The 262103-nt window shown below is 44.4% G+C and overlaps 2 protein-coding genes across 2 annotated transcripts; both read left to right on the top strand.

Moving 5' to 3' along the window:
- The first annotated feature begins 31603 nt into the window (after positions 1-31603).
- On the top strand, positions 31604-212071 carry cps1 (carbamoyl-phosphate synthase 1, mitochondrial). The gene is made up of 38 exons (XM_073046354.1): positions 31604-32031; positions 64771-64880; positions 78643-78787; positions 83908-83997; positions 84905-84961; positions 85063-85155; positions 86330-86419; positions 89148-89276; positions 89442-89548; positions 90817-90958; positions 96041-96118; positions 97250-97348; positions 98680-98775; positions 102663-102852; positions 106823-106980; positions 112739-112867; positions 125131-125275; positions 127972-128182; positions 132318-132516; positions 133085-133261; positions 141765-141883; positions 146488-146629; positions 149404-149469; positions 149562-149625; positions 152686-152867; positions 168905-169099; positions 169873-169940; positions 176395-176470; positions 179049-179126; positions 185150-185257; positions 193248-193337; positions 196164-196334; positions 199911-199985; positions 202046-202144; positions 204880-204939; positions 207430-207542; positions 208440-208569; positions 211051-212071. The coding sequence occupies exons 1-38, from the start codon at positions 31906-31908 to the stop codon at positions 211150-211152; spliced, it is 4509 nt and encodes a 1502-aa protein (XP_072902455.1). The 5' UTR covers positions 31604-31905; the 3' UTR covers positions 211153-212071.
- A 9784-nt stretch (positions 212072-221855) lies between these two features.
- Positions 221856-252054, top strand: LOC140728134 (ecto-ADP-ribosyltransferase 5-like). Its single transcript, XM_073046353.1, has 3 exons — positions 221856-222315; positions 229066-229183; positions 245075-252054. Exons 2-3 carry the CDS (start codon positions 229138-229140, stop codon positions 246007-246009), a joined length of 981 nt encoding a protein of 326 aa, XP_072902454.1. The 5' UTR covers positions 221856-222315; positions 229066-229137; the 3' UTR covers positions 246010-252054.
- The last annotated feature ends 10049 nt before the right edge of the window (positions 252055-262103 follow it).

Here is a 262103-nt window from a genome sequence, read left to right as displayed (position 1 = left end):
TGCTATCTGAGAGGATGTTATCGAACAGATGCCAATGCTTGGGCTGAGAGTGTAAATGTATTGTGTAATGTATTGTGCTACTGCTGCAAAAAGCTACTTTTCATGGCATATATACCTGCGTATGTATGCTTATGACAATAAACTTGAATTTTAGTGATCTGTAACATCTTCTGTGGAAAAAAAGTTGTGCTCCAACCTTTATTGTCTTCAGACTATAAGGTTAACACAAGACACTGGAAAATGTGGAGCACTTCCCAAATTTTGGGAACCTTCACTCAATGGAGGCAGACACTCATGGTGCAATTCATTACTAACTTCAGTACGCCAGCACAGCCTTCATTCAATTGAGGAAAATGATGTTTCAAGATCAGGACCAGAAACATGACACAAAACCTGGGCATCAGTGCAGATGTTGCATTTTAACAAGGAAACCTTGAACTTATTCCTCTATGTGGTGATCGCTGGCCTCTTCTTGAATTGGGGACTACCTACAGTTGACATCTCAAGTCACAGGAAAAGTACCATAAGACCATAAGATAGAGCAGCAGAATTAGGCCATTTGGCCCATCAAGTCTGCAACACCATTCCATAATGGCTGTTATATTATCCTTCTCAATCCCATTCTCCTACCTTCTCCCCGTAACCTATGGTGTCCTTACTAATAAAGTTTCTATTAACTTCTGCTTCAAATATATACCCAATGACTTGGTCTCCACAGCCGTATCTAGCAATGAATTCCAGGTGTTCATCACCCTCTGGGTAAATAAATTGCTTCTCATCTCTGTTCTAAAGAGATGTCCTTGTATTCTGGGTCTGTGGCCTCTAGTTCTAGATTCCCCCACTGTAGGAAACATCCCACCTGTGTCCACTCTATCTAGACCTTTCAGTATTCAATAGATTTCAGTGGTATGAATAGTTCAGAAACAGCTGATCTCCAGGGATTTTCACATAGGACAGTCTCTAGAATTTACAGAGAATGGTGTGTGAAAAAAAAATCCAACAAGCATCAGTTTTGTGGACAAAAAAGCCTTGTTAATGAGAGAGGTCAGAGGAGAATGGACAGACTTGTTCAAACGGACAGGAAGGTGACAGTAACTCAAATCAATGTGTTACAACAGTGGTGTACAGATGAGCATCTCTGAATGCAATATGTCAAACTTTGAAGTAGATGAGCTACAACAGCAGAAGACCACGATCATATACTCAATGGCCACTTTATTAGATACAAGAAATAAAGTGGCCACTGACTATATGTTCAACATCACAGTCCTGAACCAGGTTATCTATTCTGAGCTCCAACTTGGGAAGAGGTTATCAGATAAACAAAGAAAACAGTTCAAGGCTTCCTTGAGGAAATGTAACATTTCTGCTGATTCCCAGGAATGTCTCCCTATGGTCCTTGAAAGAGGAAGAGGAGCATTCAGGATGGTATTGAGATCCTCGAGTTAATACACTGGAAGCACATGTATCAATGGTGGATGGAGAACACCTCCTAATCTGCTTTCTGACCATCTGTGGAAGAGTATCTGGTTCCTATATCGACTTTATTAACCATCTCAGAACTCACAAGACTGGAATGGAGGCAAGTCAACTTCAGCACTGAAAAGAAGAAGCTGCTCTTGGTGAGGGGGGAGGGGAAGCAGTGTGGTTAAGTCATTTTAGACTAGGAACAGATGAGAAGAGCACAAAGACTGGTTTGGAATATTTCTACATAGAGCAGTATGATACAGGGACAGGTCCTTCTGCCCACAATCTGTGTGCGGAACACAATATCAAATTCATCTAAATTTCTTCTGCCCGCACATGACCTATATCCCTCTGCACTGTGTATTTTAGGTGTTAATCTAACAATCTCTGAAACACCGGCTATCATATCTGCTTCTAACATCATCCTTGGCAGCCCATTCCAGACACCCACCACTTTCTATATAAAAGAACTTGCACCACATATTTCCATTAAGCTTCCATGCCCTCTAGCACTTGACATTTCTACCTGAGGAAAAATTTCCGATATTCCCCCATTGCCTTTGTAGCGTTTGCAATATTTCAGTAATATTGTAAATATATCATTTGAGTAAGCATCCTTTGTTTGTTGACATAATTCATTATGGGTGATCTGTGAGAAGTATGTGAATGGTATAAGTCATTATGCCACCATGCCATATGTGAGTGCCTCACTAAAAAAAGGAAAGAAAAATTAAGAAAATAAATAGCCCAGCTCCTGTATTTTTCTTTCAATTAGTTTCTGGAATTACAAAACATAACAGTAGTAATGAGGAAATTTTAAAACAAAGCCAAGCCGACTACCTACCCCTTGAAGCACTTTCTTCAGAAGTGGAGAGAGATGTTTGAGTTTTTAAGAAGTGCAGCATGTTTTTCTTCAGAGGGGGAGAGAGACGTTCGAGTTTAAAAATAGACAGAAAATGGACAAAATTAACAAGCAATGTGTATAGCCAGGGGTTCATAATCAGTGAGTACCAGGTGATAATAATAATAATAATAATAATAATAATAATAATAATAATAATAATAATAATAAATAAGCAGAAATGGCTGGCTATATCAGAAAGATAGGCACATTTGATTGTACAACGGATAACTAGATTATGTATACTGAATGAATTGAGCAGTGTTTTGAAGCAAATGAAACATGATAAAAAAAACAAGTGCTAGTGTTGCTGAACGCAGTAGGTGGAAAAGGATATAGTGTGCTTAGAGGTTTAACAACTCCATCAAACCAGCCAGAATGAGCTTTGCTGATATTGTGAATGTAATGCAGGAACATTTATAATCAAAACCATTATTGATTGCAGAACACTTTAGATTTCATAAGTGCAATCAAAAGGAAGGGGAGTCCATTTAAGTTTTTGTGGCTGAATTGAAGAAATTGTCTGAGCATTGTCAGTTCAGTGATGGGCCTAATGATGCACTAAGAGATCATTTAGTTTGTGGAACATACTTTCCAAAACGGCTCCTAACTGAAGCACAACTCAGATTTAAAAGAGCAGTTGAAATTGTTGCACCAATGAAAACAGCAGTCAGAAATGCAATTGAGTTGCAGTCAGGAATGAAAATGAGTGTGAACAAAATTGCAATGTCCAAACAAAAACCCATCTGGCTGGACAAGTGTGTTACCATTATGGCAGGGGCTCATGTACTCCTGACCAATGGAGTTTAAAGGTGAAACTTGCTGACAATGCAACAAAGTAGGATACATATAAAGAGCATGTCGGACAGACAAAAGTAAATGGACTGCACAGAGAAGAGAAAAAGATAAAAAGTCAAGTTTCAGTTTCAATAAGAACACTATTATGCCTGCTGCGATGAAACATCCGATATTATGAGAATAATGTAGGACTGAGTAGCCTTGAGAGTTACAATGTAAAAATTAACAAGTGACAAGCAATATGGCTTACACCAGAAGTGAATGGCAAATCAATTAAAATGGAATTGGATACTGGCTTAGCTGTTTCAGCCATTTCAAAGGTACCAAACTGAATCCTGCAAATATCCAAATAAGATCCTATACTGGAGGAAAGATAACTCCTGTGGGATTGACATTCTTAATAGTGAAATACAACAACCAACAAGCCACATTGGGCTTGTATGTGGTAAAAAAGGAGAGCCAGCATTGAGAGGCCTGATTGGCCAAGACAACTACAACTTGACTGGAGATCCATCCACCATTTGCATGCCACATCACCTACAATAGAGTCAGCTGAAAGAGAACTAAGAAAGGTGCTGGATGATGCCATAGCAGTGTTCAAGGATGGCTTTGGAAAACAAACATATCAAGGGTAAAATAGTGTTAAATGAAAACACCACACCCAAGTTTTACAAAGTCTCTCTGGATCTATATAACATCTGTGATAAAGTAGCCAGTGAGCTCTATTGCATGGAGGTGAAAGAATTCGTTCTAAGGTTGCGTGGAGCCTGTGGGCAACCTAATAGCCAAGAAGGATGGGTCTGTTAGGATTTGTGATGATTTTAAGGTCACCATCAACCCACGTCTGAAAGTAGATCAATACCCTCTACCCAGAATAGAGGATATCTTTACAAACCTTTCTTTTTTTTAAAAAAACTTTTTTTATTGTGTTTTCAAATAGTTACAGAATAAAAGTGTATGAAAAAGAAAATATGTGTTACCCATCCCCCCTCCCCTTAACCCCTCCCCCCTAACATCCCTATAGAAAAGAAAAAGAAGAAAGAAAGAAAAAAAAAAGGAATGCCTGGATATTGGAAGATCCCCACATGCTCCATGGAGTTCGTAATAACTTTAGTATATATATTTATTTCTTTCCCCAAGTAACCAATTATTTCATCTTCGGAGCACCTATATATTTAATCCTATCTTTTGTAAATAAGGGCGCCAAATTTTCAAAAATGTTTCATATTTATCTCTTAAATTATAAGTAATTTTTTCAAGTGGAATACAGCCATAAATTTCTTTCTTCCAACGATCTATACTTAAATATGTATCCGATTTCCAAGTAACTGCAATAGCCTTTTTGGCTACTGCCAATGCAATTTTTATAAATTCTTTCTGATATTTATTCAATTTGGATATCGGTTTTATCCCTTCAATATCACCTAGTAAAAGTAATATTGGATTATGTGGAAGTTGTATTCCAATAATTTGTTCCAATAAAACTCTTAAATTTGTCCAAAAAGGTTGAATTTTAGAACAAGACCAAGTAGAATGTAAAAAGTACCAATTTCTTGGTTACATCAGAAACACTGATCAGATAAATTTGGGTTTAATTTGTTTATTTTTTGTGGTGTAATATATAATTGATGTAAAAAATTGTATTGCACTAATCTTAATCGGACGTTTATTGTATTTGTCATACTCTCAAGACATAGTCTTGACCAATTTTTTTCTTCAATTTTAATATTCAAGTCACTTTCCCATTTTTGTCTTGACTTATGGACTCCTTGTTTAATTGCCTGTTTTTGAATCAAATTATACATACAAGAGATAAATTTTTTAATCTTTCCTTTTTGTATTAAAGTTTCTATTTCATTGGATTTCGGTAATAACATTGTTTGACCTAATTTTTCTCTTAAATAAGCCCTTAGTTGAAAGTAACAAAAAAGAATGTTGTTTGATACTTTATATTTATTCTTTAATTGATCGAATGACATTAATATACCTCCTTCAAAACAATCTCCTATATATCTAATCCCTTTTTGAAACCAGTTATATAAAAGTTGATTATCCATTGTAAAAGGAATAAGTCTATTTTGAATTAAAGATCTCTTTGCTAATAAGGATTTCTTTGTCTCATCGTCAACATTTCTTATTCCATAAGTCAATCAAATGTTTTAATATAGGAGATTCTTTCTTTTCCCGTATCCATTTAGATTCCCATTTATATATAAAATCTTCTGGTGTGTTTTCTCCTATTTTATCTAGTTCTATTCTAATCCATGCCGGTTTATCTTTCTCAAAAAAAGATGCAATAAATCTAAGTTGATTTGCTTTATAATAATTCTTAAAATTTGGAAGTTGTAACCCTCCTAGCTCAAATTTCCATGTCAATTTTTCCAACGATATTCTTGACATCTTACCTTTCCAAAGAAACTTCCTCACATATTTATTTAGCTCTTGAAAAAACTTCTGGGGTAATTGTATTGGTAGTGATTGAAATAAGTATTGTAATCTAGGGAATATATTCATTTTTATGGTATTTACTCTACCTACTAATGTTATTGGTAATACCATCTATTTATCAAGATCTTCTTGAATTTTTTTCAATAGTGGTAAATAATTTAATTTGTATAAGTTCTTTATGTCATTATCAACTCTTATACCTAAATATTTTATACCATTTGCCGGCCATCTAAATTGGGTTATTAATCGACATTGATTATAATCTCCTTTAGTAAGAGGTAAAATTTCACTTTTATCCCAATTTATTTTATAACCTGATATTTTCCCATATTCTTCTAATCTATAGGATAATTTATGCAACGAGTGCAATGGGTTTGTTAGATAAAGCAGAACATCATCAGCAAATAAGTTAATCTTGTATTCTTCCTGATTAACCCTGAAACCCTTAATATCTGGGTCCATTCTAATCAATTCAGCTAATGGCTCTATCGCCAACACAAATAAAGCAGGTGATAATGGACAACCTTGCCTAGTTGACCTTGTTAACTGAAATGGTGTTGAAATTTGACCATTTGTCACTACTTTAGCTTTGGGATTAGTATTTAAGGTTTTAATCCATTTTGTAAAAGATACTCCTAATCCATATTTTTCCAATACCTTAAATAAAAAATCCCATTCCAATCTATCAAATGCTTTTTCTGCATCTAAAGCAACTGCCACGCTCATTTCCTCCCTCTTCTGCGCTAAATGAATTATACTAAATAACTGAGTTACATTATATGCCGATTGTCTATTTTTAATAAATCCTGTTTGATCCATATGTACTAATTTTGGTAAGCATTTAGATAATCTATTAGATAGGATTTTTGCTATTATTTTATAATCAGTGTTTAATAAAGAAATAGGTCTATATGATGTTGGCTTTAAAAGATCTCTATCTTTTTTTGGCAATACTATTAAAATAGCTGTCGAAAAAGATTCTGGAAGTTTATGCGTTCTTTCCGCTTGGTGTATTAACTCCATAAAAGGAGGAATTAATAAATCTTTAAACTTTTTATAGAATTCAGGCGGAAAACCATCTTCTCCTGGAGATTTATTACTTTGAAATGATCCTAGGGCTTCTTCGACCTCTTTCAATGTAAAAGGCATATCTAATCTCTTCTGTTCTTCCGTATTTAATTTTGGAAGAGTTATTTGTGATAAAAAACCTTTCTATCTTGACATACTTTACAAACCTTTCTGAATTTATTTGAAGCCTACCTACGAATGGAGATGGAGGAAGAGTCCAAAGTCATAAACACTCTTAAAGGCTTCATCGCTATAATAGGCTTATTTTTTGCAGTAGCACCTGCACCTGCACCTGCACTCTGGCAGAAAGCTATGGACTAGGAGATGCAAGGCTGCCGAGGTACACAGTAGTACCTAGACCATATAATTGTTACCAGTGAGGATGATGTGGAGCATTTCCAAAGTCTCAAGAAGTGTTAAAAATATTAGACAATTATGGGCTCAGAGCACAATGCAACAAGTGTGAATTTTTTAAACCAAGTAGCACTTACTGTGGTCACACAATTGACTCAAGACGAAAACAGTGGTGGATGCCTCAAGGCCAAAGGACCTGTCACAGTTGCTGTCCTTTTTAGCATTTGTCAATTACTATAACAGGTTTCCTGCCAAACCTGGCTTCTATGCTCCACCTCTTGAACTCATTACTACACATCGGGAATGGACAAAGCAATGTGAAGTGGCTTTCCAAAAGGTAAAGGAAATTATGACGTCAGACACTGTACTCACGCATCATGATCCATTTCATCCAGTGAATTTTGCATGTGATGCCTTGCATAAAGGTATACATGCAGTTATGTTGCAGGTTATGAGTGATGGAAGTTAAGAGCCTTTGCATCATGTTCCCTTACCACTGCAGAGAAAAATTGTGCACAGATTGACTGAGGGGCCTTGAGTCTGTTTTGGGGTGTACAACATTTTACCCAGTACTTGTATGGGAGAGAATTTACCATCATTACTGATAATCAACCAATAGTGTCCACTTTGAATCCACAGAAGGGTGTTCCACTAACAGCAGTGGCATGAATGCAGAGATGGGCTCTGTTTCTTAGAGGGCACAATTACAAGACTGAATTCAAGAGGACAACTAATCATGGACAAACAAGAGGAAGTCTGCAGATGCTGGAAGTCCAAGCAACTCACACAAAATGCTAGAGGAACTCAGCAGGCCAGGCAGCATCCATGGAAAATAGTACAGTCAATGTTTTGGGCTGAAACCCTTCGGCAGGACTGGGAAAAAAAAGCTGAGGAGTAGATTTGAAAGGTGGGAGGAGGGGAGTGAGAAACGCCAGGCGATCGGTGAAACTTGGAGGGGGACGGATGAAGCAAAGAACTAGGAAGTTCATTGGTGAAAGAGACAGAAGGACATGGAAGTGTCAGTACCTCCAGTTGAACTCTGTCTTTTTGTGTGTTTCCCCTTAGCTTGTCAGTCTGTGATTTTGTATTGCCATGTGCTCCTGTCCCCGCTCCTGCTCTACTCCGTCTCTCACCTGTTTCTCATTATTACCTGTATTGCTGCCGTCTGTGTCTGATTGTGCTCCACCTATCATCTGACTCTCTGTTTATTGCTCAGCATTTTTCAGTCCTGTGTTTTCACCTGTTTGGTGCCAGACTGTGCCAGTGAAATTTCCTGAGCCTTTCCAGCATTGGGATCTGTACTCTGTCTGAATATTGACTCTGCCTGTCTCCCAGTTCTGGTTTTTGGATTTCTCTGGATGTTTTGATCTCTGCCTGAACTTTGACGCTGACCTTGTGAGCACCTCGGGATTTGTTACTCAATTAATATCACTGTGTGCACAGTACAGAGTCTGCGATTGGATCCCTGCTCCAGTGTCCTGACAGGAAGAAAGAAGATGGGGGTGGGGGGGGAAGAGCACCAGAGGGAGGTGATGGCAGCCAAGGACATAACATGAAAGTGGGACAAAGGGATGAGTAAAGGTGAAGTTGGGGGGAGGGGGTGGTGGAGGTATTAGTGGAAGCTTGAGAAATCAATTTTTCATGCCATCAAGTTGGAGGCTAATGGAATATAAGGTATTATTTCTCCAACTTAAGTTTGTCCTTATCCCAACAGAAGGAAGCCATGGATGGGCGTATGGGAAATGGAATTCAAATGGGTGGCCACTGAGAGAACTAATCATGGAAATGCTGATGGATTGCCCGGTTTACTCTTGGAAAAGGAAATACCTGAAAAAATTTACAAAAGAGGACATTCCTCTTGACATATTCTCCCTAATGCAAATTGAAAGTCTCCCTGTTACGACAGAGGTGTTCCAAAGGGAAACCAGAAAAAAAAACCCTCCCTGTTTCAGGTCTGCATGGACACCCAAAATGGCTGGAATGTGCGTCAGAAGTGTTCCCAATAGCGTCCACTATTACTACTGTTGATGTTTTGAGAAAACTTTTCTGAAGGACTGGTGTTCTGGAACACTTAGTGACAATGGACCACTGATTGTTACAGAACAGTTTAAGTCATTCTTGAAAAGGAATAGAGTAAGACATATTACGTCTGCACCATTCTACCCTGCTACAAATGGCTAGGTGCAAAGGTTTGTCCAGGGTCTAAAGAACATGCTGTGAGCAATGTCAGCAGAACACACTACAGTGATACTGAATCAGAAGCTCATTAACTTCCTCCTTAAGTCATCACAATGCAGCACACTCCACAACCAACAACTCACCAGATGTGCTGTTCCTGGATCATCCCTTACACCCTATGGGTGATGTCAGGAGTATGTGAATGGCATATACCATTCATACAATTTTTATTAATGCATCATAGAACCCATCCTATCCAATTGCATCAGGTCTTAGTAATGGAACTGCTCTGCTCAAAGCTGCAGAGAGATGTGGACAAAGCACACTTCTCACTGCCTTGGAAAAGCAGCCAACAAAATCAAAGACCCCTGCTACCCCAGCCATTTTCTGTTCTCCCGCAGCCTGTTGAGTAGAAGATACAAAAGCTTTAAAACACATACCACAAGGACAGTTTCTCTCCAGCTGATTAAAGATTCTTGAATGGACCTCTTGTGTGGGCAAAGATGAGCTCTTGATCTCTCAATCTATTTAATTGTGGCCCTTGCACCTTTTTGTCTACCTGCATAACACTTTCTCTGTGATTGTAACTGGTAAACCATGTATGTTATTGCTTTTCACTTTATACTACCTTAACATACTTATGTTTTGGAATCATCTGACTAGAGTTCCCAAACTTTCCAGCACCACTGTATAACAGTAGAGAACAGGACAGGCTCTTCAGCTAATGATGTTGTGTCAGATTTTTAACCTACTTCATGATCAATCTAACCTTTTCCTTCTACATAGCCTTTCAAAGTGAGTTCAGGGAGTTAGATGCTAAGTTAAAGGGCAGGACCTCCAGGGTTGTGATCTCAGGATTGCTACCCATGCCATGTGCTAGTGAGGCCAGAAATAAGAAGATTATACAGTTTAACCCATGGCTAAGGAGTTGGTGTGGGAGGGAAGGCTTAAGATTTTTGGATCATTGGGCTCTCTTCCAGAGTAGGTGGGACCTGTACAGAAGAGATGGTTGTCACCCGAACTGAAGAGGGGACTAATATCTTAGCGGGAAGGTTTATTAATGTTGCACGGTGGGGGAGGGGTGCAGAAGAAGGCGGGTGGTGATGGGGGTTTAAACTACAATAGCACGGAGGAGGGAACCAGAGTACCAGAACAGATAGTGGAGAGGTTGTGGAGACAGATTTCATTCAGACCTCAGACAAAGTCAGGAATCAAAAGCTTGAGCATTGTGCGAATAATATTCTGAGCTGCGTATATTTCAGTGCAAGTATTGTCAGAAATGCAGAAGCGCTCAGGGCATGGATCAACAACTGGAATTATGATATTGTAGCGAATACCTTTGTGCTGCCTTAGTGCACTGATGTGATGAAATGATCTACATGGATGGCATGCAAAATAACGTGTTTCATATGACCACCTTAAACTAACTTACCAAGGCACCTCTGACTATTTCAGAGGCAACAGGTACTGGACTGGACTCCAAGGTCAGCCTAACCTGACTGACAGTGCCCAGTCCTCATCTCCAGAGCCATTCTTGGAAACTCCTGCTACACATTACTCTGGGGTAGTTGTGTCAGAATGGGACACAGTATTCCAGTGGAACATGGCCAACAGCTTGTACAACAGTTTAGCTTAACCTCCAGGACAAACTAACCTACTTATAAGGTCCTTATAAGGTCCAGGATCCTGTTCAGTCTTGTTAACCCTTTGATTACATGTCCTGGCATTTTCAACCTTTTATACATCAACAGCCGTTCTTTCCTTCTACCTGACACTTATTTTCAGCATGTCATGTCAATAATTCTTGGAAGGAAAGCATATCACATTATTCCATATATTGAATTTCCTCTCATTTTACTAACAGGTCTTTCTTGTCTTTGAAGTCTATTAATAGCTTCTTTACTATTACTGCTTTCCATGGACAGGATTATATGCATGACTTGAAACAGGGCCCAGTGCCCTGAGCCAATGATGTATGTGGTGAATTAACAGTGAATCTTGGGTGATGACAGTGCATATCCTCCTCCAGCCTGGAAACAAACAGAACTGTCCCTGTACTTTTTACCCAACTTGTACCCAGCTTTATTTTATTTATTTATTTATTTGGAGCAGTGGTTCCCAACCTTATTTATGCCAGGAACCCCCGATTTTGGAATATAGCACATTAACAGGTCCTTCTGGCCCAACAAGCCTGCACCACCCAATTACTCCACTAAATCTTATGGAGTCCAAGCCTACTGTAAAAGTCCATATTTGGATATCCACAAATCCAGCAGTAATTGAGCCAAAATCATGCATCTGTTACCTCATCAAAGCATCTCAAATCACATTGGTCGCATTTGGCACTCCAGCTACCACCCTAAAGTTTCAGAATCAAAATCAGAATCAGATTTAACACTGGCATATGTCGTGAAATTTGTTGTTTTGCAGCAGCAGTACCTTGCAATACGTAACAAAAACTATAAGTTATAAAAAGAACCATATATAAAAAATTAAATTAAATATATAGTGCAAAAAGAGAGGAAAAAACTAACAGTACATTTGTAGAATTTCTCAAGAGTCTTTCTTGACATATCAATGCACCTCAAACCCCGAATGAAATATATCCACTATTGTACCTTTGTAATTGCAACAATTACAGAGAAATGGGCACCACAGTAGTGTAGCAGTTAGCATAATGTTATTACAGCTCAGAGTATCAGAATTTGGAGTTCAATCCCGGTATCCTCTGTAAGGAGTCTGTACAACCTCCTCGTGGAATGCATGGGTTTTCTCTGTGTCCTCTGGTTTCCTCCCACAGTCCAAAGGCATACTGGGTAGGTTAATTGGTCATTGTAAATTGTCCTGTGATTAGGGTAGGGTTAAATTGGGGGTTGTCAGGGGTTGCTGGGCATTGTAGCTTGAAGGGCTAGAGTGGCCTATTCTGCACTGTATCTCTAAATATGTTGAGCCCAGGATAGCTCTTCAGAGATGCTGACACACAGGAACTTGAAATTGCTTACACTTTCCACTTATGATCACTTGAAGTGGACGGGTGTGTGTTCTATCAATTTCCCCTTCCTGAAGTACACAATCGATTCCTTGGTCTTACTAACACTGAGTGCAAGCTTGTAGCTGTGACACCACTCAACCAGCTGATTTATCTTGCTCCTGTACGCCTCCTCATCACCATCTGAAACTCTGCCAACAAGAGTTGTGTGGTCGGCAAATTTATAGATGGCTTTTAAGCTGTGCCTAGCCACACAATCATGAGTGTGTAGAGAGTAGAGCAGTTGAGGTGCATCAGTGTTAATTGTCAGTGAGAAGGTGCAGTTATTTTCAATCCACACAGCTGTGGTCTCCCAATGAGGAAGTCAGGGACCCATTTGCAGAGGGAGGTACATAGGCAGAAGTTTTGGAGCTTGTTGATGAGAACTGGGGGTAGGATGGTGTTGAACACTGAGCTGTAGTCAAAAACCAGCATCCTGACGTAAGTGTTACTATTGTTGAGGCTAAGTCGAGAGCCATTTGCACCTGTGGTGAACAATTGTGGTGATAGGCAAATTGCTGCGGGTCCAGATCACTGCTTAGACAAGATTTGATTCTAGCCATGCTCAATGCTCTTCATCACAGAAGATGAAAGTGCCACTGGGCAATAGTCAGTGGGGCAGCTCACCCTGCTTTTCTTGACACTGGTATGATTGTCGCCCTTTTGAAGCAGGTGGGAACCTCCGATTGCAGTAGAGAGAGATTGAAGGTGTCCTTGAACACTCTGCTGGTTGGTTGACCTAGGTTTTCAGAACGCTACCAGGTACTCCCTCTTGAAATATGCTCTGACATCAGCTTCCGCGACAGAGATTACAGGGTCACCAGATGCTGCAGGAACTCGTGCAGAGGTAGTTTTATTCTCCTTTTCCAAGCATGCATAAAAGGTGTCGAGCTCAACTGGGAGTGAAGCATCATAGTCATTTATGTTTGGTTACACTTTATAAAAAGTAATGGCCTGCAAACCCCGCCAGAGCTGACATGCATCCAATTCTATCTCTAACTTCAATCCAAATTGTTTTCTCCCTCTTAAAATAGCAAGGACTTCTTGTATAGATCTGGATCACTGGTCTTGAATACCACCAATCTAGTCCTCAGCAAGCTACAAATCTCTTGGTTCATCTTATGGCTTATGGTTTGGGCATGTTTTTGAGGGCACACACTCATCCACACTGGTCTTGATGAAGTCAGTGACAACGATGGCATATTCATTCAGACTCAAAGATGAATCTCTGAATATTGTCCAGTCCACTGACTCAAAGCACTCCTGTAAGCACTCCTCTGCCTTCTTCTAGTGGTCCTCACCACTAGTGCTGCTGTCTTTATTCTCTGCCTATGTGATGGGAGTAGAATAACCTGACTGTAATTGGACTTTCCAAAGTATGGGCATGAGATTGCATGGAAAGTGTTCTTGATGGTGGAAAGATAGTGGCCAAGTGTGTTGGTTCCTCTGACTCCACATGTAATTTGTTGATGGAGTTGTCCGTGACTTGTTCAAGCTGGTCTGGTTGAACTATCCCACAGTGATAGGGAGGGTATCAGGGTGCACAGTTTTGTAGCTGCTGATTATATTGCTCAGCTGCTTAAGTGCTTGCCTGTCATTGGTTTGAGGTGGAATGTACACCGCTGCCAGCATAGTTTTGGACAACTCCCTTTGCTGATAAAATGGACAGCGTTTGACCCCTAAATGCTCCAGGACAGGTGAGCAGGACTGAGACAGAACTGTCGTACCTATCCACCATGATGAGAAATCATAAAGCATACTCCTGCTCCTCTGCCTTTAAAAGACTGAGCTGTCCTGTCTTTGCGGAGAATAGTGAAGCCAATGAGCTGCAGCACTGTTCACTGGCTTCAGAATGATAAGGGATAGCCATGTTTTAATAAAGCAAGGTACACAGCAGTCTCTGATGTCCCTCTGGGACTACAATCTTGCACCAAGGTCTTCAATTTTATTTTCCAGTGACTGTACATTCACCAGCAGGATGGTCAGAAGTGGAAATCCGAGTCTTCTGCATTTCAATCGTACCTGTAGGCCAGCACAACATCCCCACTTCCATTTTCCTAAAGAGAAATTGCGCTCAAGGCCCTTCCACCACCGGTGCACGCTCATAGATAATACAGCACAGAAACAGCCATGGTGTCCACCAATTAATTCCTTATCAGTCTCAGCGAGAACATACAAACACCTTACAGGTAATGGTGGGAATTGAACCCAGTTCACTGGTACTGTAATGGTGTTATGCTAACCACTACACTAATGTGCAGCCTTCAATATAAAGGTTGCCCCTCAGATCCCTTTTAAATCTCTCCTCTCTCAGCTTAAACCTATGCCCTCTATTTCTTAATTCCCATTCTCTCTGCACTCGCCCTGTCTATGCCCCCCTATAATTCTGCACACGCCGTTGCAGTATGAACCCTGTACAAATGTACTTAGGCTATTCTGATGGCACATCCCAAGCCCACAACCTCTACTACTGACAGCACTTGGTAGATTTTTTTTTGTTAGCTCTCATTTATGCCACCGTTTTCTTTTTGTCCCCAGAAACTTCTACACCCTCAGCTCTCTGGTCCACCTCCCCCTGCTGCAAAGGAGGGTTGAACATTAACTGTTTTGGATTTCTAGGGTGAGACTTCCTTCACCCATAGGTATTGATAGATTTTTAGATGTCAAAGGAGTGAAGCCTTGAGGAGTTATGCACAAGAAGATGGTGCTGAGGTAGGAGGTCAGCCATAATCTGATAAAATAGTAGTTGACAGTACCCATACCAGATCTGAGAGATCTGGGTATTAATTATGTAATTGGAAGATATACATTCAGCTACCTTACATATAACCATTATAGAAGAATGTGAGATCAAATTAGAAGTTCTGCTACTGTGAAATACGTAGAAAAAAATTGAAACAAAAACATAATTGGGTATTAATATGAGTAATTTCCAATGGTCTGAAAAATCTGATGGTCTGGGACCAGTGCAGATCTGAGGATGAATAGCAGAGTACGGGAGTTTTATCGTAGGGGTGCAATTTCTTGGGTATAGTGTATTGTGCTCATCATATGAATCAGTAAAATATTCATTGTTTGCATGTGGTTACAATATACACTCAGTGGCCACTTTATTAGGTACAGGAGTGGAACCCAGTGTGCTCCTCTGCTGTTGTAGCCCATCCACTTTAAGGTTTGACGAGCTGTGCATTCACAGATACTCTTCTGCATACCACTGTTGTAATGCGTGGTGATTTGAAGTACTGTTGCCTTCCTTTCAGCTTGAATCAGTCTGGCCATTCTCCTCTGACCCCTCTCATTATAACAAGCTGTTTTTGCCCATAGAACTGTCACTCACTGAATGCTTTCTGTTTATCGCATCATTCTCAATAAACACTAGAAAGTGTTGTGCATGAAAATCCCAGGAGATCAGCAGTCTCTGAGATACTCAAACCTCCCTATCTGGCACCAACAATCATTCCATGGTCGAAGTCACTTAGATCACATTTCTTCCCCATTCTGATATTTTGTTTAAAGAACAACTGAAGCTCCCGACCATGGCTGCATGCTTTTATGCATTAAGTTGGTGCTATATATTTGGCTGATTACAAATTTACATTAACAAGCAGGTTTACAGGTGTTCCTAATAAAGTGGCCACTGAGAGTATATTGTGTGAAATTCAGTGCCCTCTTTAGCCAGAGAGTAATGACATTGGAGAAAGAAGCCAGTCAGCCTGCTGCATCCATCCTCCAGCGATGGTGGGAGTGAAGGCAGTCAATGACTTCAAAAGAGGAGCCCCTGCATGGACACAGCAGTGGGGCTGTGAAAGCAGGGGGCAAAGGGAGCAGATGGGGGCAAGGGTGTGACGATGGGCAGATGTGATGAGGAGCTGAAAGGGAGGAGTGAATGAAGCTGGGCCGAGATTAGGAGACAGGGACTTGAGAGAGGGCGAGGGGTGAGATAGAGGTATGAGGTGTAGGGGCTCAGGAAGAATGAGGATAAAATAAAGGATGAAGTAACACAAATGGAGGGTGTTAGCGGAGGGAACCCAGGGAGGATGGAGAGGGATTAGGACAAGGGGAAATTACTGGAAGAGGGAGAGGACAGGAATATCAAGGAAAAGTCTGGTATCAGACTGTGATGGTGTATGTGTGAATGTGTGTTTTTGAGCAATTGTGTGAGTGTGCATTCGGGCATTTGTGGTATGGATTTGTACGTTGTTGTGTGTGTCTGTTAAATGTCTATGCATGACCTGCATTTGTATGTGTGTTGCGTGGGTCTGCTGTGTAAGTTGCATGTGTGCACGTGTGATGTATGTATAGTATATGCATGTTGTGTGTGTGGGTGTACCTGTGTTTCGGTGTGTGGATGTGGGTGTCCCTGTCTCTGAGTGTGTACGTGTGTGTCTGCCTATCTGTATAGTGCCTATTCTCCCATTGTTTTTGCCTCCTCATCAGTGCCATGAGCCTTTCTTCCATGTAGTCCGTGTGCAGTGGTTGGAGTGTGACAGATACCCAGGCAAATCCAGGTTAATAACAGAATCCACACATGGGCAACAGAACATGCACTTCTCAGAACTGGAGGGAGTGGTGAGAGGAAGCAGAGGAGGGTGTTATGTACAGAGTTGGGGCCTATGGGCCCGTTATTTCCATAGGCCGCAGTCAGCTGGGACCTGAATCAGGGCCTTCAGCTTGAGTTTAGTATATGGACCACTCTACATCAAACTGAGGCTCCCGAGCTTGTACAACATACAACTTCATCAATTTGTTAAAGGAAGGGTGATTAAGCAAATTCTTTTACTCCTACTGCAGAATCGAGGAGGTACAAAGGCAGAGAGACAAAATCCACAGGGCAGTCACTCAATTGATAAGGCAAATCATGAGGGCCTAACTATTAACCACAGGAATAAACACAACACCCCTGGCACAACAGGGTTTAAAGACCCACAGATATTGGATTTTACCACAGCTATTTGCTTTGGGTCTATTAGCAATTTGTATTTAATTTAAAAAAGAAGATCCTAATTTCTTTCCTCTCAGTCATCAGGGGAGGCAGAAAAGCAGTGAACCCATACTGTTCCAGAAGAAGTAGCTGCCTGATTCGTGGGGTGGCAAGGAGGGAGGGCTTGCATGAGTCACCCCAGTTCTGTTCCTTTCTTGTTACTTCTAACGTTTTAGCCAGTGGTCTTGCTGCAGTGGTGGTTGCCGGAGGGTCGGGGTGGTATTGTAGCAGATTGGAGAGTGGTGTTTAAGGAGCTCGGACTTGGTCATTGCTTCACATCAATAGGCATCAGGGTAGGAGGCTGTTACACTATGTGAGTGTTTCTGCTTCTGGTGTAATGCAAGATCACTTCTCTCAAGGAGTGTCAACCGTCTTCAAACCCATCGATAGGAGAAAATGCATCCCTCTCAGGGGGAGGAGAGTTATTTCTGCAGTCTCCAGTAGGGCTAAGTGTTGGTGGAGAAGCCGAGGGAATTGGCCAGCTCCCTTGATGTGGTGGGCATCTGATGAACTTTTCATTCCCACTTCAGTGCTTTCCTCTGGATGTCTCTGAAGGAGAGGCCCTCAAATTGGTAGCCTGCACATTTCGCAGGTGTACACCTCCTGTACGTTCTACAGGTGTACAACCCAGTACATTCCACAGGTATACAACCCAGTGTATTTCACAGGTGTACAATCCAGTACGTTCCACAGGTGTACAACCCAGTATGTTGTACACCCCTTGTACAGACTACAGGTGTACAACGCAGTACATTTCACAGGTGTACAAGCACTGCATATTTTACAGGTGTACAACCCCTGCATATTTCACAGGTTTAAACCTCCTATAAACCACCCAGGTGTATATCTTTGGGGTCTCAGAAGCTCCATGGATTTGGTGCACATGCTCAGACCAATTGGTGTAGCTGCGTAAGCCTGGCTGACTGGAGGATGGAGCAGGTAGCTGTGGTGAGATGTGGGCAGGACTCACACCAGTCTCTTGCTAGGAGTATATACGAAAGAGATGAACAAGCACATCCCACTTTAACAACTCCGGGTTAAAGCTGTGCTGAGACAATTGAGTGTCAATGGGGCTGTGACCCATCAATGTCCACAGAGTAAGATTCACAGTTTACCTTTGCCATATCAATGGAAAACATGACTGATCCAATCCCATTGCATTCCTAAAATACTGGCTGAGTACCCCCTTATCAGAAAATTCAAATTCCAAAAACCTCCAAAATCCACAATTTTTTTGGGCATTGACAAATGGACCAACGATGTCACAGATGGAAAATTCCATAAGGTGCTGGGAAGGTTCCCAGGTGATGCACAGGTCTGTACCATAGACAGTTCGAGAAGTGACCTCACATTTGTAATGAACAGAAGTCAATGAAAAATAGAAAAATGCTGCATAAAGTGAAAAATGAAGATCTTAAAAGAGTGGATTTGTCAGTGTCGGAGTGAACATATGCTACTTAACAGTGTGCTGGTCATGAAAGTGTACATGACGGAGTTAATTGTGAATATTCAGCAGCCTGGTTGCAGAAACTTAAGAAAAGGCATGGTATTAAATTTTTAAAGCATCTGCTGAACACAAAGCAGCAGAGAAATTCATTGATAAATTTGGCAAGATTGTCACTGATAAAAATCTAACACTAGAACAAATCTACAATGCTGTTTGTTTCTATACTTTACATAATACCTAAAGTGTAAAATACAGACATAGTGTACTGCAACTTTTTATCAAAACACAGCACTGTAGGTGGAGGCTGAAAGCCTGCCGTTGTTTGTTGTTGTTCAGCAACTGTACAGTTTGTCGTTGTTCAGGTATTCTCCTGATGCTGCTGTGCTGCTGTGGTGAACTACATATACCTGTCTGGACACGCCCCCCTGCTGACTGCTCCTGTGGCTCCTCCCACGGACCCCAGTATAAAGGCGATTGGAGGCACAGCCCCGGCCTCAGTCTCCAGGATGTAGTGTGGTGGTCATTTGCTGCTTGTTCTTTCTTCCAGCCAATAAAAGCCTATATCTCGCCTCATGTCTCCGAGAGTTATTGATGGTACATCAGCTGCTTTGGTGCACACATTATATTAATGATTTGTAATCATTTTTATTTGTAAGACAAAGACTGCTTACTGGTAGCACATAAATTCAGGGTTGGAAACTATGACAACCCCAAGCTATCGCATTATTTATTCCAAAAATCCAAAACAATTCTGGCCCCAAGCATTTCAAGTAAGGGGTACTCAACCTGCATCCATTCTCACCAGGAATTGGGTATAGTTGGGGCTCTACTCTCAGCCCAACACCCTGATGGGTCTTCTGCATCAGAAGACTGTAGCCTCCGGGTATTCTGGACTGAGACTGCAAAGGAGGCAGAGGGTTAAGTGCTCTGGAAACGTGATACTAGATTTGTGTAGATCAAGCTGTTGAGGACTGGCTCCATGGCAAGCGAGGAAAGGATGGTGAATCTGTGGAATTCATTGCCACTGTGGAGGCCGTCATTGGGTATATTTAATTCGGAGGTTGATAGGTTCTTGATTAGTAAGGGCATCAAGAGTTATGGAGGGAAGGCTGGAGGATGGGGTTGAGAGGGATAATAAATCAGCCATGATGGAATGGCAAAAGACTCAGTGGGCCGAATGGTCTAATTCTGCTCCTATCTCTTATGGTCTAAAATGCAGGATACACAAAGGGACCTGGAGCTTGATGTGCTCTAAAACATGAGGCTATGGAAGGAGATCCACCTGAGGCTGCTGCTGATGCCCTCTTCATTACAGATCTGGAGGGTTCACCCTGTGCTCTCCACTCCGCCCAGCAAGGATGGAATTATTGTTGTGGAAGGACATGTTGGTGATCAGCCCAGAATACACCAGTATATTGGGTGCTCTGCTAACATTGACAGAACTGACCAATACTGTCTACCGGCTGTGGGGTGGCATTTATGCCTAGGGTTGGATAGGTCAAACATGGGGATCTCTGGTGCTCTCTCCAAAGTGCTGATGGGGGGGGGGGGGTATAATTGCGCAGTTTCTGATTTAAGCCTAGCAGCCATGGAAATATCTTTCTCCCAGTGCAAGGCAGATTCCCTCCACAGTACCCCTGAACTCTGGAATCTTGCCTGGGCTCCATGTTGACCAGATGTTCCAGTTGTTCATGGGCTGCTCTATTGAGCCACCTCTCCTAGAGGGCTGGCCTGTTGGTCACCATTCTCTCCCTTGAATTGGGAGGTACAGTGAGAACTTTCCAGGACTTTGTGTGTGGTCAGGCTCAGAGTGCATTTTGTGTGCCTGGTGAATGTTAACAGGTCTCCGATGGTACCCGTTAGCTTTGGGAGATGTGCGGCAGAGACTTAATGGGAATATAGGGGGCAACTTTTTTACCCAGAGGGTGGTGCGTATATGAAATGAGCTGTCAGAGGAAGTGGTTGAGGTAGGAACATTAACAACATTTAAAAGACACTTGGACAGGTACATGGATAGGAAAGTACAAGGGAAGCAGGGGCAATTGGGACCAGTTTGTTCAGCATGGACTAGTTGGACAGAAGGTCCTGTTTCTGTGCTGTATGACTCTATAGGCGCATCAGGGATGTTGGCTGTATTCTACCTGTGGGGAATCTTTCCTTTATCTCTGATGGAGATGTACAAGTTGGGCTCTGTGTGCTCCAGGCATGGAGGATGTCATTTTGGACTATGTCGATGATATGCCCATCATATTTGACCTGTGGTGGCTGTGCGGATGCTAGTGGATCTTTTGGGCCACGTTCTCTACACTAATCATCTGGGAGAGATGTACTGGACACTTGGTAGGCCAGAGGTGGGTGCACTGCTTGTTAGAGGCAATGAGCCGGTTTGTATCCAGTCTCTGGGAGTCCGTCAAATCTGTGGGAGTTGACCTAAGCCTTGCTGAGGAAGCCTAACCAGCATTCAGGCCTGAAGAGGGAGGCCTGATAAAGGGTCTCGGCCAAAACATTGACTGCTTATTTCATTTCATAGATGCTGCCTGACTTGCAAAGGTTCTCCAGCATTTTGTGTTGGTTACTAGGGGAAATTGCTTATCTTCTATTGGCCCCTCTTCAGGTTTTGAGGAGGTGATGCTTTCAGTCAGAGTGCTGCCCTGCTGATGGAGAAGGGAGGCCTGGCTGACCAGCAGCCAGTCAGAGAGTTGGGGTGGGTGATGGGGAGCGAGCTGCATGCCCCTTGGGCTTATGACCACTGCTTCCAACTATTCTGTCTTATTGGGTCTTGAGGGGGCTGAGAGTGTAAGGTGATCTTACTGAGCCAACTCCTGTTTAACCAGAATTGCTTGTTGGACCCAATCCCTGAATCCTTCCATTGGGAACTGGTTCCTCCCAATACGAGGGGTGATTGATAAGTTCATGGTCTAAGGCAGAGGGAGTCAATTTTAGAAAACCTTTATAGCACATTTATTTTTCAACGTAGTCCCCTCCTACATTTATACACTCAGTCCAGTGGCCGTGGAGCATATGGATCTTGGACCTTCAGAAAATGTCCACAGATGGGTGATTGATAAGTTTGTGGCCTAAAGTAGAAGGAGATGAGTTATACAGCTCTCGTTACATGCACATGCAGGTCAACTCTTTGAGTGATTATGCAGAAAGTCTGAAGTTAATAACTCATCTCCTTCTACCTTAAGCCATAAACTTATCAATCACCCATCTGTGGACACTTTCTGCAGGTCCAAGATCCGTATGCCCCACGACCGCTGGACTGAGTGTGTAAATGTAGGAGAGGGACTATGTTGAAAAATAAATGTGCTGGGTTTTCTAAAATTGACTCCTTCTACCTTAGGCCACAAACCTATCAATCACCCCTCGTATAAACCATCTCTTATAAACATAAGGAATTCTGTGGATGCCAGATATCCAGAGTAACGTACACAAATGCTCGAAGAACTCGGCAGGCTAGGCAGCATCTATGAGAGGAATAACGAGTCGACGTTTCAGGCCAAGACCCTTCACCAGTTGGTCTGTTATACATCTCCATAGAAGCTGCCTGGCCTGCAGAGTTCCTTTAACACTTTGTGTGAACCATCCTTCAGTACCTGGTGATGGCAATTCCCATTCGGGCTACACCTATATAAAGCCCACTTCCTCATCCTTGCTTGCCATATGGATGTGATGTGACAGGAAATTCCATCATCCGGTGGCAAGGCAATGCAGGTCTCTTTCTGTAGGAGCCCTTCCCCTTTACACTGGAGATCTGAGTGGAGAGCAGTCTCATGCAGTAGGGTTTTAAGCTGGTTCAGGAGATTCAAGATTCAAGTTTATTGACCACGTTAACAGTGAAATGTACAGTGAAATGTGGCATTTGCAATTAACATGTCCTAGAGTGTGCTGGGAGCGTACATTCTGGCACCAAAACAGCACACCCCCAATGCTTGGCAGAACAACACAGAACACAGGCAACAAGACAACAACTAAACAAGCCCTGTTCCTCCCTCCCACCTGCATATATAAACAGTCCTTTAACTACAGGCCAGGCCATCGTCAGGATCTCCAGCCTGTGGCCTTCAGTGGAATCAGACTTGGGTCTCAACTTCCCAGCAGACTTGCAGGGAGTCACAGACTCAGTTCCTGCCAAAGGGGCTTGATTTTTATTTAATGCCGAGTCCCAGAGGCAACAATCTGAGAAGATCTGTGCTGTCACAGCTGCACAGGCTCTGGGCCATCTCTGCTTGTGCACAGGAAGATCACATCCCCAAGCTGATCTCCAGGTTAGGCAAAGTAACAGGTTCCAAGTGACAGCTGTAAATGCTGTATTGTGTGATGTTGTCACTTCACTGTTCTGCTCTCACTGTTCAGTCATTATTGTATTGTTAAGATGGAGGCTTCCTCTCTACCTCTGATCCCCTAGTGTTAGGAAATGTAGAGGGGGCTTGACCCAGTTAGTGGAGATGATTTAGCAGTGAGCGGTAACTTTAATAACCAGGTCTGTACCTGTAAAATAAGAAGCCACTAGGGGTCACAACCCGGAGAGAACAGATACTTAACAAGGTAACAGAAGGCTAGGAGCAACTGGTTTGCCGAGTGAACAAGGATTGTGGATAAGAGTTCGGTTTATGTAGGCTGCAGGATTTGAGTCGGAAACAAGCGGCAGGTGACTCCTATTAGTTGGGTGGAGACTGGCAGATGCCTGCCTGCACAGGCCTGATAGGGTCCCACCCCTTCTACAGCTTGCACCTGAACACCCATGGTGGGACTCCTTAATGAGCGATGGATCTGCAGATGAAACTGGATCTCTCCTCCAGGTTGTACCCTTCCCAGTCGACCAGGTACTGCACACCCTATCTGCGACAACGTGAATCCATCAACCAGCAAACTGTGTATGCTGGACCGCTTTCTACCATCTTAGGTTTTAGAGTTGAAGGCTCAGGTGGGTTTTGTGGTCCTTGGACAACGTGCTTGAGGCAGGACACGTGGAAGACCGATGTGATCCTGAGGCATGATGGCAGCTGGAGACGGTAAGTGACTGGATTGATGCGATGGGTAATTCTGAAAGAACCAATGAACCGGGGCGAGAGCTTGCGTGAGTCTCTGCACAGGGACAGATCTCAGGTGGACAGCCAGTTATGGTCCTCAGGCCAGAGCCTTCTGTTGGCCTGGCAGCAGAAGGCATGTTTGGTAGCTAGGATGGCCCTTCGTGTCCTCTTCCAAGCATTCCAGCAGCAGCGAACAAGGGTCCTAGTGGATGGACCTCCACTGTTGACTTCTCCATGGGGAACAACAGAGGTTGGTAGTCATGCATCACTTCAAAGGGTGACATGTCACGGCAGAGGAAATGTGTAAATTGTGGGACACTTCAGCCCAGAGCAGATACTTCCACGTGGAAGAGTTAGAGGTAGCAGAAACTTCTCCATTTGCTGATTGGCTCTTTATGACTGATCATTGGTCTGCAGATGATAGCCAGTGGACAAACTCACTGAGGTGCTGAGGAAGGAGCAGAAGTGGGAGACGAATTGAGGGCCCCGCTCCGACAGCATGTTCTGAGGGAAGCTGTGGAGGTGAACCAGGTCTGCAGTCTCATTGGCTGATGTAATTTTGGGAGGGCAATGAAGTGGGCTGCCTTGGAGAACCGGTCCACAACTGTCATAATCAACATGGCCCCATTGGAAGGTGGCAAACCCATGATGAGATCCATGGCAATGTGGGACACAGCTGCTGAATTAGTAGGGATTGCAGGACCCCGGAGGGCTGCTAGATGGGGCACAGTGAGGACAGGCAGCAACAGATTGATATACATCTGTGATCATGGTGGGCCACCAAACCTGGCGATGCAGAACTGTGAGCCTGGATGTCTGGAGAGGGCCCACTGCAGTGCCTCAGAGCATACAGCTGCCAGTATGTACATATGGTTGTTAGGTGTGCCAACTGAGGTTCTTTGGTGCTGATTCTAGGCCGGAGCCTCTGGCTGAAGTGTCACGGGAGAACACGGAACAACGGGAGCGGCAGGTTAGCTGCCGGGGGTTGTGTGTCCGAAGTGCTACGCCTTTCTGGGGCTGACTCTCTGGGCGCAGAGCTCGTAAAAAGCGACGCAACACTCTTTTAACATTGTAAATCAACGAGTAGTTTGTTATGTTTCCCCTCTCGCTGTGAAATGGGGACACCCCTTTCTCCCTTATTAGAGAGTGAGAGAGACTGTGGTATGTCGAATTACTGCGTGAATGAGTAGCCTTTAGGGTACTGCAAGTCTGTCTATCTATTGATGCTTTGCTGCACGCTTGAGTGCTCGGTGGAGGGCGCTGATGCTTTTTGCTGGTGGGGGAGGGGGTGTCATTGTTTTGCTGCTGCTTATGTGTGGGAGGGGGAGCTGGGGAGGGCTTTGGGGTTCTAACGTTTAACTGTCATTCATTCTTTGGGGCATTCCTCTGTTTTTGTGGATGTTTGCAAAGAAAAAGAATTTCAGGATGTATATTGTATACAATTCTCTGACATTGAATGTGCATATTGAAACTTATTTTGACATATTGGAGCAGACTCGTGCTGCAGGACCTGGTGGATCTGGTTTGCAAGGTCCCAGACGATCGGGGCGAGAGTCTGGGATGATAAGTGTTGGCTAAGGGGTGATCTCTGTTTCATCTGAGTTGAACTGTTGTGACAGGGCATCTGCCTTTGTGTTCTTGAAGCCTTGTCGGTCGGAGATGGTTAAGTTGAATTCCTTGAAGAAGAGTTGATAGGTCTGTTGAATGGATGTGAGGTTCTGGTGGTCAGTGCAGGTCAGAAAGGGCTCGGGGTTCCCCATATGTCTCCATTCTTCCAAAGCCTAATGATGGCCTAGTGGCAGGTGACTCCTGTTAGCTGGGTGGAGACTGGGAGGTGTCTGCCTGTGCAGGCCTGACAGCTGGCTCATGAACCTCCAGTTTCTTCAGATTTCATGGACTCCATGGTCACCTGTGCATTCTATGAGAGGTCACACCCTCTGTTTGAATACCTGAAGAGGCTGCTATCCAAGTTTTGCTAGTAATGCTACTAATCTTCAGATACAAAAGCGGATTCTGTCATGGTCCCAATCATTTATTCCCTATCTCGCTCCTAATTTTCTTTGATTATGCCATGGTCCCGATCATTAATTTCCCAATTGCTTCCCATTCTCCTTGATGATGGCACATCTGGTTTCCATCAAGAAATCAGTATAAGAACTTCAATGTCACAACCACTTCTTGCCAGTTCATTGGTCTTATTCCTGTGTGATAACTATGTTTCCTGATCACTTAGCACTGTTTGTTCTAAGTTTGGTTCCAGTTTCTAGGTTTACCTATGAGACTCCGTCCCTCTGAGTCAAGGCTCCATGTCAAGTCTCCATATCAGGGCTCTGTGTCTAGATCCCTCTGGTTTGCTGTTCGGTGTTTACACCCGTGTAAGCATCCAAACTCAATCTCCGTGCCTGTGTCCTGCACTTGGGTTCACGTCAGTTATTCATTGCAACAGAACAAACTGGCCACTATGGACCCAGCGGGCACGAAGACCCTGCAACAAGCCCTCACCAGCCAGGGCTCCCTACTGGGTCTGCACGATCAACTCCTCCGGGATGTTGTGGAGAACCTCCGTTCCCTGTCTGCTAACATAACGAAGATCGGTGATCAGGTGGACCACGTATCCACTAATCTTACCGCATCCTCTCCTGGAACTCTGTCTAATCAGTCCAGACAGACTATAGTGGCAACCCCCTACCCGTCAGCAACACCCCCGCCAAGAGAGCCGCACGTATCTGAACCAGATCACTACGCTGGGGATTTGGGGAAGTGCCGGGCCTTCCTTCTGCAATGGTCCTTGGTGTTCGATCAGCAGTCATCCACGTACTCCACGGACAAGTCAAAGGTAGCTTATATGATGGGGTTGTTGCCGGGAAGTGCCTTAGCGTGGGCTACAGCTGTTTGGGATAATCAGCCGGATATCTGCTCTTCATTCCCCACCTTTATTACGGAGATGAGAAAGATCTTTGACCACCCCATCCGTGGTAAAAATGCCCGCTAAGCATCTACTCACTCTCCATCAGGGCTCCTGCAGTGTCGCTGAGTACTCCATGGAGTTCCGGATGTTAGCAGCTGACTCAGGGTGGAATGACGAAGCACTCCAAGATGTATTTCGTGATGGTCTCAGCGACAGGGTGAAAGACAAGTTGTTGGCAAGAGATGACACCAACGGCCTGGATTCCTTGATCTCCCTAGCCATCAGGTTGGACAATCGTCTCCAAGAACACCATAGGGAGAGATCTGGTCGTCCACCACCTTTGGCCACTCCACAGCACTCGTTTCCACCTCCTGCCAGAACAAACCTCTCCAGCTTCTGCTCCAAGAGTGGCTCCCAGCCCGGCCATTTCCACCGCCCCAGGACAGGAACTCGTGCAGCTGGGACAGAACCGCCTCTCTCCCGCTGAGCAACTCCGGAGATTGAGAGCGGGTGAGTGTCTATATTGCAGCCAGTCTGGCCACTTCCAAGCTACCTGTCCCCTTTGGCCAAAGAAGGAAGGCTCACCTGTAGAAAAGGGAACCCTGGTGAGCCAGACAACATTCCCTTCCATTCCCAGAACCCGGATGCAGATCCCGGCTACTCTATGTTACAACAAACAATCCCTGCCTCTGTCAGCTCTAGTGGACTCCGGTGCCAAGGGCAATCTTCTGGATGAAGACATAGCTTCCCGGGCCAGAATTCATCCGGACCATTGAGTACCCCTCTGGAAGCCCGGGCACTAGACGGTAGACTGCTAGCTCGGGTCCCACGCTGCACACCACTCCTGTCTTTAATTCTCTCTGGGAACCATCAAGAGCAGGTACAATTTAACTTAATTTCCTCCCCTCAAGCTCTTATAGTTCTTGGGTATCCCTGGTTGGTCCGCCTTAATCCTCACATCGACTGGTCCACTGGGAAGATAGCCAGCTGGAGCCCGTTCTGTCACTTCACTTGTCTTCAATCGGCCCTTTCCCCTGTGAAAGTCACCTTAACCTCGTCTGCCACTGAGACCCCCGACCTATCCAAGGTTCCAGCAGAGTACTATGATCTGGGAGAAGTATTCAACAAACAACGGGCTCTTTCCCTGTCTCCACACCGCCCTTAGAATTGCACAATTGACCTTCTCCCTGGGGTCCCTCTACCCACCAGTCAGCTGTATAACTTGTCCCAGCTGGAAAGGGAGGCAATGGAGGCTTACATAAATGAATCTTTCGTGGTGGGCATTATTCGGACCTCATCCTCCCCTGTTGGCGCAGGTTTCTTCTTTGTGGGGAAGAAGGACGGCTCACTGCTTCCCTGCATTGACTACCGGGGCCTAAATAGCATAACCATAAAGAACAAATATCCACTACCCCTTTTCAACTCTGCTTTCGAACCACTTCACAGGGCCACCATCTTCTCCAACTTGGACCTACAAAGTGCCTACAACCTGGTCAGGATAAGAGAGGGAGATGAGTGAAAAACAGCATTCAACACCCCTCTTGGTCACTACGAATACCTGGTCATGCCATTCGGCCTCACCAGTGCCCCCGCCATTTTCCAAGCCCTGATAAACAACGTCCTTAGACATTTTATTAACCGCTTCATGTTTTATTATTTGGATGACATTTTAATCTTCTCCAGGAATCTTCAGGAACACACTCACCATGTCCATCAGGTTCTGCAGAGGCTTTGGGAGAACAAATTATTTGTAAAAACCGAGAAGTGTGAATTTCACGTTCCTTCAGTCAGTTTCTTAGGATACATCATTGAGAGCGGGCAAGTGAGTGCGGATCCTGAAAAGATCCGGATGGTGCTGGAGTGGCTAGAAATGCGACTCCGTCCCTCTGAGTCAAGGTTCCGTGTCAAGTCTCTGAGTCAAGGCTCTGTGTCAAGATCCCTCCGGTTTGCTGTTTGGCGTTTACCACCATGTAAGCATCTAAACTCAATCTTCGTGCCTATGTCCTGCACTTGGGTTCGCTTCAGTCACTCATTGCAACAGATTCAAGTGATTGGGGGAATCTTCTTATCAGTCTGCTCCCAGGTCTGGTCAGGATGGCCATTGGTAGGTGCAGGTAGCAGGCCGTGGAGGGTTCTGTCCAAGCCAACTGCACGTCCCACTTCTGAGGATACAGCTGTATCAGATTGTCCCAGGAAAGGAAGTGCACAGTGCCTGCTGGCTCACTGAAGGCTTTCTAGGACAATGCATGCCACAGGGACTGGAGTGCATTTGGGACAAGGGTGATGTTTCAATTCCAGAAAAGTTGCAGGGTCTTGTCTGAAACATCAACTGTCTATTTCCCTCCACTGATGCTGCCTGTCCCACCGAGTTCCCCCGGCAGAATGTGTTTTACTCTAGATTCCAGCTTCTGCAGACTCTTGTGTCGCCAATGTGTCTACTTGAATGGATGTGTTGTTTTAAGTAAGTTTTCTTACAACAAAAAAACATGTTTGATACATGGTAAAGTTCCATATGACCATAAGACACAGAAGCAGAATTAGGCCAATGAATGGGTCACATCTAGTCTGCTCCACCATTCCATCATGGCTGATTTATTATCCCTCTCAACCCCATTCTCTTGCCACATGTTCCCTCTACACTGCACAACCAACCATCCCAGAAATAGTACTTTGAAAATGGGAATCTACAAATATTTCCCACATCTTTAAATACATCGGTACATTAGATAGATAGATAGATAGATAGATACTTTATTCATCCCCATGGGGAAATTCAACCTTTTTTCCAATGTCCCATACACTTGTAGTAGCAAAACTAATTACATACAATACTTAACTCAGTAAAAAATATGATATGCATCTAAATCACTATCTCAAAAAGCATTAATAATAGCTTTAAAAAAAGTTCTTGTCCTGGCGGTTGAATTGTAAAGCCTAATGGCATTGGGGAGTATTGACCTCTTCATCCTGTCTGAGGAGCATTGCATCAATAGTAACCTGTCGCTGAAACTGCTTCTCTGTCTCTGGATGGTGCTATGTAGAGGATGTTCAGGGTTTTCCATAATTGACCGTAGCCTACTCAGCGCCCTTCGCTCAGCTACCGATGTTAAACTCTCCATTCCTTTGCCCACGACAAAGCCCGCCTTCCTTACCAGCTTATTAAGACGTGAGGCGTCCCTCTTCTTAATGCTTCCTCCCCAACACGCCACCACAAAGAAGAGGGCGCTCTCCACAACTGACCTATAGAACATCTTCAGCATCTCACTACAGACATTGAATGACGCCAACCTTCTAAGGAAGTACAGTCGACTCTGTGCCTTCCTGCACAATTTAATGTGGTCTCATGTACTGAGATACAGTGAAAAGCTTTGTTTTGCATGCCATCCATACAGATCATTTAATCACATCAGTAAATTGAGGTACTACAAAGGAAAAACAATAATAAAACACAGAAAGGAATATTACAGTTACAGAGCAAGTGCACGCAGGCAGACAATAGTGTGAAAGGTCATAATGAGGTCAGGAGTCTACCTTTTCATTCTCGAGAATTGTTCAGTAGCCTCATAATAGCAGGATAGAAGCTCCCATTGAGTCTGGTGTTACATGCTTTCAGGCATCTGTATATCCAGCCTGATGGAGAAAAGGCAACTTCCATGGTGACTGTGATCTACATGCTCTACACTGTCTGGTTAACAAAGGCAGTTGGAGTGGGGAGGAACAAACAAAGGGATATGTAAACCGAAAAGAGAGTAGCAAAGATTTGTGAAGATGTGCGAGCGAGTTCTCAGGAGGGGTTGGCCAGGCTAAGACTCTATCCTTTGGAATACAGGAGAAAGAGAGGGTGACTTATGGAAGTGTTTAAAAGAATGAGGTGCATTGATAGGGTGGTTGGTAATAGTCTCTTTCAGAGGCTAGAGGAGTCCAAAAATTGGGGGCATAAATTTATGGTGGGAAGTAAAAGAGATAAGAACAGTTTCAAGAACAGTTACTACTCCTCAACCATCAGGTTCTTGAACAAAAGGGATGACTACACTCATTTAAAGACTTGTTATTTTATGCTCATTATTTATTGCTATTTACTTATTATCTGCATTTGCACAATTCGTTTGCAGTTCCTGTTTACTGTTACTGTTCTACGGATTTGCTAAGTATGCCCGCAGAAAAAGAATCTCAGGTTTGTATGTGGTGACATGAATTTACTCTGATATAAATTTTACTTTGAACTTTAAATGGATCTGAGAGGCATCTTTTTCACGCAGAGGGTGTTGAGTATATGAGAAGAACTGCCAGAGGAACTGGTAGAGGCAGGTACAATAATATCATTTAAGAAGCACTTGGAGGGGCGTGATTCAGAGGAATATGGGCTGATCATAAGAAATTGGGACTAGCTGGATGGGTATTGTATGGACTGGTTAGGCCAACGGGTCTGTAAGTGATAATTATAACCTTTGGAATATTGCTGTTCTTTTCTTCCTAATATAAAGTTTAAAACCACAAAAACGGTCATTCTTGTACATTGAAGTGAACTGTCAAAAGATTCAGGGTCTGGACCCGAAACGCCAACCGCTCACTTCTCTCTTCAGGCGCTGCACGACACGATAAGTTCCTCTCGTGTTTTGTTTCAAAAGATCCCACCTACCAACACGACACCGCTACCCCCCCGCTCCGACTTCAAGCCTTTTTAACATTAAGGTGCATGCATTTGCGCAAATTCGTAATTTTGTTAAAAGTAAATTTTAAGTTGGAAAAACTCAAGAAATAATCCGGAATAATATCAATTATTTTCTGAAAACTTTGGAAAGACTTTGCAATAATCTGGTCAGTCATGTTTCATTGTGGAAATACGGTATAGATTTATTTATGTATCTTAACAGGTCAACAACGGGTTCATATTTCCAATGGAAATCTCCACAGGTAGGGTAAATCTGCTAATAAAGGCGCTGTTTGATTAGGAGAAATACGGTTCTGGCATCCCAGTGCGTCCCAAACAACTGAACGAATTGATGTGCAGTACGCAGCCGATACGATTTCATCAGTTTATATGAGAAACCCCAGATCGAAGTGGAGTGAAACAACCCAACGAGATACGAGGTCGCTGCTGATCAACCTTTAACGTCAGTCAGCCCGCCGGGTCACCCAACACAATAGTACAAAAGCGCCGGATCCTGATCCCAGTTAGTGGGAGCCAGTTTGGAAGTGGATGAGCTTTACAACGGGGGACAGAAATAACTTCTGAAGACAATAAAGTAACTTTTGAAAGAAAGTAAATCGTTTGAATTCCAAAACCGATCATGACGAAGATACTCAGAGCGTGCAACTTGTTCAAATCCATTAAACATGGCATTACAACCTGCAAGCTTGCACAGCGACCAGTGTGGAGTTTGGAGAAAGCAGGAGTCAGATTATACACCGTCAAGGTAAATAGACTAAATCTGCGCATTAAAAATACATCGAGAAAATACAACTGTTAGTGCGATGTTTACTTCGTCCCCGACCAATCTGGAGTGAATGATAGAACTAAAGTAACTTTTCTCGCTGTATTTTGAACTAATCCCCTCTGATATGCAAGACAAATCAAAACGATGCAATTAATTAGAATTAGTTTGGGAAACGCAGTTCCGCGAATAGGGGAGTGAGACGGCGACAAAGTGATATGAACCGCGTGTTTGGCTTTGTGTTTATATGCTTCCGTCCTGGAAGGGTGGAAGGGGCTGGGGCAGGGTTGCAATCCCTGCCGCTGAGCCTTGCCCTGATCTCTCGGACCACCCAGCGCCTTGGGCGACGAGCTGGTCCGGAGCAGCGCAGTCGCAGTCGCTGTCGGCTGGCGTGAGGAGCGAGGAGCCTGGGCCGAAGCGATGGCGGGCTTTGCTTTACTGGGGCTGGCGCTCCCTGTTACCCGGCGGCGGGTACCCGGGCATAGTATTTGTAGAATGTATATCCTTAGTTGGAGAATTTGTTTTTTGGGCTGACATTTGAATGCCGTCCTGTGCACTCGTCCCTGAAGCACATTGGAGTAACGCTCACTCTAGTATCGTTAGTTTCCCTCTTCAAGGATGTGCATGGAAACAAATATAATTGAGGTGTGGCCACTTTCTGTTATAAATCTGAAAGCTGTTGAGAGAATCCTCCACTGTTTCTATATTTACAATTAATATGTTAACCACTTTTTTTGAAGTGGTCTTTGCTGTGGGAAAAGCATAGAACCCGACCTCGCGAATTGGGGACCTTCAATAAAGTGAGGGAAGAGTTAGACCCAAAACATTAATTGGATAGAGAGGAATACTGTCGTAATTTATCAAAGTGATGCCCTACGTTGACGGAGATGGGGATTCGATCCTGACCTCTGGTGCAACGAGTGTGGACGTTGTCATTGAAAAAGGATCTTATACAGGGGTATAGACACCACCGAACTAGATATGCCCAGGCATCATCCCTGATGAAGATGGCAGTTTGTCATCGGAATGTCGGTTATAATCGATGTTTGTATCCGGCTGGAAGCCCGAGAACAGCTTATTCGTCATATTGTCATTATTTGCCACTTTATTTCCTGTCAGTCACCTTATGTACAGCATGGCTCTCTTTATGGACACAGAATCTACGTATATAAGCTATCCAATGTATTTATGTTTACTGTGTTCTTTATACTTTGTGTGTTTTTATTTGGTGCTGTGTTGGATCTGGAGTAACAATTATTCTCCTTTACACTTATGTACAGGAAATGACATTAAGCAACCTTGAACCTTGTGTTGATTTCCTCTGGGTGCTTGGGTTTCTTTGCACATCCCAAAAATATGTGAGCTGATAGGTTACATGGTACTGTGAATTGCCCCTAGAGTGCAGGTGAGTGCGGGAATCCTGGGGAGTTGATGAAAACCTAGGACGAATAAAACAGAATTAATGTAAATAGGTGCTTGATTATAGCACAGACTCTGCTTCCAAGCCCTCTCTGTGAATCCATGAAAACATGTGCAGGAATAGACTGCTCAGACCCTTGTGGCTGAACTAAAAACTGACACGATCTTGCTTCTCTATCCCCCTCCCCCACCCACCCATACCTCAAATGTCCAGGTATCTTTCACTTAGTTTCGAATGCAGTCTATTATGCAGCCTCTGCAGCGTGATGATAATTTTACTGAAATTGGTGAGACATCATCTGTTGGTGGAAAGGTGTTAACAAATTTGAAAGAGTGCAGAAAGGATCTACCAAGATGTTTCCTGCATTGGGGGTCTGAGTCCCGAAGAGAGATTTCATAGACCAGTACTCCTGGAGAGCAGGAGATTGCGGGGTGTTGGTGGCCATAAATTCATCTTTAAATAGTTATGATGAATCATACAAGGTGTATGAGCGTAAGCTCAGAATGTGAAGACAAGTAAGGAATTTCTGTCTTACATTTCTTGGCATGTGGCATGCACTACCCAACCCCAATTTCTGTTGAAAAGGTACAATACCTAGAATATCTGTGGTTAAGAAGCTACTCCCACACTGCTAATGGTAAGGGCACCAGGAACTGGGCAACACACACCAAATGCTGTCAAAACTTTGTGTTAAGGTTTTCTTGCATCTCCTCACATTCAATATCACCTGAAATATTTGCACTTTTATTATGAACTTCAAAATGCTCTGTTATTTTAAACACTTGCATCAGATTTGTTTTAAAGAACTTTGCCTTTTCATCTGTCTAGCTACTGTGGTTGTGTTTGGACTCTAGGCCTGGCCATCATGTTCTGGCCAGGATGTGGTGCTCAGAAGTTTTGTGCAAGATGTTGGTGAGGCAGCATCCAGAATATCGAGTACAGTTTTGGTTTAGAGGAATGTGAGCCCAATGGGAACAGGCTTAGTGGGATGCTTGGTTGGCATGGACCTGTTAAGCTGAAGAAGTTGATTCCATGCTGTATGATTCTATGACTAAGGCTGACATGAGACCCTCCATTAGTTGTGATTGTCAGTGGCTGTTACAACTCAGCTGTCTACGTGATTTGCAAGCAGTACACAAGCCAGGGCAGGTGTGATATGGAGAGCAAGCTGTTGCCTATGTAGCAGGCTCCCCTTCTCCATGTAGCTGATGAAATCAAATGAATGGCAGAAACCACTACTGTTTGTCACCAGCGACATCACAAGAGTTGCCAGTCAGCGATGAACTCGCCATAGGACTGCCTTAGGGACTCTAGCTCTGGGTTGACTCCCAAAGCCTTTCCCATGAGTGGGTATAGCCGCAAGGCTGTGGAGTTGTGAGCTCAGAGTTTTCCTTTTGGATGAGCTGCTAACAACAGCTGTTGAATTCCATGTGCCCAAAGTGATAGGTTTCAAAGCACCAATAACCAACCTCGGGCACTTCTTCTGTCAGTAGAAGTGACTCCGCTGAGCTTAGTAGCTAAGTCACATGCAAAGACCAGGAGCTGGACTCGGCTGTCAGAGGCTATTTGAGACCCTTGTCATTAGGAGCATTTAGTAGGTAGTGGGAGCTTATTCCCACTACCACCCCTCCCTCCCCCCTTAGCTCAACAATATTAAATGACCCAGGTTGACATAGCACTTCGGTAAATACAGCATAACATTCTTGCTTGGGTATTTCAGCTAATGTTGCGAAAGCTTGGGATTACATGTTGCTTTAACTTGTCTTGCCACTTCCTAAAGTGTCTCCATAGACCCGGTGGCCACATCATTAGGTTCCTCCTGTACCTGATAAGATGGCCTCTGAGTGTATGCTCGAGGTCTTCTGCTGCTGTAGCCCATCCACTTCAAAGTTTGACATTTTGTGCATTCAGCAATGTTCTTCTGCACCCCTCTCTTGTAATGCTTGAGATACTGTCACCTTATTCTTCTGTCTTCTCTCATTAACAATGCATTTTTGCCCATAGAACTGCAGTTTACTGGATGTTTTTTTTCCGCATCATTCCTTGTAAACCCTAGAGACTGCTGTGCATAAAAATCCCAGAAGATCAGCTGGTTCTGAGATACTCAAACCATCCTGTCTGGCACCAACAATCATTCCACTGTCAAAGTCACTTAGATCTCATTTCTTCCCCATTCTGATGTTTAGTCTGAACAACAACTGAACCTCATGACCATGTCTGCATGGGTTTATGCATTGAGGTGGTGCCATATGATTTGCTGATCAGATATTTGCATTAAAGAGCAGGTGTATTTAAGAAAATGGCCGCTGAGTGTAGATGTTCCTTACATGTTGTTTCCTTTAAATCATTTTCAGGATCAGCATGTTGCTCTTAAGAAGGTGGGGCTGAGTCATTCCCTTGAATGGCTAATTCTGGAGATACACATTATTATGGACTTGTTTACAGTTCCCAATCAGAATCTAACAACGTCTCTCATACTGTGGTGCACAAAACACCACTTGTACTTGATTACAGGATCCTTAATGAACTTTTGTCTAGCCTGCGAATGCATTTCTTTTTAATTAGTCTTACTGATATAGAAAATGGTTTAAAAAAAATGTGGATCAGTCTGTCACTGTATAACAGTGGGGTACAGTACTCGTGGGGATGGGTCTGTCACTATATAACACGGGTACAGTACTGGTGGGGACGGGTCTGTCACTGTATAACACTGGGGTACAGTACTGGTGGGGACGGGTCTGTCACTGTATAACACTGGATTACAGTACTGGTGGGGACGGGTCTGTCACTGTGTAACACTGGGGTACAGTACTGGTGGGGACGGGTCTGTCACTGTATAACAGTGGGGTACAGTACTCGTGGGGATGGGTCTGTCACTATATAACACGGGTACAGTACTGGTGGGGATGGATCTGTCACTGTGTAACACTGGGGTACAGTACTGGTGGGGTTGGGTCTGTCACTGTGTAACACTGGGGTACAGTACTGGTGGGGACGGGTCTGTCACTATATAACACGGGTACAGTACTGGTGGGGATGGGTCTGTCACTGTAACACTGGGGCACAGTACTGGTGGGGACGGGTCTGTCACTGTGTAACATTGGGGTACAGTACTGGTGGGGATGGGTCTGTCACTGTGTAACACTGGGGTACAGTACTGGTGGGGACGGGTCTGTCACTGTAACACTGGGGTACAGTACTGGTGGGGACGGGTCTGTCACTGTATAACACGGGTACAGTACTTGTGGGGATGGGTCTGTCACTGTGTAACATTGGGGTACAGTACCGGTGGGGATGGGTCTGTCACTGTGTAACACTGGGGTACAGTACTGGTGGGGACGGGTCTGCCACTGTAACACTGGGGTACAGTACTGGTGGGGACGGGTCTGTCACTGTATAACACGGGTACAGTACTGGTGGGGAAGGGTCTGTCACTGTGTAACACTGGGGTACAGTACTGGTGGGGATGGGTCTGTCACTGTGTAACACTGGGGTACAGTACTGGTGGGGATGGGTCTGTCACTGTGTAACACTGGGGTACAGTACTGGTGGGGATGGGTCTGTCACTGTGTAACACTGGGGTACAGTACTGGTGGGGACGGGTCTGTCACTGTGTAACACTGGGGTACAGTACTGGTGGGGATGGGTCTGTCACTGTATAACACTGGGGTACAGTACTGGTGGGGACGGGTCTGTCACTGTAACACTGGGGTACAGTACTGGTGGGGATGGGTCTGTCACTGTGTAACACTGGGGTACAGTACTGGTGGGGACGGGTCTGTCACTGTGTAACACTGGGGTACAGTACTGGTGGGGATGGGTCTGTCACTGTGTAACACTGGGGTACAGTACTGGTGGGGATGGGTCTGACACTGTATAACTCTGGGGTACAGTACTGGTGGGGATGGGTCTGTCACTGTGTAACACTGGGGTACAGTACTGGTGGGGATGGCTCTGTCACTGTATAACACGGGTACAGTACTGGTGGGGATGGGTCTGTCACTATATAACACGGGTACAGTACTGGTGGGGACGGGTCTGTCACTGTGTAACACTGGGGTACAGTACTGGTGGGGACGGGTCTGTCACTGTGTAACACTGGGGTACAGTACTGGTGGGGATGGGTCTGACACTGTATAACACTGGGGTACAGTACTGGTGGGGATGGCTCTGTCACTGTATAACACGGGTACAGTACTGGTGGGGATGGGTCTGTCACTATATAACACGGGTACAGTACTGGTGGGGACGGGTCTGTCACTGTGTAACACTGGGGTACAGTACTGGTGGGGACGGGTCTGTCACTATATAACACGGGTACAGTACTGGTGGGGACGGGTCTGTCACTGTGTAAAACTGGGGTACAGTACTGGTGGGGACGGGTCTGTCACTATATAACACGGGTACAGTACTGGTGGGGACGGGTCTGTCACTGTGTAACACTGGGGTACAGTACTGGTGGGGACGGGTCTGTCACTGTAACACTGGGGTACAGTACTGGTGGGGATGGGTCTGTCACTGTGTAACACTGGGGTACAGTACTGGTGGGGACGGGTCTGTCACTGTGTAACACTGGGGTACAGTACTGGTGGGGACGGGTCTGTCACTGTAACACTGGGGCACAGTACTGGTGGGGACGGGTCTGTCACTGTGTAACATTGGGGTACGGTACTGTTGGGGATGGGTCTGTCACTGTGTTACACTGGGGCACAGTACTGGTGGGGATGGGTCTGTCACTATATAACACGGGTACAGTACTGGTGGGGATGGGTCTGTCACTGTAACACTGGGGTACAGTACTGGTGGGGATGGGTCTGTCACTGTGTAACACTGGGGTACAGTACTGGTGGGGTTGGGTCTGTCACTGTGTAACACTGGGGTACAGTACTGGTGGGGACGGGTCTGTCACTATATAACACGGGCACAGTACTGGTGGGGATGGGTCTGTCACAGTATAACACTGGGGTACAGTACTGGTGGGGACGGGTCTGTCACTGTGTAACATTGGGGTACAGTACTGGTGGGGATGGGTCTGTCACTGTGTAACACTGGGGCACAGTACTGGTGGGGACGGGTCTGTCACTGTAACACTGGGGCACAGTACTGGTGGGGATGGGTCTGTCACTGTGTAACACCGGGGTACAGTACTGGTGGGGACGGGTCTGTCACTGTGTAACACTGGGGTACAGTACTGGTGGGGACGGGTCTGTCACTGTAACACTGGTGTACAGTACTGGTGGGGACGGGTCTGTCACTGTATAACACGGGTACAGTACTGGTGGGGATGGGTCTGTCACTGTGTAACATTGGGGTACAGTACCGGTGGGGATGGGTCTGTCACTGTGTAACACTGGGGTACAGTATTGGTGGGGACGGGTCTGCCACTGTAACACTGGGGTACAGTACTGGTGGGGACGGGTCTGTCACTGTATAACACGGGTACAGTACTGGTGGGGAAGGGTCTGTCACTGTGTAACACTGGGGTACAGTACTGGTGGGGACGGGTCTGTCACTGTAACACTGGGGTACAGTACTGGTGGGGATGGGTCTGTCACTGTATAACACGGGTACAGTACTGGTGGGGATGGGTCTGTCACTGTGTAACATTGGGGTACAGTACCAGTGGCGATGGGTCTGTCACTGTGTAACACTGGGGTACAGTACCGGTGGGGTTGGGTCTGTCACTGTGTAACACTGGGGTACAGTACTGGTGGGGACGGGTCTGTCACTGTGTAACATTGGGGTACAGTACTGGTGGGGACGGGTCAGTCACTGTGTAACACTGGACACAGTACAGGTGGGGATGGGTCTGTCACTGTAACACTGGGGTACAGTACTGGTGGGGTCGGGTCTGTCACTGTATAGCACTGGGGCACAGTACTGGTGGGGACGGGTCTGTCACTGTATAACACTGGGGTACAGTACTGGTGGGGATGGGTCTGTCACTGTGTAACACTGGGGTACAGTACTGGTGGGGATGGGTCTGTCACTGTGTAACACTGGGGTACAGTACTGGTGGGGACGGGTCTGTCACTATATAACACGGGTACAGTACTGGTGGGTATGGGTCTGTCACTATATAACACGGGTACAGTACTGGTGGGGATGCGTCAATATATAAAATAGACACAGTACTGGTGGTAATGGGGCTTGTTGCTGTATGACATTGGGGTACAGTAGTAGTGGAGAGGGACCTGTCACTATATAACATGGGTACAGTACTGGTGAGGATGGGTCTGTCATTGTATAACACTGGGGTACAGTACTGCTGGGGATGGGTCTGTCACTGTATAACACTGGGGTACAGTACTGGTGGGGACGGGTCTGTCACTGTATAACAACCTGCAAGTTAACCTTTAGGGTGTTCTGCACAAGGACTCCCAAGACCTTTGCATCTATTTTTTTTTGGATTTTCTCTCCGTTTAGAAAATAGTCTGCACATTTACTTTTTCTACCAAAGTGCATGACCATGCTTTTTCCAACATTGTATTTAATTTGCCACTTTCTTGTCCATTCTCCTACTCTGTCTAAGACCTTCCACTGCCTTCCTGTTTCTTCAATTCTATCTGCCTCTCCACCAATCTTTGCATCATCTGCAAACTTGGCAACAAAGCCAGCTATTCCATCATGTAAATCATTGATATACATCATAAAAAGCGGTCCCAACACCGACCCCTGCGGGACACCACTAGTCACTGGCTGCGAACCAGTAAAAGATCCTTTCATTCCCACTCACTGCCTCCTACCAATCAGCCACTGCTCTAACCATGCTAGTAATTTTCCTATAATATCATGGGCTCTTAATTTGGTAAACAGCCTCATGTGTGACACCCTGTAGAAGGCCTTCTGAAAATCCAAATATACAATATCCATTGCATCCCCCTTATCTATCCTCCTTGTAATTTCTTTAAAGAAATCCATCAGGTTTGTTATGCAAGATTTTCCCTTAAGGAAACCATGCTGACTTTATCCTATCTTGTCCTGTGTCACCATGTACTCCATAACCTCATCCTTAACAATTGACTCCATCTTCCTAACCACTGAGGTCAGACTAACTGGTCTATAATTTCATTTCAGCTGGCTTCCTCCTTTCTTAAAGAGTGGAGTGACATTTACAATTTTGTAGTCCTCTGGAACCATGGCAGAGTCCATTGTTTCTTGAAAGATCATTACTAATGCCTCCACAATCTTTACTGCTACCTCTTTCAGAACCCTCGGGTGCAGTTCATCTGATCTGGGTGACTTATGCATCTTTAGGCCTTTTAACCTTTTGTGCACCTTCTCCCATGTAATAGTAACTGCACTCACTTCTCTTCCCTGTCACCCTTCAAAACTTGGCCCACTGCTTGTGTCTTCCACAGTGAAGAATGATACCAAATACTCATTTAGTTCACCTGCCATCTTTTTGTCTGCTGTTATTATTTCTCCAGCCTCAGTTTCCAGTGGTCCTATATCCACTCTCATCTCCTTTATTTTCATCTACTTGAAAAACCTTTTTCTATCCACTCTGATATTGTTTGCTAGCTTGCTTTCATATTTCATCTTTTCCCTCATAATGATTCTTTTAGTTGCTTTCTGTAGGTTTTTAAAAGCTTCCCAATCCTCTGTTTTCCTACTAATTTTTGCTTTGTTGTGTGCTCTCTCTTTTGCTTTTGCATTAGCTTTGACTTCCTTCGTCAGCCATGATTGTACTATTTTGCCATTTGAGTATTTGTTTGTTTTTAGAATACATCCATCCTGCACCTTCCTCATATTTTTCCCAAAAACTCAAGCCACTGCTGCTCTGCTGTCCTCCCTGCCAGTATATCCTTCCAATTTACTTTGGCCAACTCCTCCTTCATACCACTGTAATTTCCATTACTCCACTGAAATACTGCTATGTCACACTTTCTCCCTATCAAATTCCAAGTGGAATTCAATCAAATTGTGATCACTGACTCCTGAAGGTTCCTTTACTTTAAGCTCTCTATTCACCTCTGGTTCATTACATAACACCCCATCTGGTATAGCTGATCCCCTAGTAGACTCAACAACAAACTGCTCTAAAAAGCCATCTTGTAGGCATTCAACAAATTCACTCTCTTAAGATCTATTACCAACCCAACTTTCCCAGTCTATCTGCATGTTAAAATCTCCCATGACTATTGTAACATTGCCCTTCTGACATGCCTTTTCTATTTCCTGTTGTAGTCTGTAGTCCACATCCCAGCAATTCTTTGGAGGCCTGTGTATAAATGCCATCAGGGTCCTTCAACTCTTGTAGTTTCTTAACTCAATCCACAAGGATTCAACATCTTCCAATTCTATGTCACATCTTTTTAATGGTTTGATGCCATTCTTTACCAGCAGTGCCACACCATCCCCTATCCCTCTGATACAATGTGTAACCTTGGACATTCAGGTCCCAACTACAACCATCCTTCAGCTGCAATATCATGCCTGACAATTTGTAAAAGTGCAACAAGATCATTCACCTATTTCTTATACTCCGTGCATTGAGACATGACACAGTAAGAAAAATGGGAAACTGAACAGAAACTTACCCAAACAACTTAACCAGAGCAGACGCCTCTTCTGAGCTGAATCCCCCTTTGCACCAAAGCCAGACTCTTCCACTCTCACCACTGGCCCACTCCCAACAATGGCTGCTCCACTTGTCCCTTCTGTACTTTAATTTACTCCCTCTGTGTTGCACTCATGGCTGATTGGGTGGCTGGAATGACACCAAATATCCACAAAGCTCTCCTTTTAAATGAGCGCCGCTGACCTGCGAGGAATCTGCTCACTGTGAGCTGCTCCTTCCGCTGATTGGGCCACCAGAATATTCATGGAATTGAACTATAGTATAATCTCATAAAACTACTGCTGTGAGGTGTTGTGGCCTGTGGGGCAAAAATGCACTTTATCCATGTTTTTAGCTGCAATGGTGGTGTGCAGGAGAGCATCGCTGAATGCACAACATATTGAACCTTGAAGTGGATGGGCTACAGCAGCAGAACACCAAACCAGGTATGGCCACTTTATTAGTTACACTTCAATACCTAATAAATTGGCCACTGAGTGTATTTTTTCTAGAGAAGGTGCTTTGATGGGAAGCCGGTATTCAGTGCCCCACTGCAATTACCCTTTGGTGGTTTTCTGTTTCCTTGAGGATTAGAGTCCGTGATGATGGTTATGTTGTTTGTCAGGGAGTTCTTTTCCATAAGCCCAGGGAAAATGATGAATAAACAGAAGCTAAGTGATCTTGGGTCAAGATAGTGTGTGCTCTTGAGGGAAGATTGCCTGCTGCCCTCATCTATCTAAAGGTGAGGGGGGTTCAAATGAATGTTACACATTGCACCACATTACACTTTGGTGATGTTGAACGTTGTGACACTTTACACATAGGTGATAGTGCTGGTTTAATGTACTGAAACAATCAAATGTCTGGCTCTCTCTACTGCTTCAAAGCTGGTAGCACTTGTATAGCCTTTCTGTCTGCATGCTTGTAGAAATTCAAAAAAAACTTTAATGGGGTGTCGGCTGTCATCTCCAGAGCAGAAACACCAAGAGTTAGGTGTTTTGTGCCACATGAAGCTTTACTCATTCAGCTTTTGGTACCGGGAAGTGTTGGAGATAGCTAGAATGACTGTTGCCATAAAGGGACAGAAAATCAGTTCAGGAAGTGAAAGACCAGTTAGCCATACTTGCAGTGGACAAGTGATGGAATTTTCACTCAAATAGAAATGTAGGAATTGAAAATGGTACCGTCAGTAAGGATTTTGAAAGGGTATGTCACTCTTGATCAATCATTGAATTATTTGGAGAACTAACAAAGGGTAAAGGACATGTTGTAGATGTAATGTATTTGGATTTTTGAAAGGTCACTTGATAAGGCACTGCACTGACTTGTGACCAAGGTCAGAATATGTTTAGTCAGGACAAATACCTGGATCGATAGTACTTTGGCTACCAAGGACAAAAGAATGCAGGAGAAACTCAAATATACAAAGGGGAGGATGAGGTGCTCTGCAAGGATTGGTACAAATTCAGCTTTCAGAGTCTGGACTCTTGCATCTAATTTCACAATGCGAGGAGGTCAACAAGTTGGGCAATGTGATTAGTGAGGAATGTGTGTTACTAGTATGGCACTGATCCTATCTTAGCTCAGAAGCTAGCTGGACTTGGTCAGTGTTTGGATAGAAGTTTGCCCAGGAATTCCAGGCTTACAGAATTAAGAGGGGCTAGCTCTGAGCAGTGAACTGGTTCAATTTTTACAGATCTCCAAGCAGGAAACGGCACAAAAATCGTTTGATGCAATTGTGCCTCCACAGTGTTTTATTGAATGGCATCAAACACACAAGACTGATAAGAAGGAATATTTATTGAAAATGGGGGGTGAAGAGAAACTAGATGAGACATTCACGGTGAATCTATGCACACATGTCAGAATCCTGAATTTAATAATATTATGGGGGCTTGATTAGGGGGCCCATAAGTGAGATTCTCATACCTTGGAGACAACTTGTAGTGTGCTAATTCACAGGATGACATTAATAAACTTGCAGCTTTGCTGTGTTCTGCTAGTGAAACGTGACCATTTTGGTCGGCTACATACTCTTTCTTTAAAGATAGTAGATGTACTTAAATGTCAGAGCAGCAGAGGATTCAAAAGTTATTGATATATGCATGCTACCAGAGCTGTAGGGCTTGGGGGCTAGGCTCTTCTCACTAGGAAAAGTGGAGATGGGAGTGGCGTTGAGGGTGGCTGTCCTGATCATTAAGAATGTTTTCATAGAGCAGCCACAAAGGAAGTACTTTTACTTATCTGAGAAATGATGTGCTGGCATTAGAGACAGTCCAGATGAGGTTCATGAGGATGATCCCAGGAGACTCTGGCATTGTACTGGATGACTGGAAGATTGCAAATGGTACTTTGCCATTTAAGAAGGGTGGGAGGCAGCAGAAAGGAAACTATAGACCTGTCAGCCTGACATCAGTGGTTGGGAAGTTGTTAGAATCAATTGATAGGGATGAAATTATGGAATACCTGGAGGCACATGACAAGATAGGCCAAACCCAGCTTGGTTCCCTGAAAGGAAAATCCTGCCTGAATAACATACTGCAATTTTTTGAGGAAATTACAAGCAGGGTAGACAAAGGAGATGCAGTAGATGTGGTGTACTTGGATTTTCAGAAGGCCTTTGACCAGATGCTGGCAGAAAACAGAGAGTGGGAATAAAGGGATCCTATTCTGGCTAGCTGCCGATTACCAGTGGGGTTCCACAGAGGTTGGTGTTGGGACCACTGCTTTTTATGATGTATGTCAATGATTTGGACTATGGGATTAATGGATTTATAGCTAAATTAGCCAATGATACAAAGATAGGTGGAGGAGCGGGTAATGTTGAGGAAACAGAGAGCCTACAGAGAGCAAACACGAAGAAATCTGCAGATGCTGGAAATTCAAACAACAACACACACAAAATGCTGGTGGAACACAGCAGGCCAGGCAGCATCTATAGGGAGAAGCGCTGTCGACGTTTCAGGCCGAGACCCTTCGTCAGGACTAACCGAAAGGAAAGATAGTAAGAGATTTGAAAGTAGTGGGGGGAGGGGGAAATGTGAAATGATAGAAGACTGGAGGGGGTGGGATGAAGCCGAGAGCTGGAAAGGTGATTGGCGAAAGTGATACAGAGCTGGAGAAGGGAAAGGATCATGGGACGGGAGGCCTCAGGAGAAAGAACGGAGGGGGCGGGAAGCACCAGAGGGAGATGGAGAACAGGCAAACAACTAAATATGTCAGCGATGGGGTAAGAAGGGGAGGAGGGGCATTAACAGAAGTTAGAGAAGTCAATGTTCATGCCATCAGGTTGGAGGCTACCCAGCCGGTATATAAGGTGTTGTTCCTCCAACCTGAGTTTGGATTCATTTTGACAATAGAGGAGGCCATGGATAGACATATCAGAATGGGAATGGGACTTGGAATTAAAATGTGTGGCCACTGGGAGATCCTACTTTTTCTGGCGGACCGAGCGTAGGTGTTCAGTGAAACGGTCTCCCAGTCTGCGTCGGGTCTCACCAATATATAAAAGGCCACACTGGGAGCACCGGATGCAGTATACCACACCAGCCGACTCACAGGTGAAGTGTCGCCTCACCTGGAAGGACTGTCTGGGGCCCTAAATGGTGGTGAGGGAGGAAGTGTAAGGGCAGGTGTAGCACTTGTCCCCCCCATCCCTTCCCACCGATCTCCCTCCTGGCACTTATCCTTGTAAACAGAACGAGTGGACAAGGGAGTCGCGTAGGGAGCGATCCCTGCGAAAAGCAGAAAGAGGGGGGAGGGAAAAATGTGTTTGGTAGTGTGATCCCGATGGAGGTGGCGGAAGTTACGGAGAATTATACGTTGGACCTGGAGGCTGGTGGGGTGGTAGGTAAGGACAAGGGCAACCCTATCCCGAGTGGGGTGGTGGGTGGATGGGGTGAGGGCAGATGTGTGGGAAATGGGAGAGATGTGTTTGAGAGCAGAGTTGATGGTGGACTAAGGGAAGCCCCTTTGTTTAAAAAAGGAAGACATCTCCTTCGTCCTGGAATGAAAAGCCTCATCCTGAGAGCAGATGAGGCGGAGATGGAGGAATTGTGAGAAGGGGATAGCCTTTTTGCAAGAGACAGGGTGGGAAGAGGAATAGTCCAGGTAGCTGTGAGAGTCTGTAGGCTTATAGTAGATATCAGTAGATAGGCTATCTCCAGAGACAGAGACAGAAAGATCAAGAAAGGGGAGGGAGGTGTCGGAAATGGACCAGGTAAATTTGAGGGCAGGGTGAAAGTTGGAGGCAAAGTTATCAGATCCCATCGTCAGCTCCTGGGCCCTCAGAGGCTCCATCTTCCTCTCACCCCAACCCCCCCTTCTGCTTTCCGCAGGGATTGCTCCCTACGCGACTACCTTGTCCACTCGTCCCCCCCATTCCTTCCCACCGATCTCCCTCCTGGCACTTATCCTTGTAAGCGGAACAAGTGCTACACCTGCCCTTACACTTCCTCCCTCACCACCATTCAGGGCCTTAGACAGTCCTTCCAGGTGAGGTGACACTTCACCTGTGAGTCGGCTGGTGTGGTATACTGCGTCCGGTGCTCCCGGTGTGGCCTTTTATATATTGGTGAGACCCGATGCAGACTGGGAGACCGTTTCGCTGAACACCTACGCTCGGTCCGCCAGAAAAAGCAGGATCGCCCAGTGGCCACACATTTTAATTCCACGTCCCATTCCCATTCTGATATGTCTATCCATGGCCTCCTCTATTGTCAAAATGAATCCAAACTCAGGTTGGAGGAACAACACCTTATATACCGGCTGGGTAGCCTCCAACCTGATGGCATGAACATTGACTTCTCTAACTTCTGTTAATGCCCCTCCTCCCCTTCTTACCCCATCGCTGACATATTTAGTTGTTTGCCTGTTCTCCATCTCCCTCTGATGCTTCTCCCCCCCACTTTCTTTCTCCTGAGGCCTCTTGTCCCATGATCCTTTCCCTTCTCCAGCTCTGTATCACTTTTGCCAATCACCTTTCCAGCTCTTAGCTTCATCCCACCCCCTCCGGTCTTCTCCTATCATTTCGCATTTCCCCCTCCCCCCACTACTTTCAAATCTCTTACTATCTTTCCTTTTGGTTAGTCCTGACGAAGGGTCTCGGCCCAAAACCTCGACAGCGCTTCTCCCTATAGATGCTGCCTGGCCTGCTGTGTTCCACCAGCATTTTGTGTGTGTTGTTGTTAGCCTACAGAGAGACTTGGATAGTTTAGGGGAATGGGCAAAGAAATGACAAATGAAATACAATGTTGGAAAGTGTATGGCCATGCACTTTGGAGGAAGAAATAAACGGGCTATTATTTAGATGGGGAGAGAATTCAAAATGCAGAGATGCAAAGGGACTTGGGAGTCCTTGTGCAGAATACCCTAAAGTAGTGGTCTCCAACCCGTCGATCGCGATCGATTGGTTGATCTTTGAGACTTTCCCAGTAGATCCCGAAAAAAAGAAAAATAAATACACAAATACCGTTAAGAGATTGTTTCCGGGTTGTGGGGTTTTAAATTCCGTTCTTTCTGCCCAGTGCGGATGCGCTTAGCTCCCCTGCACTACACAGTGTACTTCAGTGGTCACCAACCAGGTAACAATATGAGTCAGTTGCACCTTTCCTCATCCCCTGTCACAGCCACTGTTGAACTTGAACTCACGCGAGGTCATCAGTCGCCTAAACGCAGTGATACCCTCATGCCAGTGTTCGCCTCGCGCGGCCGGCGGGAAGTGCCATTGCTACTGGCCTGGAGCGTGGCTGGCGGGAAGTGCCGATGCTACTGGCCTGGAGCGCGGACAGATGGGCGCCGCCTCTAAACCTGTTTAGGACACCGAATGTTCATGGGGAACCCGGTGCTAAAATATTCACGGACGACCTAATTTGGGTTCAAGGTTTTGTAAGTAGCAGAGCAGCTACCTCGCTGCGATACTGAAAGTCATCCCTCCAGCCAAACTTCTGTCGGCCGATAGATCCTACAAGGGGGGGCGGGCGTGGGCCTGTCGCACTCCTTGTTTGGTCAGTCGCTTTCTTCGGACTGCGACTGCCGTGGCCCCGGCATGGGGACCTCTGGCCCTGACCTTGACCTCTCACCCCAACCACGACCAGCCGCACCTGGCCAGGGCATCTGCCGGCAGGCGGGCAGAGGTTGGAGTTCAGGCCAGGAGGCTGTCTAATGAGGCAATAAAGCCCTCAAAACTGCTTCAGTACCCTGAGTCCAAGCACCCTGCACTTAAAGACAAACCCATTGAGTTTTTTCAGCGGAAAAAATGTGACCAAAGCAGGACAGCAGCTAAGTGCCGAGAGCCGTGAAAACTAAATTGCGGAATAGACTGGACATAAGGAACCTGCTTTGAGTATTGCTGTATTCCCGTCGTGTTTAACACCCCCCTCCCCCACCTTGTCGGCCGGTCCGCAAGAATATTATCAATATCAAACTGGTCCGCGGTGCAAAAAAAGGGTGGGTACCCCGGTGTACATACATAATTTCTACTTCTGGGTTGCGGGGTTTTACTTCCGGTCTTTTCTGCCCCGGTGCGCATGCATGTAACTAATTGATTTGGGGTCGATCTTTCCTTTCACTAAGCCCAAGATCTTGGGCTTAAAAATGTTGGTGACCAGTACCCTAAAGATTAACGTCTAGGTTGAGTCTGTGGTGCAGAAGGTGAATACAATGTTGGCATTCATTTCTAGAGGTACAGAATATAAGAGAAGATGTGATGTTGAGGCTCTATAAGGAACTCTTGAGACCACACTTGGAGTATTGTGTGCGGTTTGGGCTCCTTATTTTAGAAAGGGTATACAGTGTATTGACATTGGAGAGGGTTCAGAGAAGATTCACGAGAATAACTCCAGGAATGAGAGGGTTACCATATGAGGAACGTCTGGCAGCTCTTGGGCTGTATTCCCTGGAGTTCAGGAGAATGAGGGGGATCTCATAGAAACATTCTGAATGTTAAAAGGTCTGAACAGATTAGATCTGGCAAGATTATTTCCCCTGGTAGGGAAGTCTAGGACAAAAGGGCATGACTTGAGGATTGAAGGATGTCCATGTAGAACAGAGATGTGGAGAAATTACTTTAGTCAGAGGGTGATAAATCAGTGGAATTTGTTGCCTCGAACAGCTGTGGAGGCCAAATCATTGGGAGATGATAGGTTCCTGATTAGTAAGGGTGCCAAAGGTTATGGGGAGAAGGCAGGAAAATGGGATTGGGAGGGATAATAAATCAGCCATGGTGAAATGGTGCAACGTTCTCGACAGGCCAACTGGCCAAATTCTGCTCCTATGTCTTATGGTCTTATGAACATAAGGTGAGGGAGGGTTCATAAATAAGATATCATGGCTAATTGACCTAATAGCATGTTCTGATGGTAACTTTTTCCAGAACATGGATACACCTGGAACTGATTAGCAAAAGGAATGGTTGAAGAGGATAGTTTGGATCTACTTCAGGGGATGGTAGATAATCTACATGGGGAAAAATGGATAAAAAGGCATTTTATTCTGGTGAGTTAGAGTAGAATGGAGGAATTTGAATGCATTGTAAACTAGCATGAACTTGGCTGTGTGGCTTGTTTCTGTGTCTTGGGGGCAATGGAAGTCTGATAGAGTGAAATGGACAATTTGTGGAGACTAGGTGAGGATATCTGTGAATGGGGTATTGATTGAATTGATGAAAGAAGAAAATGGAAACAAAATTTTGGGGACACACTACAGGTCAAGAACTGAAAAAATTGGGTGAGTAGAATTTTTTCTGATGAAGGAAGCTGAAATGAATGTGTAGAACCTGATGTGGATGTGTCACACAGCATAGAAACAGACCTTTGACTCTTCATTCTCCTAAGCTCCAATGAAAGGAGTCCCAACTTGCTCAACCCCTTTACATAACTCAGTTCCTCGAGTCCTGGCAACATCCTCATCAGTCTCCTCTGCATACTTTCCAGCTTACTGGTATATTTCATATTGAAGGGTGTCCAGGACTCAGGGTCAGATACATGCACTATTAATGCAGAGAAGGGAGCTTTCATTCTACCACAGCAGCTGTGAAATTAAAATGAGAGAGTATATGGAACTTGCTTTCTGAGGGAGTTGTTGAGAATGTTGGCAGAATAAAACAAAGGGGTTAATGTAGGATTGGTGGAAGTGGGTGGCTGATGGTTACCATAGAGTCAATCTGTGGACCAGGGTCTTCAGATGAACTGGTCCTTGCTGACCAACTTTCCCATCTAAACTAATCCAATTAGCTCATATTTGGCCCATATCCTTCCAAACCTTCCTATCCTAACCTCATTCCATATATTGACCACCCCTGAGTGAAAAAGTTATCCCTTATGTTCCTATTAAATCTCTCGCCTCTTTCGTCTCATCATAAACCCATACCCTCTAGTTCTTGATTCCCCAACCCTGGGAAAAAAGCTGTGTGCACTAACCTTTATTTATTACTCCTCATGATTTTGTACACCTCTAAATGTTACCTACATCCAATGAATACAGTCCCAATCTATTCTACCTCTTTTCATAACTCAGTCTCTCAAATCCTGTCAAAAATAGATTTCTCCTCTGCACCCTTTGCAACTTATTGTAGCAGGGTGACCAAAACTGAATATAGAATTGGGCTGAAAGGACTTCCTTTCTGCTCTTTTTCTCAATGTCTCTAAAAACAAGAATTGTAATGTAAACACAAGAAATTCTGCAGATGCTGGAAATCCACAGTAACACACACACAATGCAGGGGGAGCTCAGCAGGTCAGGCAGCATCAATGGAGACGTTTTGTGCTGAGACCCTTCATCAGGACCCTAAAACTGTGACTCGATCAATGCTGCTTGACAACTTTTTATGGCTTGGTAATGTACCTCATAACTGCACAAATATCACGGACTAGAAGGGCCGAGATGGCCTGTTTCCGTGCTGTAATTGTTGTATGGTTATTACTCTGGTGGCAAAAAAAATCATCTTGACCTCTATTGCCCCACAGAATGACATTTACTATCCTTCCCTGTTATAGTCCAAATGTGATTTCAGACCCAGCATTGAAGTCATTTGGATTTTAACTACATTCTCTGTTTGGGGATCAATTATGAATAGAAAATAAATGCTGGCAATAGCTACATTATGTGAATAAATTAATACAAACTTAAAACCATACTATAGGAGCAGAATTAGGCCATTCAACCTATCAAGTCTGCTTCACCATTCCATCATGGCTGATGTATTATCTAATTCAACCCCATTCTCCTACCTTCTCCCCATAACCTTTGATGACTTTACTAATGAAGAATCTATCAATCTCAAATATACCCAATGACTTGGCTTCCACAGCCATCTGTGTCATCAAATTCCACAGAGTTATGGCCCTCTGGCTAATGAAATTCCTCCTCATCTCTGTTCTAAAGGGAGGACCTTGTATCCTGAGGTTGTTCTCTCTTGTCCTAGACTCTCCCACTATTGGAAACATCCTTTCTGCACCCCCACTACCCACTGAGAAACTGGTGGTAATAGTTTACAAGGCCCAATTATGACCTGAGTTGTGACACATTTTCCAGTTTGGGTGTTTGTAGCATTGCTTCAATCTTCTCTTGTGACTTATGTAAGCCATGCTTGTATATGACATATCCACAATGAGATCTCATTCTTGAAAAACCCACATTTCTCTCTTTGTGCACAGACCATACTCACTCAGCCTGGTAAGCACTTTACCAAGATCCTGGAGGTGCTTATCATCATTTTAGCCAGTTACAATGATGTCATCAAGGTAACGCTGTGTTCCTGGGATACCTTGGAGCACTTGGTCCATTGCTCTTTGCCAAATTGCTGGAGCTGATGCGATGCCAAAGATGAGACAAGTATACTGGAACAGTCCCTTGTGAGTGTTGATTGTGAGGAGTTTCCTGCCTGACCTCCCAATCTCAATTTGCATATAGGCCTGTAACAAGTCAATCTTTGAAAAATCCCGCTTGCCAAAGATGCAAAAATATCTTCTATTTGTGGCAGCAGATACTGCACATTACTCAGCACCTGGTTGATGCTCACCTTGAAATCCCCAAATATGTGATTAGCTCTGGCCTTCCCTTTCTTGATCACCAGGACAATGGGCATAGCCCAATCCCTCCACTCAACCTTGGAGAGAAATCCAGATGCCTCCAAGTTCTCAAGTTCAGCATCCACTTTAGGACATGGTGCGTAAGGCACTGGAAGTGCTTTATGGAACCTTGGTGTTGCTGTTTCATCCAGTTCAATCCTGGCCTTCATGCCTTTGAGTTGACCAAACCCCTTCTCAAACACCTTCTCATTATCATCAAGTAGCTGTGCCAGTCTCTAGTTAGTGCTCCCATTTGGGCTGCAGTTGCCTGTTGATGTAACATTAAAAGCTTTGACTGAGTGCCAGTTTGGCTAGATTTTTCTTAACCATTCACTCCTGAGAAGTGCTAGCCCACCACTTTTTGAAACATAAAGCTCAAACTGTTGTGTTTGGCCCCCATATGTCACATTTACTTTCAGTTTGCCTTTGGGAGTCACTTTTTTATTTGCAAAAGTTTTAGCATCAGTGAGATCTTCTCTAAGGGTATCTTAGAAAACAGTTTGTGTAGTCGGCCTCTGGAGTTATGGACAAAGCTGACTCTGTATCCAGCTCCATTTTCTGTTTTACACCAGACTCATCTATTGTGATCCAGATGATTTTGTTATCTCCTTCAGTCATACTATGCAATTTTAGGCATGACAGTTCACCTTTGTCTGTCTCTGTGTTGTCTGATTCTGTTTTATATTCGATAACTTTATGCATTTGCTTATTTTTGTGTTTGAGACTTTTCACTTGGTTATGCTTTTTGTCTGTCTTGTGCACTCTCTCTATATGACCTTGACTGTGACACTTTCTCAGACTTTTTCTTTGAACCAACAGTCATTTGCATCAGAGGATATTTTGCCACATAAATAACATTTTTGGCTTTTTGCACCATTCAGGGACTTTTGTGCATTTCACATTCTAACCTCCTTTTCTGTGGTTCTTCTGCATCTTTTGCTGCAGTCTCTAATGATATTGCAATAGTCAATGCTCATTCTAAGGTTAAGTCTCTTTCAGATAATAGCGCTTTTGAGTGCTTTGAGTTTACATGCCATACGCAAACCTGTCCCTTAATGCATCAGAAAGTCCATCACTAAAGTCACGGTACTGAGAAAGTTTGCGTATTTCTGCAATGTATTCAGAAATGTCTTCATCTTTCGATGGTTCCTTTTGTAAAATCTAAATCTCTCAGCTATTACCAGCAGTTTAGGACTAAGTGATTTTGTAAAGTTGTAACAATTTCATTAAACATCTTGCTTGCTGACTTTGCAGGGGTTACTATGGTGTGTAAGAGACTGTACGTCCCTCGGCCCATTTAAGAAGTGCAGGCACTTTCTCTTGCTCCTCCATGTTGTTCATATAACAGTGCAGTTCAACCCTCTTGTTATACGGCTCCCAGCCTTCATTAGACCTATCAAATTCGTCAACTTTTCTGACTGAAGCCATGTTATTTTCACTTTCAATTCGGTGCGCCTTTCTCTGTTACTATGCTGCACACATGCCTTTGTTAGCGTCCATGACAGCCTTCTCTGTCCTGCTTAACTCTCACTGTTTTGTCCTGTAATCATGCCTTAACTGTCAATGCGGTTCATGATATTTACTGATATCCAGGTTCGTACTTGTTGCCAGCTTGTTGTGCACAACTACAAATCAATTAGATAAAAGCATGCACACAGGAGTTAGCTTTAACTGGTGTATTCGCATTACAGTGAGAGAGAGAGAGATGAGAATAATGTGCATGCATAGGCAACAGATCAATATCAGTATATATATGGAGCTTGGAGTGTTCTATGTGGATGTGCTCAGTGGTGGGGAGGGCTTTACTCTTGATGGACTGGGCCATATCCACTAATTTTTATTGGGTTTTCCGTTCAAGGGCATTGGTGTTTCCATACCAGCCCGTGATGCAACCCTCCACCACACATCTATAGAAGTTTGCCTAAGTTTTAGATGTAATGTTGAATCTTTACAAACTTCTGAGGACCCTCATACCCTCAGATGCAATCACAGTTTCATGGCAATGGGAATAAAATCTCTTAACTCCACATTCTCGTGTGGCAACGGGCATGATTGTTGCTGTTTTTTATTATTCTGGGGCAGGTGAAAAAGCAACTCTGAGAACCTGAAAGACTGCCATTTAGTGTTTACAGTCAGTTGAAACATGGAATGACAAATGTGTAAGATTGTGTCCTGGCTTTGCTATTTCAGCGGTCAAGGAGGTAGCTCATGTGCGCAAAATAATCTTGTGGATTTCGTTGAACTTGAAGGAGAAATGACTGAACACGCTGCAGTTGAGATAACATGAATAAACATAGAATAACTAAAGTAAGGTTGTGACAATGTCACCCGATAACAAAAACTTAAGTGACCTACTCAAACTTACAAAGGAAAATGTGTGGAGGAAAGAAATGACAGGATTTTGGTTCCTTCTCTCAAAAAAACACATATCCTGGTAGAGGGAAGCATTTGAGTTAGAATTTTCAAGTATTTTAATTCATTTAGTGTTGGCATGAATTGATTTGAGTATATGATTAAAAATGTTAGCTTGTCCATTGACTATTAATGTCTTTGATGGGGCTCGCGTCCTTCAGGCTTCAAATTCTTAAAGTCCTTTTTCTTGTCAGAGTGCCAGACTGTAAGAATATTTGAAGATCAATGTACTCTACTCTACTTGGACTTACCCTCGCAGCCAAGATACCTTATCTTACTGCAGTAACTAGAAAGTAGTTAGACAATATCACGAACAATCACAAAGAAGCTGGCCACAATGGTTTAATGGTTCCATTTAATATTAGAGATTGTATACAGTATACAACCTGAAATTCTTATTCTCCGCAGACATCCATGAAAAACAGAAGAGTGAACCCTGAAGAATGAATGGCAGTAAAACAGGAGAACCTCAAAGCCCCATCTTCCCCCCGTGCTACACACAAGCAGCAGCAAAGAAATACCCCTCCGCCCCCCAATTTATTTCAGAAGAAAGCATCAATGCCCATCAAGCAAGCAATAGCAAAGCCCCCAATGAGAGACCATGATCTGCAGTGCAACAAAAACTCATTGTTCACCCAACAATTTGACATGCCGCGGGCCCCCTCCCCCTCCCTCCCTCCCTAAAAAGGGACAGTGAGGTATCACCCATCCCAGGGTGAGAGGGGAGACCAACCAAACAAAACAACTTGCTGATTATGATGTTAAAGTCTGCCGTGTTGCCTTTATTCTGAATTCTCCAATTTAAGAACCGGCCCTACAAGTGAGAGAAAGATTGAGTGCGATTACCTGAGTACAGAGGCCTTTGAAGCTGACCCACTGCTTACTATGTTCCGTTTCTCCCGTGATGCCTTGGTCGATGACACCGGCATGGAATCAGCCCATCCATAGGGCCACAGGACCTCACCACAAAAGCACACGTGTCTTCCAGGCCGCATCCTTGGGATATTGAACAATAGCTAACTGGTGAACACCAGACTGGAACCATCACTGGAAGAAAACTGGAGTTTAGGTAGATAGATAGATAGATACTTTATTGATTCCAAAGGAAATCACAGTGTCGCAGTAACATTACAAGTGTACTGATATAAATATTAGAAAGAGTAAAAAAAATAAGTTGCCACAAATAGTTTAACAGGAGGGGGTCATCACTTCCCTGTCTATAGGTTGATTCATTATAGAGCCCAACGTTTGAGGGTAAGAATGACCTTACATAGTGGCCTTTGGAGCAGGGCGTGAGAAACATTGTCCAGAGCGGCCAGGATTTTCTGTAGGGTCCTTTGTTCTATCGTAGCCTCCAGTGTGTCCAGTTTGAGAGCCGTTGTAGATCACGGACTCCGACAGAAACCCATCCACCTTGGAAAGGAAAAAAGAAACATTAAACGGAAGAAATTAAGCTGTTTTTGCAGATGAGCTCGAAGAAGCTGCCTTCTGGTGACCCCTTAGCTTGTAGATTTGGTACAGTTCCTCTTTTATTAACAAAACCACCAAAGCCTTGTAACAAAGTTGAAGCTGTCTTATTTCATCGTGCCTAGATGATTCTTTGATATAGCAATTTTTTAATAGTGATTATATGGGGGAAGCATATAGATGTCATTCTAAAGAATGTTCCTTTTTAAAACCCAAAGTTGAGTTATTGCAGAGGAATACCTGAATGAGACAATTAATACATTTTAATTTGGAAGAAGTAACCCTGTAACTGAATTTGTGATGGTGAGCAGACAGACATGGCTGAGTGAGGGCAGTGTGGGAAATGGATTGAAGCATTCAGAGGAGGGTAGAGCATGATACTGAAATAGCTTGTGTTGCATATTGTATAGAAGGTTATGAAAAATTCCAGGGCAATTTTGATTAGCTAGGTATGTGGGCTGAGGACTGGTATCCAGATATATACTCAGTGGCTGCTATGAGGTACCTCCTGTAACTAATGAAGTGGCCAATTGTTCATGACTTCTGCTGCTGTAACCCGTTAACTTCAAGCTTTGACATTGTGTGCATTCAGAGATGCTCTTCTGCACACCACTGTCATAATGCATAGTTATTTGTGTTCCTGTGACCTCTCTGCTAACTTGAACCAGTCTGGATATACTATGCTGACCTCTCACTAACAAGGCATTTTTGCCCACAGAACTTCCACTCACTGGAGTTTTATTGTTTTTCACACAACTATTTGTAAACTTTAGAGACCACTGTGTGTGAATGTCATAGGAGTTCACCACCTTCTGAGATACTCAAATCACTCTGTCTGGTACCAATTATGATTCCATGAGGTCACATTTCTTTCTTAGTCTGCTGTTTGGTCTAAACAGCAACCGAAATTCTTGACCATGTCTGCATGCTTTTATACATTGAGTTGCTGCCACATGATTGGCTGATTTAGATATTTGCATTAACAAGCAGCTGTAACTAATAAATTGACCACTGAGTGCATGTAAGGTTTTGCATTTTGACAGATCAAACCAAGGTAGGACTTGTACAGTGAATAGTTGGGCCCTGGGGAATTAAGGAACAGAAGGACCCAGAAATGCAAGAGCATAGTTTGCTGGAAGCAGCATCTCTGGTGGTGAAGCAGGCATTTGGCACAGTGGCCTTCATCAGCCAGGGCATTGATTATAGGAGTTGGGAAGTTATTTTTCAGTTACATGTTGTTGAGGCTTCACTTGGACAATTGTGTACATTTCAGTCACCCTGTTGTAGGAAATATGCTAAAGATTTTAAACTAGATAATGTGCATGTTCTCGAAAATCTCGGAAAATTTACCAGGCTGTTTTACTTGTCCTGGGGCCCAAGTTACAAAGAAAAGTTATGTTTGACTTTATTCCTTGGAAGGCAGGAGATTGACGGGTGTCCTGATAGAGGTATATCAGATAATGGGGGGGGGGGGGGGGGTATATACAGGAAGAAAGGCCATAATTTTTTGCAATTATTACTCAGTTTGCATCAAATGTTGCTGAAAACAAGAGGGTGTTTTGCAGCTTCATCATGTGTATTTGGAATGAGTTGCTGGAAACAGCAGTTGACGCAGGCACATAAGCAACAATTGAAAGCCATATGGATAGGAGAGGTTTAGAGGGCTATATGACAAAGGCAGGCAGGTGGGACTAGCTCACTGAAGTTGGCATAGGCATGTTGAGCCGAAGTGCATTATAGACTATTTTCTAAATGGAGAGAACATTCAAAAATCTGAGGTGCGAAGGGACTTGGGAATCCTCGTGCAGGATTCCCTGAAGGTTTCTCTGCATGTTGAATCGGTGGTGAGGAAGGCAAATGCAATGCTAGCATTCATTTTGAGAGGACTAGAATATAAAAGCAAGGAAGTAATGTTGAGGCCTTACAAGGCATTGGTCAGACCCCACTTGGAGTGTTGTGAACAGTTTTGGGCTCCTTATCTAAGAAAAGATATGCTGACATTTGAGAGGTTTCAGAGGAGATTCACAAAATTGATTCTGGGGTTGAAAGGCTTATCATATGAGGAGCATTTGATGGCTCTGGCCCTGTACTCACTGGAATTCAGAAGAAGGGTAGGATCTCATTGAAATCCATAGAAAGTTGAAAGGCCTTGATAGCGTGTATGTGGAGAGGATGTTTCCTATGGTGGCAGAGTCTAAGACCAGAAGACACAGCCTCAGAATGGTAGGATGTCCATTTAGAATGGAGATGAGGAGGAACTTATTTACCCAGAGAGTGGTGAATTGCTACAGGTGGCTGCGGAGGCCAAGTTGATAGATTCATGATTGGTCACAGCATGAAGGGATACAGGGAGAAGACTTGAAATTGGGGTTGAGAAGGAAATGGATCAGCCATGATGAAATGGTAGAGCAGACTTGATGGGCCAAATGGCCCAATTCTGCTCCAATATCTTGTGACTCTGACACGGTCAAACATTTGTGGGAATTTAAAATTCAGAAGTTCAAAGTACGGCCATATTGGTCACCATATACAAGCCTGAAGTTTATTTTTTTTACAGACATTCATGGTAAATGCAATGAAGCATAATAGAATTAATGGAATACTGTACACAAGATTGACAAACAATCAATGTGGAGAAGACACAAACTGTCCAAATACAAAAAGAGTATAATAATAATAAATAAGCAGTAAATATCAAGAAAATGAGACGACAAATCCTTGAAAGAGAGTCCATAGGCTACGGGAACAGCTCAGTGTTGGCGCAAGTGAAGTTGGGTGAAGCTATCCACTCTGCTTCAAGAGCCTGATGGTTGAGGGGTAATAACTGTTCCTGAACCTGGTGGTGTGTGTTCTGAGGCCCCTGTACCACCTCCTTGATGGTGGCAGTGAGAAGGGAGCATGACCTGGATGGTGGGGGTCCTTGATGATGGATGCTGCTTTCCTGCAATAGCACTCTGTGTAGATGTGCTCTATGGTGGGGAAGGCTTTACCCATGATGGACTGGGACAAATCCACTACTTTTTGTAGGATTTTCTTTTCAAGGATATTGGTGTTTTCATAACCAGGTGGTGATGCAACCAGTCAATGTACTCTCCATTGCACACCTATAAAAGTTTGTCAAAGTTTTAGATGACATGCTGAAACTACACAAACTTCTAAGAAAGTAGAGGCACTGCAGTGCTTTCTTTGTAGTGGCACTTATGTGCTGGGCCCATAAAACAGTAAAACTGAGAATTTTAAGTTGCTGACCCTCGCCACCTCTGATCCCCCGATGAGGACTAGTTCATGGACTTCTATCTCCGTGTCTGTCTGTCTCACCCATGAAGAGTCTGCAAGAAACATTGACTTTTTATTCCTCTCCATAGATGCTGCCTGATCTGCTGAGTTCCCACAGCATTTTTAGTCGGTTGCTCTAGATTTCCAGCATTTGCAGAATCTCTTGTGTTTTTCTGCCTCTCTCATCCCAAACAGTCCTTCCAGCTGAGTTAATACTTTGATTGTGAATCTGCAGGGTTTGTCTATTGTGTCTGGTGCTTCCAATGCCGTTCCCTGTGAATTGCTGGGACCCGAAGTAAATTGGGGGACCACTTCGTTGAGCACCTCTGCTCCATCCACCACAAACGGACTTCCTGGTGACCAAACATTTTAATTCCCATTCCCATTCCCATTCCCATTCCGACATGTCGGTCCTTGTGCCAAGATGAGGCTGCCCTCAGGGTGGAGGAGCAACTCCTTATATTTGTCTTGTATTCTGACAGAACAAAGTTGAAAATTTAAAGTAAATTTATTATGAAATTACATACAGTATATGTCATCATTTGCTGACTCATGAGACTCATTTGCTTGCAAGCATTCACAATACAATAAGAAATAGAATCAATAAAAAACTGCACACAGACTGACAAACAACTGATGTGCAAAAGAAGACAAATTGAAAATACAAAAAAGGAAAATAATAAATAAATAAACAAATAACTAAATAAACAACACTGAGAACATGAACTGTAGTGTCCTTGAAAGTGAGTCCATAGGTTGTGGAATCAGCTCAGAGTTGGTGTGAGTGAAGTTACCAATGCTGATTCAGGACTGTATGGTTGAAGGGTAATAATTGTTCCTGAATTTAGTGATGTGGGACTTAACGCACCTGTACTTTCTTTCTGAGAAGAAAGAATGGCCTGGATGGTGAGGGTCCTCGATGATGGATGCTGTTTTCTTGTGGCAGTGTTCCTTGTAAATGTCAATAGTGGAGAGGGCTTTTCCTGTGATGGTCTGGGCTGTATCCATTACTTTTTGGAGCAGGAAGGGGTATCCTGACCTTACTCTGTTATTTAGTAAAATCAAGGCTGATCTGATTGTAACCTTCAACTCAGTAATACAATAATACAGTAATCAAGATTTTTGACTCACCTTCAAGGTCTCTACGACTCATGTTCTCAGTATTATTTATTTTCTGTTTGCTGAGTTTTTCTTCATATGCACATTAGTTGCTTTGGTATAAATTCTATTGTATTTCTCTGCTTTATGATGAATGCCTGCAAGAAAATTAATCACAGGGTTGTATATGGTGACACGAATGTCACCATTGACTTATAACTAAATTGGTTGTTTTTATGTGCAGTTTGTCTTCCTTTGCACATTGGTTGTCTGTTAGCCTTTGTCTGTTTATGTATACTTTTTCATTATGCAGTTGGCCCTCCTTATCCGCGGGGGATTGGTTCCGGGACCCACCTGCAGATACCGAAAAACGTGGATGTTCAAGTTCCTTATTTAACCTGTCTCAGTGTGGGTGGACTTTAGGACCCGGGGGAGCTCCGGACCTTATTTAACCTGTCTCAGAGTGGTGGACTTTAGGACCCGGGGGAGCTCCGGACCTTATTTAACCTATCTCAGTGTGGGTGGACTTTAGGACCCGGGGGAGCTCCGGACCTTATTTAACCTGTCTCAGAGTGGTGGACTTTAGGACCCGGGGGAGCTCCGGACCTTATTTAGCCTGTCTCAGTGCGGGTGGACTTTAGGACCTGGGGGAGCTCCGGACCTTATTTAACCTGTCTCAGTGTGGGTGGACTTTAGGACCCGGGGGAGCTCCGGACCTTATTTAGCCTGGCTCAGTGTGGGTGGACTTTAGGACCCGGGGGAGCTCCGGACCTTATTTAGCCTGTCTCAGTGCAGGTGGACTTTAAGATCCGGGGTTGCTGCTGAATCAGCAGTGTTTCTGTTCCATTGACGGAAAACGATCACGATTGAAAATGAAGTGGAAATAATAAAGCGATTGGAAAGAAGTGAAACGTCATCGGTCATTGGGGAAGCGTTAGGCTGCAGTCAGTCAATGATCAGAACAATTTTAAAGGATAAAGTGAGAATAATTGAGCATGTGAAAGGCCCTGCTCTGGTGAAAGCTACAATTATTACTGAGCAACGCAGTGGTTTAATTATTGAAATACATATGTTTCTTAAGTGTTTTTAATATGCATAGAAAGGTAAAATATATACTATATACTAAGACAAATGTTTGACTAACTGACGCTAAATAATACTGGATGTACCTTTTCCGACTTACATACAAATCCAACTTAAAGACTCCCTGTACTTTAAATCATCTCTAGATTACTTATAGTACCTAATACAATATAAATGTTATGTAAATAGTTGTTATACTGTATTGTTTAGGGAATAATGAAAAGAAAAATAATCTGTACATGCAAACAACGAGTGCTGGAGAGAGAACTTTTGGGTTTTCCCGATCTGCAGTTGGTTGAATCCGCGCATTCGGAACCCGCGGATAAGGAGGACCAACTGTATTCTATTGCATTTCCTTTTTCCTGTAATTGCCTGGAAGAAAATGAATGTCAGGATATAGTAACATAATGCATATGTACTTTGATAATTTACTTTAAACTTTGAACTATCAGGCAGGAGGTACAGAAGCCTGAAGTCCCACACCACCAGGCTCAAGAACCCCTGCTTTACTTCAACCATTCAATTCTTGAACCAGCCAGTAAAATCCTAATCATTACAGTTTAGCTACACTATGAACACTTTGTACTAAAATAAGACTTTTTAAGCTTTTCTAATGGTAACATTGTGTATAATTTATGTTTAATTTATGTTCTTTCTATTGACTGCAGTTTGTATGATTCTATGTGCCTATGATACTACTGCAGGTTTCCTTGGACCTGTGCAAACATGTACTTGTGTTTATCTAGGCTTTGACTTTGCCTTTGTCTGTTTTCCCCAGGGTGTGCAAACTGCAAATACAATCAGAATCAGATTTAATAACACTGTTGTATGTCACGCTAATTAAGTTTGGTTACTATTGGTGTGGTTCTAAAGCAGTTTTTGAAAATGCATTTGGATAATGCAACTGGGATTAAAGGGTCTCATGAGTACTTTGATCAAAATGCATTGTAAAATCTCATGGTGAGTTCTGATACACTGTGAAATTGACATTTGGCTGTTAATTGTTGTAGTCAGTCTGCATCTTATCGCTGGGAGATAGGAGCAGGTAGAGCCCACTTGATCTCGTCTGACCTGCTGCTCAGTGGCTGGTCTGCCTCGTGCCTTGTCTCCTTTTACAACATTTATGAAACCTAGAACAGAATCATGCAGGACTAGCCCTTTTGGCTAACAATGTTATGCTGAACCAACCAAACTACCCAGTACATCCCTAATCAAACATATCCCTCCTGCCTACACAATATTTGTATACCTCCGTAATGTCCATATCCCTCCATTCTCTGCATATTCCTGTACTCTAAACTGCCTCTATCTTATTTACCTCCACTACCATCCTAGGGACCCACCACTCTGATTTTTTTAAAAGAACGTGTCACACATCTCCTTTGAATTTACCCCCTCTCACCTTAAATGCATAGATGTTTTGACTGGGAAAACGGCAACAAGATGAGAGACCATACTGGAACTAGTATTAGTCAATGAACCAATGAAATTAGTCAGATCTCTCAGTGGGTGAGCAGTGACCACCGCTCCTTGACCTTTGCCACAGCCTTGGAGAAGGATAGGAGAAGATGGTATGTGGAATTACCTCCTTGAGGGAGGCTGAATTATGATGCTGTTACATTGGAACTTGGGAGTATAAATTGTGAGCAGATTACTCAAAGAAGTTCACAGCAGAAATGTAGAAGTTGTTTTGGGAGCAATTGCTGGGAATTCTGGATAGGTTCATCTATTTGAGGCAGGAAAATGATGGTGGAGTGAAGGAACCATGGTTGTCAAGAGATTTGGAACATCTAGTCAAAAGGAAGAAAGAAGCTTACTTAGGGTTTAAGAAGCAAGGATCAGACACGGCTCTAGAGAGTTACAAGGTTGTCAGGAAGGAGCTTGAATATGGACTTAGGAGAGCTAGAAAGGGATATGGGAAGGCCTTGATGAGTAGGATTAAGGAAAACCCCAAGGCATTCTACACATACATGAAGAACAGGAGGATGTCTAGAGTGAGGGTAGGACCAAAAAGTTACAAAAGAGGAAACATGTATCTGGAGTCAGAGGAGGTAGTGAAGGTCCTTATTGAATTCCTTGCTTCAATATTCACCAGTGAGAGGGATCTTGACATTTGTGAGGATAGCATAAAACAGCCTGATATGCTTGAACAGTAATAACTTAACAGTTATTAAGAAAGGGGATGTGCTGGAACTTTTGAAAAACGTTAGCGTAGATGATTCCCTGGGGCCAGTCAGGATCTACCCCGTCTATTTTTACTCCAGGTTCTAGCATCTGTAGTTTCTTGCGTGTCTGCTTATTCTGACTCCCTGACTTCCATGTGATAACCGGTCTTTCATCCATGTTACACACGTCTGCAAACACCACGGGCACTTACAGTATTTGGTGCACCTTTTTGTGTGGCGACTTATCAAAAGCTTACTGGACGTTACTTTCCTGTCGTTACTGGGATGGTCAAACATTGCATTATCCTGATTATCCCCTTCCCCTGCTGTCGAAGTCTAACAACTTTTGGGCATGGTCACTGTGCAATTCTTCATTTCGGAAATCTTGGCTCCATGTTTGTTGCTTTTTGATCTTTGGCATGGGAGTTCTGAAGTTGTGTTGCAATTCAGTGATTTGGCACAGACCCAGGAAACAAAGTTGTACTTGGAGGTTCATGTAGGTTGGCAATTTACCAGTGGCATCTCTCTGCAGTAAGTTATATTTATGATAGTATTCTTTCCTGCCTTAGAAGTTTGCACAGATTTGGCATGTCATCTAAAACTGACAAATTTCTATAGATACATAGTGGAGAGTATCCTGACTGGTTTCACCATGGCATGGTATGGAAACATCAACACCCATGAATGGAATAAGTGGTGAACTCCGCCTAGTCCATCACTAGCAAAGCCCTCCCCACCATTGAGCATACCTACAAGAGGCACTGCCACAAGAAAGCAGCTTCCATTGTCAAAGACTGCACCATCCAGGCTGTGCTCTCTTCTTGCTGCTGCTATTGGGAAGGAGGTAGAGGAGCCTTAGGTCCCACACCATCACGTTCAGGTTCAGACATTAGGCTCTTGTGCCAGGGTGGATTACTTCACTCACCACAACACTGAACTGATTCTACAACCTATTGACTCACCTTCAAGGTCTCTACAACTCATGTTCTCAGTATTATTTATTTTCTGTTTGTTCAGTTTTCTTCATATGCACATTAGTTGCTTTGGTATAGATTCTATTGTATTTCTCTGCTTTATGGTGAATGCCTGCAAGAAAATTAATCACAGGGTTGTATATGGTGACACGAATGTCCCTTGTGTGTTGTAACTGAAATATTTAACTCTTTTTAGGCACAAACAGCACAACTGATTCTTGATGATGGGACAAAAATGGAAGGAATATCCTTTGGCTACCCTCATTCGACTGCAGGAGAGGTCGTGTTCAACACTGGGTTGGTCGGGTGAGTGCAGTGTGATCTTACTGGGCAAGCAGAATATCTGCGGCGTTCTGCTTGAGGGGCCGACAGTGTTCCCTTTCTGCCTTCCACGAGGCAGCGGGAGGGGGAATGCACTCTCAGTCTTGGTCTTAGCTTTCATTCTCCTTGCCAGAAGCATTTGGTACTTTTCCCTGATCACAGCTGGCGCTATATAAGCTCGGGTTACTGCACACCACCCCTCTCATGTGACATACAGAGCGACTGGCGCTTGTGTGGTGTGTGGCTGAGTGCCTCCACTGTTAGCACATGCTCACTCTTTCACTTGACACTGACGCATAGGGGAGAAATGCATCTGCCTGTCTTGCTCAGTGTCTGATGATAGAATCACACACCCTTCCCAGCATTACCCCTCCCCCTGAGCTGATGTCACTTCAAGTGGAACCTAATCCTCTTTGGAGCGCTCCGGACATAAACCAAGGTTACGCTGTAGGCACAAACTCACAGAGATTTACAGTACAGGAAGGAACCATTTGGCCCTATGGGGACGATGAGGTTACTTCCCACGTGTTACTTGTAGCCTTGTATGTTGTAATGCTTCTGGGGAAAGGATTCTACCTTTGACACCATCTCGGGCTGTGACCCCCTGACCTCATCAACCATTTTCTCAAACCCTTCACAGCCTCTGATAATTCTGGCAGCTCTGGTAAGAGAAATCCAATCCTTCCTGTTCACCCGGTCTAAACCTCTAACTTCAGGCCTCTTGCCTCAGCCTTACCTTGGCCTAACTCGCATCCTCCAGTTTGAAGAAGACTGCAGATGCTGGAAATCTGAGATAAAAAGCAGAAGATGCTGGTGAGGCGGCGCCTGTGGGAAGAGACGCTGTTAACATTACAGGAAGGAGAGAGAACATGTTAGATTTAATTTGCAGGGAAGCTGGGAGAAAGATGCATGGAAGAAAGGGAAAATCTCTGATAAGGTGAGGTCAGGGTTGCCCCGAAGTTGAGCTTTAAACAAATGAGCTTTAAATGTGGCAGGGTCTGGTTGATAGGAGACAGAATATGGTCCTTAGTTACACACACAAAATGCTGGAGGAACTCAGCAGGCCAGGCAGCATCTAGGAAAAGAGTCGACATTTGGGCTGAAACCCTTCAGCAGGACTGGAGGAAAAAGCTGAGGAGTATTTTTTATGTGTTTCTTTTGTCTGTGTATGGTCCTTAGTTGATGAAACCTGTGGGAATGATTGCAATTGGAGTGTGAGAATGCAGGAAAGGAATACAAGAGTCACAAAATGCAAAGCCTGACCTACCCTCCATCACTTTGTCATTGTCCAGTCCCTGATCCTGGCCAGCTTATCTTCACCACAACTGTATCCCACACCAGGAGTGCCTGAACCAGTTCCCCTCCACGAACAACTTGTCTTCGCGTTGAACAACTTCTTCAACTCCATCCACTTCCTCCAGAACAAAAGTGTAACTGTGGAACATATCCTGACCCAAGTTCTGCCAGTCTGTCTGTGGGATTGTAATGTGGAGGCAGATTTTCAGATTCCGTGAGTGGAACCGGGACACGGATTGTGAGTGAGCACATTATCTATTTATTTATAAGCAAACAGTGAAACACAAAGCCCGGAATCCTGCTAAATAAGTGCTCATCTAAGCTACACAAAACTACAACATTCAGTAAATCTTTTAACTCAATGGGTTTTCTATTAAATCTCCTCAAGTAATAAAGCTACTTGAAGCATGCTATGAACGAGTAATTAAATAAGTAAGTACGAGTACTTAAATAAGTACTTAAGTAAGTAATAAGTATTTAAATAAATAAGTACTTAAAAATGTAAATGCTGGGAGCTCATCTATGCCTGCAACACTCTTTCCCAATGGTCCTTCAGCACTGGTCTGAAGAAGGCCCCTGGAGACAAAGGAAAGAAACCGAGTCTCTTGCACGTACTATTCTTATATTCCTGAGGCACCTGGAACTGAAAACGGTGCCATGGCCTACAAGGCACCAATAGGAGATTGCTGCTGGATCCTTTGACCAACCAATGACCGACATGGTGGAAGAGGCTTTTGACCGGCAAATAAGCCAACCCTTCACATTACAGGAATACATGGCAGGGTCTTTCCTTCAGTCCCACCTAAACTCCCTCCTCCCACTCTCTCCGGTACAGGAACAGCTGCATTTTTGCAGTTTCCTGCACTTGTGAGGATCATCTCCTGGCCACCTTTACCTGCTCTCACCTTCAGGTGCTCGCTTTATCTAGGACACTTCCCTTTACTATCTCCACCTTGGGGGATGGGGCAGAAGCAAACCACCATCACAACCTCACAAATTCTCTCAGGATTTTGATTTCGGTTTGCCATACCTGGGTTCCTGCAACAATCCTTCTGGGTTTTTGTATTCTTCTATCTCTGTATTTGCTCTAACAGTGGGGTTCAGCAGCACAGGAACATCCGAGATGCCTTCCTTTCTCCATTAAAGCCACATTTATTTGTCACATGCACAAGTACATGTATTCACAGGTGCAGTGAAACATGTATTTGTAGCAGCTTCATATGCACATAGCATCATGTTAGAAGAAAAACACAAGGTAGACATAAATTATACACTGCCTTCTTTCTTGTAAAGATTAAATAAAACAAAGTCCGTTTTACTGGAAAGTGATCAAAGTGGTTATGGTGTTGCTAAATTGTAGTGACTTGGGCTGTGCTGGTTGTTTCAAGAACCAAATGGGTTGGAGGGGAGTAGCTTACTTGAACCTGGTGGTGGAAACTGGGAGTTCAAGCTACTGTACCTCCTTGTCCGTGATATCTTCAGTGCCTCCTTGTCGGTGATATCTTCAGTGCCTCCTTGTCGGTGATATCTTCAGTGCCTCCTTGTCGGTGATATCTTCAGTGCCTCCTTGTCCGTGATATCTTCAGTGCCTCCTTGTCGGTGATATCTTCAGTGCCTCCTTGTCTGTCATATCTTGAAGAAGATGGCTTGGTCAGGATGCTGGGGAACCTTGATGGTGGATGTCGACTTTGTGGAGTAACACCATCTTTTATAGACTATCGATAACTCTAATGATGGGGAGGGATTCCCTGCAACTTCTTATGTTTTTGAATTGCTTTGAAATGGATTAGCAGCCAGTCAGGGCACATCCAACTTTACACATGTATAAACTTGTTCGAGTGTTCAGTGACATGCTAAGCCCTAGTTAAGCTGGCAATAAAAAGGTGAACATGCTTTCTCTGTGATTGTACCTAGGATATATAATCTGATATGTTAATGCACTGAAATTTAAAGCTGCTGACTCTCCATTGCCATATGATTTACTATTATGTCCTGCAGCCCTGCAATTTGCAATTCTTCCATTCTTTGTCTGCCTTCTCCCTCTCTTACTGTTCTTGGATTGCCGTTTTATGAGACAGGATGTAATAGAGTCATAGAAACAGGCCCTTTGGCCCATCTAATCCATGCCAAACCATTAATTTGCCTAGTTGAATTGAATGGAGCCATAGAACGCAGTAACTTTTTTTGCCGGTGTGGGGAGAGGGATTGTTGCTCGCTGTCGCTGACACACGGGAGGGAGGGGAGCTGGGGTGGGGGGGGGGGACTTTGGGGTTCTAATATTTAACTGTCGTTCATTCTTGGGGCACTCCTGTGTTTTCGTTGATGTTTTGCGAAGAAAAAACATTTCAAGATGTATATTGTACACATTTCTCTGACGTTAAATGAACCTTTGAACCTTAACACAGAAACAATATGTTCTCTCTTTTTCTCTTTCTCTGTTCATTGACCTTATTTACAGCCCACGTCCAGGGCAATGCTGGCTTTGTCCTACCAAAGTTCAAAGTAAATCTACACGTTTGTATTACCAAAGCTCATATACATCACCACATATGACACTGAGATTCATTTTCTTGCGGGCATACTCAGTAGATCCAAGAGCCTTAATAGAATCAACGAAAGAGCACACCCAATAGAGCAAATGAACAACTAATGTGCAAAAGACAGAAAACTGTGCAAATACACAGTTTGGGAGGATAGACAGGTGATAGAGAAGGGACGCGCTCAGACCGAAGGCTTGAGATATGTCTATTTTAATGCAAGGAGTGTTGTGAACAAAGCGGATGAGCTTAGAGTGTGAATCAATACTTGGAGCTATGATGTTGTAACCATTTCAGAGACTTGGATGGCTCAGGGACAAGATTGGTTACTTCAAGTGCCGTGTTTTAGATGTTTCAGAAAGGACAGGGAGGGAGGCAAAAGAGGTGGGACATGGCACTGTTGATCAGAGATAGTGTCACGGCTTCAGAAAAGGTGGGCGCCATGGAGGGATTGTCTACAGAGTCTCTGCGGTTGGAGGTTAGGTACAGGAAGGGATCAATAAATTTACTGGGTGTTTTTTATAGGATGCCCAATAGTAACAGGAACATAGAGGAGCAGATAGGGAAACAGATCCTGGAAAGGTGTAATAATAACAGGGTTGTCGTGATGGGAGATTTTAATTTCCCAAATATCGATTGGCACCTCCTTAGAGCAAGGGGTTTAGATGGGGTGGAGTTTGTTAGGTGTGTTCAGGAAGGATTCTTGACACAGTATGTAGATAAGCCTACAAGAGGAGAGGCTGTACTTGATTTGGTAATGGGAAATGAACCTGGTCAGGTGTCGGATCTCTCAGTGAGAGAGCATTTTGGAGATAGTGATCATAATTCTATCTCCTTTACAACAGCATTGGAGAGAGATAGGAACAGACAAGTTAGAAAAGCGTTTAATTGGAGTATTGGGAATTATGAGGCTATCAGGCAGGAAATTGGAGGCTTAAATTGGAAACAGATGTTCTCAGGGAAGAGGATGGAAGAAATGTGGCAAATATTCAGGGTACAATTGTGTAGAGTTCTGTATAGGTATGTTCCAATGAGACAGGGAAGTTATGGTAGGGTACAGGAGCCGTGGTGTACAAATGCTGTAATAAATCTAGTCAAGAAGAAGAAAAAAGCTTACAAAAGGTTCAGAGAGCTAGGTAATGTTAGAGATCTAGAAGATTATAAGGCTACTTTGAAGGAGTTTAAGAAGGAAATTAGGAGAGCCAGAATGGGCCATGAGAAGGGCTTGGCAGGCAGAATTAAGGAAAACCTCAAGGCATTCTACAAGTATGTGAAGAGAAAGAGGATAACACGTGAAAGAATAGATTAGATTAGATTAGATTAGATAGATACTTTATTCATCCCCATGGGGAAATTCAACTTTTTTTTTTCCAATGTCCCATACACTTGTTGTAGCAAAACTAGTTACATACAATACTTAACTCAGTAAAAAATATGATATGCATCTAAATCACTATCTCAAAAAGTATTAATAATAGCTTTTAAAAAGTTCTTAAGTCCTGGCGGTTGAATTGTAAAGCCTAATGGCATTGGGGAGTATTGACCTCTTCATCCTGTCTGAGGAGCATTGCATCGATAGTAACCTGTCGCTGAAACTGCTTCTCTGTCTCTGGATGGTGCTATGTAGAGGATGTTCAGAGTTTTCCATAATTGACCGTAGCCTACTCAGCGCCCTTCGCTCAGCTACCGATGTTAAACTCTCCAGTACTTTGCCCACGACAGAGCCCGCCTTCCTTACCAGCTTATTAAGACGTGAGGCGTCCCTCTTCTTAATGCTTCCTCCCCAACACGCCATCACAAAGAAGAGGGCGCTCTCCACAACTGACCTATAGAACATCTTCAGCATCTCACTACAGACATTGAATGACGCCAACCTTCTAAGGAAGTACAGTCGACTCTGCACAAGTACCTTCCTGCACAAGGCATCTGTGTTGGCAGTCCAGTCTAGCTTCTCGTCTAACTGTACTCCCAGATACTTGTAGGTCTTAACCTGCTCCACACATTCTCCATTAATGATCACTGGCTCCATATGAGGCCTAGATCTCCTAAAGTCCACCACCATCTCCTTGGTCTTGGTGATATTGAGACGCAGGTAGTTTGAGTTGCACCATATCACAAAGTCCTGTATCAGTTTCCTATACTCCTCCTCCTGTCCATTCCTGACACACCCCACTATGGCCGTGTCATCAGCGAACTTCTGCACATGGCAGGACTCCGAGTTATATTGGAAGTCTGATGTGTACAGGGTGAACAGGACCGGAGAGAGTACGGTTCCCTGCGGCGCTCCTGTGCTGCTGACCACCGTGTCAGACCTACAGTCTCCCAATCGCACATACTGAGGTCTATCTGTCAAGTAGTCCACTATCCAATCCACCATGTGAGAGTCTACTCCCATCTCCGTTAGTTTGTGCCTTATGATCTTGGGCTGGATGGTGTTAAAGGCACTAGAGAAGTCAAGGAATGTAATCCTCACAGCACAACTGACCCCATCTAGGTGAGAGAGTGATTTGTGCAGCAAATACGTGATAGCATCCTCCACTCCCACCTTCTCCTTATACGCAAACTGAAGAGGATCCTGGGCGTGCCTGGTTTGTGGCCTCAGATTCTGTATTATCAGAACCTATCAAGTGTGACAGTTAGAAAGTGTGTATGAAACTGGAGGAAATAGCAGAGGTACTTAATGAATACTTCAGTATTCACTATGCAAAAGGATCTTGGTGATTGTAGTGATGACTTGCAGTGGACTGAAAAGCTTGAGCATGTAGATATTAAGAAAGAGGATGTGCTGGAGATTTTGGAAAGCATCAAGTTGGATAAGTTGCCGGGACCGGACGAGATGTATACCAGGCTACTGTAGGAGGCGAGGGAGGAAATTGCTCACCAGGATTTCTTCCATCCTGGTGATGATTTTTGCATCATCGATGGGGATGGGAGAGGTTCTGGAGGATTGGAAGGTTGCAGATGTTGTTCCTTTATTCAAGAAAGGAAGTAGAGATAGCCCAGGAAATTATAGACCAGTGAGTCTTACCTCAGTGGTTGGTAAGTTGGTGGAGAAGATCCTGAGAGGCAGGATTTATGTACATTTGGAGAGGTATAATATGATTAGGAGTAGTCAGCATGGCTTTGTCAAGGGCAGGTTGTGCCTTACTAGCCTGATTGAATTTTTTGAGGATGTGAATAAACAATTTGATGAAGGAAAAGCAGTAGATGTAGTGTATATGGATTTCAGCAAGGCATTTGATAAGGTACCCCATACAAGGCTTATTGAGAAAGAAAGGAGGCATGGGATCCAAGGGGATATTGCTTTGTGGATCGAGAATTGTCTTGCCCACAGAAGGCAAAGAGTGGTTGTAGACGGGTCATATTCTGAATAGAGGTCAATCACCAGTGGAGTGCCACAGAGATCTGTTCTGGGACCCTTACTCTTTGTGATTTTTATAAATGGCCTGAATGAGGAAGTGGAGGGATGGGTTAGTAAGTTTGCTGATGACACAAAGGTTGGGGGTGTTGTGGATAGTGTGGAGGGCTGTCAGAGGTTACAGTGGGACATTGATAGGATGCAAAACCGGGTTGAGAAGTGGCAGATGGAGTTCAACCCAGATAAGTGTGAAGTGGTTCATTTTGGTACTTCAATTATGATGGCAGAATATAGTATTAATGGTAATACTCTTGGCAGTGTGGAGGATCAGAGGGATCTTGGGGTCTGAGAGCATAGGATGCTCAAAGCAGTTGTGCAGGTTGACTCTGTGGTTAAAAAGGCATATGGTATGTTGGCTTTCATCAATCGTAGAATTGAATTTAGGAGCCAAGAGGTAATGTTGCAGCTATATAGGACCCTGGTCAGACCCCACTTGGAGTACTGTGCTCAGTTCTGGTCGCCTCACTACAGGAAGGGTGTGGAAGCCATAGAAAGGGTGCAGAGGAGATTTACAAGGATGTTGCCTGGATTGTGGGGCATGCCTTATGAGATTAGGTTGAGTGAACTCTGCCTTTTCTCCTTGGAACGAAGGAGGATGAGAGGTGACCTGATAGAGGTGTATAAGATGATGAGAGGCATTGATCGTGTGGATAGTCAGAGGCTTTTTCCCAGGGCTGAAATGGTTGCCACAAGAGGACACAGGTTTAAGGTGCTGGGGAGTAGGTACAGAGGAGATGTCAGGGGTAAGTTTTTTATGCAGAGAGCGGTGAGTGTGTGGAATGGACTGCCGGCAACGGTGGTGGAGGCGGATACGATAGGGTCTTTTAAGAGACTTTTAGACACGGAGCTTAGTAAAATAGAGTGCTATAGGTAAGCCTTGTAATTTCTAAGGTAGGGACATGTTTGGCATACTTTGTAGGCCGAAGGGCCTGTATTGTGCTGTAGATTTTCTATATGTTCTAAAATAATTAATAATAATAAATAAATAAACAATAAACTATGCATCCCTTACTGATGCATAGTTGGATGCATCAGCAAGGGAGATGAGGCTGAGTACAGGGCTACGGTGGGAAACCTTGTCAAATGGTGTGAGCAGAATCATCTGCAGCTTAATGTGAAAATGATTAAGGAGCTGGTGGTGGACCTGAGGAGGGCTAAGGCACCGATGACCCCTGTTTCCATCCAAGGAGTCAGTGTGGACATGGTGGAGGATTACAAATACCTGGGGATACGAATTGACAATAAACTGGACTGGTCAAAGAACACTGAGGCTTTCTACAAGAAGGGTCAGAGCCGTCTCTACATCCTGAGGAGACTGAGGTCCTTTAACATCTGCTGGATGATGCTGAGGATGTTCTACGAGTCTGTGGTGGCCATTGCTATCATGTTTGCTGTTGTGTGCTGGGGCAGCAGACTGAGGGTAGCAGACACCAACAGAATCAACAAACTCATTCGTAAGGCCATTGATGTTGTGGGGGTGGAACTGGACTCTCTGACGGTGGTGTCTGAAAAGAGGATGCTGTCCAAGTTGCATGCCATCTTGGAAAATGTCTCCCATCCACTTCATAATGTACTGGTTAGGCACAGGAGTACATTCAGCCAGAGACTCATTTCACCGAGATGCAACACTGAGCGTCATAGGAAGTCATTCCTGCCTGTGGCCTTCAAACTTTACAACTCCTCCCTCGGAGTGCCAGACACCCTGAGCCAATAGGCTGGTCCTGGACTTATTTCCACTTGGAATAATGTACTTATTATTTAATTATTTATAGTTTTATATTGCTATATTTCTACTCTATTCTTGGTTGGTGCAACTGTAACGAAACCCAATTTCCCTTGGGATCAGTAAAGTCTGTCTGTCTTTAAATATTGAGAACATGAGATGAAGAATTCTTGAAAGTGAGTCCATAGGTTATGGGAACAGTTCAGTGATGGGGGTAAGTGAAGTTGAATGAAGTTATCTGTATTGGTTCAAGAGGTTGAGGGGTAGTAGCTGCTTCTGAACCTGGTGGTGTGAGCATTGAGGCTCCTGCACCTTCTTCATGAAGGCAGCAGTGAGAAGAGAGCATGTCCTGAGTGGTAAGGGTCCCTGATGATGGATGCTACTCTCATGGCACCAGCACTGTGTTCAGATGTGCTCAGTGGTGGGGTGGGCTTTACCCATGATGGACTGGGCTGTATCCACTATTTCTTGTGGATTTTCTGTTCAAGGATATCAGTGTTTCCATACCGGGCTGTGATGCAGCCAGACAATATACTCTGCACCACACACCTCGGGAAGTTTATCAAAGTTTTAGATGTCAGAGGTATTCCTTTTGTCCTCTTCATCACTCCCCTGCAGCTGGACGTGGACACTTGTCCTCTCCCTTTTGATCTCCCTTACTGCTGAACCGTCCAATCTGCTGAATACCACACAGGAGCAGGCTCTTTGGCCCACAATATCTGTGCTGACTGTGACGGCAATTTAAACTAAGTCTATCGACCTGCACATGATTCATATCCTTCCATTGCAGTCTACTCCTTGACATTCGTATGCAGATTGGTAATGTAGGTATATGACAGACTGTCAGGGTTCCCATGCTTTGGTAGGTTTTGGCAGCTGGGAACATTGTGAGCAATGGGCCGTGGATCTCAGGAAGAATGTGCTGTCCCCAGAGAGGGTCCAGAGCAGGTTCACAAGAATGGTCCATGGAATGAAGGGCTGGACATATGACAAGCAACTGATGTCTCCTGGCCTGTGCTTGATGGAGATCAGAAGGATGAGGGGACATTTCACTGAGTCCTACTTGATACAGAAAGGTCTGGATAGAGTGGATGTTGAGCGGACATTTCCATTAGTAGGATTGTTTTGGATAGGAGGGCACAGCCTCTGAATAAAGGGGTTTCTGTTTAAAGATAGCAGGCTGGTGGTGTAGTGGCAACAGCACCGAACTTTGAGGTGAATGGCCCCAAGTTCAAATCCTACCGGCTCCTTGCACACTTTCCATCTGTGCTGGGCTGAGTGTCGAGCTTGCAACTCAGCCTCGTAAAAAAACAGTCAAGTGCTACGGAAATGGTAAAAAAAATGCTGCCCGATGTGCCACGAGGCACAAAAAGTGTCAACAACAGCAACAACCTTTAAAACTGAGATGAGGAGGAATTTCTTCAGCCAGAAAATGGTGAATTTGTGGAATTCATTGTCACAGATGGCTGGGGAGGGAAGACAAGTCATTGGGTGTATTTCAGGTAGAAATTGATAAGGTCTTAATCGGTAATGGTTCAGGGGATTGAAAAAATGTCATTCATGATTGAATGGTGGAGTAGGCTTGATGGCTAATTCTGCTCATATATCTTACGGACTTATGGTGCACCTTGTCTGTCTGAGTTCCTCCAGCATTTTGTGTGTGTTGCTTCCTAAGCTCTTTCTTTCCTAAATGCTAGTCCTTTGTCATTGCCCTTTCTTGTATTTTCCTGTTTATGTACTCCAAATCAACTACTCTTCTAAAGCTATTCTATAAGACCATAAGACACTGAATTGACTTTATTTCTTACATCCTTTACATACATGACGAGTAAAAATCTTTACGCTACGTTGCATATAGATGTGCTATATGCAATAATAGTAATTTATAATAATTTATAATAAATAGAACAGTCAATGTAACATTGTAACAAGGAGCAAAAGTAGGCCATTTGGCCCATTGAGTCTGCTGCACAATTTCATCACAGTTGATTCTTCTCAACTCCATTCTCCTGCCCATTCCCCATAACCTTCGACGGCATTACTAATGGCAAACTAACAACCTCTGATTTAAATATACTGTACCCAATGGCTTGGTCTCTGCAGTTGTCTGTGGCAGTGAATTTCACAGATTCACCACCTTGTGGATAAAGAAATTCCTCTTCACCTCTGTTCGAAAACGATGATCTTCTATTTTACGGCTGTGCCCTCCAGTCCTAGACACTTCCAGATAGGAAACATCCTCTGCTTGTGTACTCTACCTAGGTCTTTCAATAGGTTTCAATGAGAATTTCCCTCTCATTCTTCTAACCTGAAGCAAATAAAGGCCCAAAGCATCAAACACTGCTCATATATTAACCATTTCATTCCTGGGATCATTCTCTAACCCTATTCCTTACGTAATGTTACTTTTACTTTGTTTATCCATAGATTCTTAGCTGATGACCTACAGTCTTTAACAGGAGCAGAGGTTCTGGGAATTTATTTAAAGGAACAGCAGTGAAAGGCTTATAATTAGGGAGAAAATAAATTGTGATAAGAATGTGCATATGCTGTCAAAACAAAGAATAAATCTTTCACTGGGTATATAAAAATGAGTTGGTGGCTGACGTAAATCTTAGAACATCTGGAGACTGAGATGGCAATATAATAATCATACCCTTGAGGTTCTGTTTCTGGTGTTTTCATATGTCCTGCTGCTACCTAGAAGGGGTCCTCATGCCAAAAGTCACATTGTCACTTTATCATTTCCTCTCAGAGTCATCTTTTGTATAGATACTCTTGCACCTAGTGTCACTTTACGTCCATACAGTCAGTCAGTTTATGCATGTAAGCTAATCTTATGTACAGCCACACTCAACAGTTACTTGTACATTGTGACAGTAAAGGTCCCTGACCAAAAGATCAGAGTGGGAGGGGGGATGAGGAATCAAAGTAAATTGATTATCAAAGTACATATAGGACACCATATACAACCCCGAGATTCATTTTCTTGCAGGCATAATGTACAGTACACAGCAGATCCAAGAAACATAATAGAATCTTTGAAAGACTGCATCAACAGGATGGATGAACACCCAATGTGCAAAAATTGTGCAAATACAAAAGAAAAAAAAATGAAATGAATATCAAAAACATGAGATGAAGAGTCCTTGAAAGTGATTGCATAAGTTATGGGAACAATTCAGTGATGGAGCAAGTGAAGTTATCACCTCTGGTTCAAAATCCTGATGGTTGAGGAGTAATAGCTATTCCTGAAGCTAGTTGTGTGGATCCTGAGACTCTTGTACCTTCTTCCTGATGGCAGTAGTGAGAAGAGAGCATGGCCAGGATGGTGAGGGTCCCTGATGACGGATGCTACCATGTAGATGTGCTCAGTTTTGAGGAGGGCTTTACCCGTGATGTACTGGGCCATATCCACTACTTTTTGTAGGACTTTTTATCCAAGGGCATTGGTGTTTCCATGCCAGGCTGTGATGCAACCAGTCAATATATTCTCTGCCAGCCATCTATAGAAGTTTGTCAAAGTTTTACAAAGTTTTAGATGAAGTGCTGAATCTTCACAAACTCCTAAGGAAGTAAAGGCCCAGCTGTGCTTTCTTCATAAATGGCTCCTCTGAAATGATAATGTCAAGCTGACCCTCTCCACCTCTGATCCCCCAGTGAGAATTGGCTCATGGACTTCTGGTTTCCTCCTCCTTGGTCTTGCTAACATTGAGTGAGAGGTTATTATTGTGGCACCATTCAGCCAGATTTTCAATCTCCTTCTGATATGCCAATTCGTCACCACCTTTGATTCAGCCAATGGCAGTGGTGTCGTCAGCAAACTTGAATATGGCACTGGAGCTGTGATTAGCCACATAGACAAAAGTGTAAGCGAAAAGTAACAGGAAATTCAGGTTCAATAAAAGGTCTTTGATCTGAAATGTTGACTCGCTGACACATTTCCCCAATGAAGCCATGTATTGCCATCATGGCTAATTCCATGCTTAAAGTCGCACAGTCATGCAGCAAGGAAACGGGTCTTTTGCCCCACCGAGTCCACATGGATTTGTGGCTGACTCTGGGCTCCTTACGTTATCCTTTTATCAGTGATGTGGTTATTTATGACCCCATTCATCTGTGCCTTATGCAGTTTGATGGCCACCATAGCACTCTTAGCTATTCTTCCCATCAGTGTGTACTGGTTAAATTCTTCCATTATCCACAAACTAGAAAACTTGCCTAATGGCTCATTGTGTGTGATCCTGCTGTGCATACCAGTGGCTAAGATTGAACATGCAATTGCTGCAGCATCGATGGAGATCATTTGGCCCATTGAGTCAGTGCTGATTATTTGAGGTATATTCAAGTTCTTCTCATTTCTGTCTTCTTTCTCCTTGGCCTTGAAGGAATGGAAGTGAAAGTGGCTGACAAAATGCATCCTTGTGTCCAGATCATAAGGTGTTATTGTTTCTGTCAGTCTTTTACTTTCCATTTTTCTTCAGTTCTGTTTGAATGCTGGAATTAAACTTGCATGCACGCTACATCCAAGTGTAGGTAATGAAGTAATGAAGTCCAGAGTCATAATCATAACAACATCCTTTATTTCCCATGTGTTCCCAGGATCACTTGTCAATTGTAATAAATGTTATACTTAAGACTTTTTCCTATTTACCATGTCCAAATTCATCTTGCTTTTATATGTACATATGAAAACTACTTCTGGAAATACAACTGAAGTTCAAAGTTTCTTCTTTTGTTTGATGAATTTTGTTTTCCCATTTTTTTTCTTAGCTATCCTGAGACCTTGACAGACCCAAGCTACAGAGGACAGATCCTGACCCTCACGTCACCCATGGCTGGAAACTATGGGGTTCCAGATACAAAGAAATTGGATGAATTGGGTTTAATGAAATATGTAGAGTCTGAATTTATCCAGGTAAATCTGCCTGACAAGGATATCGATCCACTGATCTGCTGAATGCTCAGCTGTTTGACTTGCTGTTGAGGGTAAAACTGGCGCATCAAATGTGATTGAGTTGCTGACCAGCATGGGGGCAGAAATACCTTAGCAGGTCAAGTAGCATCTGTAGAGGGAGAAACGGTATTAATGACTCAGGTGGATTGGCTTTCACCTGAACTGGGAGAAGTTAAAATAAGTCAAGGCATGGAAGAGGAAATGGGGAAGAACAAAAGGCTGACCTCTGAAAGGGTAGAGCTTAATGGGTGAAAGGTTCGACTGGCTGTTATAGCAAGGCCAAAGCAGGATAATAGGGTAAGGTAAGAACTAGAAGCTGGGTCTGGAGAGCAGCAGATTAGTTGGGGGCAATAGCAAATAGAACCTAATTTGGGTAAGTGTGCGGTGATGTATCTTGAGGGATTCTAAGGGTAAGCCATATAAACCATGAGTGGTAGGCCCCTAAGGAGCCTCGAGGAACAAATGGATCTTGATGAAGAATGAGAAAGAAGGGGGCGGCAGATGAATTAAGCAGGTATTTTGTGTCAGTCTTCACTTTGGTGGATACAAATTGTTGCACAGTGCAGCCTGATAAGTCTCAGTACACACTGATGGACCCCTCTGGACTCTTAAAGAAAGTGACCATTGAGATAGTGGTTGAGTTGGCTTGAGTGTTGCAAAATCTTGTAGATTCAGGGGGGAGACAAAAGGCTTCATTAAATTGGAAAATAGCAAGAAGGGAGTAAAGCAGAAGCTGGGAAGTACAGGCCTGTTATCTTACATTGTTAAAGATGTTACATCAATCTCTTGTAAAAATTCAAGGTCATGTAAAATAAACACAATTTTTAGAAAGAGAAAAAAGACCTCTTTGTATAGGAGGAAATGTTTGCATGGCAGATGACTTGCTGGCCGGCAGGAAAATAAATGAGCATAAATGGATCTTTTCTCTGGTTGGCAAGAAGTGGTATGTGCTTTGCCACAAGGATTGATACTGGCCTCAAGTTTGTACAATTTATAAATGACTTAACTTGAATATGTAAGTTAATGGGACTGTAAAAACATATAGATTAGTTAAATAAGTGGCAAAGGGTATCATTTTTCCAATTAAAATGCCTTGGAATTCTCCTTAATCATGGCCCCTATCACCTTCCTGCTCAAGATGTTTTCTGTTCCTTTGTATTTCCTGAGGGTCTTCTCTGATATTAGCTTAAAGTTGCTTCCTTTATCTTTATCATTAAACATAAAATATCTCTTGTAATTTGAAATTCCAGAATCTTGCACCCTTATGTGATACCCTCGTAGGAACATGCTGGTCCTGAATTTTAATCATCTGGTCTTTATAAGACTCCCACATGTCAGATGTGGATTTGCCCTCAAACTGCCATCTCCAGTTCCTGTCCAATACTGTTGTAATCAGCCTTCCCCAACATAGCACTTCCACCTGAGGATCAGTCATTCTTATCGATAACTATTTTAAAGCATACAGAATTGCGATCAGTTTTTCCAGAATGCTCCCCTACTGAAACTTTGATTGCCTAGCCAGCCTCATTCCCCAATATGAAGTCAAGTACAGCTCAAGTCCCTAGCTAGATTATCTATGTATTGTTTCAAGAAACCCTTCTGAGTGCACCATCACAAATTCTGCCCATCTAAGCCTCACAAAGGGAATCTCATTCAATAATTTGGCAAAGTTACAATCACCCAATAAAAATAATCTTGTTGTTTCCACTTCTTTCCACGACCCTTCTGCAAATCTGAATGACTTCTGGTGGCTATTGGAAGGCCATAGTATAACCCTATCATAGTGATTGTATTCCTTATCCATGAGATCTACTCACAGGGCCTCTATGGCTGAGTCCTCCAGCATGTCCTGTTCTAGTTCAGCTGTGACATTCATGCAGTTTCAGTGAAGCAAATCATCTCCCCCTCTTCCCTGTTTTACATCTCTCTGTCCCATCTGAAACATCGAAAGCCTGGAATCCTGTCCCTCATCCAACCAAGTTCCAGTAATGGCTACATTTCCATAAGACGTAGGAGTAGAATTTGGCTATTCAGCACATCATATCTGCTCTGCTATTCCATCATGGCTGATTTATTATCCCTTTCAACCCTATTCTCCTGCATTCTCCCATAACCTTTACATCCTTACTAACCAAGCAACTAACAACCCCTTCTTTAAGTACGCCCAATGACTTGGCCTCCACAGTTGTCTGTGGCAATGAATTCCACAAATTCATCAGCCTCTAGGCCAATGAAGTTCCTCCTCATCCTTGTTCTAAAGGGACGTCCGTCTATTCTGTGGTCCTGGACTCTCTCACTATAGGAAACATCTTCTCCACACACTCCTTATAGGCCTTTCAATAATTAGTAGGCTTCAATGAGATAGCCCCTCATTCTTCTAAACTACAGTGAGCACAGGCCCAGAGCCATCGAATGTTCTCCTTAAATTAACCCTTTCATACCCAGGATCATTTTCTTGAACCTCCTCTAGACTCTCTTCAATATCAGCACACCTGCTTAGATAAGGGACCCAAAACTGCTCACAATATTCCAAGTGCGATCTGACAAATCACTTATAAAACCTCAGCATTTCATCCTTGCTTTTATTGTATATTCTAGTTCTCTCAAAATGGATGCTAAAATTGCATTTAGTTTCCTTACCACTGACTCTACCTGGGAAACCTGCATGAGGATTCCCAAGTCCCTTTGTGCCTCTGATTTCTGAATTTGCTCCCATTTAGAAAGTAGTCTGTGCCTTTATTCCTTCTCCCAAGGTGCATGACCATACACTTCCCTGTAATTCCATGTAATAATGTAGGTTCAAAGCTCATCTGCTTCCCTGTTACAGTTCTTAGATTGAAATAAGTACACCACAGACCATTGTTCCCATGGTGATCCTTAACTTGGTGCTGCCTATTCTTCCTGTTTTACTAACCTCAACCTTTCACTCAATCACTCCACTTGTTGGCCTACTGCTCTGCCTCCCAAACCCCCACCATACAAGTTGAAACTTTTCTGAATAACATTATCAGTTTTCCCTGTGAGAACATTGGCTCTCTTCCAGTTTAGATTCAAATTGTCATTCCTGTACATGCAGGCTCCACCTGCCCTGGAGGTTTACCTGAAGGGTCTCTCCTTAGGTACACATTCACTGTACTATATACCAATTATTTCCCTTGTTAGTATGCACAACACCATGAGATTATAACCCTAGAAGTTGTTCTGATGAAGTATCTTGACTTGAAATTTTGTCTCTTTATTCTTCTCCTTAGATGCTGCCTGACCTGTTGAGTTCTTCCAGCATTTTGTGTGTGTTGCTCTGGATTTCCAGCATCTGCAGAATCTCTTGTACTTACTTACCTAGAGGTCCTGCTGCTTAATTTCCCACATAACTCCCTAAGTTCTCATTTTTCGTACTGCCTCTGTCATTGATACCAACATGGATAATGACCTCTGGCCACTCACCCTCTTCTTTCAGAATGTCCTGTGCCCACTCAGAGACATTATTAAACACTGACCTGCAAGGCAACACACCATCCTACTGAGAAGCTGTCCTGCCAACAATATCTGAAGTGGTATATTGTTATAGAGGGAAATGGCTGTGAGGGTCTCCTGCACTACCTACCTGCCCTATCTGGCTGAGCCTGCAGTGTGACCATATCTCTGAAACCCCTATCGGTCATGCTCTCTGCCTCCTGTATGCTTCTTGGTGTCTAAACGAATCCCAGTGCTCTGAGAGAAGCTGTAGCAGGCCCTGCATCCCACAGACATGTGCCCAGCATGCTTGGCTGCCTCCAGACTCCCACAGCTCATGGGAGGAGCGCACCATCCACTAACTGCCATCTCTACTCCTTGGGTTACCACTGCTTTAAGGAAAGACCTTGCCATGTCATTGCTCAGCCTCCTTGGTGAAGACTTGCTTGTCAAAACCTTTGGACTTCAAGCCAGCCCTTCTCTGCTATAGATCAGTATCTTTATAAATCACTTCTTTCCCTCTGTGGGACATATTTTAATTTCAAGCTCCTTTCCCATCCTGACACGTTGATCCATGGCCTCCTCTGCACTTCCATTCCCCATTCTGTCTCCCCTCTTACCTCCTCTCTTCTCCTTACCTGCCTATCAGCTCCTCAGGTGTCCTTCCTTCTTCCCTCTCTCCCCCATGGTCCACACTCCTGTCCTATCAGATTCCTTCTTCTTCAGCCTTTTATTTTTTCCACCTATCATCTCCCAGCTTCTCACTTCTTCACCCCACCTCCTCCTCTCCTGTGAACTGTTGGAAGGTCTGCATCACACCCCGAGCAAAATGACGGCAATCCTTTGTTCCTGTTCTCTACCCATAGGGCCTGATTTGTGGAGATTTTCGGGATATCTTACCCCAATGCTATATATTGCAATCTTTGGCTAACAGTATAATGCCATCTCCTCTTTCCTATTCCCCTCTGCCTCGCCCGGATATTTTAGACTCCTGGGACACTGCATTGGCTGCCCTGCCTGACATTCAACCATGCCTCCGTGATAACAACAATACTACCTGTTAACTACAGCTTTGAGCTCATCTACCTTACGAGTGATTATTCTTGCTTTGCAATCGATGCAATTTACCTGTGTACATTTACTCTAGCTTGTTCCCACTGGATTTACTATTCCTCTTCCAGGTGACTCTCTGGCCAAACATCTACTCTGAGCCTCATTGCTCTGCCACCTCAGTTTAAACCTTCCCCAACAGCTTTAACAAACATCCCATAAGGCCATGAGACATAGAAGCAGAATCAGTCCATTCGGCTCAACGAGCCTGCTCTGCTAGAATGTTGGTCTCGTTCAGTTTAAGGTGCAATTTTCCCCTGTTTTAAGGGTGCATCTTCACCAGAAACAGCTTCAGTAATCCCAGAACTGAAAGCCCATTCCTCCTGAATATTCCCTTTAGCCTCATGTTATCTGCCCATCCTTCTGTTCCTGTTCTCACTGGATTTGGGACACCAGAGTGAGGGTCAGGTGTTGGAGAGTGGGGTGGATGAGGGGGTGGGATGGGGAGGGGCATGCTTTCTCTCAGGTTGAAATGAGCGCTGCCTGATTGGACTAATGTGCTGTTCTGGGATTATCAGGTGTCAGGATTACTTGTGCAGGATTACAGCCATGAATACAGCCACTGGAACTCTGTTAAATCACTTGGCGAGTGGCTGTATGAAGAAAAGGTATGGTTCTCGTTTTCTCGTTCCCAACCTTATGTTGCTGTGGTGTAGCTCCAAGCTTCCAGTCAACTTGTTGTGCCTTGTACATGTTACCGTTTCCCTGGATGGGTGGGCCTCCACTTTGCTGGGCGGTTGTACTTCCAACCCTTCTCAGATGAAATGGGGGTTACCAAGCGCCACCAGTACTGACCCTCTCTCCACCCGGGAAGAAGGAAGACCACAAGATGCCAGGCCTCGGACTGCTTGTTCTCTGGGGAATGTTAGCATGCTGTCTTTGTCTGTGAGCCATCAGAGATACCTGGCCATCCTTTGGAAATGGCCCAGTCTGCATGTGACAGAGTGACGGAGCCTGGGTCCTGGGTTTTGGAAGTTTTCCTGTGCATTTCTGAATTAGGTCTTACTTCCCTGTTTTATTGAGTTGGTTACTAAGAGGCAATGTACAAAGAAAGAAGGGAGTTCATGATCAATGGGTTTGGGGCCTGAGGTAATCTTAAACCAGTCTGGTCCTGTCCATCCCAACCTGGGCCGGTTTGATCAGGTCTGCCCACACCTGGGACTGTCTGGTTTGGTCTGTCCACACCTGGGCTGGTCCAGGTTTGGAGGTCATCCTGGTGTGGGTTAGTCTGTCCACACTCCAACAGACTGAGATCATCCTAGTCTGCCTGGTCGATTGCACAGTCATTTGCCACGGATTCCAGGGTGATGCCTGGTGCTCTGCAGTGCAAGAGCTGTGTCAGTCTGAGAAGTGCCAGTGCCACGATGGTGGTTGACATATCCTGTTGAGGCTTTGGCGGACAGATTTTCAATTGGAAAGCAGATTCAGTTAGCGCTGCAGCTGGCTGTTGTTTCTGGTGTCAGGAGGAACCTAATGACTTGATGCCTTATGGAATGTGCTTTACTTTTTGAGCAGATCCCTGCCCTTTATGGGGTAGACACCAGGATGCTTACAAAGATCGTCCGGGATAAGGTAAGTGTCAAGGTGTCGACGTTAAAGTTCTGAACTAATTACAGTGTTTCCAGTTATTTAAAAAGCCCATTTAATGTAATTTTTAATATAAATCTCCACAGGGAACAATTCTCGGTAAAATTGAATTTGAAGGTGATCCAGTAGAATTTGTAGATCCCAATCTGCGAAACCTAATGGCAGAAATATCAACCAAAGTAAGTTCCTATTTTATTTAATGAATATCTTAAATACCGTGTTTATAAGTTTATGCAGTTTAAATTCACTACTCCAAGGGGAGGAAGTTTCAGTATCTCCGGCTTGGGGAGATCCCTGATTGTGCTCTGGCGCTGAGAAAGCCTCTGCATATCCTCAAAAGAACTTGCTGGAAATTGGGATATTGCCTTTGGGAATTGCCATGGTTTCCTCTGTTTCCGGAACAGATTAGTGGGCAGCACACACAAATTGCTGGAGGAACTTAGCAGGTCAGGCAGGACCTGGAAAGGAAGGGGGAAGAAGCCAGAATAAGAAGGTGGGGGAGGGGGAAGAGTACAAATTGGTGGGTGATAAGTGAAGCCTAGTGAGGGGGAAGGTAGGTGGGCGGGAGAGGGAGGATGAGCTGATAGGTGGAAAGGGTAAAGGGCTGAAGAAGGAGGAATCTGATAGGAGAGTGGACCATGGGGGAAAGGGAAGGAGGAGAGGCACCAGAGGTGATAGGCAGCTGAGGAGAAGAGAAAGCAGTAAGATGGGGCCAGAATGGGGAATGGAAGAAGAGAGAAGAGAGAGGGGAAGAAATTGCCAGAAGTTAGAAAAATTGATATTCATGTCATCAAGTTGGAGGCTACCCAAATACTAAGTGTTGTTCCTCCAACCTGGGAGCCACCTCATCATGGCAGTAAAGATGCCTTGTTCCCCCAGATTAATGGGTATGTCTTTTTCCTGGGAGATTGGGGTCATTAGCAGGAGGTCCACCATCCTTAATTGCCTTTGAGAAATTGGCAGAAAGTTGGTTTACCATGCTACAGTCCTTGTGGTGCAGCGTTCCCACAGCAAGGCTGTAAGGTTATGTTTTATTTAGAGATACAGCACGGTTACAGACCCCTCTGGCCCAATGAGCTCATGCCACCCAATTACACCCATGTGATCAATTAAATGACTAACCTGTACGTCTTTGCCAGGAGGGAGGAAACTGGGGCGCCCGGGGGAAATCCACGCAGTTATGGGGCAAGTGTACAAGCTCTTTCAGACAGCAGCGGGAACTGAACCTGGTTTGCTGGTCTTGTAAAACAAGGTGCTAATGGTGCTGCTCCTGTGTTGACGAACGAGGGCTTAGCTTTTATGGGTGAATGTTTTGTGATGTGCAGTGTGTTTCAGCTCTCTGTACTTCGACAGGAAATAAAAATCTATGGCAAAGGGAATCCAATCAAAGTCGTTGCAGTGGACTGTGGCATAAAACACAACATCATCCGACTTCTTGTCAAGGTATTTACATGTAACCCGTCTCTTGGTCTCGCCTGGTTGGGAATTGTTCCAGCCATTGCTTCCCTGTACTGGGGTGGTCTGGAACTCTTCATTTCCACTGCAACATTATTGTCTTCTTTTGCAGGGAGCTCCAAAGTCTCTGTTTAGGCATGTGATATTTTAATTTGTAATAATTTTCACCCTGCCACTAAATCATACTCCTTTGTGCTGATTTGTGCACTGACATTTTTTTTTGAATACTAGGAGTATTCAGATAAAATGTCCATACACTCATTGTTCTTCTGGAATCTCATAACCTTTGTGTCCTTTGCATCTGACTTTTCTGTACTCCACTCTGACTTTTTTCTAACTTCTGCTTTGGTTTCTTCATTGTTTCCCTCAGCCTTTCTGCCTTGATCCCCACCCCCTGCCATGTTAGTTTAAATCCTTCCCAACATTACTAACAAACAATCCCCAAGGTAACCGATCTCGATATTGCCTGGGTGTATACTATCCATTTGGTACTGGTCCCACCTCCCTCAAATCCAGTTTCACTACCCCAGGAATCTAAAGCCCTCCCTCTTGCATCGCTGCTCAAGCCACATCTTCATCCTAACTACGCTGCTATTCCAACTCTGACTAGCATGTTACACAGGTATTAATCCTGAGATGATTACTTTGAGGTCCTCTGTTTTAATTTAACTCGGCTCCCTAGCTTTGGTTTACCCACTGCCCCGCTTTCTTTCCTCTATTGTTGGTACCTACAGGCACTACAACAACTGACTGTTCATGACTGTCTTTCCTTAGGCCTTTAAACTGCATGGTGACCAGCTCACTAACTGTGTTATCCACAAAGTGAATCCACTCACAGCTCCAGGGTCATCGTGCAGTCTATCAGGTGCTGCAGCCGGACACACTTCCTGCACATGTGGTTGTCAGGGAGTCTGGCAGCTCCCATATTGTGCAGGAGGAGTATGATATTGGTCTGAACTCACCTGCCTTGACTAAAGCTTTGAGGGAAAATGAGGCAAGAAAAACTAACTCCTTCAAGTGAAATAATAAAGAAAGAACGAGAAACTTAACAGAAACTTTCCTTAGCTTTTGCCTCTTCTTGTCAAAGCCTCAGTTCCTCACTCTAATCCTATCATAGTCTGCTCACACTGTGGCCACCCCCATGATGTTGTGCTGACCTTGGTGCCAATTTATAATGAAGTCAGAATCAAGTATATTGTCATATACATGTATGCACCAGTGCAAAAGAAAGCTTCCTTGCAGCAGCATTCATAAGGAAAACATAAAAATTGTGTATAATTTATATTAATTTACAAGAAATAATACAATAAAAACAAAAGGAGTCCATTTTAGTGCAAGGTGCTCAAAGTGTTCATAGTATTGCTAACCCGTAGTGATTAGGGTTTTGCCAGTTGGTTCAAGAACCGATTGGTTGAGGGGAAGTAGCTTGCCCAGTGGTAGCTGTGAGAAGATTACTTAGTCTGGATGGTTGGGATAGAAGATTACTTGGCCTGGATGGTGGGGATTGAAGATTACTTGGTCCGGATGGTGGGGATTGAAGATTACTTGGCCCGGATGGTGGGGATAGAAGATTACTTGGCCTGGATGGTGGGGATTGAAGATTACTTGGTCCGGATGGTGGGGATAGAAGATTACTTGGTCCGGATGGTGGGGATTGAAGATTACTTGGCCTGGATGGTGGGGATAGAAGATTACTTGGCCCGGATGGTGGGGATAGAAGATTACTTGGTCCGGATGGTGGGGATAGAAGATTACTTGGCCCGGATGGTGGGGATAGAAGATTACTTGGTCCGGATGGTGGGGATTGAAGATTACTTGGCCTGGATGGTGGGGATAGAAGATTACTTGGCCTGGATGGCAGGGATCTTTGCTGATAGATGTTGCCTTCTTGAGGCAGAGCCTCCTGTAAATTCTACCGATGATGGGGAAGAATGTTCCCAGGATGTATTGGGCATGATCAATTTGCCATATCAAATCATGACTCAACCAGTCAGGATACATTCCAGTATATCTGTGGAGCTTTGTAGGATTCCTGAATGTTCTCTACTAGAGCATCGTCTGTGCCCCTCCACTACTTTCATATTCATGTATCTATCTAAAAACCTCCTAAACTCCACTAAACTACCTCTTTCCATTATTACCCCTGGTAATCCATTCCAGGCACCAATCATTTTGTTTAAAAAAAAAACTTGCCCTTCATATTGCCTTCAAATTTGTCCTTTTCTAACCTTAAAGGCATGTCCTCTAGTGTTTGATATTTCTATTCTGGGGAAAAGTTTCTGACAGTGAACCCTATTTATTGCTCACCCCCCCAATAAGTTTAAAGTCTTCTTTCAGGTCTCCCTTTCAGTCTCTGGTCGAGGGAGAAATTCCTCAGAGAATGTGATTTCAATGTGGCAGACATTTGGGTCTGCCTGGTGTGTCTCTGTACTTAGTTCTGTTGGATTAGGTTTCTTGGAGTGTCCCATAACCTCTGGCATCTTATTCTTGAGGCTTGGGCCTCAGGGGTGGTGAGGTGATGGGATTGCTGAAGTACTTACTGCAATGTCCTGAAGAATTAAGGTCATCTGTCATCAGCCTTAGTCACACCACTCCAATGGCTAGGCTGAAGGGCAGTGATTGTTAACACCAAGCCAAGCCTCGAGTATTTGTAGCATTTTTCAAATCAGGCTCTGACTGTAAGCGCAGTACTAAATGAAGAATTTTCCTTTCCCAGAGAGGAGTTGAATTACACTTGGTCCCATGGAATTATGATTTTGTTAACATGGAATACGATGGACTCTTTCTATCAAATGGCCCAGGAGATCCCACGTTAGCTGGACAGCTGATTGAAAACTTGCACAAGGTGGGGCTTTGCCATATCCTACAGAAATATTGTTTTAAAGTTATCAGGAATTATCGAAATGTTGATTGTGGCAACTTTGCTGCATTGTACAGGGGTGTGGGTTTGAGTGTTACAGCTTGATTCTGGAAGAGTCCTGTATGGCTGTGTGTTGGTTTTTTTGCTCAGGTGATTAAGAGCAATCGCTCGGAGCCGATATTCGGGATCTGTATGGGAAACCAGCTGACTGCACTGGCTGTTGGAGCAAACTGCTACAAGCTGCCCATGGGAAACAGGTAGGTACTGAACTCATCTCTTTTGTGGTAATTGCTGAAGTCTCTCCACCTTCCTCTGTTTTGTTTATGTGTGTTTTTTTAGTAGAAAAATGAGATGAAGCAGCAGAAGGTATTCAAAAATGCCTGCAGGGAGAGAGAGGCAGTTTATGCTCCTGCATATGCAAGCAGTCCCCTGGACAATCCTGCCTTTCCTCATTCCTCACACCCTCCTGTCTCTGTAAATCCTCATCAATCTTCTCTGCAGTCTTTTTAGCTTAATTACATCTTGTCTATAGTCTAGAAAGCAGAACTACACCCAGTACTCTACGTAGCAGAAGGCAAAGAACAGGAAGCTGTCCTAAAATGTTGTGTGGGTCTAACAGCTTCTGTATCACTTAGCAATGACAGTCATGGCAGTCATGAGAAGTGGGCATGTCCCATGGTGAATCTGTGGAATTTATTGCCACAGTTGGCTGTGGAGGCCAAGTCATTGGCTATATTTGAAGTGGAGGTTGGTAGTTTCTTGACTAGTCAGGGTGTCAATGGTTATGGGGAGAGGGCAGGAGAAATGAGGTTGAGGGTGGTAAGTCAGACATGATGAAATGGCAGAGCATACTCGATGGGCTGAATGGTCTATTTCTGCTCCCGTGTCTTATGGTATTATGGTCTTCATTGGCGTTGAAGCATGTAAATCCTAGATGAGTGAAAACTGGCTGCCATTATAATCTACACCATACCAACTACACTTTCAAAAGTGTATGAACAGTTGGCTTATGTTAATGGTTAGTAATCTCTGCACTCAATTCTAATCCTGGAACAAACCTCAAAATGTCAGCTGATTGTAATAAGGTGAGTTACTGACAGTATTAAAGTACGATTACTTTAAACAGACATGAGGCATCAGAAAATGCAGACCAATTGGGAATGGGAAGGTTATAGATCAGCTTATTTGCGCCATGTATTCTTTCCCTTTGTTGGTGGTTTTGAAGTTTGGTGTAAATGTCCCAGACCAACTGAGAAATAGTTTGAACCTGTGCAAACCATGCATTTGATTCAAGCCTTCTGCCCAGTGCAAGTCCATGCACCAGACTAATTGCAAACCCAATCAGTGATGGATCCCACCCACTACAGACACAGCTAAGGTTTTATCGGTATCCTCTGGCAGCTCTGAGCATTCACACACTGGACCAGGCTGCTTACATTGGAAACTACTGTTGTGAAATGCTTGAGTTTTCTGACCGGTATTACTGTAAGTGACTGCCTCTCAAACTGTCGGTTCCTTTCCACAGAGGACAGAACCAGCCTGTGCTGAATGTAATGAATGGCCAGGCATTCATCACAGCCCAGAACCATGGATATGCCATTGATAGCAACACTCTTCCGGATGGATGGAAGCCCATGTTCGTTAATGCCAACGATGGCACCAATGAGGTAACAAACACAAGGAAACAGTAAATTCCCATGTGTAGAAGGTGATATAAAGTGATATTTACACTCAGTGGCCACTTTACTAGGTACACCTGAACTCCTCCCGGTTAATGCAAATACCTAATCCGTCTATCATGTGGCAGCAACTTAATGCATAAAGGCATACAAACATGGTCGAGATGTTCAGTTATTGTTCAGACCAAACATCAGAAAGGGGGAGAAACGTGATCTAAGTGACTTTAACTGTGGAATGATCGTTGGTGTGAATATCTCAGAAACTGCTGATCTCCTGGGATTTTCACACACAATGGTCTTTAGATATTACAGAGAATGGTGTGAAAAGCATCCAGTGAGTGGGCGAAAACACCTTGTTTGAGTAAGGTCAGAGGTACGTAATAAAGTGGCCATTGAGGAGTGGTGTTGTGAGAGGGTTGAGCACCCTCACGGGGGTTAGGTTGGTGGCTCTTTCGTCGCCAGCTGTAACCTCCACTTGATTCTGAAGTGTGGTAGCAGAGCAGCCGGGAGGAAACATTTGGTACTTCAGGGTGAGCCCAGGTGGGTTTTTGGATGGAAGAAGGATGAGAGTCAAGGTGAGGGGCTGGAGACCCCTGCAGTTTGCAAACACATGTTATAAGTTGAGGAAGCTTTTAAAAGGCTCTAACAATAGAACGAGATGGCAAATGAATATTCTTACAAGCAGGGAGGAGGTATTTACAGCTGTACAGTGCATTAAGGTGAATAAATCCCCAGGACCTGACTGAATTCATCCTTGGACTTTGTCAGAGGCTAGGGGAGAAATTGTGGAAACATTTATTATATTGTGGGCCACTGATGACGCATGTGAAGACTGGAAGGTGGCTGACGTTGTTCCGTTATATGAAAAATGGTATCAGGATCAAGCCAGGGAACTACAGACTGGTCAGCCTGGCATCTGTGGTGTATAAGTTACTGGAGGGTATTCTGAGGGACATAATATCACCATTTAGATAGCCAGAGTCTGATCAGGTGGAGTCAGCATGGCTCAGTGTTGTGCCTGATGTATCCTTTAGGGTTTTTTGAAGAGGTAACCAAAAGGGTAGATAAGAGTAGAGCAGCAAAGTGATGGTGGAAGGTTATATCTTAGACTGGAGACTGATGACTAGTGGTGTACCTCAGGGGTCAGTGTTGGGACCCTTGTTATTCATTATTTATGTAAATGCTTTGATGAGAATGCACAAGGCTTGATCAGTAAGTTTGTAGATGACATGAAATTAGGAGGTGTTAAAGAATGTTATTATAGATTACAGGTGGTTCTTGGTCCCTTAGGGAAGTCGTTCAAGGAGTGGCAAATGGATTTCCATACAGTTAATTGTGAGGTGATGCAGTTTGGAAAGTCAAAGCATTGTAGGACTTGTACTACAAAAGATAGGGCACTAGGGACTACAATGGAATAGAAGGACCTACTTCAATTTCATTGAATGTGGTGCCACAGGTAGAAAAGGTCTGCGCTTCATCAGACAGGGCATTGTTCATAGGAGCTAGGATATTATGTTGCAGTTGTACAAGTCATTTATATGAGGCTGCGTTGGAGAACTCTCAGTTTCAGCCATCCTGTGATAGAAAAGATGTAGTTAAGCTTTAAAGAGTGCAGAGATTTATGAGGATGTTGCCAGGGCTAGAGAGCTTGTGTTGAAGTGAGAGGTTGGCTAGACTACGTCTGTATTCTTTGGAATATAGGAGAATAAGGGGCAGCCTTATAGAGGTGCTTAAAATGATGAGAGGCATGGATACGGTGGATGGTAACAGCCTATTTGCCAGGTTAGAGGAGTCCAAGACTATGAGACCTACATTTAGGAGGGAAAGGAAAAGATTTAAAAGGGAATCTGAGAGGCAACCTTTTATGCAAAGGGTGGTGGTGAGTATATGGAATGAACTACTGGGGGAATAGTTGAGGTTAGTTCAATGGTCTCATTGATAAAGGACTTGGATAGGTATGTGGAGGGGAGGGGCCTGAAGGTATACAGCCAGTTGCAGGAAATTGGGATTAGCTTGGTGGCAACGTGGTCGGCATTGACTTGTTGGGATGAAAGGCCTGTATTGTTGTATGACATCAGAATCTAAATGTGATTTTTAACTCTTTGAATGAGTACGGTTTCAAACTGTGGAGCCATATTTGAGGAGCTGCTGACAGAGACATTTGAGGTTCACCTGGAATATGAGATGTGGGGAGATCAAGTGAGCCAAAGCAGGGATTCAACAGTGTTGGCAGAACGGATTTGGTAGTGCATATGTAGGAGTGATGTTAACTTGGAAAAAAAAAGCTTGAAACCGGAGGGAATAGTGCAAAGATCTGCCTTTTTCACAGAGAGAGTAGTGGTCTGGAATGAACTGCTTAAAATGTTGGTGGACAGTGGGAACCTTGAAATGAGGATTGGATAAATAGTTGAAGTGGGCGACAGTATATAGAGGAATGTGGAAGAGGAAGGAATTGGGAGGAGCAGAATCAGAATTAGGTTTAATATCACTGGCATATGTTGTGAAATTTGTTAATTTTGTGGCAGCAGTACAATGCTAAATATAGATGATAAGTATAGAAAAAAACTGAATTACAGTAGGTATATATATATAAAATAGGTAAGTAAGTAGTGCAAAAACAAATAAAAAATGTAGTGAGGTAGTGTTCATGGGTTCAATGTCCGTTTAGAAATCAGATGGCAGAGGGGAAGAAGCTGTTCCTGAATTGTTCAGTGTGCGCCTTCATGCTTCTGTACCTCCTTCCTGACAGTAACAATGAGAAGAGGGCATGCCTTGGGTGGTGGAGGTTCTTAATGATGGACACCACACGTTTTAAGGCACCAGTTTAAGATGACGCTGGTGAAACTTGGCAATTGCTTACTGGTGGCAAATTAAACAAAGTAAACAACTAAGTACTTCATTAATTACACTTTCTCTGCTAAATGATCACTGCAAACTTTAGACTGTAACCTCCCTGTCGGAGCTTTTGAACCGCCTGTATGACCTGGCATTTTTACAGTGGGAACTGAAGTCTCGAAAGTGCAGGATGGCTGCGGTGTGATGTGTACGGGTTGAATCGAAGTGGTGGGAACCAGGCTGGAGAGTGGGGAATGAGCCAATGTTTGGCCATTCCTGGAACAAACTTGGAGGCAATTCAATTAGGCAGAACTGAGGTGATGTAGAGTTACCTGGGCCTGAGAGTGAGAAAGGACCTGAGGTTTGATACATTTAAGCCCCAAGCTCAATTGGGGAAAGTTGGGTCTGGACCAAATTGAGGTGGTGGGGAACCAGCCTGAGAACGTAGTACCGAGGCTGCAGGGTCTGAGTCTGAGAGCAAGTTCTGGACGATTTAAACACCAGGCCAAATTGAAAAGGATAGGGTGTTGGGGCCGGAGGCGAGGCATGGGCCAGCCGAAATCGGTGCTCTGTGAGGTTTACTCATCTCCACGCTGAGATTTAACTCGACACTCCGCGAGGTTTACTCACAAAACTGTCACAGTGTGAACTCACTTGCGTGAACTTCAGTTCCAGATGCTACTTGCATGGTTTTGTTTTCTCTGCACCTTGAGTATTTTGGCACTCTTTTTTGTTTTAATGGATTCTATTGGGTTTCTTTGTTTTGTGGCTGCTTGTAAGAAGACGAATCTCAAGGTTGTAAAAAGTATAAGTACTTTGGTAATAAATGTACTTTGAGTTTGACCTTTGACTTTGGCTTCAAGAAGATATCGTGGATGCTATGGAGGACACGTACCCGTGATGGAGCTGACTAATTTTACAACTCCCTGCAGCTCACTTCAACTCCCTGCAGTGGCTTCTCCCCCACCCCCCATACCAGGTGGCCATGCAGCTAGTCAGAATGCTCCCCACACTAAACTGTAGAAAATCTGCAGATGCTGGAAATCCAAGCAACACACAAAAATAATACTGGCCTGCTGAGTTCCTCCTGCATTTTGTGTGTGTTGCCAGAAATTTTTGAGTGTTTTAGGTGACCTATCAAATCTCCTGAAAGTCCTAATGAACTATAGCCGCTGTCTTGCCTTCTTTATAGCTGTATCGATATATTGGGTCCTCAAAGATATTAACACCCAGGAACTTGAAATTGCTCACTCTCTACACCTCTGATCCCTCTGTGAGGATTGGTATGTGTTTCCTCGTCCTACCCTTTCTGAAGTCCACAATCAGTTATTTAGTTATTTGGTCTTACTGACGTTAAGTGCAATGTTGTTGCTGCAGCTCCACTCCACTAGTTGGTATATTTCACTCCTCTATGACCTCTCGTCACCAGAGATTCTGCCAACAATGGTTGTATCATCAGCAAATTTATAGATGGCATTTGGGCAGTGCCTAGCCACATAGTCATGGGTATAGATAGAGTAGAGCAGTGGGCTACGCATACATCCCTGAGGTGCGCCAGTATCGATTGCCAGCAAGGTAGAGAGGTCATTCACAATCCCAGATTGTGGTCTTCTGGTTAGGAAGTCGAGGATCCAATTGCAGAGAGAGGTACAGAGGCCCAGGTTCTGTAGCTTTTCGATTAGGACTGTAGGAATGAACGATGGTGTTAAACGCTGAGCTATATTCAGTAAAAGCATCCTGGTATTTGTATAGTCCAGGTGATCCAAAGCCACATGGAGAGCTGTTGAGATTGTATCTGCTGCAGACCTATTGTGACGATTGGCAAATTGCAGTGGGTCCAGGTCTTTGCTGAGGCAGGAGTTGATTCTAGCCATGACCAACCTCTTGAAGCACTTTATCACAGTGAGTGCTGCAGGATGATGGTCATTAAGGCAGCTCACATGGCTCTCGTTGGGCACTGATATAACTGTTGCCCTCTTGAAGCAAGTGTGACCTTAAAACTGTAGGGGTGAGAGATTGAAAATGTCTTTGACCATCTTTGCCAGTTGGGTCTTAAATCCTGCGCTTTCTTTGGGAGGAAGGGTTGACTCTCTGGGTCTGTGATATTCCTGACTTGGGAAGGAAGGTGTCTCTCAACATCTGGTGTGAGTTACATGGCACTGTGTACCGTGTACCCAATACTGGAAATGTGAGTTCCATAAATCAAAGGCATTAAGTTTCATTCTTGTCTTTCAGGGAATTGTTCATGAGAACAAGCCTATCTTTACTGCACAGTTCCATCCAGAGGCCAAGGGAGGACCAACAGATACTGAGGTGCATAAAATATTTTGTGTTTATTTACCACTGCAACTCGGAGGTCAAAGGAAATTCCAATTATAGAGTTCCACAGCATGGGAAAAGTCCCTTCAGCCTATATGTGACCGTGCTGACAAAGGCTATACTCAAGCTAATCCCATTTCCCAGATCTTGGCCCAAATCCTTCTAAACACTTATCATCCATGGCTCATATCCCTCTCAACACTCTGTCACTCAGATCAATACTTAATACATATTTCATAAATGTATCTAATGTACCTGCCTTAATCACTTAATCTGGCAGCTGGTTTTATGTATCATCACTCATTGTATTTTAAAAAAAAAGGTTTCTCCTCAGGTTGTTATTTAACCTTTCACCTAAAATTTCTTACTGGATACAGGGTATTGCATTTGAGTGAGTGGATCCCAACTCAAAAAATAACTGACTGAATGGGAGATAGACCATAGATCATGGAGTTATAGAAAACTACAGCACAGAAACAGGCCTTTCAGCCCATCTAGCCCATGCCAGCCCATTTACACTGCTAGTCCCATCGACCTGCACCCAGACCATTGCCCTGCATACCCCTCCCTTCCATGTACCTATTCAAACTTCTCTGAAACGTTGAAATAGAAATTGCATCCACCATTTGTGCTGGCATCTCGTTCCATGCTTTCACCATCCTCTGAGTGAAGAAAATTGCCCTCAAGTTCCCCTTAATCATTTCATCTTTCCCCTCAACCCATGACCTCTAGTTGTAGTCTCACCCAACCTCAGTGTAAAAGCCTGCATGCATTGACCTCTATCAAATCTCCCCTTAATCTCTTACATGGTAGGGAATAAAGTTCTAACCTATTCAGTCTTTCCCTATAACTCAGGCCCCCTGATCCCGGCAACTTCCTTGTATATTTTCATGGTAGTCTATTCCAAGACTCTGCCCTCTGGTCCTATGCTCCCCAACTAACAAGAAGCACGTCCACTCTATCTAGGCCTTTGAGTATTAAGTAGGTTTTAATTAAATCCCCCCTCGTTCTTCTAAACTCCAGTGAGTCTGAAGATATTATATTTGATTATTTGTGCCTTCTGTAAATTTGCACCTGGTTTGTAAACAGTAGCCTGGATAGACTCATTGATTGTGTCTCTTTCAGTTCCTGTTTGATGCTTTCATCTCACTGATAAAGAAGGGTAAAGGTACCAGCATTGCTTCTGTCATGCCTCCTGTGCCCTCTGTCCCCAAAAGGCTGGAGGTAAGTTTCCTTTATTCAGTCATAGTAAGTGAATGGGTTAGGTTGCATCTCAATTGGAAGGGGGTCAGTATCCTCATGGCGAGATTTGCCATTGCTATTTGGGAGGGTCTTTTTGGGTGTGGGGGTGGGACCCAATGTACTAGTGTAGCAGATGAACAAGTTAAAGTAAATAAAGAGATTAAAGCAAGCAGGTCCAGTTGGCAGGACAGGGAGCAGGGAAGGTCAGATAGGCTGAACTTCATTCACTTTAAGATTCTGGAGCATGATATTTAAGTCAGATGAACTTTGGGCATGGGTCAGCCCACAAGCTTATGGTAATATAGTAACTTTTGTTGAAACGTGACTGAAAGATGGGCAGTACTGGCAACTAGTTATTCTGAGGAAGAGGCAGGAAAGGATGTGTGTTTTGCTATTGACTAAGAATATCACAGTTGTACTTGGTGTGGGTGTCTCAGGCAGAAAATCCAGCAAAGCCTACTCCTGCTCCTATTTCTTATGTTTCTTAAGTTCTAAAAGTTTCTATTCCTACACAAAGAACAAAACTGCAGCAAAGGAGAGGGTATTCTGTCTGTGGATGGAGCAGTATTCTAAATGAATACTTCTCATTTGCATTCACTGTGGGGAAAGACATATAGGATGGTGAGTCTGGGGGTGGGGGAGGCAGTGATATCCTGGTGTATGTCAATTTTATGAAGCAGGAGGTGTTGGACTTACTGAAAGCCATAAAAATGGATGTCCTTGCAGCCTGGCTGGTTGAATCCTAGGGCATTACAGAACCTGAAAGATCAACTCTGCTTCTCATAGACACAAGAGATTCTGCAGATGCTGGAAATCCAGAGTAATTCACACAAAATGTTTGCTTTTCACTCTGGTGGAACCTGCTGTGTGCTCTCTGCTTACTGCACTGTGGATATTTCATCTAAAGAGTCTTTCTTCATGGAAAGTAACTGAACTGGCTGTAACCCATAGAGGGACGTAATCAGTGCAACTTCAGGCTGAAAGGGCCAATTTGAAAAGGCATAGTATATAGATGTAACAGACTCCCTTGAGAGTAGAGGTTGAATTGGTGATCTTAATGAGTTTTAAGACAATTAAAAGCCTTGGGAAAGGGAAACTGTCCCCTTGCAAGTGATGGAGGATGGAGGTTGGAGTGGGCATAAGACAGGGAGAGGTAATGTGATAAAGTTGCTGGCGTTTCATTGTCCATGGTAATTGTGGCTCTTCTCAAGGTGAGGAGAATGAAGATGTGCATACCTGCCAGGCTCTGATGGATGAAATTTGAACTTCCTCCCTGTAATGCTTCACAATGATTTTTTTTAAATTGGTTTCAGGTATCCAAGGTTCTGGTCTTGGGTTCAGGAGGCCTCTCCATCGGCCAGGCTGGCGAGTTTGATTACTCGGGATCACAGGCTGTCAAAGCTTTGAAGGTAATTCTCAGATGTTCTTTCTGCTTCAGGAGGCACTGACACACGGTGCAGCTTCCAAAAGCTTTCCCGTGTGTGAGCATGGGCAAGTGTGCAGGCTGACGGAGGGTAGGCACCATTCTACCTGGGTTGCCACCCAGTGTGCAGGCTGAGGGAGGGTAGGCACCATTCTACCTGGGTTGCCACCCAGTGTGCAGGCTGCTATTGCCAAATCTCAGAAGTGCGATGACAGTGGTGGTTGACCAGACCAGTTGTTGGATGAATTTTACGACAGTAAAGAGGGCCGCGTCTGGAGTTACACATCTGAATCAGATTATTACCCCCATAAAGAGACACCATCAAGAAGACTGTGTAGTCAGTCTTGGCCTTTCTTCCCCCCCTCAGCCCAGTCACCTTCACTCTCCCTTATCCCTGAATTACTCCACAGTATACTGCAATAATTCACCTGAGGCTGGCTTTGTTCTTGTTGCTGGGACCTCCAGTAATCACCTGGCCAGTGTGGAATCAACTGTTCCTGTGGCCCTGTCACCATTCTGATCACTGACATCAGAATTGGGGTTGTCTCCTCTTCAACGTAACTACTTGAGGTCTACGTAAAGGTAAAGGCCAAAGTTGTTACTGCCTTTCACCCCCACCCCCATCCCCTAGTCATATATGGGAAGGCTGCCTTATTCCTCTGGACTGTGTAGTGTCGCTGCAAGACGTTTACTGAGGCCGGGGCATTCCTACCAATGGACCCTGAAGGCCATCATACCGAGAGCTGTACTACTGAATGTCCACCCCACATTCAAGATGAGTTTCTCAACCCCACCCAAGAATAGATCTGGATTCAGGTGAGTTTATTGCCATACACATTGTGTTGCTATGGAATTCCTTGCTTGTGTGAAGCTCACCGAGTAAATGGCAATAATAGAGACAATGATGAGCACAAAAGCGGCAGAATATTGCAATGATTGTAGCGCAGAAAGAAATACGAAAGTGGCAATAGTGAAATAACCGAGAGAGATTGAATTAAGAGATTGAGAATGTGGCAACACCTGAAGGGGAAATGTCTGCTAGCAGTTGGGAAGAAGCTGTTCTTGAGCTGGATGTCCAGGCTTTTAATCTCCTGTATCCTCTAGCACCATACCAGGTAGTACATTCTGGGCATCCACCACTCTCTGAGTAAAAAAATTTTACCGCTCACATCCACCTTGAACCTAGTCTGTCTTGCCTTCAAATCATACCCTCTAGTATTAGACATTTCAACCCTGGGAAACATAGTCTCTGTCCAATCTCTCTATGCCTCTCATTATCTTGTAAGCCTCTATCAGATCTCCCCTCAGCCTCCGATGCTCCAGAGAAAACAACCCATGTTTATCCAGCCTCTCATGGCAGCACATGCCCTCTAAACCAGGCAGCATCCTGGTGAACCTCTCCTGCACCCTCTCCAAAGCCTCGACATCCTTCCTATAGTGGGGCAACCAGAACTGTACACAATACTCCAGATGTGGCCTAACCAGACTTTTATAAAGTTGCAACATAACTTCCTAATTTTTGATCTCAGTGCCTCGACTAATAAAAGCAAGCATTCCACCTTATCGACCTGTGAAGCCACTTTCAAGGAGCTATGAAATTGGATCCCGAGGTCCCTCTGCTCAGCACCACTGTTAAGAACCTTGCTGTTAACAATGTACTGTCTCCTTACATTTGCCCTACTGAGGTGCCACACCTCACATTTCTCTGGGTTAAGCTCCACTTGCCATTTCTCAGCCCATACATGCAATAGATCTATATTGTGCTGTACTCTTTGCCAGACTCCTACACTATCCACAACTCCACCAATCTTGGTATCATCCATAAATTTACTAACCCACCCATCTACAATTTCATCCAGATCATTTATATACATCACAAACAGCAGAGATCCGAGCACAGATCCCTGTAAACACCACTAATTACAGAGCTCCAGCTCAAATAAAGCTTTCAACCACTACCCTCTGTCTTCCATGTGCAAGCCAGTTCTGAATCTAAACAGCCAATTCGCCACGGACCCCATGCATCTTAGTCTTCTGGATTAGTCTCCATGAGGGACTTTGTCAAACACTTTATTAAAATCCACTGCCCTTCCCTCCTCAGTCTCTCTCTTCTCCTTGTCAACAAACTCAGTCAAGTTGGTAAGACATGACCTGCCATGCACAAAGCCACGCTGGCTCTCCCTGGTTAGGCCATGGATTTCCAAATACTCATATATCCTCTTCCTAAGAATTTTCCCCAGCAATTTCCCTGCTGTGAGACTCACTGGTTTATAGTTCTCAGGATTTTCCCTTCTCTTCTTAAGTAGACGTACAACATTAGCCACTCGCCAGTCGTTTGGGATCTTGCCTGTGGCTAGAGAGGACACAGGATATCGGTCAAGCGCCAGCAATCTTGTCCTTTGCTTCCTTCAGTAACCTGGGATAAATCCATCAGGCTCTGGGTACTCAACCACCTTAATACTCATTAGGAGGTCTAACATCCCCTCCTCCTTGACATGTGTCCTAACATATTTTAACACTCAGCACTGATCTTCTGGTCCTCTAAATCCTTTTCCTTGGTAAATACTGAAGCAAAGTACTCATTAAATACCTCGTTCACATTCTCCACATCCAAGCTAATGGTGCCCCCCTTTATCCTTGAGTGGTCCCACCCTCTCCCTAGTTATTCTCTTGCTCTTGATGTATGTATAGAGTACCTTGGGATTCACCTTAATCCTACTTGCCAAGGATTATTCATGGCCCCTCCTGGCTTTCCTAATTCCCTTCTTTAGTTCTTTTCTGGCTTCTTTATACTCCTCATGTGCTCTGTTTGATCCCAACTTCTGAAGCTGTACATACTTCTCCTTTTTCTTCCTGATTAAATACATCACCTCTCTGGACATGCAAGGTTCTCTTATCTTTCCATCTCCATCCTTCCTTCTAACCCAGGAGCGTACCTTTCCTGTACTCTGCAGTTGATCTTTAAGTACCCTCCACATGTCTGATGTGGACTTGCCAGAGAAAAGATGTTCCCAATTAATGCTTCTTGGTTCCTGCCTAATGTGCTTGTAACTTGTCCTATTCCAATTTAAGACTCTCCCACAAAGCCCATACCTATCCTTATCTATAGTTGTCCTGAAAGCTAAGGAGTTCTGTTCACTGTTCCCTAACTGCTGACCCACTGAAAGGTCAGTCACCTGGACAGGCTCATTACCCAACCAGATCCGGTACAGCCCTTCCTCTTGTTGGACTGTTCGCATATTGATTTTAAAAAAAACCTTCCTGGATACACTTAACAAATTCAGCTCCATTTAAAGCTCTTGCACTGAGAAGGTCCCAGTTTATATTAGGGAAGTTGAAATCCCTCCATGAAACCAACTATTATTTTTACTAATTTCCTTAATCTGTTCCTCAGTGTCTATTAGTGTCCCCAGTGGCTATTAGGGTGTCTGTAGTACAACCCCATTAGTGTGATTACACCCTTCCTATTCCTGAGTTCTACCCAAATGTACTCAATATCTGACCTCACCATTATGTTTCCCCTGAGCGCGGCTGTGATATTGTCCCTGATTAGAAGTGCAATTTCACCCCCCATTTTACCTCCTCTTCTATCTTGTTCAAAAACTTTGAAAACCTGGTACACTAATCACCCATTCCTACCCCTTTCACAACCAAGTTTCAGTAATGGCTACAACATCATAGTTCCATGTACTGATCCATGCTCTAAGTTCATCTTCTTTACCCATAATACTCCTAGCATTAAAATACACACTCTTCAAGCTATCCGACTCATGATACCTGTTTGTTCGATTTTGCTTTTCAATATTTTCCCTGTCATCTACCTTCTTTTCCAATCCTTCCCTTACTGACCACGTCTTTGGCTGTCTTTTACAGGAAGAAAATATCAAAACTGTATTAATGAACCCGAACATTGCATCGGTGCAGACGAACGAAGTGGGAACAAAGCAGGCAGACACTGTTTATTTCTTACCTGTCACCCCGGAGTTTGTGACTGATATTATTAAAACCGAGAAGCCAGATGGGATACTGCTATCCATGGGAGGGCAGACCGCCCTGAACTGCGGTAAGTTGTTTGCAGGCTCAGCATTATTTATTGCATTTGTCTGGTTTCTGTGGACAAGCATATTCCCTCTCCTCTTCCCTCCCCTGACTGAGCCTCTCTTATCTATGAGTGACCGCTCCACATGTATCAAAGTTGAGTTTGTAGTCATCTGCACAAGTAAGTACATGTGGGCACTTACCTGCGGCTGCATCACAGGCACACAGCATCATATAAGCAGCATTCACAAGAAAATCATAAATTAAGTATACATTTAATTAACTTTTTACAGAAAGAACATAATTAAAACAGAAGAAGTCCATTGTGGTGCATAGTTATTATACTTTTGCTAAGCTGTGGCAATTAGGATTGTTCAAGAAATGAACGGTTGAAGGGAAGTAGCTGATCAAGACTAGACTGTGAAGGTAATTTAACACGATAGATCATTTAAACACTGAACAGGTTACTTAACACTGAGGTGTCAATTCCCTTTCACCCAATGTTTGAAGTTGTTCACTGTTTCAGCTGGGATTATTACAAACTGGAGCGGGAGGAGGGAGTCTAACCAGATCATTCTGAGGTTATTTCTGCTGAAACAGCTGCCTAGGTTATCTCGATTGAGGCATAACATTGGAAGCTGTAGCTAGTGTGTAATGTAACTGTTGTCTCCTTGGGCACAGCAGCGACAAATTGAACTTTAAAGGCCTCCACACCACTTGTGATCAGGGTAAAGTGGAAAGTCCAGTGTTGCAGGCAGCTGGGCCTCTTGTCCGGTTGAATAGAAGCCAGACCTGTTTTTCTCTGCCTTCTGCACTCTCCTGAGCCTGACAGGGTTTGAATCTACACGCTGCTGCTGCGATTCTGGGGCCAGGGTGCAGGTTAGGGACACTCCATGGAAACTCGTGGATCTTATTTGAACTTAATACAGTCAAGTGTCTGAAATGGACCAGTGTGGAGTGGTGAACTACTGTGTGTGAGAGGCATGTGTCGGGGCCACCTTAGCCTGAGTGGAACGAACATCCTTGTGAGGAGTTTTGTTAGTACGGTCGGGGAAGGTTTAAGCTCAGTTGGCAGGGGATGGATGCTCAAGGAAGATGATTTCAAAGTCAAAATAAATTTATTATCAAAGTACGAATATGTCACTGATGAGCTCAATGCCTTCTTTGCGCACTTGGACCATCAAAGCATGGAGGTAACTTCACAAACTCCCACGGCCCCTGATGACCCCGTGACTTCTGTCTCTGAGGCCGAAGTGAGAGCATCTTTCAGGAGGGTGAACCCATGGAAAGCACTGGGCCCAGAAGAGGTACCTAGCCAAGTACTAAAGACCTGTGTTGATCAACTAGCTGGAGTATCCACTGGTATCTTTAATCTCTCACTTTGGCAATCTGAGGTACCCAACTGCTTCAAGCAGTTGGTGCCTAAGAAGAATGAGGTAACTTGCCTCAAATGACTATCATCCAGTAGCACTTACATCCACAGTGGTGAAGTGTTTTGAGAGGTTGGTGATGAAACATATCAGTTCCTGCCTGAGAAGCGACTTGCATCTGCTCCAATTTGCCTACTGTCACAACAGATCACCATTGGTCCTTCACTCAACTCTGGAGACTCAGACAGTGAAGATGCATACATCATGATGTTCATTATCGATTATGGCTCAGCACTCAATACCATCATCCCCTCAAAGCTAACCAAAAATAACTCAATACCTTGGCCTCAATACCTCTTTGCAACTGGATCCTTGATTTCCCCACTTGCAGACCCCAGTCAGATCGGATTGGCAATGACACCCTGTCTATGACCTCCATCGGCACTGGGGCACTTCAAGGCTGTGTGCTTAACCCCCTGCTCTACTTGCTTTACCCTTATGACCGTGAGGCTAAGCACAGCTCTAATGTCATTTTTAAGTTTGCTGATGACACCACTGTTGTTGACCGAATCAGCATTCAGGAAAGAGATCGAAAATCTGGCTGAGTTGAGCCACAACAATGACTCTCGCTCCATGCCAGCAAGAACAAGAAGCTGATTATTGACTTCAGGAGGAGGAAACCAGAGGTCCATGAGCCAGTCCTCATCAGAGGATCAGAGGTGGAGAGGGTCAGCAACTTTAAATTCCTCAGTGTTATCATTTTGGAGGATCTGTCCTGGGTTCTGAACATAAATGCCATTATGAAGAAAGCATGGCAGTGCCTCTACTTTCTTAGAAACTTGTCATCTAAAATTTTGACAAGCGAATATAGATGTGTAGTAGAGTGTATATTGACTGGTTGCATCATGAACTGTTATGGAAACACCATTGCCTTTGAATGGAAAAGCCTACAAAATTAGTGGATATGGCCCAGTCCATCAAAGGTAAAGCCCTCTTCATCATTGAGCACATCTACATGGAGCCATAGGAAAGTTTGTGAGAGTACAGAGAAGATTCAGCAGGATGTGCCTGGATTGGAACTGCTAAGTTATGAGGGTAGGCTGGAAGGGGTGAGCCTGTTCTTCTTGGATCAGAGAAGGTTTAAGGGGGCGTGGTTGAAGCTTGTAAAATTACAATGGGCAAGGACAAGGAACCTTTTCCCTGTGTCAGAAGTAGATATACTAGAGGACATAGATTCAGGGTAAGGAAGAAAAGATTTAGAGGGCATATGAGGTGTACCACCGTCAACCAAAGACTTAGTGACTGCTGGAGAGAGTGGTTGAACCTGGGTCTCTAACTGCATTTAGGAAATGTCATTATGAGCACTTGAATCAGTTGGGCATAGAAGGATAACAAACATGATGCTGATTAACTTGACTCTGAAAGCTCGCACTTGTTCCTCAATCACACTTTATTTACTTGTGCACAAGAACTAAATGGCCCATGTCACCAGACTGTTCAGAAGCTTGAACAGAGAAATGCCACGTTTATATGTTATTTACCAGCAGTTATGAATATTGACCATTTGGTAAACTGTACAGTATGTTCAAATCCATTACTTGCAAGATCAATCGCTAGTCACAACACAGGTGTTAAAAGTCAATAGAAATTACAAGCTGTTGTGTATTTAATATTTTAATAATATCTGTGTAATGTTGTAAATGTATTGTTTGGTTAAGCATTCTTTGTTTACATAATTCTTTGCCAGTTATATGTAAAAGTATGTGAATGGCCTACGTCATTCCGCCACCACATCATTAGTGCATGCCTCACTAAACAAAAAGCAAAGTAAAAATGAAGTAGGCACAGATTTCCTGGTTTTCTGTGTTTTTCTTTCGACTAATTTCTGGAGTTACGAAACAACACAACCTAACAACCAAAGAATACTTGCAAGTTAGTAAAATAATTGTCCCTTAGTTGATTTGTGTTCCTTGAATCCTTCTGTTACATTTTTGTCTTCTCTCCATTTGACAAATGGCTCCAGTCCCCTGCTGTACAAAGGGATGCTATGCTCTTTGAAGACCTTTCTTGCCTGGGATGACTGCACACTGTATGCTTAACCCTTGCATTGCTGCCCTTTCCACAGCCAGGTGCTGGGAAATGGGTTTAAGGTGGATAGGTACCCATGGGCCAGTATGAGCACAGTGGGCTGGGTTCAAGGTGGATAGGTACCCACGGGCTGGTATGGGCACAGTGGGCTGGGTTCAAGGTAGATTTGTACCCATGGGCAGGTTTTGGCACAGTGGGCTGAGTTCAAGGTGGATAGGTACCCACGGGCCGGTATGGGCACAGTGGGCTGGGTTCAAGGTGGATTTGTACCCACGGGCCGGTATTGGCACAGTGGACTGGGGTCAAGGTGAATTTGTACCCACGGGACAGTATGGGCACAGTGGGCTGGGTTCAAGGTGGATCTGTATCCACGGGCCGGTATGGGCACAGTGGGCTGAGTGCTGTACAACTGGATGATCTTTTAGGCTGCATTACTTTTAACACATTGTTGGTAGACTGGGAGTGTCCTAAGTGGTCAGTGTGGACTGAGGTGATTCTGCTATAAGTGGTTAATGTGAACTGTCTTCCTTGTGGCAGGTGTGGAACTGTACAAACAAGGGGTGCTGGACAAGTATGGTGTCAAAGTGCTGGGAACCCCCATCACCTCCGTCATGGCCACCGAGGACAGGCAGCTGTTTGCGGACAAACTGCTGGAAATAAATGAGAAAATAGCTCCGAGCTTTGCAGTTGAGACGGTGAGAAGCAAATGGAAATCCCTCCCTGTCTTTTCTATCTCATCTTTAGCCTATCTGTCTATTGCCGTTTATTGCCCTGTTGTATTGGTCATCACTCTGAATCCTGCACGGGCACTGAATGGCCGATGAGTTTGTTCTTGGGGTTGTTTTCTCTTCTCTTCCTGGAAAGGAATCACCTTTAACTCAGTGTCTCTCCTACCTAATGAAGTGCATGCTGGAGAGGCCCCCGACAGGACCGACCCTGTGGAGGTGTTGACGGAGTTATTGTAACCTCCTGAGCAGGAGGTTCTGTGATGAATGTCCTGTTCATTCATTCTGGTCACCCAAAACTAAATGACACTTTCCATTCTGAAGGAGATGTGTCAGCCCAGATCCTGCTGTTCACTGTCCTGGATTTCACTGGACAGTCCAGAACGGCCATTGATTGGAGCTGCAGGTGGTCACTGTAGGACTGGACAGTCCTGGTTGCAGGTAACACATCCTGGCTGTGTGTACGTTGTTATCACACAGAATCAGCCACATATTTCTGGTGAGTTTGTGTAGAGTTCTGCAGTGGCCTGATTTTTAGCCACTATTCACAACTCTCTACAAGTGGCAGGTGACAATTTGAAGTCTACTTGTTACCTCTCAGTTTCTGACATCATTCCCACTCTCCTCCCCTCTTTCCTCAACTGCTTATCTCCCCCTCTCACCTGGATCCTCCTATCAGCTGCCAGCCCTTCGCTCTGAACATTTTATACTAGTCACCTCCCCTCTAATCTTCCAGTCTAGATGAAGGATCTTGACTGAAACATCGGCTGTCCATTTCCCTCCGTAGTTGCTGACTGACTTGCTGAGTTCCTACAGTGTTTCACCTGGGTGTTGGCTGGTGTGGAATGTTTCAGTCATGAGGAGAGACTGGATAGGCTGGGTTTGTTGTACTTGGAATGGAGGAGGCTGGGGGAGGTACTCGGTTGAGATGTACCCAATAATTGGGTATAGAGATGGTCCCTCATGGAGGGTTGATTCAAAAGACAAAGGTACAGAGTATTCCTGGTGAATTGCAAGTATGATATCTGAACTGGCTTGCTCATAGAAGAGTAGAGGTAGAAGGCTGTTATTTTTGGCTGGAGGTCCATGACTGTTGGTGTTTCACAAGGATTAGTGCCAGGACCTTTGTGATTATGCACATACCAATGATTTTGATGAAAATATTGATGGGTAGATTATCAAGCTGGTGGATGGTATTGAAATTGGTGGACAATATTTATGGAATATCCAATGACAGAGCTGGATAAACAGTAGGTTGGTTACAGATATGGGCAGAAAAGTGGCAGATGGAGCGTAATCTGGGCAAGTGTGAGGTGTTGCATTTTGGGAGGTCAAATAACAGGAGGAAGTATATAGTTAATGGTAGGCCCCTTAACAGCACTGAATTACAGAGAGATATTGGGTTCTCTGAAAGAGGCTACGTGAGCTGAAGTGGTAAAGAAGGGATTTGGAAAGCTTGTCACACACAGAATATCATTATCTGTAACTTCTGCTGCTTTTCACAGTCTTGGCAGCTTGCCTTCATTTGTGGGGGTGTTTAGTATCTGCAAAGGAAGTCATGCAGCAGCTATATTAACTTGGAATGTTGCGTATGGTTCTGGTCACACCATTATAGGAAGGATGTGGAGACTGGAGAGGGTACAGAAGAGGTTTACCAGGATGCTGCTTGGATTTGAGGGTATGAATTATTAAGAAAGTTTGGACACTCACAATTCTCTGTGTAAGGAACTTACCTCTGACTTCCCCCTATACTTTCCTCTAATCACCCTAACAATATGCCCTCTGATATTAGCCATTTTTGCCCTGGGAAAAGTCTCTGGCAATCCACTTAGTCTATGCCCTTTTTACAAACAAGAGAAAATCTGTAGATGCTGGAAATCCAAGCAACACACGTAAAATACTGGAGGAACTCAGCAGGCCAGGAAGCATCTTTGGAAAAGAATAGAGTTGACATGTCAGGCCAAATCCCTTGGGCAGCACTGGAGGAAAAAAATAGCTGAGGAGTAGATTTTAAAAGTGGGGGGAGGGGAGAGAGAAACACAAGGTGATGGATGAAACTTGAAGGTTCCCTGGCCCCCATCTTCTTTTTACTATGGATGTCCAGTCCCTACGCACCTCCATCACCCACCAGGAAAGCCTCAAAGCTCTCCATTTCTTTCTGGACACCTGACCCAACCAGTTCCTCTCCACCACCACTCTTCTCCGTCCAGCAAAACTTGTCTTCACTCTCAATAATTTCTCCTTTGGCTCCTCTCACTTCCTTCAAACAAAAGGTGTAGCCATGGGCACTTGCATGGGTCCCAGCTGTGCTGCCTGTGTATCGGCTGTGTGGGACAGTCTATGTTCCAAGCCTACAATAGTACTTCTCCTATGCTACATCGATGGCTGCATTGGTGCTGCTTCCTGCACCCATGCTGAACTTGTTGACTTCATCCACTTTTCCTCCAGCTTCCACCCTGCCCTCAAATTTACCTGGTCCATTTCCAACAACTCTTCCCTCTTTCGATCTCACTGTCTCTATCTCTGGAGACAGCTTATCCACTGATGCCTATTATAAACCAAAGGACTCTCACAGTTACCTGGACTATACCTCTTTCCGCCCTGTAACTTGTAAAAATGCCATCCCATTCTCTCAATTCCTCTGTCTCCACCACATCTGCTTTGTAGAACAAAAGAGATGTCCTCAATTTTCAAAGAAAGGGCTTCTCTTCCTCTACCATCAAAGCTGCCCTCAACCGCATCTCTTCAGTTTCATGCACGTTTTCTCTTACCCCATCCTCCCACTACCCTACCAGAGATAGGGCTCCTCTTGTCCTCACCTACCAATCCACCAGCCTCCATGTCCAGCATATAATTCTCTGAAACTTCCACCATCTCCAATGGGATCTCACCACCAAGCAAATCTTTCCCTCCCCCCCCCCCCCCCCCCACTTCCTGCTTTCCACAGGGATCGCTCCTTACGCGACTCCCTTGTCTATTCGTCCCTCCCCACTGATCTCCCTCCTGGCACTTATACTTGCAGGCGGAACAAGTGCTACACCTGCCCATATACCTTGTCCCTCAATACCATTCAGGGCCCCAAATAGTCCTTCCAGGTGAGGCGACACTTAACCTCTGAGTCTTTTGGGGTCATTTACTGTATCCGGTGCACCTGGTATGGCCTCTTGTATATCAGTGAGACCTGACGTAGATTGCGAGACTGCTTCGCCAAGCATCTACGCACCATCTGCCAGAACAAGTGGGATCTCCCAGTAGCCACCCATTTTAATTCCACTTCCCATTCCCATTCCGATATGTCTATCCATGGCCTCCTCCATTGTCGGGATAAGACCACACTTAGGTTGGAGGAACAACACCTTATATTATGTCTGGATAGCCTCCAACCTGACGGCATGAACATCGATTTCTCAAACTTCTGGTAATGCCCCCCACCCCTCTCCTTCACCATTTCCCATCTCCTTTTCCATCTCTCACCTTATCTCCTTGCCCACCCATTGCCTCCCTCTTGTGCTCCTCCCCCCTTTTCTTTCTTCCATGGTCTTCTGTCTCTTTCACCAATCAACTTCCCAGCTCTTTACTTCCTCCCCCCCGTTTTTCTCTCTCCTCTCCCTCCCACCTTTTAAATCTACTCCTCAGCTTTTTTTCTCCAGTCCTGCCGAAGGGTTTTGGCCTGAAACATTGATTGCACTCTTTACCATAGATGCTGCCTGGCCTGCTTTCCACCAGCATTTTGTGTGTGTTGCTATGCCCCTCTTATCGTCTTTTACACCTCTATCAGGTCACCTCTCATCCTATTTTGCTCCAAAGAGAAAAGCCCTAGCTTACTCAGCCTGTCCTCATTAGACATGCTCTCCTATTAAAACAGGCAGCATCCTGTTAAAGCACCTTTGCACCCTTGCTAAATCTACATCCTTCCTATCATGAGGTTACTAGAATTGAACACAGTATTCCAAGTGTGGTGTAATCAAGGTTTCCTGGAGCTGTAATACTACCTTGCAGCTCTTGAACTCAAACCTCTCACTAATGAAGGCCATATGCCTTCTTAACCATCCTATCAACCTGTGGCAATCTTGAAGGATCTACAGATCCCTCTGTTGCTCCACACAGCCTAGAATCCTGCCATTAACCCTGTATTTTCCCTTCAAATTTGACCTTTCAGAGTGAATCACCTCACAGGTTGAGCTCCATCTGCTACTTCTCAGCCCAGCTCTGTAATATCCTGTTGTAACCTTCTGCACTATCAAGAGCGAGAGGACGTAAGTTTAGCAAAGAGGAGAAAGATTTAGTAGGAACCTCAGGGGCAACGTTTCAACCAGAGGGTGGTCAGGATATGCCATGAGCTGCCAGAGGCAGGTAACAACATTTAAAAGGTATTTGGCCAGGCACACCGACAGGGAAGGTTTAGAGTGGTATGGACCAAACACGGACAAAAGGGGTCTAGTTTACATGGGAGTGTTTGTTGCATTGACCATTTAGGCTGAGTGGCCTGTTTCTGCATGGTTTGACTCTCTAACCTTTCCTGCAGTTTCATGTGCTTGTCTAAATCCCAGTTAAACAGAACTATTGTATCTGCTTCCACCACCTCCCTTTAGCCTCCCCCATCCTCTTGGAGGCATGTCATCTCATCTTTGACACATCTTACTGTATATATGCATCCAACGCTCTAAAGAAAATAGTCTGTCTGATCTCTCCTGATTGCTAATACTCTGTTATTCAGGCCACATATTGGTGAGCATCTTCTGCATCTTCTCCAAAGCCTCCACATCCTTTCTGTAATGGGGCAACCAGAACCGCACACAAATTGTGACCTAGCAAAGCTTTATACTGCTGCAACTTGACTTTCTGATTTGTATGCCCAGTGCCGCAGCCAATGAATGCAAGCATGCCACTTTCAGGGAGCCATGGACTTGGACCCCATGAAGAATCTTGGGCTCCATGTCCATAGAGAAGTACAGAAGTCCAAGACCCTAAAACCACACCCCCCCAGTACATTAAAGCTCCTTATGCTCCTGCCATTTACAGTGCACTTTCCCCTTATATTTGACCTCCCAAAGCGCAGTATCTCACTGGGGAGGGGAGGGTGGGTGTGTGTGTATCTATATATATATATAGGATATAGGTTGAAGAATGAAGGAATTTGAATGGGATCTGAGGGGTAAATTTATTTTGACACTGAGAGGGGTTATTACCTGGAACTCATTGCCAGTGAGTATGGTGAAGTCAGGTAGAGTCACTATGAGCAACATTGCAATAGGCACTGCAATAGACAAGGCACAGAATACCACAGAACTGCTGAGGGAAATGTAGATGGGCGAAAAGGCTGGCCTGGATGGAGTGGGTTCAAGTGCCTGTTTCTGCGCTGTGTAAATCTGACTCTTAGGGATGTATGTGGCTACTGGAGAATGCAGCCAAAGCCCAGGGAGTCTGGAAACTTCACGGATGTAGCAGTGCAGGTCAGCATTAAACTTGGAGCTGTGGGGCAGCAGCTCCACTAGCTGTATTACAGTGCCACCCCCACCACTAACAAATCTTTCACAGTAACTGCTCTGTGATTTGAGGCATGGTGCAGTGACAATGGTAGTGCCAGTAAATGGCTTGTATTTCTATTGATTCAATGTTGAACCCAAACGGTCAGTTGGTAAGGCTTGACTTTTAGACTGATTCTGAGGATGTACACTTGGTGAGTTGTATCCATTCCAGCCAGACTAACAACTTTCTGAACCTACAGCTGGAGGACGCCTTCCAAGCAGCAGAGAAGATTGGATATCCTGTCATGGTGAGATCTGCCTATGCACTTGGTGGCCTTGGTTCTGGTCTGTGCAACGACAAAGAAAAACTTACCGAAATTGCCAGTAAAGTAAGTAGCATTTCCTCATTGTATGTGAGACAGTGAGTCTGCGTGCTGCTGTGTTTCAGAGTGAGTGTTGTGGACTGCACTATATGCGTGTCACTGGGGGTGTTATCTCTGGCTTGTGCTATAGTTGTCTATTGTGGTGGGTTTTGTTTAGGATGTTGCTGACTGCACGTTGAGTCCATTGTGCATGTGCTAGGAGGAGAGGTTGAATAAAGGGGTCGTTTTGGCTGATGTGGTGGGGGCTGTGAGAAGATCTGATGGGGAGTTTATGAAATCATGAGGGTAACAGATTGACAGCTGGTATCTTTTTCCTAGTGTAGAAATGTCTAACACTATAGAGCACGCATTTAAGGTGAGAGGGGACAAGCTCAAAGGAGATGTCTGAGGCAATCTTTTTTACCACAGAGTGGTTGGTATGCTCTGCTGGGGGGGGGGGGGGGAATGTTGGAAGCACGTGTAATAGAGGTGTTTAAGATACTCTTAGAAAGGCACATGAACATCTTGAGAAGGGAGGGATATTTATATTATATCGGCAGAAGGGAATAGTTTAGTAGGTGTTTAGTTATAAGTTTAATTAAACTGGCATGACATTGTGGGCCGAAGGACCTGTTCTTGTGTGCTGTGCTATGCTGTTGTATATCCTGTGGACATACCATAATCATGCCCATACATCAATCAGTTTAAGGAGCCATAACTTGTTTGCTATAGAAAAACAGCAGAATAACACAGTTTAGGTGAAACTAACTAGTTTATTGCATGACTAACATTAATCATTTGGATTTGCAGACTTTTTGTGGGTTCTGTGATGGTTTTAGTGTGCAAATGAGCACAGGGGAGACAAGTTCCTGAACTGCTAATTTTGCTCAACTAATTGTGCCATTAATTATTCAAGCTGATAGTCTTCCCATCAATTTGGTTAGCGATGAAGTTAGCCTTTGCCAACTTGTATCCAGCACAAGCAACCTATATCCTTAATTACACTCGGTGCCCCCTGTACCGAATGGTGGCCACTGAGTGTATGTTCATGGTCTTCTGCTGCTGTGGCCCAACCACTTCAAAGTTCAGAGATACTCATCTGCATACCACTGTTGTAAAACGTGGTTATTTGAGTTACAGTCACCTTTTTGGTCAGCTTGAGCCAGTCTGGCCATTCTCCTTTGACCTCCAAGGCATTTTCACCCACAGAAATGCCGCTCACTGGATTTTTTTTTTGTTTATCACACCATTCTCTGTAAACTCCAGTGAGTGTTGTGCACAAAAATCCCAGGAGATCAGCAATTTCTGAGAATACTCAAACCACCCCATCTGGCACCAACAAGCATTCCATGGTCAAAATCACTTAGATCACATTTCTTCCCTATTCTAGTATTTGGTCTGAACAACAACTGAACCTCTTGACCATGTCTGCATGCTTTTATGCATTGAGTTGCTGCCAAGTGATTGGCTGATTAGATATTTACATTAATGAGTAGGTGTACAGGTGTAGCCAATAAAGTGGCCGCTGAGTATATATTTCCCTCTGCATCACATAACAGTAGTTTTGTAGTTGGAGCATAAAGTTATAGCAACAGTGAACGGCCCAACCATCTGGAGATATTTCTGATACACTGTTGATGTACCATGGACCTGAGCAATATTGGTATGACCGCACTTAATTGAAAGCTTTATTTTAGGCTTCTTTGTGCAGACTGAATATTAATGTTATTCAGGATTCAACATTGTTTATTTTGTTTTCATCAACATACACATGTAAAGGAGAACAAAATGATTGTTACTCGGGATCTGATGTAGCATAAAAAAGCAGAATTAATATAAATACATAATATTAGCCTATATAAACAGGCTGATTGTATGTAGATAACGTGATGCTAGGTACAGGAGTATCTGTACATAGGGTGAATCAAACAGGAAATGATAAAATAGTGGTGGTGGGGTTTGATGGGGTGGGTTAATGGGTGGAGGCTGTTCCCAGAAGCTCCAATCATTGCTGCTCTGCCATTTCCCTGCTGATATCCCCTTCCAATCAATTCTGGCCAGCTCCTCTCTTATGCCTCTTTAATTTCCTTCACTCCTGGTGTATCAGCAGACACTAAACACTGCAGCACCAGTCGTGAGGGCCAAGAAGGTATAGTCAAGGGAAGTCGAGCACTTACAGGACTGCTTTGAGTCAGTGGACTAGACAATATTCAGGGACTTGTCTTTGAATCTTTGAATCATAGTTGTCATTGATTCGATCAAGACCTTTGTGGATGAATCTGTATTTTCGAGAAACTTTCCAGACATACCCAAACCAAAAGCTGAGTCCGAACCAGGAGATTCATAGTCTGCCGAGGGCTAGATCTGTGGCATTCATCGATCCAGGACTGTACAAGAAACCCAGGTCCGACTTCCGGAATGCTATTTTAAGAGCGAGAAAACAACTGTGTGAAGTTAGAGAAGGAATCGGATGCTTGCCAGTTCTGGCAGTGCTTGCTGGCTATACAAGGCGAAACCTATCATCATGAATGGCTGTGATGATTCACTCCCGGATGAGCACAACACCTTTTATGCATGCTTTGAAAGGGAGAATAAAGCTACACCTGTCCCAATCCCTGCAGCATCTACTGACTCTGTGATCTCGGTCTTGGAGGCCAACATCAGAGCATCTTTCAAGAGGGTATACCTGGTAGGGCTCTGAAAGACTGTGCCAACCAACTGGTTGGATTATTCAAGGACACCTTCAATCTCTCACTGCTGCAGTCAGAAGTTCCCACCTGCTTCAAAAGGGTACCAACCATACCAGTGCCCAAGAAGAGCAGGGTTGGTCATGGCTAGAATCAACTCTTGCCTATGCAAGATCCTGGACCCGCTGCAAATTGTCTAAAACCATGGTAGGTCTGCAGTAGATGCAGTCTTACCAGTCTCCACTGTGACTTCGATCACCTGGACAATAGCAAAGGCTGCTGTTTGTTGATGACAGGTCATCGTTCAATGCAATTATACCCTTAATTTTAATCAACAAGCTCCAAAACCTGGGCCTCTGTAGCTCCCTCTGCAACTGGATCTTTAACTTTCTCACCGAGAGACCACAGTCAATGTGGATCAGAAATAACATCATCTGGAAATAACGTCCAGCGGGCAGCGGAGTAAGAGGGTAGCAGAGTGATAGGGCTTTGGCTCAACGGGCTTAGATGGTACCGGGACGAGGCAAGGTAGGTTTACCTGTGTTAATTGTGGAAAGGAAGTATGTGTGTGAGACCGATGTTCTGTGCTTGGTGTCAGATGTGGGAAGCCCTGGAGTCTCCCGGTCTCCCGGACGGCCATATTTGCACCCGGTGTGTCGAGCTGCAGCTCCTTAGGGACTGCGTTAGGGAACTGGGGTTGCAGCTTGATGAACTTCATCTGGTCAGGGAGAGGGGGGAGGTGATAGAGAGGAGTTATAGGCAGGTGGTCACACCGGGGCCACGAGAGACAGACAAGTGGTTAACAGTCAGGAGAGGGAAGGGGAAGAGTCAGGTACTAGAGAGTACCCCTGTGGCTGTCCCCCTGAACAGTAAGTACTCCTGTTTGAGTACTGTGGGGGGGGGGGGGTGAACAGCCTACCTGGGGGAAGCAAAAGTGGCCATGCCTCTGGCACAGAGTACGGCCCTGTGGCTCAGAAGGGTAGGGAGAGGGAAGAGGAAGGCAGTAGTGATAGGGGACTCTATAGTTAGGGGGTCAGACAGGCGATTCTGTGGATGCAGGAAAGAAACTCAGATGGTAGTTTGCCCCAGATGCCAGGGTCTGGGATGTTTCAGATTGCGTCCATGATATCCTGCAGTGGGAGGGAGAACAGCTAGAGGTCGTGGTACATATTGGTAGGAAAAGGGAAGAGGTCCTGAAAAAAGAGTACAGGGAGTTAGGAAGGAAGTCAAGAAGCAGGACCGCAAAGGTAGTAATCTCAGGGTTACAGCCTTTGCCACGTAACAGTGACTAGAGGAATAGAGTAAGGTGTAGGATAAATGCGTGGCTGAGGGATTGGAGCAGGGGGCAGGGATTCAGATTTCTTGATCCTTGGGACCTCTTTTGGGGCAAGTGTGACCTGTACAAAAAGGACGGGTTGCACTTGAATCCCAGCGGGACCAATATCCTGGCGGGGAGGTTTGCTAAGGCTTCTGGGGAGAGTTTAAACTGGAATTGTTGGGGGTTGGGAACCAAACTGAAGAGACTGGGGAAGAGGTGGTTGGCTCACAAATAGAGAAAGCTTGGAGACAGAGTGTGAGGGAGGACAGGCAGGTGATAGAGAAGGGACACACTCAGACCGACGGTTTGAGATGTGTCTATTTTAACGCAAGGAGTATTGTGAACAAAGCGGATGAGCTTAGAGCGTGGATCAGTACTTGGAGCTATGATGTGGTGGCCATTACAGAGACTTGGATGGCTCAGGGACAGGGATGATTACTTCAAGTGCTGGGTTTTAGATGTTTCAGAAAGGACAGGGAGGAAGGCAAAAGAAGTGGGGGTGTGGCACTGTTGATCAGAGATAGTGTCACGGCTGCAGAAAAGGTGGACGTCATGGAGGGATTGTCTACGGAGTCTCTGTGGGTGGAGGTTAGGAACAGGAAGGGGTCAATAATTCTACTGGGTGTTTTTTATACGCAGCTCAATAGTAAAGGGATATCGAGGAGCAAATAAGGAAACAGATCCTGGAAAGGTGTAATAATAACAGAGTTGCTGTGGTGGGAGATTTTAATTTCCCAAATATTGATTGGCATCTCCCTAGAGCAAGGGGTCAGATGGAATTTGTTAGGTGTGTTCAGGAAGGTTTCCTGACACAATATGTAGATAAGCCTACAAGAGGAGAGACTGTACTTGATTTGATATTGGGAAATGAACCTAGTTAGATGTCAGATCTCTCAGTGGGAGAGCATTTTAGAGATAATGATCATAATTCTATCTCCAATAGCATTGGAGAGAGAAACAGAAAAGTTAGAAAAGCGTTTAACTGGAGTAAGGGGAATTATGAGGCTATCAGGCAGGAACTTGGAAGCTTAAATTGAGAACAAATGTTCTCAGGGAAAGGTACAGAAGAAATGTGGCAAATGTTCAGGGGATATATGTGTGGAGTTATGCATAGGTACATTCCAATGAGACAGGGAAGTTATGGTAGGGTACAGGAACCGTGGTGTACAAAGGCTGTAGTAAATCTATTCAAGAAGAAAGGAAAAGCTCATGAAAGATTCAGAGAGCTAGGTAATGATAGAGATCTAGAAGATTATAAGGCTAGCAGAAAGGAGCTTAAGAATGACATTAGGAGAGCCAGAAGGGGCCATGAGAAGGCCTTGGTTGGCAGGATTAAGGAAAATCCCAAGGCATTCTACAAGTATGTGAAGAGCAAGAGGGTAAGACATGAAAGAATAGGACCTATCAAGTGTGACAGTGGGAAAGTGTGTATGGAACCGGAGGAAATAGCAGAGGTACTTAATGAATACTTCAGTATTCACTATGGAAAAGGATCTTGGTGATTGTAGTGATGACTTGCAGTGGACTGAAAAGCTTGAGCATGCAGATATTAAGAAAGAGGATGTGCTGGAGCTTTTGGAAAGCATCAAGTTGGACAAGGCTCCGGGACCGGATGAGATGAACCCCAGGCGAGGGAGGAGATTGCTGAGTCTCTGGTGATGATCTTTGCATCATCAATGGAGACAGGAGAGTTTCCAGAGGATTGGAAGGTTGCAGATGTTGTCCTTTATTCAAGAAAGGGAGTTGAGATAGCCCAGGAGATTATAGAACAGTGAGTCTTACTTCAGTGGTTGGTAAATTGATGGAGAAGATCCTGAGAGGCAGGATTTAAGAACATTTGGAGAGGTATAATCTGATTAGGAATAGTCAGCATGGCTTTGTCAAGGGCAGGTCGTGCCTTACAAACCTGATTGTATTTTCTGAGGATGTGACTGAACATATTGATGAAGGAAGAGCAGTAGATGTAGTGTATCTGGATTTCAGCAAGGCATTTGACAAGGTACCCCATGCAAGGCTTATTGAGAAAGTAAGGAGGCATGGGATCCCAGGGTACATTGCTTAGTGGATCCAGAACTGGCTTGCCCACAGAAGGCAAAGAATGGTTGTAGACGGGTCATATTCTGCATGGAGGTCGGTGACCAGTGGTGTGCCTCAGGGATCTGTTCTGGGACCCTTACTCTTTGTGATTTTTATAAATGACCTGAATGAGGAAGTGGAGGGATGGGTTAGTAAGTTTGCTGATGACACAAAGGTTGGGGATGCTGTGAATAGTGTGGAGAGCTGTCAGAGGTTACAGCAGGACATTGATAGGATGCAAAACTGGGCTGAGAAGTGGCAGATGGAGATCAACTCAGATAACTGTGAAGTGGTTCATTTTGGTAGGTCAAATATGATGGCAGAATATAGTATTAATGGTAAGACTCTTGACAGTGTGGAGGATCAGAGGGATCTTGGGGTCCAAGTCCATAGGACACTCAAAGCAGCTGCGCAGGTTGACTGTGGTTAAGAAGGTATACAGTGCATTGGCTTTCATCAATCGTGGAATTGAATTTAGGAGCTGAGAGGTAATGTTGCAGCTATATAGGACCCTGGTCAGACCCCACTTGGAGTACTGTGCTCAGTTCTGGTCGCCTCACTACAGGAAGGATGTGGAAGCCATAGAAAGGGTGCAGAGGAGATTTACAAGGATATTGCCTGGATTGGGGAGTATGCCTTATGAAAACAGGTTGAGTGAAATCGGCCTTTTCTCCTTGGAGCGAAAGAGGATGAGAGGTGACCTGATAGAGGTGTATAAGATGATGAGAGGCATTGATCGTGTGGATATTCAGAGGCTTTTTCCCAGGGCTGAAATGGCTGCCACAAGAGGGCATGAGTTTAAGGTGCTGGGGAGTAGGTACAGGGGAGATGTCAGGGGTAAGTTTTTTACGCAGAGAGCGGTGAGTGCGTGGAATGGGCTGCCGGCAACGGTGGTGGAGGCGGATACGATAGGGTCTTTTAAGATAACTTTGGACAGGTACATGGAGCTTAGTAAAATAGAGGGCTACGGGTAACCCTAGTAATCTCGAATGTCCATCACAATTTTGTGGGCCGAAGGGCCTGTATTGTGCTGTAGGTTTTCTATGTTTCTTGCTGACAATCAGCACTGGTGCACCTCAAGTATGCATGCTTAGCCCACTGTTCTACTCTCTTTACACCCATGACTGTGTGGCTAGACACAGCTGAAATGCCATCTATAAATTTGCTAATGACACTGCTATTGTAGGCAGAATTTCATATGATGACGAAGAGGCGTACAGGAGTGAGATAGATCAGTTGGTTAAGTGGTGCTGCGAGAACAAGCATGCACTCAGTTTCAGAAAGACTGAGGAATTGCTTGTGGACTCAGCAAGGGGAAGACCATAAGACATGGGAGCAAAATTATGCATTCATGGCTGATTTATTATCCCTCTCAATCCCATTCTCCTGCCATATCTTTGACACTCTTACTAATGAAGAACATATCGACCTCTGCTTGAAATATACGCAAATGACTTGGCTTCTACAGCTGTCTGTGGCAATGAATTCCACAGACTTACCACCATCTGGCTAAAGAATTACTCTTCATCTCTGTTTTAAATGGTTGTCTCTCTATTCTGAGGCGGTGCCCTCTATTCCTCGACTTCCCCACTGTAGGGAACATCCTCCCTACATCCACTCTAGCTAGGCTTTTCAATATTCGATAGGTTTCAATGAGATCCTCTCTCATTCTTCTAAACTCCAGTGAGTGCGGGCCCAGAACCATCAAATGCTCCTCATACATTAACCCATTTATTGCCGGAATCTTTCTTGTGAACTTCCTCTGCATCCTCTCCAATACAATCATATTTTTTCTGAGATAAGGTGCCCAAAATTGCTCACAATACTCCAAGTGCAGTCTGACCAATGTCTTTTAAAGCCTCAACATTACATTTTTTGCTCTTATATTCTAGTCCTCTCAAAATGAATGTGAACATTACATTTGCCTTCCTTGACACTGACCAACCTGCAAGAGAACACACACCAGTCTTCACTGAGGGACAAGCAGTTTCAAGTTCCTGAGTGTCAACGTTACAACTGACTAATTTATTTTGGTTGCCAAGTTGAGACTGAGGTAGAAAGTGGGTGGGGGGGGGGTGGGGGGCACAATCAGGAGCCAAAACCTTGCTGAGATTATGGAAGCGTAATGTGATCTCTTGCAGCTTTGACAATGTTTTTAACTGAAGTATACTATCAAACTTGAAATTGCTGTTTATCCTGTTTTATTGTTATTGGGCTTAGTAAAGGTTGTTAGAGCTAATGAGCTTTTCATAAAACATATAATTATATTAAATGCCTTTACACCCTGCATTCTCACAAGAGAATTAATGTTTAAAGGGTATGATTCCCAGATCCTTCTTGGAACATGTAATAACCTTTTCCCAGCGGCTCCATTTCCCTTCTGAATCAAATATCTACATGTCAGTAATTGGTAGTGATAATCACAAGGGTACCAACCTCTGGGAGGTTGGAGAATATCCATGCCTAAGCTCTTAATATACTAAGAAATGGCCCCTTTCTCATGTTTGTTATTTTTAGTGCATAGATAGCAGGTTACAGTTGGAACATCTTGAACTTATGGTGCCATAGTAGCGTAGCGGTTAGTGTGATGTTATTACAACTTACTTTGTTGAGTTCAGAGTTCGTTTCTGATGGTGGCCGTAAAGAGTTTATACATCTTCCTTGTGAGTGCATAGGTTTCCTCTCGGTGCTCTGCTTTCTTCCCACAGTCCAAGGATGTACCGATTAAAAAGTTAATTGGTCATCATAAATTGCCTTGCAGTTAGGCTAGGTTTAAATAGGTGGGTTGTGGGGAGATGCGGCTTGTTGGGTCGGAAGGTTCTGTGACGTGCTGTACCTCGAAATAAAATAAACATATATAAAAACATCTCTGAAGCTCTACCCTGGATCCAACATATTGATGCTATTACAAAGAAGGCACAGCAGTGGCTATATGTCACTATGAGCTTGAGGAGACTTGATATGTCACTAAAGGAGTTTGCAAATTTCTACAGCTGTACCATGGAGAGCATTCTAACTGGCTGCATCACTGCCTGATATGGAGTGCTTAGGATCAAAATGCACTGCAGAAAGTTGTAAACTCAGCCAGTGCCATCATGGACTACAGCCTCCCCAGCAATGAGGACACCTTCAAAAGGTGGTGCCTCAAAAAGATGGCATCCATCATTAAAAATCCCATCATTCAAGACATGCCCTCTTCCCATTGCTCCCATCAAGGGGGTGGCACAGGAGCCTGAAGATAAATACTTAACATTTCATGAACAGCTTTTTCCTGTCTGTGATCAGATTCTGAATGGACAATGTACCCAATAACACTACCTGACTATTTTGTTTTTGCTCTTTTTTAGCACTATGTACTTTTATTTATATATATTGTATATATGTTTTTTATATATACACAGTATTTCATATTGTGATCTATAGCATTTTAATTATGTATTTTAGTGTACTGCTGCCCACAAAACAACATATTTCACGACATGTGCCAATGATATTAAACCTGATTCTGATTTAATTCCATGTATTAGCAAGCCTCTGGAGAATCATGAAATTGGGTGAGCATTCAACCCATCAATTCTGTGCTGGGCTTTGTGCAAGAATACTGCAGACTGTGCTGATCCTCGCCCTGTGCCAAGAGCACTGTAAATTCTTCCATTTTAGAGAATTATCCAGATCTCCTTTGCTGTTTTTATCCATACTGTTCATCACCTCAGATCCCCTTGCAATTTCCTCTGTGTCGTAGAGTATAACCCCATCTTCTTGAAACATTCCACTTCAACGCTAAAGTCCTTCGTGTATAGCAACTAGAAATGGCCATAATACTCCTGATATAGCTACACCAGTTTTTAAAAAAAAAATCATTGTGAACCCCTTGGCTATTGTGGTTCCCGCTCCCATTTATGAAGCCCAGGCTGCCACGTGCTATTTAAACATCATAAGACATAGGAAAAAATTAGGCCATTCAGATCATAGGGTCTGCTCTGCCATTCCATCATGGCTGATTTATTATCCCTCTCAACCCCATTCTCCTGCCTTCTCCCTGTAACCCTTGACAGCCTTACTAATCAATACCCTCTCAACCTCTGGTTTAAATAAACCCAATGACTTGGCCTCCACAGCCGCCTGTGGCAATGAACTCACAGATTCACCATCCTCTGGCTAAAGAAATTCCTCCTCTTCTCTGTTGTGATGGGATGTCCTTGTATACTGAGGGTGTGCCCTCTGGTCCTGGACTCCCTCACTAGAGGAAACATCCTTGCCACATCGACTCTACCTAGGGCTTTCAAAGTTTCAATGAGATCCTGCCTTATTGTTCTAAACTCCAGCAAGTACATGCCTTTACTTGCACAGTCAGGTTAAATGAACTGTGTACATATATCCCAAATCTCTTAGTTCTTGTGCATCATTCAGAACAATGATTTCTACTGTATTTTGTCTTTTCAGTCCAGCATCATTCCACCATCCTTTCTATGATCCCCTTACAGCTCACTACACCCCTAGGTGTAGGTGTCAGCTACCGAGTTGGAAATTTGTTCAGTGCCCTCTGGACTCTTTAAGTTGTTAATATATTAAGGCAAGTAGTAATCCCCGGGGAAACTCCACCTTAGTCTCTCCTCCAGTTTGAAAGTAACCTTTCACAGCTTTTTAGAGTAACACACACACAAAATGCTCGAGGAACTCAGCAGGTCAGGCAGCATCTATGAATGGGAATAATTACTGTACACCTTTAATATCTTTTTGTTTCCTTTTCTGAAGCCAGTCTACTATCTATGTTACTCCAAACCCTTTTATTCCATGTGCTTCAGTCTTGATGATGAGCTTATTATTTGACATCTTATCACAAGCCTTTTCAAGTCCACATCTCCCTTACCACTCCCCTCTGTCCTCCATCAAAAACATGAGAAGGTCGGCAGATACTGGAAATCCAGAGCAACACACACAACAAAAAAACTATCGTTTGGTGTACAATCTTGTTCTTTCACAAATCCGTGCTGTCTTTATCTGCTCAGTTGACAGTTCATTCTGCCAATTAATTCTAGAACTTCTCCAACATCAAGCTTAAACTGACTGAGACCGAATTATGGAGAGAGATTGAGGAGGTTCAGCCTGTTTTCCTTGGAGCATAGGAGACTTTCAGGTGACCTTTTGGAGGTGGATAAACTTATGAGGGGCACAGACAGGATGAATGAGCGCAGTCTTGAATGCGCTAGGGCTTTTATCTTTGGAGCAAAGGAGGGTGAGAGGTGACTTGATAGAGGTGTATAACATGATAAGGTGGACATCCAGAGCCTTTTTCCCAGGGTTGCAATGGCTAACATGACAGGGAATACTTTTAAGGTGATTGGAGTAAAGTATAGGCAGGGTATCAGAAGTAGTTATTTTTACACAGAGAGTTGTGGGTGTATGAAATGCACTGCCAGAGGTGAGGTAGAAACAGGTACGTTGATGACATTTAAGAGAATCTTAGATAGGCACATGGATGAAGGAAAGAGCTAGACTGATTTTAGAGTAGATTAAGAGGTAAACACAACATCGTGGGCCAAAAGGACTGTACTGCTCTATGATCTATAATTCTGGACTGATCCGTCAAGGACATGAGATCGAATCTTGGAATGAAAATTCAAGTTAATTGATTGAATCTGGAAGAAAGAGTGGTGATGGTGAGAGAGAAACGACTGACTGACATCGAGGGCCATCACATTCGCTGACACCCTTTTACAGAAGTGATGTTAGTGCCCCATCTGATTTGTTTGTGGCTCCAGACCCACGGATAAGACACTGAGACTGGAAAGCTAGGCCTTTATTCCTTGAAATGTAAGAAAATGAAGGGTGACCTTATAGAAATGTTTAAAATTATGAGAGGCATGGCTAAGGTGAGCGGTAACAATCATTTCTCGAGGGGAATGTAGATAGAAATTAGGGGCCATGAATTTAGGATGAGAGGGGTCAGATTTAAAAGGGACCTGAATGGCAACTTTTTTCATGCCAGGGTTGGTGAGTATATGGAGAAGACTGCCAGAGGAAGTGGTTGAGGCAGGGACAATAGCATCATTTAATAATTGCCTGGAGAGGTTCTTTGGTGGTGGGGCTTAGGGACTATGGGCCAAACACAGCAGATTGGAACTAGCTGGGTGAGTACTGTGGTTGGCAAGGACCCGTGACTTTGCTCTGTGACTCTATGTCTTCTAACGGCAGTTTTCTTTCACCAGGCTTTGGCAATGACCAACCAGATCCTGGTGGAGCAGTCGCTGCTGGGCTGGAAAGAGGTGGAGTATGAGGTGGTCCGAGATGCTGCTGACAACTGTGTGACTGTGTGCAACATGGAGAACTTTGACCCTTTGGGAATCCACACAGGTAAAGCCATCAGGGATGAGTGTAAGATAGACTTTGGATTTGCTTTGGTCTTTTCACTCCTCCTCTGTGCCCTGGATGTTCTGAGGTGGTCTGTAGTTGTTGGGGATGACGCTTGATATAAGACCACTGTATCACTTTGCAGGCCAGTGAGAGATGGATGACTGGCAGCCTCACCCCTGCTACGGTCACCTCAGGAGCAGTACACAGTGGGATTGATGGCATAGCTGTGGAGGAAGCATTGGACTGTGAAGGCCCTTGTGTGAGAGCTTTGGTCACCAGGCATTCTGCTGATTAGCTTTGTTGGTCTGCTTGGGGAACCACCTAACAGGATTCACCATCTTCTTGCCTTACAGGGCCTTCTCCAGGATATCCTAAGGAGATGACTGTCTAATCCACTTGTGGCCTCCAATGCATAATTCCCTTTACAAGGGACACAAGACATTGTCCAACTAAATGGAATAGTTGTAGAAGATAGAACAGCACAGCACAAGAACACACCCTTTGGCCCACAATTTATGCTAAACTATTTAAGCTAACAACTCCAAATTAAACTAGTTCCTTCTGTCTGCACATGGTTCATATCCCTCCATTTTCTCCATATTTATGTGCCTTTCTAAGAGCCTGTTAAGCACCTATGTCATATCTTCCTTCAAAACCAACCACACTCGAGCAGGAGCACACTCGAGGCTCTTGCTACTCTCTGCGGAAACTTGCTCTGCACAACTCCTTCGAACATTCCCACTATCACTTTAAATGCATACTCTCTGTATTAGACATTTAAATCCTGGGATAAAGATATCAGCTGTCTATTCTTTCTGTGCCTTTCATAAACCTCCCAACCCCTGCTACTCAAGAAAACAACCCAATTTTGAACTCAGTGCTTTGACTAATGTAGGCAAGCATGCCATTTGCCTTCTTTACCACCCTGTCACCCTGTGCACTCAATTTCAAGGAGCTGTGGACTTGGACTCGTAGATTCCTATGTACATTGACATGTTTTAAGGGTCCTCCCATTGACTGTATACTGTCCCTTTGTGTTTGATCTCCCAAAGTGCATCACCTCACATTTAGCCAGGGTAAACTTCATCTTCCCTTTCTGCACCCAGATCTGCAACGGATCACTGTCCTACTGTATTCTTTGTCAATCTTCAAAACTATCCACAATATCAACAACCTAGTAGCACCTGCAAATTTACTTACCTGTCCACTAATGTTTCCCTGTGGAACACCACTAGTAACTGATCTCCAGCCAGAATAAGATCCATCAACCACTACATCCCTGTTTTCTATGGTGGCAATTCTGAACCTAAATGACCAGGTTGCCATGGAGTCCATGCATTTTAATAAGACCATAAGACTAAGGAGCAGAATTGGGCCATTTGCCCCACTGAGCCTGTTCCACTCTTGGCTGATCTGTTATTCTTCTCAACCCCATTCTGCCTTTTTCCCATAACCTTTAACACCCTTCCTAATCAAGTACTTATCAACTCCTCTTTAAGTACACCCAGTGACTCGGCCTCCACAGCCTTCTGTGGCAATGAATTCCACAGATGCACCACCTTCTGGCTAAAGAAATTCCTCCTCATCTCTGTTCTGTAGGGGCATCTCTCCATTCTGAGGCTGTGCTCACTAGTCCTAGATTCACCCACTATAAGAAATATCCTCTGCATGTTGTCTACGTACGCCTTTCAATTTTCAATAGGTCTCACTGAGATCCCCCCCCCCCCATTCTTCTAAACTCCAGCATGTACAGGTTCAGTGCCATCAAACACTCTTTATATGTTAACCCTTTCATTTTCGGGAGCTTTTTTGTGAACCTTCTCTGGACCCTCTCCAATGTCTTTCTTAGATAAAGGGGCCCAAAAATGCTCACAATACTCCAAGTGTGGTCTGATCAATGCCTTAAAAAACCTCAGCATTGCGTCCTTGCTTTTATATATTCTATTTGTCATCTTGTAATAAATGCTAACATTGCATTTGCCTTCTTTACCACCAGCTTGCAAGTTAACCTTTAAGGAATCCTGCATGAGACTACCAAGTCCCTTGGTACATTTAATTTATGAATTTGCTCCCCATTTAAAAAGTGGTCAACATCTTTATGCCTTCTACCAGAGAGCACAACATACACTTTCCTACACTGTATTCAATCTTCCATTTCTTTGCCCGTTCTCCTAATCTGTCTAAGTCCCTCTGCAGACTCCTGCTCCCTCAACACTACCTGCACCCACACCTATCTTTGTATCATCCATTAACTTGGCCACAAAGCCATCAATTCTGTCATTCAAATCATTGACATGAGACGTGAAAAGAAGCAATCCCAACACCGACCCCTGCCGAGCACCACTCGTCACCAGCAGCCAACCAGGATAGGCCCCCTTTATCCCCACTCTTTGCCTCCTGCCAGCAATAGTTTGGCCTTCGCTGCTACTGGAGCAGTCATGTCCAACGACAGATGCCGTGCCCGAGTGCAATATACGAGAGGAAAAACACTGATGTGCCATTGGGTCCGGGGCCGTGTGCCTTCTGTGAGGAAGCCTGGTAGAAATTAGGCGAAAAATCTCTAGCAAATGAGATAGCAAGCAAGACTGTGTTTCATTGGCTTGAATCATGATGCTGTCTCTGATATGCTTTACAAGAGCTGTCCATCCTCGAATACTGGGGTTCTAATTGTCCACCTCCTTGTGTCTTGTGTTTAGGAGACTCTGTGGTTGTAGCCCCGAGCCAGACCCTGTCCAATGAAGAGTACCACATGCTGCGTGAAACTGCGATCAAGGTGGTGCGTCACCTAGACATTATAGGGGAGTGTAACATCCAGTATGCCTTGCACCCTGCCTCCCTTGAGTATTGCATCATTGAAGTCAACGCCCGGTTGTCCCGCAGCTCAGCTCTGGCGTCGAAGGCCACAGGGTAAGGAGGGCAATCTCCGGCACATCCACGCATCTCTTATGTTCCACTTATGTTTCTTTAGCTTAACTCTTCAAATGCCATTTTGTTTAATTCATGAACTATTCATTCAAGGAGCAGTTCCTACTGTGCTAGTTAGTGACCTCATCTGTAGCACTAGGTTCTGGATATCACTTCAAGTAGAAACATTTCCTCTACATCTTTCATTAACTGAGAAAACCTCAGTGTCCCTCTCCTGCTTTCTGGGGAGAATTGCCCAGCTTCTTAGGGGTGGGTAATGACTGTATCCTCACCGTTTCTAAAAATCAATGTATAGAAAGTAATTCTTGCATGTGTGACTTCTCTTTGCATCTTCAGTCCTCTGGAGGTGGAGACCAGTGGTGTTGATTGCTCATTGTAAGTGTGATCTTTCCAAGGTTCGAGACTTTAAAGTATTTAAATCCCTTCTTTATAGCTGTTCAGACGAGAATTTGATTTGCTCTATTCATGACCTTACTGATCTGTACTGCTGCTTTTACTGACCTTTCTGTTTAGAGAATCGTTTTCTTAAGTTCTCAATCAGTGTAATTGAGACTCTGAGTAAAAATTAGGAAAAATTTGGAGATTCCATTTGAGGAGGTACTAGGAAAACTAACTGAACCAGTGATTGGGACTTGCCACAATGATAGTGGATGGTTGGGCAAGACATTGGTGAGGCTGCTTTTGGAGTATTGCATTCAGTTTTGATCACCCTAGGATAGGAAACTTACCACTAAACTGGAAAGAGTTCTCTAGAGATTTACAATGACGTTGCTGGGACTGAGTTATTGAGAGAGGTTGTACAGGTTGGGACATATTTCATTGGAGCGTAAAGGAATAAGGGGTGAACTTATTGATGCACATAAAATTATGAGGGTCATAGTTAGAGTGAATGTGCAGTCTTTTACCAAGGGTTGGAGAACCAAGAGCTAGAGGGCACAGGTTTAAGGTGAGGAGGAGAGATTTAACAAGAGCCGGAAGGGTAACTTTTCACCCAGAAGGTGGTTAATACTGTATATAGAATGAGCTGCCAGAGGAAGTGGTTGAGGCAGGTACATTAACAACATTTAGAAGGTACTTGGAGAAGAATATGAATAGGTAATGTTTAGATCAGGGGTTCTCAACCTGGGGTCCACGGACCCTTTGCTTAATGGTATTAGTCCATGGCATTAAAAAGATTCTCACTTTATCCTTTAAAATTGTTCCGATTGTTGACTGATTGTAGCCTAACGTTTTTCCGATGACCGATGGCGTTTTACCTAGTTCCGATCGCTTTATTATTTCCACTTTATTTTCAATCGTGATCGTGATTATTTTCATGAACAGAAACACTGCAGATTCAGAGCTCCACCAGGTCTTAAAGACCACTGCTCTGAGACAGGCTAAATAAGGTCCGGGGTTCCACTGGGTCCTAAAGTCCACCGCACTGAGACAGGTTAAATAAGGGACTTGAGCATCCGTGTTTTTTGGTATTCGCGAGGGGTCCCAGAACCAATCCCTTGTGGATAAGGAGGGCCGACTGTACTTGTGGCAGATGTACTCAGGGAATTGTACAACAGAAATATAAAAGTTGTATAGGGAGCACATGCATGGGTTTCTTAATAGGTTTGCCCCATTGAGGCAGGGAAATGATGGTAGGGTGAAGCAGTCATGTTAGACAAGAGATGTGGAACATCTACTCAAGAGGAAGAAAGTAGCTTACTTAAGGTTTAGCGAGTCCAAATCAGACAGGGATCTAGAGAGTTACTAGGTTGCCAGGTAGGAGCTAAAAAATGGATTTAGAGCAAGAAGGGGACAAGAAAAGACCTTGGTGACTAGGATTAAGTAAAATCCCAGGGTGTTCCACACAAACGTGATGAACAGGAGGATGACTAGAGGATAAGATCAATCAGGGATAAAAGAGGAAGGATACCTGGAGTCAGAGGAGGTAGGAGAGCTCCTTTGTTTCAGTGTTCACCAGGGAGAGGGACCTTGATGAATGTGAGGACAGAGTAAAACAGATTGTATGTTTCAATGTACAAGTGACAAATGAAGTTAATCTTAAACTTTAGAATCAATCTTTAGCATTAGGCTCGATACTGTATGTCCCCAGGACTAGACGGGATAAGCCCCTGGTTACTACTGGTAGTGAAGGAAGAGATTTCTGTGTCTTTGACGATGACCTTTGCATCCTCACCTGCTACAGGAATAGAACCAGAAAATTGGACGGAGTTTTACATCAGTGGTGGACAGCATTCTTAGAGACAGAATTTACCAGGTTTTGGAGAAGCGTGGTCTCTGGTTAGGGATAGTCAGCATACTTTTGGGATGGGCAGGTTGTGCCTTATGAGCCCAAGTGAGTTCTTTGAGGGAATGACAGAACAAACTAATGAAGGTTGAGCAGTAGGTGTGGTGTGTATAGATTTTGGTAAGGTGTTTGACAAAGTTCCACACGGTAAGCTCATTCAGAAAGTCAGGAGGCATGAGATCCAGGGAAACTTGGCTGTGTGGATTCAGACACAAACTAGAGAAAATCTGCAGATGCTGGAAATCGAAGCATGTTGGAGGAACCCTGCAGGCCAGGCAGCATCTATGGAGAAGTGTACAGTTGATGTTTTGGCTCAAGACCCTTCAGCAGGTCATAAGAGGGAGAGGGAGAGGGAGAGGGAGAGGGAGAGAGAGTGTGTGAGTGTGTGTGTGTGTGTGTGTGTGTGTGTGTGTGTGTGTGTGTGTGTGTGTGTGTGTGTGTGTGTGTGTGTGTGTGTGTGTGTGTGTGTGTGTGTGTGTGTGTGTGTGTGTGATGGATTCGGAAATGGCTTGCCCATAGAAAACAGAGAATGGTTGTATATGGTGCATATTCTGGTGGAGGTTGGTAACCAATGCGTGTCCCATAGGATCTATTCTGTGACCCCTGCATTTCTGACTTTTGTAAATGAGGAAGTGAAAAGTTGGATTAGTAGGTTTGCAGATGACAGTGTGGATGATGAAGAAGGTTGCTGTAGGTTACAACAGGACATTCATAGGATGCAGAGCTGGGATGAGAAGTGGTTGATGGAGTTAAATCTGGAACAGGGAAGTGATATACTATGTAAGACCACACTTAAAGGCAGAGTGCAGGGTTAATGGTCGACTTCTTGGCGATCTTGGAAGAACAGGGCGATCTTGGGGTCCACATCCATAGATCCCTCAATGTTGTCACACAAGTTCATATGGTGTGTTGGCCTTCATTATACTGGGGATTGAGTTTCAGAGCTGCGAGGTAATGTTTCAGCTGTATAAAACTCTGGTTAGACCACATTTGGAGTATTGTGTTCAGTTCTGGTTACCTCGTTATTGGCAGGATGTGGAAGCTTTAGAGAGGGTGCCAAGGAGATTTACAAGGGTGCTGTCTGGATTAGAGACTATGTCATACGAGAAGGGGTTGAGCAAGCAAGTGGTAGAAGCATAGAATGTGCTGCCAGGGTTGGTGGTAGAAACAGATTCATTAGGGACATTTACGAGACTCTTAGATAGGCCTGTAGATGGAAGAAACAAGGCGGTCTCTGTGGTTAGATTTATGTTAGTATAGGTTAAAAGTTCAGCACAACATCGTGGGCCAAAGGACATTATTGTGCTGTAATGTTCTATACCCATCACTCTTGCTAAATAGGGAAGACATTGAACTGGATCCTGGGGAATTCCAGACTGTTTAGTTTAATCCTGGCTGCTGGGTGATTTAATACTTTACAAATGAAAAACAACTACATGACTCTGAAATAAAAGTGGATCAGGCAGAAAGAAAGAAACAATGAGTAGCTGAGGTTATACGTTTGGAGGATAATTTAGCCCAGATAAACCTGTTGATCATGACCTGCGTGGAAGCTCAATGGTAAGGTTTTACCAGCTGTTCATCACTTGGAGAGCAGCAGAGCTTGGGTAGCCACTCAGCATCTCCTTTCCCTGTCAAAGACTCTAGTTCTCAGCACATTTCCACCAACTGAAAGAATTAACCTATTGCACAGGGACTAGAGCTGTTCAGTCTACATGCTTGTATCTGCTCACGTGTGATGCTGCACACTGAACAGCCTCATGTCTAGGAATGAAAGCTGCTTTTCTCTGCGGTTTGGTCGCCAGTCACTGATTCCGATCTTTTTCTTCACAGATATCCACTGGCCTTTGTGGCTGCTAAGTTGGCCCTTGGCATACCCCTGCCTGACATCAAGAATGCTGTTTCAGGGAAGACGACAGCATGCTTCGAACCCAGCCTGGACTACATTGTAACCAAGGTTCCTCGGTGGGACTTGGACCGTTTCCATGGAGCCTCTCGAGAGATTGGCAGCTCTATGAAGAGTGTTGGGGAGGTGAGTGTGTTGACTAACTCAATTGGCAGGTTTCTATGTCTACTGGCCTCTTTCTGCCATCAGCCTTTGTGAAGGATGAACTACCTCTTCTGGACTGAGTTAACATTTACATTGTGATGTTTATTTAGCTCAAACATAAAAATGTCAAAGATTAGTCAGTCTGAAAGATAGAGCACAGGGCATAGAACAGTATAGAACAGGAACAGGCCCTTTTGCCTACGATGGGGTGCCAAACAAATTAAGCTAAGGACTCCTAAGTAAATTAATCTTTTCTCCCTGTATATGGTCCATATCCCTCCTTTCAGATAAGTTGAACACTTTGATCCACAGCTATCTATCAGTGAATTGAACCTAGCTAATCAGACAGCAACTGGGAGTAGGAGAACAGTTCATAGCTGGGGTAGTACTTTCAGAGGGTAGGTTGACACTAATGAACATGATTTAATAGGTGACCAAGCATTGACCAAAGCCATTTGATGATGAGTTGTGTACACAGTCCCTCAGGATAGAAAATGACAAACTTTGTGTGTGAGTTGATCTGAGTCTGACCTCTGCTTGCATTGTCCAGGTAATGGCCATTGGCCGCACGTTTGAAGAAAGCTTCCAAAAGGCTCTAAGGATGTGTCATCCATCCGTGGAAGGCTTTGTTCCCCGTCTCCCCATGAAGAAGTCCTGGTCTGCTGATTTTGACCTGCAGAAAGATCTCTCTGTCCCATCCATTAACCGCATCTACTCTTTGGCAAAGGTAATGACCATGTTGCAACATAGCTACTGCTTGTCATTGGAAGTTCTGCCACAGTATTTTCCAGAGAGATGTTTGTGGTCTTATTTTCTGAACCCGGTGCTAGGCTGAGGATCTTTTGTAATCACAGACCTTGTAGAAGTGATCAGCAAAGACGAAACTCCCAACAATGGGTCCAGATGCACTGTTCGTAAAGAACTGGGTGGGTGGGCCTAATTTAATACTCCCTGCTTGCTTCTACCAGAGGAGTGTGGAAATCTGGTGTATTCTCTCTGCAAAAAGCTGTGGAAGCAGGAGGTGAATGAACATTTTAGTCAGAGGTGGATAGATTAGAGGATTAGAAGATCACAGTTTCAAGACAGTTGAGTTGATAATCATCTGTGCCAATCCAGGGAAGGCGACAGAGGGTGGCTTTGCATGGGGAATCTAGGCTGCCTCTGCCCATGGACCTAAACGGCCGAGGATTGGAGAGAATGAATGGGAGAAGCCATTTGTGTGTTAGCCACTGTGCTATTTCCCAAAAGTGTTTTGACCCCCTTTCATAATGCTGGTGTGTTCAAGACACTTGCAGTTCCCTGAACGTTCTCTCCTCTGTGAAGCTGCTTGAATGCCGACGTTAGATTTAGCTGTCAGATAGGTTGGCTTTTTGTTGAGAGGGCACTGTAAGTGCATGTCAGAGGAGCTTCTTCCACCATTCCGCAGTCCACGTCCCCAGAAAGCACACTGACCTTGGTACTTCAGTGAGTTGAACTAGACGGGTGATGTCGATGTTGTGGAGGGCCAGCCTTCTCTCTCAGCATTTGACGGGTGTGAGTACCTCTGTCCGGGGAACACAACACTGCTTATGCTGTCCCATGTTGTGACAGCAGGGGTCACCCTCTCTCCATTAGAACCATACATTCCACTCTTTAGCTGGGTGGTAGTCTTTAACCATGTTGCCATATCCTCCTGAACTCCGTGGTTAAGAGAGCGCAGGAACAGATCCTTAGGCTTTACCATGTCTGAGTCTACCACTGTGCTGGTCTAACCAATCCCACTGACCTGCACATGGTCCCTATCCTTCAATTCCCAGATTTCTCTGCCCAACTTTCCAACTGATCTATATCCTACTGTATCTTTTGATGGTGGTTTGACCCCCCTAATCAGCTCTGTCTATGCTCTTTACACGCTTCATCTCGCTTCAGCCTAATTTATGTACACTTTATTAGGTACACCTGTACACCTGCTCATTAATGCAAATATCTAATTAGCCAATCACGTGGCAGCAACTCAATGCATAAAAGCAGGCAGACATGGTCAAGAAGTTCAGTTGTTTTTCAGACTAAACACCAGAATCGGGAAGAAATGTGATCTAAATGACTTTGATCATAGAATGTATTTTGCTGCCTGACGGGATGGTTTGAGTATCTCAGAAATTGCCGATCTAGAATTTGAACACAGAGCAGAGTTTACAGAGAATGGTACGAGAAACAAAAAGCATCCAATGAATGGCAGTTCTGTAGGCAAAACTGCATTGTTAATGAGGGAGGTCAGAGGAGAATGGGAGACCGGTTCAAGCTGACAGGAAGGTGACAGTGACTCAAATAACCACGCGTTACAGCAGCGGTGTGCAGAAGAGCATCTCTGGATGCACAACACATCGAACCTTGAAGTGGGTGGGCTACAGCAGCAGAAGACCACAGACATACACCCATTTTCCACTTTATTAGTTACAGGAAGTACCTAATAAAGCGGCCCTCTGTGTAAATCTACTCCTTAGGGAGGTAGGCTGAGAAATGGACAATGGATCTCAGCTTAGATAAGTGTAAGGTGATGCATTTTGGACATTCAAACCAGGGTAGGACCTATACTGTGAATGGCAGGGCACTGATAAATGTCGTTGAACAGAGGAATTTAGGGTTAAAAGTGCACAGTTTGCTGAAAGTGGCCATGTAAGTAGACATGGTGATGAAGGTGTTTAGCACACTGGCCTTCATCAGTCGGGGCATTCTTTAAGAGTAAGGACATTATGTTGCATTAACACAAGTCATTGGTGACACTCCACTGGCTGCATTGTATACAGTTTTGGTTACCATGTTATTGGAAAGACATTGTTAAGCGGGAGAGGGTACAGAAGAGATTTATGAGAATGATGTCAGAGCTAGAGGGCCTGAGTTATTGGGAGAGGTTAGTCAGACTGGATCTTTATTCCTTGGAGCATAGGAGAATGTGATGTGTCCGCATAGTGTTTATAAAATATTGAGGGGTATGGATAAGATGGACAGTCATAGTCTTTACCCCAGAGGGGAATCCAAAACTAAGGGCGCTGTCACAAGGTGGGGGGAGGGCAAGATTTAAAAGAAACCTAAATGGTAACTACTTAAATCAGAGGGTAGTAAGTACCTAGAATGAATTTCCAGGAGAAGTGGCTGAGGTAGGTACGATTAAAACATTTAAGAGGCATTTGGATCCGTGCATGGAGTAGAGGAGATTGCTGTGGTTGGCCTCCACTAGTGGGCCGAAGGGCCTGTTCCCATGCTCTACTACTACATGATTCTACTGAATATAGAATGTAGAACTGAACAGAACATGAACAGGCCCTTCTGCCCTTGATGTTAGGCTGATATAATTGAACTAGTAATTAAAAGCCTACTGAACTCGTCCCTTCTGAATCTAAATGGCTAAGTCACCGTGGATCCCATGCACCTGTCTTATGGATGAACCAACCATGTGAGAATGACCTTGAAATATATATTGTTGTCTTCTCTTCAGCCGTGCACTAGTTTCATTATGTTTTGTCATTCATTTTGCACAAGTATGAGTTATTTATAATTTGCATTTATTGACCATAACGCCATTAGACATGGGCAGCAGAATTGGGCCATTTGGCCCATTGAGAGTGCTTTACCATTCTGTCATGGCTGATCTATTAACCTTCTCAACCCATCGTCCTGCCTTCTCCCCATAACCTCTGGCACCCTTACTAATAAAATAACAATCAATCTCTGCTTTAAATATACCCAAATGACTTGGCCTCCACAGCTGTCTGTGGCAATGAATTCCACAGATTCCCCAACCTCTGGCTAAAGAAATTCCTCCTCATGAACCTGTTCTTCCTCTTTTGAAGCAATGTTTGTTGTCATATTGTGCTGCTGGTAACATAACATCTGTGCCCTGTGCATAACATCTGTGCCCTGTGCATACATGCCTGCACCAATAAACTTGAACTTGTTCTAGCCCTAGTTCTGGTAACAAGGAGAAACAAACAAATTGTAGAAGTTGGGGCAAGGTGCAGTAGGAGAAGAGGCTGAGCCTGTTGAGAGCTCAGTATCTGCTGCTGATGTTTGCACCTCCACCCCCTATTTTCAGTCATTTTATGGTTTGTCAAAGTGAGAGAGGAAGTCTCTCACTCTTCAGAAGCCATTACTCAATCCGTGCTCTGTTTCACAGGCCAGTCATTTTCATTTACCCTTGGTTTTCAGGAACTATCTGATGTTTTCTTTGTGCAGGGCTGGGTGAATATCTCGTTCCTGATTCATAGAATTGGTAGAAAGGAGGCCATTCAGTTCACCCACTTACCCTTTGCTTTCTCCCCCGATATTTTGCCCAGGGGACAAGCCCCCTACCTCCCCCCAGACATCTTTTTACCTCTGCACTCTGACTCTAGGCTGATGCTACTCCAATGGGTCTAAGCTTTGGTGATTAAGCTATTCTGTGAACAGGCACTTACTGAAAACACAGATCAGCATACCCTCTGAGTTGAGTGAGTTGTTTATATATAAATTTTTTAATTGAATTTTCGAATGGTTACAGAAGGAAAAAATTATCAACCCTTCCCCCCCTCCCCCCTAACATATCCCTGTAGAAGGAGAAAAAAAAAGAGGGAAGAAAAGAAAGAAAGAATGAATGCCTGGATATCGGAAGATCCCCACATGCTCCATGGAGTTCATAATAGCTTTAGTATATATATTTATTTCTTTCCCCAAATAACCAATAATTTTATCTTCGGAGCACCTATATATTTAATCCTATCTTTTGTAAATAAGGGCGCCAAATTTTCAGAAATATTTCATATTTATCTCTTAAATTATAAGTATTTTTTTCAAATGGAATGCAGCTAAAAGCTATATCTATTTTCATTTTCTTAATGTATGTTAAAATTCTTTTTCTTTTCACCAGTCCATTAAGCCCATTAACATTAAAACTTAAAAAATTCAATAAATTAGTCATTATTTTTAATTCCAGTCTATAGTAGTAACTAACTTTTCAACTTTTGTAGTACCTTGGGGAATCTTTTTAAAATTCTCCGTGTTGCTATGTGTTTCCCCCCCCCCCCCCCCCCGATTGTCCAGGCAAAGAAAGAAAGATTAAAGAAAAATAGATTATAAAGAAAAAAAAATACCCCCCATACTAATGTTGTGAATAAAAAAAAACATATTACCCCCCTCCGTTGTACGGGTCATGGCAATTGCCATGATTACACACGTGAATCCCATAGTGATCGATCCGAAGTTCCCCCAGCTCCCCCGTAATATAAAAAAGTATATATAAGAGAAGAAAAAATAATATCACTACTCTCATTTAATATTTCTCAAATTTTTACCTTTCTCCCCCGTATCATATAATTAAGAATATATTTAAATATTCTTCTGTCCTTAAACATCCATCAACTCCATTCACTGTCCCTGTCTTCATCTTTAATCCGTTTCACTTTTAAATCTTTGGCTGTGGTTAGCGAATATTTGGGAGTTCTTGTGCAAATTCTTCCGCATCCCGATAATCAGTAAAAGATCTTCTTTTTCCGTCATCCAAAAAAATTATCAGGGTTGCCGGGTGGCGCAATATAAATTTATAACCCTTTTCCCATAAAACTTTTTTCGCTGGGTTAAATTCCTTCTTTCTCTTCAAAAGGTCATAACTTATATCAGGATAGAAAAGAACTGTTTTCCCTTCTATCATCAATGGCCCGTTTCTCTTTCTGGCACGTTGGGCAGCCGCCTTCAAGATCTTTTCTTTATCTTGATATCTTAAGCATTTTTTCCCAAGATTGATCGTGGGTTTTGATCAACTTGAGGTCTGGATCTTAAGGCTCTGTGAGCCCTTTCAATTTCAATTAACTGGGTTCCTTCTTCCATTTCCAAAATTTCCGGAATCCATTTTTGAAAAAACTTTATTGGATCCTCTCCCTCTATACCTTCTTTAAGTCCAACAATCTTAATATTATTTCGTCTGCTAAAATTTTCAAGTACATCCACTTTTTCCAACAACCATTTTCTTTCTGATGTCCAGGCAGAAATATTATCTTCCATTTTATTCACTCTATCAATGGTGTCTCCCATTGTTTCTTCCAAGTTTTTAATTTTCTTGTCCATTTTGTCCTGTCTTTTCATCATTTTATCAAACATAATCTTCATATTTTTAATATTTTTTTTATTACTTTTAATGCTTTTAATTCATGCATTATTTGCACCAAAGATTTTTATGTCTCCAATATCACCTCCAACCTCTTCCTGTTGCTCTTCTTTGTTTGCCTCTTCATCTTCATCTGATTTATCCAGAGAATCTGATTCCACCTCATATTCACTTTCACTTTCAGTTCCGATCATAGCTGGGATTTGTAGTTTGGGTTGCTCGTGTTTGCGCATGACCCTTACTTCACGCATGTGCAATTCCTCTTGCTCTTCTTTTTTGGAAACGGTTGATGTTGCCGCAGTTTCCTGTTCTGTATCGCCAGAGGTAAAATGCACTTGAACCCGAGGCTCTTTCATGGCGGCCGGCCTTGATTCTTTCCCAACTTGTGTTGTCTTCAAAGTAGTAGTTTTCTTCTGCTTCTGTTTAGGAGACATATCTTAAGACAATCCTGAGTAGTTTATAAGTAATTTTTAAAAAGTATTTACTAACTTTTCTTCACTTAAACATTATTTTACTGGTTTTTTTATGGGAGAGCTGGATTTCCATGTCTCGATCCTACGTCATCACGTGACGTCCCCAGTGAGTTGTTTATTTAGACCAAGTCATTCCTTTCTGGTACCTCCGCCATTCCGGCTGCATTGTGCCGAGAGAGACTGAGATAACTTCTGATGACCTTTATCAGAGGAAATGTTTTCTGTCCTGGGGCTCCAGCTTTGTACCGTTAGCTTCACCTTCACCCCATCCAGCACCTTGGTTGCCCGTGCTTCTCCTGTCCTCAGTGGCAGTGTCAAAGTAAATTTATTATCAAAGTACACTTCAAGAAGGTGGCATCCATCACTAAGGACCCCCTTCACCCAGGACATGTCTTCCTCTCATTGGTACCATTGCAGAGGAAGCACAGGAGCCTGAAAACACACTTTCAACATTTGAGGAACAGCTTCTTCCCCCCTTACCATCAGATTTCTGAATGGACAATAAACCTATAAACACTACCTCACTATTTATTTAATTATACGTCATTGGAATTTATAGTTTAAAAAAAATTTATTATACCATACTGTTGACTTAAAACAACGAATTTCATGACCTACAGTTTATCAGTGATACTAAACCCGATTCTGATCGAACAAACTCACAGCTGCTTTTCCACTTCCACACTGTATCCCTTGGTTCTTCTCAGAACATAGAAAACTACAACGCATTACAGGCCCTTTGGCCCACAATGTTGTGCTGACCATGTAACATACTCCAGAAGCTGCCTAGAGTTTCCCTACCACATAGCCCTCTAATTTTCTAAGTTCCATGTACCTACCTAGGAGTCCCTTAAAAGAACCTATTGTATCTACCTTTACCACCTTCGCTGGCAGTGCATTCCATGCATTCACCACTCTGTGTATGAAAAACGTGCCTCTGATATCCCCCTTGTACCTACTTCCAAGCACCTTAAAACTATGCTCCCTTGTGTTAGTCATTTCAGCCCTGGGAAAAAGCCTCTGACTATCCACACAATCAATGCCTCATCATCTTATACACCTCTATCAGGTCACCTCTCTCCAGAAATGTGTTGAATGCAGTTAATGACCAGGGCCTCTACTGCTCACCAGAACAGGAAGTTCTCAAAAGCGTCATCACCACCTCAGCCCTGAACAGCCTATTTGTTGTCCTGAGACTGTGAGCCTTGGTTCCTGACGCCTCGGACAAGGGAAACTCCCTCTCTGTGTTGAGTTTGTTGAACACATTTAATTGGTGCAAGTTTTAGTAAGCTCTGTAGAACTGAGATCCAGTCTATTTAATTTTTCCACATATCACTGACCCACCGTACCAAAACCCTATTATGTGTATTACAGGTGCAGTCCCTTTATAGCAAATATATCTGCATCTATGTTAAAGAGGTTAAAACAGTGCTCTGTCTCGCAGTGAGTTCTCAAGTTATAGGAAGACAATTTTGTTTGTGTACTCAAATCATCTCGTAACAAAGGCCAACTTACCCTGTTTAATTGCCTTTCTCACTTGCATTTCAGCCTTAAGTGACTTGCAAACAGGGACATCTAGATCCTCTGAACTTCATTTCCCAGTATTGGTGATTCCTTTACTCCCTCTAGTCTTGTCCACTATGTTTGGTGCTGCAGATGTGGCCTCCTCTACGTTAATGAGACCAAGCACAGAGCAGGTAAACGTGTCAGTGAGCACCTACACTCTGTTCACCAGACCTTCTGGATCTCCGGAATGCCATCTGTTTTAATTTCCCTTCCCCATTTCCTCAATGAAACATCTGTCCTGACCTCCTTCGCTGGCAGGGTGAGTCCAGACACAAACTACAGGAACTGCACAATGACATGAGTATTTCAGTTATCCACCTTCACTGGACCGTCCTCCTCTGTTCCTTTATCTCTCTTTCTAGCCCTCTTACACACACTCCTCTTTCCCAGTCTCCCATTTGCCACCCTAGCCCTTAGTTTTCCAGATTTTTTTGTCTTCCCCTGCCACCCCCACACCCCCCCAGGCTCTGCCCATCACCCATACACTACACATGCTCTGTAGCTTTTTTCTGGTCCTGTGCAGTGGCCCCTCCATTCCAGACGGTGATGCAACCATTTCGAATGCTCCACATGGTACACTTGTAGAAATTTGCTAGAGTCTTTGGTGACACAACAAATTCCCTCAAACTCCTAATGAAATATAACCACTATCATGCTTTCTTCATAACAGTATCAGTATTTTGGGCTCAGAATAGATCCTCAGAGATGTTGACACCCAGGAACTTGAAGATGCACACCCTTTCCACTACTGATCCCTCGATGAGGACTGGTGTGTTGTCCTCTTCCGGAAGTCCACAATCAATTCCTTGGTCTTAATGACATTGTCACTGCAGCATCATTTAACCAGCTGATCTATCTTATCTTGTCAGTATCAGCGATTCTGTCAATTGCAGTTATGTCTTTGGCGAATTTATAAATGGCATTTGCACTGTGCCTAGACACACAGCTTATGTCTCATGGTGCTGTGATTTGGACTGAACTCCTTGTCACTGGCAGTGGGACACAACCCATATTTCCCACTTCTTCCTATATTGTCTGATTGCTGACCGCTGTGGCCTGTTTCTCATTCTCTGCAGGCATTACACAGTGGTATCTCAGTGGATGAGATCTACGACCTGACTGCTATCGACAAGTGGTTCCTCTACAGACTTAAGCAGATCGTCACTTTGGAGAAAGAACTGTACAAACACAACAGGTAGCTGTGCCCAGCATTGCCATGATTTGTCAGATTAACATGTGTCCATGACATTTAATGTATGGTAACAGCTGTTAACATGGCCATTGATAGAATGACCTTATAGTTGATGAACTAACACAATTTGGTATTTACTAGGACCACTCAGCTCCAGATCTTGTTAGTTGACCCAAACATTCCAGAAGAGCTGATTTCTGGGGCTAAGGTGAGGATAGCTGGCTTTGAAGTCAAGTCAGCATTGGACTGAGTTTGGCACCTCTGAGCCGTGGACTGATGATATATTCACAAGTAGGATGGTGTTCAGTTGGTGTCGCTCCCCAGCGGCTCCAGCCTTTGTCTTTCTCAGTGGGAGAGGTTGCAGGTTTGGGAGATTCTGTTGGAGTGGTCTGGTGAGTAACTGCAGAGCGTTTTGTGAATGGTGTACCTACCATTTAAACAGAATTTTTTTTACAAATGCAAGAGATGCTGCAGATGCTAGAAATTGGGAGTAACAGACACAAAATTGTGGAAGAACTCAGCAAGTCAAGCAGCATCTATGGAAAGGAATAAGCAGTCGACATTTCGGGTCGAAACTCTTCACCAGGACTGGAGAGAAAGAGGGAAGAGACCAGAATAAGGTGGTGAGGGAGGGTAAGGAATGCAGACTAGAAGGTGGTAGGTGAGCCTAGGTGAGGGGGAAGTTTGGTGGGTGGGGAAGAGGGGGACGAAGCGAAAAGCTGGGAGGTGAAAGGTGGAAAACATAAATGGCGCAAGAGAAGGAGTCTGATAGCAGAGGAGAGTGGACCATGGGAGAAAGGGAAGGAAGAGGGGATCAAGGGAGAGGTGATAGGTGAGGAGAAGAAAAGTTGGAGGAGGGGAGCCAAAGTGGGGAAAGGAAGAAGAGTGAATGTTTGGTTGTGGGGGGGGGGGGGGTGTTGGGGGATACCAGAAGTTAGAGAAATTGATGTTCATGCATCCATTTAGAGGCTACCCAGATGGAATATTAGCTGTTGCTCCTCCAACATGAGTTTGGCCTCATCATGGCAGTAGAAGAGGCTTTGGACCAAAATGTCATAATGGGAATAGCGACTGGAATTTGAATGGTTGAACACTGGGAAATTGCACCTGTTGTGGACAAAGTGAAGGTGTTCAACAAAGTAGTCACCAATTCAATGTAGGGTCTCACTGACACTGATGAGTGTCGAGTGCTCTGGCCGCACTCATCCAGACAAGACACACTCTTGACTTGAACCTTGCAAATGGTAGTATGGACTTGTGACTCAGTCACTGCAGGAGCCCTGGTACCCAACCTGCTCTTGTAGTCTCAAACACGAAGAAATCTGCAGATGCTGGAAATTCAAGCAACTCACACAAAATGCTGGTGGAACGCAGCAGGCCAGGCAGCATCTATAGGACGAAGCACAGTTGACGTTTCGGGCCAAGACCCTTCCTGTGGAGTCCTGATGAAGGATCTCGGCCTGAAACGTCGACTGTGCTTCTTCCTATAGATGCTGCCTGGCCTGCTGCGTTGCACCAGCATTTTGTGTGTGTTGCTTGTAGTCTCAATATTTGTATGGTTAGTCCAGATCCAATCCAGGACATCAGTGACCTGCGAGGAGGCAATTGTGAGAGCATTAAATGAGGGGCAGGTAGTTTGGCTCCCTTTTGTTGGTGATGAGCATTACCTGGACATTTTAGTGCACAAATACCACTTATCAGCCCATGCAAGAAGAACTATACCACTTAATTTGCTGAGGAGCTGTGTGTAGAAATGAACTCAATAGTTGATGCAATGTATCTGGGCTTTTAGGTGCTACATAAGAGATTGTTAAAATAAGTCGAGCTCAAGGGATTGAGGGACTAATCTGAAGTGAATTGTTATTCCCATTAACCTTAGAATAAAAGCAGGACATTTCCAGACCTGCAGCTTGTGAGCAGTGAATTGCTGTGGGATAGGTTTAACTATCCTGAAGGGTAGCTTGCGAAGGTCAATTAACTGCCAGGCCGTTTTTAGGTCAGTGGAAGAAATTGGAGCATCTGGAGGAAATCCACACAGTCTTGGGAAGAATATGGAAGCTCAACGTGGACAGTACAGTGGTCAGGACTTTGGCTGTCTGCAATCTAAGTCAATGAATTGGATGACGGGGTCAGGTGTGATCTGCACTGTTCTAAGCTAATGACTGTGTGTTGTGCGGATGTGTGATATAGAGGAGCTTCAGGGTATTGGAGACAGACCAAAAAATAGGTAAGGGCATGGTACGTCGAACATAACAGGTAAAAATATGACATCATCCTCTTCAGAAAAAACACAGAAATCTAGTTTACTTTGAAAAAAGGTGAGAGGTAGAAAGGAGTTGATGGGGTCTAGGTACACAGATGATTGTAAGTTACAGGGTAGGTCAAGCTAACGATTAGGAAGGCAGAAGGTACACTGCCTTTCGTTGCAAGACCAGGAGTGTCCTGGTGAGACTCCTGTGACCAAGGTTCAGTCCTGACCTCTGCTACTATGGGAGCTTCCACATTCTCCCTGTGACCATGTGGATTTCCTCCAGATGCTCCAGTTTCCTCCCATGACCTAAAAATGTGCTGGAAGGAGAAATAATTAATAAAGCAATTAGTCAGTTAAAAGCACAGAAATGGAGCGGACCGAGTTGAGATCCCTGTCAGCAATGTTGCCTTGTAAACTGTGGTGGAGGGAAGAGGGGAGCATTTTGAGAGCCCTCGGGGAGGGGGTGGGACAGGTGGCATTAGTGGTACAGATTGGAGAAACACAAGAACTACCACAAGGGACAGTGTGGAGATGTCCTAGAGACACCCAGGCAAATCAGTGAACTCTTTGATTCTAATGGCTAACCTGATGCCTAAGATAGTGACAGAGGTGAAGCACGGGAAAGTCAGAGCACAGTGGAAATTAGCAATAAGGCGAGGAGACTACAGAGTTGTGTGTGAAACAGATCAGAATCAGGTTTAATGTCACTGGCATATAGATATGTCATGAATTTGTTGTTTTGCAGTAGCAGTACAATACATAAAAATACTGTAAATTCCAATAAGAAATATATATTAAAATAAATTTAAAAAGTAGAGCAGAAGGAGAGTAAAAATCATGAGGTAGTGTTCATGGGTTGGTTCATTGTCCATTCAGAAATCTGATGGCTGAGGGGGAAGAATCTGTTTCTAAAATGTTGAGTGTGTGTTTTCAGGCTCCTGTACCTTCTCCTTGATGGTGGTAATGAGAAGAGAGCATGTCCTTTGTGATAGAGGTCCTGACTGATTGATGTTGCCTTTCTAAGGCATCACCTTTTGAAGGAGTCCTCGATGCTGGGGAGGCTCCTGTCCATGATCGAGGTGGCTTCTACGTACCAGCACTAGCAGTCTGCAATGAACTGAAAAAAGGGGGACGAGCAGAACTGAAACAATGGCTATTCTACCGACCCCCCAAGAGATGGGAATGTGTTGACCCATCCCAGAGCTACACCTCTGATTTGGTAGAATTGAGTGCAGTCACTGAGCTGTTGAAATTGAGAATTAATTCTGTCAATCCAAGAGGGATATTGCTGAGGCATCTGTTCAAGTAGAGCAACTGATCCTGTGTTTGCTGATTGTGCAGTTTTGGTTCTCATCTCTGGCTGCATCCCCAGAGTCAGAACTTCACAGAACAGAAGCTGGATGTGGTCATTTATTTTCAACACCATGTGGTGGGTGCCTGGAGTGAGTTGTGGTCGTGGATTTGGCTATGTGCAATGTGACAAGCTTGCAAAATGGTTTCCAGTCCTTTCTCTTCCTATTTCTCTATTTTCTTTTTTCAATTCCAGTTCAATAATTAAGTAGCTTCTTGTCCAGGAATTTTAATTTGCTTTTGGTAATCCTAGATCTACGTTCTATTGATATCATCTCTTGTCTTGTGGAATAAATGAATCCCAATTATTTCCAAAGGAAACTATAACATGGCAGATGCTGGAGATAAGAAATAGAAAAGCAAAATGCTGCGAACAGTCAGTAGGCCATGGAGTATCTACGTAAAGAGGAACAAAGCTAATGTTTCAGGCTGAAACCCTGCTTTAAGCATGGTCTACAGTTGCAGCTTGACATGCCACAGATACACAAATGTAGAACAGCACAGTGCAGGAACCACGTCTGAACTAACGATGCTGCTGGTCGTACTACTCTGCTTACATATTGTCATATCTTTCCGTTTCCTGGCTGTTCATATGTCTGCCTAAATGCCTCCAAAGAATTTCTGTTGTATCTACTTTAACCACCACTCCTGATATTTCATTCCAGGCGCCCACCACTCTGTAGAAAAAAAATTACATCATGAGCCTCCTTTAAACAATCCCACACCTCACCTTAAAGCTACGCATGTCGTTTATTATTTGGTAATCTCCCCTGAACCTACCTAGTTTTCTTGGTTGCGCTCCCCTGAAACTTGCCAGGTTAATTGAAATGTTACTATAAAACACTGTCTTTTTTATATATGAAAAACTTAAATTAAAAACATTTTGTAGTAACCCATATTATCAATTCTACCTTATAATGCAGGTGAAAGGTTTCCTAATGAAGTGATTTGGTTTAATGTAACTTCTAGACTTAGCATGATAAAAAGCTGTGATTTCTTTCACTAGTGAAACCATCTCCGATGCACTGCTATTAAAGGCAAAACAAGATGGGTTTTCAGACCGCCAGATTGGGAACTGCATTGGTCTCAGTGAACTTGATGCAAGGAAACTGAGGATATCGAGGAACATCAAACCACAGGTTAAGCAGGTGGGTGAATTTTTCTTCTCTGCTTAGTGGAGCTGTGCCCATCATTGTTGTCAGTGGTGCAGAATGAGTGGGGTGGAAGGCTCTGGTGTCAATACTCAAAAGTAGGAATGTGCAGACACATTTAGTCTGTCAGATATGGACTTTCTCTTTGTGGTGGTCTTGACTCCCAGTTCACCTTTGACCATTGAGGTTCACTCCTTGGCTTTACTCTACCCTCTTTCCAGCCATCAAGTTGCTGACGTCCTCGTGCTGCTCCATTCGGATATGCTTAATGCTCCCCTGGAATTCCTATCCCATATCCCTTCCCTTACAAAATGGTGCCTTGAGCCTAACACTTTCCTCATCGTCCTTCAGTAGCTCTTAGGACTTTATCATGCGCTGAAGAGCCTCATACATACAAAAGTTATGTGGAACAGAGCTGCGGACATACATAAGATATTTGGCCCACCAAAGCTGTGCTGAGCGTGATACCAATTTAAACTAATCCTTTCTGTCTATTCATGAACCATATCCACCTGTACCCTCTCTGTTCTTGTATCTGCCTAACAGCCTTTTAAACGTTACTATGGTGTCAGCTTCCATGACCACCCCTCGTCGTGCATTCCAGTCAACCCACGCTCTCTGCAATTCAGGAAAAAACTTGCCTTACAAATCTTTAAACTTTCACCTTTCACTCTAAATCAATGTCTTCTAGTATATGACATTTCTACCCTAAGAAAAGATCTATCTATCTATTCCCCTTATAATTTTATACATTTCTATCAGCTCCCCTCTCTGTCTCTGAAGGTCCAGAGAAAAATCCATCAAATTTGGTTTCATCTTTCCTTTGTAACTAATAGAGACAATATAGACATCGTTGTGGTTAAATCTCTCTTTTGCACACTCTCCAAAGTTTCTACATCTTTCCCTACGGGCAACCACAGCAGCATACGATACTTCAAATGTGGTCTAACCAGAGTTTACATAGCTGCATTGTGACTTCCTGACTTTTATATTTAGCACCCTGACTAATGCGCGACAACCCACGTTTATCAAGAAAGGCAAACGCACCCTATGCTGTATTTACCACTCTATCCACTTATGTTGCCATTTTTAGGAAGCTATAGACTTCCATCCCAAGGTCCCTCTGTATGTTTGTGTGGACAGTAGTTGGTGTGGACTGGTTGATTTAAATGGCCTATATCTGTGCTGTATTGCTCCACAACTCTATGAATGCGATTATGTCAATGTTTCACAGGTTCCTGCCATTTATTGTATACGTTCCTCTTTTATTTGACCTTCCAAAAAGAACCACCTCAAACTTATCCAGATTAGGGCTCCATCTGCCATTTCTCTGCCCAAATTTCTAACCGATCTATTTCCTGCTGAATCCTTTGAAACCCTTCCACACTGTTACCAAATTTGCTAAATTTTGTCTCATCTGCAAACTTATTAATCAGATCCATTCCACCTTCATCCAAGTAATTGATATATATTTCTAATAACTGAGGTCCTTGTAAACACCACTGGTCACAGACTTCCAGCAAGAATCATCCTGCTCCACCATTACCAACCCTGTCTTCTATAATCAAGCTAATTCTGGATCTAATTAACCAACTTACCAAGGATCTCATTGAATTTAATTAGCCTACTGTCAAGGACCTTGTCCAATGTCTTCTGTAAGTCCACATATAAAGCATCCACTGCCTCACTCTCATTAGTCATCTTTGTCATTTTTCAAAATGTTCACATTTGTGAGAAAGGACCTCCCTTACACAAAGCCATGCTGACTGCCCCTAGTGAGTTGATATTTTTCCAAACGTGAGTCAATCCTCTCCCGGAGAATCTTGAATAATTTCCCTACCACTAACATGAGGTTTACTGTCCTATAATATCATGGTTTATCCTCATTGACTTTCTTAAACAGAGGAACAACTTTGGCTGCAACAGATGAGGAGGCATGGTAGTACAGCGGTTAGCACAACACTATTACAGCGTCAGCAGCCTGGTTTCAATTCCTACCGCTGCCTGTAAATAGTTTGTACGTTCTCCTCGTGACCACATGGGTTTCCTCTGGGTGCTCCAGTTTCCTCCCACATTCCAATAACAAACAGGTTAGTAGGTTAATTGGTCACATAGATATATTTCAAAGTTAAAAGTAAATTTTTTAGCAAAGTACATTTGTGTCACCATATACTACCCTGAGATTCATTTTCTTGCTGGCATTTACAGTAGAATAAAGAAATATAATAGAATCAATGAAAAACTATTCAGAAAGAAAAACTGACAAACACCTAGTGTGCAAAAGAAGACAAACTGTACAAATACAAAAATACAAATGACAATAATATATAAATAATACTGAGAACATGAGTTGTACTTGGGTGGAGCACTCCCAAGCGCCAGAAGGGCATGTTAGTGTGCTGTGTCTGTCAAATAAAAAATGAAAATGAACTTGCTGCTGCAGGAACTCAGTAGGTCAGGCAGCATTCGTGAGGGAAAGGGCAACATTTCGGGTTGAGATAAGTCAACCTTCCCTTTCCCTCCATAGACACTGCCTAACCTGATGAATTCCACCAGCAGTTTGGTTTTGCTCCTGACTCCAGCACCTGCTGTCTCTTGTGTCGCTGGGCACCGTCTGCTGTTCTCCAGGGTGAAGCCTTTGGGGAAGGCTTATTGCAGTGATCCACTCCCACCTGAAAGAGGCATCTACTTGATCTGAGGCAGAGAAGCACGAAAGCTCATGGCTGTCTATTTCTAGCTCACTCTCTCTATTTTCTGCTTTCCTTTACCAGATTGACACCCTGGCTGCAGAGTACCCAGCTATTACCAATTACCTCTACTCCACGTACCATGGACAGGTGAGCATGATGGAGACTTTTCTTGGCTTTTATTTGCCAAATTCCTCTGACCTTGTGACCAGGAGTTGCTGAACTCTATTTCTACTTTTCAGGAGCATGACTTGGATTTCAACGATCATGGAATAATGGTGCTGGGATGTGGACCATACCATATTGGTAACTTAAAGCAGAGTTGAATTGCCATTCCTTACAGTTTCATTCTCGACCTAAACCCTTGGGTTTTTGCCAATTCATACTACAGAAGCTGATCAAGATCATGAGACATAGGAGCAGAATTAGGCCATGCAGCCCATCAAGACTACTCTGTCATTCCATCGTGGTAGATTTATTATCCTTCTCAACTGTATTCTCTTGCCTTTTCCCCATAACCTTTGACTTCCGTACTAAACAAGAACCTTTTAACTTCCATTTTAAATATACCCAATGACTTGGCTTCCACAGCTGTCTGTAGCAACGGTTCAGGAACAGTTACTCCTCAACCACCAGGCTATTCAACCAAAGGGGGTAACTTTACTCAACTTCACTTGCCCTATTACTAAACTGTTCCCACCACCCATGGACTCTTTTCCAAGGGTTTTTCATTGCATGTTCTTGATATTCATTGCTTATTTATTATTATTATTATAAAAGGGCATCCTTGTATTCTGAGGCTGTGCCCTCTGGTCCTAGACTCCCACACGATAGGAAACATCCTCTGCACGTACACTCTATCTGGGCCCTTTAATATCTGACAAGTTTCAATGAGATCCCTTCTTATTCTTCTTAACTCCAGCAAATACAGGGCCAGAGCTATCCAATGTTACTCACTCATTAAATCCTTCAATCCTGGGATTACTCTCATGAACCTCCTCTGGTTCCTCTCCAGTACCAGCATAACCTCTTTTAGATAAAGGACTTGAAACAGTTTACAGTATTCCAGATGTGGTCTGACCGATCCTTTATAAAGCCTCAGCATTACCTCCTTGTTCTTATACTCTAGTCATCTCAGAATGAATGCTAACATTACATTTTACTTCCTTACCACTGACTCAATCTACAAGTTAACCTTTAGGAAATTTACAGTTCCCTGCTAAACTCTGTGTACCCATTAAAATGGCGAAGCTCACACTCTACAGCTGGAACCTTTCCCTTCTGAGTGGCACTGTCATTGCTTGGAATCCATGATAGTCAGCAGTGCCTTCCATCCCCATCATTACCTCTGGAATCCCCAGACACTGTCCTACTGCTTATCTGCTGACAGCCCTGAGTTGGCTTTAATTGCTCACAGCACCCAGTTGTTCTAAGTTCCAGCTTGCAAAACATACAGCTTTGAAACCATTCTCATCTGTCCCTGCCTCAGCCTTCATGGGCTTAATGCACTTTTCTACATTCTGGTTGGACAGCTGGAGGAGTGTGGAGGCCAAATCACTGGGTATATTTAAGGTAGAGTTTGATAGGTTAGTGAGCCCATCAAAGGTTATGGGGAAAAGGCCTGACAAGTAACTGTTTGGATGCTTTCAATAGTGTGAGTGTCATGAACAGTAGGACATAACTATAAAATAAGGGGCTAGCTATTCTTCTCTCATTTATCAGTTGACCGAGTGGCCCTGGTAGCCTACTTCAGCTCCATTTTTGCTCTTGTACTGCACCAATGACCTAAATGTCTACTGACATTTTCTCCCCAACCTCCCTACTGTCTTGTTCTATGATTGGCTAGTGAAGGAATGTACCCCATTTGCCATCTTCAATGTACACTGGAACTGCAAGCTCACTCTGTTCCTCAATGCTCCTGAGGGCCATCCTACCCTTACTAGACCTCCCAAAATGTATCAATGGCACTTAAAAACATTCACTTACATCTGCCATTTCTCTGCCCCCTTTTCGAGCTGATCAGCAGCATTCTGTGGACATCCTGGTCAGGTCTTTCCCCACCCCTATCATCCTGAAGACTTCATTTTCTTTATCTGATCCTTGCCCCTGCTTGTGAGCAGTTTTGGAGAGGGTCCAGAGGAGGTATACGAGAATATTCCCAGTAATGAAAGGATTAACCCCAAAGGAGTATTTGATGGCCCTGGGCCTGTGTTTGCTGGAGTTTAGAAGAATGAGAGGCAATTTCATTGAAACCTACTGAATATTGCAAGGCCTAGATAGAGTGGTAGAATCTGGGACTAGAGGGCACAATTTTAGAATACAAGATGTCCCTTTAGAACAGAGATGAGGGGAAATTCTTTTAGCCAGAGGATGGTGAATCTGTGGAATTCATTGCCACAAACAACTGTGGACGCCAAATCATTGGGTGTATTTAAAGCAGATGTTGATCGTTTCTTGATTAGTAAGGGCTTCAAAGGTTAAGGGTGGAGAATGGGATTAAGAGGAAAACTCAGCCATGATCAAATGGCGGAAAAGTCTCGATAGGCCAAATGGCCTAATTCTGCTCCTATGTCTTATGGTCTTACAGTCTTCCCTTCAGCACAAATAGTAGAATTTTCTGGGTAACTTAGTTGAAGTCTGTGAGGTGATTTGTTACACATGAAGTGGTTGATGCATTCGGTATTAATATGGCCCATATTGCCTCTGCTGTTCCTCCTTGCTGCCATTAATGTGACAAGCTGCGAGCTGTGTAAGGACTGTTCACTCTGGGTTCTTCCCTTCCCACGCTGTTGTGCCTCTTTTTTCCCCCCGAGTTTCTTTTTATTTCAAACATTTCAGAATAACACGTTGCATATATGTACGGTGCTGTGTGTGTGTTTTAAAACATGTGCGTGTCTCCATGTGAGAACAAGAGCGTGTTGTCCGTAATAATGTTTCCAGTACTTTATAACACGTTGTGTCTGAAGAAAACACTGCGTTGCTACACCGAGTTCCCTCTGCCCCTGAGGGGAGTGGTAACAAACACTGTGCTGAACCCGTCTGCTACTCAGAGGAAGTCCACATCCTCTGGGCCTACGTACGGCACAATGTTTCTGGGATCCCTGCCCCGCATAATCCTTTTTCTTGGTTTTCTGGGATATCCCTTAACCTTGAAATGCATTGTAGGTTCTCCACCCAGCATACTGAGGAGTGGGGGGGTGGGGGGAGGGGAGGCAGGTCCTGCTTCATCTCTCATGACAGGGGGACACGGGATCAAATCCCAGCAGAACCTGAGGAGAACGATGCGGAATCACACCCATCTTGGCATGCGTGCTGCTTCCTGCAGCCCAGTGACTCCTTCTAGAGATCTGGATTTTTGTTTACCAGGCAGCAGCGTGGAATTTGACTGGTGTGCCGTCTCCAGCATCCGCACCCTGCGGCATCTCGGCAAGAAGACGGTGGTCGTAAACCACAATCCGGAAACGGTCAGCACTGATTTTGATGAGTGTGACAGGCTCTACTTTGAGGAGCTCTCATTGGAAAGAATCCTGGACATCTATGAACAAGAGGTAAGACAGCTCTTCACCCAGAGCTCTGTCACCAACTGGCCTTTTTAGTGTTCTCCTACACTGTTACAATGACATCACATCTTTTGGGCTAAGGATCGAATATTTCAAATTTACATTGCTCACTCTTGTATTTCTGACAGTATCAAGTGGCTACTTCTCTTTTAGTTGGCTTGACTTTTCTTCCTCCTTTGGTGTATCCTGGTCTATGGAAAATGTCCCCAATGCTTTCCTATTCAAAGCACGTATTATAGATTCAGAAGGTTAATGTGATAATAATAATAATGGCTGCATTTTCATTTAGTCTCACCGATCATGGTATTTCCTTTCTTCTACACACCTGAACCCTACATTCTCTGTGACAGATCAGTCCCAATCAGTACTGGGCCCCGGTGTTCTACAGCAACAGACCCATCCCCGCCAGTACTGTACCCCAGTGTTACACAGTGACAGACCCGTCCCCACCAGTACTGTACCCCAGTGTTACACAGTGACAGACCCGTCCCCACCAGTACTGTACCCCAGTGTTACAGTGACCGACCCATCCCCACGAGTACTGTACCCCAGTGTTACACAGTGACAGACCCATCCCCACCAGTACTGTACCCCAGTGTTACACAGTGACAGACCCATCCCCACCAGTACTGTACCCCAGTGTTACACAGTGACAGACCCATCCCCACCAGTACTGTACCCCAGTGTTACAGTGACAGACCCATCCCCACGAGTACTGTACCCCAGTGTTACACAGTGACAGATCCATCCCCACCAGTACTGTACCACAGTGTTACACAGTGACAGACCCATCCCCACCAGTACTGTATCCCAGTGTTACACAGTGACAGACCCATCCCCACCAGTACTGCACCCCAGTGTTACACAGTGACAAACCCGTCCCCACCAGTACTGTACCCCAGTGTTACACAGTGACAGACCCATCCCCACCAGTACTGTACCCCAGTGTTACACAGTGACAGACCCATCCCCACCAGTACTGTACCCCAGTGTTACACAGTGACAGACCCATCCCCACCAGTACTGTACCCCAGTGTTACACAGTGACTGACCCAGCCCCACCAGTACTGTACCCCAGTGTTACACAGTGACAGACCCATCCCCACCAGTACTGTACCCCAGTGTTACACAGTGACAGACCCATCCCCACCAGTACTGTACCCCAGTGTTACACAGTGACAGACCCATCCCCACCAGTACTGTACCCCAGTGTTACACAGTGACTGACCCAGCCCCACCAGTACTGTACCCCAGTGTTACACAGTGACAGACCCGTCCCCACCAGTACTGTACCCCAGTGTTACACAGTGACAGACCCGTCCCCACCAGTACTGTACCCCAGTGTTACACAGTGACAGACCCGTCCCCACCAGTACTGTACCCCAGTGTTACACAGTGACAGACCCATCCCCACCATTACTGTGCCCCAGTGTTATACAGTGACAGACCCATCCCCACCAGTACTGTACCCCAGTGTTACACAGTGACAGACCCATCCCCACCAGTACTGTACCCCAGTGTTACACAGTGACAGACCCGTCCCCACCAGTACTGTACCCCAGTGTTACACAGTGACAGACCCGTCCCCACCAGTACTGTACCCCAGTGTTAGTGACAGACCCATCTCCACCAGTACTGTACCCCAGTGTTAGTGACAGACCCATCCCCACCAGTACTGTACCCCAATGTTATACAGTGACAGACCCATCCCCACCAGTACTGTACCCCAGTGTTACACAGTGACAGACCCATCCCCGCCAGTACTGTACCCCAGTGTTACACAGTGACAGACCCGTCCCCACCAGTACTGTACCCCAGTGTTACACAGTGACAGACCCATCCCCACCAGTACTGTACCCCAGTGTTACACAGTGACAGACCCGTCCCTACCAGTACTGTACCCCAGTGTTACACAGTGACAGACCCATCCCCACCAGTACTGTACCCCAGTGTTATACAGTGACAGACCCATCCCCACCAGTACTGTACCCCAGTGTTACACAGTGACAGACCCAACCCCACCAGTACTGTACCCCAGTGTTACAGTGACATACCCATCCCCACCAGTACTGTACCCCAGTGTTACACAGTGACAGACCCGTCCCCACCAGTACTGTACCCCAGTGTTACAGTGACAGACCCATCCCCACCAGTACTGTACCCCAGTGTTACACAGTGACAGACCCGTCCCCACCAGTACTGTACCCCAGTGTTACACAGTGACAGACCCGTCCCCACCAGTACTGTACCCCAGTGTTACAGTGACAGACCCATCCCCACGAGTACTGTACCCCAGTGTTACACAGTGACAGACCCATCCCCACCAGTACTGTACCCCAGTGTTACAGTGACAGACCCATCCCCACCAGTACTGTACCCCAGTGTTACACAGTGACAGATCCATCCCCACCAGTACTGTACCACAGTGTTACACAGTGACAGACCCATCCCCACCAGTACTGTATCCCAGTGTTACACAGTGACAGACCCATCCCCACCAGTACTGCACCCCAGTGTTACACAGTGACAGACCCGTCCCCACCAGTACTGTACCCCAGTGTTACACAGTGACAGACCCATCCCCACCAGTACTGTACCCCAGTGTTACACAGTGACAGACCCATCCCCACCAGTACTGTACCCCAGTGTTACACAGTGACAGACCCATCCCCACCAGTACTGTACCCCAGTGTTACACAGTGACTGACCCAGCCCCACCAGTACTGTACCCCAGTGTTACACAGTGACAGACCCATCCCCACCAGTACTGTACCCCAGTGTTACACAGTGACAGACCCATCCCCACCAGTACTGTACCCCAGTGTTACACAGTGACAGACCCATCCCCACCAGTACTGTACCCCAGTGTTACACAGTGACTGACCCAGCCCCACCAGTACTGTACCCCAGTGTTACACAGTGACAGACCCGTCCCCACCAGTACTGTACCCCAGTGTTACACAGTGACAGACCCGTCCCCACCAGTACTGTACCCCAGTGTTACACAGTGACAGACCCGTCCCCACCAGTACTGTACCCCAGTGTTACACAGTGACAGACCCATCCCCACCAGTACTGTGCCCCAGTGTTATACAGTGACAGACCCATCCCCACCAGTACTGTACCCCAGTGTTACACAGTGACAGACCCATCCCCACCAGTACTGTACCCCAGTGTTACACAGTGACAGACCCGTCCCCACCAGTACTGTACCCCAGTGTTACACAGTGACAGACCCGTCCCCACCAGTACTGTACCCCAGTGTTAGTGACAGACCCATCTCCACCAGTACTGTACCCCAGTGTTAGTGACAGACCCATCCCCACCAGTACTGTACCCCAATGTTATACAGTGACAGACCCATCCCCACCAGTACTGTACCCCAGTGTTACACAGTGACAGACCCATCCCCGCCAGTACTGTACCCCAGTGTTACACAGTGACAGACCCGTCCCCACCAGTACTGTACCCCAGTGTTACACAGTGACAGACCCATCCCCACCAGTACTGTACCCCAGTGTTACACAGTGACAGACCCGTCCCTACCAGTACTGTACCCCAGTGTTACACAGTGACAGACCCATCCCCACCAGTACTGTACCCCAGTGTTATACAGTGACAGACCCATCCCCACCAGTACTGTACCCCAGTGTTACACAGTGACAGACCCAACCCCACCAGTACTGTACCCCAGTGTTACAGTGACAGACCCATCCCCACCAGTACTGTACCCCAGTGTTACACAGTGACAGACCCGTCCCCACCAGTACTGTACCCCAGTGTTACAGTGACAGACCCATCCCCACGAGTACTGTACCCCAGTGTTACACAGTGACAGACCCATCCCCACCAGTACTGTACCCCAGTGTTACACAGTGACAGACCCATCCCCACCAGTACTGTACCCCAGTGTTACACAGTGACAGACCCATCCCCACCAGTACTGTACCCCAGTGTTACACAGTGACTGACCCAGCCCCACCAGTACTGTACCCCAGTGTTACACAGTGACAGACCCATCCCCACCAGTACTGTACCCCAGTGTTACACAGTGACAGACCCATCCCCACCAGTACTGTACCCCAGTGTTACACAGTGACAGACCCATCCCCACCAGTACTGTACCCCAGTGTTACACAGTGACTGACCCAGCCCCACCAGTACTGTACCCCAGTGTTACACAGTGACAGACCCATCCCCACCAGTACTGTACCCCAGTGTTACACAGTCACAGACCCGTCCCCACCAGTACTGTACCCCAGTGTTACACAGTGACAGACCCGTCCCCACCAGTACTGTACCCCAGTGTTACACAGTGACAGACCCATCCCCACCAGTACTGTGCCCCAGTGTTATACAGTGACAGACCCATCCCCACCAGTACCGTACCCCAGTGTTACACAGTGACAGACCCATCCCCACCAGTACTGTACCCCAGTGTTACACAGTGACAGACCCGTCCCCACCAGTACTGTACCCCAGTGTTACATAGTGACAGACCCGTCCCCACCAGTACTGTACCCCAGTGTTAGTGACAGACACATCTCCACCAGTACTGTACCCCAGTGTTAGTGACAGACCCATCCCCACCAGTACTGTACCCCAATGTTATACAGTGACAGACCCATCCCCACCAGTACTGTACCCCAGTGTTACACAGTGACAGACCCATCCCCGCCAGTACTGTACCCCAGTGTTACACAGTGACAGACCCGTCCCCACCAGTACTGTACCCCAGTGTTACACAGTGACAGACCCATCCCCACCAGTACTGTACCCCAGTGTTACACAGTGACAGACCCGTCCCTACCAGTACTGTACCCCAGTGTTACACAGTGACAGACCCAACCCCACCAGTACTGTACCCCAGTGTTACAGTGACAGACCCATCCCCACCAGTACTGTACCCCAGTGTTACACAGTGACAGACCCGTCCCCACCAGTACTGTACCCCAGTGTTACAGTGACAGACCCATCCCCACGAGTACTGTACCCCAGTGTTACACAGTGACAGACCCATCCCCACCAGTACTGTACCACAGTGTTACACAGTGACAGACCCATCCCCACCAGTACTGTATCCCAGTGTTACACAGTGACAGACCCATCCCCACCAGTACTGCACCCCAGTGTTACACAGTGACAGACCCGTCCCCACCAGTACTGTACCCCAGTGTTACACAGTGACAGACCCATCCCCACCAGTACTGTACCCCAGTGTTACACAGTGACAGACCCATCCCCACCAGTACTGTACCCCAGTGTTACACAGTGACAGACCCATCCCCAACAGGACTGTACCCCAGTGTTACACAGTGACAGACCCATCCCCACCAGTACTGTACCCCAGTGTTACACAGTGACAGACCCAGCCCCACCAGTACTGTACCCCAGTGTTACACAGTGACAGACCCATCCCCACCAGTACTGTACCCCAGTGTTACACAGTGACAGACCCATCCCCACCAGTACTGTACCCCAGTGTTACACAGTGACAGACCCATCCCCACCAGTACTGTACCCCAGTGTTACACAGTGACAGACCCATCCCCACCAGTACTGTACCCCAGTGTTACACAGTGACAGACCCATCCCCACCAGTACTGTACCCCAGTGTTACACAGTGACAGACCCGTCCCCACCAGTACTGTGCCCCAGTGTTATACAGTGACAGACCCATCCCCACCAGTACTGTACCCCAGTGTTACACAGTGACAGACCCATCCCCACCAGTACTGTACCCCAGTGTTATACAGTGACAGACCCATCCCCGCCAGTACTGTACCCCAGTGTTACACAGTGACAGACCCGTCCCCACCAGTACTGTACCCCAGTGTTACACAGTGACAGACCCGTCCCCACCAGTACTGTACCCCAATGTTACACAGTGACAGACCCGTCCCCACCAGTACTGTACCCCAGTGTTACACAGTGACAGACCCATCCCCACCAATACTGTACCCCAGTGTTATACAGTGACAGACCCATCCCCACCAGTACTGTACCCCAGTGTTACACAGTGACAGACCCAACCCCACCAGTACTGTACCCCAGTGTTACAGTGACAGACCCATCCCCACCAGTACTGTACCCCAGTGTTACACAGTGACAGACCCATCCCCACCAGTACTGTACCCCAGTGTTACACAGTGACAGACCCGTCCCCACCAGTACTGTACCCCAGTGTTACACAGTGACAGACCCATCCCCACCAGTACTGTACCCCAGTGTTACACAGTGACAGACCCGTCCCCACCAGTACTGTACCCCAGTGTTAGTGACAGACCCATCTCCACCAGTACTGTACCCCAGTGTTAGTGACAGACCCATCCCCACCAGTACTGTACCCCAATGTTATACAGTGACAGACCCATCCCCACCAGTACTGTACCCCAGTGTTACACAGTGACAGACCCATCCCCGCCAGTACTGTACCCCAGTGTTACACAGTGACAGACCCGTCCCCACCAATACTGTACCCCAGTGTTACACAGTGACAGACCCATCCCCACCAGTACTGTACCCCAGTGTTACACAGTGACAGACCCGTCCCCACCAATACTGTACCCCAGTGTTACACAGTGACAGACCCATCCCCACCAGTACTGTACCCCAGTGTTACACAGTGACAGACCCGTCCCGACCAGTACTGTACCCCAGTGTTACACAGTGACAGACCCATCCCCACCAGTACTGTACCCCAGTGTTATACAGTGACAGACCCGTCCCCACCAGTACTGTGCCCCAGTGTTACAGTGACAGACCCATCCCCACCAGTACTGTACCCCAGTGTTACACAGTGACAGACCCAACCCCACCAGTACTGTACCCCAGTGTTACACAGTGACAGACCCATCCCCACCAGTACTGTACCCCAGTGTTATACAGTGACAGACCCGTCCCCACCAGTACTGTACCCCAGTGTTACAGTGACAGTCCCATCCCCACCAGTACTGTACCCCAGTGTTACACAGTGACAGACCCGTCCCCACCAGTACTGTACCCCAGTGTTACAGTGACAGACCCATCCCCACCAGTACTGTACCCCAGTGTTACACAGTGACAGACCCATCCCCACCAGTACTGTACCCCAGTGTTACACAGTGACAGACCCATCCCCACCAGTACTGTACCCCAGTGTTACACAGTGACAGACCCATCCCCACCAGTACTGTACCCTAGTGTTATACAGTGACAGACCCATCCCCACCAGTACTGTACCCCAGTGTTATACAGTGACAGACCCGTCCCCACCAGTACTGTACCCCAGTGTTACAGTGACAGACCCATCCCCACCAGTACTGTACCCCAGTGTTACAGTGACAGACCCATCCCCACCAGTACTGTACCCCAGTGTTATACAGTGACAGACCCATCCCCACCGGTACCGTACCCCAGTGTAACACAGTGACAGACCCGTCCCCACCAGTACTGTACGCCAGTGTTATACAGTGACAGACCCATCCCCACCAGTACTGTACCCCAGTGTTATACAGTGACAGACCCGTCCCCACCTGTACTGTACCCCAATGTTACACAGTGACAGACCCATCCCCACCAGTACTGTACCCCAGTGTTACACAGTGACAGACCCGTCCCCACCAGTACTGTGTCCCAGTGTTATACAGTGACAGACCCATCCCCACCAGTACTGCACCCCAGTATTATACAGTGACAGACCCATTCCCACCAGTATGTACCCCAGTGTTATACAGCGGCAGACCCATCCCCACCAGTACTGTACCCCAGTGTTACAGTGACAGACCCATCCCCACCAGTACTGTACCCCAGTGTTACACAGTGACAGACCCATCCCCACCAGTACTGCACCCCAGTGTTATACAGTGACAGACCCATCCCCACCAATACTGTACCCCAGTGTTATACAGCGGCAGACCCATCCCCACCAGTACTGTACCCCAGTGTTACAGTGACAGACCCATCCCCACCAGTACTGTACCCCAGTGTTACACAGTGACAGACCCGTGCCCACCAGTACTGTGCCCCAGTGTTACAGTGACAGACCCATCCCCACCAGTACTGTACCCCAGTGTTATACAGTGACAGACCCGTCCCCACCAGTACTCTACCCCAGTGTTACACAGTGACAGACCCAACCCCACCAGTACTGTTCCCCAGTGTTACACAGTGTCAGACCCGTCCCCACCAGTACTGTACCCCAGTGTTATACAGTGACAGACCCAACCCCACCAGTACTGTACCCCAGTGTTACACAGTGACAGACCCATCCCCACCAGTACTGTACCCCAGTGTTACACAGTGACAGACCCATCCCCACCAGTACTGTACCCCAATGTTACACAGTGACAGACCCATCCCCACCAGTACTGTACCCCAGTGTTACACAGTGACAGACCCAACCCCACCAGTACTGTACCCCAGTGTTACACAGTGACAGACCCGTACCCACCAGTACTGTACCCCAGTGTTACACAGTGACATACCCATCCCCACCAGTACTGTACCCCAGTGTTACACAGTGACAGACCCATCCCCAGCAGTACTGTACCCCAATGTTACACAGTGACAGACCCGTCCCCACCAGTACTGTACCCCAATGTTACACAGTGACAGACCCGTCCCCACCAGTACTGAACCACAGTGTTACACAGTGACAGACCCGTCCCCACCAGTACTGTACCCCAGTGTTATACAGTGACAGACCCATCCCCACCAGTACTGTACCCCAATGTTACACAGTGACAGACCCGTCCCTACCAGTACTGTGCCCCAGTGTTATACAGTGACAGACCCGTCCCCACCAGTACTGTACCCCAGTGTTACACAGTGACAGACCCGTCCCCACCAGTACTGTACCCCAGTGTTATACAGTGACAGACCCATCCCCACCAGTACTGTACCCCAGTGTTACACAGTGACAGACCCGTCCCTACCAGTACTGTACCCCAGTGTTACACAGTGACAGACCCATCCCCACCAGTACTGTACCCCAGTGTTACACAGTGACAGACCCGTCCCTACCAGTACTGTACCCCAGTGTAACACAGTGACAGACCAATCCCCACCAGTACTGTACCCCAGTGTTATACAGTGACAGACCCAACCCCACTAGTACTGTACCCCAGTGTTACACAGTGACAGACCCATCCCCACCAGTACTGTACCCCAGTGTTATACAGTGACAGACCCGTCCCCACCAGTACTGTACCCCAGTGTTACACAGTGACAGACCCATCCCCACCAGTACTGTACCCCAGTGTTATACAGTGACAGACCCATCCCCACCAGTACCGTACTCCAATGTTATAGTGACAGACCCATCCCCACCAGTACTGTACCCCAGTGTTACACAGTGACAGACCCATCCCCACCAGTACCGTACCCCAATGTTATACAGTGACAGACCCATCCCCACCAGTACTGTACCCCAGTGTTATACAGAGACAGACCCGTCCCCACCAGTACTGTACCCCAGTGTTACAGTGACAGACCCATCCCCACCAGTACTGTACCCCAGTGTTACAGTGACAGACCCATCCCCACCAGTACTGTACCCCAGTGTTATACAGTGACAGACCCATCCCCACCAGTACCGTACTCCAATGTTATAGTGACAGACCCATCCCCACCAGTACTGTACCCCAGTGTTACACAGTGACAGACCCATCCCCACCAGTACCGTACCCCAATGTTATACAGTGACAGACCCATCCCCACCAGTACTGTACCCCAGTGTTATACAGAGACAGACCCGTCCCCACCAGTACTGTACCCCAGTGTTACAGTGACAGACCCATCCCCACCAGTACTGTACCCCAGTGTTACAGTGACAGACCCATCCCCACCAGTACTGTACCCCAGTGTTATACAGTGACAGACCCATCCCCACCGGTACCATACCCCAGTGTAACACAGTGACAGACCCGTCCCCACCAGTACTGTACGCCAGTGTTATACAGTGACAGACCCATCCCCACCAGTACTGTACCCCAGTGTTATACAGTGACAGACCCGTCCCCACCAGTACTGTACCCCAATGTTACACAGTGACAGACCCTTCCCCACCAGTACTGTACCCCAGTGTTACACAGTGACAGACCATCCCCACCAGAACTGTACCCCAGTGTTACACAATGACAGACCCGTCCCTACCAGTACTGTGCCCCAGTGTTATACAGTGACAGACCCGTCCCCACCAGTACTGTACCCCAGTGTTATACAGTGACAGACCCGTCCCCACCAGTACTGTACTCTAGTGTTACACAGTGACAGACCCATCCCCACCAGTACTGTACCCCAGTGTTACACAGTGACAGACCCGTCCCCACCAGTACTGTGTCCCAGTGTTATACAGTGACAGACCCATCCCCACCAGTACTGCACCCCAGTATTATACAGTGACAGACCCATCCCCACCAGTATGTACCCCAGTGTTATACAGCGGCAGACCCATCCCCACCAGTACTGTACCCCAGTGTTACAGTGACAGACCCATCCCCACCAGTACTGTACCCCAGTGTTACACAGTGACAGACCCATCCCCACCAGTACTGCACCCCAGTGTTATACAGTGACAGACCCATCCCCACCAATACTGTACCCCAGTGTTATACAGCGGCAGACCCATCCCCACCAGTACTGTACCCCAGTGTTACAGTGACAGACCCATCCCCACCAGTACTGTACCCCAGTGTTACACAGTGACAGACCCGTGCCCACCAGTACTGTGCCCCAGTGTTACAGTGACAGACCCATCCCCACCAGTACTGTACCCCAGTGTTATACAGTGACAGACCCGTCCCCACCAGTACTCTACCCCAGTGTTACACAGTGACAGACCCAACCCCAGCAGTACTGTTCCCCAGTGTTATACAGTGACAGACCCATCCCCACCAGTACTGTACCCCAGTGTTATACAGAGACAGACCCGTCCCCACCAGTACTGTACCCCAGTGTTACAGTGACAGACCCATCCCCACCAGTACTGTACCCCAGTGTTACAGTGACAGACCCATCCCCACCAGTACTGTACCCCAGTGTTATACAGTGACAGACCCATCCCCACCAGTACCGTACTCCAATGTTATAGTGACAGACCCATCCCCACCAGTACTGTACCCCAGTGTTACACAGTGACAGACCCATCCCCACCAGTACCGTACCCCAATGTTATACAGTGACAGACCCATCCCCACCAGTACTGTACCCCAGTGTTATACAGAGACAGACCCGTCCCCACCAGTACTGTACCCCAGTGTTACAGTGACAGACCCATCCCCACCAGTACTGTACCCCAGTGTTACAGTGACAGACCCATCCCCACCAGTACTGTACCCCAGTGTTATACAGTGACAGACCCATCCCCACCGGTACCATACCCCAGTGTAACACAGTGACAGACCCGTCCCCACCAGTACTGTACGCCAGTGTTATACAGTGACAGACCCATCCCCACCAGTACTGTACCCCAGTGTTATACAGTGACAGACCCGTCCCCACCAGTACTGTACCCCAATGTTACACAGTGACAGACCCTTCCCCACCAGTACTGTACCCCAGTGTTACACAGTGACAGACCATCCCCACCAGAACTGTACCCCAGTGTTACACAGTGACAGACCCGTCCCTACCAGTACTGTGCCCCAGTGTTATACAGTGACAGACCCGTCCCCACCAGTACTGTACCCCAGTGTTATACAGTGACAGACCCGTCCCCACCAGTACTGTACTCTAGTGTTACACAGTGACAGACCCATCCCCACCAGTACTGTACCCCAGTGTTACACAGTGACAGACCCGTCCCCACCAGTACTGTGTCCCAGTGTTATACAGTGACAGACCCATCCCCACCAGTACTGCACCCCAGTATTATACAGTGACAGACCCATCCCCACCAGTATGTACCCCAGTGTTATACAGCGGCAGACCCATCCCCACCAGTACTGTACCCCAGTGTTACAGTGACAGACCCATCCCCACCAGTACTGTACCCCAGTGTTACACAGTGACAGACCCATCCCCACCAGTACTGCACCCCAGTGTTATACAGTGACAGACACATCCCCACCAATACTGTACCCCAGTGTTATACAGCGGCAGACCCATCCCCACCAGTACTGTACCCCAGTGTTACAGTGACAGACCCATCCCCACCAGTACTGTACCCCAGTGTTACACAGTGACAGACCCGTGCCCACCAGTACTGTGCCCCAGTGTTACAGTGACAGACCCATCCCCACCAGTACTGTACCCCAGTGTTATACAGTGACAGACCCGTCCCCACCAGTACTCTACCCCAGTGTTACACAGTGACAGACCCAACCCCAGCAGTACTGTTCCCCAGTGTTACACAGTGTCAGACCCGTCCCCACCAGTACTGTACCCCAGTGTTATACAGTGACAGACCCAACCCCACCAGTACTGTACCCCAGTGTTACACAGTGGCAGACCCATCCCCACCAGTACTGTACCCCAGTGTTACACAGTGACAGACCCATCCCCACCAGTACTGTACCCCAATGTTACACAGTGACAGACCCATCCCCACCAGTACTGTACCCCAGTGTTACACAGTGACAGACCCAACCCCACCAGTACTGTACCCCAGTGTTACACAGTGACAGACCCGTACCCACCAGTACTGTACCCCAGTGTTACACAGTGACAGACCCATCCCCACCAGTACTGTACCCCAGTGTTACACAGTGACAGACCCATCCCCAGCAGTACTGTACCCCAATGTTACACAGTGACAGACCCGTCCCCACCAGTACTGTACCCCAATGTTACACAGTGACAGACCCGTCCCCACCAGTACTGAACCCCAGTGTTACACAGTGACAGACCCGTCCCCACCAGTACTGTACCCCAGTGTTACACAGTGACAGACCCATCCCCACCAGTACTGTACCCCAATGTTACACAGTGACAGACCCGTCCCTACCAGTACTGTGCCCCAGTGTTATACAGTGACAGACCCGTCCCCACCAGTACTGTACCCCAGTGTTACACAGTGACAGACCCGTCCCCACCAGTATTGTACCCCAGTGTTATACAGTGACAGACCCATCCCCACCAGTACTGTACCCCAGTGTTACACAGTGACAGACCAGTCCCTACCGGTACTGTACCCCAGTGTTACACAGTGACAGACCCATCCCCACCAGTACTGTACCCCAGTGTTACACAGTGACAGACCCGTCCCTACCAGTACTGTACCCCAGTGTAACACAGTGACAGACCAATCCCCACCAGTACTGTACCCCAGTGTTATACAGTGACAGACCCAACCCCACTAGTACTGTACCCCAGTGTTACACAGTGACAGACCCATCCCCACCAGTACTGTACCCCAGTGTTATACAGTGACAGACCCGTCCCCACCAGTACTGTACCCCAGTGTTACACAGTGACAGACCCGTCCCCACCAGTACTGTACCCCAGTGTTATACAGTGACAGACCCGTCCCCACCAGTACTGTACTCTAGTGTTACACAGTGACAGACCCATCCCCACCAGTACTGTACCCCAGTGTTACACAGTGACAGACCCGTCCCCACCAGTACTGTGTCCCAGTGTTATACAGTGACAGACCCATCCCCACCAGTACTGCACCCCAGTATTATACAGTGACAGACCCATCCCCACCAGTATGTACCCCAGTGTTATACAGCGGCAGACCCATCCCCACCAGTACTGTACCCCAGTGTTACAGTGACAGACCCATCCCCACCAGTACTGTACCCCAGTGTTACACAGTGACAGACCCATCCCCACCAGTACTGCACCCCAGTGTTATACAGTGACAGACCCATCCCCACCAATACTGTACCCCAGTGTTATACAGCGGCAGACCCATCCCCACCAGTACTGTACCCCAGTGTTACACAGTGACAGACCCGTGCCCACCAGTACTGTGCCCCAGTGTTACAGTGACAGACCCATCCCCACCAGTACTGTACCCCAGTGTTATACAGTGACAGACCCGTCCCCACCAGTACTCTACCCCAGTGTTACACAGTGACAGACCCAACCCCACCAGTACTGTTCCCCAGTGTTACACAGTGTCAGACCCGTCCCCACCAGTACTGTACCCCAGTGTTATACAGTGACAGACCCAACCCCACCAGTACTGTACCCCAGTGTTACACAGTGACAGACCCATCCCCACCAGTACTGTATCCCAGTGTTACACAGTGACAGACCCATCCCCACCAGTACTGTACCCCAGTGTTACACAGTGACAGAACCAACCCCACCAGTACTGTACCCCAGTGTTACACAGTGACAGACCCGTACCCACCAGTACTGTACCCCAGTGTTACACAGTGACAGACCCATCCCCACCAGTACTGTACCCCAGTGTTACACAGTGACAGACCCATCCCCAGCAGTACTGTACCCCAATGTTACACAGTGACAGACCCGTCCCCACCAGTACTGTACCCCAATGTTACACAGTGACAGACCCGTCCCCACCAGTACTGAACCCCAGTGTTACACAGTGACAGACCCGTCCCCACCAGTACTGTACCCCAGTGTTATACAGTGACAGACCCATCCCCACCAGTACTGTACCCCAATGTTACACAGTGACAGACCCGTCCCTACCAGTACTGTGCCCCAGTGTTATACAGTGACAGACCCGTCCCCACCAGTACTGTACCCCAGTGTTACACAGTGGCAGACCCGTCCCCACCAGTACTGTACCCCAGTGTTATACAGTGACAGACCCATCCCCACCAGTACTGTACCCCAGTGTTACACAGTGACAGACCCGTCCCTACCAGTACTGTACCCCAGTGTTACACAGTGACAGACCCGTCCCTACCAGTACTGTACCCCAGTGTAACACAGTGACAGACCAATCCCCACCAGTACTGTACCCCAGTGTTATACAGTGACAGACCCAACCCCACTAGTACTGTACCCCAGTGTTACACAGTGACAGACCCATCCCCACCAGTACTGTACCCCAGTGTTATACAGTGACAGACCCGTCCCCACCAGTACTGTACCCCAGTGTTACACAATGACAGACCCATCCCCACCAGTACTGTACCCCAGTGTTATACAGTGACAGACCCATCCGCACCAGTATCGTACCCCAGTGTTATACAGTTTCAGACCCATCCCCACCAGTACTGTACCCCTGTGTTACAGTGACAGACCCATCCCCACCAGTACTGTACCCCAGTGTTACACAGTGACAGACCCATCCCCACCAGTACTGTACCCCAGTGTTACACAGTGACAGACCCATCCCCACCAGTACTGTACCCCAGTGTTACAGTGACAGACCCATCCCCACCAGTACTGTACCCCAGTGTTACACAGTGACAGACCCATCCCCACCAGTACTGTACCCCAGTGTTACACAGTGACAGACCCGTCCCCACCAGTACTGTACCCCAGTGTTACAGTGACAGACCCAACCCCACCAGTACTGTACCCCAGTGTTACACAGTGACAGACCCATCCCCACCAGTACTGTACCCCAGTGTTACAGTGACAGACCCATCCCCACCAGTACTGTACCCCAGTGTTATACAGTGACAGACCCATCCCCACCAGTACTGTACCCCAGTGTTACACAGTGACAGACCCATCCCCACCAGTACTGAACCCCAGTGTTACACAGTGACAGACCCGTCCCCACCAGTACTGTGCCCCAGTGTTACACAGTGACAGACCCATCCCCACCAGTACTGTACCGCAGTGTTAATGCAATGGCAGGCTTGTCCCTGTCAGTACTGTAGCCCAGCATTATACAGGGACAGACCTATCCCCATAGGTAATGTTCCCCAGTGTTATTTACAACAGTTCCGTCCCCACCAGTGATATATAGTGACAGACCTGTTCCCACTGGCAGTGTGTTGCTAATTTTGAACAGATCAGTTTAACCTTCCCTGAAACTTGCAGGAGCTCCCAAGTTGTCCTGTCTCTGATTGACTATGTGCCCTAAATGATATGTTGTGTTGGTTTGTAGTGTATTGAGCAGTGGGTTATTAAGCTTTTGGAATTGTGACTTGTTTTTCTCTCAGGATTGCAAAGGGTCCATTATTTCAGTGGGTGGGCAGATTCCAAACAACCTGGCCCTCCCCTTGTACAAGTATGGTGTGAACATCCTGGGCACCAACCCAAAGCAGATTGACCGGGCCGAGGACCGCTCCGCTTTCTCTGCGGTGCTTGACGAACTCGAGGTGTCCCAGGCCCCGTGGACAGCCGCTCATACACTGGTAAGTAGTCACAACAACATCTGATGGAAAATCATGAGCCAGGCTCTCTGAGGAAAGTGCCCCTCCTGTTCTTGATCCCTGATCCAGTAACTCAGCTCCCAGCCAGCAATCCCACCTATTGCTATCCCTATTGTCTTCCTGCATCCCTGCACCTTCTCTCTCCCGTGCCTGTCAACTTCCCTTCGATTATTTTTGTATTTACCCCACACAGAGGGTAATTGAGTGGCCAGTTAACCTTATCCACACGTTACTGGGACGTGGAAGGAGACCATGGTATCCAGTGAAAAGCCTCGGTCGCAGGGGTATCGTGCAGACCGACCTGAGGTCAGGAGTGAACCCATATTGGTGAAGCTTTGAGGCAGTAGTTTTACCAACTAAGCCACCGTACGGCCATGTTTATCCCTCCCCCACTGACCTCAGTGACCCTCTCTGAACCCCAATCTCTCTGCCTCTATTCCCGAATTTTAATCTCACTAACCCTGTTGCTGAACCTGTATCTCACGGTTGTCTTCTACCTAATCGCTGCCACATTCCCAAAACCCTAATCTCACTGCTCTCCAGTTGCAAATCCCCAATCTCACTGCCCCTACTCTTGACTCTGTAATCTCTCTGCCTCCTTTTTTAATGTCACTCTGTCGATTGAAGCAGTCTACCAGTGAATCTGTAGTCGCCTGTTACTGATGAGGTGAGCCCTGCCCTTTAACTCCATGCCCGAGGGATGCATGGTGTGGGTAAGCAATCTTTTTATTGACCTGGCGTCTTTTCTTCACCAGGAAGACGCACTGTCCTTTGCGGAGTCTGTCGGATACCCCTGCCTGCTGAGGCCATCTTACGTCCTAAGGTACGGTAACTGATCTTTCTGGGCTTAGGATTTCACTTGGTGTATGACGGAGCTATTGGCTTCATTTTAAGGAAGAAACCAAACATCTAAACTCTGGTGTGCAATAATGAATCAGCAAAGGTTGTTTCTTAGTATGCTTGCTTGTCATTAGTCGTGAAGTCATACAGTATGGAAACAAGCCCTTCAGCTCATTTGATCCATGCTGACCAAGATACCTATGTAAGATAGTACCAATTCAAAGTTCAAAATAAATTTATTATCAAAGTACATCTATGTTACCATATTCTAACCTGAGATATATTTTCTTGCAGGCATTCACAGTAGAACAAATAAATGCAATAGAATCAGTGAAAAACTCTAATCAAAGACTGGCAAATAACCAATGTGAAAAGGACAATCTACACAAATACAATAATAATAATAATCATCATCATCATCATCATCATAGTAAAACATAATTAAATAAATAAAACTGAAAACATGAGTAGTAGAGTCCTTGAAAGTGAGTCCATAGGCTGTGGAATCAATTCAGTATTGAATGAGTGAAGTTATCCAGGCTGGTTCAGGAGCCTGATGGTTGCAGTGTACTAACTTCCTGAACCTGGTGGTGTGGGACCTAAGGCCTCCTGTACCTTCTTCCCGATGCTGGCACTGAGAAGAGAGCATGGCCTGGATGGTGGAGGTCCTTGCTGCTTGTAGATGTGCTCACTGGTGGGGAGGGCTATCCCTGTGATGTACTGGGCTGTGTCCACTATTTGTAGGGTTTTCCATTCCAGCACATTGGTGTTTCTATAAGCTGTGATGCATGTGGTCAGGATACACTGTGCATCTATAGAAGTTTGTCACAGTTTTAGATGACATACGGAATCTGTGCAGAGTCTAAGAATTGCCCATGTTTGGCCCATATCTACCTGTCCTACCCATGTACTTGTCCACTGTCTTTAGACATAAAACCATAAAATATAGGAGCAAAATAAGGCCATTTGGCCCATTGTGACTGATCCAGTTTTCCTCTCAGCCTAATCTCCTGCCTTCTTCCTGCATCCCTTCTTGCTCTGACCAATCAAGAATCTATCAGACTCTGCCTTTTGCCGGACCCTGGCACCTGCAGGAGACAAATAATTCCACAGATTCACCACTCTCTAGCTAAATAAATTCCGCCTCATTTCCTTTCTAATAGGACCCTTCTCTTAATGAGGCTGTGTCCTTTGGTCTTAGATTCTCCCATCATAGAAAACATCCCCCCCACATCCTCTCTATCAAGGCCTTTTACTACTCAATAGGTTTTAATGAGGTCACTCCTCATTCTTCTGAATTCCAGTGAATACAGGCCCAGAGCCATTAAACCCTCTTCATATGACAATCCATTCAATCCTGGAATCATTTTTGTGAACCTCCTTTGAAGCCTCAGCACATCCTTTCTGAGATAAGGGGCCCAAACCTGCTCACACCACTCCAAGTGAGGCTTCACCAGTGTTTTATAAAGTCTCAGCATTACATTTTATATTCTAGTCCTCTTGAAATGAATACTAACATTGCATTTGCCTTCCTCACCACAGACTCAACCTGCAAATTAGTTTTTAGGGAGTTATGCACAAGGACTCACAAGTCCCTTTGCACCTCAGTTTTTTGTATTTTCTATCTATTTAGAAAATAGTTAACCCTTTAATTTCTTCTGCCAAGGTGCATGACCATACACTTCCCAACTCCGTGTTCCATCTGCCATTTCTTTGCCCATACTCCTAATCTGTCCAAGTCCTTCTATAGCCTCTCTACTTCCATAAAGCTACCTTCCCCTCCATCTATCTTCATATTGCCTGCAAACCTTGCAATAAAGCCATCAATTCCATCATCCAAACCATTGACATATAATGTAAAAAGAATTGGTCCAACAGACCTCTATGGGACACTGCTAGTCTTTGCTTCTTGCCAGTCAGCCTCTGCTTTATCCATGCTAGAATCTCTCCTGTACTACCAAGGGCTCATGGCTTGTTAAGCAGTCTCATGTGTGGCACCTTATAACCATATAACAATTACAGCACGGAAACAGGCCATCTCGGCCCTTCTAGTCCGTGCCGAACGCTTACTCTCACTTAGTCCCACTGACCCACACTCAGCCCATAACCCTCCATTCCTTTCCTGTCCATATACCTATCCAATTTTACTTTAAATGACAATACCGAACCTGCCTCTACCACTTCAACTGGATGCTTGTTCCACACAGCTATCACTCTCTGTAAAGAAATTCCCCCTCGTCTTACCCCTAAACTTTTGCTCCCTAACTCTCAACTCATGTCCTCTTGTTTGAATCTCCCCTACTCTCAATGGAAAAAGCCTATCCACGTCAACTCTATCTATCCCCCTCAATTTTAAATACCTCTATCAAGTCCCCCCCTCAACCTTCTACGCTCCAAAGAATAAAGACCTAACTTGTTCAATCTTTCCCTGTAACTTAGGTGCTGAAACCCAGGTAACATTCTAGTAATAAAGCCTTGTCAAAGGCTTACTGAAAATCCAAGTACACAACATCAACTGATTCTCCTTTGTCTATCCTGCTTGTTACTCTTCAAAGAATTCTAACAGATTTGTCAGACAAGATTTTCCCTTGAGGAAACCATGCTGACTACGGCCTATTTTATCATGTGCCTCCAAGTGCCCTGAGGCCTCAGCCTTAATAATCAACTCCAACATCATCCCAGCCACTGAGGTCAGACTAACTATTTTCAGTACTATTATCTACCTTTCTTATGATACGTCTTGTACTTAAATATAAGCAGCTCAGGGCACTAGTTGCACCTTGCTCAACCTTTTGACTTAGTTTGAGGTCTTACCAACATCTACCTCCACAACCTCTCCACTAACTGTTCTGCCACTCTGGTTCCCATCCCTCTGCAACTCTAGTTTAAACCCCACTGGGCAGCATTAACAAACCTTCCCACTAGGATATTAGTCTGCCTCCAGTTCCGATGCAAACCTTCCCTTCTATACAGGTCTCACCTTCCCTGGAAGAGAGTCCAGTGATCCAAAACTCTTTTGCCCTCCCTTCTACAGCAACTCTTTAGCCACATATTAAACTGTATAATCTTCTTATTTCTGGCCTCACTAGCACATGGCATGGGTAGCAATCCTGAGAGCACAACCCTGGAGGTCCTGCCCTTTAAGTTAGCACCTCACTCCCTGAGCTCCCTTTGCAGAACTTCATCACTCATCCCACCGTGTCATTGGTACCTACAAGGACCACGACCTCTGGCTGTTCACCCTCCTACTTAAGAATGCTGAGGACTCCATCTGAGATATCCCGGACCCTGGCACCTGAAAGGCAACATACCATCTGGGAATCTCTTTCTCACCCACAGAATGTCCTGTCCATTTCCCTAACTAATGAATCCCCTATCACCACAGCATGCCTCTTCTCCCCCTTTCCCTTCTGAGTCACAGAGGTAGCTTCAGTGCCAGAGAACCTGAGACTTTCCTCTGTTAGGTCATCCCTCTGACAATATCCAAAGTGACATACCTGTTGTTGAGCGGGATGGCCACAGGGTACTCTGAACTGGCTCCTTAACCTCTTTCTCCTTTCTGACTGTCACCCAGCTTCCTGTCTCCTGCACCTTGGGTGTAACTACCTCTCTCTATGTCCTATCTATCACCCCCTCAGCCTCCTAAATGTTCTGGAGTTCATCCAATTCCTGCTCCAACTCTTTAACACGGTTTGTTAGAAGCTGCAGTTGGATGCATTTCTCGCAGTTGTAGTCATCAGGGACACGGAGGTCTCCCTGCGTTCCCTCACGCAATAGGAGCATTTCATTATCCTGCACGTCATCCCTACTGTTCTAGTTGAGCAGATATAAAGAAGACAAGGAAAAAAAAACTTATCAATAACTTGTCTTCTACAAGCTGCTATTGCACCTGATTCAACCACTTCCTCTGGCAGTTCATACCATATCTGTACCAAACTGTGTGTTTAAAAAAAAAAAAAAATTACAAGTTTTAAATATTTCACCTTTTCACCTTAAACCTATTCCTTCTAGTTCTTGATTCCCTAGCTACCGGGGAAAGTCTGAATACATTCACTTTTTCTGTACTCCTAAGGACTTTCTGCACCTCTTCAGGTACCCCACATTCTCCAACACTCCTGTCCTGTACCCGATTGTCCTTTTCTCAAAGACTGACTTGTTCTCCTAAATGACTTCTGTTCATTGGAGTGTTGGTGTGTCATGGGATGGCCATAGTACCATCTGAAAAGCGCTCCATTTCTTCTATTTCCCTTTTCTTTTTCTCCCCCTCTCTCCCCTGCACAGAAGATTTTGGACAGATCATGAAGATTGTCCCGGTGCAAGTGCAGAGATTAATAATTAGAGGTTTAGACCCACACTTCCCAGGCTTTGTCAAATCCAGCTTTGATCTCATGAATTTGAAGTCATGAGTTAATAAACTCGGGTCCTTGAGTGTGTAGGACCAATTTGGTGCTATTTAAGGAGGCAACAAGGCTGTTGAATGGTAATTACTGTGTAAACAGATTTTTAAAAAGTTTTCGATGAAATCCATGCTAAGCTCTGTCTGGCTACACAGGACGTTAATGAGATTCCTCTGTATAAATTGATAAAATAAAGGCACACATAGGTTCATGTGCATTTCCATCCATTATCAATACTGAAGGATTGCATTACACACTTATGAACATACAACACCACAGTACAGTACAGGCCCTTCAGCCCATGATGTTGTGCCAACTTTTTAACCTACTCGAAGATCAATCTAACTCTTCCCTTCTTCATAACCCTCCATTTTTCAATCACCCATGTGCCCAGCTAAGAGTATTGGCCTCTACCACCACCCCTGGCAGGGTGTTCTATGCACCCACCACTCCGTGTGTGGGGGAAAAAACCTCTGACATCCTCCTTATACTTTCCTGCAATCACCTTAAATTTATGTCCCCTTGTATAAGCCATTTCCATCCTGAAATGTTAAGTAGATGCTGAGAGCTTGTAGGAAAACTATAGATATCCGCTGGATCTGAGATTGCTTTCAAGTCCTAGATGTTGCTTCTGGCACGTGTGCTTCAGACAGGCTGTGTTAAAGGGCAGAAACATCCAGCTGTCATAGACCATGGTAACCGGTTTGTTATTTTCACATGTACTGAGGTACAGTGAAAAACTTGGTTTGCATGTCATCCATACATTGAGGTAGTACAAGGGAAAGCAATAACAAAATGCAGAATAAAGTGTTACAGTTACAAAGAAAGCGCAGTACAGGCAGATAATACGGTGTGAAATCTAACAAGGTAGGTCGTGAGGTAAGAGTCAATGTTAATGTACAAGGGGACTGTTCAATATCATATAAAAGCAGGGTAGAAGCTGTCCTTGAGTCTGGTGGTAGGTTTTTATCTGCTACCCATTGGAAGTATGGAAGAGGGCGAATGTTCGGGGTGGGAACAGTCTTTGAAGATCCCTGTTACATAACATCAGTTTATAAATAAAGGACTAAAACAAGTAAACAGGAAATATTATCTTTGCCCTATATAACCTTGGTCTGATTGCAGATTATATTCTTCCTTTGATCCCTTTAAACCTCTGCCCTTTACTATTAAATACTTCTGTTATAGGGCAAAGTTTCCTACTATCTCCCTGTACAAATACTTGGGTGTTCACCTTGACAACAGACTTGACTGGAAATCTAACACCAAGGCTGTTTACAAGACGGGGATGAGCAGACTCTATTTTCTAAGGCAGATGAGGTCCTTTAATGTGTGCACTAGGATGTTGGAGATCTTTTACCAGTCTGTGTAGCGAGTGCAGTCTTCTTTACAGCTTTATGTTGGGGGAGCAGCATCGGTGCTGGTGATGCAATAAAAAACTAAGTAAACTCATCAAAAAAAGCTACAACCTTAGCTACAACCCTGACTCTTTTGAGGTAGTGGTGGAGAGGAGGTCACTAAACAAACTGTTATCCATATGGACAATCAGGCACATCCTCTCCATGACCTACTGAATAAGCAGCAGCGCACCCTTTCGAACAGACTCATTCAGCTCCGCTGTCACAAGGATCGTTACAGAAAATCTTTCCTACCAAATGCAATAAGCATATACAACAGGTAATCTATGTGTGACAAGCATCATAGTACAATAGTTTGTTTTGTTATTTAGTACATTATTATTGCACATGGGTAAATTATTATTCTGTATTTATCATTAGTTAAGTCTGCACACTGTTAAGTGTGTTTTTAAATGTTGCTGCTGTAACAAAAGAATTTCCCACTCTGGATCAATAAAGTATTCTTATTTTTCTTATTATTAAACCACTTCTAATTATGCATAGACCATATCAGGGAGTGCCAGGTAGGAATGTTAGATGTGGGCACATTGGGAGGAGTTGCTGAACGATCTCACGACTGGTCTCTCAGAGCCCTAATGCCAATGTGGAGACAGTTGATGTTGATATTTGTGTTTTCTTCCAGCGGCTCAGCAATGAATGTGGCGCACGACGCCGGTGAGATGAACAGGTTTCTGGCGGAGGCTGCCCGTGTGTCTCAGGTACTTGTTCTCGGTCTGGCCCTCCCACTTCTCCTTGTGCTCTTCGTGATGCTACCATGAGTCAGCAAGAACAACCTGCAGCTTCACTTGTTGGTGTCCAGAATTGACAGAAGTGATGCCCAGTTCTGAGGAGGTCTACAGCAATTGTTTTGTAAAATGAGACTCACAAAATATATGCAGCTGGCTAAAACTCCAACCTACCTGCACCTTCCTTGTCACCTGTGGAAGCCTGGGAATCTCAGTACTGCTGGAAGCAGAGGTTATCAGGAAGACGGTCGGAGGGAAACAATCCAGGCAATCAAACAGTACTTGGGAGGCAAAGATACAGGTGAAAGGAGAGTTGTGGGAATGCCCAGAATACTGGATAGTGTGTTACCTGGAGAGGACCTGTCAGTATGATATTCCCAAGTGCTCCTGCCCTGCTCCTCCTTGGAGAAGTGTTTGGAGATGCAATAGGCATTGACTAGTGAGTTCTGTAGCTTCCATATCTGCAGCCAGTGATAGAAGATATGATATGAATGGTGGTGGATGGCTTGCTGATCAAGGCCCTGTCCTAGATAGACTCCATATTAGGCCTGACTAATGTCTTATACAACTTCAACACAACATCCCAACTCCTGTACTCATTATTATGATTTATGAAGGCCAGTGGGCCAAAAGCTTTCTTTACAAACTTGTCTACCTGTGACACCACTTTCAAGTAATTGTATTCGCAGATCCTTCTGTTCTGCCACACTCCTCAGTGCCCTCCCACTCACCATGTAAGTCTACCTTGGTTTGTCCTCCCAATGTGCAACACATTACATTCGTCTGCATTAATTTCCATCTGCCATTTTTCAACTCATTTTTCAAACTGATACAGATCTTGTTGAGAGCTTTGATAGTCTCCCTAGTTGTCCTGTCCACTATGCTCCCAGCCTCAGCGTCTGACATCAGTAGTGGGGAAAATACTAGAGTCAGTTATCAAAGATGTGATAGCAGCACATTTGGAAAGAGGTGAAATCATCGGACAAAGTCAGCATGGATTTGTGAAAGGAAAATCATGTCTGACGAATCTTAAAGAATTTTTTGAAGATGTAACTAGTAGAGTGGATGGGGAGAGCCAGTGGATGTGGTATATTTAGATTTCCAAAAGGCTTTTGACAAGGTCCCACACAGGAGATTAGTGTGCAAACTTAAAGCACACGGTATTGGGGGTATGGTATTGATGTGGATAGAGAATTGGTTGGCAGACAGGAAGCGAAGAGTGGGAGTAAACGGGACCTTTTCAGAATGGCAGGCAGTGACTAGTGGGGCACCGCAAGGCTCAGTGCTGGGTCCCCAGTTGTTTACAATATATATTAATGATTTAGACGAGGGAATTAAATGCAGCATCTCCAAGTTTGCGGATGACACGAAGCTGGGCGGTGGTGTTAGCTGTGAGGAGGATGCTAAGAGGATGCAGGGTGACTTGGATAGGTTAGGTGAGTGGGCAAATTCATGGCAGATGCAATTTAATGTGGATAAATGTGAGGTTATCTACTTTGGTTGCAAGAACAGGAAAACAGATTATTATCTGAACGGTGGCCGATTAGGAAAAGGGGAGGTGCAACGAGACCTGGGTGTCATTGTACACCAGTCATTGAAGGTGGGCATGCAGGTACAGCAGGAGGTGAAAAAGGCAAATGGTATGTTGGCATTCATAGCAAGAGGATTCGAGTACAGGAGCAGGGAGGTTCTACTGCAGTTGTACAAGGCCTTGGTGAGACTACACCTAGAATATTGTGTGCAGTTTTGGTCCCCTAATCTGAGGTACGACATTCTTGCCATAGAGGGAGTACAGAGAAGGTTCACCAGATTGATTCCTGGGATGGCAGGACTTTCATATGAAGAAAGACTGAATCGACTAGGCTTATACTCACTGGAATTTAGAAGATTGAGGGGGGATCTTATTGAAACGTATAAAATTCTAAAGGGATTGGACAGGCTAGATGCAGGAAGATTGTTTCCGATGTTGGGGAAGTCCAGAATGAGGGGTCACAGTTTAAGGATAAAGGGGAAGCCTTTTAGGACCGAGATGAGGAAAAACTTCTTCACACAGAGAGTGGTGAATCTGTGGAATTCTCTGCCACAGGAAACAGTTAAGGCCGGTTCATTGGCTATATTTAAGAGGAAGTTAGATATGGCCCTTGTGGCTAAAGGGATCGGGGTATGGAGAGAAAGCAGGTACAGGGTTCTGAGTTGGATGATCAGCCATGATCATACTGAATGGCGGTGCAGGCTTGAAGGTCCGAATGGCCTACTCCTGCACCTATTTTCTATGTTTCTATGAAATGACTGTACAACCAATAGTTGCCATTAGTCTTCAGCTGAGACTCTGCCCTCCCTGGTTGCTTCATAACTCTCCTGAGCTGGACACTCTACCCCGATTGAGACTTGGCTCTGCTGATGCTCACACTTTAGAGATGCTCATTGCTGAGGAGCTGGAGAACGGGCCTGGCGCTGGAGAGGGGATACTCCTGTCCTCAGCTGACTGCTTGAGAACACACGGTAAGGTTCGATGCTGTTCACACCAACACATCTCTTCTGTTCCCCACAGGAACATCCAGTTGTCATCACTAAGTTTGTTGAAGGTGCCCGAGAGGTTGAAGTTGATGCTGTTTCAAAGAACGGAAAGGTAAGAAAGTGACTGACTGAATCAGTGTGAAATCTATGCTTAATAACAGTGGCCCAGTAGCTTAGCGGCTAGCATGGTTCTATTACAGCGCCTGCAGCCCAGGTTCAATTCTCACTCCAGTCTGAAAAGACTTTTTACGCTCTCCCCATGACCGTGTGGGGTTCCTCCTGAGGATTTGGTTTCCTCCCACATTCCGAAGATGTACGGGTTAGTGGGTTAATTGGTCACAATTGGGCAGCTCGGGCTCGTTGGGGTGAAAAGGCCTGCTGCTGTATCTCTAAATAGAAAGTTCTGTTTTACTTGTGAATGCTGCTTATCAGAATTAGATTTATTATTAGGTTGTGGAATAGCTCGGTGTTGAGGTGAATGAAGTTATCTACGCTGGTTCGGGAGCCTGATGGTTGAAAGGTATTAAAAGGGTCAGTGAGAAGAGACCATGGCTTGGATGATGGGGTCCTTGATGATGGATGCTGCTTTCTTGTGGCAGCGCTCCTTGCAGATGTGCTCAATGGTGAGAGGGCTTCTTCTGTGATGGGCTGGGCTGTATCCACTACTTTTCCGCTGCTTGCTTCAGTTTAAAAAAATTCTATATCTGTCTGTTTCCATCTATCATCCACCTGCCTCTGCCTTCCAAATCCATGCCATACCCTCCTCCATTGGCCTGTCATCCCTCGCACCCCCTCAGTTCACCAATCACCCCTCCCCATCCCTTCACACTGGCCATAACTCTCTCACTCCTCAAAACTATAAGTATCAGCAATTCTGTCCCCAAACAAATGCAGATTGACCCATTGAATTCCTCTGTTAGATTGTCTGGTCCTGTTGAGGAGGTAGTTGTAGGCTTTAGACCCAACAATGATCTATACTACTAAGTCAGTATTGTTTGCAGCTTGGTGGGGGGTGGCGTTGGGTTTGGGGGAGCCTGGAGGTTACACAATGTGTTCCCATTTCTCTTTCTCTTTCTGGGGGTAGAGGTCAGGGCTCTGGGTCGTGCTGCAAGTTGTAGGTGGTAGGAGCCAACTGGATATCGGGGGTGGAGAGAAAAAGTGCTCAGATGCCTGAGAGAAAAATGTGGATAAAGTAGGGATGTTATCAACTGCTTTATTCTGAGTGATAACAAGTTTCTTGAATGTTGTTGGAGCAAATGGAGAGGGTTCTATCACCCTCCCGACATGCCTAGCAGTTTGAGGAAAGGCTGAGGGCTATCAGGAGGTGTGTAACTTGGCCAAGGGGACTCGACCTGTCACCTGCACTTCCAGCCACAGCGTGTACCTTTCTGGTCTGGTTGAGTCTTTGGTCAATGGTGACTCCCAGAATATTGATGTTGACAGATTGAGTGACACCTTCATTATCATCTTCTTTAACTTTGTATCTCCAGCAAATGCATTTTATTAATCTTCAATGTCCAAGGTAAGAGGTTAGACACTCTCCTGTTGGAAATGGTTAGTGTCTGTCACTTCCGGGGTTAAAAATTTGCTGACAATTATCAACCCATATCTGAATGTTGCCTCCGTCTTACTGTAAGCAGGCATGAGCTGCTTCATTTCCTGAGCAATTTACAGCAAGGAGACATGACCTTCGTCCCTCTGGTCCATACCAACCAGGATTGTTCATCCATGCTGAACCCATTTGCCTGCATTTGGCTCACGTTCCTGTAAACCTTTTCAATCCATGCCCCCCATGAAATTACAAAGTTCTACAAAATCATATCTCAGTCTCCAATGCTCCAAGGAATAAAGTCCTAGCCCACGGTGCCAAACTGATGTTACATGCAAAAACTTTTGGCACGCAGCCTGTAGTGCCGTCCCTTAATTCTTTAAACTCCACCCATAATAAAAAGATGTGTAATTGTTATAATGATGTTGATCTTCACTGCCAAATGAAGCAGCAGGTGATTTATTTTTTTTACAGTCAGAGGGCAGTGAGATGTTTCACAGGAGAGCACCAGCTTAGCACCAGTGGGACAGTTATGAGAACACATGACTTTAGATGAAACGTTTTGGGATCCTCACAGATTCAGTATTTGGATAGTAGATGGTTGCAATAACAATACTATTGAAAATGATGTTATAATTTCAATTGTCCTTTTAAAAGATTAATAATAATTTTTGAACAGGTTTTCTAGAATATCTCATTTATTTCAATCTGCCTCTTATATTTTTAATAGTAAAATAATGAATACATATAGATAAGCAACAGGACTCATTCTTTTTCCTTCAAAAAGTCTAGAATTATCATCACTAATTCTTTAATTAATGATATCCACTCAAAATTACCGTGGTGCACTAGACAATTATTTTAGAAGATAATACACCAGTTCGGTCACAGACTCTCAAAAAGGTTTGCCATCCCCTATCCTAGCCTGTCCAACCTCTCCGTATAATTCAGTCCTGCGAGTCCTGGCAGCATCTTTTTTTGAAGTCTTTCCTACAGCATGGTGAAAAAAATGAACAAAATATACCAAGTGCAGAGTCACCAGCATCCTGCTATCTCTCAATCTTTATACTCCATTCCCTGAATTGTGAAGGCTAGTGTGCCAAAGGCCATCTGCAACTTTCAGTGAACCATGTACTTCTACTCCAAGATCCCTGTGTTCTTCAGCACCTCCCAGGGCTCTGTCATTCGCTGTGAAAGACCTACTTCGATTTGGCTTTCCAAAATGCGGCACCTCATACTTGCCTGAGTAAAACTTTAGGCCACTTACTCATTGTTAGCCATGGGTGAAGTGCCTGTAGACTGGAGGACAGTGAATGTTCTGCCCTTGTAACTTTTGATAACCTTCTTCATTGTTCACTACACCACCAATCCTATTGTCATTTGCAAGCTTACTTAAATGTATGTACATTGTTACCCATATTATGATATAGTTGAGAAACAGCCGTGGGCCCAGAGTGACCCATGAGGCACACCACTGGTTAAGGTCCTCCACCATCACTCTGCTCTCTACCATCAAGCCAGTTGTGTATCCATTTAGTTAGTTCCCCCTGGATTTCATGCAACCTAATCTACCAGTACAGCCTACCATTTGCAACCTTCTCAATGGCCTTGCTGAAAACCAGAAAAACTAGCTCTACCACACTGCCCGCATTGACTTTCTTAGTCCCATCATCAAAAAAACGCAATCAAGTTAATAAGACATGATCTCCTGCACACAAATCCATGCTGACTACCCCTAATCGACCCGTCTTTCAACATGTATGTGTATCTTATCCCTTAAAATCCTCTCCAGTAGCTAACTTACTGATGTTTAGACTTATTGTTCTGTAGTTCTAGGCATTTTCCTTGCTGCCCTTCTTAAATACAGGCACAACATTCATTGCTCTACAGTCTACTGGCAGTTCGCCCATGGCTAACGATGCAAACATCTCAGTCAGGGCTCCTGCTATTTGTTTTTGAGCTTCCTGTGGTGTTCTTGGGTATACCTGGTCAGGCCCTGGAAATTGATCAGCCTTCATATCTTTTAAGACATTCAGCACCTCGTCTGTCAACCCAATTGATCACAATATCAACATCTTGAATAACAAACATGATTATATTGTGCCCCTTATACTGTCACAGTCATAGAATTAGTAGTGGGCAGCTGTCGATCCCAGGGGATCATGGGTTTGCGCCTCTGGTGGACTTTATCCTCTCCAGAGCACAAGCCTGGGTGGGAAGATTTGAAGAACCAGCTGTTGCCCATGCAGCGGGCTGCCCCTCTCTATGTCACTGATGTCGTCCAAGGGAAGGGTAAGCGCCGATACAGCTTGGCAGCAGTGTCGTCACAGAGGTTGCCAGAGTGAAGTTCTAAACAACATCAACCTGCCTTAGGGACCCTGGCAGGCTTCCTCGAGGCTTACTGCTGACGTCTTTCCCATCGCTGGGTATGGCTGCAAGGCAGCAGAGGTTTAAAATTTGAGTTTTCCTCCTTCTAGGTGGACTGCCATCCAAGGCTGATGAGCCCCACTTGCCCAAAAGTCATACAGCACAGAAACAGGCAAACAAAGATGCCTATGTACACTATTTCCCTATATTTGTATTTGGCCCATATCCATCTCCTCCTTCCCTTTCCAAGTCTCTGCCAAAATGCTTTAGATATGTTATAGCTGTACTTGCCTCCAACACCTCATCTGACAGCTCCTTCCATTGACCCACAAGCTTATGTGTGGAAAACTTATTATTCAGATCTCTTTTCAGTTTCTCCCCCCTCACTTTAAACTTATCTGTTCTAGTTTTAGACTCCTGTACCTTTGGAGAAGGACTGTGGCTATCTACCTTGTCTAGGTTTTCATAATTCTTTAAACTTCTGTCAAGTCATCTGTCAGCCTATTGTGATCTAGTGTGAACTATCTAATCAAGCTATCCTTGTAACTATGATTTTCCATTTCTAGCACAAAACACATCTTTAGTGGTGATCAGAACAGCATCCAATATTCCAAGTGTGACCAATCCAATATCTTTTAGAACTGCAACATGCTATCCCAACTCTTTTAATCAGTAGCCCTGCCTATGAAAGAAAACAAGGTAAACATCTTATCCACCTGAGTCATCACTTTCAGGGAGCTACAAATTGGTACCATAGGGATCCCTTGACATTAATGCTTCTAAGATCCCTGCTGTTTACTGTAAATGCCCAGTCAATATTAGACAATCCAAAGTTCATTGACACATCTTGTCTGATTAAACTCCACCTGTTACCACTCTCTCTCGATCTCCCCACTAACTTATGTCACTCCATTGTTAAGCAACCATCCTTACTATCTACAATTGCACCATCAAACCATCATCAGCTGACTGTCAGACCACCAACGTTCTCATTCAAATCATTTATACACAGGACAAATAAATGTCCTAGCACCAAACCCTGAAGTACATCACTGGTTATAGATTCCCAGTCTGAAGCAACTCTCCACCACTACCCTCTAACTTCTATCACCATCAGTCCATTTCTGGGTCCTGTTTGCCAAACCACCTTGGATGCCATGTATCCAGAGTTTCTGGGCCAGTATGATCTTGTCTCCTGTATATAACTGCATTGTATACAGCCTTAAACCACAGACCCGTACTCAGTGAAGTTCAGAACGATCAGGGCAAGTCCTCAATGAAACCAACCAGATACCTGAAGGCCTAGATAAAGTGAATGCTCCCATTAGCAGGAGATTCTAGGATCCAAGGTTCATCCTCAGATTAAAGGAATATGCTGTTAAAATTGAGATGAGGAAGAATGTTTTTCAGCACAAGGGTGGTGAATCAGTGGAATTCTTTGCCACAGAGGGCTGTGAAAGCCGGCATTGGATGTACTGTATTTAAGGCAGAGATTGATGGGGTCTTGATTGGTAAAGAGGTTAAGGGTCACAGAGAGAACATAGAACACTACAGTACAATACAGATCCTTCGGCCGACGATGTTGTGTTGACCCTTTAACCTACTCTAAGATCAATCTAACCATTCCCTCCTATATAGCCCTATAGGAGATAGGTAAATGAGGTTTAAAGAAAGAGCCATGATTGAATGTTAGAACAGAATTATTGGATTGAATGTCCCAATTCTACTCCTGTATCAAAAGGTCTTAGAGTCTGCAGTGTGCCATATCCTCATCGACAGATTGTGTTATATTCTATCATAAATCACAGAATGTGTCCTGCTCTCGACTGCAGACCAAACTGCAACATGTCCTACCATAAAATACAGAGCGGGCACCAACAATAGATTGCACTGAGTGTAGCTGACATCATTTTGAATAGATAGAGAGCTAGAGTCTTGGCCTATATTTTTGCAGATAAACTAAATCATTCTGTTTTTGATTGCTTTGCCTATGAAGAGCTTTGCAACTGCCTTATTGCAGTCTGACGAGAGTTACCTGTTTTATGTGTCACAGCGTGAGAGGTAATTTGGAGGGACTGCGCCCACAGCTGTACAAATATGTGCCTCTCCTTAGGGACGGGGCATATCTTTTTTTCTGTCCAATTCCCAGCTGTATTTTCTGTGTCTGTGTTGTTGGTTACACTGGATAGCTGACACAGTTGTTCCTCTTTCTCTGCCAGGTACTGGCTCATGCCATCACCGAGCATGTGGAAGATGCTGGTGTTCATTCTGGAGATGCCACTCTCATTCTCCCAACCCAGAACATCAGCCAGGGAGCCTTGGAGAAGGTAAGAAGTCTGAGTGCGTAGAAAATGACCACGAATGGCTTGAGGAGGCGTCTGGCCAGTTAACTGGTTGCAAAAGGATTGGAAGGACATGGGTTTACAGCAGAAACATGGATTTAATGTAGTTATACAGCATGAGTTGGGCCAAGTGGCCCATTTCTGTACAACGACTCTCAGAAAGTGGGTTGGTGGAGGGTCACAGGTGGCAAGTTGCACAGACTGATGGTGGTGCATTAATTTGATGGGGTAGTGTTATAGGTAGTGAGGAGGGCAGAGTATGATACATACCATCTTGTAGGTTGGGTGGGAGAATGCAGGTGGAATCTAATCTTCTCAAACATCTTGGGAAACCAAATAGCAGTAGGACACACTGGTGGACTGCAAGGAGCAGGGATGCATGTCCACAGATCCTTGAAAGTGGCTGCACAAGTGGACGTGGTGAGATGCTACCCTCATTAGCTGTGGCGTAAGTGTCAACATGTACACATAAAGTATGAGAGGTTGTGTGTGTGTGTGTGTGTGTGTGTGTGTGTGTGTGTGTGTGTGTGTGTGTGTGTGTGTGTGTGTGTGTGTGTGTGTGTGTGTGTATATATATATATATATATACACACACACACACTCTCTCTCTCTCTGTTGGGCTGGCAAGTGTGCATCTGCCCCTCTGCCTTTTTGTGGGTGTGGGCACTGCCGTGTACTGTTGTCTGATTTACTGTCAGTCTTCATATTGCACTCCCTTTTATGTATTCCTTCTGTGGTGGCAGAGCAGAAAACTTACCCCATCACCATCTTCATGAAAATTCTGTTTACTTTCCAGAGATGAAGAATCTCTGTTTAAGAGGCCTGTGTCTTTAAATAATTCATGAACCCAGCATCTGGAATAAGCAAATATATAATTTTGTCACATTTGAAGTAATGAAGCTTTCTCTGTGTACCCTTTCTGGGTGGTGGCCGATGAAACACACCATATCCGTGGGGTCTTGTCATGGTGGCTCGTACTCCTTGGGGAAGGGAGCCCTGTTTCTTGACTGGGGTGACCTATTGAGGGCAGAATTGGCTGTGAGTCATTGGAACTTTTCATCAAAGGGTGGTAAAATCAAGATCTGCTCTGAGGTGTAATGTTCGGGTGATGATCCTACAGCATCATCTTAGTGATTCACCGAGGAAAGCAACACACACAAAATGCTGGAGGCATCTATGGAGAGGAATAAAGAGTCGTCGTATTAGATGGAGACCCTTCATCAGGAGGAGAAATTGGGATGTTTCCTCCTGCTCTTTGTGCTGGTTTGGTGTGTCAAGGTGCAGGAAGAATAGAGAGGCAGAGTTCTTTCTGTTGTTTGGATGGTGGTTGTGCTAGTGGAGCTGTACTTAGTGAAAATTGCAATGCTTATGACAAGGGTACTTCCTGTGACTTTCCCTGAAGATCGAGGATTAAGGAAGGTGTCACTGGACGTGTGGATAAATATCCCATTGTATGTCTCTGAAAGCTCTTTGTAGCGAAGCAAGGCCACTTTCCATCATGTAGCTGCACCTAATGCTGCTCCTATTGTCATTTGAGTCAGCTATCACTTTTTTGATGTGGCAAGACTCCTGAAAGCATCTTTATAGACAAATATAGTGCATGTCCTGCCACAGTGGAGCTAGCCACGGATGGCCTTAATGCATCCATATTTACAAAATCCATTGCCCCTTGTGCCCTTGGAAGTTTTCCAATTACAATCTCATTTCTTCTGCATGATCATCAAACATGGCTAGAACCCATTTACCTACACATGATCCATATCCCTCCCTTCCCTGCATCTTCATGTGTCCATCTAACAGTCTCCTCAATGCCTCCATCATGCCTGCTTCCACCTCTACCCCTGGCAATTTGTTCCAGGCACTCATCACTCTGTATATGTAGAAAAAATACTACCCGCAGATGTAATTAAAAATGTTTCTCCCTCTCTCCTTCAAGCCATGCCCATTAGTATTTGACATTTCCACCAAAGGAAAAAGACTGATTATCTAGAATCACAGAGCATGGAAAGACGCTTTTCAGCACCACGGGTTCACGCCGAACAAAATTCTCATCTAAGCTAGTCCCACTTCCCCATGTTTGGTGTGTATCCCTCTAAATCCTTTCTATCCATGTATCTGCCAAGTTCATTTTAAATGTTGTAGCACTCCTGCCTCAACCACTTCATTTAGCAACTCATTCCATATACCGAACACTCTCTGGGTTAAAAAGTTGCCCCTCAATTTTGTATTAAATCTCTCCTCTCTCACCTTAAAGCTAATGTCTCTTGTAATTCTTAAAACTATGTCTCTCATTATTTTATAAACTTCTACCTGGTGTTGCCCCTTAGTCTTCGAAGCTCCAGAGCAAACAAAGCAAGTTTGACTAACTGTCTAGTCTCTCCTTACAGTTGATACTCCCTATCCCGGTGAACCCCTTCTAGACCCTCTCCAAGGCCTCACGTACTGTTATGGGGCAACAATAATTTTACAAAATACTCCCAAGTGCAGCCTAACCAGAGCGTTATAGAGCTGCAAAGCGACTTTCTGACTTATTCTGAAAGCAAGCATGCAATATGCCTTCTTTACCACCATATCTACTTGTGTTGCCACTTTCAGGGAATTATGGACTTGCACCCCAAGATCCCACTGTGCATCATTGTTCTGAAGATCTCTGCCATTTACTCTATACTTTCCTCTTTCATTTGACCTCACAAAGTGCAACACTTCATTTTTTGACCATAACACCATAAAACATAGGCCATTCGGCTATTGACTCTGCTCTGCCATTCCATCATGGCTGATCTAATATCCCCCTCAACCCCATTCTCCTGTCTTCTCCCCGTAACCCTTGGCGCCCTTACTAATCAAGAATCTATCAACCTCTGTTTTAATTATACCTAATGACTTGGCCTCCACCGTATCTGTGGCAATCGATTCCACAGATTCAACACCCCCAGCTCCTGATATCTGTTCTAAAGTGATGTCCTTTTATCCTGAGGCTAAGCCCTTTGGTCCTAGACATCCCAACTCCAGGAAACATCCTCTTCACATCCATTCTATCTAGGCTTTTCAATATTCTGTAAGTTTCAGTGAGATACCCCTCATTCTTCTAAACTCCCGTGTGTACAGACCTAGAGCTCCTCTTTTGTTGACCCTTTAAATTCCCAAAATCATTCTTCTGAACCTCCTCTGGATCCTATAGATAGGGGCGCAAAATCGCACACAATATTCCAAGTGCAGTCTGACCAATGTCTTATAAAGCCTCAGCATTACATCCTTGCTTTTATATTCTAGTACCCTTAAAATGAATGCTAACATTTCATTTGCCTTCCTCACCACAGAATCAACCTGCCAGTCAACCTTTAGGGAATTTTGCATGAGATCTCCCAAGCCCCTTTGCAGCTCTGATTTCTGAATTTTCTCCCCGTCTAGGAAATAGTCTATGCCTTTATTCCTTCTATCAGAGTACATGACGAAGTACAAGTTCCCTACATTAATGGCCAGGCCACATGTTGAGATTAAACTGCATCTACCATTTCTCTGCCCGTATTTACAACTGATCTAATATCCTGGTCCATCCTTTGATAACCTTCCTCTGTATTCACAACTTCAGCAATTTTCAAGTCATTTGCAAATTTACTAATCGGACTAACTACATTTTTATTGGAATTATTGACATAACCGAGGTCCCAGCACTGACCACAGAACACCACCAATTACAGACCTCCAGTCAGAAGAATAGCCTTCCCCTACTACCCTGTCTTCTATAGGCAAGCCAATGTTCAATCCCCTCTACTATACCACTGTGGATTTCATGCATGGTAATCTTGGATCTTGGTCAAGGCCCCAGCAATCTCTTGTGTTTCTCAATAGCCTGGGCATATCCCATTAGGTCCTGGAGATAAACCCACTTTAGTTTTCTTCAGTAGATCCAATGCCATTTCCTTCTTGTTTCAAAATGCCCTGCAATGAGATCCCTATTGTCCATGTACTTCTCCTTTGGAGAATACTGATGCAAGTTACTCATTTAGCACCTTATCCACATCATCCAAGCATAAATTCCCTCCTCCATTCTTGTGCGGTCCTAGCCCCTCTCTTGTTTTTAATGTATTTATAAAATGCCTTGGGATTTTCCTTAATTCTACTCACCAAGGACCACTCCTAATTCCCTAATTATTTCAGCTTCCTTTACATTCCTCGGGGCCCCTACTATATTTTTACTTTCCTAAACCTTGTACTACTTTTTTTTAAAGTAAATTCACAACCTTTCTCATCATCCAGGTTTCCTGTCATCCAAGGTTTCTGAAACTTGCTGCCTTGTGAACATACTGATCTGGAATGCTGATCAGTTGGTCTTCAACACCCTCCACATGTCAAATGTGCACTTGCCCAATAGCAGATGTTTCCAATCAACTCCTCCTTGCTCCTGGATAATAATAATGTAATTTATCATGCCCCAGTGTATACCTCCCTGCAATGTACAGACTTATCCTTATTAAATCTTAAGGGGTTGTAATCACTGTTCCCAGAATGCTCAAATGGTTAGTCACCTGACTGGGCTCATTTCCCAGCACCAGGTCTAATCTGGCCCTTCCTTTGAGTGGCCAACTTCATACTGTTTCAAAAAATCCTCTTGGATGCGTCTAACAAATTCTGTCATGTTCAACCATGTTGTACTGAAGAAGGTCCAGTCTTTCTTTGGGGAAGTTGAAGTCCCTCACTATATGATACTTTTGTTACACCTTTCCTGCTTATCTGTTCCACTATTTCCCGCAGGCTACTGGGAAACTTAGAGTATATCCCATCAGAGTGATTGCACCTTTCCTGTTTTTGAGCTGCCTTATTATGTCCTCCCTGATTAGTAATATAATTCCAGTACTCCTCTATCTTGTCTAAAACATTAGAACCCAGGAACACTGAGCTGCCAATCCTGTCCCTCTCAAAATAGAGTAACTATAACAGCCACAACCTCGTAATTCCATGGATTGATCCAGACTCAATTTTTCTACCTTAGCCATAATAGCCATTGCATTGAAACAAATTCAATTCAGCCTATTAGACCCACAGTCTTTAGATAAATGTTCATTTATCAGGTCCTGTCTGTCCTTCCTATCATTCTTACTTGGCCTAACCTCACACCCAGGCTGTTCTCCATTCCTGCCTTTATAACAATTCTGCTGTCATAATTGACCAATTTTTTCTTGGCATAAAACAGGATATTTTTGTTCACTGTAGGCATCTCTGATGATAGATGTTGTCTTCTGTCTGTCAGAATTCCCGGGGTATTTCCTAGGATGACGCTCTGGATGTTGGCCTTCGTGGTAGGGAGGGATGTGCCCATAATGAATTAGCCTGAGCTATCTTAGGGGACGCACAGGATAAGTGCTGATGAATCCTGATAGCAAGCGTATCAAAGTCAAAATGGAGTGGACGGGATGTCTGGCACAAAATGTTTTGTGTGTGGTGACCGGCATGCTTCTCGTGAACAGAGGACATGGACCCCAAAGAGTTAGTAGTTTATTGCATGGATTTGTGAATGGAGTTTCTGTAAAGGAGATACTTGCACCAGGATATAGTAGATTCTACCGCGTGTAATTGAGTCTACAGATTTTGTAGATTTCTTGCTGTGCAGCTCTGTGCCTCTCACGTGAGTCACTGCCTACCAACCTAGTCTTAGTCTCGGTAAGCAGGTCATTTCACCCCATCACCAAGGGAACTTGATGTGGCGCAGCCTCAGCAATGAGCTGGTTATTTCTGACAAACATCCTACCCTCCCTACAACGTGCTGGAGCAGAACTGAGGAGTGCACATCTCCGTGCCAGGAACTAATGATTTATTTATTTATTGAGCAGCACGGTAAGGAGTTGGCCCTTTGAGCCCCACCAACTAAGCAACCCCCGACAAACCCTACTGACCCTAACCTGGTCACAGGACAATTTACAATGACTAATTATCCTACTGGTATGTCTTTGGACTGTGGGAGCAAACCAGAGGATCTGGAAAAAACCCACACATTCCAATGGGAAGACGTACAGAGGCTCCTGACTGAACAGTGCCGGAACTGAACGCCACATTCCGGAAAGCCCTGAGCTGTAATAGCACTGCACTACCACGGCGCCCCAAGGTACAAGGTTCCAATCAGTGACATTGTCCTGGTTCCCTCTCCACGGATGCCACCTGACCCACTGAATATTCTTAACTCAGATTTCCAGGAACAACTGTGTTTGATTTCAGTTATCCCCCCTCAGCTGGATCAGACTAAAGCCTGGAGGTTATTTCAGTGTCAAGCGAGACCTAACTAAAGCTGCCAGAAAAGTTTGGTTCTATGTTGTGCCACAGGTTTCTCCACTAGTCCATCTGACCCATGAAAAGGTTACATATCATGCCCAGATTCTGCCTGTAGTCCTTGTGCATTCAGTACCTGCCCTTGTGGGTAATCCAAATCAGATTTTTTATCCCTGCAAGCAGCGCTGGTGTCCCACCAGGCGCTTATTCCTGTAAGCGGCCGAGGTGCTACGCCTTGCCCATTCACCTCCTCCCTCCCCTCCATTCAGGGCCCCAAACTGGCCTTCCAGGTGAGGCAACACTTCACCTGCGAGTCTTTCGGGGTCCTTTACGTTGCTGATCCTTAGTGTCGATTGGGGGACCACTTAGTCGAGCACCTCAGCTCCATCTGCATAAAGCGCAATTTCCTGGTGGCCAACCATTTCGATTCAAGTCCCCATTCCCATTCCAACAGTTGGTCCATGGCCTCCTCTTCTGTCATGATGAGGCCACCCTCGGGCTGGAGGAGCAACACCCCCTATTCCATCTAGGTAGGCTCCAACCTGATGGCACGAACATCAATTTCTCGAACTTTCAGTAATTTTTGCCTTCCCCCCTTCCCCTCCCCCATCACCCATTTTACCCCCCTTTCCCCATTTCCCCCTTCTCCTCTCCCTCGTCTTCATTTGCCTATTCTGGCCCCTTACCTCTTTTTCTCATCTACCTGTCACCTCCCCCTGTTGCCCCTCCTCCTTCCCTTTCTCCCATGACCCACTCTCCTCTCCTATCAGATTCCTTCTTCTCCAGTCCTTTAGAATAGGAAAATGTCTTTTCCACTTTCCCAATTATCACCTCCTAGCTTCTTACTTCATCCACCTGGCTTCATCTGTCCCCTTCTAACTTGTTCTCCTCCCCTCCCTCCCCCAACTTCTTATACTGGCTTCATACCCCTTCCTTTACAGTCCTGATGAAGGGTCTTGGCCCGAAAGTCGACTGTTTTATTCATTTCCATACTGTAGGTGCTGCCTGAAAAGCTGAGTTCCTCCAGCATTGTGTGTGCTTTGCTCTGGATTTCCAGCATCTGCAGGGCTCTTCAGTTTATTATCACTGGCTTAAATGGTGTGAAATTTGTTGCTTGGCTGCAGCAGTATAGTATAAAGAAATAAAAATGACTATAAATTACAAAAAAATAAATATTGCAAAAAAGGAATAATGAGGTAGTGATAATGGACTGTTCAGAAATCTGATAGCGGAGGGGAGAAGTTGTTTTTGAATCGTTGAGTACCTTCTTCCCAATGGTAGAAACAGGAAGAGGGCACGTTCTGAATGGCCGAGGTCCTTAATGATGAATGTTGCCTTCTTGAAGACGTCCTTGATAGTGGGAAGGGTTGTGCCCATGATGGAGCTGGGTAAGTCTACAACCTTCTGCAACTTCTTGCAATCCTGCGTACCAGAGGAGTGATGCAACCAGTCAGAATGATCTCCACCATACTAAAATAGAAATTTATAAGAGTCTGAAGCATGACGAGGCTGGTGGAGCAACGGAAAGGGAAGATCAGAAAGCTGAGATTGCCTACTGAATGTGTTGAGGCCCCCAATGGTGACATACTTTCCCAAGCAATACAGTGCTGTCTCTGCTCTTTGTCTTTGTGCTTTCATTAGTGGGGAATCATAATCACTCAGTTCCAGGGAATTATCAAGTGCACCCATGAGAAACTATGTTCTTTTTCAGGTGAAGATGGCAACCCGGAAGATATCCCAAGCATTTGAGATCTCTGGTCCATTCAATGTCCAGTTTCTTGTCAAAGGAAATGACGTGATGGTGAGTTAGCCTGTGTCCTGCTTAAAGTGTGGGGCAAAATTTGGGGGGATAGGAGTTAGAGGGCTGTATTGATAGATGGGGAAGGCAGCATGATTGTGGATTGTGCTGAATGCCTGGTTCTGCTCTGAATATTCAATAGCACACAGTGAGCACTGAGCCTCACCGATTCAAACAGTCTTCCTTTAGAATAGAGATAGTAAATCTGGCTCACCTCACCAACGTTCAAAGTTCAAAGGTAAGTTTTATCAAAGTACGTATATTTCACCATATACCAACCTGCGATTCATTTTCTTGCAGGCATCCATAATAGCACAAAGAAATACAATAAACAAAGAAAAACTACACACAAAGACTGACAGAGAACATATGCAAAAGAAGACAAACTACAAATACAAAAACAAACAAGCAAATAAATGATAGCTAGCCAGATAGATTGATAAATATTAATACTGAGAACGTGAGTCATAGGGTCCTTGAAAGTGGATGCATAGATTCTCAGGTCTGGCCTCCTTCCTATTTCTGTGTTCCTCCTCATCCCACCATCTGACAATTTGGTTACGAGAATACACTGTTTAAATGACTGTACATGTTAGGTGCCAATCAGCCCATCCCCGGGACATCACTGCAGAAGTTTGTCAGGAACCTGGCTCCAACCATCTTCGGCTGTCTCATCAATAACCTTCCTTTCATCAGAAAGCCAGAAGTGGGGATGATCGCTGATGAATGTACGATGTTTCATTCAATTCCCTGACTGCTGGATAGATGAAGAACCCCACTTGCTGGGCACAATATTCCCTCCACAGTGACTGTAGTGGGAGCCATCTACCAAAATGCACACCAGTTACTTCCCAGGCTAATCCAACAGGACCTCCCAAATCCACTATCTTTACCATTACAATGAAAAAAGGTGATATGAAAGCACCAACACATACTGGTTCTGCTCCAGTTCATACACTGTCAGTACACCACACCAGCAAACATACAAAAACTAGGTGTGAATGCTGGAACTCCCTCCTCTAGAGCACTGTGGCAGACGGTCACCAGAAGGGATACAGCAGTTTGAGAAGGCAGCAAATTGCCACTTTCTTGAGGGCAGCCAGGAAGTGAATGATATTCCACTTTCGTCAGTGCTGCAGGAACAAACAAAATGTGATCGGTTATACTTCCTGCCCTCTGCGTTTTGCAGATAAAAAACCTGGTTTCCTCGCCCTGGGCAGTGTAGCCGTTTGATATGGGGCAAAGTTCTGTGATGCTCTGAGCTATGTTAGGGAAGTGGAGTGGCTTAGTTCCAGTTGGTACAGGCATCCGTTAAAAATTAAAGTTTCAACATTAATCTAGCTCCGGTACTTGGTGGCATACACCAACCTCTTCAGAGAAACGTAGCCAGAAACATGTGGCACTGAGCCAGCTGAGAGTGCTGGCTTCTGTAAAGGACAGCTCTCCGATTTCATGAGAAAATCCTGAAGCTCGTCCTTTGGCTGTTGGAGCTATTGGCCAAGGAATAAGATTGAAACCCAGGCTAAGTAACAAGGTAGAGACGAAGGTATACGATGAACTCGTTGGTCATGTTGAAGAAGAACGTAGAGTTTAGCAGGGGTAATACCATGCTGTTTACAGAAGGCTTTGAATTGTTAGTCCTACTGTACTTGACAGTAGCAAGAAGCCCGCAAACACTGGTCTGCTGTCGGAGAGAACTCGGGGTGAGATGATGTGGCAGAGATTTGAATCAGTCTGGGTTTAAGGAAAGTGGAGATCAGACAAAGGACATGTCCCTCCGAAGACTCTGACATAAAAGAAAGATCAAAGTAATTTTATTATCAAAGTACATGTATGTCACCGTGTACCACCCAGAAATTCATTTTGTTATTGGCAATGACAGTAAATACAAGAAACACAAAAGAATCAATGAAAGACCTCACCAAACAGGACGAACAACCAATGTGCAAAAAAAAACAACAAATTGTGCCCAGCCTCCCGGATTTAGAGCTGGCAATCTTGCCGAATTATTCCAGCGCCATCAATGAAAATGAAAGTTAGCTGGGTGCCTTGTCCATGAGGGACACTCTAAGGTTTGCTAATTAATATGAATTTCAGCACCACCAAAGCTCTCCATATGCCCCGAATCATTAGCCAGAGGGTAAACCTCGATGAGAAAAGAAATTAGATTAGTTTGTAGTTCAGTGGGGAGAACATGCAGCCATCACCCTCTTTGACCATCACCGCGGGACTGGTATGTGTCCAGGACAAAGAAGTGGGCAGGAAAATCATTGTGGACACTACCTACCCTGCAAACTGCCTTTTCCAAAAGCTCCCTAGTGGAAAGTGCAGTAGGGCTATTAAAACACAAAAAAGAATTCACATAATCTTAAATTTTTTTTCCCTAGGCAGTTAATCTGGTCAACCTAATTAGGCATCCCAACCCCTCTTTATCTATTACCTTAGTCACTACACTGCACTGTAAGCACTTTAAACCACTTTTTATAAAGCTGTTTACATTGTAAATACGTGCAGGTATTGTTTATTTATGCACATTTCACATCATATCTGTACTTACAACTTTAATTTTATGTAACTTATTATTCTGTACAATTTGTTGAATGTTGTCAGTTTTTGTCGCATGAAGTGCCAATACTCCACAGCAATTTCTGAATGCATGTAAATATGGTGAATAAAATTGATCTTTTGATCCTTTACCTGGAAGCAGTCAGAAATGTTGTGCTGTGAGTCGGTGTCAGACCCTGTGGCATCCCCACCCAGCTGATAAAGATGCTGTAGAATAACTCTGCCAAGGACAGTGTCTAACTCTTGCTCTCTGCTGGTTACCAGGTGATTGAGTGCAACCTCAGGGCATCCAGGTCCTGTCCCTTTGTATCAAAGACCATTGGAGTCGATCTCATCAATGTGGCGACCCGGGTGATGATTGGAGAGAGCTTGGATGAGACGGGTTTGCCATCGCTGGAGAACCCCATCATACCGACCGAATATGTGGGCATTAAGGTATCAGTCACCATGTCTCGAGTGTACAGTGTGGCTATCGGTATCAGTTACCATCTCTGGTCAGTACAGTGTGGCCATTGGGTATCGGTTACAAATCCTGAACTATGCTATGTGGGCACCTAGGTATCAATTACGATCCCTGGAGTGTAGATTATGGTCATTAAGGTATAATTTATGATCCTGAAGATTACAATCTGGGTATTAAGATATCAGATGTGGTTTGTGGAGTGTACTGTCTGGGCATTAGGTACCTGCTATAGTCTCTGGAGTGTACTGTCTGGGCACTGGGTACCTGTTACAGTCTCTGGAGTGTACTGTCTGGGCACTGGGTACCTGTTACAGTCTCTGGAGTGTACTGTCTGGGCACTGGGTACCTGTTACAGTCTCTGGAGTGTACTGTCTGGGCACTGGGTACCTGTTACAGTCTCTAGAGTGTACTGTGTGGGTGTTAAATTCAGAGGCTCGAAGAGAGGCACAAAATCAGGCCCCTTTGGCCCACCATGCTGTACACAGAAGGATATAGTCCTAATGCAGGCAAATAGGATTAGTGACAGTGGGCAAAAAGTCCAGCTGGGATGTGGTAGGCTGAAATGCTTCTGAGCTGGAACAATTCTTTAGCCATACGTTAGTCAACCTGTTCTCCCATTCCTATACTCACCAGTGCATGCTGTCAGAAGTAATCTCAAAATTACAGTCTTAAAGACACTGTCATAAATGTGACTTATCTATTAATTTCACATTGTAGGACCTCATCTTACTTTTTATGGATTTGATTTGTACCCTTGTCAGTCACGAGTGCTCACCCTCCCCTTTTAGAATGTCCTGTAGCCGGTCTAAGACACCTTTGTCCCTGGTGTCGGGATGCACCATACTATCTAAGAACAGAGTTTGCACCTGCAGAAATATCTGTCTCCTGCTCTCCAATCCCTGACCATCATAGTTCTCTCAGACTTCCCTTAAGACATTGGAGCAGAATTAGGCCATTTTGCCCATCGAGTCTGTTCCACCATTCCACCCTGGCTGATTTATTATCCCTCTCAACCCCATTCTCCTGCATTCTCCCCGTAACCTTCGACATCCTTATGAATCAAGCACCTACTGACTTGGCCTCCTCAGCCGTCTGTGGCAATGAATTCCACTGATTCACCACTCTGTCTAAAGAAATTCCTCCTCATCTCTGTTGTAATGGGATGTCCTTGTATTCTGAGGGTGTGCCCTCTAGTCTTAGACTCCCACACAATAGGAATCATCCTCTCCACATTCACTCTATCTAGGCCTTTCAATATTTGATAGGTTTCAATGAGATCACCTCTTATTCTTCCAAAATCCAGTGAGTACAGGTCCAGAGCCATCAAACTCTTCTCACATGTTAACTGAACTCCAATCCCTTACTAGTATTGTTCTCTCGGTCTTCACCCCTTTGTGCTGCTTTATTCTGGTTGGCAACCTTCTAAAACCCTGTTTGGCACAATACCTCTGTGTAACTGAGGGACAATTACCAGGAATGCCTGTACTACCTGCTTGGACCTACTGCTTTTTACCTACTCACCCATCCCCAAACACTCTTCTGCCTGTGCAGCTAGTAATTGTAGGGAGACCAGCTCACCAAATGCACTCAGGTTGCAGGTCTATGTCACAGTGCCTTGAATCACCTTGGTACTCTAATGAGGGGTATCGATAGGATAAATGCAAGCACGCTTTTTCCACTGAGGTTGGCTGTGAGGATAGGACTAGAGGTCATAGGTTAAAGGGTGAAAGATGAATATTTAAGGTGAACATGAGGGAGTACTTCTTCACTCAGAAGGTGGTGAGACTGTGGAGTTTGCTGCTAGCAGAAGTGCTGAATAAGGATATGATTTCAACATTTAAGAGAAATTTGGATAAGTACGTGGGTGGGAGGGGTGTGGAGGACTATGGTCCAGATGCAGTTCTATAGGACTATGCAGAATAATAGTTCAGCATGAACTAGATGGGCTGAAGTGCTGTAGTTCTCTATGACTTCAATTATGCCCTGGGCTTTATTCCATTCTAAGCACAACCTATTGCAGTCTATTCCTTAGCCATGCCTTACTCAGAGAACTAAAGCAGCAAAGAAGGGTAGATATACCCACTGATTGCTGCTCAGCATTCTTCGTCCTCACTGAAGCCCCATCCCCACTAAAGGCTTCACAGCGAGACCCCCTCCCTCACTGAAGACCACAAAATGAGACCTCCCTCCCTCACAAAACTCTGCACAGTGAGACCTCCACACTCCAAAACTGCTGATTCTTTAAAAACCAGTTTACTATGGTGTGGGAATTTCTGTGTTAAACATGTCAGATGGTTGTCACGATGCCTGCAAATCCTGGCTATTCAGCGCAAAAGTGGGAGTTGTCCCTTCCCTACATCCTGCAGCCTTTCCCCCCTCTTGCTGCTCCTCTTCCGATTCTGTTCTTTGTCTGGAATTCGAGTTGCCCGCCTCAGGTCTCATTTGGCCTGAGCAATGTCTGCATGTTGACTGTCTTGGGCCGGGCTCTGAATGTTTCCCTACGATAGGCATGATTTACAAATACACATTGGAAGTGAATGGTTTGTTTCTGACAGTTATCTTAGCTGCAAAGTTGGACAGTGGGAGTATTGCTTGCACGGTCTGGAATTCATGGTGCAGAGAGGCAGATCAACTCTTTGAATGTTGGCAGAGGATACTGTATGCTGTGTATATGAATGAGATTTTCTCTTGTTTTAGCCGAACTTTTACTCTGTTCCTGACACTACGGTTATTGCTGAGGACTCATGCCCTTAACACAGGTCTCTGCCAATGTTGTACATTCAAATCGAAAATTGGTGGGAACTTTGAGCCCAGATATTTTTGAAGAGATCCAAAGGTGGGAGAGAACTCGAGAGGCAGAAAGTTGAAGGAAGAAGAGGAATCACCTGCTGACATTTGAGGCATTTTACCCAAACCTTGATTTCTAATAAAATCAGAGTATTACACACAAAATGATGGAGGGACTCAGCAGGTCAGGCAGCATCTATGGAGAGGAATAAACAGTTGATGTTTTGGGCTAAGACCCTTCATCACGACCTGATGAAGCCAATCAGTGTTCTGATGAAGGGCCTCAGCTCAAAACGTCCACCGCTTATTTGTCTCCATAGGTGCTGGTTGACCTGTTGAATTCCTCCGGTGTTTTGTGTGTGTTGCTCTGGATGTCCAGCACCTGCAGAATCTCTTGTGTTTCTAAAAAAAAATCAAATGAGCTATGTTTTGCATCAGATTGAGACTTGGAGCAGCTATGGGCAATTGATAGCGGTGGGCTCTGCAGGGGTTTCCTGTATTCCTGGTGCAACACGTTCTGACTTGTGTTGTCACTGAGGCAAAGGGAGTGAAGCCAGAACGGGTGTGCACTACCTGAGTAGGTACCGTTTCTCTTTTCAGAAAATGCTTGGGAATGATCTGTGAGTTGCGTGCTTTTAGGTTGAACTTCAGCTTTACGGTTAAAGAATGTGGAATTCCAGCAAGCTGTTTTTGTCGAATAATCTAGAAAGCTTTGACGTGCGTGGTGCTGAGAAATGATGTTTTGTTTTGTGCATTTTCAGGCACCCATGTTCTCCTGGCCCCGGCTGAGAGATGCAGACCCAGTCCTGCGGTGTGAGATGGCGTCTACTGGAGAGGTACCCAGAACAAAGCATGCCTTCAGTAGAGCTGTCCAGCACAGAAATAGGCCGCTTGTTCCGCTTGTCCTCACAGTTAGTGGGCACCCATCCATATTAGTCCCACCTTCCGGCGCTTAATGTACGGCTTTCTCTGTCCGAGTGCTTGACTCAGCACTCTTTAAATGCAGTTCAGCACTCTGCTTCCACTGCCCTCTCTGAAGTGTCTTCCAGGTACTCACTGCTCCCAGGCTGACGGAGGTCTCCATCAGGTCCCCTTCAATGCCCTCTATTCAAATTTCAGTCAAACATATACATTCCCCTTCCCTTTTGCTGATTCACCTGAAAGTTCATTAAAAAACAAACAAGCAGAAATGAAGGGGCGGCTCGTCAGCGCAGCAGATAGTGTAACACCATAATGACTCCAGCAATCCTGGTTCAATTCCTGCTGCTGTCTGTAAGGAGTTTGTACGCTCTCCCCACAATTCCCCCGAGGTGCTCCGGTTTCCTCCCACATTCCAAAGAGGTACAGGGTAGTAGGTTAGTTGGTCACGTGGGGGTAATTGGCTGATGCGGACTCGTTGGGCCAGAAGGGCCTGTTACTGTGCTGTATCTCTAATGAAGAATAAGACTGATGCAGGCTGCTGTGGTTTGCTGGTGAGAAAGTGACTGACCACACCGAAAGGAAATTTAACTTGCTTTTATCCTTGAAAATAAACATTATGCCTATATCAATAGTAATTTAAAAATAAACAAAGGTGCTCCAAGTGAAACCCAATGTAGATTGGGGAACTGCTTCGTCGAGCAGCTTTGCTCCGTCCCACAACAGGACAGATTTCCCGGTGGATGCCCATTTTAATTCCACTTCCCATTCCCATTCCAACATCTACTGCCGCGAAGACGGCCACTCTTAGGTTGGAGGAATAAAACCTGATATTCTGTCTGGGTAGCATCCAACCTGATGGCACGAACATCAATTTCTCTAACTTAGGGTAATTTCACCCCCCCCCCCTTTATCTTTTTCCATTCTCCATTCTGGCTCCCTCATACACCTTCTCTTCTCTTCACCTGCCTTTCACTTCCCTCTGGTGTTTCTCCTCCTTCCTTTCTTCATGTTCCACTCTCCTCTCCTATCAGATCCCTTCTTCTTCAGTCCTTTTATCATTTCCACCAATCACCTTCCAGCTTCTCATTTCACCCACCCCCATCACCTACTTTCCCCGTCATCTGGCTTCACCTATCACCTTCTAGCTTGTACTCCTTCCTTTCCCCTACACTTTCTCATTCTGGCTTCTTCCACCCTTCCTTTCCAGTCCCAATGAATGGTCTCAGAGGGAAAGAAACATCGACTCTTTATTTGTTTCCATAGACGCTGCCTGACCTGCTGAGTTCCTCCAGCATTTTGTGTGTGTAGCTCTGGATTTCCAGCATCTGTAGAATCTCTTGTGTTAGGACCATAACGTTCCCATTGGCGACTAGCCACCATCTGTGTGCTGTCTGTCTAACCACTGTTTATTCCTTTCCATAGATGCTGTCTGATCAGCTGAGTTCCTCTAGCATTTTTTCTATTGCTTTTATGCTCCAAATATTCACCCTAAGCTGTTCTAGTGACAAGAAAATAGGTAGAGAGGGTAGAATTAGAAAAAAAAAATCTTTTTTTCTACTTTGGCTTTGGAAACTGAGGTGATAAAAACTGTTGTGGCATTTTTGAAGTGCTTTTTTCATTTCCTGGTTTAAAAAATTGGGCAAACTTTATCCATGAGGCATGTGAGCTCCCTCTGAGGAAGATGGTTGACTCTGGACAAATTGCTTGGGATGCCGGGGAAACTCTGAAGCCTTGTGAAAAAGAAAGTCAGTGGTGCCTGAAAGCAGGGTTCTTGTTTTAAAGTCTCTCAAAAGGACAACAACTACGACAGTGTCCAGAACGTCAGTCTGGATCTGTGCTCGGATCTCTGGAGTAAGGTGAAAGTGGACTCTGGCGTAAACGCCCAGCACTGAAATTTTATAGAGCAGCAAAGACAACTGGCATACAGGCGATGTTTTATAATGACAAATGAGATTGGGCTGCTTCTCTTTTACAGGTTGCCTGTTTTGGGCCAAATATTTATTCTGCGTTCCTGAAGGCAATATTGTCCACCGGCTTCAAAATGCCCCAGAAAGGAATCCTTATTGGAATTCAGGTACACCTTAAATACAGCCTCTATGAGTTAGCTCTGTATTGGGAAATCAGCATTGATTTGGCCTTTTGATTTTTCAGATGGTGCCCATTGATCCATAGACTACCTCCCAAACTCATTGACCGTAAGATATAGGAGCAAAATTAGGCCATTTGGACAATGGAGTCTGCTCTGCACTCAATCACAACTGATTTATTATCCATCTCAAGTCCGTTCTCCTGCCTTTTCTCTTTAACATATGACACCCTTACTAATCAAGAACCTATCAACCACCACTTTAAACATACCCACAGATTCACCACCCTCTGGCAAAAGAAATTCCTCCTCATCTCTGTTTTAAAGGATTGTCCTTGTACTCTGAGCTCTCCTCCCTGGCCATAGGCTCCCCCACTATTGGAAACATCCTCTGCATGTCCACTCTACCTAAACCTTTCAATATTTGATAGATTTCAGTGAGATTCCCCCCAATTCTTTTAAACTCCAACTAGTACAGATCTGGAGCCATCAAATGCGTCTCATATGTTAACCCTTTCATTCCTGGGATCATTGCTGAAAATCTCTTCCGGACCCTCTCCAATGCCAGCACATTCTTTGATATTTAAGGGGCCCAAATCTGTGCTCAGTGCTCCAAGTGCTGTCTGGCCAATGCTTTAAAAAGTCTGTGCTGTGAGCATGAGCTGATACCCAGACAAGACTGGTCTCCGGTAACACAAGAAGTAGCAGTTTTGGGATTTTCTGACAGAGATCTTGGAAAAAGTAATTAATCTGGATGTAATAACATTTAAAGTAGGAATGATCTCTCACATCTTTCCTGCTCTGCCATTCAATAAACTGAGAACATCTTTGCAGAAGTCCCATCCTTCTGCCAAATTCCCCATATTCCTCAATTCCCTTGGGAGAATCACCCACTCACAGGGCATAGAATAAGACCAACTCACCATGTTCATCATCAACCACCCATTTCACGTCAAGGTTATAGTCATCTGCATAAGGACTGTGATACAATACAGAGAAATGTTTGCTTGGAGCAGTGTCACAGCCATGTTAGGTACAGGCGAACAATAAATATAAATTATACATGAAATTATCACTGTTACGTACTAGCAGCAATAGATCACCTCGAGTCAGGTTTTAATGTTAAAACACTATATTTAGTAGTATCTACTCAAAATATAGAAAATTAAATGAAATAAAGAGAAATTAACAGTGTTATGCACTGTCAAGGTTAGGAGCAGTTCTTAAAAGTCTTAAGATGGCAAACTACTAGAAAGGTCCAGCAATCCACAGAATTAGTGAGGGGAGGGAAAAAAAAGTAGCGAGCAGCCGATCACGAAAAATTTCTTAAGGTTCCCCGCTGGGAAAACAAAGTAACAGTCGCCGAAAATCTTATCCGCCGAGTCGTCCCAAAATCCACATAAAAGTACCACAAGGTGACAGTCACGGAATATTCCTTAGCATCAGTGGTTACCACATAACATCCCCGATACCATGTAAGGGTTAACAAAAATGGTCGCCAAGCAATACTCCAACAAAATCCACGTATGGATCATACGAAGTGACAGTCACACATCCAATGTGCACGGTGTGTCGTTAATCAACCCAACCCTTTGGGCATGGGGAAGTATCAGACTTTACCCATTGTTGCAGCAAGCTACTACCAGCAGCTTGCGGTCCGAAGTTTCCACACACTCTCTCTCTCTCTCTCTTTCTGAAAGTCCCAGCAGTCTGTCCGTAGCTTGTTATACTGACATCATAGTCCCACCTCATCCAGGCATTTTAAAGTGACACCCACAACAGTAAATGAAGCCGTAGTCACATAACATCACATACAGTGAAATAAATGAATAAGTACAAGACAAAGACACAATTGAAGAGAAGTCCAAAGTAGTGCAAATGGTGGTCCCTCATGTTTCATTGCTGAGGTGGGGTTAGCGTATATTTAAACAGAATATATTTAAAGTGAAGGTTGATAGGTTCTTGATTAGTAAGGGAGTTAAAAGTTTATGGGGAGAAGGCAGGAGAATACAATTGGGAAGGATAATTAAATCAGCCATGATTGAATGGCAGTGCAGACTCGATGGGCTGAATAGCCTAATTTTGCTCAACAACCCCAGATTTTATCATTTACCTACATTCAGATTATTTTACAATGGCATCTTCGGGATGTGGGTGTGACCACGCCATGGGTAAATGATAAAATCTGGGGTTGTTGAGCAAAATTAGGTTATGTGGTCACAGGGAAAAGTGCACATCCACCTGGTAATGGTACTGAAACCAATCTGCCAACTGCCTTTAAACACAAGGACTCTAACCTTTCTGGACTAGACTTCATTGTGAGTCTCTTTAGAAAGCCTTATTGAAATCCATGCTGACTGCATTAACTGCACAACTCTCATAAATACATTGTTCTTACTTCTTCAGAAATAGAATCTCAATTAAGTTAGACAGGATCTGACACACAAAATCAATCAGACTGTACCTGATCAACTTCTGGCCAAGTGTAGATTAACATTGTCCCAAAGACTTTTTCCCTTTGGAATCCACTTGGACTCTGGGTTTGTACAGTCCCAGTGTAGTTACAGAGAATGCACAGTGACAAGGTTCTTACAACTTCAGCCAGCAATGAAACCCACTGGAACCCAACACGCATTCCTGGCTAGAGCCCTGTGCACCGTGTATTAATGCTCAGTATAATCGCCGATCACAGACCTTCACTAATTCTTTCTATCTCTCCTCAGAGCTCCTTCCGATCAAAGTTCCTGGACACAGCAGAGCAGCTGCATGCGCAAGGATACAAGGTGAGTAACCCTGCAGCTGAAGAGAAGATTTGTTTCTTAAAGTGCAGAATGTGCGCTTGTGTCACCGGGCCTCAGACAGACTTACGGGATCATATAGATGTGTTGTTGCTGCTGTTGAGATGAAGAAAGTTTCCACTGGGTTGGGGCACCCGAAATTCAATCAGCCATTGGTGAGGGGATTGGGTTGGTGGGTTACACTCGTCTTAATGTGATGGTGGGGAGAGTGTGGGTTGAGAGTGAACCTGAACGTCATTTCTTTTAAGTGCTGTCATAATTTTATGTTCAGCATCTTGTGATGTGAGCTGGTGGATATGGCCAAGGCCAGACCACAGAATGGAGAGAGATGGTTCAGAGACCAGAGGCACTGAAAGTCAGTTGCTGCTTTCAGAATCAGGTTTATTATCACCGGCATGTGGCGTGAAATTTGTTAACTTAGCAGCAGTTCAATGCAATACATAATGAAGCAGAGAGAAAAAAAAAACATAGTAATAAATTAACAAGGAAATCGGTTATGTACATTGAATAGATTAAAAGAACATGCAAAATCAGAAATACTGTATATTAAAAAAAGTGAGGTAATGTCCAAAGCTTCAATGTCCATTTAGGAATTGAATGGCAGAGAGGGGGAGAAACTGTTCCTGAATCGCTGAGTGTGTGCCTTCAGGCTTCTGTATCTCCTATCTGATGGTAACATTGTGAAAAGGGCATGCACTGGGTGCTTGGAGGTCCTTAATAATGGACGCTGCCTTTCTGAGACACTGCTCCCTAAAGATGTCCTGGGTACTTTGTAGGCTAGTGCCCAAGATGGAGCTGACTAGATTTACAACCCTCTGCAGCTTCTTACGGTCCTGTGCAGTAGCCCCTCCATACCAGACAGTGGTGCAGTCTGTCAGAATGCTCTCCACGGTACAACTATAGAAGTGTTTGAGTGTATTTGTTGACATGCCAAATCTCTTCAAACTCCTAATGAAGTATAGCCACTGACTTGCCTTCTTTATAACTACATCGATATGTTGGGACCAGGTTAGATCCTCAGAGATCTTGACACCCATGAACCTAAAGCTGCTCACTCTCTCCACTTCTGATCCCTCTATGAGGATTGGTATGTGTTCCTTCATCTTACCCTTCCTGAAGTCCATAATCAGCTCTTTCGTCTTACTGACATTGAGTGCCAGGTTGTTGCTGCAGCACCATTCCTCTAGTTGGTATATCTCACTGCTGTGCGCCCTCTCATCACCACCTGGGATTCTACCAACGATGGTTATATCGTCAGCAAATTTACAGATGGCATTTGAGCTATGCCTAGCCACACAGTCATGTGTATACAGAGAGTGGAGCAGTGGGCTAAGCACACACCCTTGAGGTGCACCAGTGTTGATCATCAGCGAGGAGGATACGTTATCACCAATCTGCACAGATCGTGGTCTTCCGGTTAGGAAGTCGAGGATCCATTTGCAGAGGGAGGTACAGAGGCCCAGGTTCTGCAACTTCTCAATCAGAATTGTGGGAATGATGGTATTAAATGCTGAGCTATAGTCGATGAACAGCATCCTGACATGGGTGTTTGTGTTGTCTAGGTGGTCTAAAGCCATGTGGAGAGCCACTGAGATTGTGTCTGCAGTTGACCTATTGTGGCAATAGATAATTACCTTTCAGATAATTTTGCTCCATCTTCATGGCATGCTCCATAGAAATGGAGCCATACAGTGGAGTTCTGCTACACACAGTGGAATGATGCCCTGTGCAATGGAGTTCTGCTACACACAGTGGAACTGCCCCCTTGCTTCTATATCTTACGGTCTTATGATTCCTGGGAATGCCAGGATGCCAACAGAATGATCTTGGGAATGAAGGGGTTAATGTATGAGGAACGTTTGATGACTCTGGGCCTGTACTCGCTGGAGTTTAGAAGAATGGGAGGGGATGTGAGAATCTCATTGAAACCTGCTGAATATTGAAAAGCCTTGATAGGGTGGACATGGAGAAGATGTTTCCAATAGTGAGGGAGTCTAGGATCAGAGGGCATAGCCTCAGAGTAGAAGGATGTCCTTTCTTTGGCCAGAGCCTGGTGAACCTGTGGAATTGATTGCCACAGATGGATATGAAGGCCAGGTCACTGGCTATATTTAAAGAGGGGTTTAGTGACTCTTGATCAGGCATCTAAGGTTACGGGGAGAGGCAGGAGAATGGGATATTCAATCAATCATGATAGAATGGCAGAGCAGTCCCAGTGGCTGACTGGCTTAACTCTGCAACAATATTTTGTGGTCTTTTGTTGAAGCATAATGTTTTGGAATGATGGAGGGTATGATTTCTTGTTGCACAAAGAACAGGAAAGTATACTCACAGTTAGTGTGTCAGGCAGGAGTGCAGGATATGGAGTTTAAAGAAGCTGTTCAGTTTGGCAGCTTCCTTTGTGAGAATTTTTAAATGTGCCCCAAAACTGAAGTGGTCCATATGTGATGTGAACTCTCTGTCTTTATTTTAAAGCTTTACGCCACAGAAGGGACGTCTGCCTGGTTAAACGCCAATGATGTCCCAACAGGGCTTGTGTCGTGGCCCACAGCAGAAGACCACAGCTCCAACATCCCTTCCTTCACCAAGTGAGTGAGGATCAGAGTAATCGATCAAATCTCTACCTGATCTGTAGTTGTGATCCGTAGCCTGAAAGAGAGAGGCAATCGCTGGGGCATGGGTGTACTGTGGACTGTGGACAGGGGTGGTGCACTGGGTTCAGGTGTTCTGGGAACCATGTGGAGGATATATAGGGGGAATGCTGGGCTGTGGGTGTACCAGGAAGCCAAGGGCGTAGGTATACTGGGCAGTGGATGCTCTGGATGCTGGGAAATCTCAGAAGGTGCTATGGACAGCATCACCTGTTGTCATGGCTGCCAGTTTCTTCCATGCCTCTCATTTCACGTAGGGTGGGGTAGGATATCTGAAGATCAAAGGTTTCAAAGGTACACTTAATGTCAGAGAAATGTATACAATATACATCCTGAAATGCTTTGTCTTCACAATCATCCACGAAAACAGAGGAGTGCCCAAAGAATGAATGACAATTAAATGTTAGAACCCTAAAGTCCCCCCCCAGCTCCCCTCCCTCCCTCACGTAAGCGGCAGCAAGCAACGATCTGCCCTCCTCCGCCGGCATAAAAAAGCATCGGCACCCGCCACCGAGCACTCGAGCGTGAGCAAAGCAACAGCAAAGACACAGACTTGCAGTTACCCCAAAGACTTCGCGTTTCACCCGGTATTTGTCCATACCACAGGCTCTCTTTCTTTCTCCCTAATAAGGGAGAAAGAGATGGCTCCGTTTCACAGCGAGAAGGGAGCTATAACAAACAACTTGATGGTTTACAATGTTATAAGTCTGTTGCTGGGGAGGCTAGTGCCCGTGATGGAGCTGGCCTACAATCCTCTAAAGCTTTTTCCAATGTGTGCAGTGGCCCCTCCATACCAGACAATGATGCAACCCTCTTTCTCTCTTCTGCTCTTAGATTGATCCATGATGGGGTCATTGACCTAGTGATCAACCTGCCCAACAACAACACACGCTTCATGAGAGAGAACTACCTGATCCGTAGAATGGCCATTGATCATGGAGTGCCCCTCATCACCAACTTCCAGGTAAGTGGCCACCACACTCTGCTTACTGACATTAGGATGCCAGAGGGATTGGTTCCCAGTTGGTGCTGAGCTTATAGTGAGCAGTGGGGAGAGGAGCAGGTGATTTGTGACAGACAGACAGACATACTTTATTGATCCCGAGGGAAATTGGGTTTCGTTACAGTCGCACCAACCAAGAATAGTGTAGAAATATAGCAATATAAAACCATAAATAATTAAATAATAATAATTAAATTATTCCAAGTGGAAATAAGTCCAGGACCAGCCTATTGGCTCAGGGTGTCTGACACTCCGAGGGAGGAGTTGTAAATAGACGATAGACAATAGGTGCAGAAGTAGACCATTCGGCCCTTCAAGCCTGCACCACCATTTTGAAATCATGGCTGATCATCTACTATCAATACCCGGTTCCTGCCTTGTCCCCATATCCCTTGATTGATGTTTGATGGCCACAGGCAGGAATGACTTCCTATGACGCTCAGTGTTACATCTCGGTGGAATGAGTCTCTGGCTGAACGTACTCCTGTGCCTAACCAGTACATTATGGAGAGGATGGGAGACATTGTCCAAGATGGCATGCAACTTGGACAGCATCCTCTTTTCAGACACCACCGTCAGAGAGTCCAGTTCCACCCCCACAACATCACTGGCCTCACGAATGAGTTTGTTGATTCTGTTGGTGTCTGCTACCCTCAGAAATTTTGGAAAGTATTTAATTGTGGAAAGGGCTAATTATGATAATACAAGTTGAGCACCCCTTATCCTAAAATCTAAAACCCAAAAACCTTCAAAATCTGAGAATTTTTGAGTGCTGACATGACGTAGCAAATGGAAGGTTTCACGAGGCGCTGTGAGCGGCAGTTCCGTGGGCAACAACACCTCGTTAATGAGAGAGGTCAGAGGAGAATGGCCAGACTGATACAAGCTGACAGGAAGGCAACAGTAACTCAAATAACCATGTCTTAAAGCAGTGACTTCAGAAGAGCATCTCTGAACACAAGACACAGAGGACAAATAAGGCCAGGCTATATACAATGAATGGTGAGGCACAAGGGACCTCGGGATACGGGTGCAAGGATCTCTGAAGCATATGTGATAAGGAAGATATATGTGATTGCTGCTCTAATCAGCCAGAGGTGGGACTGGTCTGTGCTCCAACCTGTGCTTTTCCCTGGTAGGTCATCCTTCCCCTCCCCCTCCCAATGGGATCCAAAGAGGTATACTTGTTATTGAGTGGGACAGCCACTCTGGTCAGAGTGGGACATGTGGCTGGTGCGAAGGGGTCTCATCCAGGTCCACCCAGAACTTAGTTCAGGCCACTTTCAGGTATAAACCAAGCAGATGTCCTGTTGGCTTTTCCTGCAGGGAATTTGATTGGGTGTCTGTGGTGTAGAGAGTGCTTGTGGTGTACATGGTGTATACAGTTCCAGTGGTGTTCATGATATCTGTCTGTACACAGTCAGAAGTGTTCATGGTATCTGTCTGTACACAATCAGAAGTGTTCATGGTATCTGTCTGTACACAGTCAGAAGTGTTCATGGTATCTGTACACAATCAGAAGTGTTCATGGTATCTGTCTGTACACAATCAGAAGTGTTCATGGTATCTGTCTGTACACAGTCAGAAGTGTTCATGGTATCTGTCTGTACACAATCAGGAGTGTTCATGGTATCTGTCTGTACCCCTCTCCAGCAGTGTACACAGTGCCTGTGTTATGATCTGCTGAGGTCGTATTTCAGTTTTTAGGCACTGAAATTGATCCATTCAGCTTCACTTATGTAGCCGTTAGCCATGCTGGACAGGGCTTCATCAGTTCCAGAGTCTGGAGTTTGTGGTTTAGAGGCAGGACTCCAGGTGGAAGTGCTGGTAGAGTTCAGATCAGCCAGTGACAGAGCTCAGAGGAAGCTAGCTCAGCTGCTGGGAGATCTGCCTGAGGCGGTGACATCTAGCCTGGTGGTTATGGTGAATTTGATGGCATGTCGTGCCACTCTGAGCCTCGACGACCTGGAGCCCTCATCTATCGCAGCCGCTGCCTGAGGTTTCTCTGCTGGAATACAGAGAGGCCAGAGCTGGCCCTGCTCCCACAAAAGCATCCAATATAGTCAAAAACCCGTTCCCACCCAAACATCTCTTTCTCCCCCTCCCTTCAGGAAGAAAATACAAAAGCACATACCACCAGGCTGAATGACGGCTTCTGCCCCACTGGCATAAGACCATTGAATGGCCCCCTATCTCACAATCTACCTCAACATGGCCCTTGCTCCTAACTGTCTACCTGCACTGCAGTTTCTCTGTCGGTCTCACTCCTTATTCTGCATTCAGTTATTGCTTTCGCTGTTATACCACCCTGATGTACTTGTGTACAGAATGATTAGTCTGAATCACTGTGTCTAAGTACTTGTAACAATAATAAACAAATTACTCATGACCAGATCTCTCCTGCCGCACTGCCCGAGTGACAATGTTACTGGTTCCTTCCAGGTGGCGAAGCTGTTTGCCGAAGCCATTAAGCACTGTGGGAAGCTGGACTCCACCAGCCTGTATCACTACCGAGAGAACAGCGTGATCAGAGGACTGCAGTGAGCTGGGGGGGCCGCGGACACCTCCATCCTCCCCACGTGTACAAAACTGGATCTCCAATACAAGCTACATGAGATTTGTCTGTAACAAATTTGAATAAAGAGACTTCACTGTTACCTCAACGTCCCCATTACTCAGCCTTTAGAGGTTTAATCACTATGTAATCAACTCCTGGCTGTTTTCACTTCTGTTGGGCATTCAGTGGGCCCAGGGGCTGCATGCCTCTGACCTATCAGGGATTCTCTTGTACCCTTTGACCTCTTGCCTGCCCTTCTCAGCGCATACTGTGGTAAACCGCAGCTCTGCGGTCCCGAACTTCCCGTCAGTTGTGAGGGTGCCTCCCTCCTCCTGTGCTGGTTCCCTGCTGCCTGTTAGTGCTGCTGGCCGGCAGCCCCCCCCCCCCACACACTCCCCCCGTCATGTGCCCATGGTGATCAGAAGGTAAGGTAGCCGGGGCAATCGTTGCTCCCGAGTGCCAGGCCCATGCATGAATCTAGCCTGCCACTGGCAGCAACAGTCCTATAACCTGGAGATGGCCATCCAAGCTCCTCCCTCCTGCCCTCCTCTTTCCTGAAGAAAAAGGGCACCATTTGTGGATGTGCAGCATTCACTCTTGGGTCTTACTCAACCCCTGGCAGCTCGTACTCGGACAACCTCAGTGGGAGTGGGGCCGATGGGGCCCTGAGGTGGGACTGGACCATCCCCAGAGAGCACTGATTCTGGGCTTCACTGGCTTCTGGGCTGTGCTCACGTTGACCTTTCCCCTGCTATTGTGCTCCAGTGCTGTGCACCGTGCAGTGAGCAGGGCCACCAGATACAGTTCTTTGCATAGTGCTTTGTGATCAGTCCACTCTGCTGTAAATCCAGGCAATTCTTTGTAAGCTAACTCAACACAAATAAATCATTCTTTAATTAAAACTAATATTGTGCACCTTGTGAGTGATTGGGAATGTTAACCTTGTCTGGTAGTAGTGCAATCAGTCAAGACAGGTATGATGTTCTCCTAGATGTTCCCCCTAGTGGAGAATGCCTGTGTCTGACTCTGTTTAACATGGGGAGGCTGATGTACAGGCAGCCACCACGCAGTCCTTGACCACTCAGGGTCAGGGTCCAGTGGCATGGAGGGCAAGACGTTTGGGGACACTTCACTACTGCAGCCTTCCTCCGCTTTCACTGCCGTTGCGATGTGTCATCATCTTCCGCCAGCTCTGGCGTTGAGGTCTTGACTGGATCACTCTGCGTCTGGAACCTCCCCTTGAGCTTACCGTCATGAGTGACCGTTCTAGGTAGCCAAGCTCCAAACGGCATTACTCTTAGGGTCCCAGGAAATCATAAGCCTTTCCACCACAACAAGTTAATGATCCTTGGAGAAGCAGACGCAGCCAAAGATCAGAAAACATTGTAAATATCGGCAGGGCAAGTGAAAAGTAGAAGAGTCAAAGTTGCAGGCTGAGGCATTTCCTCAATGGAGGAAGTATACTCGGCGTTCTTCACTATGTGTTCCTGCATGTTCATGGTCTTCTGCTGCTGTAGCCCATCTGCTTCAAGGTTCAATGTTTTGTGTGTTCAGAGAGGTTGGTCTGTGCACCATTGTCGTAACATGTTTTTCTGAGTTATGTTGCCTTCCTGTCAGTTTGAACCAGTCTTGATGTTCTCCTCTGACCACTCTCATTAACAAGGTGTTTTTGGCCCACAGAACTGCCACTCACTGCATTTTTTTTTACTCCATTTTCTGTAAACTCTAGAGACCGTTGTGCATGAAAATCCCAGGAGATCAGCAGTTTCTGACCCCATTTAACCCCAGTATCATTCCATGGTCAAAAAAACTTAGATCACATTTCTTCCCCATTCTGATGTCTGAACGACAACTGAACTTCTTGACCATGTCTGCATGCTTTTAAGCATTGCATTGCTGCCATTCAATTGGGTGATTAGATATTTACATTAACATATATATATTTATTCTACAAGAGTAAATGTTGCTCCATATCTTAAATTTTTGAGAGTGATTTGTGACTTCTGTAAGGCTGAAGATCTGCTATCCAAACAGCTGTAATGCAGAGATCACCTGTACACAGAGCAAAAAGTGAGTTACCTAAAGTTAAAGAGATTCCAGCGCAGGTGGAAGATACACATACAGTACTATGCAAAAGTCTTGGGTGTATATATAGCTAGGGTGACTAAGACTTTTGCACAGTACTGTATTTGTCAACATGGAGCAGAGAGCAAGTCTGTATATCTGGTGGGAAAATGGGATATTGGGAATGGTGAGAGTGGAGCTCCGCGAGAGGGGTATGGGACAGGTGGCAGAGAAGTGTCGGGTAGGATGTGGTGCAGGTGCAGACTCACCTAGATCTGAGGCACCAGGTAAGGTCATTAGATTCAAAACAATTGGTTTATTAATCATTACAGAATGTCTCTCCAGTGCTTCCTGCTCCCTCCCCTCTCCCTTCCCCTTTTCCTAACCATGATTCCTCTCTCCCTGCTCCCTTAACAATCTCAGTCAATGATAGAGACACATATCAGAATCAGGTTTATCATCACTCACGAATGCCATGAAATTCGTTTTTTTTTATGACAGCAGTAGAGTGCAATACATAAAATTACTACTGTGTGTGCAAAAGTCTTAAGCACCTTAGCTATATGTATGTGCCTAAGACTTTTGAACTGTACGGTATGTAGAACAGAAACAGGCCTTCAGCCCTCTGTGTCTTTGCCAACTATGACACCAATGTAACTGATCCTATCTGCATGCACATGATCCATATCTCTCTGTTCCCAGTACGTTCATGTGTCTGTCTAAAAGCCTCTTAAATACTGCAGTTGTATCAGCTTCTGTTACTTCCCTCATCAGCCCACTACTAATTTTTGCAAACTTAAAAACTTGCCCCATGTATCTCCTTCAAACTTTTCCCCCTCACCTTACCCCTAAGTCCTCCAGTGGTGTATCATCTCCAAAGCTGTTATATCCTTCCCAGAATGGACTGATCAGAATTGAAAGTAATATTCCTGATGCAGCCAAACAGAATTCTAAAAATCTGCAACATAACTTCCTGACTCTTGAACTCATTGCCTCTACTAATTAAGACAAGCATACCATATGCATGCAGCTAATTATAGGGAGCTATCGACTTGGACCCCATTCCCTCTAAATCAGTACAGTTAAGGGTCCTGCCATTAAATGTATTATACTTAATCTCCGGAACTGCAACATATCACACTTGGTCAAATTATATTCTATCTGCCATTTCTCTGCCCATATTTGCAAATGACCTAGTATCCCATTGTATCGCTTAGCAATCTTCTACACTATCCACAACACCACCAATCTTTGTATTGTCTGTGAACTTACTAGCCCACCCATCGACATTTTCATCCAAATCATTTTGCATACATTACAAGCAGCAGAGTTCCCAGTACAGATCCCTGTGGCACAAGACTGGTCACAGACCTCCAGCCAGAATAAGTCCCTTTGACCACTATCCTTGGTCTTCTATAGTCAGGTCAATTCTGAATCCAAACGGCCAAACTGGCATGGACCCTCCGCATCTTACTTGTCTGATTGAGTCTAACACGACGGACCTTGTCAAACATCTTCCTAAAATCCACATAGACAACATCGATAGCTCTACTGTTCGTTAGTCACCTTTGTCACCTCTTCAAAAGATCTCAGTCAAGTTAGTAAAACTGCATAAAGCCATGCTGACTGTCCCTAATCTGGCCATGATTTTCAAAATGCTCATGTATCCACTCCTTAAGAATCTCGAATAGCTTCCCTAACACTGACACCTCTGCTTCTTTCCCTGGGCACAACCTTCCTTTGTGTGGAGATGGTGGCTAGTCGCCGGTGGGGATATCAAAGTTCCAACACAAGAGATTCAGCAGATGCTAAAACCCAGAGCAACACACACAAAATGCTGGAGTAACTCAGCAGGTCAGGCTGGCAGTAGTTGTGCAGATTAGATTAGATTCAACTTTATTGTCATTGTGTCGAGTACAGATACAAAGCCAAATGAAATGCAGTCAGTATCTAATTAGAAATGCAAAGAATAGTGTTATTTACAAAATAACTGTGAATAAAAAGTAAGTGCTACAGCACACAAATATAAAAGCACTGAGACAGTACAATATGGGTACAATACTGCTTAGCACCGTGATGTGAGGTTCAGCAGTGTCACAGCCTCAGGGGGGAAGCTCTTCCTGTGCCTGCTGGTGCGGGAGCAGAGGCTCCTGTAGCGCCTACCGGATGGGAGGAGAGTAAAAAGTCCATGGTTAGGGTGAGATGCATCCTTGATAATGCTTTTCGCCTTGCCCAGGCAGCGTTTATGATAGATGTTCTCAATGGTGGGCAATTGGGTGCCGATAATCTGCTGGGCAGTTTTCACCACACGCTGGAGTGCTTTGTGGTCCGATACGGGACAATTGCCATACCACACTGAGATGCAGTTGGTGAGTATGCTCTCAATGGTACAGCGGTAAAAGTCCGTCAGTTTCCTGGGACAGAAGTGAGTTTTCTTGATGCTCCGCAGGAAATAAAGGCGCTCTGTGCCTTTTTGATCAGGATGGAGGAGTTCAGGGACCAGGTGAGATCCTCGGAAATGTGGACACCAAGGAATTTGAAGCTTGATGCACGCTCCACTACAGCTCCATTGATGTAGATGGGGACATGAGTGTGGCTCCTAGCATTCCTGAAGTCCACAATGATCTCGTTGGTATTCTGGGTGTTAAGGGCCAGGTTGTTGTCGGCACACCACACGACTAGGTGCTGGACCTCGTCCCTGTAGGCCATCTCGTTATCCCCTCTGATCAGGCCAACCACCGTGGTGTTGTCTGCGAACTTGATAATTGAGTTAGAACCATGTACAGGAACGCAGTCATAGGTGAAAAAGGAGTACAGAAGAGGGCTCAGCACCCAGCCTTGAGGCACGCTGGTGTTCAGGGTGAGAGTGGAGGAGGAGAGGTTGACTAACTTAACAGATTGTTGTCTGTTAGTCAGAAAGTCCAAGATCCAATTGCAGAGGGATGAGCTGATACCAAGCTGGCGAAGTTTGGCGATCAGCTTGGAAGGGGCTCACAGTACTGAATGCCGAACTAAAGTCAATGAACAGCATTTTGACGTAAGAGTTGGGGCTGTCCAGGTGGGTCAGGGCAGAGTGAAGTGCCGTGGAGATGGCATCCTCTGTTGACCTGTTGATGCGATTGGCAAATTGATGGGGGTCCAGGGTAGTGGGCAGACAGGATTTCAGATGTGATAGAACCAGTCTCTCAAAGCACTTTGCAATGATGGGGGTGAGTGCAACGGGGCGGAAGTCGTTCAGGCCCGTGGCAGTGGAATGCTTCAGCACTGGCACGATGGTGGTGATCTTGAAGCTTGTGGGAACAACTGCCTGGGCCAGGGACAGATTGAAAATGTTCTTGAAGACCCCGGCCAACTGCTCTGCACAGATGAATAAAGAGTTGATGTTCCAGGCTGAGATCCTTCATTAGGACTGAAGAGGAAGGGGGAAGAAGACAGAATCAGAAGGTGGGAGAGGGAATGTGCACAAGTTAAAAGGTGGTTGGAGGAGGAGGGGGGTATGAAGTAAGAACCAGGGAGGTGATTGGTGGAAAAAGGTAAAGGGCTGAAGGGGAAGGAATCTGACAGGAGAGGAGAGTGGACCGTGGGAGAAAGGCAAGGAGCAGGGGCATCAAAGGTAGGTAATATGCAGCTGAGGAGAAGAGGTGAGAGGTGAAACAGAATGGGAAATAGAAAAGGAGAGAAGTGGGAGGGAGGAGAAGGACAAATCAGTGTTCATGCCGTTGAGTTGTAGGCTACCCAAACAGAAAATGGGGTGTTGCTCCTCCAGCCCATGAATGACCTCGTCGTGGTAGTAGAGGAAGCCTTGGACTGACATGTTGGAATGGAAATGGGGTGTGGAATTAAAATATTTGACCACCGGGAGGACCACCGGGAGATCCACCCTGTTGTGGACAGCATGAAGGTGCTCTCCCAATCTATGCTGGGTCTCACTGATGCAGAGAAGGACACACCAGGAACACCAGTTACAGTAGAAGATAGAACAGAGTACAGTACAGCTTAGGAACTGGCTTGTCTGTGTACAAAGTTATGCTAAAACAATTCAGCAATTAGTTGGCCAAGGAAACTAATACCTTCTAGCTACACATTGTCCATATCCTTCCATTTCCCTCACATTCATCTGCCTTTCTCAACATCTCTTAAAAGGCCCCAATGTATCTGCCTCTACCATGACCCTGGACAGCACATTCATTCCAGGCAGCTTCGAACTTACCTTCTCTCATCTTAAATGCATGCACTCTGGTATTAGCTGTTTCAGCCCTGGGAAAAGATACTGTCTCTCCACTCCGTCTATGCCTCATCAGTAAATGCTCCGATAAACACATAGGTGAATTGTTGCCTCACCTGGAAGGACTGTTCGAGGCTCCGAATGATGGTGAGGGAGGGGGGGCAGCACTTCTTGCACCTGCAGGGAAAAGTGCCAGGAGGGAGGTCAGTGGGGAGCAATGAATGGACAAGCGAATCATGGAGAGAGTGATGATTCTGCCGGCTCTACGCCACTGTGTCCCACATAATTTTTCTAATTCAGAGAACATTGGCGCGGTAGCACTCCCACCACAGTGAGCACAAGCAGGGTGTGTATCTCCAGTGGAAGCTGAATCTGGTGCCTCATACTGTTCAGTATTTTGCTCAGCTTGGACCATTCAATAGTTTTCTAGTATTTGGATGGAAGCTGTCCTTGAGCCTGGTGGTATGTGCTTTTATGCTTTTGTATCTTCTGCTCAATGGAAGAGGGAAGAAGAGAGAATGTCCATTATTCGGATTAAATAGCATCTGCTTTTGCTCAGCACAACTTACTAGCTGATCAATATCATTCTGTAATGTACAAAACTAGCCTTCTTGCTGCTGACACCACCACCAATTTTCATGTCTTCTGCAAGCCAGCTAATCATATCTCCTAAAGTCATATCCTTATCATTAATAACCACATGAGGTTCTGCAGATGCCGGAAATCCAGAATAACACACACAAAATGCTGAAGGAACTTGGCAGGTCAAGCAGCATCTATAAAGAGTCAACATTTCTGTTGAGAACCTCCAACACGATCATTATTGGTGACAAATTGTGAAGGTCCCAGCATCAGCCTCTGTGGTGTGCTACTTGTCATGGGCTTTCAATCACAAATACAATCCTCTGTCTCATATGAGAGTCACAGAGTCATACAGCAAGGGAACAGACCCTTTGGCCCATCTGGTGTGTGCAATCAAGATTCCCATTTAAGCCAGTCCTATTTGCCTGAATTTGGTCTATATTCCTCTAACCTTTCCTTATCCATGTGCCCATCCAAGCATCTTTCAAGAGAAAAAGTTGACTTTTACGTTCCTATCAAATCTCTCCCCTCTCACCTAACACCTACGCCCTCTTGTTCTTGATTCCCCAACCCTGGAAAAAAGACAGTGTGCATTCACCCCATCTATGCCCCTCATAATTTTATACATGCCAATAAAATTACTTTCCCACATTCCAATGAAAAAAGTCCCAACCTGGTCAACCTCTACCAAGTTCCAGCAACATCCTCTGCACTCTTTCTAGCTGAATTTATACTTTTCTATAGCAAGGTGACCAAAACTGAACACTATATTTCAATGGTGGCCTTATCAATGTCTTGGACGACAGTGATACATCATCCCAACTTCAATGCTCATCTCCATGACTGACATAGGCCAGCATGCCAAAGGCCTTCTTCACCACCCTATCTACCTGCAATGCCACTCTCAAAGTACCATGTTCTTGTACTTCTAGATCCTTCCATTCTACAACATTCTATTATTTACTGTGAAAGCCTTACCCTTATTTGTCTTCCAAAAATGTAACACCTCATACTTATCCGTTAAACTCCATTTGCCATTCTTTAGACCAATTACCCCGCTGATCTCTCTGTAAATCCTGATAACACCTTCACTGTCCACTATACCACTTTAGTGTCATCTACAAACTTACTAACCATGCCTTGTAAGTTCTCATCCAAATCATTAATATAGATGACAAATAGCAATGGCCCAGCACTGAGCCTTGTTTTCTGTTTTTATTTCAGATTTCCAGAATCGGTAACCAGAGTATTGGATATAGTAGCTGAGATGTTATTTTATAGTTGTACACGATGTTGGTGAGAGTGCATTTGGCATATCGTGTTCAGTTTTGGTCAGCTTTCCATAAAGATGTCATTAGGCTGAAAAGAGTGCAGAGAAGACTTGTGAAGATGTTGCCGGGGCTTGAGGGACTGAGATGTGAAGAGGGATAAAGCAGATTGGGATTTATTTCACTGGAGCATAGGAAAATGAGAGTGATCTTCCTGAGGTGTATAAAATCATGAGGGGGATATATGGGGTGAATCTCCAATTCTTTTCCCCCAGGGCTGGGGAACCAAGGACTAGAAGACATAGATTTAATATGAGGGGGAAGAATTTTGGTAGGAACCAGAAGGACAACTTCAAAGCCCAGAGGTTGGTCAGTGTATACAATGAGCTGCCTGAAGAAATGGTTGAGGCAAGTACATAAACATTTAAAAGGCACACAGACAATTATATGGTTAGAAAAGGTTTAGCGAGATACAGGCAAAATGGGATCAGCTTAGACAGCATTTTTGGTTGGAATAGACCAGTTAGGCCGAAGGACCTGTTTTTAATTCTGAAAAATGCTGGAAATGATCAAAATATCAGGCACTACAGCAAAGAGAAAGAGATTTAGTGCTTCAGATTGATGATACTGACCCAGCAGGCATTAACAAGCTTACAGGCTTCAGAGAGGAGAGGGAGGTGCAGCCATTAGGGTTCGAGTTCATCAAAAGATGAAGAACTAGTTCAATGAGATAGCTGTGGGAAATGATGTACATCCCACAAAATCCTGCAGGGTCAGGAATAGAGACTAGGAGTGGGGAAGGGGGAGCTGGAAGTGGCCACATTTACTGAGGGCATGAGGGAAAACCGCAGTCAAAAGTCAAGTTTATTGTCATATGCACAAGTACAGGTAATCACACGTGCCAAGAGAAGCTTATTTCAGCAGCATCAAAGGTATATAGCATCATATAAGCAGTATCTGCAAGATAGAGATAAAATAAACATAAATTATATATTATTTTTACAAGAAAACACAGTCAGAACAGAAGAAGGCTATTTTAGTGCAAAGTGATCAGTGTGCATACTGTTGCTAAACTGCAATGATTAGGGGTCATGATGGTAACTACGAGAAGATGGCATGGGTAGGATGGTAGGGATCTGGAACGATGGATGATACCTTCTTGAGCTAGTGCCTCCTATAAATGCTACTGATGGTGGGGAGGGATGAGCCCTGATGTACTGGGCAGGATCCACTATTCTCTGTAGCTTCTTACATTTCTACACATTTGAATTGCTGTACCAGACCACGATGCAACCAGTCAGGACACCTTCAGCAGAGCACGTGTGGAAGCTTGTTCAAGGGTTTGGTGGGAAGTTGGAGAAAGGGGTGTGTCAGTGGCCATTGTGAGGGCCCGGAGTCTGAGCCAGTGGGTGAGAAGAAGAAAGTGTTTGCAATGGCTGAGAGGTGTCGGGCCTAGTTACCGCAGCCACCATCCCTCCACACTGCCGATCATGCAGTTGGAGATGGTGGAGAACAGAGAGAGGTTGTGGTAAACTTAAATTGCTGGCTGGGTTCTTCCAACTATAACAAAATGTGGGACAGGCCTGAAGCAGTGAAGGCTACCTCAGTGAGTATATTTAAGACAAGGTTGGATAGATTTATGCACAGGAGGGGGATTAAGGATTATGGGGAAAAGGCAGGTAGGTGGAGATGAGTCCATGACTAGATCAGCCATGATCTTAATGAATGGCGGAGCAGGCTCGACAGGCCAGAAGGTCGACTCCTGCTCCGATTTCTTATGTTCATATGTACTCCAGCCCTACAGGGCCCCATGGCTGACACTGACGACATTTCGTTAGGTCCACAGCTGCTTCCTTGAGGTAGGAAGTTTGGCATTGCAAGGAGTGGGAGTATATTGGCCAGGGTGCCAACATCTGTTTGTGGGATTTACTATCTCAGGCTGTCTCTAACCTGAGACTGGCAATCCTCCCATGGGCCTTGGCAGGTCAGATCCAGAATGGCATCAGGAAGGCCCACTGCACCTTCAGAGAGGAAGATGGATAACTGATAAGGGGTGGGGGGGGTGGGGTGTCTAGATGCGGAAAAAAAAAAATCCTACACATGAATGAAAGGAAAAAATGGACGGCTACATGGAAGGGAAGGGTTAGATTGATCTTAGAGTAGGTGAAAAGGTTGGCTCAACATTGTGGGCTGAAGGGCCTGTACTGTGCTGTACTGTTCTATGTTCTAATAATAAAGATTAGCTTCATTGTCACATGTACATCAAAACATATAGTGAAATGCGTCAGTTGTGTCAAATCAAACCAGCAAGGATTGTGCAAGCGTTTCTATGTTTCTAGTGCCAAAGTAGCGCATCTACGACTCACCAACCGTATTCCTATGTCCTTGGTATGTGGGGAAAAGGAGCATGCAGAGGAGACCCACATGATCACAGGGAGAATGTACAACTCCTCACAGACACCGGGCGGAATCGAACTCCAACCTTACAGCTAATGCTATAATAACTTTATGCTAAAGTGCACTCATTATTCTATGTTCAAAGCTAAGAGGTAAGGAGTTCTGATGGCCTGAAGAAACACATTTCATATAAATCACCCTCTGCCCTTTGGAGCTGACATCCCGGCCAGAATTAAGTTTGTGCCACCCCCAGATTCAAAACCAAAACTGGCTCTGGCACAGTTCCAGTGAAATGGATATTGAAGGCTCAGCCTGCTCGCTGCTAGGCATGGTATGTTTCACAGTTTTATTTTTAAAGGTGGCCTCCAGAATACCTCAACAGAACAGCAACTGGTTGGAATCAATCAGCAAAGCAAAATATGAATTGTGATCGGGAGAGACGAGACTGACAGTTCAGAAGCTGCGGAGTTCCTGTCACTGTTACTTACGTGGAGTCCACATCTCCACAGTCTGTAAATACTCCAGAACTACCCAAATCTCCACGCAGTTAGCTGAGATGTAACCTGACTGAGGAATGGAATAAAAAGTCAACATATCCTTCTGCTTCGGAACAGGTATGATGATTCAACCAGGTGCATAAGACTCAAAGTGTTCGTCTTCAAAACAAAATACAGCATTAATTGTTCAGTAAGAAAGTGTATGTATATTCATGTATGTGCGTGTGTATGAATGCTTCTGTGTGTTTGTGCGTGTGTGTGTAATTATGAGAGTTGTATGTTTTGTGCATTTAACTGTTTTATATGTCTGTGTGTGCTGTATGTATGCATTTGGGTGTCTACTTAATGTATTTGACTGTGTGTTTATGTACAGTTGTGTGTGTGTTTGTTTTTTTTGACTGATGTATATGTGTATATGTATATGCATGTGTGTGAATCTGTGTGAATTCAGTATGTTTGCGTGTGTGTGTCCACGTGTGCTAGTATGTGTCTGCGTGTATGAAAGTATGTGCGTTTGGGTGTGCACGTATGTGCATTTGTGTTTGTGTCAATGTACCCATTTGTGTGCCTGTACATGGATTTGAGTGTGTGTGTGTGTGTGTTTGTGTATGTCTTATGTTTGTAGGTATGTGCAATTGTGTGTTGTATCTACTGTGTACTGTGCATGTATGTGTTTGTGTGTGTTGGTTTGAGTGTGCATCTGTTTGTGTATGAGCATTTGCACATTTGTGTTAGTGTCTGTGTGTTTTGGGTGTGTTTGTATGTGCATACATGTCTGTATTTTATGTGTGCATTTATGTGTGTGTGTGTATTTGTGTGTGTTAGTGCATGTGTGCAAGTGTGCTTGTATGTCTGTACATTTCTGTGTGTTTGTGTGTGCATGTGCATCATGTGTATGAATCTATTTACCTATGAGCACTTGTGTGTTTGTTTGTGTTTGTGTGTCCAATCAATTTTTTGTGTCTTTCCGTGCGTGCATGTATGACTTTGCATATATGCAAATGTGTGTGCTTGTGTGTGCCTATGTGTTTATAGGTGTATGTCTGTGTATTGCAAGAGCGTATGTGTGTGGCTGCATGTGTTTATGTGTGTGATTGTGAGTTTGCTAGAATGTATGTGTTTGCATGTGTATATGCTTGCAAGAGTGTGTGTTGTATGTGCATTTTGTGTGTTTGTGTGCGTATGTGCATGATTATGTGTTTGTAAGAAAGTGTGTGTTTGAATGTGTGTGTGCATGCATGTGCATGTGTGATTGTTATGTGTATGTTTGCATTTGTGTGTGTCTGTGCTTATGTGTCTGGTTCTGTGCCTGTACATGTATTTGTGTATGTTTCTGTGTGTTTATATGTGTGTCTTCTATGTATCCTATATGTGTGCATATGTTTGTGTGTGTGTGTGTGTATAAAGTGGCATGCCAGCCCTTATCAATCATACTAATTATCTTCGAGTAGACATTGTAGACATGGGTATTACTGGGTGTAAGTGAAACCTGGCTATGAATGGAATGGCAAGATATGGATGGTAAAAATGAGGAATCAGGTTTATTACCATTTACGAGGTTGTGATAGTAATTTTGTGGCAGCAGTACAGTACATTCCATAGCTAGATGGATAGAACACAAGCAGAATAGGGAGGCTGTTATGTGGCTTGTTATTTTATTTCTAGTTACTGGATCTCATTGCTTAATTGAAGCTTCACAGCTGTTGTGATTACTCATTATCACATTGTTGAGCAATTAGGTTTCGTCACCAGGTTGGCCATTTTATATCATTCGTACATTTCATTTAGTGGCTAGTAGTTAGAGGCACTTGTTAGAAGTCGAAGGAATTTCAATCAATATTTAAATCTACCTTTCGTGAGAATGCTGAGAAATACTGTCTTTCCACATCAGCTCCTTAAAGCGTGGTGAATAATAAACCTACCTTCAAACTACAACTGTGCAAGACTGAAGTTTATCTGCTGTCTAGCTTAATAAAAAGGGGAAACTCCTGAGCGAGGGTAGAATAGTAAAAAGACACACTCAGTGCTGATTCCATCCGCAGTGGATAGGTACTGATTCTGCAAGCTCCCACAAGGCATAAAGTTAAAATGTCAGCAACGGGGAACAAAACCAGGTCAGTGTGTTTGATAAATTCATCGAGACAGTGCAGTGGATCTGCAGCAAGCATGGCAGCATTGGAAGCCCGTGCAAGGGCCAAGACAGCGTTATTCAGGGCATCAGTTGCAAAAAGAGAAATTATTGTGAAAGTAGAGAAAACCTGCCTGGAAGCCACATTAGAGGCACGGCAGCGTGAAAAAGAGGAAGAGACGGCTTTAGCTGAGCTTTAGTCTTTGAGTTGGGCATGGAGCAGCTCGCTGACAATGATGTGAGATCAAAACTCACCATGTCAGTCAGCTGAGAGGACTACGAAGTATGTTCAAGGGCAGTCTGCTCATGCTCGTACCCTCCCACCAGCAGACACTGAAGACAGTCAAGACTGTCCTCTTTCTCAAGATAACACCTCACAACTCGACACCCTTTACCCAAATGGGACAGAATGGAGACTGCCTCCCTCACATGCTTGTACTTACACCGAGCAGGCGGCTATCTCAAAACATCCAATGATCGCCCATCGATATGAAGGAGACATGTAGTAAAAGACTCCAAGCATAACACAGGTGATGACATTACTCAGCCTTCTGATAAAATGCACCACACCCCCAGTGAACCCCAACCTAATCACAATGTGTCAGCTCTTGTGAGGTTCCTAGCCCATCGTAACCTGCTGACAGCTGGACTCTCCAAATTTGATGATAAGCCAGAAGACTACTGGGCTTGGAAGTTCACATTCTCCAACACCACTGAAGACCTTAAGCACAAGACGAGTGAAGAACTCGACCTGCCGGTAAAGTGGCCTGGACCCAAGTCTGCTGAGCAAGCAAGAAGATTCAGGTCAGTTCACATCAAACACCCCAGCGCTGCTCTCAGTTCAGTCTGGCAAAGACTGAAAGAGTGCCACGGATCCACAGAGGCAATGGAGACAGCTCTCTTCAACAAACTTGAGTCCTTCCCCAAGATTTCTAGCGGGGAGCCCCAACGTCCCTGAGAGCTAGGAGACCAACTTTTGGAGTTGGAGGCAGCCAAAGCTGAAGGCTTGTCTCACCTTGAAACTGCACGAGGAAGTAGTCCCATCTTGGAGAAACTCACATTTAGTCTATGGGAGAAATGGATGTCATAGGGAACCAGATACAAAGTGTAAAATGGAGTCAGCTTCCCAGCCTTTTCCTTCTTTCTTAGTTCCATCGAGGATGAAGCCAAAGTGAGGAACGATCCCAGCTCAATCGTGACCACCTCTAGCTCAGCAGCACTTCAATCAGAGAAACCCGTTAGAGGCCCTGTCATGGTGCACAAAACTGAGCTGGACAACACTGTCCAAAAGGATGATTCTAAAACGCCAGAAGATCCTGATAAGCAGTTCCCCCTACATCGGAAACCACACCCTCTCCGGAGGTGTAGAGGCTTCAGGGAGAAACTTCTGGAGCAGCAGAAGGCCTTCCTTAAAAGCCACTCCATATGCTTCCACTGCTGTTCAACTAGCCATGAGGTGAGGGACTACAGTGCTGTGCTCCAGTGCTCTGAATGCAACAGCAGCAAACACACTACAGCTCTTCATGTTGGCCCACCTCCCTGGTCTGTGAAGAACAACACAAGTATGTCCTCACAGCATGGCGGGGAGGGAGATGAATCCCCTTCCTCTCCAGTTGCCACCTCTTCCTGTACTGAGGTCTGTGGGGGAAACTCTATCATGTTCAACAATCTGCCTTGTCACCATGAGAAGATGCTGAGGATTTATGTTGTTTTTGGCTGATCAGAGTAATAAATCTCTAGCGAAATAATTTTTCTCAACGTCTTTAACATAAGTGATGGCGCCTCACCCTATATGCTCAGACGTAGCAGGCACGTCACAGATGGTTGGGTGAAGCTCAAGGGGCTTTATTGTCAAATCTGTTGATAAAAAATTTGTTTAGCTCTTCCTGTGCTCATTGAGTGTGACAAACTTCCGGACAACATGAATACTCAACAGATTGTCAATCATATAGCTATTAGAAGGTAGACAGATAAATAGATAGATACTTTATTGATCCCAAAGAAGTTACAGCATCACAGTAGCATTATTACAAGTGCACAGATATACAAATATTAGAAGAGAAAAATGAAAGAATAAAAAATAAGTTACCTCAAACAGTCTAACAGGAGGGGGTCATCACTTCCCCGGCTATAGATTGACTCATTATAGAGTCTAATGGCAGAGGGTAAGAATGACTCATTTGGCGCTCTTTGGAGCAGCACAGTTGTCTTAGTCTATCACTACAAGTGCTCCTCTGTTCAGCCAAGTTGGCACGCAGAGGATGAGAAACTTTTTGCAGAAGTGCCAGGATTTCCCATAGGGCACTTGGTTCTACCAAAAGGTGGGGCAGAGTTACAGAGAGGAAGACCTGGAGCCCGCTTCTCAGGATCATATTTGGAGCCTCCTTTCTGAGGTGAGCAATTTGAGTGTCTGTTGCTCACTGCTACGTTTTTCTAGTTTGCAAGAAATGTACGTGCAAACTAGAAAAAGCAGATTTAAAAAGCAAGTGGGGTCTCTAGCGATTTTCTGCTGAGGCTGAGATTTTTTGGGTTATCCAGCAGATCAAAGTTCAACACAATTTTATTATCAAAGTACCATATATGTCATCACGTACGACCCTGAGATTCATTTTCTTGCAGGCATTCACAGAAAATCCAAGAAAAATAATAGAATCAACAGCATTGACAGCCAATATGCAAATGACAATGGACTGTGCAAATTCAAAGAAAAAGCAATAAATATTGAGAACAAGAGAAGAAGAGTCCACAAAAGTGAGTCCATAGGTTATGGGAACAGTTCAGTGATGGGGCAAGTGAAGTTATCCCTCTGGTTGAAGAGCCTGATGGTTGAGGGGTAAAAACTGTTCCTGAACCTGGTGGTGTGGGTCCTGAGACCCCTGTACCATCTTCCTGATGGCAGGAGAGAAGAGAAGAAAGAAGAGAGAAGAGAGGCCTTGGCAAGGGCCAATATAAAGAAGTTATGTTTAAGCAGAGCACCCATTGTTGGAGAGGGGCAGTGTTAGAGTGGGGAACTGAGGCTTTGGCTAAAGAGACTTGGGTGAGAAGAGGTGGAAGCTAGGGTGAGGTGTCAGTCAAGTTTCTTTTCCTTTCTTTATTAGTTCCTGGCTAGAGTAGTGAGAATGGATCCCAGGGAAGTGGTCTGCTTCTCATGTAAGTTGTGGGAGATCTGGGAGACACCTGGTGTCTCTGAACGCTACACTTGTGAGACATGCATCTGAGCGCAGCTCCCTATGGGTCGCAGTAGGGAATGGAGCTGGAGTTGGATGACCCACTGCTAATTTGGGAAAATGACGAGTTCATAGATATGAGTTACTGGGAGGTAGTCACACTTATGTTCAGGAGGCAGGTAGCTGGGTTACTGTCAAAAGAGGGAAAGGGAATAGGAGAAGTGAAGATTGCCCTTGCGGCCATTCCCCTTGATAGCAAATATACCACTTTGGATATTAGAACCATAGAACTTTACAGCACAGAAACAGGCCTTTTGGCCCTTCTTGGCTGTGCTGAACCATTTTTCTGCCTAGTCCAACTGACCTTCACCTGGGCCATATCCCTCCATACCCCTCTCATCCATATACCTGTCCAAGTTTTTCTTAAATGTCAAAAGTGAGCCCGCATTTACCACTTCATCTGGCAGTTCATTCCACACTCCCACCGCTCTCTGCGTGAAGAAGCCCCCTTAATGTTCCCTTTAAACGTTTCCCCCTTCACCCTTAACCCACGACCTCTGGTTTTTTTCTCCCCTGGCCTCAGTGGAAAAAGTCTGCTTGCATTCATTCAATCAATCTATACCCATCATAATTTTATACACCTCTATCAAATCTCCCCTCATACTTCTACGCTCCAGGGAATAAAGTCCTAACCTATTCAACCTTTCTCTGTAACTCAGTTTCTCAAGTCCCGGCAACATCCTTGTAAACTTTCTCTGCACTCTTTCAACCTTATTAATATCCTTCCTGTAATTAGGTGACCAAAACTGCACACAATACTCCAAATTTGGTCTCACCAATGTCTTATACAACCTCACCATTACATTCCAACTCTTATACTCAATACTCTGATTTATAAAGGCCAATGTACCAAAAGCTCTCTTTACAACCCTATCTACTTGTGACGCCACTTTTAGGGAATTTTGTATCTGTACTCCTAGATCCCTCTGTTCTACTGCACTCCTCAGTGTCCTACCATTTACCTTGTATGTTCTACCTTGGTTTGACCTTCTGAAGTGCAATACCTCACACTTGTCTGTAAGTATTGTTGAGGCGGGTGAACTACCAGGGGAAAGTTGTAGCAACCAGGTCTCTGGCATGATTCCGGCCCAGTGCCTCAGAGAGAAGAAGAGAGCAGTGGAGATAGGGTATTCACTCGTTAGGGGAATAGACAGGAGATTCTGTGGACGTGAAAAAGACTCCTAGATGGTATGTTGCCTCCCTGGTGCAGGGGTTAGGAATACCTTGTATGGGTCCACAGCATTCTTGTGGGGTAGACTGAGCAGCCAGAAGTCATGGTACACATTCATAGCAATAACATAGGTAGGAAAAGGGATGAGGTCCTGAAGAGAGAATATAGGGAATTTAAACATTTCAAAGTCTGAAACACTGGAGTGTATACGTGGGAGGCAGGGCCAGAGAGATGACGTGTGTCTTCGTGTTAGCTTCTTGTTTTTGTCTGGCTACAAGAAAGTGAGCATCAATCAGCTCTCACAACTACTCAGAGCTGATTCGGAACTTTTTCCTTTACAGAGCTCAAAGGAAGTTTTTCCTGCCAAAGATCACTGCAGAGAAACAGAGACTGCTTGAATCAAAGAGATCACGATGGATTTTCTGGGTTCCTTTCTGATGTTTATCCTGAGTTGTTTTTGTAAGTATGATGTCCCCTCTTTAGACCATAAGACCATAAAAAAGGAGCTTAATTAGGCTTAATTAGGCCATCGAGTCTACTCTGCCATTTGATAATGACTGATCCATTTCCCTCTTAACCCCTTTCTCCTGCTTTCTCCCCATAACCTTTCACACCCTGGGTAATCATGAACCTATGAACTTCCACCTTAAATACACCCAATAGCCTAGCCTCTACAGCTGCCTGGAGCTATGAATACCGCAGATTCGCCACCCTCTGTCTAAAGAAATTCCTACTCATCTGCATTCTAAATGGATGTCCCTCTATTCTGAGGTTGTGTCCTCTGGTACTGCTCTCACCCGCTATGGGAAACATCCACTTCACATCTACTCTACACCTTTCAACATTCGATAAGTTTCAATAAGATCTTTCTTCTAAATTCCAATTACTACAGGCCCAGAGCCTTCATTCCCAAATACATCTTCATAAACTTCCTTTGAGTCCTCTCCAATGTCAATTTCTTAGATAAAGGGCCCAAAATGTCCACAGTACTCCAAGTGAGGCCTCACCAGTGCCTGAAAAAGCCTCAACATTACATCCTTGCTTTTATATTCTAGTCCCCTCAAAGTGAATGTTAAAATTGCAATCTCCTTCCTCACCACCAACTCAACCTACAAGTTAACCTTTAGGAAATTCTGCGCGCAGACTCCCAAGAGTTGTTGCACCTTGGTTTTAAAAAAAAAAAATCTCACCTTTTAGAGAATAGTCTATACTTTTATTCCTTCTACCGAAGCGCATGACCGTACACTTCCCCTCACTGTATTCCATCTGCCGCTTCTTTCCCATTCTACTAACCTGTTTAAGTACTTCTCAGCCTCCCTGCTTCCTCAACCCTACCTGCCCCTCTACATGTCTTCATATTGTCTGCAGCAGTTGCCACTAAGGCATCAATTCCATCATGCAAATCATTAAAATGCAATATAAAAAGAAGTGGTCCCTACACTGACCCCTGCAGAAAGGCACTAATCAATAGCAGTCAATCAGAAAAGGCCCCCCTTATTTTCTCTCTTTGCCCTTGTCAGTCAGCCAATCCTCTATCCATGCAACTATCTTTCCTGTAATGCCAAGGGGCCTTATCTTGTCAAGCAGCCTCATGCGCAGCACCTTGGCAAAGGCCTTTTGAAAATCCAAGTCCACAGCATTCAGCTTTGTCGATCTGGCTTGCTATTTAATCAAGGAATGCCATCAGATTTGTCAGGCAAGATTTTCCCTTAAAACAAACATGCAGACGTTGACCTACTTTACCAAGTACTCCAAAACCTTATCCTTAACAATTAACTCTAACATAGAGACATGGAAAAGTGCAGCCGAGAAACAGGCCCTTCAGCCCGTGTAGTCCAAACTTCTCTTAAACGTTGAAAACGAGCTGGCATGCACCACTTATGCTCATACTCTCTCAACTCTCTGAGTGAAGAAGTTTCCCTTCATGTTTCCCTTAAAATTTTCACCTTTCACTCTTAACCCATGACCTCTAGCTATACGACCAAACCTCAGTGAAAAAAGCACATTTGCATTTACCCTATCTATACCCCTCATAATTTTGTATACGTTTATCAAATCTCCTCTCAATCTTCTACATTCCAAGGAATAAAGTCCTAACCTATTCAACCTTTCCTTACAACTCAGGTCCTCCAACATCTTTATAAATTTTCCCTGTACTCTTTTAACCTTATTTACATCTTTCCTGCAGGTAGGTGTCCAAAACTACACACAATACTCCAAAGTAGGCTTCACCAATGTCTTATAAAACTTCAACATACCATCCCTTCTTCTGTATTGAAAACTTTGATTTATGAAGGCCAATGTGCCACAAGCTTTCTTTACAACCCTATCTACCTGCAACACCACTTTCAATGGGTTGTGGATCCTGTACTCTCAGATCCCTTTGTTCTACAGCACTCCTCAGTGTCCTATCATTCACTGTGTAAGACCCTCCCTGGTTGGTCCTACTGAAGTTCAACACCTCGCACTTGTCAGCATTAAATCCCATCTGCCATTTGCAGCCTATTTTTCCAGCTGGTCCACGTCCCACTGTAAGCTCTTATAATCTTCCTCGCTGTTCACCACACCCCATTCTTCGCGTCATCGGCAAACTTGCTGATCCAGTTAATACATTATCATCCAGATCACTGATATAGATGACAAACCACCATGAACACAGCACAGATCCCTGCAGCACTCCAATAGCCACAGGCTTCCAAAGAGGTAACCATCTACTACCACTCTCCGGCTTCTCCCACAAAGCCAATGTCTAATCCAATTTACTACCCCATCTTGAATGCCAAGCGACTGAACCTTCTTGACCAACCTCCCATGTGGGATTTTGACAAATGCCTTGCTAAACTCCATGTAGACAACATCCACTGCCTTGCCTTCCTCAACTTTCCTGGCAACTACCTCAAAAAACTCTATAAAATTGGTTAGACCCAACCTACCAACAACGAAGCCATGTTGACTATCCTTAATTAGGTCATGTATATCCAAATACTCATATATCTGGTCCTTTAGAATACCTTCCAATAACTTTCCCACTACTGATGTCAGGCTCACTGGCCTATAATTTCCTGTTTTTTTTAAAGAGAATTTCTTAAACAGTGGAACATTAGCTATTCTCCAATCCTCCGGTACCTTACCTGTCACTAAGGATGGGTTAAATATCTCTGCAAGGGCCCCAGCAATTTCTGCACTTGACTCTCACAGGGTCTGAGGGAACACCTTGTCAGGCCCTGGAGATTTTTCCAACTTAATTTGCCTTCCTAACCACTGAGGTCGGGCCAACTGGCCTATTATTACCTTTATTTTGCTTTCCTCCCTTCTTGAAGAATAGAATAATATTTGTAATTTTCCAATCCTCTGGAACCATGCCAGAATCTATTGATTCTTGAAAGACCATTACTATGCCTCCAGAACCTCTTCAGCTTTCAGAATCCTGGGGTGTAGTCCATCTAGTCCAGGTAACTTGCCTACCTTCAGATCTTTCAGCTTACCAAGCAACTAGTAATAGCAACTGCACTCACTTCCGTCCCCTGACACTCTTGAACTTTTAGCATACTGCTAGCATCTCTACAGTGAAAACTGATGCAAAATACTAATTCACTTCAACTGCCATTACTACCTCTCTAGTGTCATTTTCCAGTGGTCCGGTATCGACTCTCACCTCTCTTTTCCTCTTTATATATCAGAAAAATCTTTTGACATCCTCTTTGACATTATTGGCTTGCTTTCCTTCATATTTTATCTTTTCCCTCCTTGTGACTACTTTAGCTGTCTTTTGTTGGTTTTTAAAAGGTTCCCAATCTTCTAACTTACCACTAATTGTTGCCTTCTCTTTTGCTTTTATGTTGGCTTTGACTTCCCTTGTCAACCACGGTTGTGTCGTCCTGGCTTTAGAATAGATCTTCTTTGTGATGTATCCACCCTGTGCCTTCCAAATTGCTCCCTGAACTTCCAGCCATTACTTCTCTGCTGTCATCCCTGCTAGTGTCCCCTTCCACTTTGGTCCACTCCTCTCTCATGCTTCTGAAATTTCTTTACTGTAATACTGATACATTTCACTTTAGCTGATCCCTCTCAACTTACAGGGTGAATTCTATCATATTATGATCACAGCCTTCTCAGGGTTCCTTTACTTTAACCTCCCTAATCAAATCCATTTCGTTACTCAACACCCAATCCAGAATAATTGCTGAACCCCAAGTGAGCTCAACCATGAGCTGCTCGAAAAAGCAATCTCATAGGCGTTCAATAAATTCCTTCTCTTGGGATCCAGCACCAACTTGATTTTTACTCAAAAAGCACTGTTTAGGACTGTTCTGTTGCAGTGCTACTGATTGCTTGAGTATATACCATTTCTGGCATTAATTATTTCTCCTTAAATACATGAGCATGATGAACAGCATGCTACAGCAGTACAAGATGTTGGTGAGACCCCACTTGGCGTTCTGCCAACAGTTCTGAGAAGGATGCCATTAAACTGGAAAGGGTGACAAAAGATTTACAAGGCTGTTATCTTGACAGCTAATAAGAGTTTGAGGGAAGTAGAGACTGGGTAGGTTGGGACTTTTAGAACTTTAGACCATATGACAAAAGAGTTGAATTAGGTCATTTGGCTCAGTGAGACTGTTCTGCCATTCCATCATGGCTGATTTATTATCTGTCTCAACCCTATTCTCCTGCCTTCTCCCTGTGACTTTTAATACACTTGCTAATCAAGAACCTATCAACCCCCTCTTTAAGTATACCCATTTAATTGGCCTCCAGAGCCATTTGTCACAATGAATACCAAAGATTCACCATTCGCTGGCTAAAGAAGTTTCTTCTCATTTCTGTTCTAAAGGGATGTCCTTATATTCTGAGGCTGCATCCTCTAGTCCTAAACTCCTCCACAATAGGAAACATTCTCTCCATGTCCACTGTATCTAGGCCTTTCAATATTTGGTAGGTTTCAATGAGATCTCCTTCATTCTTCTAAACTCCAGTGAATACAGCTCCGAAACCATCAAATGCTCTTTGTACATTAACCCTATCATTCCTTTCATTTAGGGAATCCTGCAATAGGACTGCCAAGTCCAATTGCACTTCTGATTTCTGAATTTTCTCCCAGTTCAGTAAATAGAGTTTATCTTTATTCCTTCTACCAAGGTGCATGACCATACAATTTCCTACACTATATTCCATTAGCTACATCCTTGCCCATTCTCTTAATCTGTTCAAGTCTTTCTGAAGACTCTCTGCTTCCTCAATGCGACCTGCCTCTCACCTATCTCTGTAATGTCTGAAAACTTGGCCACAGAGCTATCACTTCCATCAACCAAATCATTGACATATAACATAAAAAGAAGCGGTCCCAACAGTGAAACCAGTGGAATGCCAATAGTCACTGGCAGCCATTCACAAAAGTCCCTTTAATGCCACTCTTTGCCTCCTGCCAGTCAGACAATCCTCTATCCATGCTAGTATTTTTCCTGTAATACCTTGGTCCCTATTCTTGTTTAGCGCCTCATATGTAGCACCTTGTCAAAGGCCTTCAGAAAATTCAAGTTAACTGCCTCTCCTTTGTCTATCCTGCCTGTTGCTTCCTCACAGAATTCCAACAGATTTGTCAAGCAAGATTCCTCCTTAAGGAAACCATGTCAGCTTTGGCCTATTTTAGCATATGTCTCCATGTACTATGAAACCTCATCACTAATAATGTACTCCAACTTCTTCCCAAACACTGAAGTTATGCTAACTGTCCTCCCTTTCTTGAAGGGTGAACTGACTTTTGCAACTTTCCAGTCCTCTGGAACCATTCCAGAATCTAGTGATTAGAGTCAAAGAGTCATAGAAAATCTTGAAAGATCACTACTAATGCCTCCTCAATCTCTTCAGTCACCTCTTTCAGAACCCTGGGGTGTAGACCATCTCACCCAGGTGACTTATTTACCTTCAGATCTTTCAGCTTACCAAGTACCTACTCCCTAGTAATAGCAACACTTCTGCCCCCTTTCTGGTATACCTCAGTGAAGACTGATGCAAGATACTTATTGAGTTCATCGCCATTTCTTTGCTCCCATTACTACCTCTTCAGCATATTTTTTCATTAGTCCGTTATTGTTTTGCCTCTTTTACTCTTTTTATATCTGAAAAATCTTTTCTTATCCTCTTTTATGCTATTGGCTAACTTGCCTTCATATTTTCTCTCCTTATTGCTTTTTAATTGCCTTAGTTTTTAAAGGTTCTGCACCTTTAGTTTCTCACTTGCTATATTGTATACCCTCTCTTTTCCTTTTATGTTGTCTTTACCTTACCTTGTCATCATCGTTGCCTCATCTCCCTTTACAATACTTCTTCCTTAGGATGAACCTATCCCGTGTTTTCTGAATTGCTCCAAGAAACTCCAGCCATTGCTGTTCTGCCATCATCCCTGGTGGTGTCCACTTCCCTTCAACTTTGGCCAGCTCCAGCTCCTCTCTTATGTCTCTGTAGTTCTCTTTATTCAACTGTAATACTGATACATCTAATTTTAGCTTCTCCACCTCAAACTGCAGGGTAAATTCTATCATATTATGATCACAGCCTTCTCAGGGTTCATTTACCTTCAGCTCCCTAATCAAATCTGATTCATTGCACAGTACATAATCCAGAAGTGCCTTTTCCCTAGAGGGCTCAACCACAGGCTCTAAAATGTCATCTCACGGACATTCTGCAAATTCCTTCTGTTGGGATCCAGGATAACCCTAATGTCTTTAAAGTCTACCAGCATATTGAAAAACTCCCATAACCATCATAGCATTTCCCCTTTTACATGCCTTTTCTATCTCCTGTTGTAACTCGTACCTCAATTCCTGGCTACTGTTTGGAAGCCTGTATATAACTCCCATCAGAGTCTTTTTACTCTTGCAGTTTCTTAACTCTGCCCACAAGGATTCTGCATCTTCAAATCCTGTCACCTCTTTCTGAAGACTTGATTTCATTTTTTACCAACAAAATCAAACCACCCTCTCTGCCTACCTGCCTGTCCTTTCAATACAATGTGTATCCTTGAATGTTAAGCTCCCAACTGTGATTTTCGTTCAACCGCGACTTGGTGATGCCCACCACGTCATACATGCCAATTTCTAACTGCACTGCAAGATCATCCATGTTACTCGGTATACTGCATTCAATATAACACCTTCAGTCTTGTATTCATCACCCTTTGCAGCTTTGCCTCCATGTTATGACAAATTGTTCTTATCCCTTTCTGAACATCTTGTATTTTTATTTATTCTAGAGACTTTCATAATTTTTCCTGCATTCTCCTTCCTTTTTAATTTATCCTCACTTTTCCAAACTGTTGAAAAATCCCCCCAACTATTTAGTTTAAAGACACAATTCAACCTACTCCACTGACTGCAATTTTGCCCTATCAAGTGCCGGTCCTATCTCAGTCTCTCACTACACACTCCCTCTGCTTGTATACCAACTGTCACATCCTCAGCCCTATCACTCCGGTTCCCATCCCCCTGCCAAATTAGTTTAAACCCTCCCCAACAGCTCTAGCAAAGTTGCCTGCAAGGAAATTGGTCCTCCTCGGTTTGGGTGTATTCCTTCCCTTTTGTACAGGTCGTACTGGATTTTGCCCAAAAGAGATCCCAATGATCTAGAAACCTGAAACCCCACCCTCAGACCAGCCATCCTATTCTTACCGTCACTGGCATGTGGCGTAGGCAGCAATCCAGAGGTGACAAAGCTGCTCGATGTGGATAAGGCCGTGGACATTATCTACATGGAGCAAGGAAGTTATGCTGCAGCTATTTAAAACTTTATCTGGAGATCATAGGACCACACAAGGATAAAAGATGGAACATGTATTTAAAGGCAGAGGATGTGGGTGAGATGCTAAATGTGTACTTTGTGTTGGTATTCACAAATGTGTGCTTGTGTGGAGGCTCGGTAGTGTAGTGGCTAGCACAACACTTTACAGTACAGGATTTTGGTAAGGCATTTGACAAGGTCCCTCATGGGAGGCTTAACCAGAAGATTGAGATGCATGGGATGCACACTGAATTGGCCATTTGGATACAAAATTAGCTTGCTTATAGAAGACAAAGGGTACTGGTCCATGGGTCTTACTCTGGCTGAAGATCCGTGACTAGTGATGTTTCAGAGGGATCTGTACTGGGACCTCTGCTGCCTGTGATGTGCAGTAGATATAAATGCCCTGGATGAAAATGTGGACAGTTAGTAATTGTGCTGACAATGAATACATTAATAGGTGGAATTGTGAATAGTGTAGAGTATTGCCTAAGGACACAGTGGGATATAAATCAATTGTGGTTATGGGAGGAGAAATGGCAGATGGTGTTTAATCCAGGCAAGAATGAGAGGTTACAGACATTACATAGTTAATAACATACTCCTTAACAATACTGCTGTGCTGGGAAACTTGGCATCCAGCACCGTTGCTCTCTGACTGTGGCTGCCAAGTTTGAGAGGATGGAAAGAAGACACGTGGCAGGCTTCCTTTAGTTTGTCACAGCATTGAGATCAAGAGTCAATAGTCAATTAGTTCCATTTAATATGAGAGAACTGTAAACACTATACATCCAAAACCCTTTTTCTTCGCAGACATTTGTGAAAACAGAAGAGTGCCCCAAAGAATGAGTGACAGATAAAACATTAGAACCACAAAGCCCCCCCCATTTCCCCCTCATATACACAAGCAGCAGCAATGAACCTCTCCCACCCCCACCCACTAATAAACAGAAAGAGAGGTGCCCCTTTCACAGCAAGAGGGGAAACATAACAAAACTACTCGCTGATTCACACCGCTTTTTTTCCCTTGAGTTCTGTGACTCAGGAATCGCAACAATTGTGTGTGTGTTTGTGCGTGTCTGACAAGTCGAGTGCAGAGTCCACAACTGCCGATTTGCTGTTTCCGATGTTCCTTTTTCTCTCGCGATGCTTCAGTCAGTGGCACCGGCTTAGAATCAGCTCGTCCACAGGGCCGCAAAGCCTCGGAACCTTGAAGGTATGCTCGTCCTCTAAGCCGTGTCCTTGGGATGTTGAAAAGTGGTCAGTCCTGAGCCCCCGAGAGCAGGTCCCACCACTGTAGGGAAACACAGTCTGTGTGTAATTCGACAGAACCCCATCCACCCTGTAAGGGAAAAGGAGAGACATCAAAGGTAGAAATTAAACTGTTACCGAAGATGAACGTGAAGAAGTCACAATTTAGCAGCATCATTATTACACAATGTTGCAGCTTTGGTAAATCTTTGGTAAGGCTGCATTCAGTTCTGGCTGCTCAATTATAGAAAGGATGCAACACACACAAAATGCTGGCGGAACTCAGCAGGTCAGGCAGCATCTATGGAAAGGAATAAACAGTCAATGTTTTGGGAAGGGTCTTGGCCTTTGATGAAGTTGCAGAAGGATGCTGCCTGGATTGAAGGGTATGTGTTGTATGGAAATGTTGGACACACTTGGGTTGTTTTCCCTGGCGCTGTGGAAGCTGATGGGAGACATGACAGAAGTTTACAAGGATATGAGAAGCGTAGAGAGACTGTTGGTGCCAGGATCAACATGTCTACTACCAGAAGGCAGGTAGTTAAGGTGAGAGGGGTAGTTCAATCAAATGTACAGAGCAGGTTTCTCTACACGCAGATTGGTAGGTGCCTGGTCTACACTGCCAAGGAAGGTGATAGAGTCAACTATGATAGAGGTGTTTACGAGGCTTTCAGATAGTCCGATGAGTGTGCAGAGATGGGGGTGATATGGACATTAGTTGGCAGAAGAGATTAGTTCAGTTAGGTGTTCAATGAATAGTTTAATTAATTTGGCACAGCATTGTGGGCCCAAGGATATGTTTCTGTGCTGTACTGCCCTCTGTTCTTTGTTCTATGTTTCCAAAATGTTGAATACTAGAGGGCATGTCTTTAATGTGAGAGGGGGAAATGTAAAGGAGATGTGCAGGGCATGATTTTTACAGAGTATGGTGGGTGCTTGGAGTGCACTGTCATGACTGGTAGTGGAGGCAGACCTTTACCGAGGCACATAAATATGCAGGCAATGGAGGAATCTGGATCATGAGCAGGCAGAAGTGACTTAGTTTAATTTGGCACAGCCTTTGAGGGCTGAAAGGCCTGTTTCTTGTACTGTTCCACGTTTTGCATTCTATGTATGTTGCATTTTGGTAAGACAAACCAGGGCAGGACTTAGTAAAGTTTCTGTGCTGGTGCCTTACACAGTAAGTGAAGAGGTCTTTGGGACAGAAAGGTACAGGTACGTATTCTCTTGAAAGTGAAGGCACGTGTAGACAGAAAAAGGTACTTGGCACACTTGCTTCATTAGACAGAGTCGAGATATCATGTCACAGCTCTGCTTGACATTGGTCAGACGTTTGGAGTCCTGTGTACAGTTCTGGTAGCCCAAAGATCTCATTAAATTGGAGAGGCATGCTCGGCAGCTGTGGCAGGGATGGAATGCTATCACCGTCTACAGAATTAAATCAAGCAGGATGGGAAACAGCAGGACTTCACTTCCAGATGAGCTCAACACCTGCTTTGCTCGCTTTGACCATCAGACCATGGAGGAACCATTGTGAACCCCCACATCTCTTGATGATCCAATGATCTCAGTCTCTGAAGCTAACATCCTGGTTGCCTTCCGGACAGTGAATCCATGGAAAGCATTCAAACAGGACAGAGTTCCTAGTCACATACTAAAGACCTGTGTTGACAAGCTGGCTGGTGTATTCACTGAGATCTTTAACCTCTTGCTTTGGCAGTGTGTGGTACCCACCTGCTTTAAGCAGGCTTCAATTATCCTGCTGCCAAGGAAGAACATGGTGACCTGCCTCAATGACTATTGCACAGTCACGCTTACATCCACAGTGATGAAGTGCTTTGAGAGGTTGGTGAAACATGTCACCTTCTGCTTGAGAACCAACTTGGATCTGCTCGCATTTGCCAATCAGAGCAACAGGTCCACGGCAGGTGCCATCTCATTGGGTCTTCACTCAATCCTGGAACATTTGGACAGCAAAGATGCATACATCAGGATGCTCTTTATCAACTACAGCTCGACATTCAGTAACATGATTCCCTCAAACTAATCAATAAACTCTAAGATCTTGGCCTCAATACCTCATTGTGCAATTGGATCCTGGTTTTCCTCACATGTAAACCCCAGTCAGCAACATAATCTTCTCCATGATCTCCATCAGCACAAGTACACCACACGGCTGTATGCTTAGCCCTCCGGTCTACTCGCTTTACAGCTATGGCTGTATGGCTAAGCACAGCTCTAATGCCATATTTGTTTGCCAATGACACCGCTATTGTGGGCCGAAGCAAAGTTGGTGATGAATCAGCCTACAGGAGGAAGAGTGAAAATCTGGCTGAGTGGTGTCGTAACAACAACCTCTCACTCAATTCAACAAGATCAAGGAACTGATTGTAGACTTCAGGAGGAGGAAACCAGAGGTCCATGAGCCAGTAATCATCAGAGGATCAGAGGTGGAGATGGTTAGAAATTTTAAATTCCTCGGTGTTACTGTTTCAGAAGACCTGTCAAAACATGGCAGCACCTTTATTTCCTTAGGAATTGATGAGATTTGGCACATCTAAAATGTGGACAAACTTCTATAGATGTGCACTGGAGAGAGCATTGACTGGCTGCATCACCACCCGGTGTGGAAACACCAATGCCTTTAAACAGAAAATCCTGCAAAAGCTGGTGGATTCGGCCCAGTCTGCTACGGGTAAAGCTCTCCCAACTATTGAGCGCATCTATGTGAAATACTATTGAAGGAAAGCAGCATCCATCACCAGAGATCCTCATCGATCCTCATCACCCAGCTCATGCTCTCTTCTCGTTGCCATCAAGTAGAAGGTACATGAGCCTCAGGATTCACTCAACCAAGGTCAAGAAAATTACTGCCCCACAACCATCAGGCTCTTGAATAAAAGGCGATAACTACTCTCACATGCCCCATCATTGAAATGTACCCACAGCCAATAATCTCATTTTAAAGGACTCTATCTCATTGTCATATTCTCATTATTTATTGCTATTTATTTACATTTGCGTTTGCATAGTTTGTCGTCTTCTGCCCTCTGGCTGATCTTGCATTGATCCTGTTATAGTTATTATTCCATAGACTTGCTCAGTATGTCCACAAAATATGAAACTCAGGGTTGTACATGGTGCCATTGATGTACTTTGATAATAAAATTTACTTTGAACTTTGAAAGAAGATTTACAAGCAACACACACAAAATGCTGGAGGAACTCAGCAGGTCGGGCAGCATCCATAAAAATGAATAAATATTTGACGTTTTGGGCCGAGCCCCTTCTTCAGGACTGAGAAGGAAAGAAGAAGAAGCTGGAATTAAAAAGAAGGGGGGAGGGGAAGGAGGCTAGCTTGAAGATGATAGGTGCAGCCAGGTCAAAAGCTGGAGAAGAAGGAATCTGATAGGAAGGAGAAATGGGCCATAGGAGAAAAGGAAGGAGGAGAGGACCCAGTGGAAGTAATAGGCAGGTGTGAAGAGATAAAAGGTCAGAGTGGGGAATAGAGGAGGGGAGGGGGGAGAATTTTTTTTACCGGAAGGAGAAATTGATATTGATGCCATCAGTTTGAAGGGTACCCGGATGGAATATAAGGTGTTGCTCCTCCGCTCTAGGGTGCCCTCATCTTGACACAAGAGGAGGTCACGGATCAACATGTCGAAATGGAAATTAAAATATTTGGCCACTGGGAAGTCCCACTTGTGGCAGGTGGTGCGGAGATGCTCCATGAAGCCGTCTGACCTCTACCTTGCTGAGGCTTGGTGGCAACTCTGAGACAGCTCTTCATACCTATCCCTCGAATTGGACCCCACACCAGACCATCAGAAACTGTCTCCAACACCATCACTGACCTCCGTCACTCTGGAGAACTCCCATCCACTACCACCAAACTCAGTTCCCTTACCCTGCACTGCTCGCTTCTACCTCCTACTCACGATCCACAAAGCAGACTATCTGGGTAGGCCTGTTGTCTCTGCCTGCTCCTGCCCCACTGAACTTGTGTCCTCATATCTCGATTCCATTCTGTCCCCCTTGGTTCAGTCCCTTCCTACCTACATCTGCAATACTTCTTATGCCCTCGATCTCCTCTGTAACTTTCAATTCCCTGGCCCTGACCACCTCATCTTCACCACGGATGTTCAGTTCCTATACACTTCTATTCCCAGCCTCAAAGCTCTCTGCTTCTTTCTTGACAAAAGAACCAACAAATCCCTAACCACAATCCCCACACTCCTCCGTCTGACAGAACTGGTCCTCTCCCTGAACGATTTTTCCTTCAGCTCCTCCGACCTTCTCCAAACTTGAGGGGTAGCTATGGACACTCTCATGGGCCCCAGCTGTACTAGCCTCTTTGTTGGCTACATTTTGTAGAATAGTCCATGTTCGAAGCCTTCACCCGTCATACTCCACTACTTTGACAACTGCATTGGTGCTGCTTCATGCACCCACACAGACCTCGTCAACTTTATCAACTTTGCCTCGGACTTGCACCCTGTCCTTAAATTTACTTAGTCTATTTCTGACACCTCTTGCCCCTTTCTCATCTCTCTGTTTCGATCTCTGGAGACAAACTGTCAACCGATATCTTTTACAAGCCTACTGATTCCCACCGTTATCTTGACACCTCTTCCCACCTTGTCTCCTGTGAAAATGCTATTCCCTTTTCTCAGTTTCTCGGCCTCCTCTGCATGTCTGCATGTTCCCAGGATGCAGCTTTCCATTCCAGCACATCAGAGTTGTCCTCCTTTAAATAATGGTGTTCCCCTTCCTTCACTGGTAAGCTGCCCTCACCCACATCTCCTCCATTTCCCATACATCTGCACACTTACCCCATCATCCCACCACCTTAATAGTGATGGAGTTCCTTGTCCTTACCTACCACCCCATCAGCCTCCGCATCCAACACGTAATCCTTCACAACATCCACCTTCAAAGGGATCCAGCACTAAACATATCTTTCCAATCCCCGCTCCGCTTTCTGCAGGGATTGATCCCTCCATGATTCCCTGTCCATTTGTCCCTTCCGGCATTTATTCCGGCAAGCAGCCAAAGTGCCCATATACCTCCTCCATCATCTCCATTTATGGTCCCAGCCAGTCCTCCAGGTGAGGCAACACTTTACCTGTGAATCTGCTGGGGTCAGCTATTGTGTCTGGTGCTCCCAATGCAGCCTCCTCTACATTGGTGAGACCTGTCGTAGATTGGGGGATCACTGTTGAGCACCTCCATACCATCCACCACAAGTGGGGCTTCCCGGTGGCCAAACATTTTAATTCCAATTCCCGTTCCTGTTGTGCCAAGATGAGGCCACCCTCAGGGAGGAGGTGCAATACTTTATATTATCCCTGGGTAGACTCCAATCTGATAGCAAATTCTCCTTCTGGTAAGCAAATCCCCCCCTCTGTTCTTTTACCCCTTCTCACCTGCCTATTACTTCCCTGAGTCCAATCCTCCTTCCCTTTCTCCTACGGTCCACTCTCCTCTCTAACAGATTCCTTCTTCTCCTGCCCTTGACCTTTCCCAGCCCCTGACTTCACCTATCACCTTCCAGCCATCCTCCTTCCCTTCCCCCCTGCCTTTTTATTCTGGCATCTTTCGCCTTCCTTCTCAATCCTAAAGAAAGGTCTTGACCCGAAACATCGACTATTTATTCATTTCTATAGACGCTGCCTGACCTGCTGAGTTCCTCCAGCATTTTGTTTGTATTGCTTTGGATTTCTCGCATTCTTGATTTACAAGAATTTTACCTGGACTGGAGTCTTGAGTTACAAGGAGAGACTGGATAGACTGGGACTTCTTTCCCTGGTGTGAAGGAAACTGACTGTATCTTTATAGAGGTTTGTGACATCATGAGGACCAGAGTCTTTTCTCCAGGGTACGAGAGTCTGAAACTTAAGGGTATAGGTAATCATTAACACAAGAGGTCCTGCAGATGCTGAAAATCCAGCTCAGCACACACAAAATGCTGGAGGAATTCAGCAGGTCAGGCAGCATCTAGGGAGAGGAATAAACAATTGATGTTTTGGGCCAAGACCCTTCATCATCACCGGATGGGAAGAGGGAGGAAGCCAGAATAAGAAGGAGGAAGGACAATAAGAAGTACAAGCTGGCTGGTGGAGCTGGGTGAGAGGGAAGGTGGTGGGTGGGGAGGGCAGGAATGAACTAAGAAGCTGGGAGGTGATAGGTGGAAGAGGTAAAGGGCTGAAGAAGAAGGAATCTGATAGGAAAAGAGAGTGGACCATGGGAGAAAGGGAAGGAGGAGGGGCACCAAAGGGAGGACATCGGCAGGTGAGGAGAAGTAGAGGGGTTAGAAGGCAGCCAGAATAGGGGGATGGAAAAAGAGAGAAGGGGGAACCAGAAGTCATTACCAGAAATTAGAGAAAGAGTATAGAGTAGGTTTAAGGTGAAAAGGGAAAGATTTTAAGAAGGGCACATGAAGGGCAATTTCTCACCCAGGACCTGGTGGGTATCTGGAATGAACTGCCAGATGATGTGGTCAAGGCAACTACAATGTCAAGTTTAAAACTATTTTGTTCAGGCACATGGATGAGAAAGGTTTAGAAGGATTTTTGTCAAACATGGCCAAGTGGTAGTCTGACTGAAGAGGTAGTTTCTGTGCTGTATTACTATGATCCACTGTGGAATTCATTGCCACATACAGCTGTAGAGACAAAGTCATTTAAAGCTGAGATTGATAGGTTCTTGATTAGTAACAGCATCAAAGTTTAAGGGGAGAAGGCAGGAGAATGGTGTTCAGAGGGATAATAAATCAGCCATGATAGAATGGCAGAGTAGGCTTTATGGGCCAAATGGCCTAATTTTGCTCCTGTGTTCTTTTCCACATTGGTTACTTATCAGTTTTTGTTTGTATGTAGGTTTTAATCGATTCTATTGTATTTCTCTGTTCCACTGTAAATGTTTGCAAGAAAATGAACCTCAGGGTACTATATAGTGACATAATATATACTTTGATAATAAATTGACTTTAAACTTTGAACGTCTTATGGTTGCATGGATTCTATGACTAACAGGGCTGGTCCTCAAAGAAGGTTTGTGAAGGCACAGGATTTGATGTGATTTGAACCTCTGTTTGCCTACAAGGTACAAGATTCTTTAATATCACATCCAGTACACACATGTAATGGGGAGAACAAAATAATTTTAACTCTGGATCTGATGAGGTACACAATAACAAAAAACAGCACAAGAATAATTTTAAAAGTTCACAATAAATATAAAACATCAGATATTTTATATACATAGATTGTATGTCCATAAAGTTCATACCTCTCTCTGATGCGGTTGCTTTGTTTTTTCCAGTGACAAGTGTCTTTTCCCAAAGTTCAGAACAACACTTGTGCAATGTTGCTGAGAGGAAAGGCAGCATCCTGATGGATATGGCGGCAAAATCGGCTGATTACCACTTCACCCACAGCCCAGAATCAGACAGGATAGCCATCAACTACATTGAGGTGGAGCGCAAGAACAACGCAACACCCTTTGACACTGCTTGGATCAGAGCCTCTGAAGAGTGGAAGTACAGGAAGTCAGAGGTCAGCATTCCTGAGGGACTGCTGGAGGAGCACATCATAGCAGTCCTATGCTACACTTTAGACGAGCCACCTCTCTACAGGTATTTGAATCAAGCCATAAGAAACTACGGTGTGAGTGATGAAGTATATTCCAAGTGCTTCCATTACAAAAGTCTGCACTATCTCCTGTCAGTCTCTCTCAGCGTATTATGGAACAGCACTTGGAGTGTTGCTGAAGGAACAGAGGTCTACAGAGGGATGGACAGGAAGGTACAGGTCAGCGAGGGAGCAAACATTCGTTTTGGACAGTTTGCTTCCACGTCTTTGGACATAATGCAGTCTGTTTCAACCTTCACTGACAGGGATACAGACACTAATACTCTCTTCAACATCACTACAGTGCATGGTGTTGCTATCCAGAATCTCTCCTACTTCCGCAGAGAAGAGGAGGTGCTCATCCCGCCTTATGAAGTGTTTAAAGTTGTCAAAGTGGTAGACTGGGAAGGTGAATACGGGGTCCTGGGTGCTAACATCGTCCTTTCTTCCATTGGGATTCAACAGACAGAGGTGCGGCTGGAGTTGGATGGTCTCGGACACCTGCAGGTGGTGAGGGTGCTGGAAGCTGCCTCTCCCTGGTGGGTCTCCATTTTGGTCATTCTGCTGGTCCTGTTGCTTGCTGCCTGCATTATGCTTGTGGTGAAGCGGAAGGTCATTACTGGCTGACTGGGAGCTGTGGTATCTCAGAAGCAGAGGCTGTCTCTCAGAGATTGCTTGAGCCTGCCGACTTCCACTTCCTTCCCAGCTTCAGCAGAGTCACTTGGTTTCTTTGGACATCCTGTTTTCATTCCATTCCAAATGCAAAGATCCAGATAAACGTTACTGAAAAGCAACAATCAACAATTTTTAACTTTGAGTAAGGAGACACTGAAGGAACTAATAAAGTTCAAAGTAAGTTTATTATCAAAATATGTGATGATACACAAAGAGAAAAGAGAATGATGTATGTTAACTGACCCACAGGAAGCACCGGGATACACAACTCCTTGTATTCATGAGACATAGAACATGACAAGGCTGTAGGTGGAGCTGAAAGCTGGGTTATGGATTAAGTGACAGTTAGAAATACTGGAGGTGGCCATTGGACCTGGTCAGGCAGAGCTGCAGCTTGCGGCAATCATAATTCAACACTGTTGATAGTGTCATTCTCATGTCATCAGCAATCACCAAAGCACCAAGAAAATACCACAAAAAAGTGTCCAGCAGCTTCTAGGAAAAAATATAGAGTTAGGAGATAGAGAGAGAGAGAACAAACAGATAGAGCCAGACAGACCACATACAAAGGGTGACAGGGACGGAGAAGACAGAGAGAGCACTGCGGTGTTTAGAGATTTTGAAAACTTGACTAAGTAAGCAGTTTGTCACAGAAAGTCACAGATTCTCACAGCACAGAAACATGTCAGTGTTAGTCATCAAGAACCAACCTATACGTACCAATTCCATTTTCCAACGTTAGATCCACAGCCCAGTCAGCTTCGACAATTCAAGCACTTATTCAGATGCTTCTTAGAGCATAGAACATACTGTAGTGTAAAACATAAAACACAGAGCAGCACAAAAGTCCTTTTGTCCCACAATGTTGTGCTTAATCAATTAAATTACATGCACACATCTGTATTCCTCCATCTCTGCACATTCATGATCATACCCAAGAGCCTCTTAAATGTTTCTATTGTTTCTGTCTCCACCATAACCCCTGGCAGCACATTGCAGGCATTCATCACTCTCTGTGAGATAAAGCTCTTCCTCAGGTCCCCTTTAAATCTCCTACCCTTCATCCTAAACCTATTCCCTCTAGTTTAACATATTTCAGAATGGAAAAAAGTTTCCTGCTATCTACAATATACTCAGTGGTCACTTTATTAGTTACACATGTACACCTGTCTAATCAGCCAATCACGTGGCAGCAACTCAATGTATAAAGGCATGCAGACATGGTCAAGAGGTTCAGTTGTTGTACAGAATGGGGAAGAAATGTGATCTAAGTGATTTAGACCATGGAATGATTGTTGGTGCCAGACATGGTGGTTTAAAACTGCTGATCTCCTGGGATTTTCACAGGCAACAGTCTGTAGAGTTTACAGAAAATGGTGGAAAGAACGACAAATAATATCCAGTGAGTGGCAATTCTGTGGGTGAAAAAACCTATTAAGGAGAGTAGTTGGAGGAGATTGGCCAGACTGGTTCAAGCTGACAAGAAAGCGACAATTACACAAATAACCAGGCATTACAATAGTAGTGTGCAGAAGGGCATCTCTGAACTAGTCGAACTTTGAAGTGGATGGACTACAGCAGCAGAAGAACATGAACCTACACTCAATAGCCACCTTATTAGATACAGGAGGTACTTAATAAAGTAGCCACTGGTTGTATTTGTCTGACAATGTTTTTTATGTGACTACCATGTCCCCTCTTTCTTAGCCTCCTCCCTCTAGTGAAAAAAACACCCAGCCTATCTGGTCTTTCCTCTTAACTGAAGCTTAACTCCATTCCAGGCAACATCCTGGTGAATATCCTCCGCAACCAACTCCAGTGCTGTTATGTTCTTCCTATTATTCAAGTTTGAGTATAATTGTCATTCATCATAGATATGTATATGGCTAAATGAATCAGCATTTATCTGGGCCAAGATGCAAAACACAGTGCCAAGTCACACACATCGCACAGCACACAGCATGTAGCACATAGAACTTAAGACCATTAGATGTTAGAGCAGAATTAAGCCATTTGGCCCATCGAGTCTGTTCCACCATTTCATCATGGCTGACCCATTTTCCTCTCAGCCCCAATCTCCTCCCTTCTCCCCATATCCCTTCATGCCCTGACTAATCAGGAATCAATCAACCCCTGCCTTAAATATACCCAATAACTTGGCTTCCACAGCCGCCTGTGGCAACAAATTCCACAGATTTACTGCCCTCTGGCTAAAGAAATTCCTTCTCATCTCTGTTCTAAATGGATGTCCCTCCATTCTGAGGAAGTGTCCTCTAGACTTAGACTTCCCCTCTGTAGGAAACATCCTTTCCACAACTACTCTATTGAAGCCATTCAACATTCGACAGGTTTCAATGAGATACCCCCTCATTCTTCTGAATTCCAGTGAGTACAGGCCCAGAGCGATCGAATGCTCCTTATATGGTGAGCCTTTCAATCCTGGAGTCATTTTGTGAACCTCCTTTAAAACCTCTTCAATGTCAACACATCCTTTCTTAGATAAGGGGCCCAAAACTGCTCACAATACTCCAAGTGAGGCCTCACCTGTGCTTTATTCTCAACATTCTAAACCTCTTGAAATTAATGCTAAAATCACATTTGCCTTCCTCACCACCGACTCAACCTGCAAATCCTTTAGGGCATCCTACATGAGATTTCCCAAGTCCCTTTGCACCTCAGATTTTTAAATTTTCTCCCAATTTGGAAATTAGTCTATACGTTTATTTCTTCTACCAAAGTGCATGATTATACACTTCCTGACACTGTATTCCATCCACCACTTCTTTGTCCATTCTCCTAATCCATCTAAGTCCTTCTGCAGCTTCCCTGCTTCCTCAACCCTACCTGGCCATCCACCTATCTTTGTATCATCCTTAAACTTGGCCACAAAGCCATCAATTCCATCATCTAAATCATTGACATATAACGCAAAAAGAAGCGGTCCCAGCACAGACCCCTTTGGAACATCACTGGTCACTGACAGCTCATTGGAAAAGACTCTCTTTATTCCCACTCTTAGCCTCCTCCCAATCAGCCAATGCTCTATCCATGCTAGTATCCTTCCTGTAATACCATGGGCTCTTAATTTGTTAAGAAGTCTTGTGTGCGGCAACTTGTCAATGCCCTCTGAAAATCCAAGTGCACAATATTCACTGATTTGCCTTTGTCCATCCTGCTTGTTATTTCTGCAAAGAATTCCAGCAGATTTGTCAGGCAAGATTTTCCCTTAAGGAAACCCTGGAGACTACGGCCTAAATTATCATCTGCCTTCAAGTACTCCAACATCTTCCAAACCACTGAGGTCAGACTAACTGGCTTATAATTTCATTTCTTCTGCCTTTCTCCCTTCTTGAAAAGTAGAGTTTTGCAATTTTCCAGCTCTCCGGAACTATGCCAAAATCCATTGATTCTTTAAAGATCATTACTAATGCCTCCACAATTTCTTGCAGCTACCTCTTTCAGAACCCTGGGGTGTAGACCATCTGGTGCAGGTGATTCATCTACCTTTAGACTTTTTGGTTTCCCAAGAAACTTCTCCCTAGTAATAGCAACTTCACACACTTCTGCCCTCTGATATTCTCTGCCCCCTGACACTCCTGAACTTCTGGCATACTGCTAGTGTCTTCCACAGTGAAGACTGATACAAAATACTTATTCAGTTCATTTGCCATTTCCTTGATCCCCATTACCACCTCTCCAGCATTATTTTCCAGCAATCCAATATCTACCCTTGCCTCTGTTTTACACTTTATATATCCGAAGAAGCATTTTGTATCTTCTTTAATATTATTGGCTAGTTTACCTTTGTATTTAATCTTTTCTTTCTTTATGACTTTTTTAGATGCCTTCTGTTGGTTTTTGAAAGCTTGAAAATTGCCCAACTTCCCAATTTTTGCTCTATTATATGCTCTCTTTTTGGCTTGTATGTTGGCTTTGACTTTGCTTGTCAGCCATGGTTGCATCATCCTGGCTTTAGAATGCTTCTTTGGGATATCTATCCTGCTCCTTCCGAATTGCCCTCAGAAATTCTAGCTGTTGCTGCTCTGCCATCATCCCTCTAGAGTTCCCTTCAAATCAGTTTTGGCGAGCTCCTCCTCTCTCATGCCTCTGTAATTTCATTTACTCGATTGTAATACTGATACTGAATTTAGCTTCTCCTTCTCAAATTTAAAAGGTGAATTTACCATATAATCATTGGACCCTGAGGGTTCCTTTACCTTAAGCTCTCTAATCAATTCCAGTTCATTGGACAACACCCAATTCAGAATAGCTGATACTCTAGTGGCTCAACCATGAGGTGTTCTAAAAGGCCGTCTCATAGGCAATCCACAAATTCCCCCTCTTGGGATCCAGCACCAACATGATTTCCCTAATCTACTCCCATATTTAAATCCTCCATGATTATTGTAACATTGTTCTTTTGACATGCATTTTCTATTTCCCATTCTAATTCACAGACCATTTCTTTACTACTGTTTGGAGGTCTGTATATAACCATCAGGGTGTTTTTACCCTTGCAGTTTCTTAGCTCTACCCCCAGCAATTCTACATCATCCAATCCTAGGTCACCTCTTCCAAATGATTTGATTTCATATTTTACCAATAGAGCCGCCTCACCCATTCTGACTACCTGCCTGTCGTTTTGAAACAATGTGTATCCTTGAATGTTAAGCTCCCAGCTATAATCTTCTTTCAGTTAGGACTCAGTGATGTCTACGATGTCAATCATGCCAATCTATAACTGTGCTACCTTATTCCGTATACAGCTTGCATTCAAATATAACACCTTCCATCCTGTAATCATTGATAGCGCATATAGTTATGACAGTAGAAAAATAGTCAAAAAAAGAAAGATAGTCCAATTCTCTGAGGGACATGGCCTGAAGATTGATTGTGCATGGATGTTGTTCTCGAGCCATGTTTCTGCAAGAACAAGCCTGCAGCAGTACCTCATCATGCACTAGTGTGGTAACTGGAACTATACACAGCACTCCAGCTGTTTTATAAAATTATAGAATCATAATATCACAATGAAAGGGAACATACCTGACATCAATCATCAGACACATAGTTGAACTCATCCCATTTAATTCCTCATGTTCCCACTGGGAGCAATTTGCAGTGATCAATTTATTTACTAAATCACAAATCTTTGTGATGAGGGAGAAAACTGGAGCACCTGGAGGAAACCCATGCAATGCGAGGGAGAACATACAAACTCCTCATAGATGGGTCAGGACTGAACCCAGGTCTCTGCATTTTCAGCATTTCTCCCTGATGTACCAGGACCTCATTGCACATATTCAAAGTCCGGCTAATGAAAACAAACATGTTTACCCCTCAACCATCAGGCTTTTGAACCAGAGGGATATCTTCACTTAGCTTCATTTGCCCTATCACTTAACTGTTCCCACAACCTATGGACTCACTTTCAAGGACTTTTCATCTCACGTTCCCAATATTTATTGCTTATTTAGTTATTACTATTGTGCTTGTGTTTTTGCTGTTTCTTTATACTTACAGTGAATGGCCACAAGAAAATGAATCTCAGGGCAGTATATAAAGACATATATACTTTGATAATAAATTTACTTTGAACTTTGCACATTGAGGGTGCCTTCTTCCACCACCCTATATATCCTTGTTTCGATCTCAAATCACAGTCATTCAACATGGAAACAGACTCTTCAGCCCACTCAGGGACATTTGGACAAGATCAAAATAAACGCCAAGATCACAATGTTTCTTAATATTCCTTTGGGTCCCACCATTCTTGATTTACAGTACCGTGAAAAAGTCTTAAGGACATATATATATACAGAAGCTAGGGTGTCTAAGACTTTGTACAGTACTGTAGTAATTTTATGGATTGCACTGTACCGCTGCTGCTGCAAGAAAGCAAATTTGATGACATATATGAATGATAATAAATCTGATTCTGATATGCATCCCTATTGTGGACTAAGGGGGAGAGGGGGGAAGGAGAGGGGAACTATGGTTGGGAAAACGGGGATGGAGGGGGGAAGGGAGTGGGAAACACCAGAGAAACATTCTGTAATGATCAATAAACCAATTGTTTAGAATCAAATGACTTTGCCTGGTGTTTCAGGGTTGTGTGTGTCTGCACCCGCACCACCACCAAGCCCGTAGTATTCTTCACTGCACCACCCTTACTGTGGAACTCCACCTTCACCATTCCCGACATCCTTTGCTCCCAAACTCACTCTCTGCTCCACATTGACAAATACAATACTGTACAATCCTACTATAATGAAGGGTCTTGGTCCACAACACCGACTCTTTATTCCTCTTCAGCCTGATCTTCTGAGTTCCTCCAGCATTTTGTGTGTCTTACTCTAGATTTCCAGCAACTGCAGAATCTCTTGTGTTTGTTACTTCCAACCATTATTTGATTTCCCAAAATGCATCACCTCAGACTTAGCAGGCTTAAATTCATCTGCTGTTACTGTACCCAATTTACCCAGCTTATCAATATCATTCTATACCACAACTAAGACCACATTCTTCACTATCAACAGCACAGCAATTATTATGTCAATTGTAAACTGACTCATCTCCCTCCCACATTCATACCTAAGTCATTTACATCAATAACGAATGGCAAAGACCAGAGTTTTCATCCCTGCGATTGGCCACTGGTCACTGGCTTCCAACCACAAATGTAAACATCTCCATCACTTATTGCTGCTTATCACCGAGCCAATTCTGGATCCAATTTGCCTTCTAATCTTTTGGAATTTCTGTGAGGAATGTTATCAAAGGCCTTATTGAAGTCCATGTATCTAGAGGGCATGCATTTAAAGTGAGAAGCGGTAAGTTCAACGGGACTTGTGAGGCATTGTTCTGCACGGAGAGTTAGTGGGTACTCAGAATGTGATGCCAGGGATGATAGTGGAAACAAATATATCAGAGGATTTTAAAAGGCTCTTATACTGGCACATGAATATGTAGAGAATGGAGGGATATAGTTATGGTCTTATGATATGGACTTTGTGCAGGCAGAAGGGATTGGTCTAATTACTAGTTCTATTAGCTCAGCACAACACCGTGGGCCAAAAAGCCTGTTCTTGTGCTGTACTGTTGTATGTTCTAATATGTTTTAGTGATTCTTCATAATCTCAACTAAGTTCCAACTAAAGTCCCCAGATGTACGGTTAGTTATTCACATGGGTGTATTTTGGGAGCACAGGCCTGTTACTGTGCTGAATCTCCAAATAAAATTTACAAAAGAAATTCAGACAGAATCTCACACTAAACATCCATGTTGGACCTCTTCAATATGTCCCTGCCTTTCAAGTATAGACTGACGTTGCCCATCTGAATTTTTTCCCTATAACTTCCCTGTTACATTAGACTAACTGGTCTGTAATAACCTGGCACATCTCTGCTGTTTCACAGATCAGTGAATGATTTAAACGATTCTGTTGGGGCCCCAAAAATCCCCTTGCACGCCACCCTGAATAGTCTGGGATACGTTTCATTGGGCCCTGAGGATTTTTCCATCTTTATGGCACATGAAAATGTGGGAAAGTGACAGATTTGGTCAATGTGTGCTGACGAGGGAGTAGATTAATTATGGCTCAAAGTTCAAAGTAAATTTATTATCAAAGTACATTTGTCATCATATACAACGCTGAGATTCATTTTCTTGTGAGCATACTCAATAATTCCATAATGGAATAATAGCCAATGTAATGTGCAAAAGACAACAAACTAGGCAAACACAAAAAGAAAACAATATTAATAAAAAAACAATAAATATCAAGAACATGAGATAAAGAGTCCTTGAATGTGAAGTTGAGAGTTTATCCCCTTTGGCTCAAGACCCTGATGGTTGAGGGGTAATAACTGTTCCTGAACCCGGTGGTGCAGGTTCTCAGGCTCCTGTACCTTCTTCCTTTTTTAAAATATATTTTTAATAAAATTTTTACGAGAATTACATAAAATGAATAGAATAATAGAGTAATGAAAATTAATATTGGCCCTCCCCCTCGCCTTAACCCTTCCCCCCTTAACATCCCTGTCTAAAAAAAAAGAAAAAAGAAAAAAAAGAAAGAAAGAAGAAAGAAAGAAAGATTGCCTGGATATCGGAGGATCCCCACATGCTCCATGGAGTTCAAAATAACTTTAGTATATATCTTTATTTTTTTTTTCCCAAATAACTAATAATTTTATCTTCAAAGGACCTGTATATTTAATCCTATCTTTTGTAGATAGGGGTGCCAAATTTTCAAAAATATATCATATTCATTTCTTAAATTATATGTAATTTTTTCCAGTGGAATGCAGCTATATATTTCATTATTCCAATGGTCCATAGTTAAGTACGAATCTGATTTCCAAGTAACTGCAATAGCTTTTTTGGCTACTGCCAATGCAATTTTTATAAATTTTTTTCTGATATTTATTCATTTTAGGTTTCGGTATTATCCCTTCAATATCGCCTAATAAAAATAATATTGGGCTATGTGGAAGTTGTATTCCAATAATTTGTTCCAGTAAAAGTCTTAGATTTATCCAAAAAGGTTGAATTTTAAAACAAGACCAAGTAGGGTGTAAAAAAGTACCGATTTCTTGATTACATCGGAAACATTGGTCAGATAAATTTGGGTTTAATTTATTTATTTTTTTGTGGTGTAATATATAATTGATGTAAAAAATTGTATTGTACTAATCTAAGTCAGACATTTATTGTATTGTCATACTATCAAGACATAGTCTTGACCAATTTTTTTCATCAATTTTAATATTCAAATCAGTTTCCCATTTTTGTTTTGACTTATGAATTCCTGGTTTAATTGTCTGTTTTTGAATCAAATTATACCTACAAGAGGTAATTTTTTTAATTTTTCCTTTTTTAATTAAAGTTTCTATTTCATTAGGTTTTGGCATTAACATTGTTTGACCCAGTTTATCTCTTAAATAGGCCTTTAATTGAAAATAACAGAAAAGAGTGTTATTTGATATTTAATATTTATTCTTTAATTGATCAAACGACATCAATATACCTCCTTCAAAACAGTCACCTATATATCTGATCCCTTTTTGAAACCAGTTATATAAAAGTTGATTATCCATTGTAAAAGGAATAAGTCTATTTTGAATTAGGGTTCTCTTTGCTAATAAAGATTTCTTTACCTCATCGTCCATATTTACCTTATTCCATAAATCGATCAAATGTTTTAATATAACAGATTCTTTCTTTTCCCATATTCATTTGGATTCCCATTTATATATAAAATCTTCTGGTATATTTTCTCCTATCTTATCTAACTCTATTCTAATCCATGCCGGTTTTTCTTCATCAAAAAAAGATGCAATAAATCTTCTAAGTTGATTTGCTTTATAATAATTCTTAAAATTTGGGAGTTGTAACCCTCCTAGGTCAAATTGACATGTCAATTTTTCCAATGATATTCTTGACATCTTACCTTTCCAAAGAAAATTCCTCACACATTTATTCAACTCTTGAAAAAACTTCTGGGGCAGTTTTATTGGTAATGTTTGGTATAAATATTGTAATCTAGGAAATATATTCATTTTTACAGCATTAACTCCACCTACTAATGTTATTGGTAACATCGTCCATTTATCAAGATCTTCTTGTATTTTTTTCAATAATGGCAAATAATTTAATTTATATAAATTCTTTATATCATTATCGACTCTTATACCTAAATATTTTATACCATTTGTCGGCCATCTAAATTAAGTTACTAATTGACATTGACTATAATCTCCTTTCGTAAGGGGTAAAATTTCACTTTTATCCCAGTTTACTTTATACCCTGATATTTTCCCATATTCTTCCAATCTAAAAGATAATTTATGCAACAAATGCAATGGATTTGTTAAATAAATCAGAACATCATCAGCAAATAAATTAACCTTATATTCCTCCTGGTTAACTCTGAAGCCCACAATATCTGGATCGGTTCTAATTAATTCAGCTAATGGTTCTATCGCCAATACAAATAGGGCAGGTGATAATGGACAGCCTTGTCTAGTTGACCTTGTTAACTGGAATGATGTTGAAATTTGACCATTTGTCACTACTTTAGCTTTGGGACTAATATTTAAGGTTTTAATCCATTTTATAAAAGATTTTCCTAACCCATATTTTTCCAATACCTTAAATAAAAAGTCCCATTCCAATCTATCAAATGCTTTTTCTGCATCCAAAGCAACTGCCACACTCATTTCCTCCTTCTTTTGTGCCAGATGAATTATGCTAAGTAACCGAGTTACATTATCCGCCGATTGTCTATTTTTAATAAAGCCTGTTTGATCCATATGTATTAATTTTGGTAAATATTTAGATAATCTATTAGATAAAATTTTTGCTACTATTTTATAAACCATATTCAACAAAGAGATAGGCCTATATGATGTTGGTTTTAAAGGATCTCTATCTTTATTTGGCAATACTATTAGGATCACTGTCAAAAAAGATTGTGGAAGTTTACGTGTTCTTTCCGCTTGATATATTAACTCCATAAAGGGAGGGATTAATAAATCTTTAAATTTTTTTATAAAATTCAGGTGGAAAACTGTCTTCTCCTGGAGATTTATTACTCTGAAGTGATCCTAAAGCTTCTTCAACCTCTTTTAATGTAAAGGGCATATCTAATCCTTTCTGTTCTTCCGAATTCAATTTTGGAAGAGTTATTTGTGATAAAAAAATTTTGATCTCAGCAACCTCATTTTGTGATTCTGATTGATATAATTCAGAGTAAAAATTTTTAAAAGTTTCATTAATTTCTAAAGGTTTATAAGTAATTTTATTTGCACTTGTTCTAATTGCATTTATTGTTTTGGAAGCCTGCTCTGTTTTCAACTGCCAAGCAAGAATCTTGTGTGATCTTTCACCTAATTCATAATATCTCTGTTTAGTTCTCATAATTACTTTTTCTGTTCTATATGTCTGGAGTGTATTATATTGTAGCTTCTTATTGACAAGTTGTCTTCGTTTTTCTTCTGTCATATATCTTTGGGATTCTTTTTCTAATTTTGTAATCTTTTTCTAATTGATCTATTTCTACCATATATTCCTTCTTAATTTTAGAAGTATAACTTATTATCTGACCCCTCAAATATGCTTTCATCGCTACCCATAATATAAATTTATCATCAACTGAATATGAGTTTGTATTGTTACGTACCCGTGACACGTGACAGTGGTACACTTGTCACGTGATTGGGGGTTGAAGCTATACTGGACTTGAGGTAATGGTCTTGTGATGGTGGAGTGACGTCATTTTCCCACCAGTAGAGATCATGTGACAGGTTTTTTTTACAAGGTATAAGAGGAGGACCCCTCCCTGTGAGGTGGGGCAGTTCGTGGCTGGATTTGCCATGTTGACTTCATGCCACTGCGTGATTTAATGTGATGACGCAGTTTAGTTGAAAGATGAAGTTTTATCTAATGCCTAAAGTTTAAAAGGTCATTGCCAGCAGTTTCTTTACAATACTGCTAGTTGAGAATCAGTGGAGAGTGAAGATCGGAGTTCGGGAGTTAAAGATCGAGGAGAATCGTTTTCGACAGTGAAACGGGTTCGACCTTATTTGATCCTTATTCAGAAGGAATTCGTTGACTGTTCTCGTGTTAATCTCTGAGGGATAGCAGAAAAGATTGAGGACAGTGTGGAAGAAAAGGTCAGTGCCTTTAAGCCGTTTTGTGTCATAAAATTCTTCGTGGGAAAAGTTCGACTTCGGGGACTGAAGAAAAACGACGTGAAAGAGAATTCAAATCGTCTTAAAAAGTCTCTCCTTTTAAATGGACTGTGAGCATTTTGAACTTTTGGCAATACCACTTTAAAGAACTGTTTTTGCAACATCGCTTTAAGAACTGTTTGAGCTGCATCGCTTTAAGGACTGTTTAAGCTGCCGCACAGCAGCTGATTTCTGGTTACGTTAGTGATTTGTTTACTTTTGGGGGATTTGTTTTCAGTGTTTAATAAACATGTTATTTGTTATAAAAACCCTTGCCTAGCTCACATATATTTATTGTTGCCTGAATACGTAACAGTATCCAAAAAAAAATGGATCTGTTTTTTCATAAAATCACAAAAATCTTGACGTTTTAATAAAATTGAATTAAATCTCCATCTGTAAATCCATCCCTACTTATCCATCATTATCATTGTCATTATCAAGGGGGAATGATCTAACAGTATTCTTGCTTTATATTCCACACTTTTCACTCTATCCTGAATATTCATTGATAATAGGAAAAAATCAATCCTTGAATAAGTTTTATGTCTATTTGAATAAAATGAATAATCTCTTTCTCTTGGATTAATTCTTCTCCATATATCAATCAAATTTAAGTCTTTCATCAATGATAAAGTTAGCTTTATTACTTTTGATTTTGTAACAGCCTTAGTTGACTTATCTAGAACTGGGTCTAAACAAAAGTTATAATCTCCACCTATTAATATTTTATCATGTGCATCAGCCAAAATCAAAAAAACTTCTTGTATGAATTTTGCATCATTTTCATTTGGTGCATAAATGTTCATAAGAGTCCATAATTCTGAAAAGATTTGACAATGTATAATCACATATCTCCCCACAGAATCAATTAGTACATTTTGTATTTTAATTGGTAAGGTTTTATTAACCAAAATTGCAACTCCCCTCGACTTTGAATTAAATGAAGCTGCAATAACACTTCCAATCCAATCTCTCTTTAATTTCTGATGTTCTGTCTCTGTTAAATGTGTTTCCTGCAAAAAAGATATATCTCGTTTCATTTTCTTAATATATGTTAAAACTCTTTTTCTTTTCACAGGTCCATTAAGCCCAGTAACATTAAAACTTAAAAAATTGAGTAAATTAGTCATTCATAATACCTTGGGGAATCTCTTTAAAATTCTCTATGTTGCTAGGTGTCTCCCCCCAATCATCCAGGCAAAAAAAGAAAAATAGAAGAAAGATAGATAGTAAAGAAAAAAATAACAACATACCCCCCCCCCACTAATGTTGTGAATGAATAGAAACACAACATTACCCCCATCCGTTTTATGGGTCATGGCAATCGTCATGATTACACACGTGAATCCCGCAGCAATCGATCAGAAGCTCCTCCAGCTCCCCCGTAACAAAAAAAAAGATATATATAAGTGAAGAAGAAAAAATAATTAATATCTCTACTCCCAATTAATATTCTTCAATTTTTTTATCTTGTTCCCCTTCTATCATATACTTAAAGTATATTTGTATATTCTTCTACTCATAAATGTCCATCAAATCCGATCCCTATCTCAGTCTTCATCTTTAATCCATTTCATTTCCATAATTCTTTACCGCATCTCGCGAATATTAGGAATATTATTACCTTCTTCCTGATGGCAGCAGCAAGAAGAGGCTATGTCTTAGGTGGTGGGGGTCCTTTGATGATTGATTCTGCTTTCCTACAATAATGCTTCATGTAGATGTGATCAATGGTGGGGAGGGCTTTATCCGTGGTGGACTGGACTGTATCCACTACTTTTTGTAGGATTTTCCATTCAAGGGAATTAGTGTTTCCATTTCATGCTGTGATGCAGCCAGTCAATATACTCTTCACTACACAGCTATAGATGTTTGTCAAAGTTTTAGATGTCATGCCAAGTCTTCGCAAACTGCTAAGGAAGTAGAAGTGTTGCCATGCTTTCTTCATAATTGCCCTTACATGTTGAGTCCAGAACAGATCCTCTGAAATAATAACACCTGGGAATTTAAAGTTGCTACCCTCTCCACCTCTGATCCTCTGATGAGGACTGGGTCAAGGAGACATTGGTTTAATTAGTTCAGCACAATGTCCTGGGGCAGAGGACTGTCCTGTCCTGTGCTTTACTGTTCTATGTTCTATGATCTGTTTGCCTGCTAATACATGTGTGATCCCCTCCAAGCTGATTGCCAAACTTCACCAGCTTGGTATCAGCTCATCCCTCTGCAATTGGACCTTGGACTTTCTGACTAACAGACCCCAATCCGTTAAGTTAGACAACCTCTCCTCCTCCACTCTCACCCTGAATACCGGCGTGCCTCAAGGCTGTGTGCTGAGCCCTCTTCTGTACTCCTTTTTCACCTATGACTACATTCCTGTACATGGTTCTAACTCCATAATCAAGTTTGCAGATGACACCACGGTGGTTGGTCTGATCAGAGAGGATGACGAGACGGCCTACAGGAATGAGGTCCAGCACCTCGCCACGTGTTGTGCCGACACCAACTACCTTTGACAGCCCTCCACACTATCCACAACACCCCCAACCTTTGTGTCATCAGCAAATTTACTAACCCAGCCCTTCACTTCCTCATCCAGGTCATTTATAAAAATCACAAAGAGTAGGGGTCCCAGAACAGATCCCTGAGGCACTCCACTGGTCTCCGGCCTCCATGCAGAATATGACACGTCTACAACCAGTCTTTGCCTTCTGTGGGCAAGCCAGCTCTGGATCCACAAAGCAATGTCCCCTTGGATGCTATGCCTCCTTACTTTCTCAATAAGCCTCGCATGGGGTACCTTATCAAATGCCTTGCTAAAATCCATATACACTACATCTACAGATCTACCTTCATCAATATGTTTAGTCATATCCTCAAAAATTCAATCAGGCTCGTAAGGCATGACCTGCCTTTGACAAAGCCATGCTGACTTTCCTAATCATATTATACCTCTCCAAATGTTCATAAATCCTGCCTCTCAGGATCTTCTCCATCAACTTATCAACCTCTGAAGTAAGACTCACTGGTCTATAATTTCCTGGGCTATCTCTACTCCTCTTCTTGAATAAGGAAACAACATCCACAACCCTCCAATCCTCTGGAACCTCCCCCTGTCCCCATTGATGATGCTAAGATCATCACCAGAGGCTCAGCGATCTCCTCCCTCACCTCTCACAGTAGCCTGGGGTACCTCCTGTCTGGTCCCAGTGACTTATTCAACTTGATGCTTTCCAAAAGCTCCAGCACATCCTCTTCCTTAATATCTACATGCTCAAGCTTTTCAGTCTTCTGCAAGTCATCCTTACAATCGCCAAGACGTCAGGGAAAGTATGGAAAGGCAAAATTGAAATAACAAGTATGATGGGTCAGATAGTTTGAAGTGTGTGTATTTTAATGCTAGGAGTAGTCAAGTGCTCTGTTAAGGGTGATTAACTCAGACAGCATGGATCAGTACATGGAACTATGATGTTGTAGCCATTACTGAAACTTGGTTGAGAAAGGGTTAGGAATGGGTGATCAGTGTAAAAGCTTTTTTGAGATTTTAGAAAAGATAGAGGAGATAAAAGAGGGAGTGAAATTGAACGACTAATCAGGGACATTATCAGGATTGCACTCGGAAGACATAATGGAGGAGTTAGACACTGAGTTCATTTGTGTAGAACTCAGGAATAGGGAGGGTGCAATTACACTGATGAGGTTTGTACTACAGGCCCCTTAATAGCCACCAGGAGATGAGATGTAATCAGATTAAGGAAATGTGTAAAAGTAATAGGGTTGTTGTGGGGGATTTCAACCTCCCAAATTTAAACTGGGACCTTCTTAGTGTAAGGGGTTTAGGTGGAGCAGAATTTGTTAAGTGTATCCAGGAAGGTCTCTTAAATCAATATGCAGATGGTTCAACGAGAGGAGGGGCTGTATTGGACCTAGTGTTGGGTAATGAGCCTGGCCAGGTGATTGATATTTCAATGGGCGACCAGTTAGGGAACAGTGATCACAAATCCTCGATTTTCAGTACAGCTATAGGTAAGTCTAAGTATGGTTTTGTGGGAGAGTCTTAGATTGGAGTCTAGCAAATTATGAGGGCATTAGGTAGGAATTAAGAAATGCTAATTGGGAACGTCTTTTCTCTGGCAAGTCCACGTCAGACATGTGGAAGGTGTTTAAAGGTCAATTTGAAAGAAAGCAGGAAAGGTAAGGTCCTGTTAGAAGGAAGGACGGAGATGGGAAGTTAGAGAATCTTAGATGTCCAGAGAGATGATGAACTTAGTCAAGAAGAAAAGAAAATATGTAAAGCTTCAGAAGTTACGATG

This window comes from Hemitrygon akajei, chromosome 5, assembly GCF_048418815.1.
Source record: "Hemitrygon akajei chromosome 5, sHemAka1.3, whole genome shotgun sequence".
Taxonomy (NCBI): Eukaryota; Metazoa; Chordata; class Chondrichthyes; order Myliobatiformes; family Dasyatidae; genus Hemitrygon; species Hemitrygon akajei.
Note: the sequence above shows the minus strand (reverse complement) of the source record. Positions and strands in the feature narration are given on the sequence as shown.

Coding starts and splice junctions, on each gene's coding strand:
- LOC140728134 (XM_073046353.1), top strand. CDS start 229,138: ATGGATTTTCTGGGTTCCTTTCTGATGTTTATCCTGAGTTGTTTTT. Junction 229,184..245,074: donor GTTTATCCTGAGTTGTTTTT/GTAAGTATGATG, acceptor TGTTTTTTCCAG/TGACAAGTGTCTTTTCCCAA.
- cps1 (XM_073046354.1), top strand. CDS start 31,906: ATGACGAAGATACTCAGAGCGTGCAACTTGTTCAAATCCATTAAACAT. Junction 32,032..64,770: donor TCAGATTATACACCGTCAAG/GTAAATAGACTA, acceptor AACTCTTTTTAG/GCACAAACAGCACAACTGAT. Junction 141,884..146,487: donor GAACTGTACAAACACAACAG/GTAGCTGTGCCC, acceptor TTCTTTCACTAG/TGAAACCATCTCCGATGCAC.